Below are 288,358 nucleotides of genomic sequence, written 5' to 3' on the forward strand. Positions count from 1 at the left end.
ACTATAAACCACAATAATATATAACAGAAGGATCATTAAAAACATACAATATGACACATTGTATGGCACCTCACACTATGTATCCCCAAATGAAATACATCAACTAAGGCAGAAGGCCCATGTGCCCCTTATGAAAAGCTGGGAAAGCTGTGAAAAAGACTGTGCAGAAAATGAGAGGGGAGCTAAGTATGCTCTGAGCAACACTGCCCAATATAAAGACATGGAAGATAAGGACATTTAAAGCCACAAATGGGCCAGTGGGCATAGCAAAAATATTCTTTTTTCACATAAACACATTTTGGTTTTTTTATTATAGCCTCATATTGTGGCTAAATTATGACTGAAAAATGCATGCATGAATACTGAGAAAGAAAAAAGAAAAGAAGAAAGAATGGAAGAGAGAATGTTGGTTTGACTAGAAAGTCAAACAATTTAAATGACAGTCTTATAATCCTGACCTCACATATTTTTACAAACTGCTTTGGGCATTCACAGGTCAGAAACCAATACATAATTCATTGCTCTCTGACTTACAATGCAAATGATAGGAATTTCTCTCCATTTAGGAAACATGTTAAGAAAATTTGAGAGTTGATGTGAAGTCAAGTTCGGCAGTAAATGCTGACGTGAACAATGATATTTATTCAAGCAGGGCATTAGCATGTGTTTGTAAGTGAGGGCTGCCGAAGCAAGGCATGCACATTATTTCATTTTGAAGAAAATACTATACCTGACAAAAAGCACATTTGGGTTATCAAGAATAGATTACTTAGAAAAATAAAGTAGAAACCTGAGTAAGGGGGGATATTCCATATTATTGCAGTTCTTTTAGTAGTATACAGTTAAGTACTTTTGGCAATTAAAAAAGGGTTCATGAAAGTATTGAATGTTTTCATATTTCCCATCCCTAGGAGGATATATTTAATTTTCAATTCACAAAAAATTAGATTAGATAGCTTTTTACTTACATTTTTGTTGGAGGTTAGTTTTGAAGCCCGTGTTTTCTTTTTTTTTTTTAATTGGTCATGATAAGTCCTTTCATGCTTTGATTTCTTTTATCAGCTATGAAGAAATTTGAGGAATAGATTACTATACGTGCAATACTTGCTTTCATGAGAAACAAGTAGCAAGTATATGTCTAGAGCTTTCTGATTTTGTTTTGGCTTTCCTTTTTGTGATTTAACTTTATAAAAAATGAAGCAAATTTGAAGTAGAGCAAATTTTAACTATTTTCTGCTGTAATTACAGCAGTAAGACTGTGTTGTCTTTCTATCAGAAGACAAAATTTCAGAATACTGAGTTAAGAAAAATTATCTTAAAGAACTTTGATATAAATTTTTGAATTATTTTTCAACATTTAGTTACAATAGTCATGGTGAGAATTTGAGCTAGATACACTGAGTATCTATCATTTAGTTACAATAGTCATGGTGAGTATTTGAGCTAGATACACAAACTCAGGTTTGTAGTTATAGGAACTTTGGGTTCTTATGTTCAGTTTTACAGATTATTATTAGCAGCTGCACAAAGAGAAGGGAACAAAGGTTTCTTTGAAGTATCAGATTCCTTTCTGTAGAGATTGAGGAGGAAATACAGCTACTTCACAGAGATCTCCCTCAAGAAACAAGGTGGTCAGAACAGAAGGAAAGTTCATGCAGTCATGGTATTTCTCTTCGATGACTACAGAAGCTGGTAGAAGTAGAGCTGAATCATATTATGAGGGATGCAGCAAATTACAGGTGTTCTGCATTATTATAGAGGATATCTGGTTTGTCCAGAACCCTACTAAGGTGCCTTCATTGAGGTCCATGCTCTTGGAGGGATTGTGTCAAAAGGTAAAACCCATGCCCATAAAAGCAAGGAAAGATCTGGGTTTAACTTTGTTTTGTGCATCTTTAATTACTCTTTTCTGTAGGTTCTAGAGTGCCAGCTACACCACAATGTTCAAGAAGGAGTGTGCAACAAGGCGGGTTTGAAAGGTCACATTCTTGATGGCTCTCCCTTTATCATTGCAAATATTAGTAAGGTCCTTGCAGGCAAGATTCCAACCCACAGCATGTGATTGATCATTCTGATTCCACCCCACAGATGTGATTGATCATTCTGTCAGCCATCAGATCAGACACTACTTTCAGGATTTTTTCCCCTTATTTCTTGTCAAAATAATTTTTTCCTTAATACCTGAAACAAAGCAGTTTGTACTATTGCTTATTCATCACAACACAAGGAAAAGCTTTCTGCAAAACCATTATACCTGCAAACTGTGATGATTACCCAGCAAAGCTAAGCCACAGAAATGCTGCCAATACCATTGGCAGTGAACGGTTTTTCATGAAGTCACATCTTCTACTGTGATATCAATTCAGTTTATAGCCAGACTATGAAAAATCCAGAGGCACCAATCTCATAATTTCTTTTGCTTTTACCTCATTTCCTTTGTGTTGCATTAACCTTCTCTAGCATGATTGGCTTACAGGACAGATTGCTGCTTGATGCCTCATATGGTTATCTGATTTATTACTGTTTACATTTAAGATTAAATCAAGAAAAACTAAGCTTTTTTCTGATTGTCTGCATCTTTGGGCTGCTCTAATTTACTTTGTACCTGTCCCCTGCACTATCGGTTCCTCACCATTTTACAAACACATAAGGCACAATCACACTATATTTATAGATTTTTTATGTTTATGTATATTCAAATATACAAATATATAGACATATGGTATGCATATCTGTATTGTAAGTATAGATTGATCTGTGTTGAGTCCATTACAAATCTTTTACTCTGGATTTTTGCATCAATTCAGTTCCACTTTAGCTTGTTCAAGAGAGTAAAGAGGTAGAGCAGCATGATTTTTTTTTTAAGCACTGTAACGTAAGTATTAGTAAGAGCATGTTTTTCAACAGTTTATGTACTTTGACAGTCTATACACTAAAACTTGAAATTTACAGAGAAGACTATCACAGCTCCTGGAAGCAGACAGTGTGCACCTTTTGGAATACACTTTGGAATGCACAAAGCACATCTGAGGAATCAGTTTAGAGCAGGACTGTTCTGTGTGGTCTCTAAGTGTAGACAGAGGAGAATGTGAAAGAGGGCAGTATGAAACTGAAACCCAGTATGAACAAGAAGGGAAAAATTCAGATATTTCTACATCATTAGCATTACTGTTGACTTTCTATGTAATTTTTCTCTTTGTGGTCTATTTTTCTTTCCCTGTATTTGACAGTTTTTCCTTGTCATATGAGCTGTCTTTTAATTCACTCTTCACTTTCTGCTTCATGAAGAACCTGATTTTTCTACAGGATTTTTGTGGAATGCCCCAAATGAGCACTTCTGTTATACCTGAGAAAATGCATTTGTGTGCAGCAGCCCAAAGGGAGTTTTCATTGCCACTCATCCTCCTTAAGTCATTAATCTGTTTGAAAAAAATCTTTCTGAGATGAGCCATGCAGCCTGTGTGCTATTACAGGAAAACTTAGAAATTTGGTGGGTAAATATTATTTTAATGTTTTACTTTGCAGTAATAGTAAATGAACTGATACAAGTAGTGAAATTCCTTCTAGTTTATGAAGTTCTAAGCACAGCCTACTCTAAACATCAAAGCTGCTTTAGTATTTGAAGCAGGGGTAGAGACAGAAAGATAGATTTGAAAGACAGAAATCCTGCAAATAAAAATGACTTTTAAATAAATATGGCCCAAAATATAAGAGTTCTGTTTAGACCTAGGGTACCAAACAATTGTGGAAAATATAAAGATGCAAAAATTTCTTCTATTTCTTCTCTATTTGTGGGATTCAATTAGGGTTGCTGCTTATTTTAAGTGACTAAATTAGTACACCATTAGAAAATCTTTGCCTGGGTTGAAAAAAATTGTTTCATACAATTTAAAATCTGCATTTTCCATTAAAAATCTGCATTTTCTTTTTCCATTTTCTGCTATGTTAAAGCGAATTTGGAAAGCTGCATGCTGGTCATTTAAAAAAAATATCGCAGTAGACATTTCTCCACCTTGCTATAGAAGACAAATTGTTTAGAGAAACATTTCTTCAAGCCCTGATAATCCAGCAAACAGTTGGATTGGGGGAAAAAAATTAACAATGTTTGAAACAATGATGTTAATTTGAAGTAGTAAAGAAATTCACTGTCCAATGAATGCTTTCTTTGCATTAATTCTAAAAATTATATGCACTCATTTCAATTTAGATTTAGACAGCTGATGAAGGATAAGTGAAATAACCATAGCAAATAACAAAATTATGAGTAAAACACTAACAGCATTAGTTTAGGGCAAAGTACGATGTGACTGAAATAACATTAATTTCTTCAAGTTAGAATTTACTGCTTGCTGTAAAATGCAGCTGTATTTTCTAATGAACACTATGCCTTCAAAACTTTTTGATCAGGATATTTCTCATAATTATTCAAAAAATTGTGTTTCAGAAGCCATCCTGCAGAAAGATCTTTTAGCCTTGCTAAATACTCTGGTCTTTTAACTTCTTCCAGCCCTGACAGGTCTTGATAATGCTCTGTTGGATTTGGTTGCAGGGTTTTTCCTTTTGTTTTTCCGGCTTGACTAACCTGGCTGGAGCCAATCATGTGAAGTATATGCCATTGTTCCGTGTGCATGTTTTTCTCAGCACAGCTGGCCAAGAGGGAAGAGGTAAATCGGGACAGATCCTGTCAGTCCTCTGCTGGTGACCCACAAGGAGTTTGCCAGGCAGTGTCCCCTGCCCAGCTGCCACAGAGCCCTCAGCAGGGGCTGCAGAGAGGGAGGGTGGCAGCGCTGTGATGGACGATGATGGTGCCTGTCACCTCTCCTCAGCATCACACATCATTCCTGCCACCTGCTCCTGCAACATTCCATCTAACACACCTGCAGCAGCAAGTGGATCCCTGCTGAGTGACCTCTGGTGTGTTTATGGGCCTGTTGAACAACGTGAATGGCACAGAGGCGACTGGGATCTGCTCTCTGGGTGTGAGATCCACATTTTCCAGTTTCTTTTCACCAGCTACATGCTCTACATTCCTGAAAAAGTGTTAGAAACGTAAATTAAACTGACAAAAGCAAAAGCTTTTGTAACTTATGGCAAATTCAAAGTTTATGCTAAAGGCTCTAGTTTTGCATATTATATAAGATTTTATATTAATAGTTTTAATAGGATATCCACATCCTTAAAGAGTACTTGGATGCATCTCTTTATAAAAAAGATTAACAGAATGTAAATTGCATGGGAATTTAAAAGGACTGGAATAATCTGTGGATCCTGTTACAGTCTTCTTCAGAGGGAATTATTCTAAGAGTTTCACATTTTAAAATGAATCCTAAAGTGTATCTTTTTAGCCAAACACCTTATAAAACCACTGTCAGATTAGAATAATTTATGTAGAAGGCCATTTAGGTCAATTATGATTTTTTCTGTAGATCCATAGATAAATTTCTAATCTTTAGTGTCATCTAGTGCACTGGAAAGACAAATTCTGACACTAAAAATGCTAATGATCCTGAGCCTGCATACTTGTTGATTCTTGCTTATAATGGGAAAAAGGATACATCCTCTACTAACCTCGAGATAAACAGGGTAAAAGCTTGGCATTTTTCTTATTTCACAATATGCAGCTCTGCTGAAAACCAGTAAATTTAGCTAGAGCCATTTTAGCAGAACATAAGAAGCTGTTTTACCTTGATATATGGACTCCACAGGAACTCAATATACAAAATCTAATCAAGATATCCATACTTTTGGTTAAAAACATGATAGGTAAAAAAGTAAACAATGTTTGTATGTAAAGTCAGGACTTCATTATATTAATAATGAAGTCCTGACTTTACGTACAATCATTTAAAGTTTAATCAAAAAGCCAGCCAACATCTAATTATAACAGAAAATTAAGAAAATAAAGAGCATAAAGAAAGGATACCACCATTACTGAAAAAGCCCCAAACCAAAGTAAAAAAAAAAGCAAAACAACCCTCAATAACAGTACAGTTAGAAGTGTATCACACATTTCCTAACTGCTAATGGTTTGTTGAACCTTTCACTCACCTTTGGAATCCTTCCACCTGTTATGGTACCATGTAGAAATCACCAGCACCCAAACTATTTCACTGGGAAGACTGTGATGAAATTGTTGCTTTCTTCTTCACTTTAGGATTTGCTGGGATAATATTAGTTTGTTTTCTAATGGTCTTTCATATACTGTTTCTTTTCATTGCTGTGCATTCAAATTTACTACATATGATGCACCTGTCATGCCCCTATACCCCAGTTTTGTTCAGGTCTGCATTTCTTTGACTGTTGATGAGCTGTTCATAGCCATGGGATCTCTGGTGGGTGACTGTTGATGAGCTGTTCATAGCCATGGGATCTCTGGTGCCAGGCTATGACTCTCCTCTTGTCCCACACCACTATTCCTCTGTACTGCTTGCTTTGCTTCCTTTTCTCAAGGACTCCACCAACACACCAACCTTGTGATTCTCTACATTGCTACATTGCATTAGGCTCACAAATTTTATATAGAACAACTACTTTTTACAATTATATGTGAAACTGGTTATACCATAGGAAGACAAGCCATATTAAAAAAAATTACACATGGTTATCCAGTTATGAGACAAAAATACTGTTACAGTTAAACTAGGTCAAAGCAAAGTTGCAGGCAGATCAAGAAAAAGTCATACAAAGTAAGCTTGACAAGCCATAGTCCTGAGGCCTCATAAACTCAGTACGGATCCTGTGGCCCATTTCTAGCCACAAAACTACTGTAATACTGAGCTACAGGCTAGGACACATAGTGCACATGATAAAAATGCTGTAGTGAAGCCACTGTACATCCTCTGTACCCTAGTTTAGAGATTAGTACCTGCACAATTTTAAGACAATCTACTAAAGATTAGAAAGCATTATTTAGCTGTAGGAGTACCTACAAATTTGTTTAAAGAGTTTAAAAACACAAGTGTGGATAAAAAAATTTGGCTTTTTTGGTTTTCTACAACTACTGCTCTACTATTTAAGGTTTATGGTCTAGTCTAAACAAATCCTACTGAAAGGGAATGTATTGTAGAAATCCATGACAAAATAAGTCCTAGTTTCTGCAGTGATTCTGCAACCTTAACTTAGATAGCAAAAATTTGTTTCTGAGAAGTCTATACAGGTTGTCAATTCCACTTTAGAAGACACTATCCTTCTCAGTGTGATGGTTTGCTTCTCTAATGAGATTATAATTCTTCTAAGACTTTCCTAAAGTCTTACTCTCATATTCTAATTTTTCTTTTCTGAACAGATTCTGAATCTTTAACCTTCCCAACATTTAAAGTAATTGATTAATTAATCTCATATTGAGATATTGCTCTCTAAGTTAAAAATGTAGGGAATTGTTGCTTAATCTGAAGAGGATAAATATTCCATATCCCTCAATACTTCCCTAAGTAGCATACATTTATGTGGTTGTATGTTACATAGTGATTGCTTGTTCATCTAAAGAGATAAGGATCAGAAATCTGGCTTAAAGTTAAATGCATTACTAGATAGATATTAAAGGAATATCATATTCTAATGAGATGTTTTAGTCTATGCTATAGGGCATCTTCCATACTTTTATTACTTAAATAGAATCCTTAGTAGGCTTCCCAAAATGTCCTGATTTCTTATTATCTTATTTTTTGAAAGGAAGCCTTTCTGTTGCCTCTTTCTTGTTTGCTGAACATCTAATTATATCTTGTCTGTCTTACAGAATAATATTTCTATTTGATGCATTTGTAAATTTGTATTAGAATCATAGGCTTTGTTTTAATTTAATTAAAGGTTATCAGATGGTTAAATCAGCTTGCCTTTACAAAAATAAAATATTCCTCTCTTAAAGGAGGAAAACACAGTCTCAAAAGAAAACATTATGATTTCATTATTGCTTTGCATTCTCAGACTTTCTGCTGTTAAATAAAACATCACTGAATAGATAGTGCTGAAATGAATAAACCTCTATAATAACTGTTTTCTTAGAGCTAATATAACTGAAGACATATCTGTACTTCAGCTGTAAATATCCGTATATTGAATTTTGAAAAAAAATGCTAGAGAGAAAAAAAAACCCAATATAAATTGATTAGAAAACCTGCTGGCATTGCTTACATTCCTCAAATTATCAAATGAAACAATTCGAAGTTGTTTTCAAAACAGACTTTTAATATAGCTAAACCACACTCCTGAATACGCTTCTTTGCCTCTGATCATTGCTCGGCCACATTTCCTATGTGTGTCGTTTCTCTTTTATTCTTGAATGTCACTTCTTTTTCCATCCCAGATATGATGCAAAAATAGTTTATTCAAGCTGGCACAAATCTGTTTTAAGCTAGTGGAAGAATGTATTCCAGTCACACTTTTGTGCCCTCCTCATCCATCCAAATATGGTTGTAAACAGCATTAGATAACTTCATCAGTTTATCTGGCAAAGATTTTTTACGGTCTATTTTCTAAAGCTTTGCTTTGTCTTAAGTACTCCTCAACCGTTTTTCTGAATCTAAATGTTAGATATTTTATCTGTTTTGCTTTTCTCATGAAAAAATCTGTTTATTAGCAAACTTTTCCTCTTGATACTTCCATAATTTCCCTTATGCTTAGTGTTTACACTGTTAATAGGTAGAAGACGTAGTACTCAAAGTACAGAGAAGTATTAGAAGTCTATATCTGTATCTCTTTTTACTCCTGTTTATTCCTTTTGCCCTTTGTTTTATCACTACTTATAATTGATTCTAACTCTGTGGAATCTTTAAGTGAACATATCACAGAATTCTTTCCCAAAATGTATCTCAAATTGCTGAAAAGCACAAGTTCCCAGGCAGCGTTCTCCCTCCACAATAAAATCCTTGCATGGACAAGTGATGATATGAACATGATATGAATTTAGTTACTGTGCCCCATATTCTTCTCCACTCTTTTATCCTCTCTTTTTTCATGTTCAATTCCATTTTGTCCCTATATTTATTTCAGTGCCACTACTAGTGTAACATCTCTGTTGTGCCTAAACAGCTCTTCTAGCTCTTTCTGTGTTATTTACCACCATTTAAACATGAGTCTAGCTGGTTAATAGGCAAAAGCTGCCATTGGTGACTGACAGAAAGTAGTGATGAAGTGACACAGTGATAAGCAGTGCATGGCCATGGACTGACCAACTGGTTGAGTTCTTTCCCTGAGAATGGACATTTACAGAGTCTTTGTAATCTACCTTGCCATCGATTTTCACACATTTTAAAGCAATCTGGCTGTTTGTGATACCTCTTATTTTACTACTTCCTTAAAACAACCAAAACCATTCAAACTGCGAGAAGAAAAGAAAAAGAAAAAGAAAAAGAAAAAGAAAAAGAAAAAGAAAAAGAAAAAGAAAAAGAAAAAGAAAAAGAAAAAGAAAAAGAAAAGAAAAAGAAAAAGAAAAGAAAAAGAAAAGAAAAAGAAAAAGAAGAGGAAAAAAAAAGGAAGGGAAGGGAAGGGAAGGGAAGGGAAGGGAAGGGAAGGGAAGGGAAGGGAAGGGAAGGGAAGGGAAGGGAAGGGAAGGGAAGGGAAGGGAAGGGAAGGGAAGGGAAGGGAAGGGAAGGGAAGGGAAGGGAAGGGAAGGGAAGGGAAGGGAAGGGAAGGGAAGGGAAGGGAAGGGAAGGGAAGGGAAGGGAAGGGAAGGGAAGGGAAGGGAAGGGAAGGGAAGGGAAGGAAAGGAAAGGAAAGGAAAGGAAAGGAAAGGAAAGGAAAGGAAAGGAAAGGAAAGGAAAGGAAAGGAAAGGAAAGGAAAGGAAAGGAAAGAAAAGAAAAGAAAAGAAAAGAAAAGAAAAGAAAAGAAAAGAAAAGAAAAGAAAAGAAAAGAAAAGAAAAGAAAAGAAAAGAAAAGAAAAGAAAAGAAAAGAAAAGAAAAGAAAAGAAAAGAAAAGAAAAGAAAAGAAAAGAAAAAAGAAAGAAAAGAAAAACAGGTGTGACAGGCAATCTGACAGGGAGACACGGCTCATAAAATATCTGTGCTCTACATAAAGCAATCAAAAATAGTTAAGTGATGCTGCAAGAAAATCATCTAAGGAATTACACTAGACCAGCTGAGTAGGGAATAACTGGGTATTGGTATGATAAAAGAGCAAGAAAATCAAACAAATTACATCTAGAGTTGTGTTTACAGCAGTGCCACATATTAGAAAAAATCAGGGTAATTGCATAAGCCTCACTTAGGGACAGAGTCTGAAAATTTAAACACTAGAAAGGAAAGGAGAATAAGAGGAGAATAAGAGGATGTAATTCACCCAGTGCATCACTTTGTTTTTCTGTTAAAACATTAACAAATGGACGGCATATGTGAAAGCTTCCTTGAATTTAAAAAGATGTCTTTGCAACAAATTTTTATCGCCTATAATTTGGCATATGTTAAGCTAAACAGATGTGTCCCAAATGGAAAGATGTAAATGTAGATTTTAATTAACCTGTGTGTTGAGGGGCCTCTCCACAGAGGTTTGATTTGAGGCTTTACTCTAAGCCTGTTTATTATACTATATTGTGTAATAAAGCACTGAATGCAAGCCCATTTTCTGCACTTCAGAATATGTTTACTTTTGTGTTCTCTAATTCAGTTAAACTTCAAACTAATAACAGCACTTCTAAAAAATACAGACAATTAACTATATTAAATTCTTAGAATTTCTTGGGAACTAAATTGCAGTTTATATTTGCTGAAGCACATTAGGAGGCTTGGAGAACCTTGATCTGGGATGAAATGGGTTGATTTAGTGAAACATTACCAAGTCTATAAACAAAAAAAAAAATATGAATCAAGACACCAAATCTCAGACTTTAGTATTAAGATAATAAAAATTTTAAAAGTATACATTTTGTCCTTTTTTATTTTTATGTGGGATATTTTGTAGTCAGACATATTTTTAAAACTTTTTGCACAATTTTAAATTTGAAAAAAAGAATTAGGCTAATTATATAATTTTGCTTGATTCTAATTTTAAAAGACAGCAAAACACCAATATCATCAGTTATGCCACTGGTAACAAAGTCAAAAGAATTAAAAACCCAAACAATTTTCAGAAGAGAATACAATACTGATTTCCTTTTAAATCAGAACTCATTCCACTGAAGGAAAGCCTAGAAATGTGGAGAAAAAGTAAATTCTGGTCTCAAAGGAAAGTGAATTTCAGCACTTTGATGCATCTTAAATGAAATGGAATGCTGAAACTTTTAATTTACATCAATCCACAGAAATATCTAAGAAATATTAAAAAAACAAAATAAATCCCACAACATCTTTTGATTCTGACCTTACTTCAGTGTCCTACTTTCACAGTTTTATTTGTTCCTACAGTTAGTATGGTGAATATCATATTTATTTTGGCTAAAAATATCTTTGCATTAAAGTTCAAAAAAGACAATTAGTAACAAGAATAGGTTCCTATGTCATGCCTCCAATATTCAGACTTCTCAGCATGGTTTCACAGTCCAAAAAATTTTCTTAGTCATTGATTTTCACCTTTCATTTTTTCCCCAGTCCACTGTGCCTTTTGCCTGGGGAGTAGAAAGGCATTTGGTCTTGTGGCCCAAGTGATTTACTCTGAATACATCAGATGTTCCTCAAACAACCAGGTCCTAGCTTTTCAAAGAGTCCATCCAGCTTCATGTACTCTTTGTAGCTGCTTCTGTAAATGACTGGTCTCAAGATAATCATGGCCTCTACCTAGTTGGATTCTGAAACATAAATTTGGCACTGGACAGGCAAATTGTCCATGGTGAATGCAGATTTTAACATTTTGAACAGAGCCTGACAATATAAACTTATCAAACCAAATGAAGGTTTAGTTGATATAGGTGAATCAGTTCAAAGTTACCAGCAGATTATTTGTCTTGAAAAAAGAATGAATGATTATTTGTCTTGAAAATAGATGAAAAGTTCCATTCTGCTCAGCCATTGCCAGGTCATATGGAAAATGCATTTTCAAAGTATTCTTACTATTTCTCAAGGACTGCTTAATTTTGCCTTAGTCTTTATTTATAATGTTAAAAATCCCTGACTTCATCTTAGTGTGTGTAACTTTGTCTGATAGGATCTTCATGATAGCCTGCAATTTTATTAGAAATATTTTTCTATTGATTATGCAAAATAGTGCCTTTGTTGAAAGAGGCTCCTCCCAAAGCAGAATTATGTTCTTTAAAGAGCTTCCTTTCATTTTTGGTGAGAATCTGACAGAAGAGGGCTTACGGGTGCGTCCTCTTTCCTACTAACCATATTTATAACCTCTTTACATCTGCAATAGACTCTCAAATTATTATTGTGCATTGCTTGTGGTACAGCCTGATTGTGTCACTTCCTGTCATTGTATGTAGATTCATTAACCTCTTCATTTCCTCAAAGGCTTCTCTCCCAAGAAGTTTGCATCTTAAAGTAGTTTTCAAGAATTGAGGGTAGCACAAACACCTCCACTTCAAAAGAATGCTTGAAACAATTCTGGTTGCACCACATTTTCCAGGTCCTTTGGCCTTTGGTCGTGTATTATTATGTCAAAAGTAATGTTCATTTTAAATCATTACATAACGCTTGAATATATAATCTTGTGCTGCTTCACCAAAAGTATCCATTGAGATCTGAAGGTTTATGTTTTATCCCTCTGTGTGGGTGTACAAACTCCTGAACCACAGAGATTCCCTAAGTACCTTGTAGTAGCCAGGAGAAAATGAGGTAATACTATGCTGCCATTGTAATCTTTTTGGTTGCATATATTTCAATTTAGCCTTAAGCACTTTTAGTGAAAATGTCTCTTAAATAATTTATTTCTGGATAAAATAGGAGACAAATGTCATCATTTTATAATTCTTTAATAGACCATATTTTTTTTTCATTGTTATCTGAAAGGGCAAAGAACTTGCTTTAAGATGTTAGACAGCAAAATTTCTTGCCAGGTTTAGAGACAGAGTATTTTCCTCCATCTAGCCTGATCCATAAGGGCGCTCATAATGATGATGGAGACTATCAAAATGCCTGGGTCATCGGAGAGAGTAGCTTAGTGGGACTTTCCTGGAAGCAAATATTCTTTTCAGATTTTGAGTCTGGTTACAGAAGCTGCAGCAGTGCTTACTTCACCATGCCTGCTAGCATGAAAAAGAATAACTTTTTTAATTAATACCATAATGCGATAGCTGTAAAAGTTATGTAAAGTAAATGTGTCTTAGAATCTACAGATCTGTCTGTGATGAAGCCCCTCATCTTTGTAGTACCTCTCTGTGTGTCTCTCTGCTCATTTTCCATGAGGCATTTCTATTTTATGCCTGAAATGGCACATTAAGACAATAATTTCTTTTCTGACACATAAAATCTTCCTGTGGTGTGTGCTGGTGCCTCACTTCTCTCCTCAAGGCTGCCCTATGGTCTTTGATCTCCACACCACAACTACTCTGACCTTCCAGTAGTTGTGTCAGTGAGTGGATTGTAGTCCCTAGCTTTTCTTGGCTCGCTGGCAGTAGCAGCTCTATCTGTGCTGTCATCCACAACTTCTCTGGTTTTAGCCATTCAACATTTATTATGGAAGAGAGGTCATAATTTCAGTCAGGTGCTTGCAAATAAGTAGTAACTCCCACTAGTGAGAGTCCCCACACACTTCTTACTCAAAGATAATTTTTATCTTTTCCCCAGCCAATTCCTCCAATTGTGTTGTCTTAATAACACTCCCCATTCCTGATCATGCATTCCTGGACCATAAAGCTTTTGTCTTTTCTAGCATTTTATTCTTCCTCACAGTCCTATCTTCTACATCTATGTTCTCAATAGACACATTATGTCTTGGTTAGCTGTCATCAACAGCAACCAGTTTATTCTCTCTGTGTAGCTCTAGCTGTGACCATTCTCTTGGGTAGAGCATTTCTTAGTCATGCAGAGGATTTTTTATTTTGCAAATTCCCTGCTCTATCTCTGCTCCCTGCAGAAGCATACTGGGTGAACGTTCGTCTTTTTCTCTTGCTTGTTCAGTAAAGCAAGCATCTCTCCTTGATAGTACCTTCAAAACTCTTATTCATGCTTGTTTAATAAACTAAGATTCATGTGGCTGGGCAGTAGGAACAGAAGATACCTTGGCTGCAGCACTTTTGAACAATTCCTTTGGGACCATCAGGTTTTAGTTGTCCTGTTCACTATAGTGACACACTCTTACTACTGAGAAATAGTTATTTCTTTCTTAATCTCCTGGTATAGCCTCTTATCCATGCAGTTTAAATAATAGATTTCTTACCTTTTAAATTTTTTGCATCAATATTTAGTAAAGCTATGAACTTGATAAAAATTCAATTTCAAGGATCACCACATCTGTTGATTTAAAATAGGTTTCTGTTAACTCTATGTTTTTTAATGTCCAAAATCTGAATGAGATTATGGTAAAATACAAATAAAAACTATTTATGTCTTTAAATAAACAAAAATGTTATGGACCCTTGTAAAATAAATGAACACTGCTTTATTGAATTATGCTAACATTTTTCTCTTGCTAGTATTTAGCTGAAGACTCTCTCATTCAAGATGGGTCTCTATTTTAGAGAATAGTCACTTTTTCAAGGCTTCTTCCTGGACCATATTATGTTCTTTCTAAGACACACTGAACTTTGCTTGTTTGTTTTGGTTTTGTTAGTGTAAATCTTCTCCTAGGAACTGTTTAAGCCTATAATATTTTGGGATTCCCTGTCTTTCCTTCCAAAATAATTTTCTTTTCCCAAAGCTTATTCAGCTGTAAGTGCACAGAGATATTTTTGACATTTTTCCTATTAAATTACAGAGGTACTCTGGTTTTATTAAGATTTTTTTGGAAATGAAAAGCCACCTGTTCTACAATTGCCTATTTACATATCTTGAATTCTTTTAGTAGTAAAGTAAAGCTCTCTTCCCCATCTGCTTACTAAATATGTACATTCCAATGTAAAACATCTCCACATAAAAAGACTTAAATCTGAAACCAACCTGCAATTTGAAATACATACCTAAGTCAGGGTTACAGTTGGAAAAAATGCCTGTCATTCATTACCAACTCTTGACTGATATTAATCCACAATTTGAAACGATGGTGGCTTGGGAAACACTGGACCTGTGATTTTCAGTGAGAAAACAGAGACATTTTGTTGGAAATATAAGATATAAAGTCACAACCAAATTATTGCAATTATTGAGGTTCAGTGCTTAGATCAAATTCCTGAAATAAACTTGAAATGTGTGGATATAATTATTGAATCACAAAAAATTAATCTGGGAACTATATTCTAGGCCCTGTAGTCCTTCCCTCTCTTCTGAGTGATGAAATTCTAGATAGGTATCCATCCAGTGCTTTATATTTAGTGAAAAAAATATCATGTTCCAGGGAATTGCATTAGGAGTTTAGTTACCTTGTCTAGCTCTTGCTGAAACTTAAATACATTATTACTTATCCTAGCAGCCCTGGACATGTACAATGAAATAACATTTATAGTTGTTTCTACATGATCTCTTTGATTGTACTAACTACTATATTTCTAACCTCTGTCATGTCTTGACTAACCAAGGTCAGATTTTTTCAGTCATTGCTGTTCATGCCTCTAAGATCTTTTCTTTCCTGATGAACATGTCCAAGCAACTTGTTTGATATTTTTTTTCCTTTGGAGTGCATTACAACAAAACTACATGTAAGACTAAGATGCAGCCAGTACTAAGGAAATCAGAGTTATGTTGCTCTTACAGCTGTTGCTCAAGTTTGGCATTATCTCTTTCACAACACAGCAATGAAAAATTGATTCCTGTTCAGCTTGTAATAGCATTCTCTCCTCATGTTTTATCCATATGTTAAGTGATCCTTGAAAGACTTCTGGTGACTCTGTGAGACACAAAATTTTATTTATTTATACTGACCTCCCCATGTACATTATATTCTCTATTAATTCTATTTATTTTTATACTTTGTTTTCAAGCAAGTCGGACATGTTGGTCCTTAGCTGTGTACATCCCTAGAAGCACTTTTTAAATTATTTGCATTTATTTATGTGAAGTGTCTTTCAAAATTATTACATTTTCTACTACCTTTCAGAAATTTAATTTCTGAGTGTCTGTAGGACTCCAAAGATAATATTGCATGGCTTGGCTATTTATTAATGGTAATTTTATCTGTTTATTTTAAAAACTCAGTTTGATGCTCAGGTCAAAAAAGTTCTGTGATATTTAAGAAGTTTCTAAGCTCACATGTTCTTAATCTTCTAAACTGTGTTCTTGTCAATGTGCCCTGAATATGATTATGGACATATCGCATCCTGCCATTTCACTCCTGTTTGTGTTTTGTAATTCTAGAATGGTTTGGGATGGAGGGGGCCTTAAGTAAAACTTCATAGCCCTTTTCTCTGAGCTACCTGCAAGAAATGTGTACCAGAGTGGCAGTACTGTCTCTGGAGACAAAGAGCAGATGGGATGTGAGCACCCTGTGCACCTTCAGCTGTCTCTTTTTAAATCTTCTAATAAGTTAATGGAATGTATCTTCTTCAGAGCACTCACTAGAAATGGGCACGGAAAATGACACTCTGTTTTTCACTCACTGCTTTGTGGAAGTAGATACTATTAAAATTTTCAAGATTCTGAGAAAATATTTTTACAGAACTCAGCTCTGTATTTCATTTCACTGAGTCACCTGGGACCTAAAAATAAAAGGGCAAAATTTCCCCCAGGCAGAGTATAAAAACAGACCCTCTATTTATAAGAGGCCTTTCTAATATTTCTATAGTCCTGGTAGATGGGGTTGCCATTCAAGCTCTCCTGATCATAAGGGGGAAAAAGCATCATATTGGTGATGTGTTGTCTTATTTGTGGTAAGAGCTATCAATCACAGTCTGCATTCTGGCTTTGGTTTCTGGAGCAGTTCCAAATGGGAAGTGTGCAAGCAGGAAGTAAGCTTATTTCACAGTGTAAAAAAAAAAAAGGAAAACATCATAGATTTCCTTTTTCTGGTAAATTCTGACACTGTAAAATGTTGAGGTAGAATCCTCACCCTGTGGAAGTTAATGAGGATTTCTTACAAAGAAATTTTATGTTAAGTATTAATGGACTATAGGAAAACGAAGATTTCATAAAGAAAACAAAATTCTGGAACTGAACTCTCTGCTAGATTCTATGAATTTGTTATGTCCATTTCAAAGGCAAAGTTACTTTAATAAGGAATAATCATGGAAGTAGTTTAATCTAACTCATTCTCATTTAGCTGAGAGAGGATCCAAGCGGACACATCATCTGTTACCATCACCCACTTTTACCTTCTATTGCAGACACAGTGTAAGAAACCCACGTGTGCCATGATTACAGCACCTAAAACTGTTGTTGTAGATGCAGTAGCCAGCAGTTAAAACAGTAAGAAAAGATTTTTTTTTTTTGGTCATGTTAGGACTTAAACTCCCTACAGAAATTAATCCATTTGAAAATTCTGATCCATATGTCAAAGTTCCTTGAAACACAAACTAAGATCTAATTCTTTTCTTTAAGGTACAGCAGTCTTGTAGATTTTATTCTAACTTCCAAAACCACTGACTCCTTTCTGTGAGAGTTTTGGTTTTTCCAGGACTAGAAACACCTTGGTGAAGGTTTTGGAGTCACAGGTTTGAATGTCGGCAAGCCTCACAGACATTAGGCCGAAAGTGGACCCACTAAGCTATTTCATAGCTTTCTTTGAACTATACTAATTAAAACTTTATTCTTTTGTCTTAAAAAACTACTATTTAAAACACTCAGCTTGATCTAAAACTCATGCTTAATGCTTATATAGTAGCAGAATTTTGCTCTAGATAAGTGATTAAATTTCAGAAGCTGTTTTCAAACTGTGTATTTTTATAAATAATGTATTTCCATTAAATGCAGATGCTAAACTTCCACAGTGTAGAATTAACACAATAATTGGCTAGAGCTGTATTAGCTTTGTCTTTCATATGGTTATACTGGGGGACAGTTTAGCAGATGTCTGAATTACAGTTTGTTAATAAAAAAGGCAATGCACATTTCGAAGAGATGTTTTTAGGATTCATTTTTGGATGAAATCCTATACAAACAGAAGACAGGCCTTAGGCAAATCCAAGAAATAAAATAGGAAATAAATTGGATACAAAGGCCCATATGCTGTGTACAAATCAGGTCTATTATCTTTGTTTACCTTACGGTAGAGATAACATTTATAAACCATCTTTATAGCTGAGCAGAAATAAAAACTCAATGTTAGCAGTACATTGTATCCTATCTCTCAAAAAGAGGTGAGGAGTCAGCTGTTTCTTTAGGAAGAAATAATCACTAAAACCTGCAAAACTAGATGTGTATATTTGCCATGTTTATTTAATTGCAACACAGTGTAAACATAACTAGGAATAAATATCAGCTTCTTCTTCCTAGAACAACAGAATCAGATCATCACCTGCCATTTCTCTGTACATACCTTATGATTCAACTGTACTGTAAATTTTTAAATCAGAAGGCCAAAAAAGTAAAATGAAGAATTCCTCAAGTTTGAAAATGTCCAGGCTAGATCAAAGTCTGGTGACTTGAAATATATTTTGATGATTAGTATGAATGTTGGGTTGGTTGTTTTTTTTTGGTTTTGGGTTTTTTTTATTTGTTTGGTTTTATTTTTTCTTTCCTTTCCTTGTTTGCTTTTATATAACTTTTGTCTGATTGCAAAAGTCTTCCTACTTTCAGATATTCTGTTGGAACATACATATGAGAAAATCAAATTTGCCTAAGCTTTTCTGATGCTGTTTTAATGTGATACTATTTTCACTGTCATTCTCATTACTTAATCAAGGTTGGTGAGATGGTGATATATTGGGGGATTATATATCTAATTTTTTTCATTAGAAGAGGGAGACCTTGTTATTAAAAAAACCATAACACATAAGAACAATAAGTGCAAAATTCTGGAACATGATCATTTTCTCCTACGTATTTCCTGTGTTGGTTTAGCCAAGTGATTCAAACCATTACTGTAATATGTAGTCTAGCATTAATGTGCATAATGTATTGATGTGATAATGTTTAATGATCTTTATTATTGTCTTTGACTCAATTCCTTTTCTGTAAAATAGGGACAAGACAGTGATATGCAAAAAGATCTACAAAGATAAATCTATTAACATTTAAATGATAACATAAAATGATTCAAGCAATGAATACCTTCATTACATCATCTGTCTGTGTATACCTTACTATACAGGTACTCCCACCATCTGCAGCTCACAGCATAATGCAATACTAACCCTGTAAAAGAAACGGTTCTCCTTTTGATTAATAGATCTTTTTCACTGGGAGTTTTGGGAAAATGTCCATCTTAATCTAAGCACACCAGTATACTGGAAAAATAGCAGTAATGTTTGTCATCTATGCATAAGAGTCAGCAAATCCAGCAATGATGGAAGGTATCTGGTTTATTTGTTCTTCTTCTACAGTACATTGCTTATATTGTGATCCATTGGTAAATATGACTGAAAAGCATAGAAGAAGATCACCTGTTTGAATTCTCTTACCAGCAAAATTGTGTCTCCCTTTCAGAGATTGAGGAAGAATTTATGCCTTTTCAGGAGCTGGAACGTCTACAGAAGTGAGGGATGCCACAGAGAACATGATGGGTCAGCAGGGATGGAATAGAAAGGGTGATCTGGGAACATCCAGAAGGAACAGTGAAGAGGAGGCTCCTGAGAGCAGTCAGGAGCAAAACGTAGCCAAGTCAAACAAAGCACAGAGTGAGAACTGTGTGTAGTGTGCTACAGGTCAGAGGCCCTGGAAATTTCTGAGGTAAGAGAAAGAAAGAAAGAAAGAAAAAGCCACTCTGCAAAAATATGTGTGTGTATCTGTGTGTAGTTTTTAAATCTCTTATTTTAATCTGTCTCTCTTGTGAGTATCATATGTTTTTCACATTCTCTAACAAAAATATGCATTAGGTCTTGTCACTGGAATCCAGTGAGAGAACAAGAAGCAACTGTTATAAACTGAAATACAAAAAATTCCCTTTAAACATTAAAAAAAAAGAGTTTGTTTGTTTTCTTTTCCATGAGTGTGGCTGAACACTGGAAGAGATTTCCCAGAGAGGCTGTGGAGTCTCCATTCTTTGAGATAATTTAAAATCCAACTGGGCACAGATCTAAACAACCTGTCCTAGGTGACTCTGTTTTGAACAGGGGTTTGGAGTAAGCCAACTTCAACCATTCTGTATTCTACCTTGGGAGGGGTTTTCTGGGGAGAAAAGGGAAGTTCACATGTTTATTTCAATTGAAAATATTTTCCCCTTTGTTTATTTCAAGAAAAAGTCTGGATATACCTATACCTAACCCCTGTCTGACTCGTGCTTCCAGCAGAAATCTAGAAGTATCTAACATCTATGTGAATTTGATGCTGCATCAGTACATCAAGGTGGCTTCCACAAATTGAAGTCATGGGGACATAGCAGGCAGCAAAGGCCACTAGAGGTCACACAAACTATTTAAAAGAACATGAGTAAGGTAATTTATATTCCCTTTGGGAATCTTTTCCTCTTCCACCTGTTCCCCTTGCTTGTCAGTCTCAGGTCACCTTCCTTCCTGATACAAGGCTGTGGTCAGGTATGTTTAGCTTTTTTTCTTCCTATACTTGATTTTCAACTCTAGCTTAGCCATGTGGAGACAATATCACTGTATGGAGAAAATTCCACTGTGATCATAGGCCATGAAAGTGTCAGACAGTGGTAAAAAATATAATGTCATGCTAGCTGAGAAATGTTTTCCCTTTGTTCCAAAAACAGACTCAGTAAAATGAGCAAGACAGAATATGGGAGAGTGAGAGTCAGTAGCAATAGCCACAGTATTCATCTTCCCAACACCAATTCAACTTTACCAATCAGCTTTACAGTTTCTAAAATCCATTGGATTTGGTGAGAGGTGAGAGTCTTTAATAGTAAGACTGCCCTATTCAAAGCTTTGTTATTATTTTTGTTCTATTCTGATATCCAGTCTCCTGACTCACAAATTTGCAGTCTATTTTCTTCCTTCTTTATATTTGCCTTTTGTTTGTCACATGTACATGCAGACAGAGAAATAAGGTTTCGAATACTCTCAGATTTAGGCTGTTTTTCTATTTATTATTGTCTCCCCTCCTACCTTCTCTTGTCTGTTTTGCCTAGAAAGGCTATATATGGATTCTTATTTGATTCAGCTTGTCAAAGTGACTCCTTCACAAAGGGCAGAGAAGCATATGAGAGGAAGGAAGGAAGAAGAGAGAGCACTGCAGACTTGCCAAGAGCTGCAGTGTTCATTCCCTGCAATCAGTGTACAAAATAGCTAAAACTTCTGTTTAGAAATAAAGGAAAAAAACAAATGGGATTGTTTTAATCCCCTACTTTATTTTAACTAGAGTTATCATTTGTCAAGAACATTAGTTCTCTGGACATTGAGTCAAGATGGTTTTGACTCCTGTTCTTTCTTAAATACTTTAAGTCAAGTTACACTAGCTAGCCTCATGTCTGGTATGCTAAATATTATGTTTTTCTATCTTTCTCTACCTCAGTTCAGTAGTGAGAGTGATCCAGTGTGTTGGTACTAATGATGAGGTTCATCTAGGTAGCAGTGGATGAGATGGAGCTTTACTATTGTATGAAAATAACTGTTATGGAATACTGCAAGTTATTCATTAGTACAATTTTTATTTGCTCATTTTTTGAAGAACTGAGAAAAGAGGGGAGAAAAAGGTCAAGCACCCACAAAAAAACCCTAGAGAATAGTTATGTAGAACACCTGGTAATCAGAAAGGATCCAAATTCACTTTTATGGCCTGAATTAAGACTGGAACTTGAGTTTACTGCTGTCCTTGACAAAAGAAAAAGCTCTAAATATCAGGCCCCTTGTACTAGTCCCTTTCAAGCTTCTCTGCATTGGATTTTGTAGAAGCACAGAATAATTTGGATATAAAATTATGTGTCTCATATCCATTAATATCTTTTGTGCTTATCAGCGACCACAGCAAAATATTTCTTTGGCTGAAGCCTCCAGTAAGAGAGCTAATGATCCATTAAAACATCTCTTCTTTAATGCATGCTTTGTACTGCACCACAGGAATTCCCAAAGGAAGGAGGAAGAAGCACAGGATTTAGTTTTATGCAGCAAGAAACAATGGAACATGAATTAATTTCCTTTCCCCCTATAGCAAGGGTCTTTTGGACATCATGAGAAATAATTTGAAATGAAAACCTGAAAAATTAGCTGAATGCATATGGAAGGCTAAAAACCAGAGGGTTTTTAGTTAAATAGTTGGTTATAGAAAAAGGAGCAATATCAGTTATCAGTTGCAGATTTGTAGTTTCCTTTGTATCCAAAACAAACAGTTTATGAAAATATAGAGTGGGATAAAACTTTTTCTTTAACATAAATCACTTAAAACATGAGTTCACTAGGTATGTGATATTTAGTTTCTTGCACTTTAGAAAATGTATTTTGTGTGCAGATGCAAGTTAGACAGCTCCTATTCCCTCTCTTTCTTTTTTTTTCTATCAATTTCCCTTCCTTCCTTCCTTCCTTCCTTCCTTCCTTCCTTCCTTCCTTCCTTCCTTCCTTCCTTCCTTCCTTCCTTCCTTCCTTCCTTCCTTCCTTCCTTCCTTCCTTCCTTCCTTCCTTCCTTCCTCCCTTCCTCCCTTCCTCCCTTCCTCCCTTCCTCCCTTCCTCCCTTCCTCCCTTCCTCCCTTCCTCCCTTCCTCCTTTATTTATTCTGCAAAACCTCATTCTATTCACAATATAGAAATTAATTTTTTGCATCATTCATCATTAAAAAAAAGTAAGGAAATAATTTTGGAAAACCTGGTTTGCCTATAGTAATTATTCAGTTGAGCTGTCATGGCTGTACTGAAAGATGTGTTTAAAAGCTTACTGGATATCTTAGTTTGTGCAGGCACATGAGTTTTAGAATAGAGAGGTTTGGGGAGGTGACCCTGCACAACCTCTGATATCTGAGTATTTTGTGAAGCAGGTCTGTCGTTTCTGTCGAGGCAGAGTGATGAGGGGATGAATGCTATTTGTGTGAGGTATGGCTGCAGATGAGCTCATTAATCTTTCATGTTATGGACACTGGTTTCAAAGGCAGAAAAAAGTGACTCAGAAGGTGCAAATGGCATAAAGGCTAGTCTCTGGCCATTCAGACTACAAGTAAGCATGGTACAGAGTTTGCTTAAATGTCACATTGAGCCATTATCCCTGGCTCTGAAGGGCTTTGCAACTCTACTGGAGCCTGGAAATAAGGCTCAAACAAACACAAAGCAAGATGCTGTCCTCTAAGTCCAGGTGAAAAATATTATTAGTATTCTCCATCAGCACATAATACTAGGATTTCTCCATTGCAGGAGGATGTGGACAGATGTGTTGTGACCTGATGCATGCCATAGGCAGAGGTTCAGGAACAGCATGACACGGACATTTATGCATTCGTGACAGCATCCTACTGCTGAGGCTCAATTATTTCTGCATATTGCACACAGAATAAGTCCAGGAATTTTCATATGATTGTTTTGTAATCCTTCTCATATGCAAGTGATGAGAGCTTTAATTTTACTTTTTTTCTGACCCTCTGCTTTTTTAAACCTTTGCTGCCTTGATACTGTCTCTCACAGTATCATTCTGGACAAAGTGCCCGGCACACAGCTGGATAAATGCATTGTACAGTGGGTGAAAAACTGCTCACAGGCTGGGCACAAAGTGTTATTGTACAGGGAGTGGCATCAGGCTGGCAGCCACTCACAAGTGGTATTGGGCAAGGCTCCATCCTCAGTCCAGTTCTCTTCGACATCTTCATAATCAACACAGATGCAGGACTCAAAGGAACACTAAGTAAGCCCAGGACACTAAACTAGGAGGATTTGCTGATTTCCTTGAGGGTAGAGAGGTCCTGCAGAGACCTTGACAAATTAGAGAGATGGGCAATTACCAAAAATAGTTCAACATGGAGTTCAACATGGGCAAGTGCCAGATTGTGCACCTAAGACAAGGCAACTCTTATTGTGTGCCTAGACTGGGGAATGAGAGGCTGGAGAGCAGCGCTGTGAAAAGGGACCTGGGGGTCCTGGTCAATGGCAAGTTGAGCCTGAGCCATCAGTGTATCCTGGCAGCCAGGAGGGCCAGGTGTGTCCTGGGGGGGCATCAGACACAGCATCACAAGCCAGGCAAGGATGGAGACTGTCCTTCTCTGCTCTGCTTTTGGTGTGGCATCACCTTGAATGAGGTGTGCAGTTTTGGGCACCACATCATAAAATAGACATTAAGCTATTAGAGAGTGTCCAAAGGAGGCAAGTAGTGTCTTGGGGTTTCATGTTCAGGGCCAGGACTTAGATCCTGATGGACCCCTTCCAACTCAGTATATTCTCTGATTCTATGAAACCTGAAAATTACCTTGTGCTTAAGCCTATCCTGTATTCCCCTATCCTCCCCTCCATCCTGTATGATTAAGGTGTTACTGGCCCAAGACACCTCTAGAGTTGGAATAATCACTTTGAGGAATCTGCTTTGCCTCAGATGAAAGCTTATTTCATGGAAACACTGAGTTTTATGAAAAGCAGTGAAATTTTCACATAGAATCCCAGGTTCAGTAAACAACTTACTCTCTTAATGAACCACTTTAAATCATCATTGAGGTTTCTAGTGGGATTTTTCATGATCTTTACCTAAACAACATCTCTGCAAAGATGCACAATTTCCACTTCTCCAGGGTAGGACTTAAGACAAATTTCATTGTCTATCTAGCTGTCTAAACACCCCAACTCAGCACCACTACATAAACAGTCAGAGTGGTCTATGTAAATCCATTGGGATTTACATGTTTAAAAAAGCTAAATCAGATATGGATGATGCAGAGAATTTAATGGAGCAGTAGCTCCTCTTCATACCTACTCATATTCCCCTCTTCATACCTACTCATATTAGACTTCACAAAGGAGAGAGTGAGATTTGCTACAAGATGTCAGACTTTTCTGTACTATTCTGTTCTGGACACTTTTGGAGGTTTCTGTTCTGGACTCTTTTGGAGGTTGCTCCAAGCTTTTCATTACTTGGTCACTCTATCCACACTTGCCTAAAGAAGAATATGTCCAGAAAGAAAGATGTTTTCTCTGTGGTTTTCAGCATGTCTCAAAATATCAGGCACCTGAAAAATAAAGATAATCTCAAAGATTTACTCTCCCAAATGTCTTAATTCCATTTTAACCTCGAAGAGTTTTTTACTGAATAATGTTCTTTGTTAGACATTTCCCAGTTGTTACATAGGATAAAATTTGTAAAGATTTGAAGTTGCCAGAGGAGATCCAGCATATTGAAGACTTTGGTGAGAATTACATTTTATCTGTGTCACTACACCCTGAACATTAAAACACTGTGCAAAATAATTATTTCCTTTGTAATCCTAACTTGACTTCCATTGAAGATTTTTAGTGTCTTTTGCTTTCCTTACAGTATCACTCCAAGACCCATAAATTATTCGGGAATTTTTCCCCCACTCTAGAAGATCACCTTCCCCATTCAGACAGGTACAATGTGTCTATTTATGCACAACACCACTAATGAAGAGTCTATGATTTTTATTGTCAGGGGACCAGCCTGCAGTGTTTTTCTGACAGGTGAACAGAAAAGAAAACACTTTTAAACTCTTTTTATATTTTCCTTGTTCTTCCAAACACAGTACTTACCTGCAGACAGATAGTAGCAGTTTTTTATGCTTGTTTGCAGCTTGGGAGGAGCACACAAAGAATCTTTTTACTGTTAAAGCTTGTGTGAATCTGTATGGAGTGGTTATTCTCTGTCGGGAATGAAAGCTTTCATTTCTAAGATCTTTGAAACTCAAAGCAATCACAGTAGAAAAAATTTGGGATTATGACCTGCCAGCAATCAGCCAGAAATTTGTGATTTACCGAGAAATAATCCCCCTGCAAATTCTAGGAAGCAGGCAGTCTTTTTTAAAATGTCTGTAGAAGCACTTCTAGCTCATATTTAGTAATTGGTTAGAGATCAGGTTGACCGTGTCCCTTTAATTTCATTCAATACAACCCCATTCTATGGACTTTTAAGGAGCTGCATCATTCCCACAGCCAGATAATAGATTGCAGATTTATGAACTGCTTTATTAACCATTGGTTGCATCTCTAATACAATAGCCACCATGCCCAGCAGGACTGTTGAAAGATTTCTTCAAATTTACCTTGGCATGTCTTATTTACAGCAGGGCTTGAGAGAGAGGACTCTTTTCCAAAATGTAATTCTGTTCATCTTTATGATCTATAGGCAATACTTTATTATAAATCCAGTGAAGATGTGAGCTTTAATCATAATTTCTAAAGTATTGAGAAAGTACTGCCTTAAAGGAAGTGTAAAAATCACTTCACCCTGGCTGCTACTATGAATTCTATCTCCATGCTGATGTATATACCAAATCTTACTAGCATAACATCTAGCACACAGTGAAGCAAGCAAGGCTTCTTGGAAAGAAAAAAGCCTTGTTTGCTTCTTTTTTTATTCTTTATTTCATGAATTACTTAAGAAAAAGCAATATGTATTGTATTTAATATTAATATGTTAAGCATTTTTTTATTTCAAAATATTCTAAAGTGTGTTTTGAAAAGCTCATTGACTGATTTTTTCCCCTTACATGTAACTAAATATCCTGTTAGTAAGGCTTTGCTTATAGCAATGAAATTTGCATCAGCAAAACTTTGTCAATGTGAATATTTTCGTTCAAATCCTTTCTGCAACGTGCAATCAAAACAGAGATGGGCACTTTTATAGGAAGACATGGTTAAAAATGTGGTAACCCAACAAGAAGCATCAACATATTTTGTCACTCTGAAGATTATCAAACAGTAGAAGATTCCAGTGAGCAGTTAAATTACTCTAGTGTAAAATTATTGAGCAAAATGAGTTTTTGTAACTATATTCAACAGCCTTTGAAGTACAAATAGAGCATATAGTCTTGAATTCTGAATTCATCCATTGTCTTGAGTAACGCTGTATGTGCAGGTGTTGTGGATATTATCTGTACTTTTTCTTCAGGTTGGCTGTCAGGTGGGACAATGAATATCTGAATAAGCAAACTACTCAGTTACTTACACTTATGCATACAGAAATCAGTCCTATCCTTCCCATCCCAAAGAACCACATCCAGCATTGTTTCTAACCTTAATAAAATAGACATACTTCTTGTACAACTAAAATGGGGAAGTATTTTTATCCCTTAAAGTCACCCCAACTCTTAAGCATCATTACTTTGTTGGTTTCTTTCTGAGACACGCTGAAGATGGGACTTAAATATTTTTAGTATATATTTTCAGTCAGAATCTGAGTTTTTCTGCTCTCACTGCAGAGTTGTTCACTCATGGGGTTGCCACAGAAGGTCCATCAATGTCAGCTGCTTTTGCAGCATGAAATTTTTGCACTGAGATAACAACTATTGGCATCTGTCTCTGCCATAAGTTACAATACTTTAGAATCATCAGATCATGGAGCCTTGAGAGGCTGAATAGAGTAGCAGCAGCTACATGGATATATACAAATACATATAGAATTGTGCCTAGTGCTTGCTCAGGTCCTTATGATTTTTAGACACTGATCATTGTTTCCTGCAAAGTTATAAAGTGAAAATGGCATGAATGAAATGTGAAGCAGAAAGGAATCTGCAGATAATAAAAAAAATTCATAGGAACTCTGTCCTTCTTCCCCCATTTTTTTCATATGCATACTTAGAGATATGCGGGTTACTTTTTCTTTTTAATTGCATTTACTGGATTATAAATTACATATATGCTCTGAAAGTAATTTTTTTCCTTTTTTTTAAACTGTAGTAATAGAATCTCTAACAAAATGAATTCAGAACTTATATAAATATTTATATAAATTTATTCATGGCACTAATAATGGCTTAGCATAGTGCACTGTCAAAATTCTGTCAGTGTGCTTTGTATGTTATATAGAGACATCATATTTTTACTGAGGTGATTTTTTTTGCAGTGTCACTGGATTTTACAGCCAAGCAGACAACCTGCAGAGAAGATTTCCTGCATGTCCAATTAACCTCTTTTAACTCTATGCAATTATTGTTCCCATCCATTTTGCTTTTTATGAAGAACCATCTTTACCAATCACACCATGATCCAGTACAAAATTAAAACTTTAGCAGCAGTAGTGTCACAGCTCCCAGGATATAAGAAAATCATGAGATATTGTCATACCATCCAGCATAGAATTTTTACAAAATGAAAGAAGTTAGGAACTACTGGGCTGATTGTTTGCGCAGAGGGAATGCAAGGAAAATGAGCTTCATTTTGTAGCTCAGGCACAGGCTAAATTGCTTGCTCTCATAAATTCAGCTGTATTAAATCTAACTGCTAACTTAGATTCATGCACTGTTAGGTAAGTATTGCACTGACCCCATCAGAACCCAGAGCAGTAAATGCTCCAGGACACAACTTCTCGGACATTCATTCTTTTGCGATGAGTAGAGCTGCTGAGAACAGAGTATATTAGAAAAGCATCCTAACAAATCCACGCCTTGCTTACTTTTCCATCATTGTTCTCAGTTTCTGAGGGTAGGGTAACCAAAAGCCAACATCTATCTAAATGCAAAAAGGACTTATTAAACCTCTTATGTAAGACAACGTTAGAAATACACTGCTCCCACTGAAACCAGGCCGCACCAAAAGAGTAGTGAGGAAAGAGAAGTTTAGCTGGTTTTTAATGACTTTGACAGCAAAAAAAGAGATATATGACCTAAGAATGAGAGTCCAAAAACTCTCTGTGAACCTATAATATTTGCAAATATATTTTCAAATATAGCAATTTGAGGGTCTTGGACCGAAATCTTAGGTGCTGCACACAGTGATCATAAAGAACAAGGCAGAAAAGGTGACCAGCTGTAGGACATCTCCACTGTGGCCAATATTTTCAGTATACATCATGCTGACAAGTAAGGACAGGTAGAACCTCAGCTGACACCTTCACTGTGCTGTCAGGAAATGATGCTACAGGAAAATCTGCAGGAAATCTCTTTGACACAAAAGCTATGCAGACTTTTGTAAAGGTTTAGAAAGACTTACAGGAACCAAAGCCATTGAGGGCATGTTACTCCATAGAAGTACCACAACATTTTTGATACTTCTTTTTCTGTCAAATCAGCTTAACAAACCATTGTGCCTTGTAGCTCTATGATCAACAGATGTAGCAAAAAGGAAAACTGCAGTGGTATATGCTTAGGAGTATGACAGGGAGGAGCAATTTTTTTTCCCTGAATGTACTTACTAGGTATTGCATCAAACAACATAAGGTTAAAATCTTAGAAACAAACAGAGTAACTTCACTATTGCAGTCTACTATAAACACTTTGCAAAGCAGAAATGGTTCAGCCATTGTGAAACAAACTAAAAGCAATGTGATCTACTTGGTGCAGAAAAGTTCCACTTGAATCCAGAAAACTGGTATTGGCTAAGCAGAATTATGCATGAAAATATATAATTATTTGCATGACATTTTCTAGTTATCGGAAAAAGAACTCCTATGGTTTATGGAAACTGCAGTTGCCACCGGTTGCACATTCCAGGGAACATTCTTGGTAAACCACAGCTTCTGCTCAGCTAGAGCAACATTGGAGAAACAGAAATACTTCAGGAAAACCACACATGGAAGTGTAATATGAGCCTGGAAAACAAAGTCCTACTTCACTCATCTCATACAGATTTACAGAAAACAGCAAGAGCAGAGAAAAAAATAAAGAAAAAGAAGCTTGGATGAAAAGCTAGCAGAAATAAAAAAGCATTGCATGCTAGTTGTTGTTTATTTTAAGAAAGAATAAATACGTAGCTTGCTGGCTTGTTCAAAACCAGTTTCTGTTGACTTTGGAATGTAGATTGCAAACTGCTGATTGAGGCTGGCTTATATAAAAAAAAAATAAATCAGAGTCTCTATGAGGAAACTGGTCACAGCACCAGCCTGACAGTTTTCAAGAAGCATTTGGTCAATGCTCTCAGCATATGTTATTACTTTTTGGGGATGGTGCTGCACAGGGCTGGGAGTTAGACTGGCTGGTCCTTGTGAGTCCCTTCCAACTCAGCTCACACTGAGTCTGTGAAAGTGCATCTAGAGAACAAGGAGAAGTATGAACAGAAGTAGCCTGTTTCACAGCTGTATAGAAGATGGGCAATACTTACACTGAAATAGAAGCTACACTTCAAGCTTTCATATGTTAAGCTTTTTAGGTATATTTGAAATCTCACCTGCATTATATTTTGCTGTAACTGTAGGATAGGTGCACATTTGTCTGTGTGCAGATTTGAGTATTTGAGAGCAGGGTATTTTTAAAATGCTATTGATAAAATCTAGTTATTTCATCTTATCCCAAGTGGTCCACCCCCCTGTGAGTAGGCAAACCAAACTAACAGTAAAAATAAGATTTTTTTTCCAAGGAAAAGGAAAAAAAAAACAACCATGGATAGCTAGCAGAAGATAAAGTGTTAATTATTAATTAAAATTGCTTTATATTTTTTCTTTGTCGTTTCCTTTATTTGATTCTCAAAGTACTGAAGGTGCTGTCATTCTGATAAAACAAATTTCATACCTGTAGTTACAATACAAATAAATAAATTGGCCAAAATCTTAGTCGTCAATGCATATAAGTAACCAGTTAGTTCAAAACTGAAATAAATTTTTAAAACCTGCATATGCCTTGTCAGGTAAACTTTAATTGATCATCTCCTTCATAACTGTATCTTAATTAGATCGTAGGAGCCTCAGGGATCACATTAATTTTTTTATAACTTTAAAGAACATGTCCTGCATACTAACTAGACCTTCACCATAGTACTGTCACTTGTATTAGCAAGTGACACCAGTATTAATTACGATAAAAAATGGAAGCTTCTCTTGAATTATATTTTAGAACCTCACAATCCTGAAAAACCCCAGGCAAATCAAGGTAGAAACAATGGCAGGAATTTGGACATTTTTACTCCCACTGAAGTCAGACTCTGCCAGCAGGAGGCTGTGCTCCTTAGCAAGTACCAAGATGTCTAACAGTGCCTAACAGTGCTCCTTTTTGCTTAGACATCCACTTGACATAAAAGATTATTCTGATAGATAATCTTAACCCTTGACATAAAAGATTATTCTGATAGATCAGTATCACCAGACTATTTTCAATCATCAGCTAAGTTGCTATTCAGGGAGCTTGTGATTCACATGGCCAGCACAAAGTTACCTTGATGGTCACAGGAATTAGACTTACATAGGTGTAAGAGAGATGACAGTAAAATGAAGAGTCACCCTCTTCCTCAGTTAACTGGACAGCAAATATCTTGTGCAGAGTAAAGTAAAAGTCCTTTGATAGCTTCATTGTCTTGCAACTGCCCCAAGAACTGCAGGGATAATATGTGCTCCAGGTTACAGTCTTGGTTTCTTTGCAGCTGCAGTTCTATTTTGTTACATAATTTGTACTTTGGCACTAGGAAAAGATTATAAATGAAGTGTTGCTTTCAAAGTTTCAGACACTGAGATTTTATTTTTTTATATAATTATTATTCTGTTTGGCAAAGGTGGCTTTAATTTGACTTTCACAAGTGCAAAAACCTGTCCCCTCAGAAGTTGGTCAAACTATTAATTTTATGGCAAAGACAACAGAGTACAGTAAAACCTTCTCACAAAGCCAGACAGCTTAACCTAATTAAATTGCTGTTTTGACAGGTGGTATGAAGTGGAATGAATGCTATTGAGAATGGCTGCAGAGTCATACACGATGAGTGTCTGTGTGTTTATGTGTGCAGGTGAAAATGTGACTGTGCGGGGGGTGACAATAGATCTGTGTTCATAAAGCATTTTTTTTCTCCAAAAGCTGCAGCTGTTCAAGATTTATAGATTTATTTCAATTAATTGTGTTGGATATATTGACTCAGGTGAATGACTACACCTGGACTATAGTGAAAGAAAGATGTTTATGGAGGTCTGTGATGTCATACATCAAGGCATATGAGATGTACATTTTACAAGGGGAAACAAGCCTTGTAGGAAATATATAAACATTGTCATAAGGGATCTGATTTCTGGTTCTGCTCAACATTACAAAAGATCTTTGCCTCAGTAAAATGGTGCATTTTTAGTAGGAGTTAATGAGCATTCAGGTCTCCAAAAGCATGGTGAAAGGGCTCTGAATCCATCACAGTTTGGACAGCCAGCAGTTTGCACACAGTCTCAGCAGTTTGGACAGCCAGCCAGATTAGCAACCTTGATCCTACATGCAGAAGACCTCTCCTCATCCATCTCCTGCCTGTCTGAATTCCCAAGCCCCCCCTTTTGGAAGTGCTACCTATGTATGCAAAATTGGCATAAAAAGAGTTAGCCAGATGTAGCTGCAAAAACAGCGAGGGACTTGGAGCCTAAACTGCTATGTGGTTTCTCTATCCAGTTCTGTTTAATTCAGATAAAATCCTTGTTATTTTACCTTTAAAAGTCAAGCCTTCTGTAATTTCATGAAGTAATTTCATACAATCCTTATTGTCCTTTAATGGCAAGGAAGAGATTTTGCTGTACTTTCCCCTATGCATACATTCAAGGAAGATTAACTGTTTCTTTAAAGTGATGATGACTCAGGTTTAATATCAAAACAAGCACACTGCAACAGGGTAACCTGGCAAAACTATGGTATGATTTTGGCTGAGTTCACATATTGTGCTAAGAAAGGGGAAACTGTTATACCACTCACCCCTGTGTCTTTGAAGTTTTTATGTGTATTTGGTGTGTTTTCTTTGCTTGCTTTATATAGTACTTGCAGCCCTGAGGTTATGCAGTGGATATAGTACAATACATCTTTCCTTTAGTTCTTTTTTTTTTAATATCTACCTACAAAATTACTAATGATAAGAAATTATGAAGATAAGCAGGCTGCTTTAGGTTCACATTCAGTCTTCAGTACTCTGATTCTCACTCTGCTCATATATTCAGACCTCCCTATCTCATTCTGTATCAGTTGTGGCATCTAGTATTCCAATGAAACAGAAGAAACTCTTAGTCATGTAAACATCACTCTGATAGGTTTGTTGGTTATTTCTGTTTTCTAGTGTGAATGTTAAGGAACAATTCTGTCAGATAATGGGAGAATTGCAATGGTGGCTGTGGATTGTGAACTTTTAACCAGCATCTGAAAACTATTCACTCATTTTTGAATTATATATGTCTTTTGAGTTATTATCAGATTGGTAAATAAAATGGAATAAAGTCCAACCAACTAGAGAAACATATAGAAGTCAAGCTGAGTAAAGACCTATGTTGTACAAGTAATCAAAGGGAGACAGGAAAAAAGTAGATATATATTAAGCAAAGCACAGTGAAATCTCATACAAGAAGAAGATTCTATATTTTAGGTACTTTATTTACATGTATAAAAGCTACCTCATTTTTATAGCTGTACCTGAATATTTTGGTCTTCATCTAACTAATAATCATTTTGTTCCACCTCACACTGCCCTTTGGCTTTCCTCCAAGATATTTTAGCATTTTTTCTCTGTGTGTCTGTGAAGATAAAATAATTTATATTAGGCGGCAAAGTTTCCATGTTCTTTTCATGATAATAGGCAGCACCTATTTTTCAGTCAGTATTGTGAGACCTCTAGTATTATCATCAAAAGAAAATCCAAGAAGGACAATATGTTCAAGAATCTACATTTTACTGTGTCTTGATGAAACAGATGAATTCAAACCAACAACAGGTTAAAGAGCCCAGATACTCTCTTTTATTATACCTGAATCCAGGAAACTGTGTTTTCCACTTCAGGGACTGGAGAAAACTTTGATTTTTATTCAAATTTGGCTGAGGTTCATGAGGAACCAGTTGTCCCAAACCAATTTTTGCCAGAGCAGACTGCTTGTTAGCTATGTACAGGTTCTTAGGAGTAATGAGTGATCAGGGGAAAGCAAAAGTTAAGACAGGAAGAGAAGATAAAAAGGGAGAAAGGGCAGAGTAAGAGTTTTGAATCCTTTCCAACAGGTGTACAAATCACAGTTACCAAAAGGATCCCATTTTACTGCCAATGCCCGTGGAGCTCACTGAAGTAATCCCAAAGTATGAAAATGTTGCCAAGGAGCACTGATGATTTTCAGTTTCTAGAGACTTCAAACAATAACAGGGAAATTTCAGGTCAATATGGACTTGGAACACAATGCATTTAGTGACAAATGAATGCAGAAAAATATTATCGTTTTAAATGTGCAAGCTGTCTTCTGTTTTCAATGCTTTCACATTCCACTGGGAGCAAAAATAAGAGGGTTTTACTACACAGGGAAAGGCCGAAATCCATTGGAATCTTGGCATAAATGTAAGGAAAAACAAATTTAAAATGGAGCAAGGCCAAGGCCAGAGCTGCAGGTAAGAGGTCTAAAGAAAGGACATTCAAGGAAACAAAGTGAATTCCTGACCTTGGGCTGTGTTCAACTTGCCAAGGAAATGGGCTGCAATCAAACAGAAATGTCATTTTTTGTCTGCAATTAACTCGTAAGGCCAGAGGTACTACAGTTTTTTAAAAATTCAGTGGACGTGTCCCTTCAACATAGTTTCAAATATGTCTTTTCACGGTCAATCTAAAAGAGCTCTTAAAAATTTGCCTCCATAACACATTTTCTTCAAGATAAGTGAAGAACAATCCTATATATGCCATTTCATATGATTCTTTCTGGTTTTTATTTTATCATTGCAAAACAGCAATAACTGCTCTATGGTTAACAACAGTCATAGGCTTGATTTTCTGCAAGCCATCTTTCAGTCAATCTGTTTTGAAACCTGGTTCAAACCCAACATTTCTGATATTTAGCATGTCCCATCACAGCTTCTCAAAATAATAAAAGAAAAATCAGGAAAGGAATTTTCAATTGATTGCTTTTCATAAAATCAATCTATTTTTTATTATTTTTAAAACAGAATAATCCTAATTTTTCTTCCCTGTTTAACTGCACAAATTTGTTTCCTTTTTACCTCGAAATTTGTGTTGTTGTCATTGTAGAAGTTATAAAGAAATGCCTTTTCATATATAACAGTTGAAAGAACAAATCACCTTAGATAAAATGGACCTGATTTTCTTTTACACAGTTCTGGCAGCATAGAAAAATCTTAGAGTGGGCATAAATTTTATTTAAATACCCTTTAGGGTTCCTCTGTGCTGCCAGAATCTGTAAAGGGGTCTTTATGTAAACCAGAATCAGGGCCAATGTGTTTGAGGATTATGTTTCTTTGGAAATCTTTTCTATACCTAAAGACTTCATATTTTGACAAGTAAGACCACTCACAGATTAAGTGTATGAGACTCTTACTGAGAATCAACAATAAGTGAAATCACCCATATATGGCTAACAGCTTATTTCCATTAAAAGAAATGGCAAAAATTCGGCAAGCAGACCTGAAATTTCCAAGGCAGTAGGAAAAGGAGGAGATTAATTTTAATAAAGGTAATAATCAGCAGTTCTGAGTTTCTTAACACACAGGCGTTGATAATGCTTCTGCCATTTCCCATACTACTGCCATATTAATGTCTTCTATCATCACTTTCATGATGAGAAGTGGGAAAAAAGATCAATGGAAAGAACTGAAAATTTTCCCAAAACTCATAACTCTTTCTGGGAATAAGAGAAACTTCATAATAGCCATGGAAGAAAAGTGTTATTTTCATGAAGCATTGAAGGACACATGGTGAGCAACTGCAAGGACTGAAATTTATGAAGTAACTTTACCACCTCATAATTCAAATTGCAAGGTACCACATTAAGTTCTGAAGGTCTTTCTTCTGTCTTGAGGGACAAGAATGGCCTTTCTGATAAAATGTGATATTTATTAATTTGATTTGATTTTAACAACACCTGAAAGTATTACTAATTATTTTCTCTTTGGGTTTAAAAATCCATATGTTGATTTTTATTAATGCTAACCTTTAATGTATGCAATTAATTAAATTTTTATATTGTTTTTTTCCAGGCACATCTCAGCAATAGTATGAATGGGTATTTTTCTCATGCAGTAGCAACATTGATCTACCCAGTCAGAGTTTTTATTTCAAAATTGTTAAATTACAGATTTTTGTGAAAGTTTAGAAAGACTTACAGGAACCAACACCTTTGAGGACAAGTTGCTCCATAAAAGTACCAGAATATAGTAGAGGAAATGTATTTGAATATCTGTATAGAGGCTTTGCCCCAGAGGTCCCAGTTGCCCTTGATGGGCTGCAGCTGTGACCAATGAAGATAACTGGGATAAAAGGGGCTGGGTTAGCCAGTCAGGGAGAGCCTTGGAGGAGCCCTGAACTGAGAGAAAACAGCATGCAGGAGAAGGAGTCTGTGCTGTGACCATCTGCAGCCATGAGAACACACCAAAGAGGTATGAACTTTTGAAATCTGATGGAACAACAATATGGGACTCTAGTTAATAGAACAACACCAGAACATTTTTGGTGCTTCTTTTTCTGTCAAATCCTGAAAGTGTCCCTGATTATATTTCATCATTAAGCCTAATTTCTGAAAGGACACTGTAGGGAGTGATGTGGAGCTATCTGTACTCCTTGCTGCCCAAAAAATTAACAAATACATAATTAACACTTGGCTAAATGCTTAAGGGAAGCAATAATTTTATACCTATTTCATACTGGGGCATGCAATATGCAACTGCCTAGTTGAAGGTAAAGCTCAGTTACAGACCTGGAAGCAAAATCCTGGTTGAATGTTCTTTGCTCCTGTGGTAGAAAATATTTCTGCAATAATTGATATTCATTCTGTTGTGTTGTGTCTGTATAAGTTGGACTGTTCTGTTCCCTTTATCATGCAATGGTTCTGCCCTGATTCTCCGTTCCCTCCTTCATGCTGCCAGTTATCCCAACTCCTTTCCAGCTGCCTTGGAGATCAATGTACCCTTTCTCAAATCCCTCCCCAGTGCCCTGTCCATCACTTGGCGCTCCCACCCTTCTCTCTGGAACTCTCTAGAAACTTCCAGCTAGAGCGGCGAGTGATTGGCTCAGGGGCCAGGGCCCCACCCTCAAGTTATCCCCATTGGTGTTCTCCCCAAGTCAATCATTTGTATCCCACTTCCCTCTGAAACCCTATTTGTCCAAGGACTGACTCCTCCCTCATTTCTTTCCTCCTTATAAGCTGTTGCAACTTCCCCCTCTTTCTCTTTGGCTGTTGGTTCCCCTGGGACCCAATAAATCTGCATTCACCACAGCTGGAGAGCGCTCTCTTATTTCTGCTGATGTAGCCACAAGCCAAGCCACGTCCTACCACAAGGTCACACTGCTGTCATAGCACAGAGCGTTTGCCTCAGGTGCTGACCCGAACCACGGAGATTGGGACCGTGGCCCCGTACTGCTAGTGGTGCTGGATAGCCAGCTGGGACGTCTGAGAAGGACAATCAATCTTTCTCCAGCTGGACCGCTTCACCATTCTGCTCTGACATTGCAGGAAATTAAGACATAAGTATTTTTTTAATTGAAAATAGGCCAAAATGCGATTGTACATCTATTTCAGGAGATTAATTTTTTTCATATCTGTCCAAAACAGGGACAAGAGACCATGAAAACTCCTAGTGTTATAGCTGAATTGATAAAAGAAGGAATGAAATTAACTTGTCTGAGAGCAGAGAAGCCCAAGGTAATTTCCCTTTGCTGGTACGGGGCAAACTAAAAGACAGAGTGTTCTTTTCATCTTTTTAGTTCCTAAGTAAATACTCCATTCTGAGGAGCAAATGATAACCATTTTGTACTGAAAGTGTAACCACTAGAGGGTATCTGCTCAAAGTCACTACACACAACATCCTGGCATTTCAGCAATGCCAAAAGACAGAAAAATCTTGCATGCAGATGCACTAAGTTAGGTAGGGGAGGAAAATAATAAAGTGTCACTGCCTTGACTGGTTATCCTTTTCATATATTCTTCTGCAGATTCTTGACTATCTTGCCAAAATGTAATTGTCCCTGCTAGAAGAAAAATTAATGATTTCAGTATAAAAGTGCATTATAATATATTGATATTTATTGATTCTATTATGCTGTATTATTTAACATCACAATGAAGGATTGTCACAATTTCTTACATTTCTAAGTTAACCCTTTATATGTCCATAGCTATAACCAGTCAAGGCATATTACTTTTGCCTTGAAATTTAAGTCATTCTAATGGCCAGAGTTACTACCAAGGTCAAATAAATACACAGTAGAGTTAATTTGTCAGATATCCTCTGCTTCTCATGTGCACTTTGATTCTGATTTTGAGATCTTGTTTGAATTAATGTTCAGCAGACTAGGGAAAATCTGTGAATGATGGGAAAAATGTCACTATCATGGTGATTTTGAACATATTGCATAATAGGAATGTAGACACAATATACATGTTGTCTACAATTTGAAATCTGTAATTTTTTTTACATGAATCTATAATCTGTTTGCTTATCAAGTTATTAGGTTCCTCAGCTAAAAAAAAAAAAAGGAATGATGTTATTTAACTAGTTTACAGGATAGTATTATGTTACCATATAATACCAAAGAATAGAATATTTTCAGTCCCCTGAAGATACTGTCTACAAGAACATATATGCTCAATACTCATCAGTGTTTAAAAAGCCAAATAGCATCCTAGGTTCTTTTACGAAAAGTAGCCAAGGGAGTGATGTGGCTTTCTTCCGTTTTGATGTCTCAGCTCAAATAATATTACATCTATTTGTAGGTAAGCAAACTGGACATAGCTTGTAGTAGAGGTATAGACCAAGGCTAAGATTCAAGTGAAAGTATTTTTCAATGGTAAGGTTGCAAACTGGGAATCTAAGTCACCTGGGCTGCACTGCACTTTGATAAATAATGTGTCACAAATTATACGAGAGGTTAGGAAAATTATTTTGCTCATTTTGCAACTGAAAATAATTAAGTAGTGAACTATGACAAATTATACTGAATTTCTGCTCCCTCCCCTCTTCCCCTCCCTTTCCCCCCAAATTATTGTTACTTGGAGAATCTCTGCTGGCCAAAAGCAAGTCTGAAAAATCTAGATCTGTAAATGCAGTTTCCATGTTTTGATGGGCATGTTCCCCTGTTTTGACTTCTGTGCTGCAGAGGGGGTTTGCTAGATAACAAATCCCAAATTCTTGGTCTGTGAGACTCCTGAGCACAAAAATGTCAATGACACTTTTCATAACTACTTAGTGACATTCAAGAATGAAGTTGCTGTATTTTGTTTCACTGTTACATGACAGTAAAGCTTTGGCTTCACTGAAGCTGAAGTATCTGAATTCAAACCCTTTCACTACCCAAACTTGATCAAGGTTGTTTAATTTTTTGTTGTTTTATTACCTAAAATCACTTGGCTAAAGACAAGCCTGTAGAATAAAAAATTGAGAGATCAGCACAAAGTTCATGGTGAGCAGACACTGAAGTTTATCAGCAAAGTGTTTTATTTCTTTAAATCTAAAAGCCATTGCCTCTATTTCCTAAATGATAATTAGCCATAACTGATCTTTAAAAAGAAGTATTGTGCAAATAATCACGTGAGACAAATGAACCATGCCAAGACCTGGATCCAGTCTTATTGAATTCCTTTATTTGATATAAAATAACATAATTAGGATCAGGTGCATCCTGAGATGGACTTTTGTCTCTGCCTGCTCTTGGTGCTTCCTTTGGGTGACTGTTATAAACACCAATTTAATACATGCTGAGCATTACGGAAAGGAGAATGTATAGGAAACTGCAATAGTAGTTGGAATTACATGTGTTAAAGTTAAAAAGGGCTTACAGTCAACAAGACAGAGCTGGTTTAGACTTGAATTCAATACAATCCATAACACTATAACCAAAATTAAAGACAAAGTAATAATCCCTAAAGTTAAGAAGAAAGACTAGTGACTCAATTAAGAGTTAGATTTTGTTTAGCCTAGTAGTATCATACTTGAAAAAGGGAATAAAACTCATGGTTCCAGACTAACTTTTGTGTTGTTGCACGTATACATCAAGACAAAACAGAATAGGGAACAGAAAATACTCCAAATGATCAGTGTAAAAAACATCATGATTTAAAAAATTGTGGTTAAGACATGGTTATTAAAAGCTTCAAATTTCATTGACGATCATTGCAAACTATATCTCGAGTACTTTGAAAAATCTAGAGAATTCATGTTGATGCCTGAGACCTGAGCTTTTCTGAAAATACGACCATTGACCTCAAAGACACTACTTAACTGAATTAAGTAACAAATTAAGCAACTGTTAAATTAGAAAATCATTACAGTTTATGCTAGCTGCAAGCAGCCTTGTTAAATAATGATTGGAAAATAGAAAAAAATATGGATATCTTCTCATTCCTCATAATCTAATGTCTTCATAACTGGCTTCTGGGAATATAGATCAAATCTATGTAATCTATGACATGTAAATGAAGAACAATTAAGTAGAAATATATTTTCCCTTCAGATTGGTGCCACTGACTCAACAAAATTTAACCCTGCCTTTTAATATTGTCTAATTTCACTCTGCTTGGTGTTTCATGAAGATTATCACCTCTTTTCAAAACAGTTGCAGAGGTCTTTGGGGAATTGATTATATCTCTTGCTTTGTCCATTTTTAATCCTTACTAAGAAAGGTTCCTGTCTTACCTTCGTGTTTTGGTAATAAAGAAGAAAAGATAATTAAGTGTTTATTATTCCACAAAAGGACATTTACAGCCTTGGTTGATTCCAAGAATATGAGAGAGGAGAGTGATGTGAAATTGAGTGAAGGAAAATTTAGCTTGAGTATCAGGATACAATTACTATAATTGATATTTATGTCTGTGGAAAAATTTCCCAGGGGGCCTGATACAAATAATGCAAAACTAATTTATTTGTGGCTGAACTAAATCAGATGACCTAATAGTTATTCACCACAAATATATATGACTTTATGAAGCTGCATTACCTGGCCTTTAAAACTAGATACATCAATAGTATCTTTATTCAACAGCTTGTTTCTCAAAACACTTACCAAGTTGATAAAGAGAAAGATCCTCATCTATCAATGAAACACAACAACCATACAGTGGTAAACAGCTCTATGTAATTACTGAACAAGACTTTAAAAAGTAATCTCTTATGTAAAAAAATGTGATTGTGAGTCAGTGTGAAATCTGGGGAAGATACAACCAGAACTACTACTAGGAATACTAGATTTTATTTTTAAATTTTTATTTTAAATTGTTGCTTATTTTGTAAAAAATAGTACATGAAGTAAATATTTGCTTTCCTTTTCAACACAGCATGGTAACAAGAGAGTACAGTACAGAATTACTTTGTTCACTATTGATATAAAAGTTGGATACTAAATATGAAATAATTTGATGTGGTTTCAGTTGAACATAGATGCTTTCAGTCTTCTCATATTCAATATTTTATAGAAACAAATTTTCATTGATTAAAGAAATCTGTGGAAATAGCACAGTAAGTCCACGTGATTACATTGCAAATTTTACATTGATGTGATTAAAATCAATTCAACCTACAGAGAGCGGGTTTATATCGGTTTTGTTTTGGTCTTTTTTTAATGTCTATGTGTCATATTTAATAGTAAAATAAAGGCTGTGTTTCTTATATAGTTTCAGTGGGTTTATACAAGTGTAAACCTTTTTTAGTGTGCTACCATTTTTAGAAAAATCCTTTATGGGAAAGTATAAAGGTCTTAAAATTATTTTTGTAATGGACCTTATTATTTCTTTCAAAAGTATAGTTGAGACAAAAAAGTAAAATCTGATTACTTTGTCAGGTATTGACCAAACTGCATGGCTAGCTCGTCCTAATTCTTTGTCTATGCATCTTTTCATTCATTTATAAAGTTCTGATTTTCTGTGTAGTGTTGGTCTTCTGCACACCAAAATTAGATCTGAGAAAAACATAGGATTGGCCTGTGCATTCTTTAGGGACAGGATAGGGATATAGGTGAAGTGTCAATTTAGACCAATGCAATGATTCTTTTGTTCAATTTTGATTTCTGTCCGTCTTTTTCCTTTTAATTAAATTTCTCCTTGTTTTCTCTCTAACTTCCCTATCAGAAAAATAGTTTCAGAAGGCAATTATAGCTGATACTTTGTGTCTAATATTTGTTGCAGTGCACTTAATCAGATTCATATTCTCATTAAAACCATATAATTAGATCCTGTCTAATTTTGACTGCAGTTTTCTGTTGAAATTTCACCCTGTTTTTGTTCAAACTCAATTAGTTTATTGACGTTCTCTAAGACTTTTGTATTTTCTGACTGAAGGGCATTGAATGGATTATTATTTATGATTGTAATTTTCTCTGCCCAGGATGTGATTGGTTTTGTGATCCATATTCCACAGTTATAAACTGGAACTACAGTGGTTTGTACTCCTGCTAATTTATTTCTGTATTTCATATGATAAGACAAATTATTCTCACATGTGATTAATTAACTTGGTATAATGCAAGTTTATTATACAGGCATCTTGGATAGAATGTGCACTATATTTCTACATCATCGCTGTTGCATGGAGGCAGAAGATAATCACCTGCATCATTCACTTCTTTTTCTGAAAAGCATCCTCATTCTTCTGGTGGTACTTCCCAGTCTCCTTACATCATTTCCAGACTACATAGTTTCCTATTTTGCTCTGTTAAATCTCAGATTGCCATTCAACATAATGAAAACTTAATTCTCAAGGGTTCTATCTAGACTCATGTCCATACATGTAATTAACTAATACAATTTGAACAGCTACACTGTGGAAGGTATTCCTATTATTAAAGCTGACCTGCAGCTATGCAATAAGCATCCTCTAGACAGTTTTCCATGCTGCAGGCGATGCAGCCCAAATGTACCGATCTGCACAGACTCATCTGTAGTTTTTGATTATGTATTTTCTGGCAGTTCTTCTATAATTGCTACTTTAAATGGGTTTTTTGCACTTGAAAAGTCATTAAAGTTTTGTCAGGAAGGGATATGTAAGCATATCTGCCTGCCTCTCTGCACTAGAAAATCACTGTATAATTCAACAATATTTACTCCTAGAAGATTTTTAAGGATTTTGAAGCTAGAAACGTTTTATTAAAAATGCATTTTTCAAGCAGAAGAGAAATCTATTAAAAAGCACCTCAGCTATTTGAATGGGTTCAATTATCAATTTTCCCAGCACTTCAATTACAGACTGGTGCTATCAAGCACCAGGAAAATAGATTGGATGCAGCACACATTTTGTAGCCATATGTACTCAAATACTTTTCAAATGAAAGCTAAGACTATTCTGAAGTAACTGAATATTCATTACCAGAGTATGTTTCTCTATTTTCAGATATATAAAAGATACTTATGAGTAGGAGTTAGAAATGTGAACAGTATTGTACTTGATCTGCTCCCATAGAAGTCACTGGATGTCTCAGTACTGATTTCAGGGCAATCAGAAACCTACACTTCATGCTTTTGAAAATCCCATCTTACCCATGTGATTTTTTTTTTCTACTTTCATATATTATTTTTTTAATGCATGTTATATTCCATTTTACATGGAATGCTGATTCTATATCCTGCCACTTGATGTAGGTCTGTCTCCACTTGTTTCTTTTTTGAGCTGAGTATTGAAAATGTAGCAAGGAAAGTTATCTCAAACTTATCTACTGGTTATGAGATTTTAAATAATTAAAGTTTTCTCAAATTGTCCCTAGAGTTTCTCATATACTAGGACTGGGAATCTAAATCATTAATTTATTTAAATTTTTGATGACTTAAAGAAGTTATGTATTTGCAAGAGCCTGAAGGTTGTCTTAAACAATTCATAGATGAAACTTCCTAAACAGCAGCTTATCAATTTTTCTAGCTTATAAGCAGCAAATAAATATGAAGCCAGAGAGAATATCTGCATTTTAGAATGTGCTAGTTATGGTTCAGGACCCCTGAGGCAGGCTGCCCCAACCTCCCTGTTGGCATTGTTGTGGTGGTGTTAGCAGATGATGCCTCCTTGGGTGACTCTGGCTCTCTAAAGGTGATCTTAGAGGCATAATTCAATTTTATCCATGATTATAACACTCAAGAGCAGTGTTACTCAAGAAGCATATATTCCCCATGTAAATTCAACAATCTACTGATGGTGAAATTCAAGATGAAAATTTTATCCATATTTTAGAGTTCACAAACTCAGTAAGGAGGATGGGCTACATGGCCCCACCTGTGAACTGCAAGGCCAAATTGCATCATGGTGAGAATAATTGCAGTAGGGATCCCTTGCAAAAAGAACTCCTCAGGGCCAGTGTCTGCAGCCTCTGATAGGAGTATCACACAGGAACTGCAGTGTAACCCAGGAGGCTCTGGGAGCTGGGACACCTCCCACAGGAGTTCTCTGGTCACACTATAACAATTGCTTTCTTTTCTGCTGGGCAGGAAATTCACATAATGCCCTGAAGAACCCCCAAGAGCCATGACTGGTGAAACTGTGTGACAGGGTCAGAAGCAACAGTGACAGTGCCATGCTTTGAGCACGGACAGGGGAGGGAGGCTCTTCTGTTTCTGAGGAAAGGATGTTCAGCAGGTACATGCTCTGATGGCCTCCACCTGGCACCTCAGCAGCTAAGACTTTATGAGGATCACAGTTACTCACACACTTTGTGTTCCTATTTCCCCACAGACACAAGGAAGACAGCAGAATGAGTAAGTAGCACAAATGCGGTCTTCAAAGCATGCCTTTAGAGGAGAGAAAACAAAAATCTGCTGAAATGAAATAGATTTTAAGGAACTTTTATGATTTGGGGCAGATGGATAGGAAGGAATAATTACACTAAAGAGTAGACTCGTTGCTCAACCTGTTAATCCACAAGCAGGAAATCTCATTAGAGCTGGGAAAAATCCAAATTAAATACCACTTTATAAAATTATTAATGCTTTAGTGGACATCTGATTTTATTTCATTTTTTATTGCAAGAAGAATATTTTGTAATGTCAGATAAGGTGATAGAACTAACAGCGACTCTCTTTGCTAATGTAATAAAATTTTCTGACATTTAAGGAAGTCAGAAAACATACCTTGTCTTGTTTCTGAGGGAAATAACCAAGTTTTTATTATAGTATGTGCTACTAATTATTCTGGTAGAGAACAATATTGCCAACATGAAGGACTGATGTACCAGGATTATTCCTTAGAAGGTCATGAAATAAACAAAGTCTCCACCATTTTAGCTCATGGTAGCCTTTTTTTTTTATTTTCTTTCTGGTATTTTGAGCCTTTAAAAATTCTAGTTTTTAGCTTTTATTTCTTTGCTAAAGAAAGTAGAAAGAACTGTGAAATACATTGTGCTACAGGATCCCAAAGAGAATATTTAAGAAAAATATCAGACTCACATCAAGCTCAAAATAAAAGGCAGCATCAAAACAGTATTTTGGCTAGGAATTTTTTCACCTCATTTTCATTGTGAAAAAGGCATTTTCTGGTTTGTTTATTATGCCACAAACATATAACTATGCAGTAGTGTCATACTTTAGTTTCTATTTTCCTAACCCTCATTCCTCAGTCACCTAAAAACCGTGAAAGGCCTTTTTATTACTTGTTGAAAAGGATAACCTTTTTCTTTCAGATGGACCCTTATCATAAATTTATTCAAGCAAGCAAAATTGGTGCAAAATTTGTCTAAAACTAACTTTATGAATATTATTTCAGTGAAAACAATGTCACAGAACTCATACAGACACCAGAAATTGTATTATCCACTTCTACAAGGTACCTCTATTTGCCGATATAAAAACTCAGTAATTATCATTACTTTTAGAAATAAAATTAACATTCTCATTGGTTAATTCAGCTCATAGTTTCTCATTAAATTAGATTTGCTTTATCTAAGAGTACCAAGGGTGTGAGCTGACCTCATTTAGGTAGAAGCAGAGTTGTTGTTGGTCACTGTTTTCCCCTGGCAGTGGTATTCTTCTTCAGTCTCACAGCAGGTTCAGCCCTGGGAGCAGCCTGACATAATGGTATTGCCTGTACTGCCAGAAGTGTTACCCATATGAAAAGATATGCAGAATATGGGTCATAGCTTTTGAGTGTACAGGAGGTAAAGGCATTCTAAAAACAGAGAAGACAAAGTTTGTCTAGCCAGCACTCTGCATAATAGAAGAAAAGGTTCTCCCACTGAAGATGCGCAGGGCATTTTTAATCTTTTTAAATGCAGAGGTGTTACCACTGTCACCAGCTGGCTTGGCTGTGCCCAGCAGCAGGTCTGTCTTGCATCCAGCTGGCATTGGCTCTTTTGGACATAGGGCAGGCTTCTAGTAGTTTCTCACAGAAGCCTACCAAACCTGGTCATGAAACACCTGCATATCTCTATAAATTTGAGGATGGATAGCAAGATCTCCAGCATGCAACAAGTTTGGTTAGGTTGGTTTTGGTTTTTTTTTTTTTTTTGTTGTTGTTCTTGTTGCTGTTGTAGTTGTGTTTTGTGTGTTTTTTGTGTTATACATCTTCAGAATTTTTTTTTCATGTGACTTGCTTCAAGAAATTTTAGTGCGGGAAGATAACAGAGTAAAACGCTCTGCATCACTTGCATTTTTATTTAATCCTTTGTTAAATGTTATATAAGCTAAACCAGTACTTGCACTTTTCCCCTCGATTTTCTCTTTGGCAAAAGTATTGTAATGTCTCTTGAGCTCTTTTAAGGCAAAACAAAAATAATAATTTTTTCAAAGTCTTCTGAAAACAACAGAAATGATCAGTTTCCATTAAAATTGTTGAAATGAAACATGTTTTCAACTTGGGGTCAGTGCACACATACTGGTACAATTCCATGCAGACCTCAGTCCAAAAGAGCTTATTTTCATGATCTGATAGAACCAAGTATTTGTCTGCCAGGAAAATTCATCATTACCAATCTGAGATCTGTGCCAAATATATAGAAATACACATTAGAGCACATTGCACATTTAAAGTGATGTCTGTAAAAAAAAAGAACAAAGACACAAAAACCTTACTAATACTACACATTGACTACAACAGGAAATTTCCTTTTAAGATTCATGCATGGTTTTAATTTTGAATTTGGTTTGTAGTGGGGTAGAAAGAAGTTTGACAGTCCTTTTAACTATGTTAATTAAATGCACATTTTTGCTAATGGGGTTTCAGTTGGCTGTGCCAACTTGTTCATTGCAGCATTTTAACATTCCTTGTTATTAAGTATATGTGTGTGTCTGTGTTCCAGTTTCTGCATTACAAATTAAGTATGTACACAGCTTGTATTCTGAAAACGGCAGGTGAAAAAAATGCATCATTGAGTTTTTTAATCACTTATTCATTTTTGAATGGTGAGGCTAATCTTTTTATTAAACCTCTCACCCACATTTCCATATTTTGTTTGAGATCTATAGTCTTCACTACAGATAGAGACCTACAGACCTTAGACACACATTTAAAAATGTTGCCATTAACTCTATGGTGCCTTTGTCCCCTCACCTTTACTTGCTCATAGCCCTGATTACTCCATGGATTAAATGCGTGGGCAGGAAGAGTACCCAAGGGCCAGAATGTAAGACGATCATGTTTATGGGGGCTCTAGTTCTCCCCATATGTTGTACAGATTTAGAGTGTAGATTGAATCCTCTCCTGCCAATTTATCCTCCATGTTACCATAATTCCTGCATAACCATTATCTTTTGTAATCTTTTCACCTTTAATTAAATTTTATGTTTCATATGCATTTTTCAGTCTCGCTTTTTCTCAGTGGGCAACAGACTTTTATCTATTAGTTTCTTGCATTTTTTGGATTTCTTGCCAAGGTCTTACAGGAGCAAATAGAAGTTATTCTTTCTGAATGTCTCTTCCAAACAGCAATGAGATAAAAAATCTGCACCTAATTGTAGCTTTTTCGGGGTTATAAGTGAGCACATTTTTTCCTTATCTTTTAGTGTAATCACCATTTTCTTTCCTTTGTTTTCTGTAAGAGATGACTAATTATGAATTAGTGGGACAAGGAAGTGCCATTCCAAATCAAGTGTCAGTAAGATGTAAGCCAGGCAATGAGATGAATATCAAGAACAAAATTTCATATGCTGTTCTTGTAGTTTCCTAGCTCAAAAGATAAAGAAATTTTATGAGATTGTTTGCTTTCACACAGATTTTACAGTCCAAATCCTGGGCATTCTCCTAATTTAGATATGTTTCAGACACTTCTGATCTTTAATCTTTCATATTGGAAAAGACATGGAAAAAAGCCCCAAAGCAGTCAAGATATATTACAACTTTTTAGTTTTTGTCAAAACTGTTTAGAAGTTTAAAATAAGTTTTGAGTCTGAAGCTTTGCTTAAAAAAAAACCAAAACAAAAAACAAAGAACAAAGTAACACAAACAAAGCAAACAAACAAAAAAACCAAAAAACCAATTCCCTAATGAATGTGTATCTCCCTCTGTATACCACCAAACATATCTGAACTTCAGTTTTTCTAGAAAAATACCCCAAACTATTAATCTCCCTTCTTTTACCATCAACCATGTAATGTTGTAATTTTGGAAAACATTAGATTTTTTTTTTTGTTCTGTTTTTCTTTGAGGAGAGATCTGCATGGACAAAAGTCAACTTTTCCTTCACTTATAAGGTGGTGTAATAAAATGTATTACCATTTCTTTAATATTTTTCTCTCCCTAAAAAACAATAGAACAGCTACCATCTCATTTTCCCTTCCAGTTAACAAACCAAATTCACAAGGACAAATAATCGTATTACTGTTGCTTTTACAATAATTTAGAAAACTGCTCAAACGAAATACGTTTTCTGCTTTCTATACTCAGAAGATACTCTGTTTGCAGGTAAACAGCATGAAGAAGGGTGTTGAAGGCATGGCAAGGAAAACTTAAAACGGTGTGGGGGAGATACAAGGAGAGACTGAGGCCGAGCTCCCCAAGAGCCGAGCGGTGTGAGCCACTGAGCGCCCAACACACAGAGCAGCATGTGCAGCTTATCTCCATTGTGTGCAGAGCACTCCGTCAGCCAACTGCCTGATACAGTGCAAGATGGAAGAGGACCCTGGGGAAAGGTTCAGGATCAAAATTACAGTTAAACAGCAATGCTTTTTTGCTGCTGACTGCGTTCCTTCCGTCTGTTGTTTTTTCTGGCTTTTAATTTTAAATATAGTTGCATTAACTTCTGGTGAGATAATAGTTGGTCCATCTCCAGATAGTTATTCTGGGATGATGTCTTCTGTTTCTGTTGACTCACAACTTTTTTTTTTTTTACGGGAGAATGTGAGGATGGCAGATTACCAACTTGGTAACATATATTTCAGTCCAAGCTCTGATTTTTGTCCTTATTGCTATAATTACTGAAGGAAACAAGTATTTAAATAACACACAGCTTATTATGGAGACTTAAAATACCAGTTGGTCTACACTATTCATCTTTCTCATTTTGCTTCAGGGTATGATGTGAAGAAGATAGAGGCTTACATTAGATTACTTAGACAGGTCCATGTATACGACTTCCACTAGAAGCAGACTGACATTGTTCAGCTCAATCTTGGTGGTGGTTTTTTATGAATTTATATAATTTTTCTTCTATTTTATAACTTTAATAAACTACACTTTCTTTGCAAACCAAATTTTAATTCCACAACAATAAAAGGAAAATGAAGGAGATTACGGAGGGAGAGGAAATTGAAATTAAGTTTCAGTCAAAAGATATAAGCTTAACAGCCTTGTATTACTATTTCTCCCTCTTCACTCTTTCTATGTACAAATTTGTTTCCTTTTTTAGTCTAGGAGTATAGGTATCCTAATTAGAGAAAGGAACAGAAAAAAATATCATCAAAGAGCAGCTCATCCCACTTAATTCTCCCTTGTTTATGAAATTCAATGAATTGCTCTTTGGATGCATAACTTTCAACAGTACTTGATGCAGGAAAGGAAAATTTATTTTCTTAGACTAGACATTGAAATTTTAGATAGCTAAAGTTATAGAGAAACGTTTTTATTCAGGAGGACTGAACACCTTTCACCCATGAAAAACATGAGAAATGACAGGGCAAATTTTCTATACTCTTTTCTTTCAGATTTTAAAAGGACTTTTCACTAAAATTGAAACAGGAATTCAGCATCTATAATCATAACATCTTTTAGAACTCTATGTATGATAAATGTGATATTTCCTACCTCTGCATGAATAATACTACTTGGAACTCTGGATGTGGAGGTCTAGACAGCTGTTGATTTTGAACAGAGACTGGCAGCTCATATTCTAACAAACAACATTAAGTGACATCAGCGCTCTGTTTCCTACCAATTCAGATTTGATTCAAAGCATTCTAAAATGTGAAGTTCTTAGGCCTTTCTGTCCCTCAGACACATAATTTATTTATCCATTGTCAGTTAAAAATTAGATGGGTTTATTTTCCTTGATAGTTGTAAAATACATAATCAAATTTTAAAGTAATTCCTTACCTGAAAAACAAACTAGATACTAATTAAATTCCTGTGAGACAGATGCTAACATCCCACATCTGCTGCTAGCAGGAATCTCTGCACCCCATGTGCTGCCATAGCAGTTCTGTGGACTTTCAAACCAGCTATTAAAACAAGGAAAATTTTCTCTGGGGAAAAGTAATGAAGAGGACATCAGTCAACAAAATCCATGGGTCCTACCTATGAAAACATGTGCTAAAGTCTGTCCTTTAGTTCACCAGGAGTTTTGCATCTCACCTATAAATTGCATAGAAGCAGTCATTAGTTGCAGAACATTTCCAAATTACTTATCTGGTTCAAGACCAGGCTTTACTTTCTTTTCCTAATTACCTTCTTTTCCTCCTTCTTTCCACCCTTCCTTATGGCTGGTGAATTTAGGAGACAAACTCCACCTCCAAAAAGGTAAGGCTGTAATTTCAAATATTAAGACTTTCAATTTTATTCTTTATGTGCTTTTTATGATTTAGATTTTTTATGATACTTGAAGCAATAAAGCAGATTCGTTTGTCTGAGTTTGACAGAGGGCAAGCAATGATACACAAGTACAAATTAAAAATAAAGATAACAGACAGCTGTAACTTCTAACGGAATTTATATGTATATATGTGAAAACTTATTAAAAATTTTCCTTTTATAAAAAAGGGAATCACCCATTTCAATGGCATAAATGTCAGTATTTTTTACTCTGACTCCTGTGGCATTTGACCTGAAGCAGAGGAAAAGTCAATTTAAGCAAGTGGTCTAAACTGTTTCCAAAGGGTTAGGATAAGGAACAACTCTTTCCAAAGAGTTTATTACCTGTCTGTAAACCATGAATATTCAGATAATGCTCCCATGTAATTTCTAATCTAAATTTTTACTATTTAGGCATATAGAAAGATATCTGTCTGCTGAAAGAGATTTCTTTGTCCACAGAGATATTGATTTTTTTTTCTCTCATACTTTTCTTGCTACCTCAAATATTCACATTTCACAAGAAATTCTCAAGTCTAATTAAAATAAAGGTCTGGTATAACATGAAATAAGGATATTTCAGTCCTAATATCTCATTGCAAAAGAAAAGACAACCCCAAAAAAAATTAAATTAAAAAAATACCTGAATTAGACTACAGGAGATTGACCAAAAACTGCACAAAAGGCTATCATCCGACAGCAGCTAAAGCCTAGATTTCAGCAAGTATGTAAAACTTTTCACAAGCATTACCTTGAATAAAACTTTCATCTACTTGAAAACATTTATTCACTTTCATCTGGAAAATATTTACAGAAATGTTAATTTCAGAAATATTTGCTACATAAAATAGAATTTTTTTGCTCAGCGTTCATCTAGTCATAGAGCAAAAACATATCACTGGGGTGACAGAATTCTCTGTTCAGTGACTTACCTTGAGCAGTATTTAAATCATTCATGAACCAAGCAGAAGTTGAAATTTATTTTCATAAAGTTTTGACATAAATTTATAAACAATGAAAGAGCTCACTCTGATCAAAGGTAGATAAAAACCATCCCAGTGCTGTAAAATTATGTCTGTGATTAGGGAAAGGCAAAACCAACAGTGACTATTGGAGTAAAATATGATACTAGATGAAAATTTAAGTTTCTGATTGCCAATCTTCTACTCAAATGATACAGAGTTAGGATGACATATAGGACAACAAATTCAGGACACTTGCAAGTTCTCACATGAAATAAATTTGATCTAGAATATAGTTTTCTTTTTTAGATCATTTATCGAGTAGACAACTGTACAAAACCTCACAATAGAGGCAGTTAAAATTTACTGGGTTTCAGCCTAAATGTATTAAGAGCTAGTGTTATTCAATTTTTTACTTTCTAACTTTGGCTGCTGAGTTCTTTCCCATGGGACCAATAAGATGCACTCTTCCCTTGTTTTTACTAGGAAGAAAAACATTTCTAAGTGCCTTGAAACGTTTTTGTGGAAAGAAATCTGTCTTGTATCTGCAATCTATTTCAAGAGAAAACATTGCAACAAATATTTATTAGCTTCCCTTAGGTGAATAGCTTGACAGTGGCCACCATGGATGAGATGATTATACCAAATAGGCTGTTGCTATTACATGATTGAGACTGTACAGACCATAATTAGACAGCAGCACAGGAGGCTAATGCCCCCTTAACTGTCTTGATAAATCCAGGTCTTGTCACCTCCACCAGTGACAAAGTAGTATAACAGTACAGTTTGTTAAACTCCTAACCTTTCCTAAGGATGCCAAAGTACTCTTGTCATGTCCAAGCCATATAGAACGAATAGAAATGGGATCATCAATCGGCTTAAATTGACCATGCAACAGCCTTAAGTCAGTAATGTTGCCCATCAAAGTTTGTCTTGACACAGAAATGATGTGTGAACAGTCTACAAACCATCCCTTTAGACCTGCTTTGCCACAGGTCGCACTCATGGTTGTTGGGGTTTTTTTTTGGGTTTTTTTTTGGTTTTTTTTAATCTAGGAAATATTTACTTTATTTTCATTGATACTTAACAAGGTGAAGGGGTCCGAGAAATTAGAGGCTAGGAATAACAATGAAAAGTATCACAGATAATTTCTCTGTCTGTCATAAAAACATAAAATATTTTCAGTTCAAATACTGGACATTCATGAAAGAGTGCATTTCATAGACCTAGTCTGGCAGGACAGTTCTTGGGACAAACCACACCAGGTATCAGCATATGAAAATTGTATAATGATCAGCTTTTCCTCCCTCCATTTCAAACAATGAGTGAGTGATATATATTAAAAAAGCATATAACATAAAACTGAATAAAAAAATCAGAAATTTTAAATAAATGGTTTTTAACAAACTGAGTAATCATTCATTCAGTGAAACATGTTAAAATAGCAGTATGCTTATTAGTAGTGTCTTCTCCTCTTATTTATGAAAAGTTAACAATTTCTTCCTCGTAATTCTTTTTTGAATATTCTGTCAACTGAGAAGAATGAAGTTTTCTTATCAACATTTTTGTAGATATTGCCAGTATTACGACTTTTAATAATCTGAGAATGTCCAGAGCAGTCATATAGTGTTGTTTCTGCTCTGTGAGTGGATAAATAAAAAAGCATCATTAGTGTCACTACTTGGTTTCTGCAGTGAGTCACAGACAGGGATCTGGCTGCTGCTTTCCAGAAGCATTACAGTAAAATTCAAATGCAGTAGAAAATGCAAGTCAAGTGAGTGAAAGTATCATTGAGAAAACTACATTAAAACCTCTTTTGAGTAGTAAAAACTATATAAAAATAATGAATTGTGTAGGCCATGAAGGTGCTTGTTGCCTTCAATGTTAATGAAGCAAAGCAGGAGACAGTAAAATTTTAACACCTCTGTTCTAACTGTCGAATTCACATCAGAAATGTCTCAGAAAGAAGGGAATAATGAATTTTACTATATATTTTTGCAAGAAATCAGATTTCGACTGGTTCTAGAAATTCTAGATTTTTTAAAGCAGTCATCTAGAAAAGGAAAATAAGGAAATATTGACATATTCCATGGCCATCAAGAAATCAAAATCACTAATAATGTCATTTAGGTTCAATTATTTCCCCTTTTTAATATACAGACAAGTATCAAGGGAAACAAAAAGAGCAATCACTAATTTCTGACAGCAAAATATGTTGTTCCAAATAACTCCTGTTCTTAGTATTTTCCTTCATGATTACTTACTTTAATCATTTTACAATGTATTTTTCTTTGGTTGCTTTTGGTGGTTTGTTTGTTTGTTTGTTTAATGCCATAATGCCTAAAAATGTAGCACTACACTAAAAAAGAAAAAAAAAACCTTTTAAGTTTCAGATATTATAATTAAAAGACTAGGTAGGCCATTAGACTTTTCTGGCATGCTAGCACCTTTAGTAGGTGATAAAGCCTTGAATTGTGCATAAAAAAGACATTTTTTAATAAAAAAGGTGAGGCTTGAAAGGCAGTCAGCTTTGATTACGTTTTTCTAATCAGATTTGTTATATGGAACATTACACTACTCGCTTATCAGCTCTGAGAGGACTCCACAAAAAGAGAAAAACAACAAACATGAACCAATAAACATCTTGCATTCAAAAGAGCAATTCCCAGAATCAGGTCTCAATTAAGGCAACTGGAGATAGTCAAAAGACTGTGAGAGTGAGAATTAAATTTACAATCTAAGGAAAGGAGGTAAAGAAATTTCAAAGAAACAAGAAAGTAAATAGCAACAAAGACAAAACTGTGATGACAACTAAAAACTAGGAAAAATCAATGTATTTTTCTGTAATATGTATGGAGACAGCATTTATCTCAATGGTTCTGAAGTCACCTCTGCTTTGGGGAAGGTCTCACTGCATGCTGTACCCCAATCTCTTAACCCATCACTAAATACAGTTTTTCAGAGGAAAAGGAATAACAGATTTCCTCCTTGAGGGCTCTGAAATGAAGGAGGTGAATCTATATGAATTTCTTTCTGTGTAGTGCTTTGTGTGCTGATTAAAGTAGACATGAGGAAATTGAGGCAAATGGTGGTGTTAAATCCATTAGCAAAATGACATGCTCATACGAAAACAAAAAGGGCCAGAACTTTAACAGTTTGTGCAAGGAAAAAAATGTAGAACCAGGACAATTAACTCCCTTGTGAGTTATTATCCTACTAAGTATTTGTTTAAAGTTTCACCATATGTAGAGTCTTGGCACATGTTACAACCTGTGTTCAGAAGTTATTTAACAATTGTCTTCCTAAACCATTTTATAATTGGAATTATACCTATTTGATAAATACAGCTAATTTAACAGAAAAGCTGTATTCTTGAACATAGATTTCTTTGTAAGCCACAGGATCTTAAATGTACAGCATGTGAGAAAAGATATAAAGGTGTAGAACTTACTTCAACAGACCTCGTTACTGAAAATATTTTAGAGAAAGATCTTAATCCCTCAGTGCATATATTTCCAGAATTGCATACATAATTCCAGAAATCTATTTTAGAATTGAAAAATATAGCTGTTGAGGTAGTAACAGACTCATAAATATTGCAGATTGCCTCACAGTAGCTTATCTTCTCCAAACAGAAAATGTTCAGCACTTGAGTGTTTCAGCTGCTGGTCTCTTGGGAATCCTCTACGGACACCAAGGGAGTCACTAACAAAGGCACTGTCCAGTCTGGGCTGTGAGGGTAGTGAAGTTGTTGGTTTTTTTGGGAATACTCTTTATCAGGCTTACAACATGAACATTTTCTAAGAGAGCTGGAAAACAAATAGAAAACAAAATTCTTAGGATCTTGGTACAACAGAAAATAGAAAGATTTTTGGGTAGGGGCAGAGGGAGGTTAAAAACTAAGAGCATAGCATAAGGATTGTATCACTCTTAAAAGAGGTCGCCTCATCCTATAAGGAGAGGTAAGAATATCACTTTGTGAGTGGCAGACTCTTGTGTATTGATGCCAGGAGCCCCCAGCCAGGGAATAACGTGCTCTGACTCCATGATTCAGAAGGCTGAACAAATGCTTTACTAAGCTATATTACACTACATACTGTACTTTATACTAAAAATATATAAAACTAAAGTAAAACCCGTGACCCTTTGCAGTCACGACACAGTTTTGACCCAATTGGTCAATCAGTCCATCAGCAGAGTCCAATTAACAAATCCCTTTTGGTAAAGAATCTCTATAACACATTCCACATGTGCCAAACAACAGGAGCAGCAAATAGAGATAAGAATTGTTTTCTCTTCTTTCTCTGAGCTTTCTCACTGCCTTCCCCAGGAAAAATCCTGGGAGAGAGAACTATGTCTCTTGTTTGTTTAGAGAATGTGAATACCACTCATGTCCTCACATGGTTCTTGCTGTGGTTTTCCCCACTGTAACTGCATGAGCTCACTCTCATTTCTGCTAGACCAGAAAGAGGCCATGGTGCTTGCTTGGCCACAGCATTGCCCACCCCTGTGATGGGTGCTGGGGACTGCACTGTCAGCTGTGGAGCCCTGTGTAACCCACACCACTGCAAGGCCCTGCAGCAGGGCTGTACTCAGGGTGATAGTGGAGCCCTGGAAAATGTTAAAAATAGTCTTTGAAAATATTGGGCTTTGTGTTTTCTCAGATCACTGCACCTGCGTAAGCAATATGATAAAAGATATAATTGTTAGATGTGATGATTGTTTAGTAATTAAATATTATTATCATATAACCATAAGAAGAATCATGAGAAACTATGTTGAAAATTTAAAGGGGGCTATGTTTAGCTGAAATCTGTGTATACAATAGAACAATATAAGTTTGATAATTATCATGAAAGTTATATAACGATAGAGTATAAAACACGTTCACCTCGAATGTATGGTCGGAATCAGATTTGGGTGGAAACTACCCCGATTCCCAGAGCTCTTGAATAAAAAGCACCGCATATAATCGCTTCTGTGATTATGTGTTTTTGAACACTAACAAGGGCATGGAGCACCTGATTTGGTGGGTGAAATGCAGATGCCACAGTCACTCTCTTGCAATGTAAACAGCATGGATGTGCTGCTGAAGAGCTCCTCAGGCTTGCTGAAAACCAAATCCAGCTTTGGTCAGAGGTAAGGACAGGAGATTTGCTATTCTATCTGATGCTCTAGCACACCGACAATGATTTTTGTTAAAATTATGTTTGGGTATTTTAATTAGTGTTTTTTGAAAGATTTTGTGTTATTTTTAGCAATCCAGAAAATGCACTTTGCTTAGTAATACTATATTTCTGTCTATCTGTCCTTCACTGTATCTTAGTGACACGTGACAGATAATTCACAAGGAAATTAAGTCCTTATGCATTTAGTGAAAATTGACAAATGTGTAAAAAAAGAAGCACTGCATAACTCACTGATGGGATCATTCTGCTAATTAATGCCATTGTAAGATACCAGAGAATCCATATAGGAGGAAGATATTAAAAATGAAAGCCAGAGAAAAGGAAAATCCTTAAGTTCAGCTAACTGCTCTGTGAAATTTTAGATTGCAGTCAGGTCATGGTGATGTTGACAGAAGCAGAAGCATTCCATTTTGCAGGATTTCTCTAGAACTTGATACTTGACAGAGCTGCACTTTTTGGCAACTAGCTGTGTTAATGATCTCCTTACATGAGCTCACTCCGTTCTGTCTCCGTCTTGTAACTGGCAATTGCCATTAAAGGGAATTAGGTGATTGCTAAGGCTAAGTGCAATGTGCTGTAAAATATCCTTGTTATTGTAATGTTGGTTTTGAGGTTACATCTAAAGTCTCTGGCAACAAGCCTGATGTGCTGCATAAACAAAATGTAGTATTTGTAGAAAACACAATGTCTGCTGTCAGAATCAGCCTGTCAACACGTGAGCAGAAGTCAGGTAGGCATAATTCAAAAGTAACTTGATTTATTGTACAGTAGTGCTTCTCTATTCCACTAAGTCTGTGAAATACTATGGCTGCCAAAAAAAGGGCCTTCACACAATGAAAGAGGGATATTTCATTGCATTTGCTATTTTCTTGAAGAAAGGTTTGTGTCATAGATATTTGATTGTGCATGAGGACTGCAGAGGAGATCTGCACACAACAGACTGCCCCACAGTGACTTGTTTGTGCATCCACATCTAAAACATAAAATCACTGATGTTATTCTAGCTGCAAAGAAGTGCATTCTCAGAAAGTGTTGCCACATTCATCAAAGACTCAGCAAGACTGAATCTTCGGTGTCATTCTTGCAGTTCAAAAATGCTCTTGAATGTTGTATAGCCCTTGTACTTGTGGCACCAAAGGGTGTAAGCACATTGCTTCTCTTTGCAGAGACACTGCATGGTGCTTTTGTTTTCTATACAAGCACAGTTAATTTTACTATAAGAATTTATTGTTGACTTGCCTGCTATTTGAATTCTGTCTTGGAGGCTTGGCATGCTTCACAGATCATCTGTACTGAAAAGCTTTTGTATACAGAAGATTAAGCTGGTGCATCATGAATTATGGCCCTTCATTTGCTCTAGTGTGACATGATTTCCAGTTTTATCCAGAAAATACACTTCTATTTAGAAGAAGAAATGGAAAAATATATTCAAAAGATGAGAAAATATTCTCTACATATCAAGTTAGAGAGTGATTTTAATTTCAGGAAAAAAAATAAAGAAATTACAACAGAAATATTCAAGCTCCTGTGGCAATGCTCATGTAAATAGTGCCGTGCAATTCTGAGCCTAGCCATTACTACAAGTTGAGGCAGATTTGAAACACTTTGCAAGGATTTAGAGAATGCTGTTTCCAGTTAAGTGTAAGAGGTTCATCAATAACAAAATGAATAAATTAAAAAACCACCATGAAGAAAAAATACATAGGCTTTCCTGAGCTATCATAAGCCCCCCTGTCACAACCATATCAATGAAACTTGTGGTAGTCATGCAATCATAATCATAGAATCACAGAATGGCCTGTGTTGGAAGGGGCCAAAAAGATGATCTGGTTCCAACCTCCCTGCCATGGGCAGGGACACCTTCCACTATATCAGGTAGCTCAATGCCCCATCCAACCTGGCCTGGAGCACCTCAAGAGATGGGGCATTTATGGCTTCTCTGGCAAAACCTGTGCCACTGCCTCACAGTTAAGAATTTCTTAACATCCAATCTAAGACTAGTCTCGAATTTTGAAGCCTATTCCCATTTCCTGTCACTCCATGCCCTTGTAAATAGTCCCTGTCTGTCTTTCTGGTAGGCCTCCAACCTTGAAGTATCTCTGATCCTCTTCATGACCTCTTCTGGACTCGCTCCAAAGGTCTAAGTACTTCTTATGTTGGGGGCCCCAGACTAGGATGCAGCACTCCATTGGGGTCTCACAAGAGTGGAGCAGAGGGAGAGAAGCCCTCCCTTGACCTGCTGGTCACACTCCTTTTGATGCATTTTGGTGGTTTTCCCAGCTGCAAGCACACATTGTTAGGTCATGTGGAGTCACTGACCAACATCCCCAAATCTTTCTTCAGGTCAGTATTTAAAGCAGATGAAGTAGATAATGCAATACTCAGCCTTCATCTAGGATATTATTTATAAATATTTGATAGCATAGTTAGCATGACAGTCAAGAGCATCAGTTTAAATTTTCCTCTAAACAAGTGAATCTCCAGTAGAACCATGAAAATTATACCTTTGCAACACACACATGCACCTCCCTCACAAGACAGAAGGATGAAGATGGTTAGAATTTTCTTAGAAGCTAAAATTTAAATATAATGTCAGCTATATTATAATAGGTTTCATTATCTGGATATAATATATCAACCAAATTTCAAAGTCATCTTTGTACTTTCAATCATAAATGCTAATAAGTAGATACATATGTAATAATTTAAATGTAACAATTTTCTCTTTAAATATAGAAAAAAACTTATTTGAATTTTCTGAAATTTGCATTAATTTTTAAATTCTTGGTTTTTTAATCCACTCAAATGTTCAATAAAATTCCTTAAGTTTGTACCAACTTAATTTTCAGAGGTCAGCTTAATCCAATTGATGGAATGTGCTAGATCCCACCATTGTAGTCACTTTCTTGAGAAGCAGCATTCTTACCAGCCCAAAGAGAGGTCAAAGGGTCCCAGGAGAAAGAAATCTCTTTCTAAGCTGGTACTTTTTTTAGTCTTTAGTTCTTAATTTCTCCTTGACTCAGTTCATAACAACACTTGCAACAATCCTGTGTCATTCCATTACCAGTTTGGCTTGAGAACAGCAAGATAATATAAAAAATGGACCTTATTTTAGATTTGCTGTTTCCAAAGTTTTATCTGAAACCATAATATTTAGAAATATTACATAGAAATATTTAGGAATCCAATTAATGATTTCAGTAAGAAACATAAGGTCTTCCCATGAGCATTCTCAATGCTGTTTGAATTACTGATGTCTTACATCTGGTCGTCTCCCGTGTCTTGCTACTTTTAAGGGTTACAACCTCACTGGATTGTGTGTACATGTCTTAAAAAAAAAAAAGATTTAGTGTAGCTGAGGAAATGATGTACTCAAAAGGAAGAGGGCTAAGGAAGTGAAAAGGATTTTGCAAGCTGAATGACAGGATTTGCAGTCCCCTTGCAATAAGTCACAAACGGGATATCAGTTTACTGTCTTGCTTCTTAGATATACATGCCTGTCTTTGGAAAGCTCAGCTTTGTGACTTTCTCCTTATAGCTAACTCTCATTAATGATTGACTGATTAATTCTCCATTCAGACTATAGAAAAGTTACTTAAACTTTCAGGATATTACACATTTGAGTATATATATATGTAAATAGATGTTGTCAAGGAAAAGAGTAGTTTTATCTCAAAATCTCTGTGGATGCATATTTAGGAAGTCAAAGGTGTGTTATCAACATTTTGTGATTTCATGGCACATGGGATTGAATTAATATCTCCAAAAATGTCCCACATTTACTGGATTAAAATATGCATTGTAGTAACAGACAATTGAAACAGTCTGTGCAGGTTTATATGTTTCAGATTTGCCCCGTGCAATTTTTAGTCTAAGCCCAGAGCGTTCCTGATATTTAGGTGTCAATAGTGATCTTATAAGTTATATCTTGGAGTCAGATGAGCCAGGCTAGTCAGCTGAAAGCCAGGGATGAAGCCCAGACCTGCCTACTCCTACTGACAGCTATATAATTTTTATCAATTAATTTCTGTTTGCAGGAAAGATGGGAAAACTTGTTGATGTTGCATGTAACTTTTTAATATGCTGTAGCACAGAGACTGCATAATTGTCATGTCTAAAGGAATGAGTTTTAGTACAACTCTTCAGTATAACCCAACTACCCAAGAAAAAAATTCCAACAGAATTTTCATATAAAAACAACAGGAAAGCAAACAATCCCGGCAAATTCTAAAGAGCAACTTTTACTTAATTTAGCTAAAATCTATCTTTCTCTGGATATTTTCCAGCTGCAAAGAGAAGCAACAAGACCTAGTTCAGAGATAAATAAAATAATTAACTGGTTTGTAATTATTTTTTGTGGACCATTGTGTGTAGCCAAGAATAGAGTCTTTCCATAACAGAAAAGAACCTCAAGCCCACATAATTTGATTCTGATCACACATTTGGGAAGATTGATATGCTTATATATGAAGATTGTGTATATTTGTAAAAGAACACAGTATTAATAAAAATATTTGCAGCAGTTATAGATATTGTAGATCCTAAAATACAATATTTCTATGTGAACAAAATAGAACTCATTTGAAAAACATTTCTCAGCCTTAACTTGCGTAGGGAAATAAAAATGCACACCAAGATATCAAATGAACCCTTTCTATTTGTGTCTTTCCATAAAATTTAGCAATTTAAATCATGACTGCATCTTTTTCCCACACTTCATTATCCCTCCTGCTCACCAATGACTTCCATTTAAAACTGGAGAGCATTATTTTAAAAAATATTTAGATAAAGTCGATATAGCCTTCAACCTTAGAAAATGACAGGTAATTTTAATGCTGTGTAAAAATCATTGATTTAAATGGGACTATAATTAGACCGCTATTATTTTTAAGTTTCACTTTAAATAAAAGTATATTGAACATCAGTGAAAAACAATGGAAAATTATTGAGCCAGTTATGGAATTGGTCAACATTAACTGCTTTTGCATTGTAATAGAAATTTACATATTTTGTCACAACACTACAGAACTGTGTGTCAAACTGCAACTTGCAGATCAATAGTAGTCACTGCAACAAAATGATGCCCATTTTTTTTTTGGTTTTTTTATGTTTGGGCATTTTTTTCTAAATTCTGAAATTTTCCTTGTCCTAGTGCTAGTAAAAATGATGGGCAGCAGTATGCACCAAAATTAGATGCTACTACCTAATAATTTCTGAGATTATTCTCCCTTCTCTGTTCTCCCTTAAGCAATGCTAATCAGTCAAAAAAATATTTGAAACTAGCTAAATGTGGCAAACCAGAATGGATGAAGAGAAATAACTGAATGCTTACCTTTTCTTTTTCATGACAAATGACAGCAGAAGAGAAAGCCACTGATTCCTGATTTATGTGTTGGACAGTGATTACCTGAAAACTCAGCTGGTGGCTAAGCTTATAAACCTATTCAACAATCTGCAGGACCTATGCAAGACCCATATACTTAGACAGAATTCATGTCTCCTTCTCCAAACTCTTTCTTTTTGTTATCTGAACACCTGAACTCCATGAGACCTCTGCTCTGTTAGGAAGCAGGTATTGATTCAGAGAGATATCCTACCCTGCAGATTCCAACACTGAACCCAACCACCTTGAGCTGGCTGTAAATCCCACCTCGTATGTGGGAAGCCTGGAGGGAAACTCCACTGAGGACTAAGTTACAGACACACATATGCTTTACACAAAAATGTCACAGATAAAAAGCGTGCTCTTTTCTTGATGTGTTTTTCTATATGTCAGGGGACCTTTGTTGCTAGCTGAATATACATTATTTTCTCCCTTACCACGTGGGTGCCTATGACAGATTTAATCAGGCCTATAGAATATAATAGTGTCAACAGTTCAATGACTGTGGGTTTGGATTAAAGCAGCAAAGCCAGTTTTATTTTCAATAGGTCAAACTGTCTTGTGCTGAGAATGAAATAAGTCCATTTGCTCAATGAAGAGCATCCATTCTGACAAAGAAAAAGTGCTTAAGAGGCTTTTAAAACTAAAGGAAAATACACATATATACACTTTTGTGCAAACACTTGATAATGTCCCATTAAGAAGATATTGTATGTTCTGTTAATATCTAAATCTGCTAAGGAAGAAGAGTAGGCTAACCAGTGACTGCAGTTCTGTGGACTTTCAGCCATTTTGCACTGAGTTGTCTTTGCATTCATTGCTCTATTTCTCAATATGGAAAAAAAATCACATGTGCATCCAGCCCCAGAAACACTTTTGTTTGTCATCTATATCATTAACCTATTGATGCTGTAAAAAGTAAAAGAAACAAAATAATCATATTTAGTAAATAAACACTCATAATTTTTTTTTAAATTAATTTTCCTCTTTTTTGGAAAAAATAGGTTCATATCGGGAAATTGTTGCTTACTACAGCCAATAGCTGTAGTTACTAATTTGAGGCAGTTTCTTGCTTGTTGGAAACAAAAAGATGAAGGCCATTCAAAGAATTTGCTGTGTCTAAACAGTGTTCACATAACCCTAATTACATTTGCTATGAAAAAATGTGTTGATACTGATTCTACTGAAATCTGACATAGATTCTCTAGATCAAAGATCCTCTAGATCAACCTTTTAAGCATTCCTATAGTCCAGGAGTCGCTTTAATGAGCTTCCTGTGGAGTTGACTTTACTGTGTCTAATAATACTGTGGAGTTGGGATGCAGTAGGTCCAGAGAAATGCTGCCATTTATAATCAGCATGTATTCTTTTTATAATCAGCATGTATTCTGTGTGGATCTAGCCTTTTATGTCTACAGAAAAAGTAATAATTCAACATTGTGTTTGCCATGCAAAGCATAGAGATAAGGATAGGGGATTTTGCACTGACAACAAAGTAATTTATTTTTCTTTCATTTGACAGTGTCTGCTGTACCCATGTATGCATTTCTCTGTGTGCCTAACAGAACACACAGATCTTTAAGAGAATAATGAATTCTAATGCACTGTATCATTAAAACTGCATCTCTCAGACATGATATCTGTTTCATGTGCGACAAAGCAGAACGTAGTATAAACTCCAGTATAACCTTTCATTCAGTTTAACAGAAGAAATTTTTATTAATTAACCTGTGCATAAATGAAATTCATTCCATGGTGCTGTGGCCAAGGACAATAGATTTGGCAATGATTCATTCAACTTTCAAAACCCCTCCCCACCCTGAAAAACTAATCCTGTAAAAGAGAGTTGGAATACTCATTGAATTAGGAATTTTCAACCTCATTTAAAATAAGTAGTCCTAGAGACTGTTTCTCAAGAAAGGCCTTTGTCTATTCCATGCCACAGCCTCAACAGGAAGGATTTGTCTATTTTCTACCTGAAACAGACAATGCTTCATGATCACTGAGCTCACCAGAGTCATCAAAAACAATCTGAGAATCTAAAAGGTCACAGTGTGTGCCCCCTTTTGATTTCCATTTATTATCATAACACTTGGGGGAAAAATGAAGCAATTTTACATGTGGTATTGAAGTGTCCAATACACAGATTGAAAGCTCTTCTACCTGCTTTACCAATGGTACTACTAAACTTCAGTTTTCATGCCTTGCTGCTTATTGCCAGGCTTTCTTAAAATAACAAGAAGAGATTCAGAGAGCGACAGCAGGCTGTCAATAGCACTTTGGTTTCCCATCTCCTACAACAATATTGGAAGTTGATAAAGCAACAGTTGTAGCAACCTTAATCATCCTCTGGTCACCATATGTGCAAAATAATGGAAGGTATAAACATAGCTTGACTTAAACTTATATAAAATTATTCTATTTGGTTTTTTAGTTTCCTTTAGGAAAAGGTTCTCTTTGGTAAGGACTGATTTAATTTATTTTCTAGACGTACTGGGATGTTTTTGTATTGAATATTCAGTAGCTGCTAGTCTTTCATACATTTTTACCAAGTTTAAAACTCCATAAATTAAATGCAAAGTTATAACTGCATAACTGAAAGTCAGCTAGTAGACAAAAACCCACCAAAGAAACAGAACCAAAAAGCTCAGACCTGAGGAGAATCTGAGATTTTTATGAGTTTTTAAATTGTTTATGCCAACATAAATTAAGAATAATTCTACAGATTTCAGTGGACTTTAACCGATATAAAATAAGCATTACATCAAAAGAGTGTCAATATTTTAAGTAATCAGCTTCTGAATTGGAGCTAAAAGTATGTGATCACTGAAAAGATCATTCATTCATTCAGTTCCATGTTTCATTAAATAAAAGAATGTCTGATTCCCACAAATATATATGGTATGATTTGTCTTGAAATATTCTTGTTATTCTCTGTTCAGGAAAAAATTTAGTGGATTTTTTTGGGTGTGCCCAGCTGAGTCCCCAGGTATGTAATGATGCCACCCACAAAGTCCTTTCCCCTTTGTGGACTACAGTCAGTCCAGCTCAGGTTTTCTCCTGACCTAAAATGCTGAAATTTTGTGTATTTCCTGACTCTTGCCAGCACAAAGATGAATGTTGTGTGTTGCAATGGAAAGGTGTCTAATAGTGGTCACAGCTTCCCAGGCATCATCTTATTTGCAGCCCTTGTTACAGGAAAAGAAAAAACCCTGGAAAGAAGTAGTAACCATTAATCATTCATTTCCTCAAAGTAAAGTTGGAGATCTTCTGTCCCTGAGATTAATTAAGCATAGTTCACATATTTCTGCATATTAAAAAGGACAGTTGTACTTTTATTAGGTATGTGTTCTAGTCCTTATTCCAAGTAAAAATGTGTAAACATTTATATTTCAGATTTATGTACACATTTTTATTTTTCATACTTTATATTGTATATTTTTTGTAAGTATAATGATCTTCAGAGCTGGAGTGGGAATCTATTTAGCCTTATGCTTAAACCAGTCTTTCCTACAGGTAAGCAGAAGTTATTTCTGGAACTGCTCCTCCTGTCTTATTCATATACAATACTCTACTATATTTCCTATCGCCTGAAATGATTTTCCAGATTTTCTGGCACTCTACAGTGTTGTTTTAATGTTCTGTGGGCAAATTCTTCTCAGATGGTTCCTTCTGTTTCTAACTCTTTAAAATAAATTCCTTTTCTTGTAAAATGATCCAGTTTGTCCAGTGATATCCTATTTATAAATATACATCTTTCTCTTCAATTTTAACAGTAACATTTGTTATACCAGATTACCATGAGCTAAACTTATAGATGCTTTATGCCTGCTGGTAATGCCTATAAAATTTCTTATTGTATATATAGTAGTTGAGGCCTAATGCTACTTAACTCATGCTAAGGTCTGTGATAAATCTATAAGGAAGACTAAACCAGGACATAAAATCCTAGTGCTCCTGTGTTGAACTACAGCTGAAAAGTAATTAATACAAAATATTAGTGGGTAGGGTTGTGTAAATATTATGTAATGCATTTGAAATATGTAGCCCTTTACTATGACATTTTTCTGGCTGGCTTTGATTCTATATTCAGATTATCTGGATTGATAAACAGAAAGCACATTGACTGCAATGGATTAAAAATACTCATCTATGCAATAGAAACAATCTGGCTCACCCTGGTGCATGTCTTTGGAAACATATGACCCTGGCCATATTTTGGATGGCTCAGCAAATTGTCAGCAGAATAACAGAAGTGGTAATATAGAGCCACCAGTTTATCAATTGCTGGTTCAAATTTGGCTAAGTCATGTCTGATGGCTTCAATTTCATGACTATATGATCTGACCTGTTCAAAGTCCTTCATGTAAATTGTTGCTGATTGCAATCCAGGTCCCAGTGGAGCTGTGTCCAAGTCACAACAGAGATCACTCTAATTGACATTAAGTGTCAGTTTCCTTGGCAGGCGTGCATGGCAGGTCAAGGATTAACTACAGTGTGAAGACTGAATTCCTTTCAAAAGAAACAGTGCTGACAAAGGATACTTTGAGTGCTTCAGTGAAAGTCTCATCTTTTGGCTTTTGTGAAAGATTAGATCATTTATATCAACAACATGCTGATGTTTACCACATAGTTCATCCAACAATACATTACATTTTAGGAGATAAAATTACCTGTCCTTATATACACAATGATATCTTCTGATTTTGAAGCACTGTTTTGCTAACTGAGATGCTTCCCCAAATTCTTTTTTCTCAGGTTTTTGTTTGAAAGGTTTTCTCTGAAATATGTTTTAAGTTTTTTTCTCATTCTCATCTTAGAATCTTGGAAGTCACTTTATGAGGATTATCACAATATGCTTTTCTACCCTGCTTTTGTACTTTCATCTAAATATGTATTATATTGAAAAAATGTTATTGACTTTGAAGATCCCATGTATATATTGTCACATTCTTAAAAGTTGACATGTTTTGAAATGTAATTAATGATTAGCTATGTTGTTACTATTTTCTCAAAATGTAACATATCCTGCATAGATCATGAAAAAGCCAGAAACCCAGAAATCATGAGATATCATTAAAATTGTGATATTTTTGAAACAAAATATATAACTTATTTTTATTATTATTAATTTTATTTGCATTTTTATGTCTGCGCCTTTCTGAGATAGTGGACCATCTTTCCAATTTTTTTCCTATCTAGGAAGGTCAGGCATTAATCCATTCCTTTGAAAGGATTGTTCTTTCTGTTTGTTCCTGTGCCTGAAGAATGCAGGTGACCGATAATTGATGATCACCAAAAAATTACTAAAAACTGCCATCTATTTCCCAAAAGGTTATAGTAGGAATATTACAGAAGCATTTTTTTAGCTGTTCACTTTTTCTAACTGGCTACTTTTTGTTGTCTCTCTATTGCCATGGGTCACTTAAGTTCCCAGAATCTGTTACTGCCTCCTGATAAGATGAAATAAGCAAAACACATCCTTGAAGAAAATTACATCAATATTTTTCAAGATAAATTATTTATTTAAAAACCATAATATTTTTACAGTAGTCAGAGAATCAATGTATATACATTTATATGCATGTTCATTGGTTCTTTCATTTTTGCCCAGCCCTCAGCCATTTGTTGTCTTCCCACTTTTGACCTTCAGACCAGGGTAGCAGTATAATAGATTTTCTAGTTCTTTAGCTCTTGCTTGAAAGCCTGACACTTCCTTACACTATAAAAATTCTCATGGCATGTATGCCTCTGCAAAATGAACTGGACGCTTCTTCCCAATGGATAGTCACAAGTAAATTGTCATGAGTGCTTCACTGAAAACTGAGATTTTGAAGGTCTAATATGGACTAATTTCCCCTGGTTTCTGTAGGAAATTTACAGGATTTAATAAAAATGTGTTGGGAGTTTACAGAGGAAGAGAAGAACACATTAAAATGTGTTGGGAGCAGGGAAACTGCAAGAAGAAAATTTGTCCCTCAAAGTTTGGAGCAGGAGGGTAGGCCATTTTCCAAACTTTCCTTCCACAGTTTGACAGATATTTTTCCTTGTGTGCCCACCACAGTATGTATTTTGGAAGAATTCCAATGTTTCCCTTTTTGCTAGTGCTTATAAGAGGGATACGTGTGGCTGAAGTCCACTTCTCAAAAGACTTGATAAGGTTTAAAATTTTTTTCTCTTAAGCCCATGCAGTGCTTCAGGGCAGTTATGAAATAATGTAAGTGTGCTGTGAATTTGACCTGCCAATGCTCTAATAATGGACCAAATAATCAACACACATATGACCAAGTCATCATGTGCAGAAAAGATTTCTCCTTGTGATGATCCTGATCATGAGCTAGAAGTAATGCTCTCCTTGGCTTTTAAAGGTTAAAGGGGCAAATGTTTTAAGAGAAACTTTAGCTATTTCTGTTACCCAAACATTATTTTTGTCAAAGAGATAAAAATTAATCTCCTGCATTCTGATCTATCGCCATTGTATTATTAGATGAATTAGATTTTGATTGTCTTAAGTTTCTCAGAATAAGCTATGAGAATTAAACTCTCTGTTACCCACACAGAAAAGCAACTGCTAGAAATCATTTTGCTCTAGATCCCAGAGTAAGGTGAATCATACCTGAATCAAAACTTTCTGATTCAGATTGGCAAAGAGCAGTTGGATTTCTCTCAGCTTTTATCTATTGCTTATGATGTTGCTATAATGTTTCATTAAACATTGCTCACAATTGAATTTATTGAAGAGATCTTGACCCTTTTGAAATGAAATATCTTAAGATAAGAAGTAGCACTGACCTGAAATAATGGAAACTTGAATTTGATTAGTAATTGCAAGTCTCTTCTTTCCTTGTGTCCTGTTCCTCCTTCTATCATTTGTATGACTGTCCATTTATAAAGGCCCTTAGGCAGACATTCTCTTTAGCTGAGTATCTGTGCAGTGAGCAAAAAGCACTCCTCACATTGCTTGGAAAATGCAATAACGAGTAGGAAAAATAGTAAAGTAAAAAATGGAGGCAAAATCCACGAAAAAAATTTAATATGGCAGCATTTAGAAGAAAAAAACTGCTACATTCTCACAGATTACTTCAGATATGGGTATGTTTGATTAACTGTTACTCTACAAAACTTTACTGGCCCTTTTCTGGCTGCTATGCACCTACATATCCTCAAAAACATGTAGCCGTAACTTCTTTGTGCTCTGAGTACAGTGGGTCAAAGAAATTCTTTATGTAATGACACTAAAGTAGAAGGAATTATTCACAAGTTGAACTCAGACCATTTTTTGTTTATCATATACTATTCCCTCCTATTCCATTTGTAAATCAAGACAGAATGAATTGTGTATGGAAAAAAAAACCAAACCTGAAATGGAGCCTTTATACATTTTTCAAAGACATAGAAGAACATCCATATAATGTAGATAACCAAACTAAAAAAAAAGTTCAGGTAACAGTCTCCCTTTGCAGCAAAAAATTATAGAGGAAGTTTGGTACTAGTGCAGAGAGGGAGAGAGTCGCCAGTTCCTGAGCTGACAGTTCTATAATTACATTTTTCATGTTTATCTGTAGGCATCCTAGAGGCAGAATGTTAGTGAGTACCTCTTAAAAGCTAATTCTCAAATTTTTTGCCTAGTTTCCTTAGAAAAATTTTCTTTTCATGGAAATTTTTACATTCATTAAAACTGAAAAATTTATGGGAAACTATGAGTTTCATAACATCTTTCAGAGAAGCCTCTGGGTTTCACATCAGCCCTCCCACCCTTTGGCTTCTTATGTCTTACCACACTCTCCTCTTGTTAAGCAGGGCCCAGCCTCTTTCACAAAGAGTTCCCTGTGAAATTCAGCCTCAGCCTTTAGCCCATTTAGTTTCCACAATAAGCAGAAAAGGACAGCTTCTTGGTCTACAGGAATCTCAAAAAGTCTTATAGATTTATATTTTCATTTTTCTTATACCAAGGTTTGAAAGGCTGAGGATTAATTTCAATGCAGAGAACTTAAGACTTGAAGATTTTCTGTGCTACAGAGTGCCAGGGATGAATATCCTTAAGCAATCCTCAGAAACTTTCAAACATTTAATTCCAAATACTTATACTTTTGTAATATACTTTACTATAATCCTTTTTCATAGTAATGCTCAGAAGAAATGACACTAGTTTGTTACTACATGCAATTTGAAATACAGTGAACTGTATTTTCAATAGATAAAATTTGCTGTAATATGAAATCTACTTTTCCAGGAATTTCTGTGTCTCTTCACTATGATATCTCACTGCATATGGTAGAGAAGGAGAAAAAAACCTAAATAGACTGCTCTATTTTTAAAAGTGTTTTATATTTCTTCACTTTCAATATGGGCGCCACCATTCATTATTTTCCTTTTATGTTTAACTATTTCAATTTAAATTCTTGTAATAAATACTTGGACTCTGGGAAGGCACCTGGACACTTTCCTGAACAGAATTTGTTTTTCTTACTATTCTTTTTTTTTTCTTGATATCAGTAAATCTGTGCAATTTCAAACACCCTGTGGTACATTACTCTTGGGATGTTCATGAATTCCGCTCCATCCTTCTGGCTGCTTGAAATGAGACTCCATGTGAGGACATTTTCTCTCCAATTCCCACACTCAAGCAGAATGTGAAATGGGAGTTTGAGTTCTTCCTGGCCAACACTGCTTATTCTGTTCTTCATAAATTGTGTTGATTTTTCTAGACCAATTGTAATTATATTTTTGTTGGCCTTCTTCATATATGTTTTGTTTCCACACAGTCCTCAATTTGGCATGTTGGCTTACCTTCTCATGTAAAAAGAGAATACTATACTGTTTTTTTTATCCTCAATCAAATCTCCATGGACTTCTCTATCAATGGATAGACCCTAAGAATCTACTCTTGGGATACTTCATATCGTAACTAATCTATTATTTGAAGTAAACCTTTCAGAGATCTAATTTTTCACTTCTAACCTAACAAGTCATTGTTAGGTGATATGATGTATTGACTTGGAAAATAGCAGCAATGCTTTGTCAACTTTTAATAAATTTAAATATATCTGGATCCCAGCATTGTACTCATGAGCTCTTGTCTGTGTGCCAGCTTTCAGCATGATGCTGAAGCTGCTTTGCATTACAGTGTGACAGTAGTATCCTCTGGAAAGATAAGAAGGTTGGCTTTTGCAGAGTGTAGGTTTTCATGCCACAGTATATTGAGAAGAATTAATCCTTCTCACTTGAAAGAAACCACTCCTCTGATCTGCATCTGTGTCACGTCAAGATATTTTTTTTAACTTTTGGCAAAAAAAAAAAGAAAAAAAAAAGGAAGGGTTTGAGTTACAAGGTTTCCTGCCGCAGTTACTATCAGCCTGAAAATCCAAGATACAGGAAGGAGTAATTTTCATGTATTTATAGTATTTAATAACTAGGTTAAAATATGTACTCTGGTCTTATTTTTAGCAATGTGTCTAAACCACAAAAGCTTTTTTTGTACTTTCTAGCTAGATTACTTCTTACAAATTCTACTTGTTAAAATTCCCTACTCTCTTTTACATGTTACAAGGTTTTTTTCCAAAGTAAATCCTCAGACCACTCACATGACATTTCTCTTGACTTCTTGTTCTAAATTGCTATGTATCTTTGCTGTCTCCTATTAGAATAGCTGACAAATTTGACTCCAGAATGCACTTCAGTGATACACAAGGGAAGGTTTCCCATGAACTGGATTATGTTGTATTCCGTTATAAACTTGGCTCAAGAACGTGAATGCAAATCAAAATCTTTCCTACATTTTAACAAGTTCATGCAAAAAGTAGGAAAAAAAGATAAAATACGACAAGTTTGTAATGATGTAACAGAACTGTTTGAGAGGATTTAAAGAAAGAAAATCTTCTCATCAGTCTAGCCAATGTGTAAATCAGTAGTCATTTGGGTATAGGTCTGCTACATGTAGCTTGCATTTCCACCAGAAAGGGCTCATTGTAGGCAGCCATTTTCACTTGTATTATTTTGTGTTAATAGAACATATATTTTAGTCACATGTAGTGAATATATTTGACATATTTTGGTCTTTCTATTTAATAATTTATTAATTATGTATTCTTGGAATTTATAGATCCTTGCAGTTTAAGCATGAAATTGGCAGAGATAATCCCAAGAGTCATCTATTCTGTGCAATATTTGTAGAATGAAATTTCTAATTTTGAAATTTATTTCAGAAAGAGAGATCAAAAATACCATTTCTTATCATGGTTGGATCATATTGACTGAAAGCTCAAGTTTTAACTTAAATGTAGAAAAACGCAGCAATGGTCAATATACTATGAACAGTAATCTTGACTGTGGAGGGATCTGAGGTGATTTCTGAACACACTTAAATTCTGCCTGATGGATGAGTTGCCCTTCAGTTCCATGGCTTTAAAAATTCAAATAGAATTCTGAAGCAACTACCCTAAATCCAATTCTGCAATGTCCAAGACTTTGCTTGCATGGATAGCCTTACAGTGAACTGGAGAATGAAACCCCAGGGGAAGACTAGTGGTCAGAAAAGAGAATTTGTGTCCAAATTCAACAGACTGCCATTGACTCCCATGAACATTAGTTGACAATTTGCTTGAGTCTTGGTTATTCACCTAGGGACATTAGTGTGTGTCTGGTTTTTTATTTAACATTTTGTCTCCAGTATTCTTTCTTGTAGTTGAGGGATAATTAATGAAAAGTTAATAAATTCAGTTATGAACAGACATCTGGTGGAATGAGAAGTGCCTCAATTAAATAACTTCTGTCAGTAATACTCTATTGGTCTGAAATCTACATAATCTGTAGAGGAAGAAAAATGCAGTGAAACACAGTTAGTTGAAAAGTTAATCTCAGAAGGTTCATAATTAAGTATCCAGAATTTTGTGAAAGCAACATTGTTTAATCTTATCGATTGATTGATGTACCCCAACACATCAGATGAAGAGAGAAATAGAATAAAAAACAAGCAGCTATTTTACTTGGATATGTAAAGCAGTTGCAACAGTCCCCTTAAATACAGCACCATGAAGAGTTAATGGAAAAAATCTGGTCAAGGGAGAATATTGAAGCATGGCTTTCTCTGGTAGAGAAAGCAGTAGATCCATTAACATGACAGCTTAATGTTCAAGTTAACATCTCATTCTAACATATTCTCCCCTGTTTCTGTCTATGCATAAAGAACAGACATAGATTTATTGCTTCACTGTACTCTTTGTTGGAAGAAGTGAATTTAACTTATCAGCAAAGGGAATGGACAGAAACCTGTGCCTCACTGTTTTGGACAGATGAGTCAAAGGGCCATTAGAAATTTTCCTATGTCTATTCTCTTCCATGGATCTCATAAATGTATACTGGTTTCTGATTGAAATTGCTCATTGATTATCTCCAGGAAAAAATTCAAAAACTGAGCTGAATCCCACTACACTATTTTCATCAATGTATCAAAATAAGAAAAAGCTATTCATTTGGCCCAATGTCTTCTATTTGGCTAATTTCTATGAAAATTTTCACTGTGTTTGGAAAATAGTTATGCGGTAAAATGTACTTCTTGTTGCTGCACAGTAGAACCCATATTTTAGTCAGACAAGATTGATAGAAAGCATTTAGAAAATACTGCTATTGCTATTTTTCAGGAAGAAAGCTGAGGCAAAGAAATATTAAATTCCTTGCCCAGGAGGAATTCTGTAGCAGAGAGTCAAGAACAGATACAGTTGGAAAATACTTTGTATATGGTTTTTTTTCTGCAAAAAGGTATTTCTTCTCATTGTAATCTAAAAATGTTTTACTCTGCGTCATGGTACTACAAAGCACCATACTCACTGGAAGAAGGAAGACATTGTTATGAAGTATGATTTCAGTAAGACAGTTCTGGGCCAAATTTTAGGGTAATATAAATCCATACCACTCTCATGATTGAACAGATATATCATGGTTTTTCCAAGTTAAGTGTAGGCTGAAATGTGACTGCTGCAGTGAACAATACCCTAGGAAAGCCATGCTTTGACAGGAAGGCCTGTTTGATTGGTTCTATCTTCCTCAAGAATTTTGGACTCCTAACAATATGTTTCCTGTGGTATTTGTAGGAATTTAATCAGTTCTTATTCATAGGTGATCAAATCTAAAATAGCAGATGCAGATGTAACAGAACATTAGGGGAAAAAAAAAAAACAAACAAGAAAACCTAAGAACAGTGTCTGGGAATTTTATAATGAGTGATGCTGTACTTTAAAAAAGAACTAACAATTTGTAATGATAAGATGACAAAAAATGCAAACCCAGATTCTCAAAAGTGAATGACAACTTGTCCTTGTACACTTGTTACAGGTTAATGCTTCTGTCTTACAGCTTTTACAGTATCCCTTTAGAAAGAACTTCACTGTGACTTCCCTGTCAACTGATCATGAGGTCATTTGGTCAGAAAGATGTGTCCCCCCATCATGGCTATGGCTGTATTTAATCATATGCCCAGTTAGACACCAGAGGGAAGTACATTAAAGAAAGCATCTATTAACTTAAACAATTATCTATTATGGTAATGGATTCACTTCTGGCCATGCAAAAGAGGATTATAAATTAATAAATCATAGCAAATGTGTTCTCTTCTTTAAAAAAATGCAGCTAGTATTTAGTGCATGGTCTTTATTGCTCCAATTAAAAGAATAGTCATTCCAGGCTGGCCTTAGCAGAATAGCATTTCTGCTTTAACAGTCAGCCAACTCTAGCATGAACTAAACAGATCTATTATTTACATGAATTCAGTTTAGAAACGTTTTGTTTGTCAAGATTTTAGAATAAATATGTTTTTATAAAAAAAAAAAAGATAGAATAAATAATCTCTAATGTTTCACTGCTTTAGACATTATTTTTCAGACAGTAAAGGGTGGGCCTGAAAAAGAACCAGGGCAAGGCTGTCTGCATAAGTCACACAGTTGGTTTTGGATTGGGTTTTGGCAGTGAAAAAAGCAAGAACTACAGCTAGAAATTCTCTTTCATTAAAAAATGATAAGCATTTTTCTTCAAACCAGAAATATTGTTGGTTAATTTAAGTTAGCCAAAAAATGTCATAGACCTGAGAAGTACATGAAAAGGAACCGTATTCAACAAAAATATTGGTTCAGATCCTTCACAGTAGAATTAACACAGAGGAACTTTGGACACAAATTATTCCTAATTTATGAGACTACACCATATGTATGGGCGTTGGCAGCCTGAGCATTTGCAATAGAGTCAAGTACTTTGGAACACCTAACAAGTACAGCCTGTGACATAATGGGATAACATTTGTGATTTGTTTGCTTGAATGTGCATATTGGCATGTAGCTTTGAAATAATCATGGCACAAATACATGAAGGACAGCCCTTTCAAAATCTGAGGTCATATGTGTAGATGATTGGCATGCAATTTCCAGGCATTGGAGAGGAATGAATGGAAGTACTCTAGAACTTTACATGGCTACTGAGTCTTTCTCTGTAATGTTTCCCAGCTGTTCCCTTTCCCAAGGAGAATAAATGACCCATAATAGGAGGCAACCTCCAAAGATGCCTCTTCAGAAAGGTAGCCCTACCTCACTACTCCACAAAAATCTTCCACATCCTGAAATAAAACCCCAAATCAAAATCCCAAAGAAAACAATGATCTTAGTATTTGGTCCAAACATCATGCAACACAGAAATATTTTAATATTAAGCTAAAAGCATTGCTGAGCCAAGCTGTTGAATTTTGAGAGTGTTTAAAATTTTAGTGGAGCTCACTCACTGACCCTGGTCACTGGCCTGGCTCCAGACCAAAGCTCCAGACCGTGTACTTTGGAAAGCAGACAATCCTGTTGCAACTCTGCACTTCATATGTGGGGATTTTATTTTTTAAGGAAAACTTCAGCTAATTTAGGACAAATTTAAGGCTAAATTTAAATACATTTACACAATCTACAACTAGAATACAGAAATGACTGAAGAACACAATCATCCTTTGAGAACACAGTAAAGTAACAAGATGGAGTCAGTTAATGATGCTATGCTATTGTTCCATTGAAAAATATTGGTACTCTGAAGTGTGTATGCTTTTCCCAGTAACACATTTTTATTCCCTCAATAATTCACAGGAATATATCTCAGGCTTTTCTTGGTTAGGTGTGTTATTGTTGTTGTTGTTGTTTTGTTAGGGGGTGAAGTAGGGAAGAGACTTTCTAGCCTAAAATGAGAAATGGAGCAACAATGATAATGGCTGGGGTGCAGAAGTCAGAAAGGTTTTGTTTTATATTCTGCCTCTTCCTTTATGCCTACTGTTATGAAACAGAATGAGAACAGCTCCGTGATTTGAGAACTAAGTGAAAATACCTCCTATCATTTTAATTATATTGGAACCTGCTGAATGCTTGACTATTTCAAAAAATGAAAATGCCATTTTTCTCTCCTGCCTTGTGAGAAAATATGGAACAAATTACATTAATTCCCTTAAATATTCAGTATAAAGTATTTCAGTTGATGTTCAAGTTGAAATGTCTCATTTTAAGAGGGATGCATCCACTGGCTTTGCCTTCTCTTTGCTGGTTTAAATTACTAATTTAATTTGACTGTTGATTAATCAATACTAGATCTATCCCCGTCACTGTTTCTGAGAGTGTTTTAAAGGTATTTGTACAGAAGTAATGATATTGAAAATGTCTTGTATGCATTTATGGATTTTACCTCATTTTCATTATTTAGCATTTTCTTTTTACATCCAGAAGAATTATATGCTCTCATTGCTCCCCTGGCCTGTCTAACACTTCTGATGGCAAGACTGGCAGACTTCTAGTTATTTAGCTCACCTCTGATCTATTCCTTTTTTAAAGACAGTTACACCTCTAAAGAATAATAGCACTATACAGGAAGATTACTAAATTACTACAAATTCACTTTCTTTCAGAACCTCAATTTCTTGTTTGCTAAATTTATTTCCTCTTGATTACAAGTGATTTTCTAATGCAAAGAACTCTATGAACATAGTGACATCCTAGAAGAGCTGGGCTATAGGGTAAAACAATAAGGAAGAAAATCTAAATAGCTGGTATGGAACTGGTTGACTCTTTCTGAAATTGAAAGCAAATGTTAATTCTGTCCCTTGAAAATAATCTCGTCAGGAAATCTTGATAAACGCATGTGCAAACCTACATGTGCCAACCAAGATGGTTACTAAGCTTAGATTCTGTAAACTAAGATTTTTGTTATCTTGGTTCTTCTTCAATTTAGTCTTCAACTCTAATAGCATTAAGAAATCCACTGCCTTACTGAATGGGGGTAGGTTCTGGGCAATAAATCAGAATTTCTTTGTTGTAGTCTGTACATTTTTATATTACTTGTGAGCATTGTCCAATAGCAACTCATTTTCACCTGGGAAATGTCCACATTTCAAAGCATCACATAATTATGCTCTGAAAGAATGCATAGTATGAACCTGTTTATCAACTTATACTTGAGCCAGAATTAATAAAGTGATTTAGGTAAGCAATCAGAACTATTCACTGCAGTTTAAATTGTAACTGTGAAATACTTAATAAATTAATGTCAGAGTGCAGTCTGAATTCCAGAATTATTTTTTATTTTAAATTATAATGACCACACTTAAAAATGAAATATTTTATATGCATCTTATAAGCTAAGTAATGAATTTAAAGTTTTTAGTATGACTTGATATATGTTGTATGCATTTTGATAGATTTATTCGGATCTTCACAAATGGGGTCCAATATGTCAAAACTAAACTTACAGTTTTCTGTGAATTTAATTTCATTGTCCCTAAAAATTGGTCAGAAACTGAAACAGACTAAAGCCAAAATTTGTATTCCTCTACAGTTGGTACAGCTGCACCCTTAAAAGCAGCTAATGGAGTATTTTAAACACTGAAGCTAAATCTGATGTTTCCATATTTTGTACCATATTGAGAATATCACAAAAACTCTTGAAAGAAGAAGGAACTGACAAGACATCTTATGAGTGCAAACTCTTGAAAATGTCTACCAACAAATTGCATGTAACATGAGAAGTGCAGATGTGTTCTTTAGCTCACCTCCAAAATCATGTATAGATAAATATAAATTTCTACTACAGATTCTGATCTAAGAACTGGACAAATAATTAATGGAGGTTCAAATCAATCAAAGCATCATTTCATGTGTTATACTAGAAATTTTTGATAACTTAAAATATATAACTTAATAATCCATGAAAAGCTGGTTTGATTGGCAGAAATAATTTTAAAAGCCAGAAGTAATTAAAAAAAATTAAGGTATTTGAATGTTGAAAAAAAGTTTGAAATAAAAATTTCCTTATAGAATTTCCTTCTAAATTTATAAAGAAGATATTAAGAAAAATAATTAGTTATTAAAATTATTTAAATTCTCTGCAAATAAATTTATATTTTAAAAGAATAGCTTGTGCTGAAAGAAGGTCCTGAGTAATCTGTTTTGAGCAGAAGAGTGGGACAGAGTACTCTCCAGAGCTGACTACCTTCCTCAACTGTTCTCACCCTGCAGAAAAATTACAACAATTTCCCTTCTAGCCAAACATATTTAAAAAAAAAATTATAAAATTATACGTGCACATTTAATTTCCACAGAAGCCAGGAGAGCACCCTTCCAGCTCCCCTAGCACCAAGATCTTACTACATAAACCCAATGAAATTAAAACCTCACTAGCAAAGACAAGTTAGTTCTTCTTTATAACTCCATGTTCTGTGTATAGGTAATTAATATTTGTTTACTTTTGTTGTTGAAATATTTAGATGTTCATAGGGCATAGTTTCATGGCCCAAAAATTTTGATCTATGTAGAAAAGACAGAAAGTAGGAATACTGTAGACATACCCAAGAGTTTGAAGTGCTGAATGCCAGAATCATGAGGAGCCAGCTGTGAATCTCTAAGTTTCTACAATAACCATGAGGTCTGAAGGACTTTTGTGAAATTCTCACTTAGTATTCACTGCCGAAATTCTTACAAGAATCACCTACAACAGATAGAAAAATTTTTTATGGATCTTTTTGTATCTTTATAAAGGCTTATTTGAGTCAGGTTTGATACAGCAAATATATCTTTACAGTAGCTTAGGGTCACTAAGCTCCTCATACACAGAAAGAACCTTTCCTAGAGCCACATCTGTGTAGAAGGTAATTTGGTGTGACCAGATCCTAAGTAATCAAAAATGTTATGTGAATCTACTCTGCATATTTTATTTTATTTTTTTAAGTATAGACACCAGTAGGCTTCAAAAGTCTGCATTTTATAAGGTTGTATATTTTGGAAGTCACAAGCATATATATGGGAACAGGAAAGCAGCACTTTAAGCAGCATAAACCTTCAGCTGTTCACTGAGCCAGAGTAAATAAAGTTCTGAACATAAGTCTTCCTTGTCCCCACAAGATAGGTCCTCTTTTTTTCATCCACTTTGCAGTTGATTGTGTTTAGTTCTGCCTTACACAAGCCTCACAGCACTATCTAGGTCACTGGAAAAGCATTTTCTTTTCATCACTTTTGAGAATTGGTGTTAGATTTATTTGTTGCTATCAGTAAGAAAGACCCTGCCTGGTTGGAGCTGATCCATCCAGATCTAAGTACCCACCTCCCCTTCAGCTGTCTTTTTTACAGTGGAGGTATCTAAGTGTTTTACAGTGTGATTCATGTCCTTATAGATGTGATTCATCTATATGTGGTTAGAATAATACACCATCTCTAAAGACAGTCTGTTTTACTCAGTTTATTTTAAAGAGAGATGGGGGTACATAGCTCATATGGCTCTATGCACACCCCAGATGCCTAAAACCAGACTGAGATATATATATATATACATATCAGTCTGAACTTCTGCTGCAAGCTTACTGCTTTCCTCATGCTTACCTCAATTTAAATGGTAGTTGCAGCTCCATAGTCTTACCATAGCCTTATTGCCCAGAAAGGTCCAAATTTTCCCTCCTTACAGAAGGTTTCAGTCGAGCTGCCTGAAGCTCAGAGGGCAGGACAAGCCACAATCTCATTTGGTGCTGCCACCTTTCCCTCCAAGTCTGGGAAAGCATCACCCCAGCACACCACACCACAGATTAAACTATGAGAAACTCATAGGACCCATCAGCTATCAAACATGAATTTAATTTTCTTGTTGAATTTGTCATCACATGATAGTCTTTACTTAATTAGATGCATATTTGTGCCAATTACACATCTGCAGTTACATAGTGGTTTATTACCAGCTCCATTTTTTTGGCTATTACTAAGTTCATGAACAGAATAGACAGAATTATTAGCGTGTCTCTTGACAGAAGCAGACTCATTACAAGATTTTTCTTGTCTATTAGATCATATAGAAAAGAGTTTTAAGGTTCTCACATTGATTTTGGAATGTTTATTGACAGAAACATTGACTGATATACTATTTAGTGGAAATTATACTCATATATCTTGACACTAATTTTTTTTTCTCTTCCACTTTATTTGTACAAAAGAACACTCCCATGAAAATGGTTTCTTTTTTCTTTTCATGAAATATATCTGAACTTTATACTTCTGTTTCCCACTAAATTTTCCATTCTCAATAAAGTATTTTAGTATCAGAGAGAGCCTGAAATCCAGCAGAACCAACAACTTCAAAATCCTTACAACCCCAGACTCTAATAGAAGAGGTTGGTAATATTCCAATGAAAATGTTTGAGGATATGTATTAGGAGACATATTGGATTCTCTAAGTCTCCATCTGCTCCAAAAAAAATTATTTTAATTTTCCCTCAAAGATTCCTTAGCAACATTTCTACTGTTATCTTTTTGGCTTTCAGCAGCCTTCTCTGCTTCATCATTTTCATTACTGGAAACATATGGCCACACAATAAAATAAATAATCATCTTGCTTTTGCATTTTAAGCCCTGGAAAACTCACCAGTCCACATACTTTAGGTCTTTGGTTTTGTTTCAGTGTTATCTCATTTGAGTAATAATTTCTGTTGTATCAGTCATTATATAAAAATTGATAATGATTTTTCTTTATTGAGTCAAAAGAGGGCTGTTATGCTGACCAGATTAATTTGCTTCTTTCTTTTTAAAATGGACATATTTCCACAATGTCATCCAAATTAAAGTCTGTTAGGTACATGTGCTCTCAGAAGCACAAAATCAAATAGAATCACGGAACAGAATATGCTGGGTTGGAGGAGAGCCATCAGGATCATCGAGTCCAACCCTCAGTTCCGCACAGGACACCCCAAGAATTGACATGTAACAAAGAATATCATCCAAATGCTTCTTGTGTCAGGTTTGGTGCTGTGACCACTTCCCTGGGAGTCTGTTCCAGGGCCCAACATCCCTCTGGCTTGAAGAACCTTTTCCTGATATTCAACCTAAACCTCCCCTGACTCAACTTCAGGCCATTTCCTTGGGTCCTGTCCCTGGTAATGAGATTGAAGAGATCAGTGCCTGCTCCTCTGGTTCCCCTTACAAGGAAGATGTAGCTGCAATAAGAACTTGCTTCAGCCTCCTCCAGGCTGAACAGACCAAGTGATCTCAGTTGCTCCTCCTACAGCTTCTTCTCCAAAACTTTCACCATCCTCATTGCACTCCCTTGGACAATCTTTAAGAACATAATGTCTTTTTGATATTATGGTGCCCAAAACTACACACAGGTCTCATGGTGGAGCCACAGCAGTGCAGAGAACAGAGGGAAAATCATCTCCTTCCACTGGCTGGTGATGCTGTGCCTGATTCACCCCAGGACATGGTTGACCCTCCTGGCTGCCAGAATATTTTTCCTTTTCATATATTTTTCTTTTTTTCCCCCTGCTCTTTTCTCATCCCTCTCTAAAAGAAGTTTGTCTTGTTTTCTATCAGCTAAGAGGACAATCAAAGCTGCTGGAATTTAGTCTTTTAGCAAAATTTTCCTTTATCTCCCAGGAGGTAAAATCTAAATTTCATGTCTTTCTTCCATAAAGGTTGAGTTGTTACCCTGACTCCAAAATGACCCAAATCTGCCCAGACAACCCAACTCACTCTGCTTTTCCCATCAGGAAACTTTTGAATATACATCCTGTACAATTCCTTGATAACAGGCATTGAGCCAACACAGTATCCTCTGGAAAATGCCTGACATTCAAAGCATGTTATCCCTTAGATTCACAAAACTCGAACTTCCTAAAAAATCTTCTGTCTTCTGCATCGGCCTGATGAGAAGAGATTTCCACATCTACGCTTCCTTTTCTCCAGAAAATATCCAAATAGAGAAAAGTCTAACTTCTGCATTTGGAGATATCACTGGTGGTATAACTCTGGGTGTCTGAATCAGGGTGAGGAGAAAGGAACAAATTTCACTGTGCAATTCATTCATACTTTAGAGCCAGCATACAGTAACAGCCTACCAGAATTACCTCATTCATAGTGCACTTATATGATTTATAAAGTTGGAAGTAAAGAATTAAGCACCTTTAATAAGTCTGTGGTTTTTTGCAATTGATAAAAGCAAACCAACTTGTACTGAGGCCAAAATTAATTTAATTTTAAAAGTGTAAATACTATGTGTTAAAATACAAGATCATCCTTTTAAGTTCAGTATTGATAGTTGAAATCTAATGGTAGAAAATAGCATATTTAATACTTTTGTCTTGCTTTAGTAAAAGATAAAAAGCAGAGAATCTGTTGAAAAAATACCATTGATTATACAGGGACCATACTTTAATATGACCTGAGAGTGCAGGTTTAGCACATGCTGAAATACCAGTCAAGGCTGAGGGTCTGGATGAAGCATTTTGTAACCTTCTGTCTGTCCACCCACCTGGGTTCCATGTGTGCAAAATCCAGGGTACATAGGATGAGGCAAATAGCACAAGTCCAAACCTTACTCTGATATGAGAGTCAGGATACAGGATGACTGAGAGCCCAGAAACTCTCCTAGGTCTCACAGTTTGCACATAGCCTGAGAAAACACAGAAATGCCAAAAGTGCTCTCCAAGACAAGGAATATAACACTATCTTACCCCACAGAGAGAATTAAAAAAAAAAAAAAACCAATAAAATTAACTTTTAGTGGATAACAGTGATGGTGGAAAACAACCATATTACAGTTCCTTGCCATTATACAGGGTACTTTCAGTCACAGTGCACAATAGTGCTCATGGCATGTTTCTCCCATTTGGTTCTTTACTGTGGTATGAATATTTTCATGGATGTTGTAGTCATTGCTTTAGTATTTGTGGGTCCTTTGCATTCTGAAAAGTGAATCTGAAGATATTTCTGAATATCTGAAGATCATATATGTATATCCTCTAATGCAGAAGGGGGAAATTTCAGAATCAGATTACATCCTTTACAATCTGCCAGCATGAGTTCGTAGGGAATCTGGGCCAGATTCTAATGTCTTTACACCAGACTAATCATAAAACTTTGGCTAAAACTTGTGAAAGATGAAATGAAAGATGAAAATAATCTAAGCATTGACACTTAGGGGACTATTAAGCATCTGAGCTTAGGTTCAGAAGGCAATTCACAGATCCTATTAACCTGTTAGAGATGGTAAATCACAAGAGGAGCTATGCTTTCTCCCTTGACTGCAGCCTGAACTTGGTGAAAACTAACCTAATTTAAGCTGTGGTTATATGCTCACTCAAACTCTACACAGATCTCCATGAATATGGGCAGACAGTCTGTCTTTCCACACATATTTCAGAAGTTCACATTGGATCTGGCTAGAAAATAAACTGATCAAAGTAGGGAGATGGGTGGGGAAGGGGGGAAAATAAAAATCTGAAGATTATTTTTTAGTCATGGCAGTTTCTGAATCTTATTCTGGGAACAAGAACCTGCAAAAAAGCCCTTGCTGACTGAATCAAAGAAATAAGAAATATGCAAGGATAAGAGGGAAGAGAGGCTTTACTCTTCAGACAGCACCATGGTTTTATATTCTAGTATTGTGGATGTGTAAAACAGAGTTAATTTACTTATAGACAGTATGTAGCACTGAGTCATGGTAATAATGCACATCTCGGTGGAACGGATGGTGGAATAAATTTCCAAAGTACCAGAACAATGCTGGTGTCTCATTACATTTAGGGAGTACTGCCAAAATGTTGTCCTTGATAAAAGACTTCTACCTGAAACACAGGCATATCCATCAACCTTGCTCCTGCTTGAAGTATCAGAACACTTCATGCAAAGAAGCGTTTCTGTAACTCAAAAGAGAAGTGCCAAAAGGTGTATGAATAGCTTCAGTCTTTGTGACCCACTTAAGAGAAAGGTGTTCAGATGTTACAGAGCTGGGAAGCAGCTCAACCCCTCAAATACAGTGTTGGCTTTACAAGTATTCCTCTTAGTTTTGGTGGAGTGACTCACAAAACATGCCTCAGTGTAAAAAAGTCTTACAAACTGTAGCTGATATTCCACACTGTGTTACAGATGTCACCAGGCTTGCCTCTGTTGTGCTCAGTTTGGATTTTTGAGGTGGAAAGCAAATTGTGAGCATTTTGGTTTTGTTACATACTGACATTAATCTAGGGGTTTGGGCCCCTAGTCTACTGTGTTCACAACACTTAGGAGGACCTCAGACTACTAATTTAAATTCACAAAATAAACATCAGATATTTTCAGACAAGAATCATGCCTTGAATTCAGAGTATGCATGTTAGTTCAAGTGCTTGTACATACTACAGTACAACATATTAGTTCATACTACTTGTCCTGCCACAAGAAACTGTGCTTAATACCCATCCCTACTTAGATATAAAAAAAAAAAATTTGGAGGAATTGTTCAAGTTCAAAAACAAAACCAAAACTCAACGTAATAATGAATTAAGGTCAATACAAGCAGTTTGTGTAAGGTCTTTTACTGAGGGCTGAATATGACAAATAATATATGCATGGCACAAGGAAAATATGGAGTTTAGCTCCTGTTCATCTGTCTTCTAGGCCACAACATCAACAGCAGAATATAGATATTTAGTACAGATATTATGATTATTTATTGTATGTTTTGCGCTGGTTTTTACTCTTTCAAACAAAATCTGGCCTTGTAGTCCTTAATAATTACAAGCTCATAGTTACAAATGGCTCCAGTCTCAAACTCTGCTGAAGAATGTTCATACATAGCTGAATTTTTTTTATTATCCTCAGCATTACATTTTTATAATTGAGGATTAAATCCTTGCATTCTTACATTTTTCCCCTTTCTACTCCCATTATAGAAAGTGTGATTTTTTTTTCTTCCTGAGGGATTAAATTTTAAAATAAACTGCTTGAGTTGGCCTAGTAATAATAATGTAAATGTTCACCCTATAAATGGAAGAATAAAACATTAGCCCCTTTTCATTTCCCTCAGAGAGTTCAACAGTCCTAATTTTGTATTTGTACCTTGAAATTTTGAGCTGTTTTGAATTTTAGCATCCAGTGACTTTGTTCTATTTGGTCTTTTCTCCTTCACCTAGTGCTGAATTCCATTTATTTCATTTATGGAAACATTGGAATTTAAACATTGGTTTTAAATTGATGTGGTACTCTAAGCTAATGGCTATATTCTATTTTTCTGTATTCTGTGTTTACATAAATTTAAAACAAACACAGTCTAAACTCATCTAAGTGGAAGAAGAATAAAATACCTTCATGACACATAAAGAGAGCATAAAATCAAATAAAACTTTAAAATAATTAAATGTTTGTGTTGAAATATGCTGTTATTGTAGGAATTGGAATGTTAAATGACTTTAGAAATCCCTAGAGGTGAATTCACTCAGAGATATTACAAAAGTGGATAAAATACACACATGGACATATACATATTTATGCACATACACACACATACATATGCACCAATTTTGCACTGTTTCTTAATAACCCAATAATTACCCATAGAGAAGATGGTAAAATAAAACAAAGAAACAGTGATTATGTTATAATAAGAACAAGGATGTCCATTACCAAAATGCACCCTGTAAATACATTTTTTTTAAAACAATTCAAATAAATACAGACCTATCAAAATTCTATCAAAACCAAAACCTGAAAGTGTTTGAAATCTTAACCTTCCAAGCTGTCTATTTCTATGTATACAATCTTCTCCACTCCTTTTGAAACCTTTAAGGTAAATGGTTTCCATTTTCTTCCAGATCTCACACTGAAAACCTCGGATATCTGGCCAATTAAGAGGTATGGGGCGATGGAAGGACTGGTGAATGTGAGGGAGGGAGAGACAAAAGGGAAGTGAGGAATGGGGAAAGAATAAAAATAAGGAAAATAGGAGGAGAGGAGAGACAAGCATTACAGCTGTACTACTGTGGTTAAAATATGTGGACTCCCTGAATGCGTCACGTGCTGCTGCACGCTAAGCTCAGCAACCTTGTGTTTCTGAGGGGGAGGTTATTTACAAATTGATTTTTGCTTCTGCTTCCTTTTTCCAGTCTTTACGGATCAAGATGAAGATTATTCATAAATATTCTGAAACAAGATGATGTAGACCGTTAGATTGTCCTGTCAATCTATATCTCTGTGTGCCATAAACAAACAACTATAAGATCATCTCTGTGAACATCTGAACAGCATGCTTATATTTCTAAGTACAATATATATAAAATAAGAAAGATTGATGAGGATAAACAGCACATTAATGAATATATTTTCATAGGGAATATTTGTGTTTACTAAACATTTAGGAAATTTTAAGCTTTCATATTTATATTGATATTCAAAAGCTACATAATCAACAGAATTTAACAGAAACAATTGCAAAATCTAAACTAATTGCTAGTCAGTGATTTATTATGTCAAGGCAAGATGCTGTTTTATACAGTACGCTTTGAGATTTTAAAGTAGCAACATGTCTGTGTCCTGCCCACAAGGAGAATTTGGCACCCAGAAAGTCCTGGTATTGCCTGACTTCATGAAAGTGGTGAACAATCAAGGGTTTCTGCAGAGGGTTCTGAAAAGGTTTCTGAGGGTTTCTGAAAAGATATCACTTAACTGAAGCAGAGGTGTCTTCCCCAGCTCTGCACTCTGTGTGAGAGAGGTGACTGCATCAGCCCTTCCCTTGGATACATAAAACTGGAATGTCTGTTCAGGTAATAGTTACCAAGTTCAGTGAAGATCTGGGGGCTAAGGTCCTTTTTGTGCTTATTTGAGTTTTCACTGGCATGAACTAGGAGCATTCTGTACCACTAGACTGCAACAAACCCCAGGCTCTCTGCACACTTCTGCTGGAAGACTCGTAGGAGAGCATGATTAAAAATTACTGTGTGATTCAGTGACATGAAAGCTCATCAAAGATATGAAGGACAATTTTAATTATTTTCCCTTCTGAATATTTAGTCATGAATATCTATTTATATTTCATGGAGTGATTCCAATGGGTATGATGCCAATCCAGTATAACTAAGGAGTTAGAGCACTTTGGAGGTCAGGAAGAGATCCCTACCCAGGTTCTCAGTTAATTTAGGCAGTAAAGTGACTTGATACTAATCTTTCATATGCCCTGCAAGTTAAGGTACCACTGAACTGTGTCACATAAAATACAATCCTCTTTTTTAGTCCAAATATGCCATATTTACTGAAACTTAGCAAGTTATTATGTTTGACAAAATAAAGTTGACTTAGAATATAGTGGGCCATCTCATTTCATCTCTGATAACAGAATTATATCTTTCCCTGTGCATCATCATCTTTTTTCAGGATTTTTTTTTAAGATCTCTTTTTTCGAACACTGTTTTCTCCTTCCCAGACATTCATTTGAATTTCTCTTTTCTTCTGAAACAGTAGGAGTCTTCATATGGAATTGGGCATTGAAATAAAGAGATGCATACAATGATTAGAAATCGCAATTTAGTTAAATAGACACTAATTTATATCACATCCAAACACTTTAAAGTATACTTGTTGTAACAGGGAAATGAGCTTACAATCCTTAAAATATATCTAATTTCCTATGATTTACAGAGAATAATGGAAGCTACTCCAAGAGGAGACATTAGGAGAAGCCTTTCCTGTCACGGTGAATATGCAATTGTTCAGGGCAGGCACCTCAAAATTAAAATAGATTTCTGTTTTTATCCGCAGTGTTTTAAGCCAATTTTCTGCCATTTGACTTAGCATTTAACCTTTTTATTAACAAGTGAGCTTTGCTTTCCATTTGACTCCAGTTCCTTTCCCAAAAATAACCCAAAGTGCCACAGTTGTAATATTAATTGCTCCTTGGGGGGTTTTGCTCCTTAGGGGGTTTTGACAATACAATTGTATTTAGGATTCTGTCAGGAAGATTACAACACTGTCTGAAGTTGTCTTCAACACTTTATGATCTTACAATCTGATTTCTTGATGAAAGTCAAAGCAAAGTGTTCCTGAAACAGACTTTATACAAAAGCATTCCAACTTTAAATGTTCAGAGTTCATATTACTGAAATTTATTATCATGTTTGAGGTGATTGCTTCAGCTACTTCAGGCACTTTGTAGGGAATGATGTGTCTAATACAGATATAAAAAGAACACAGATCTATTATGTGGTGGAAACTTCCAGTGAAACATCAATTTGGAATAGAGAGGGTGTTTGACAGCCTTTGTATGTGCTTATGTGAAGAACTTGGCATTTTCACCATGGGTAAATCCCACATTGTCATCCTTATAGAATGGTAACACAGCGATTTTTGTACATGGCAGATTATTCCTGTTTTTAGCCTCACTGGTTGCTAATTCTTAATAAGACTCTGGTAGTTGTTCCTAGAAGATATTACCTTTCAAAAACATCTGTTTTTCTGGTGGATTTCTATTTAAGTGTGTTAATCACGCTTCTCTAGCGGTTAGTAAGGTAGGTTAAAAAAAACCATATTCCTACAATAATAGCAGCAAATATAATGTTAAGATCACATGAGATCTTTCTAAGAAAAATAACTGTGCTTTCCTCTGGATGTTTAGACCCCTTTTTTTATGAACACATTGTAGGATTTTTAGGATTTTTTTTGTTTGTTTTTTAGTTGAAAGACAGTAGAGCTTTTTAATACATAATTCTACTAGAAAATTGGTCAGCATCTTAAAAGATAAGGAACCATCCTTGAACACTTAATCTATTTATTTTTTTAACTTTTCCCACAGACTTTTTTGAGATTTTTACAGATTTTGTGACTGACTTACATCAGTTAGGTCAACAACATTCCATTAAGCAGCACTTGACAGCAATTCAAGAGGACCATGAATAATGCTTAATATTGGATCATTTAATGTTTCGGCATAATTGTGCTCTTAGTGATTTCAACATTCTTATGTCACCTGTATAATCTGGCTATTTGGATAACCAGAAGGGAGTGTGGAATTTCCTTACCTTTGAAATCTTGATCAAAACACCTCTTCCAGATATAAACCCATAAAAAGATATGGGAAAGTGTAAAAATATCAAGCTGATTGTCCTGACATTTAAATTTGGAATTATAAATTTAATAGAGTTATATTGTATAACAGATGTCCCAATCTAAATACGCCCACATATACCTGAGTAAATAGGGTAAAGACAAGGCCACTCCTGGCAATATTATATTTGTTATAGATACACTCTAAAGACAATGGATAGCATTATGACTAATGACAGAGCTTAATTTTATTTCTCTAATGAAGAAAAGTAAGGATAGGTCTAAAACTAGTGTGAACTATCAAACTATTCATTCAGGCTCTATCTCCATCAGCTAAGCAACTGCTCTGTCCATGCTGATTTGGCCTGTATCATCTGACACCATATAACCTTACCCAAAGTGATAGACCTGTCAATGCCCTAGGATCAATCTGGAAATGGTTCCATTCCAGCTCATGAAAAGAATTTAATCTCCTGTTGTTGAAAATATCCTAAGAACCTAGCTAATGAAATACCACATAAATGTCCAAATTTCAACCACTTTTTAGATTCTCACTTATGGATAATGACATAACCTCAATTAATTCAGAGGCAAAATAAAGGCTGGAGACCACACTGGGGCAGAAAGAAATGTGACCCCTCCTTTCTATCTCAAGCAGACAGCTAGACACATGTAAAGGAATCATAGTGACAGAAAAACTGTGTTGAACTACCACACTTTCCACTGACAGAATGAGATTATGGAATTTAAGACAGGAAAGAGTCAAACCCCCTGTCTTTCCTCATACTTTTTCATTCTTCCATCCTCCACATTTGCAGGTACCTGCTCCAGGCAGGACTCTTCTAGCCTATCTCTAATTAATACTTCACCTAATCTTCTTGTAATACTGTTAATTGTTCACAAACAGGCGATTTAATCAACACTCTGCTAACAGGAGAAGCTTTAGTCTCTCCCCTGTTTTGTGCTTTGACACAGGGAGAACTGAGGCAACTCGGTCCCAATTGCTTTGTTTCCATGTAATTTAACAGCAAGACATTATTTTCTCATAAGAGATGTTTTGAATTTTTACTGCTAATGAATAAATTAACTAAAAAGGTTAATCTGCCTACATGTTTATGAAACATTATGCAAATTGCTCTCAAAAAGGTTTAATGGTAATTGAAAGCAATTGAAAACCATGGTACATTTCACTCAATTTTAACTTTTTTATTTTAAGTATACAAATTGTACTCACTTTAGATTTTACAGATGTGTAGGGCAAGAGATCCTTTTTATAATTGAAAAGAGCTTTCTTATAAATTTCCAGCTTTCTAGATTTCCAAGGTTATGGAGATTCATCTGAAAGTAGATGAATGAATAGTGAAATATGATTGTCATTTATTATTTCAGTCCACAAAATCATAGAATATGCTGTGATTTATATTCAATTAACAATATTATATTAATTTATATTCATTTAACACATATAAATAAAATTTTAAAATCTTTTTCATACCCTTTTTTTACCAAGCTGCTGTAAGTTCTACTATCCACTCCAGAGCAGTGTGGGTTTATGAAGAACAAAGCAAGCCCCAATTTCTGTCCTTATCAAAAAATGGTTCTGTCCTGTGATTAAAAAAAGAATGAAGAAATAGGGAGAGGGAAGGGACAGAGAGAAATGTAGTATAGCTTGATCCTCTAATCGATCAAAAAAGACATTAATGGAAAACAAAACAATAGGCCTATACATAAAGGTTTGTATTACAATAAAACCAAGAAAAAAGAAACTACTACTCAAACTGTGAAATGAGATATCCCCATGGCTTAGGAAATTTTTACTTGCAGCCAAGTCACCTGCATTTATTTCATCACTGAGTTTTCTTATTAGATTGGATTCCAAAGCAATCTGAATATTTGTTCAGTGACAGAATGAAATTAATTTCTTAAAGACCATTATAACCTTACCTGGAAAATTAATACTTGATTTGCCCAGTACCTAAAGTATTTTAGATTTAATGTAGGCATTATGTTTAGGTGTTTATATAGGCATTAGCAAAAAGATGAACATAGTTTCTGCTTGAGGTTTTTTGGGAGTTTATTTTTTTAGGCTTTTCTTTTGGGCTTTTCTTTGGAGTATTTTTTTTTTTTTTTTGCTAGTTTTAGGTGAGGATGTTTTTGATTTTGCTTTTGGAGAACTTTTTGTTTAGACTTTCCTAAAATTGTATAACGACACAGACTACAAAAAAAAAAATTTTAATATTATAAATTTTCTTTTTGTTGTCATTAATTTTTGTTGAATATTTGTCTTAATCTGCTCCTATGTTGAAAACATTTCCTTTTTTGATTTGATAATTTTTATTTATTTAACCTTAATTTTGTCAGTCACCCTTTCTATTCTCTGCTTTTCCTTTTTTTGGGGCAGGAATTGGTGAATAGAAAAAGGAAACAAAAAAAGAGAAGGAGGACAACCAGCAGCTTATTGTGAATCTATTCAGCATTATATAAAGTATGTACATCTACATAAAAATGTATTTGAAAGTTCTTAACCAGCTCAGTTTGCAACTGTTTACTTCTAACATCCCCAATAAGTGTTGAAGATTAGTTAGCAGCATTGAATGCTGCTCAGACCACTGCCCTGGCTCTCTTTTGGAAAGTACAAATAGTGCAGAATGTGTTTTTGCTTCACATGCAATCTGTGCTGACTGTCAGCAGGATGGATAGTGAGGGACCCTCTTGATTTAGGAGTTCTCATCCTTGTGTGGCTGCAGTGGGAATCAGCAGAGCCCTGGAAGGCAGCGCAGTGCTGACAGCAAGAGGCAGTGGCAGCTCCTCCTGTGCTGGCTGGTCTGCAGCCCCCTTCCTCCATTGCCTCCAGTGGCCCAAAGCTGCCAAATTCTGCATTTCAAAACTGACTGCAAATTTGGCATTGTAGCTTTCACTGAAGGGCAGTCTTGCTTAGTAACTCCAAGTGGTTTTTGTCATTTCACTTCTAGAAAATCCTACTGGTCATCAATATTTGAAGAGGAAAGCAATTTCTACTTTCTACTTTCTTAGTTAAGTAATGAGGGTTCTTTAAAATTTTATACTCTAGTATGTTTTTATTAACAAAAATAGTCATAAATATCAGAGGGTTTTTTGCTTTCAAATTTTTGCATTCAAATTATTAGCATTCCTCCTCCTACTTTTCCTATGTGGTGACTCTCATAGCCAAATCTCTCCGATAAAATGTTTTTTCTGATATCTCCCATAAATGTTTGCAGGGATATTTTATAACCTTTTCTTCTTGTACTTCAATAGGTTTTGTAAATCACTGCTGTTCTCTGATTCCCTCCACATAGTTATGAACATAAATCTCCCATCCTTTAGCCTTTGCTGGCAGCTTTTGTTCTGCTCTTATAAATTTCCCTGCACTTTACCCTGATAATTCCAAAATGAGAGTTTTTGAGCACAAGGAATCAGAAATACTTCAAAGAAAATAAAAGCAATGTATTTAGTATTAGTAATGCTTCCCTTTAATTAATTGAAGTTGATCAGCTGATGCATAAAATTTGTACAAAAACAAGTGAACTGTGAGTAATTTAGAGATTGGGGAACTGATCCTCTTCTTTCTGCTTGGATAAAAGTAGGTTCCTCCACTGCCCACATTGCAGAGCACTGATTTGTCTGTGAATATAAATTAGAGAAGTCTTAGATATACTCAGAATCACAACATCTTGTTGTGGCAGGTGGTGAAGATTGCTGGTGCACTTCCCATTTTGGCAATCTTCTCTCACCTTTGTACCAGAGAACAGATGCAAAATCAGGGTGGCTGGGAATCAAGCCCCAGCTTCTCATACAGTCAATAAATACCTAAAGGCTATCTTCAATACATAGGCCTTCATGTCTGGGGTATGAGCAACCAAAAAATATTTTTCCTCAAAAAGTTTACAACATTTTCTACTTCTTCCCATGTCAGAGAAGTACCGTATCAAAAAATATTCTTTGATCAATTTTCTTCCCAGAACTGGCTTGGAGCCAAATGTTCATAGTTCCACATTAGTGGCAAAACAAGCTGCCAAGTAAGTCTCCTGTTTCAAGAGTGGGAAGAGAAGTTTTCTTTATATTTCTGCTTTTAATCTGGATGACTCTTGACTGAGCATAGAGAACTTTGTCACCTGGGTACTCCTACCTCTTTTACGATTGTCTGGGAATCTGGCAGAAAAAATATTTACCTGTTTCCAAATCAAGAGCATGATTTGTGGTTTGTGGTTTATACTTTGTCTTTTAACAAACACTAGGTGCAATATACTGCAGCCCTCTGTGCTTTCCCAGGAGTCAATTGTGTCATTACTCATCTCAGTAGCAATGTAGCCCAAGGAACAGTTAAAGGGTTTAAAAGCAGTATTGCTCAGACCAGAAGGATTGTTATGCACAAGGTTACAGTGTTTGGCACACTTGAGAGGTATGAAAGGACATGGCCACTTTCCACCTAAAGACCTGGGCAGAGGACCAGAACAACCCACAGTTTCCAGCTTGGAGGGCAAGGAGAGGTCACAGCACTGGTTAGCAGTACCTAAAGTACACAGCAAACAAGTGACCTCATGGCTGTAAGATTTCTCTTCTTCCTAAAATGTTTCTGCTTCCAGTATTAAGAAACCCAGACAGCAAAGAAAAAGCTGCCAGTAAAGTTTGTTGTGCAAAGATAAACAGATAGCATGTGCTCTCAAATATTTAATAGGTCTGAACTGAAATATCAGATTTTCCTCATCACTGCTGATCTAACTTCATACCTCAAAGGCCTCAAAAACACCAGAAATTCAGTTGCCTAAGATTTTTTACTACCAAAATGTTATTTTTAATAAATTAAACACGTTTTTCTTAATTTGCAGAAGCAGACAAAACAATAATTGCTTTTTTCTGTATCTTCTTGTGTCTCAAAAAATGTTGAGCATTTTGATGCCTATTTTCTCTCAGACCTGAGAACTCTTATGCCTGCCTACCCCAAATGAGAATTTTTAGCTGTTATAATGGGAAGCCTGGCAGCTTTAACACATTACTCCAATGTTTGCCTGAATTATATCTTATTTCTGTGCCTACTGGACACATTTCAGATAGTTCTTGACTATCAGACCCTTATAAACTCACATTGCTCACAAAGTTACCTAAGGCAATATTATTGCAGAATGATTTAACAGTCTCCAGACAGAATACATTAGCAAAACATGATTTATACTTTTACAGGCATTAACAAAGTGACTTGAATCAAATAAGAACCAGCTTTCAGTTCAAACTTTGTTTTCAGATTTGAAACTGGTTAGTTGAATTTCCAGTAATTTTATTGGCTCTTTCTCATTGTCATTTTATTCATACTTGGAAATCTAACAGGTCTCCTTCCACTCCAGTGGAATATTGTTTGAAAAAATTTGGGTACAGAGTGACTTGAACTTAAAATATTTTTCAAAATGAACATCCATAAATATGCTGGGCATAGACATTAAACCTTTCTACACATTTTTTTTCGTATTTGTAAATGATTAATTTTCTAAGTTCAAACACAAATAGGGACACCAAGAGAGAAATTTGGATAACCTAAAAAGGGAATCAAATTGTAATGCACATAAATTGCCGCTAAGAATACAGAATACCTGTACAGTACCCATTACCAAACTTTGATTGACAACTACAGGTCTGGGCAATTTCACCCTAACCTAATCCTTCCCCTGTACCTGACTGGGCTGTGGATGGTACCTGGGATCACATATGAATTTCTTAATTGTATGAGCAAATCTAATTCATTTTTTTGTCACTGAATTTGGAATCTCCCATCTATTGCCACTGAATATTGATGGCAGCATCTGCCACAGAGTACTTTTGTAACCAGAGCCCTTTCAGTGAAGTTTTCCTCCCTGAGCTGCCTCAGAGTGGATATCTCCCACTTCCCAGAAGAAGTGAGGTCTGGAAAATGAATTCTAACTTAGGTTGGTGTCTCAGGATTCTGACTGAGTTCTTGCTTCTGCTCTGAGGCCTGAGAACCCACATACAGGTTAAATACTGAGGTGTTAGACATAGTAGCAAATCTTTGCTTAACTCAGAGACACAAACTGCTTGGACTGTGTATTATTCAAAAAGTGGATCTGGATAAGTCTTTTTTTTTTTTTTTTAAATTTAATCTTGCCTTTAGTATTCAAATCCTGAACATTTGGAGCTAGCTTCTCTTCTCCTCCATCTCTGTTACTGTAATTCTAGAATTGACTTTGATTGAGCTAATGATATGACCCATAATATTACAGAAAACAGGCATGGCACAGATATGGAACTCCCTGGAACATAATTCACAGATAATCAATGTATGGAATTTAACACTAGTCTAAAGTATGCAATTAAGCACCTTTAAAAATCTGATGTGCAATTAGTAAGCATTTCACAGTAACAATCAATAAAAGTAAATGAAGCTAACAGTTCAGAGTAATCATGTATCAGCAAATCAAATGCAGAGTGACATGCTATACCACAGTAATTTATTTCTGCTATTGATTTCAGTGGAGGTTTTGTCTGATGACCTACATATGCTATGCTGAATTTAGTCCACAGAGATTAACAGCCATGTAGGTTGACATAGAATCAAGTCATCATGTTCCAAACAAGCATCAAAGAATGAATTTTTATTTCTGAATCCTTAAGTTCTCAGAAACACATTAGCAGTCTATTAAAAATGGAGGTTCACTGAAAATAAATGTGGAACTATGAATTTCTGTTTTCCAGAAAGTTAGAATCCCAGAAGAAGCCTCCCCTGTGGCACTCCATATCTTAGAACAGGGAAACAATTTGTTTGTTTGTTTGTTTGTTTGTTTGGGGTTTTTAAGCAATCATGTTTGATATTTTGTTTGAAGGTAAGTGAAGGAAAAACAGAAGAATCCATCACCTTGCAATTGAAAGTTTTCAGATCAAGTTACATTTTGGTTCTGGTTTCTCTTACAGTAAAGTTGACAGGCAGGACTCACTGTCCACTCACACTTAATGAAGGAGTATGAAATTGGCCTAAAAAAATAACATTTGAAACTAACTATGCTGCTCTGCACCCTTTCTCTCACCCTTTGGACAAGGGCTAACATTTTGAAACTAAAAGAGACCAGGTATAATGAAGACATTTTTTACAATGAGAATTTTTTTACTAGGTGAAGCTCTTGCACAGCTTGCCCAGAGAGGTGGCAGATGCTCCATCCCTGGAAACATTCAAGATCAGATTGGATGGAGCTCTGAGAGACCTGATTTAATGGCAGATGTTGCTACTCATTTCAGAGAGTTTGGACTAGATGGTTTTTATAAGGGTCTTCACCATAACTTGTTCTATGATTCTCTCTTCATAATCTCCCTATTTTCTTTCATTTTATATATAGGCTGTTATCCTTTTAGACCAGAAGACATCATATATAAATATGACAAAAACCTTTCAGTATGAAAAAAAGTGTATAGCTGCTACCTTAAATGTTTGCTTTGAAAGGAAATTTTTTTCTTTGATGTGCTTTACAGTGCTGTACCTGTAATAATGAAATTTCAAAATAACTGCTCCAAGAAGAAACCATAAATTAAATTTGGAATATCCTTTCCACATCTCAGTTAACTGAGGATTGTAATTAATGTTGTCCAAGTATTAATCTTGCAAAAGATTTGTCTTTTACTTGGAATATTTTTCTCTGATGTAGCCCACTTGCAGGAGCAAGATTAACATTTAAATACAGTTATAGAACATATAGGAAAGCAAAAAAAAGGAGGGGAACACTTAGGGGGCACAGCAATGCAGTAGCACCATAATAGCCATCTTTAATTATAAGAGTACTGTGCTGATCTGTCAATAGTTTGCTGCATGGATCTAGAGCCTAAATGGTTTGTGACTACTCAAGGATGAGCTTAAATAATTTTTAATAAAATATGTGCAAGGGATAGAGTGGAAAGCAATAGAAGTGATAAGATTTTCACAGCCACATAACAGCAAGCTTTTTGATTTCCCTGAAATTCCAGATGGAGAGTAATTCCATTCAGACTGTAGGATGTTGCCCTGCAGCACGTATTAGAGCTGCCACTCTGCCATTTCACTTTTAGTGCATTATATATGTGTACAATATAGCTCTGCTGCCTGAGGTTAAATTTTGGTCATTCTGCAACCAGGACCCTGAGGACAGACAGTTGAGGAAGTGTTATTTTGTCAATTTTGCTATGGAACTCTATCAATACAGACAAATGAAGAAATTCTTGGTTTACTGTTTTTCTTATCCATGTGTCCATCTCTGAAACAGATTATTTTAATATTGTTAAATTTGAAAGGTCATTCCAAAGAAAAGAAATTGGAAATTAATCTCTGGATAACATTCTCATGCTAAACGAACAAAAAAAAGGAAAATCAAAGGAAAGACAAAGGGTGATGGAAACAAAGATCAATAACATTCTTTAATCTACAGTAGTCATTTTCTGCATGACTAAGTGCTGCAGTCAGTACTAGAATCTCTGATGTCCATATTCATTATACATATGAGTTCAGTTCAGATATACAGATCCAGCTCTTCTGATGCATTTGACATAGCTAAACCCTCTGAAATTAAAAGTATAGACTCCTGTGCACTGTATTAAACAAAATGGCTACTTGGTACTTACCCAGCCCTCACCCATGTCCATTTACAACAGTTTAACACACATAGTACCTTCTCATTTATGTCTCGTGCCCCAGTGGTAAACAGAAAGCAAAAGACCTTCCAAAATTATATGAAAGGGTAGCTAGTGCTACATCAACATGAGTAAATCATAAATAAAATAAAAGGAACATGATGCAAGGCATCCATCTTTAGGATGAAGGGGCAGCAGACTTCTGATATATTCAACTGCAGTACAGATAGGGGAAATGGGGCCTGTCCAACACAGGGTCAGGAAGTTTTCAATATTTTATGTATAGCATCTGTAATTCTATTACCGGCTGGACATAAAAATTTTCTTACCAAGCAGAAGTTTGGTAAAGAGTGTGTCTATAAGAGAAGAAAGGGTTATTAATTTAATATTAAATTAGGGTTATTACATTTAATATTAATTAAATATTAATTTGTTTTGGACCTTCATATATAATCCAAGTGTCCTAATCTGAGGCTTTAAAAGTTTTTTTTTAAACCTCTCCTTTTTCTTTTTATGTAAGTGAGCTAACCTTTTTGCAAAGCACTCTGAAAGCTTGTCTGGAACCGTGTATTATGACCTTGTTTTTCCCCAGAAAAAGAAACTCTTGGAATAAGTACTAGTGCATGAAAATGCTAACAAGCTGGTAATGTTGGTGGAGTAACTCATGGTTTCATTTTGAGTATCATGACAGATTTTAAACTAATTTCTGGAGTTACTCAAATGTATATAAAATGTTTCTTTATGTAAACTTAACATATCCAAATGCGGAAAAAAAACCTGAAAGCAATTTTATTACTCTATGTCCACTGTACTGAGAAGATATTATTTAGAACAAAAGGTATAATTTAGAACAAAAGCATGAGGGGTTTTTTTACAGTCTTTTGGAGTCAGGAGTTTTGTATGTTTACTCTTTCAATATATGATATTTATAGAAGACCTCAAATCCCTCTGGGTCACCACACGTTGATCTGGGTCACAAGCACTGGTGCTAACAATAGCTTATGCAAAATTTATATTACTTCAAACTAGCACCATTGATCCTGATCCTAGGACAGGAAGAATTGGGACTAAAACTGACATAGAAATGGCAATGTGGGCACAACCTCTGATGTTCTTCTAAATGCATAAGTTTTTCTTGTCATGCTCTGTCTGTCAGAGCAATATAGAAACATAGCTATAGTTACATAATTGTTATGGTGGTCACCTTAAGGTCTCTTTTAGCTAAAGTTGATGCTAGCTTTGTAGATACATTCCCTGATCAAATGCACATAAAGTCTCTTGGAATTCAGGATTTAAGAAAATCCTTTACACTTACTTAAGATTTTTTTTACTAACATTGTTGATATCAGCCCATTCACATGGATTTAACACATTTAAAGGTATATTATGTAAGGTAATAATGTAATTTGTTCATATACAGTATAACATAGTTGTTAATTTTACCAAAGGTTTATAAATCGCATCATAATGGGAATTCAGTCCTAACTATAGAACTTCAAAAAAGAGTCAATACCCCTTTTTATTATAAATTATTTTCAAGAAAAAAAATTCTCTAGACTTAGTAATAGACCATTATTTTTTTCTCTCATTTAATGTTGCTGCTGCATAGGAAAACAAAATTCCAAAACACAGACATTAAAGAAAAAAGTCTTGCTACAGAGAAATAGTCTCAATGTTATTTTGACAATGTGAAATTCCTACATTTCACAGATCCATTATACCTAATTTAGATTACTTTACATTTGACTGCAAATATATTGGCTTTTGCATGTGTTAAAACATATCCAAATCCCAAAGACATGAAAATATCAAATGTCAAGAAAGATAAAGTGAGAGTGAAAGAAAGGTTAATATATCTACTGCTATGTGACTCAGGCACCAAGAGATTGCATGAAATGAGACTGGTTGCTTTCATGACAAAGTGGACTGATCTCAACTTGCCTGAAGTCCAGAAAAGTATCTTAATTATAATCACACTCAAATTTTTGTCAAATTATTTTCAGTACATACATGCATATTCCTTATACAACTTCCATGGAAAGTTTTATGATGCACAAAGAGTTCTATTCTTCCTTTTTGATATTAATTTTTACAAACAAAGCTACCATTAATGTCAATAAGGAGATATACATGTAAATCTCTCCTTTCCCAAGTACCAATGGCAGAACTGATGCAAAAGTGCTCTCTATTTTTTTCCCCCTCAATGATTTTGTTTCAGATATAACACAAAACAAATCTTTGGGACTGGAATAAATAAAAACAAAATTAAAAACCTACCTTTTCCAAATAGCCACTAGTCTGTTTCGCTTTTTATCTATTCTCAGAATTACTTTTTTTTGTTTTCCCCAGAGAGGTAAAAAGCATAAAGCAAAACACAAGACATGCTTTACCCTTCTCAAAATCCTACTTGCTTTACATTTCTTTTATATTTATAGAGTTTATAATGAAACATTTCCTTACACAAAGTGTTTCCTCTGAACCCTTCAAGGTGAAGTTCATGCTATGCTCCACTAGATTTCTTTTTAACATCCATTTGTTAAATATGACATTTCTCCTAAAAACATTGATTAAAATCCTATGCTTTGCAAACTCAGTCCCCATCTTATTTATTTTCACTCTATTTTGGGCCTTAATTTAATAACTGATTTCATGATTTTTCTATATGAGACAACACCAGAGCACAGCATTTGAAGCATAGCTCCTGGAAAATGAATGCCCTTCTTTTTCTCTTGCCCCACACACTTAAACACTGCCTAGATATATCTTTATGAGAACTTTGGCATTATGCAATGTCTATAAAACAAGGGATACTCATGAGAATCAGATTTATAAATATCCAACCATCTAGGTAGACCAAAACCAGGTGTAATTTAAGGGTCAGTTGTCTCCGGGTCTAGTAATGCCATAACTTCTGTTGATCATAAAATATTTTCAAAGGGAAGAAGTAGGTGGAGATGGTCATGTTATATAACATGGTGTGAAGGCTGGTCTGGAATATTCTGTAAGCACAGCAGCATCTGAAAAAAATCTCCTTGTAGATCTCCCACATAGATCTCTGTTCAGTGACCAGTCACGTTTCCCTATGTTCGAGGTGCTTAGATCTCCAGCCCTGTCTGAAACACTGGTTTTCAACAGCAGTGTAGATGCTCCCAATTATTGCATATTAGGAGCACTTTTCCAGTCTATTTTGAAAGGAATTAAAATAAGCCATGAAGAAGTTTGGAGAAAAGTCACTAGGAAACATAGCACAGAGGAATTGAAACTTGCATTTTAGCTTTCTTTGGAAATGTCTTATTCTGCTGCTGGCCAGATAGCTAAGTATTTTCTGAAGTTGTGCAGAATACAGAATATCTGTAGGCTGATTACAGATTGTTTTCTTCAAGCATTTTAGAGGAAACTATTTTCTGCAAACTGTATCTCAGCTCCCAGTTGACTCCTTTTTTATTCTCTTGGGATCTTCAGGTTTATACTGATATTGAATCATTTCTTAAAACTGACATACAAAAAACCAAAAAACAAAGAAAACAAAAAAATGCATCTGGAAGGACGTTGGACTGATAAACTCTGCTTTGTTGAGAAAGGTGAACTAGCACATATGTAAAGTACCATTATACAGAAAGCAATAGAGTAAGTGAACTCAGCTGTCACTTGTAAATAGGAGTTAGGCATCATTACTTGAAGGCTGAACATGAAAATGCTCAATGCTGATTAAATGACCATAATTCCTCAAGGCTGTGACATATCTGAGCTATGGGAAGCTATGATCAGAAAATCCAAGCAAGAGAATCTGTAATGGAATGGGATGCTCAGGATTGCTTTAGTCTCAGCCAGCCCACAGAAAGGGCAAACAAAACAGAATCTCTCGACATTTAAAATGTCTAATTTCTGATTGTGTTTTGAGATAATGTCAGTTCATTTAAAAATAAATTTGATTTGGTATTGTGCTGAAAAAGAAATACTTTCCACCAATTGCTCGTTATACTCATTAGCAGCCTTAGAAACTAACTGCTTGTGGTGGAAATGTGGAGCTGGCATCATAACATATCAGGTGATGCTTGCTATTGCTGCTGGCCTCCAAGCCTTCCAGGAATTCTGGATTTGCACATAAAACCTCCAGCCAGAAATCAACGTGACTCAAATCAAACAATACTGAATAGTCACATTGGCAGTGCTGCTCAAGTGAAGCTGTGCTGCCAGTAGGAACAGAGCCAGTGGGCAATCACAGAGACAAATGCTGGCTTTAAATCTTGCCCTTGAGGATTGAATGAGTCCTTTTACCTTGGGAAGATTATGTATATTTTTTACACAAATGCCTTTCTAGCAAAACCAAGAGAATCCTAATAGCTCTTCTACTTCACATAGCCCAAAGCCCTAAGCATTTAGTAATTTTCTGAGACTAATTCTGAACAGCTTCTAAATTTCCTATTCATAAGAAATGTTGATTCCTATCCTACTTGCCCTCATTTAACAGTATTACCCTGATTTAGACCATGAGAAAATTATTTATTTTTTGCATGTGTGTGGGAATGTAAAAATAGCTTTAAAAAATAAATCAGGAGCATGGGAGTAGATAGTAGCTGGGCCTAAATTTACAGGTTCCTGGTTGTCAGGAACCTGTAAATCCTGAGTAAGTCAGAGTAATCACAATATCTAAGCACCTGCAGCTCATTTGTACTTTGCAATCACAAAGCCTTGGTGGGTAGTGGTTTAGGAAGACACCTCAGAGAATGGAAAAGCCACAAATTAATGTAATAGCTTACTAAAACACAGAAATGAGTAGTTTTCCATCTTTCAAGAACTGAAAGAGCCTGCATAAAGAAATGCTTTCCCTTTAGAGGAATCTGCTTTAGAACTATCAATTTAGAGATTACTGATGTCAAGACAGCTAGGCTATAGAAAACTTCACCAAGTTCTTTGGGGTAGAAGAGTGTTCTGAACTGTTGATTAAGAAGAATAACATTATACATGGATATGTATCCACCTACTTAAATCTGGTGGTAGTTCTCAAGGCTGTATCTTGCATTTCTCTTGGATGGAATATCCACTGGTCTTGTTAGCTTGAGGAAATGAGACTGACCTTTCAGGAAAATACACATAATGCTAGCTTGTAGTAAATATTCTCTGCAATCTTCTTTCTCCTTTTAGACTGTGTTAGTTTAGAAATATGGAATTATAAGGGAAAGGAAAAAAGGCTGATTTTGTCACCTGGAGTTGTAGGTGTGCAAATATCTGTTCTCTAGAAAATGCTTGTAGATTCTCAGGTTTTTATAGGGCTCTTTCATCATGAAACTCTACCCAGGCTCTGGCAAATGCTGTTAGCAACACTCTTCTGTATTCATTTTGCTTGTTATTAGATTGTATGATCTTTGTAGGCTTTCTGCACTTCCATTTTGAGGCATCTACATTCTACCCACTGAAACACCAAATTAAAACTATAGATATCTGATTTGGACTTTTGGCTTGTGCACCATAATCCCAAATCCAAGTGTCATCCACTTATAGGGATTCTTCTTATTACCTAGATACAATTTAATGTATGTAGCAAGTAAAGAAGGATCAATAGCTTTAGAAAATCTCAACATGACATAAAGCAACACTATCATCATTAGGTCAACTTTAAAAAATCCATCTATTTCACTTCATGATATACAGGGTGGCAGGTTGGAAGAATGGTCCACACCATGTTATAGAATCAATGTCTCTTAAATGATCAAATGACTGGCTAAATGTAATAAAATAGTTTAAGAATAATCAAAAACTGTCAGAACTCACAGTTGTTTCTTTGGGGTTTTTTATGGTTGACATAAGTCTCGTTTCAAATTTTCCTGAGCCTGCTTTACCCCTTAAACCTTGCCTAGCAGTTTTTTCAAACCTCAGAAGTGTTGTTCTCGTTCCCAGCTCTTCCAAATGCCAAAAATCTTTGGCTTTTCATGTAATTTTTTTAGGAATTGAATGTCTCTCCTAAGTCCTTCTTCTGCTTAGCAATGCTGTGATGATTATATTCCTACTTCTTAGAGAGAGAAGTCCTTTACTCTTCTGTTTGTGAGGCAGTCTCCTCTCTCTGCCATTGATTTCGGTCATGAGCTGGAATGTATTCCAGCAAGAATCCATGAGTCAACAAAAGTACTCCAGTTCTGATGACATGATCAAATCTGCCATCCTGTCACAAAGGTGAGGTTTAGGCTAATGGCACCTAGCACTGCCACTGCTGCAGGTGATCTCACTATTCTAAAGGCAAGTAAATAAAGAATTGTATATAAGAAGGGATAAATCGATGTCATTTGGAACTTCTTTGGCCTAAGAAAAATATATTAAAAAAAGACTTCTCCAAATGTTTGACAGTCATGAGAAGACAGGTCTCTGACAGGGAAGCAAAATGAGCTAACAGCATTAACTGCCCTCAGGAACTGAGAGAACTAAGAAATGAATGTCCTGACTTTGCTGCAATGTAAGAAGTTTCATGACCAGAAAACACAAATTCTCTGTGTAGCTTTCTGTTATGTTGGAAAGATTTATTCTGGGTAGTATCTGAAGGAGGTGTGCAATTACAGTCCATCAATAAATTGGGAAATGCTTCACAGCAGCAAACAAATAATGCTATAGATAGCAATACTCCATATTTCCCTAGCTTCTTTAATTTTCAGTTTTTAAAAGGGCTTAGCATGGCATTATTTAATTAAACCTCTGAAATGCCTCCTAAACTAATGAGTAAACTAAGCCCAATTTTGGAAAGGAATAACTAGGATCAAAATATTTGTATGATTTACCAAGATCATATTATTTATCTTGGCAGGAAGAGAACCAAAGTCACTGAATCCCAAAGCTTTGTTTTTACCACTGGTGCCTGTGTCCTGTATTATTTTTTATTTGTTTCATAAAGTATACTTGAAATGGTTTCAGGAACCACTGGAACCAACATTACACACTCTACAGAAATGTAGTCAAAAGGTAATTTAGTAAAGGAAGTCAGCTGGAATGAGTCAGACCACAGCTCTAACTCAGCCTAATTACCTGGGTTGTTTTCCTCTGGTAGCAATGATAGGTTTCACAGGAGTCAGATGGCAACTACGAAAATAGACCTTGGAAGCTGGAGTCAGAGGGCTCAGTGTGCCTGCCACTAGATGGCAATGAGATTAAATGTGCCTGTTCCCCTGGGGCTGCCTCAGCAGTCCAGCTCCTGCTGGGGGAATTGCCATACACCACTGGCAAAAGTGGTGCTGCACCTAAACTGCAGGGGCAGCCTCTGGTGTACCAAGGAAAAATGGAAAATGGTTTGGAAAAGCTTGTAATCTAAGCATTGGAAGCCACAACATGGCATGCTGTGTTGATCTAACACAATTATGTGCTTGATATTTGTAGCCTAGACATGCATAAAACCTGGGAAACTAAACTCAGAGTGAACCAAGTGGCACCAATGTTTTTTCTTAGATAATAGGTTGGGAGCTTATGCCCAAACTATCTCAGATTTCCTGTGTAATGTTTGTCACCTTATTTACATGTGGACACATTATTTTTTGCAAAATTCTCAGCTTGATTTAATGGTAGTCAAACCCTTTGTTTTAAAAGTGGCCTGTTTCCAAGCCAACATTGTTGTGAACTAAAGCTTGCAAAAAGTCATTTTAAAAGGATAAAATGAAAAGCTGATTAAAAAAAAAAAAAAACATACAAGAAAAGAAAAAAGAGAAAAAGACAAGAAAGTCCTGATTTTTTTAAATGAAAGATCAGATTTTGAATACTTAAAAATTTTGTTATCTTAAGGAAAGAGTAGAAAGTATAGCAAAACTCTCAAGTCTTGCTCTCAGAATCTGGTAATTCTTTCAAACTGTTTATATTTGTATTTCTAAAGACCTTGATTTTTTACAAAATCCAGCTGTGCTACTAAAATTGAAGGGAAAAGTAAGGCTTTTCCCATTTCTTACCCCTTGTAAGTGGCAGCAGTATTCTGAATCATAGTGGCAGTAAATTTAGTGATCCAGCTGAAAATTTCTACCCTCCCCACCACCCCCAGTGAATTTGAGGCTTGAAGACCTTCCACAAGTCTAATTTATGGACTACTAAAATGCATTTCGGAGCCAGAAGTAAAATATATAGAGTGGGAATCCTTTGGCAACTGATGCCTACCTAAAATGAATAGAGAGTTTTGGCTATAAATCAAATGCAAACATTAACTTTTAACATCAAAGGACAAGGCAATGTCTTCTTCTGACCAGGAAAGTGGTGGGCTGACCATATTTATAATACTTCATATCTGTTTTCTTCCTGGATTGGCCTCTTCCTTCACCGAGCTGTGTAATTTTTTTCTTTCTATCTCTTAGGCTTGTTTCACAACATCACAATTTTTTCCATCTTTCCTTGTCACTTTTAGCAGAATTGTGGTCCTGCTGAAGGGTCTACCTAGGAAGATTTTGATGTCTAACTAGGACAGCAAGTTCTAAGAAAGTTGCTTAACACAGAGGACAAATTATAACCACTGTATTAATTCAGTCAATTTGTCTCTTCAGCTTGAAGTACCTGGCTGGCTCACCATTCATGCAAACAAGGGATGGAGAGAGGAAACAAGATGGCTGAGCTGCCACCATCTGTGACAGCATGGCAGCAAAGCTAAAGGGAGGCAAGGGCTAAACCCCACTGTTGGTAAATCTACATCTGCAAAGATGGCATTTCCACATGTACCAATAATTTAGAGGTGCAATTTATATGCCTGCTTTGGAGAATGATAAAGCACTACCTTCTTTACCAACAATGAGAAAACAAATGAAAGAATTCACAGTAAGCATTACACAGCCTCAGTATTTGCTCTCAATCCCTCTTTTGGCTTCAAATTAAATAGTGAGATTTTTTTACTGCTTTAATCTATCACCATTTCCCTTCCCTTCCCTTCCCTTCCCTTCCCTTCCCTTCCCTTCCCTTCCCTTCCCTTCCCTTCCCTTCCCTTCCCTTCCCTTCCCTTCCCTTCCCTTCCCTTCCCTTCCCTTCCCTTCCCTTCCCTTCCCTTCCCTTCCCCTTTCATTTCTCTCATAAGTAAAACAATAAATGACTGCTTCTGCTACAAGGTTTTGCCACAGTGATGTGGAAATTTAAATTAAAAGAATATGCTCTCCTGGCTAGCTTCTGAGACCAACTGTCTGGATTTTTTGCTAATATTTAAAATGTTTTCTCTGGCTTGTAGTGTTACCCTAGATAGGTCACTTTCTGTCTCTGCTTTATCTTTACAATGAAGATAGTAATATTTCCTGGATGCATAGGGAAACTATAATGCTTAGATAATTTGTTAGAAAAGTACTTTGGGACCCAAAACAAAATGTAAAATATTCCTCCTCAAAGTGACAGTGTAATTTCTTCCATAATTATTGATGTCTCTGGAGATATTATAAATCAATAGCTGAAAGGGAAAGGGTATGAGAAAAAGTTCTAGGAGAATAAACATTGGGAAAAAAAAAGGTAAAAAAAAAAAGAACAACAGAATTCTTAAATGAATAAAGAAAGTTTACTTGAATTCTTAAAGAGAACTATCTGGACTTATGTGGGTATTTCATCAAGGGGTCAAGAATAATATGAAAGGAGCAAAGACAAATTGGAACTGTAGAATACTAGTGCAATAAACCCAAATAAATCAGTTTTAAATGACCAGATTTGTGATCCTCCAGAGAGCACTGTTGTAAGAAATCCCAGTCTCATCTCTTCCTGCCCACACACACATTCTTTCTAATAAGATCAAGAAGACACAGGCAGCTCCGTGGCCTGTTTGAGATTTATGCAGCTATCTGAAGGAACAGGCCCATTTTTCACTCATTTTAACCCTTCCCCTGCCCTCTCCCCATTCCACTCATATAAACCCAAGCAATATAATAATGGCAGCATCTGTCATGCAGTTATGCAGCATGAGATCTGAAAACCTTTGCTTTCCAGGGGAGTATCTCCAGAGCACAGGGAGAGGCTTGGGATTCCAGATGCTGGGGATCATCATCATTATCATCATCACAGTAATGTAAGATCTGCCATATGCCAAAAAATTCTAGACAATTTCACACACATGCAGTGACCAATTATATCTAACATGAGAAGAAACAAGCTGCTGTTCACCTCTAAGTACTTTTTCCCAAACATATATATTCTTATACCAAAGAATCAATAGAACTGAGTAATATAAAAGACAAATTCTCTGGAAATAATCAGGGTATCTAAGATGCTTCATTCCTGTGCAGATTAAGCAATTTATGCAATTTATTTTACCAAGTTTTTTGATGCAAACTATTTTTTAAATCCTCATTTGACTGGAAATTATTCATCACTGTACTGATAGCCAGCACATATGGCTGCTAATTTCTATTATGTCAGCTGGTGGATCAAAGTCTAGGACCATATTGGTACAACTGACTTAAGCCAAATTCTCAATATCAAAACAACAAAAAAAACCCAAAAAAAGATAACTCTGATTCTAAATTAAATTAAAGAGATTGATAACAGTTTCAAATTGAGACATAAAAGTTTCTAATTTAATGCGTCTTTCTGTGTAAGAGTCTGCAAAACAACTTTGGCTTTATGCCTGATCTTTTTTAACATTTTCTCTTCCTTTAAATGTACTGTTACAAAAAAACCTGAAGAAATCTCCCCCACTGCTTAAGTCCAGGACTATCTGATGGTGTCTATTAAAAGTGAGAGATTTCTTTCAATTTTAACTAAAACAAGACCTTGCCCAGCTTACTTATATGGCTTTGGAAATGTTTATTCCTTCCAGTTTCTTTCTCCTTGCCCTCCTGGAATGCTGCCTTCCTTTTCCCCACACAGTTTCCAATTAGGTTGAAACAGCAAGCACTGAGGAAATCCTGCTCTTATCATATTGTGATATGACTTAAATGACGTCTTCTCAGCCCTTTGTGTCTCATTTGATTTCAACTCAATTTTGGCTAAAGGAAGAATTGTTTGGCAGAACCTTACCCCATCCAATAAAATTCCATATATCTCAGAAACAGTTCTGGTAATTTATATTTTTGTCATTTTCTGTAATATTTATGTATCTCTCAACCTAAACTTTTAGTTTATGGAAATGACAGCTAAAAAATAGGAACAAAAGAAAACAAGGGTAATTAGATCAAGATGGATCCAAGGGCAAAATCTGTGGAAAGGACTTCAAGTTCAAACTCAAGTTTTGCAAGTATGACATGGGAGAGAAGAATTCAACATCAAGAATTAATGATTTATTCACCAGGCCAAGAGGGAGACAGAAAAATGCAGCAGCTGTATGTTGTACTTTCAATGATTGTGAGAGAGCTGAAGAGAGCTAGCTTGAGAAAAGGGTTTATAGAAATTCAATTGAGAGTAAAAATACAAATGTATGAACCTAAGTGTCACGTAATTAGAGAATAGGGACACTCATGTGGCCTTCTCACCAGAATGAAAGAAACAATCTTTCACCACTGTGGGATTGCTATACTCACATGGTTCTGTCAGATATGAGTGAAATAGGATGCTCAAACATGTTGCTGAGCTCTTCTCTGTGTCAGTATATACTGCAGACACATGTTGAAGTCTCAGCACTGTTTTTTTCCTTCATATCATTTCCAGATCCACATTTCTATTTTCTAATTTCTATTTTTAATAGAAGCACTCCATGCCTCGATTGCATTGGAAAAGTCCAAGTAACAGTCTTCACTGAATTTACATATTTTCAAGGCTTCCAGTCCATGCAGAGATATCCTAACACCACCACTGTAGATGTTCTTCCTACCTTGTTGCTCATCAGCTACATTCTAAAGCACCTGCTAATGAAAAATGTGCCAAAAATCATGGCGAAATATAATGACAATAACAAATACTTTGCTACAGTCAAACAAGAAAATTAATATAGACATCAGAAAGAACCTTTGAATGCACACAGAACTGGAACTAGTCTTCTGCTTGCAGAGCTTCAAAGTTTTATTCTTTTAACATTTCCTCTACTGACTATCTTTCTCAAAAGAAGGTTATAGGTTCCTAATGTGTTCTGTGAGGCAGACATTTTAGTATCATATAAAAACTCACACACAACCTTCATTGCAACAGGTTAATCTTCAAATGTTTAGAGACTCAGTGCAGATGCTTACAAAAACAAACCCAAGCTTCTGGTTTAAAGTTTCTAGCAGTCCTGTGGGTAAAAGTTGCCTTGAATGATTTACAGTATTTCTCATTTCCAGTCTGTTGAGAAATGCACTGAAGATATCAGCATTTGCTTTCAGCTAAAACCAAAGCCAGAAAAACTGGATAAATCTCTCTGTGAAAGCCATAAAGTCATAGAGTTCAGTCGTGTGAGGTACTGGCTCTGATGGCTTCCTGTGAGATATAACATAATTCCCTCAGTGTAGTCAGTGGGAACCAAAGAACTCAAAGTTATTTTGTCCGATTTTCAATTGCAAACATTGCAAATTAAAGAAGGTAAAACTCCATTACAGCCAGGCAAAGTGTTCTTTGAGTCAAATTACTTAAAGATATTGTTTTGAATTGAAACTGAAATGCTAATTTTTTTGTGATAAAACAACTCATTCTGGGAACAAAATGGTCTTTTTTCATGGGCCCCAGTTCTCAGCCTTCTTGAAAGTGTACTTTTCGTATATGAATATTGCAAATAACTTCTTCTCATATCAGGGAAATGTACCTCAATGTTTAATTCAATAATTTCATTCTACAAAGAGTAATGGGAACTCATTCTTTTAGCTTCATTTCTATACAACACACACACACATGTTGACTGGTGTTTAGCAACCATGTTTGGGCTTCTTCCACGTAGTTTTGTACGATCACAGTGGACCCTGATTCCATTCTTGGAAATAAAGTAGAAGGGACACAAAGCAATATTCAAGTACTTTTTTAGGAAGATCATTTGTATTATGACTTAAAGATTCAGGAACCACTTACTGTTTCCTGATGATACCAAGATAAAGCAGATTTCTACAATAAAACTGAATTAATAGCAAAATCACAAAAAAATTTGTCAAGGAAGACCTGAAATTACAGGTAAAATAAGAAGCACAGGTATGTATAAGTTTTGGTAGCTTCTTTTTTTTTCCCCAAAAGACACTATCAATCACTGCAAATTACTCCACAATTGCTTGGTTTCCAAATTTAACTTTGCACTTCAGTAATGCTGGGAGAAAAGCCCAGATTTTTGTCTGTGGTGATGAATAGAGTATTTGAGGAAAGTATGAACACAGACATAGGGAAACCAATTCTTTTATGAAGAGGTCATTTTATGGACCATATTTTTAGTGTCCAGAAAGAGTGTAATGCCCTAAGCTCTGTAACTCGTTCAGCTCAAAGCATTTCAAAACAATCTACAACTTTCAACACCCAAATTATGTCAAGTGCTTAGCTAAAATCTTTAAAGCCATGGGAACTCAGATATGCCAGACTCAATACATGCTTGTGATTGAGATTTTCCTGATGTATGACAGTATTCTTGATACACATTTGTTATTGAGAGAACACTGGGCCTAACTGTAAATGTGTGCTTTTTCTTAATATTTGTGATTCGTACTTATTGATACCCAAATGTGGTCTTTGATTGGGTAGTAGAAACCTGAGTTTAGACAATTTTTGTTGTCCTATTTAAAACTCCATGACATAAAGAAGACAAGAGCTCAGAAGACTCATCACAAGTAGATCAAGTAGATTGTTTTTTCTTTTATAGTGATACCATGGTTTGGAACAACTTTTCTATTATTCTTACCTAGCCCTCATTTTTCAGCTCTATCATTTCCCATCAGGATAGCAGGTTATTTGACCTCTTGTTATTTTTATTCTTTCTACACAAGTCAAGCAAAGCATCTTTCAGACAACAACAGTATATTATTCTTTGCTGATCAATTCCACTGAGGCTGAGGTAATATCCTCAAAGATTCCTGGATTGGTCTTAAAATATTTAGTTTATAACTAACATATTGAGCTAAGTTTGACAGCTGCTGAGTCTTAACCATAAATGAGAGAACACTGCTTACAAGATGCTGATTCATTGATCTTATCCTTCATATTTGATAGAGATTTCTGATGTCATTTACAAATTACAAGCTTTTTGTTCATTTTGCCCTAATTCACTGTAGGTGGTGTTTATTTACAAATCCATGAGATTTCTTTAAAAATATGAACAGATTTTCAGATTTATCAAAATACACCTGAGTATGATTTGCAGATTAGCTTAGAAATAGATAATCAATTAAGATAAATCAGTTAAGACAATCAATCAATGTTTTTACTGGAAATTGTATTCTACTTGGACATTTTAAGTTACCACTTAAAACTGAATAAGGTAAAATTTAGTTTCCAAGTCTTTTCAGGTAGTTAGTGGAGTGGTAAATGTTCAGAATACGAGTCAAATGAAAGGGAGAGAATACCAACAATGTAATTTTTGTTATTACCTGTCACTGAGGGTTTTTTGCTGTACTATAGCTTGGTGCTAACCTGCCAAAGTGATTTCAGGTAGTTTCAAGTGCAACATTAGGTAAAGTGCATGCTAACAGTTTGACAGATATGTTTAAATAATTTAACATATTTAAAATTTAATGTCAACAAATGTTTGTCCAGAAGTATTTGAAAACACTTTGCATGAGCATTTAAACCAGTCTTACAGACTGAGCATGAACATGTCACAGCAAATCTATCATGGAAGGTGCAGTGGTTCAGGGCAAAATGGATTTACCTGTCTTTTTCTTTTGAGGTTTGTGGGAGAAAGCTCATTTTTAGAACTTTATCTTTTCTAGCACTTGTCTCTCTCAGCTCAAATGCTTTTATGATCTATGTAATGCCCCTGATGTTTATCTCAAATGGAATTGTCTGAGCACTGCCAGGACTGAGAGACTCAGAAAAATATATGGTTACTTGTTTCCTCCACACCCTCTTCAAACTGAAACTGAACCCTGTGTCATCTTTTAGTGGAAAGTTTTTGGTTTGAGTTTGTTTTTTCTTGCTCAGTTGACCACAGTGCATTCACCAGGTTATAAAACACCTTTTAAAAGAAACATATGAGGCTATATCCACTGAACTCCAGCACCATTAAATATTTATCGATACAATAGTGCACATTTCAGCGTGAAATAAACATCAGGCTCTGAAAATTTAATAGTTTCCAGTGGAGGAAATAAAAAGGACCAAAAAAGAAGAAAAGAAAGGAAAAAAACCTCCCAGAGTTGCTGTAATCTCAAGAACTTGCCTTAACAAATAAATAGTTCATGATGTGCCAAAACTGAATTGCCAAATGATTGACCACATCCTATATTGCACAAGGAAAAGGCTGCTGTTGTTTTTACAAGTGTGTTTCATTCAGAGTTTGACTTCATTGTGTAAATACTATGGAGCTTTTCAAAATTAACCTTTATTATAGATTAGCTGTAGACAGGGTTGCAGGGGGAAGGAAGGAAGCACAGAAATTAGGGGACAGGAGCACCCCAGAAAGTCTTAATCCCATATTTCCTGAACTGGAATTGCTGAAGTCTGAAAAAATGTTCTAGGGAACTTAGAACAAAGAAATATATTTTAAACTGCTTGCTCTTACATCTGAAAAGCAACAAGGAAAAAAAACCCTCTCTCTCTCTATATATATATATATTTGCAGTCACTAGATGGGATTTCCAGGGTAGCAGATAAATATATGTTACTAAAATCCAACTGCAGTGGAAAAATTTTAGATTCATTTTTTTCCCAATCAAAACATTTAAAGGAAATTTAACAGTTTTGAATGGATTTTCAGAAAAGAACTTAGATTCTGCATTTTAGTGATCATTTCATGGTGAATTCCTTGAACTGATAATCACCAAATCATAGGTCAGAAAAGACCTGTAAGGTCTCCAAGTCCAAAAATTTAACTTTATTCATGATTTAAACTACCACTAAACCATGTCCCTAACTGTTTCATCTACCTGTCTTTTAACTATTCCCAGGGACAGTGATTCAACCACTTCCTTTGGCAGCCTATTTCAATGTCTTACCATTCTATCAGTGAAGAAATTATTTCTAATATCCAATCTAAACCTCCCTGGGTGCAATTTAAGGGAAATTTCTTTTGTCCTGTTGCTCGTTACTTGGGAGAAGAGACTGACCCTCACCTGGCCACAGCCTCCTATCAGGCAGTTGTAGAGACAATTAAGGTCCCCTCTGAGCCTCCCTTTTCCCAGGCTAAACACCCCCAGCTCCCTCAGCTGCCCCTCATCAGACCTGTGCTCCAGACTCTTCCTCATCTCTGTTGCCCTTCTCTGGACACACTCTGGTGCCTCAATTTCTGTCTTGTAGGGAGGGGCCCAGAACTGAACACAGGATATGAGGTGGGGCCTCACCAGTGCCAGGTGCAGGGGGACAATCCCTGCCCTGGTCCTGCTGGCCACGCTGTTGCTGGCACAGGCCAGGGTGCCATTGGCCCTCTTGGCCACCTGTACCTGGCTCATGTTCAGCCATGACTCTCTGCCAGCTGGATGTAATTCTGTTCACCAGCACTCTCTGGGCTCAGCCCTCCTGCAAGTTTTCTACCAGCAATAAGTGCACCAATCCAGGCCAGGAGCAGCCAGTTTATCCAGGAGAATGCTGTGGGGAACAGTGTCAAAGGCTTTACTGAAGTGTGGGTAAACAGCATCCACAGCCTTTCCCCCATCTGCTAAGCAGGTCGCCTTGTCACAGAAGGAGATCAGGTTGGTCAAGCAGGACCTGCCTTTCATAAACCCATCCTAGCTGGGTCTAATCCCCTGTTTGTGCTGTGAGGCACTCAAGATTACTTGTTCCATGACCCTGGCACCAGGTCAGACTGGCAGCATGTAGTTCCCCAGATCCTCTTCCCACCCTTCTTATAGATGGGATTCTCCTTAGACTTCCTTTTATTAATGCATGTGTAGAAACATGTTTATTGCCTTTTTGGCAGTAGCCAGATTAACTTCCAGCTAGGCTTTGGCCCTTCTAATTTTCTCCCTGAATAACCTCATAACATCCTTGTAGTCCTCTGAGTTTCCTGTCCCTTCTTCCAAATGCCATAACTCTCTTCTTGTCCTGAGTTCCATGCAAAGCTCCTTGTTCAGTCAGGCTGGTTTTCTTCCCCATTGTCTCATCTTTTCACTTAAGAGTGCAGACTACTTCTGAACCTTTAAGATTTCCTTCTTAAAGCCTTCCTGGACTCCTTTGCCCTTCAGGACTGCCTGCCAAGGAGTCTCTCAAGGTCTCTAAATAAGCCCAAGGTAGCAGTTCTGCTAACCACCCTCCTTACTTTTCAGAAAAGTTTAATTAAATGTTAAAAGTTTCTGAGAAAGAGGTGCAACCTTTCTAGAATCTATGAATAATTTTGAGAAAAGTGGGGGGAAAAAATTATTCTAAAAGTTGTCATTACATTTGAGCCAGAAATATCCAAAAAAGCATATTAAGTTCCTAAAATTCAACAGCTTTTCAAATTCTTTGTATGTACCATGTTCTTCCTGCTTTGAAAAGTGAAGGGCATGAAATAGCAATGAATTTCTGCAAATAGCTCCTTTCCAGCCTTTCAGTCTCACAGCCTGCTCCAGCCAGGATGAATTTAAATAGCATGAGGAAGATGGGGCCTGACTTCTTTTTCTCCCATGCTTTACTAGGAGTAACTGTTTCCTATTTTTGGATCACAGACCATAGTCACAGATCACAGTCACAGATGACAGCCATTCTCCCCTTCCCCTGATTCCAGCAGGTCAGGCCGTTCACCTAGGCAATTGCATTCTTTTCTTTCTAAAAACCATGAATATAGAGTTTAGCAAATTATATACAATAGATGGATTGCTTATTATAAAGTCAAAGTGGAAAGGAAATGGTATAATCATTTCAGGTAATTTCTTGTTTTAATGTAGTATTTGTTACTAAACAATTACTTTTCCTATCCTTCCTTTGCCTTGAGCGTCAGATCCTTGATATAAACCAGAACTAATAACACTGCCTAATATCAGACTATGTATGAGTATTAATTAATTAATACATAAAAACTGTTTGGAGAACTCAGTTAATAGAAGTGAGAGAATCAGCTATTATTGTTGGTATATGCTTTTCAAAATATATATACTCATTTACCTGGCTTTTGGGAAATCTTTTAAGCAATATAAAGAAAATGAAATCATATATTATGCATGTGCATATCTTATTCAGATGAATACATCTTAAGGTCACTGACACTATTTAGAAAAAACCTCAAGGAGCGAATTTCTATGTTGGAAATAATAACAATTCCTACATTCTGAAACCAACCACACTGTGTTGATTAAGAAAATGTGCTGCTAATGGTATGCTTTACACAGGTTAACTACGCACAACAGTTCAGATCCCTTCTGAATTGTAAAGACTTTTCCTGTATGAGTGTTAGTCTTTGGTTTGTTTTTTGGTTGGTTTGGGTTGTTAGGCTTTTTTAGTCATTATTTGCAGGGCAGAACTTTCATTTGTGCAACATTGTTCTTTGAAAATGCTGAGCTAGTATCTATTTCAGTTGCATATAACAACTTCCTCCCTTGGGTTCAGCTGTGATCCAGTGATAAAAAATTGATGATAAAGGTAGAGAACTGCTGGAAACTGTAAATCATGTTTGGCAAATAGTGAATGGGTGTCAGTTCTGAAGACAACAAAGGAGATGACAGGAAAACTAACATACTGGATGTGGGTTAAATGGCAGCTGACTTACTGTATATATTACAGAGAAAGAAGATAAGGCTGCAGGCTTGGAATGTATTAGTAAGAAGTGGATTTTAGTCTAATGGCTTATAGCATTGTAAGCTGTGGATAGAGCTCCTAATTTCAAAATGAAATCCAATCCAGATTCAGATTTTGAGATGATCCATTTTAAACCCAATGTCATATTCAAAGTGGAAAAGTTATGCCTTTCTACTTTTTCCTTTAGTCCAATATATTGGACTAAAATTTCTGAAGCACCTGGTCAAACCTGACCTTTGTTTTTTTGGAAAGTACTCGGATTTTGCTTCTTTGTGTTATGATCAATTAAAAATTAAAAATAAAAAAAAAAAGAAGAAAGTCAGTAACCTGCTACTGCCACAGTGAAGTGGCAGAGTACTATGCTGTAGAAAAAAATGACATCACATATAACTGAAAAATATGGATTGATTTTTCCCTTTCCCTATGCCACTACTCTATAGAAATTAAAGCATTTAAAAATATCTTCCAAGATGGATATTTTTCTCTCTCACTTCCTCTAATTTTCAATTATTTGCCACCAACCTACAATTCTGCATAAGTAATGATTAAGATATATCCCCTCTTTGAACTGATTCGTTATTGAATGGTATAATTTTAGTTGCTGTCTTTTCTTTAAAACTGCAAAACACACTTAGTTCAGAATGTCAGAATGGTTAATTTAAAAATGTAGATTGTGCCATTGCCTGTATATGACATTGATGAAATTTTGAGCAATCCATTCAGTGAAGGTAGCTCAGGGTACAGCTGCAGGTTGAGCTGTGGGTGAGGGGAGCCCAAGGCAAGAGCCCATGGAATGCTGACCTTTGGATAGCAAAAAGCCCAGGGACCCGTGGCCCAGCCAGGTGAGGGGCAAACTCAGGGACACGACAGGAGCCGAGATCCCAGCACGTGCTTATGACAGTAAAACTACAAAAGCCCAGGGTTTCCTTTGATCAGGGTCCTTCCTCAGAGGCATCCAACTCATGCTCTTATTTTGTTAGTGTTTTGCACCAAGATGAAATGATTTGAAGGATTGAGATGTGTGAGATTCTGCCATGGAAAAGCTGGGGCTAAGCAAGGAAACCTTGTCTGACTGGGTGAGTGTGGGGTGTATAGGGAATTAAATAAGACCCATTAGAGGACTGGAGACTCTGCAAAGGGGCTTTAGTTCTTGCTCAGGTGGTGCAGTGACTGCCAGAGAGACTCCTAGATGGTGAGACAGAAAAGTTTTGTTAACACAAACTATGCAAGTTCTCTGTGTTTCTTTTGCTTTCTTGCTAAGTGGTAATAGTTCTGGTCATCAATCTGTTGTATATATTTTCTAGTTCAATTGAAAAAAAATTGAAGATGTGTATGTCTAATTATTTATTTATTTTAGAATTTATTTAAAAATATATATATTTAAATGCAATGCTAATGGAATTTTGCTTCAGCAGGTGTAGTCTTCTTTCTCCTTCATCTTCCCACTTATTCAGCTTTTTATACCACTATAATCTAAATTTTCTCAATCCCAGTACGAACATATAGGTTTTATGAATTTAAGGGAACAAAATCTTTCTAATGAGAGTGGTCATTGGGAAAGGTTTCTAAGAGGAGTCATAGAATATCCATGTGGATACCCAAGTGGACAAAGACCTGAACAGCCCAAGGTAACACTGAAGCTGGTTCTGCTTTGTGTGGAGACTTGGAATAAATGTCTTCAGGGGTCACTTCCAATCTAAATTATTTTATAATTTTTTTGCTCTTGAATTCATTTCCTAACATGCTTAGTTGTTCCACCAGTCCATGCCATTTAAAAATGGTTGGTCTGGGAAGCCAGTCACTACTAAAAGGAGTGACTTGATTATTTTTAATGACTTGATAATACCCTGAAGGCATTATTGAACACACAGTTTTGTATGCCAGGTACCAGATGTGATAAAATCTACAGTCTCTCTTTTCCACCTCTGAGTGTAGATAATAATCCAGCTACTGTGAAGTCTGTGGCTAATAATGCCCATTATAATATTCAGAAGAAATATTCAGTCAGGAACAAGAAAACTGCAAGAGATTGTCACATTTTAGTTGTTTTTTGTAGTAAATAAACTGTTTCTTTGAAGGTGATGGAGGTCCATTTATATTACTTGTAACTCATCATGGTTCATCCTAGCTGACTCTAAATTAAATAATTTTCACATGGTGAAATCTGAACTTTTCTCTGAATTCTCGTTCATCTTGCAAGGCTGAAAGCAGTTCAGGCCAATGTGTCCATTTTCTTTTCTTAAATTAAACCACTCTGTAATTTAACAAAATTCTTACCCACACAAATTTGATCCAAGATCTGTATTGCAATATTTCAGCTGCAGCATCAACAGGAATACTTGAGACATATCTCTCTGTGAAGGATTTTCACAGCTTGATAATCTCTTGGATACGTTTCCAGTGTTTTTCGTAGATATAAACCAAATCTTAGCAAACACTGAATATAACTAATACCTACTTGTGTGTCTCACTCCATTCTGTTCAGATTCCCAGTCCTTATCAATCACAATGGTGAATTTGCACAGAACTCCACTTCCCTGCAGCCCCTGTACAATAGCTGCTCTGCTCTGACTTCAGCCAATATAGGAAACAATCGAGTTCAAAACAATAACCAGCATCTCTCACACTTCTGCTCACAACAGCCTTACACATGGAAAAAGTGGTAATTTATCTTAGCAATATGAGTGCACAGCACAGAATTCTTAATAAGGCACCTCAAAGTATCAAAATAAAAAGTAGTAAAAAATATATACATTCTTATATATAATCTCTCCTTTGACGGTGTCCCCTTTTCAGGACGGAATATGCTGTTTACACAATCAAAGCTCCATGGAGCATTTCCTTTTTTAAAGGTTACAGTCAGTGGGACATGTTTTGGTAGCTGCCAAAGGAACTTTTTTACTACAACACCTCACTCTGAGAAGAAAGTATAAACTATCAAAGTACCTAGAGAGTGCAGTTTGAAGGAAAAGGGGGTGTGTAGGAGCAATAAGGGAAAGCTTCAGTAATATAAAGCCATGAACACTCATGTTTTCATTTGAAAGTATATGAACAAGAGTGCTTATTTTAGCCACTTAAAACAACAATAACTAAGTCAGGAAAGATCATTATACTGGAATTAAGGAAACTATGCATTTATAAAAACAGTCTCCAATAACAAAGTCCCTTCTGGAGAAATGCTACCTTCCCTGCTGAATGCTAAGCAATCATTTTGAGCTCAGCTAATTATTAGTAGCTTGAAATGGACAGAGTTAATAAAGTGCAGCCCCATAAAGTTTCCATTGTTGCTGGTTGTTACTCTGTTACTGGGTCCCTAAATATCTGTAGATTTTCTTTCCTCCCCCTGCTGTTTCTCTCCAATGCATTTTTAGAAATAGGTACATTTGACTACTCTTGATTTCATATAGAAAGAAAAAACAATGAAACAATGAAATTAACTGCCAATATAGAATTGGAGTAAATCCCATCAGTGAATGACAACTTACAAAACTAAATCCTGTGTACTTAGAAGAAAAAAACAAGACAAAACACATCTCCCTCCCACAACCAACAAAAAAACCAAAAGCCAACAATACCAAAAGGCCTTTGCAAAGTAAGGACATAACTGCCAAATAGTGGATAAAGTTTTATTTTATCAGTTTAGCAAAAATCACCAACATTGACAGGTGATGTTTCATGCAACATCAAAATTCAAACACTGGTCCTACTGAAATCTGGGCAAAGCCAAATTCTTTGCAAAAATTACATAAGGTTTTTTAATTCTTTCCTAACTGTTAGCAAGCAATCTGCATGCTTTTGGAAGAAATGTTTCAATAGGAAAATTGTTATTTCATGTAACCATGCACTGGTAATAGAGTTTCCATTACAAGTATCTTAGCTTAAGCATTTTGGTCATCAGTCAGTAACAAACCATATACATTATACTTATATACATTTGAAAATAAACAGCATGTAAGTTTATGCTTTTCTGCATAAAGATCTAGTCAAATATATGTGTCAAGTTAAAGGCATTTCTCAGAGTCATACCTAAATTCTGAAGTTAGGGATTTAGATGTGTATTTACATTTTCAAAGGGAATCAGTACATATCAATCCAGATGCCATTGATTGCTATTTTTATTTTTATGTAATGTATGCTTGCTAGAGAGTTTTATCTTGGTGTGTTTTCCAATATAATTGCCTTGCTATAATTTGCTTCTATTGAAAACATGCTTGTTCTGGTTTAGTGCCTAAATAGGAATTAAAGCTCTTATCCAGAGGCACATATGTGTGAAAACACCAGCCTATGTAATTTCCACATTGTAAATGTACTTGTTTTCTCTGGACTTGTAATAAATTCTGTAATTCACTTTTAGAAAGTGTTTTTCCAACTTTTCCAGCTATTTTAAAACTCTCACTTGAAAACATTTTTTGAATTGCTAGTAATAAAGCTGCTCAGGAAAAAAGACCTCTATATTTTTTAAGAATTCTACTCACAAAGCCCAGTAAATGGAAGCCTGCATACTGGTTCCTTGCAGATAATGTAGTAACAGGTAGAAATGCATACACAGTGTAGGTACACATGTTTTATGAATTTTTATACATTATGAATAGCATACTTTATATTTTGTATATTATACAGTAATAATTATTATATTATCTGTTATGTTAAACTGGACATAGGTATGAATTGGGAAAGGAGTGGCTGGAGATCAGCCCAGCAGAGAGGGATCTGGGGTGCTGGCTGGCAGCAGCTCGGTGTGAGTCAGCTGTGTGCCCAGGCAGCCAGGAGGGTGAGCTCCATCCTGGGGTACATCAAACCCAGCACAAACAGCTGCTCAGTAGAGATGGTTATCCCACTGGACTCAGCAGTGGTGGGCCTCTCCTTGACTCCTGTGGGCCATTCTGGCCTCACAATTTAAGAAGGATGTGAAACTCTTTGTATGTGTCCAGAGGAGGACAAAAAGTCTGGTGACAGGGCTGGAAGGAATGTCCTATAAGGAGCAGTTAATGACTTAGGATTTGTGTAGTTTGGAAAAAAGGAGGCTGAGGGGTGACCTCATTGCTCTCTACCGCTTTGTGAGGAGGGAAGTGAAGAGGCAGGTGCTGACCTCTCCTCTCTGGGATCCAGTGATAGCACTTGTGTGAATGGTTCAAAGCAGTTTCACGGGATGTTGAGACTGGACATTTAGAAGTCAAACACTGCAACAGGGGGTAAAATACTTCCTAGAAAGGTGAGCAAGGCCTGTCAGTGCTTAAGAGGTATTTGGCCAAGGTCCTCAACAGTTCTTTAACTTTTGATCAGCTCTGATATAGTCAGGCAGGTGAATTAGATGATTCTTATAGGTCCCTGCAAACTGAACTATTCTATTCTAGTCTAGTCTAGTCTAATCTAGTCTAGTCTATTTATTCTTTGTGGAATTGTATTCATTTCACCTTGGTCCCCTTCTCCAGAGAAAAAGTGAGTCATCTCCATCCTCTTACAATATAGTTCCTTCTTTAAAAGTATCTCTTTGAGTGTACATTTAGTGGATGAATCTATCAACTTGCTGTTCAACATATATGCACATTTTAAACACTTAAATATCATAATACTGGGCATATATGTGCTTAAAGTTGAATGGAAATAATCATGACCTTCATCTCTATCTTAAGAATTTCTTTCAATTAGATTACAGGAAAAACATGTAAAGCAGTGCTTGTACTGAACAAGAATATGGCAAATGCTGTTGCAGGAGAAAGATGGGTTTCTTTGTTTTGAAAAGGAAGGCTCAGATTCAGTAAGTAGCCTTCTGGTTAACAGTAGGAGAAATGTAATAATTTTAGTGGTCACATCCATACTCTAGAATTAAATGTCTCCCTGTGCCTTCTGTATATCAACTTCAGATTTTTCTGTGTGCAGGTGGGGAGAAGAGATGTAACACTTAAATCTAACCCCACCAATATAAAAAGAGAAGTTTTCTATTCACTTGGTTCACTTTAGGATCAGTTCCTTGCAGTCTTTTTCCTTGAGCCAGAAAATGTTGTCATATCCTTAACAGCAGAAGTTGGTACAAGTCTTGAGCAGAGACAAAGGCCTTTGTGTGCCTGCTGGATTTGATTTGTATCACATAGTACCACAGAGATGGTGTTTAAAAATGTCATCACTCTTAATGAAGCCTGGTAGCGACAAGCTTGAGTAAACACAGCCCTAGTGTGCTCTGCTGCTTGGAGGCAGCACTTTCTCAATGTTTGTTGACATGTTTGTCCAGTGTCAGAACTTGCCAACACTGGATTTCTTTATAAGAATGATGAGAGTTTTAGAGATCTGCCTGGCAGAGGTTTCTTAAATTCATTGCTCGTACGAGGAAAAGAATAAAAGAGAGAAGGAAAGTGACCCCAGGAGGGAAAGTTTCTAATTCTAATGTTTAGTTTCTTAGACATGGTAGGAAGCTTGCTCCTAAAAACAGAAGCACAAAAGGAAAACCAAGCTTCCTTAACAAACATTTCACTTTTATTACTTCCTTCTCATCAATTCATTCCTAGCTTCTCTCTTCCCTGAAAAAGATGGCAGAAATCCACAAGTGTGCAACAAATTCTGCCTTTCTTTACCAGGGACAGAGGATTCTTTAAAGCTCCTCAGAGCTCACTACCGGTTAGTGCATGGAAATCCTATGAGTTGTCTGATGGTCTGAACTACAAATATTCAGCTTTTTTTTCTTAGCCACGAGAGAAGACTGAATATTATAATGGACTGACAAAGAGACAGCTGGGAGAGCCTTGAGGAGGAAGTAACATCCAATGGTGCATCTATATTCCAAATGTATTTATTTTAATTGACTGCATATAATTTTTTATGTGTTCACATTACAAAACTATACTGTCTAATGCATTGTACCTGAAAGAATATTCTCGAATAATGCATTTGACCACAAATGTTTGAAAGTTTCACAGCTAATCAACAAAAATGCAGATTCTTAAATACCTTTATAGTTTATTTTGCTCTTTGAATATCAAAGTAGATGAAAGCCCAATCTCCCCAACTGTATATGAATATAAGCAAACAATTCATTGAGTACAAAAAAATAGTACCTAGTTATATAATAAAATATTATTTCATTGATAAATGAAAAAATTGATTGTATCTCATAGTGACTGCTATTCTCCTTTCTTTTTCAGGTGCACAGGTTGTAATGTCTGACCTATATTATCTTAACTCCAGCCTAACCTCTGACTATCTATTATTTTCCAGAAAATTTTGATTTCTCCATTCTTCTACTCTTCTAAATGATCTGTCACAAAACAATTACATTATATCTTCTCCAAACCCATTCATCACCGCTGATCAGCAAACTTCTGTTCTTGCCCTTGTGTAGCTGGGATATCTATGTCTCTTAATGTCTACAACACAATCACACTTGTCCCTCTCCATCTATATTAAAATAGTGACTAATTGATTTTCTCCAAACATCACTGTCACTTTTTCAGAAAAGTTCATAGCATCATTTCCTAAGACAAAAATTTTAATTTTTGCTTGTGAATTTGTCAATTTTTCTCCCTTATTTTTAGCATTGCCTGGAACAAACATAATGAAAAACAATTATATTTATACATAATGGTTTGCAAACAATTCTCAGACAAAGAGTTATTCTCCAAATTTGCAGAATAATTTTACTAAGATAAATGGTCTTCTAAAATAGAATAACAAAATAGAATGCTTATTTTAAATTTGTTATTGTTGTTTTTTGTTGTTATCATCATCATTATAACAAATGAGATAAAGACCAGAACTGTATTGTGAAAATAAATGGCCCCAACCTGCAGCTCAGGAACATGTTGTAGATGAGGGCTTTGACATCATTCATTATCTTGGATAATTGAAAAGTTAAAGTTGGGGCTATCATTATCACAGCTGAGAACTATGGAGACTGTAAGTGCTTCAGCAGTTTTTTAGTTGCTGAACATTGTTGATGACAGGCTACAAAAGACCTTGTCCCCTGGATTAAACCATGCATAAGAGTTAAGCAGAACTACAGTCTCTGTCCAGGGAGTCTATGGCCTAAGATAAGATGGGACAGAAACAAGATATTTGCACATATAACCAGTATTTTCATTAGAAACATCTATGGTTTTGTTTATAGCATCTTCTTTTTGTAAGTTACTGCCTGTTCCTAGTTGTTATCATCATTGATGTGCATCCGGTACTGATGCAGTCCTCAATTGTTTAACCCCTGGCCAAAGGGCCACTTGCTTACATTATAATTCTGACTTTCCTACGTGTGGTAAAATTATTTTTAAGAAAGTCATGTTTCTGTTTTACAGCATGAAATACAGATGTTTCAAGACACTTATGGAGTGATTGTCCCTATGGTTAAGGATTGCAGCAGTTTGCCCAGGCAGAAATAAAAAAGCCTTTCTTGCATGCAGAACATACAATACTAGGCGAGGCTTTCTACTATCCTGTCATATTTCTTTTTTTTTTCTTTCCATAATGATCAGTATATAGACACAAAGATGCTGTAGCTTACACCTTCAGCTGCACTAAATGACCATGAGAAACTAGGACAAAATCAGGCTGTCAGTCAAATTCATAAAGGTATACTAGTGTTTGGAAGCATCAAAGACTAATGTTTTAATTCATAACTTTTACACTAGGCTCATTTATATTCATCATAATATTCAGTTTTAAAATTTCCGGGTTTTTTTCTGCAGTCTCACAAAAGGAAAGTATTTCTCATTTCCCTACACTCATAGTTATTTAACATCTTAAGGGAAATTAAACCTTTTTATGTATGCTCAAACATTTTCTGAAAGTGATAATTTTGGTTAGAATTAATTCAGTTTCATTAGGCAAGAGAAAGGAGAAAACAGAAAACCAGAACCCTCCAAGAGCTCTTTTTACCCTGCAGTTTTCAATCTCATTCAAACCCAAAACCAATAATTCTCAATAATTTTCACAGAATTTGAAGGTAGAGACAAGGACATACACCTTAAAGGTACTCATTGACCAATATATGCTTGATTCCAGACTGAAGCTGTATTCAGTCTTTGTCTAAATGCTCTAGTTGATATCAATTTATTTATCTTGGGCCAACTGGTCCACAGTATTTTTGGTCTAAAATATTTTTTTGAATCTGGTGTAGCTTACTTACTTTAACATAATATCTACTTTTATTCTCTCACGTTGTAGCTACTGTTGTATTTGCTTTTTTTTTTTAGGTAATTCTAGCCAATTATGACATCCTCATCACACCTTTCGCATTAGTGTGCCCAGTTGCACGTATCCAGCCTATTTAAGGTATTCTTGTAAATAATTCCTTCCAAACCCTATATATCTGTTCTTTTTCTCGAAGCTGCTTCCAGTTTGCTGACAGAATTTTAATGAGGTGCATCAGGTTCAATAAACTTATTTCCGGGACATCTCAGCTGTACTTATCTTGCTTGGCAGTTCATTTTGTAAGCTAAGTATTCAGATATATATTATATTTCATATTCATATTTCCTGAACACATTTGTGGTGATATGACCACAAAAGAAATGGGAAGAGTGTTCAGGTGAGCAAAAAAATTATTTTACTGGTAGTTATGATCATCTGGGATGGTAGTTTGATATGAAATTGGGCAGTGCTACCTATGAGACACATGCTGTGGTGTGCTATGTGTTCAGATGTATCTTGCAGTGAACTGGAGTCATCTACCTTGTTTATCTGGCTGGCTAGCTGCAAAACCTGTCTGTGTCAAACTATATTAGCATGATTGTCAATGTAAAATTAATTGACAAGCCTGGCAACTGGCAGAGCTATCCCTTCAGGGCTTGGAGGTTAAACATCTGTGTGAAGTGATGTTTCCTGAAAAGCTTTACATAACTGTTGCAGCATTCTGGGCAAGCATTTGATGTTTCAGCTGATGGAAGTCAGCAATGAAGAAAGACCAAAACACAGACACTTGAGTGAGTGTGCTGGGTTATAGCTTGCTGACAACCATCATACCAAAAGGTCAGAATGCTCAGGACATAGAGTCTTTTAAGGTCTATCTTCATGTCTCCATATAATTGCATTTGATTCAAGGTGCTCGTGAGCCAGACAATTTGTAGCACCTTTTACCTGAGGAGTCTTTGTCTTGAAATACTCATTTCTTACACATGGGTAAGAAAGGTTAGGTCAAACTCTTAATCAGCAGTTTTTATCTGAGGAGAACAGTAAGAGATAGACACCAAGAGTTTTCATTTTTTGAAACTTTATTATTGATCTGCTGCAGTTGTAGCCCAATATCTAGCCAGGAAGCATGATAGTTTCTTCATTTGAACTGCAGATTTTTTTCTTACTAAAGATAGGGGTTTTTTATGATGCAATAATGTATAACATGTATACACATTTGTAAACCATGAATAAAATGATTGTTTATGTGTCAGAGCTCTTGTTTCTCCTCTCGAATTCCTATTTCAATTTAGAACTATAGCTAAGGATCATACAGATTGTAAGACAGCTCATCATTGTTAGTCTTCTCTGATGCTGTTTTACAGCCACTTCAACCCATATCTAATTTGAGTTAATAAAAGAAAAAGTGTATTCTCTTCTGAAAGCTTATTAGTTCAGAACCATAGATAGAGGCAGGAGCCATACCTACCCTCAGAGTCTTACCTTGAGTCGAAGAATTATAGAATCACACAGTGGCTGGATTGGAAGGGATCTTAAAGATCACCTTGTTCCAAACCCTCCTGCCATGGGCAGGGACACTTCTCACTGGACCATATTACCCAATGCCCTCTCCAACCTGGCCTTGAACACTGCCAGGGTGGGGCAAAGGCATGATGATTCCAGGGATGAGGCATGCCCTATTGGGGGTCCCTTCCTGAGTCACAAGGAAACTGCAGGACTCTGTATGTTCTGACCCTGTACCAAAATCTGATGGCATTCCAATAATATACTGGTGTTTATTACTGAAATCATACAATATTGCAATAAGGTATATGAAGCAGTAGCTTCAATGCACTTCCTCATCCATTCTCAAGTCAGAGAAAACACACAGCAAAATAATCATTGATTACACCAAGTAATTATTTTAGATTCAAGACTGTTTCAAGTATCAAAAATGCTGTAAAAGTTTTGAGCTTGTAGCTGAAACGGAGTCTGAATTTGAGTAGTAAAGATGATTCAGGAATTTATAAGGATAAGCAACTTAATTTGACTATATCAGGGTTTATATTTCTTACTCATACACACTCACATTTTGTAAGTCTGTGATGGCTTCTCCCTAAAGGAAGATTCTAAATGTCCAAAGTCTCAGATTGCTTTTTTTTGAGTAAGTCTCATTCTGTTCCTTCCAAGTCTTGCTGTAGTCTTAAAACATTGGCATGCCTTCCTCAACATTTGCAGTTCATCCATTTCAGCTTGAAGATCATTCAGCTTCCTATCTTCCCTGGAGAAAGGCTTCTAATATGAATTCATGTGGAATGGGGAATCTTCCCATCATTAGAATACATATTTTTATGAAGGCCAATTTTGATTTATGGCCAAGACCTAAAGTCCTAAGTGAGATGCCTGTGGGAAAGCAGAGTAGGTCATAGATAGCAAAAAATCAGTCCAGACATCAAACTTTATTTATATTATGTTATTATATTATATTGTATTCTTCTCAGTGCAAAGACAGGATCAACCAAAGTCAAATCAACTAATTAAAACCACAAAAAAAAAAAAAAAAAAAAGGCAGTCATGGGCATGAAATTAGGATTCAGTGTATTAATTTTTTAAATTTATTGTTACCTCAAGACAGCATTTCTGCTGGTTTCCATGTTTATAAAAATCATTTCATTTTAAACCCCTGTGCATATTGGCAGTGACTATGTGAAAGGTTGTTAATTTGAAGCACGAAGTAGTGACTACACTAGGGAACACATCAAGAAATATTAGCTTTATGCTTTATGCGTATGGCGGTTTCATTTGTTTGTATAAATGAATCATATACATTTAGTAATACTGAAGAAATTGTTTTTTTCATTACCAAATTAAAAAAGCACTTCTCCCAAAAATCTTTATTTTTATTTATTGAATGTTAAATAGGGCTGCTGAGGAAAAAAGAGAAAAACTAAAAAATTTCTGTCAATGGTCAGTGCCTAATTTCCTGGTATCTAGAAAATTCATAGTTTTAAGCTATGCTGCAAGGGACATATGAGCGCCAATGGTAGAAATTCAAAATATTCTCCTTACATCTGCTCTGGCTAGCAAATGGCTCTAAAAAATCAACATAGAAACTTATGAATATATACTGGAAATTCTGTGAGAAGAAGTGATATCTCACTGCAAGTTCAAAGAAAGCAGCTTTCCACCATCAGGAATGCATAGATTTGCATTGGTCTTTCTAATCTACCACCTTTCTAGCAAAAGAAGGACTAGCTCTAATTATTGGGTGGAGACTACAAAGACAATGAAAGATGTCAGGAAGATGGTTCAAAGCATCTAATTATTCTTTTTCTGTGATTAATTCACCTTCTGTAGAGCAAAAAGGGGTTTGAATGGTCTATTTTTTGTTGAACTGGAAGAAGTAGATTATTTAAATCTTTTTCAAGATTCAGACTTATGGGCATTTTCAGCAACAGTTGTTAACCTGTAAAGTAACCAGCAAAATGCAGGACTGAGAGTAGAGACCAATCTTAAGTGAAGCCTTGCCTTCAGAAATGCAGGAATCTCAGTACCTAAATACTAATTTTTAAAGAAACATGTTGCATCTGCCATTTAAGGCAGTTTGGTTTTTTATAATGGCATTTGATGGTGAAATCGAGACACAAAACACATCAGAAAGCCCAGGAAATAATTTGAACTGTGGAAACAGATCAACATTTGAATCCCATCTATTTTGGAAAAGTCACTTGATGAGTGATAGGTGAATTTTTCAATGTTCAAGGGCTTGGATTACAGAAGAGGCTTGGAAGCAGAAGAATTGACTGATAGACTCTGTGAACTAATCCCACTGTGTTCATTTGGATGCTGCTCATGTGCACATGAGTGGAGCTTAACCCTACCACGTGGCTAAACTGGGGGGTGTTGTACTTTCCTGCTCCCTTTTAAGAATGATTATTCCTGAAGCAGTGAGGGAATCACAGCTGCGTCTCTGCCTCGCCTGAGCCAACAGTGCCTCCTGCCAGCTGTGGGCTGCTTAACGGGTGGGAAACTTCAGGTTTTTTGGTGGGGTTTTTTGGTCTTTTTTTTTTGTTTGGTGGGGTTTTTTTGTTGTTGTTTGTTTGTTTTGTTGTTTGTTTTGTCTTGTTACATAGATATTTATAGTCTAGTAAAGAAATGCTTTTCCTTTTCCCATATTTTGCCTGGAAGCCCTGTAATTTTTGAAGTCATGATAATTTGGAGAGAGCTGTTGTCTTTTCACCCCAGGAAGGTTTCAACCTTCCTTGGCAGACATTTGCCTTTTAAAACGAGACAACATGAAAAGGGGTACTAAATCCATGTGCTTAATATATGGAAAACTTTCAGAATGTGGCACAACTGAAGATTAAATAAAGGGAAGAAGTACCCACAGCACTACCTTACCAGTTCTTAACTCTGTGTCAGTACCCTCATTCTAAGTAAAAAGTCATCAAAACATTCCTAAAATGTATTCTTCTCAGTTGCATATAGTAGTACACTTTGGTCCCATCTGCCTTGGCCAGCATCTTCTCTTTCTCTTTCTCTTTCTCTTTCTCTTTCTCTTTCTCTTTCTCTTTCTCTTTCTCTTTCTCTTTCTCTTTCTCTTTCTCTTTCTCTTTCTCTTTCTCTTTCTCTTTCTCTTTCTCTTTCTCTTTCTCTCTTTCTCTCTTCTCCTCTTTCTTACCCTTCTTTCTTCTTCTCTTTCCAGGAGTGCTTTTCACATGAGAGGCACACAGTCTTGGTTTTATGATCATCTTTACTTCAGTGTAATTGTTTCAACGTGCTCACTATAGCTTTAATGCTTCAAGCCATAAAATTTAAAGACTTCAGAGAATTCACCTGAATGGAAAGAGTTTGTTATGGTTGAAAATGACATACACTGCTGTTAATTTAAATAAATACAAATAAACCCACAGAAGTGTTGTCCAGATGGTTTGTTTCTTTAGCAGAAATAATGCGGTGGGTCACAAATCCAGAGTTCATTAAGATTTTAAAAATCCATTTGCTAAAGAGAAAATACAAAAGCTGCCAATAAAAGCTTTTGCACAGCCACAAGAATACTGCTTTCAAACTTCTTGAATTTTTAATGCATTTGGGAAGAAGGGGGAGTGGAGGAAGAGAATTAATACAGACGTTTCAAGGTGAAATATTTCAACATTTCTAATGGACTGCAAAATGTAAGCTCTGAAGCTTCTATGTCTATTGCAGAAGCAATGCAGTTGTGTGATTTAAATTCAGAGAGCCCTTTTTCATTTCCAAAGAAAACATTCTGACCACACAATCTTAGAAAACATTTTAGCAGGCTAAAATCTTCATCAAATACAAAAGAATATATTTTTGAATCTTCTCCTTTTTTTCCCTTCCTCTTTTTATTATCAATTTTTAATGTTTAAGTATAACTTTTACTGTGTACCTTTTAAATTCTCTAACATGAAGACTATACAGAAAGTTATATTTGACAAATGCATTTTCTTATATATTAGCAAACCTTCTATTATAGTTTCTCAGAAAGACATATTCTTCAACTGTACTTGTAAGCCTGGTGGCACAAATCCTGATGCTATATTCAAAAAGCAAAAGTTATATTTACCTTGGTGTTGTTTGATTTTCATCAATACTTAGTAGTACAAGAATTTACCCCTTTTTGACCTGTGCAGCATTTTCACTTAACAGTTCTCTCACACTTTTGAATGTAACATTCTTATTGTTTGTTGTTTTGTTTTGTTTTTCCTCACTGAAAATGTATCTCATTATAAACTTCTGTACATTTGACCTTACATTTAAATCATGGTCTGTTCCAGTATGACTGTTTTCCAAGTACTTATATCATTAGATATTATCTGTTTTTCAGATAATTGCATGCCAGATTTTGTATGAGCTGAACTTTTTCTAGGATCAGTCTAATTTTATGATATTTTTGGCCATGATCCTTATTTATTCTAGTTTATTTGATGTATTGCTGCATTTTCCCTCATATTGAAAAATTCTTCCAAGTTATTATAATTTTTAAATGTAACTGTTAACTTTGAATTACTTTTTCTAAACTTTTTTTATATGTGTTACATAAAAAAGACACTATTACTGAATACTACAAATTGAAAACATTGAAAATTTCCAGGCAACTAAATTGTTTACAGATCTAGTCAGATGTTTTTGGTTTGGGATCTTCCTACTGTTATGAAAGCAATGTTTTAAAATACTGATATGAAATATTTATAGCTGCCTAAAATATTCTATGGTTACACACATACACATATATGTATTTATGCATGTATGTCTTTATGTCAATTACTCAGAAAAATGCACTTTGACAGGAAAGATGGCAAAATAAAGAGGTGTGATGCTTTAAGGTGTTGGCAGTTGGCCGAGCAGTTACACTTGAGAAAAAATATAATCTGGTTCTTAGACATGGACTGATGTGAAGTGGTTTACCACACATACCCCCAAAAAATTCATGCTCATGAAATTATTTCCGTAGCACAAATCTGTGGGTTTGCATACACAGATAGATGTTTGCATGCATTGTTCTTAAATATTTAAGGAAGATCAGAGAAAATCTGACCTACCTATTGAATAATCTGACTTTCTAATATAATGGCAAGTGTTTTCCCACCTTTAAGAGAATAATATGAAGGGGTGATTTCTAGACATCATATTTCTCAAAAGGGTTGGTGTCATTATTACAGTGTCATTCCTCCCTCTCCTTCCTCCTAAGACTTTTTTTATCTCTGTCTTGTTTACCCTTTTGGTCAAAATGTTTATATTTTCAGGCAAAATCCTGATCTTACAAAATTTTAAGGAGTTCCAGCAGAGAGGTAAAGTGTTCAAATGCTTCCCTATTGCAAAAGTACTCGCACCTTACTTTGCTGTGAACTTCATTTTATACTGAGTATACAATCCTGAGATAAATGCCGAAGATGTAAACATCAAAGAATATTTTATCAGCATCAAGCATAAGGTAATAGGCTTTATTCTGACAATGTTCATCCATTTAAAAGCTAAACTGGATCTTTATTGCCACACTTTTGTTCATTAGAGCAAGTAGGTATAATTTCCACATCTATATGCCTGACAACATAGATGAAATTTTTTTACAACATTTAAATAATGTGTAGATTTTATTATATAAAATATAAATATTTTCTGTTTTTCTTTATGAAATAAAATTATTTAATACTCTCCTGAAGTTAACTAATTAATTTACCTGTGGGATCAAAATAAACATGCATTGATTTAATTCCAAACTGTACTATTTCCAGCTCAGGTATTTATGATGTACTAAATTTTTAGCTTCTATATGAATGCATAAATATACACAGGGAATAAACTTAATAAAAATGTAATATTTGCTTTAGCTGAGCCCTGCAAAGCAGCTATTATCTTAGCTTCAAACATATTCCAGACAAGTGTTTTGAAAAGCAATGTTGGCATCTTTCTTTATTTTATAAGAACAAGAATGTCAATATATATTTTAAGAGGAAAATGTATTTGCCAAAAAATCTTTTCTTAGCTAGAATGAGAATGTGTCCTGCAAACAAGAATTCCTGCTGTCTGCTGCTATTAATAAATAATCAGACATATCTTGACTCTTCCACACTCCTTCCCTTTGCCAATCAGGCTAATCCCTGAAAGTTGTTCTATGGGGGCATCCATTTTTCTTGATCATCAAAGAAAAATTCTGCTGAAGAAGGGGCTCTTTTATTAGTCTGATGAAATATCCTTCTAATGAACTTTGCCATTATTAAAGCTGAAATGTTTGATGCAATCTGACAATCTGGAGCAGAGCCTGCCCAGCCAATGATATGGATGAAGAAAAACAAGGACTCCTCCTTGGTCTTGCAGATTGTTCATGCTCATTCTGAGCACACTCCCCAGCTGCATATAACTAAAGGCATTCTTGGTTCTTGATTACTTTTGTGTGTTGCTTTCAAAAGCACACATTTCCCACATATTCAGCATTGGTTTGGCAGCCTGAATAGTTTCACCAGAGCATGTTATAGGACACTGATGTACTTACCTTGCTCTATTGATATTACTTAAATCCTGCTGGGAAAAAGACATCCCTGGCGGTGAAACATTTGACCAGGCTTCAACATATAGACACGTAATATCATTGGCAACTCTTTATCACAGAAAGATTAATTTTAGGATTTATATTCCTTAGCCATCTGAGACAATGTTTTAACATTAAAATACATATAGTGCAGTGAGATAAAATAGACCCTAACTGCAGAAAAAAGATCTTTGCTATGACTCTTGCTATGACTTTACTCCATCTAAGACTCAAAGAGTTCCTTTGACCTTCCTTTATTTCCATATTTTCATAACATTCCAGCATTACTCTCACTTCTTCCAAGTACCACTATAACTCTTATACCCCTAAGTATCTTGAGTAACCCTTTATATAGAGATATACAGATTCCTTCTTCTTTTCATTTTTCTTTGTCTTTCTCTTTTTTATGTCTTATTTAAGGTGCATAAGAAAAAAAAAAGGGGAAAATATGCAGAGGATTGTAATACAATGTGCAACATTTCTAATATTTCTCAAGGTAAATGTCTCAAAATTAAGGTAAAATCATTAGAAAAATCTCACAATAAATTTTATTTAATTCTTTATTCTTCTAGCAGAAGAAAATATCACAAGTGAATACCAGTGAACCAAAGGGAAAATGCATGGTACTCCCTGTTGTATGCATCTTTTGCAAGAGCTTTGTCTCTCTTCCAGGTTTAGTGCATAACTATCCTTTCTTTAAGAGAGAAGATTGATAAAGACTGGGACTGGGCTAACCTCTTACTACAGTAACACAGTTCTGAACTGAGCCTTCATCTGTGGCTCACTCTCAATCAGCATTAATAAAATGCTCCTTTGCAGGACTAAAGTTGTTCAGACTTCAACATGTCAAAGAAGCTAGTGTAAAATTTCACAAATATCAGATAGATTAGATAGATAGATAGATAGATAGATAGATAGATAGATAGATAGATAGATAGATAGATAAAGTGAATTCACTTGGGTCAAATTTTAGAATTTTGGAAACTAATTGTTCTCCGAAGACATTAAAAATCTGCTTGGTCATGATCCTGTGCCACCTAGGCTAGGTGAACCTGCTTCAGCAGAGGAGTTGAAATAGATAATCACCAGACATCCTTTCCAACCCCAACTATTATGTGATTCTTTGATATTTAAAGACTATTTGAGGAGAGTAATTTTCAGATAAGTACAATTGAAAAATTTTAAATGAGACGGCAATTTGCGGTTTTCTTAATTGCTGCTGACATTGGTCCCACTCCTATACATATATCTGTTTATCCTCTAATCAGGACACTGATTATCTCTCCATGGGTTATTTAGAATGCAGGAAAGAGCACAGGTGGGAGAAAGGGTTAATCACAGTGTGAGAGCCTATTACAGAGGTTCTCAAAAAGAATGAAGACTAAAACAATAGACACAAATGTAGTCTATATTTAATGATCCACAGAGTTGCCCTAGCATTGCAGGTGCTGCACTGAGCCATGATATTTGCTGTTCAGATAAATCACATTTAAAACTTCTCTTTGAGTGAAGCTTGTTGCTGGCCTTTTTCTCTGTATTGTATTTCCATTTAGTCCAACTGCCATAGTCTATTAAGAAACAATGTTTTAAAACAATGGTAATTTAAAATTTAAAAAAAGCTGACTGCCAGGGAATCTGTAAATCTTCCATTTCTTCTGTTCCTTAGACACTTCAGTGCAATTGTTCCAGACCACAGCAACTAACACAGGAAAAAGGAAAAACATCACACATTGACTAGATATTATTAGAACCTCAAAACTGAACCTGACAGAGAATTTGATAAGAGTAATACATATGAAAGAAACTCTGGAAATGCAGATGGAATTGTCATGTTTGTTTGCACTTCTTAGAACTCTTTCAGAGCTTAAAAATCAGTGTTTTGTTTTTGTTTGGGTTTTTTCTTTTCTCCTATATTTCCTTCTAGAAGGTTACCTAGGATCCTTTTTCCTAATTTAATGCAGTATTTTATGTTCTTGCAAACATTTTATAGCTCTAATATAACAGATTCAATACCTCTACCAGTCAGTGAAGTTCACTCTAGTTGTATCCAACATTCTCTCTGCAACATCTCTCTGGAACCTCACCTGAAATTGCTACCTTAACAAGTTATATATATATGCTGTTGCACTTGATTTTTACTCAGCTAAATAGTGCTTGAAACTGTTTAGCAGAGTTGGCATTCACCAAGTATTTAGCTGCAATTAGTAGATTTAGCATTTCTTCTCAAGAAGTGTGATTTTTGTTTTGGAATTGAACATGACAGCCTGCCCGGGATCAAACTATCTCAGAAGATAACAGCTGCCATTTGAGAAGCACGTTTGTAGTTGCTTTTTAGCATCAAAAATTTGCACTTCAAAGTAGCACAGAAAAGGAGTCATTGCCAGCTGGAGGGACAGCTGAAACATAAAGTGACACATGAAGAACTGCTGCTCCTAATCTGGTTTTCTTTGGGGGAAAATATTTCTACAGAAAAATAAATATAGAATTAGTCAATACTGGCCATTTTACAGTGGAATTTTAATAAAATCATAGAATGGGGTGGGTTGAAAGGACCTTAAAGATCACTGAGTTCCAACCCTCCTGCCATGGGCCAAGTCACTTTCCACTGGACCAGAGGATCCAATGGGAAAATTAAAAGAGCAATCTTTACTCATACAATGTCTGAGAGGGATGGATGTCAACACACATGGTACTCAAACATCTACATTACTCATGATCATTTTTACCTGGAAATGAAAAGGCAACAGATGCAGAATCACTGAGCTGTTTTTTACTGTGGAAAAAAAAGAAAAAGAAATGAGCATTTGTACACTGGATTAACATTGAAATACAGAAATGAAAGATGCATGAAAAATTACAGTATTTTGGTTTTTGAGATAACAAACACAGCAGTTATGAAATCTTTAACCAAGGAAAATACCATGGACCAGATTTCTGAAGATAATTAATAGAGATATTTCAGTAGCTCAAATGCCAGACTACCATTGAATTAAGGTTCATCAGTCCTACCAAAAATTCTACTAAAATTACACTCTAGGCACATAAAAATCTGCAGAAATTTGTACCATGACTTTTTGTTTTGCTGGTAATGCAAAAATACCCCACAGGAAAACCCTAGGAGCTGCTACTATAAAAGTACCTCTGCATTTCTGGCATTTCAGCAGTACATTAAAGTTCTATTGCTTTATTTTGTTTTGTTTTATTTTTATTTTGTTTTGCTTTGTTTTGCTTCCAAAGATTTCTGCCTGTTTCTGGATGCTTACTGAATTGCATATGAAATAAAATCTGATATAGCCAGGGAAGTTTTTTTTTTTTTTTCTGTTGGATCTTTTTTCTTGTCCAAAAGACTGCCTTTTCCTAAAAATTCTGCTGAAAATTTTCATTTTATGTTTCAGATAGTCTTCTTGAGTAGTCACTTAGCTATAGGTAATAGTCAGTTGTAGGTCAATCCTCCAGAGCTTTTACTAAAGATTTTGTTAACTTAAAAGAAAGATGTAGCATCATTAGTGGGCCTGCTGCAGACCCACTGATCCAAAAGGCACCACAAAGGATTTTCTGTCTCTTTTGTATCATTTTTGGATATTATTCTAAAATATTAAAATACAAATTTCATAAAATCATAGAACAATTAAAGTGCAAAAAGACAACTAAGTCCAACTGAACTATATTTTTCTGAAATCAAGAGACCCAAATTGAAATCCTTATTTTCAAATACATATTAAAAAAAAAATGCAAGAAAAATTCTGGCTTTATTGTGAGGTATCATGCAATAATTAATTATATTGAAAGAGGAATGGGCTTAGAAATAGAAAGTTAACCAAAACAAAACTTTAATATTAAACTTCTAAAAACTGTATGGCAACTATATTTCCTTTAAGTTTTGCATTCAAGGTGTATTACTAAAAACAGTAAGAGCAATAGAATTTAAGAGGGACTAAAGCTATGTTATCAGTTATTCAGCTGACACAAGGATACCCTTCCTACAATTTTGAAACCTAGCCAAATTCAGCCCAGTTGTGTTCCTTTTATGCTCTGTGACTGATCAACTTCCTTCAGTGCTATTGGGCAAGATCTTCCTGAAAACTTGCATGATTTTCATTTCTTGACTCTCTCCTTTCCTGGTCACTCTTCACCTATGTAGAACAATTAGTCTTTCAAAGAACAGCAAGTGTTCCTTTTCCTTCCATCCTCTGTTTCCAGTTCCTTATTTTTGTTCTTCCAGGGCCTTTTTCTACAGAAAATATGATGCACAAGAACAATTCACAGTCAAATCAGCCTTTCCCTGCTTATTGTTTCAGTACAGTTTTCTTACCTGACAAATGAAAGTCACTCCCATGACATCATCCCTTGGTAACAATCCCAGCAGGATTCTCTGAAGAGCTGCAAATACTGTGCCATGACAGCAGCTGCTTTCAAGTGCCATTTTTTCTCTTTGATATCTCTCTGGCTCTTCAGAGCCCAAGTTTTTTGGTTTTTTGTTTGTTTGTTTTTGTTTTTGTTTTTTGTTGTTTTGGTTTGGGTTTTTTTGTTTGCACTTGTTTAAAGTGTAGATTTTGCAAATTACAAAGTTAAGGACCTTGTCTATATACTTGTATACTGCTTTTCAGTTTTTTCAGTTAAAAAAATGTTTTCTCCCTGTTTTGACACCCACTGATAAGTCCTGACCTGCTTATACTTATTATCCATTTACTTTTTCCTGGCTTTTGCCTCCCTTTTAATTTTTTTTCCATCAGCTACTTCTACTTCATAATCTCTTTACAATTAAGCATAATCCAGTTTCCTTCATTTTTAAGGACCTTAACAACCTTGAAATACCCAGCTATCATATCTTATTTATGATAAAATGTCATCTCATACCTCAGAGGGATGCCCCACTATTTATATTTTCAAATAAGCTTCATGCTACCTCTCAGACATGGGAGGAGTTTCTCTGAAATATTTTCAGAGCAGCTAACTGATCCCATCTTTCATCTCTCCCCTTTAAATTCTACATCATGATGCTTGTGAACAATGTTGGTATCCATTGGGTGATGTTCTCATTCCTACTGCATATTGATTTAGAAAATATTGTCTCAGATTTTTTTTTTATTTATCTTCCTTTTCTGACTAGTTTTGTGCATAAGAAACAAGTGAATCATGACAAGAATTGTCTTTTATCCCTGTGTTTGAAATGTTTTGCAGCTTGAATTACGGTTGCATGAAAGCAAAACTCAGCTTTGCTTTCAGTGTGACATGAGAGGATATTATTCTTCAGTAGATTGCATTAGATCTTTGGTATTTCTGGCTGTGTAAAAGTACAAACTATGAATTTAGAAAGGGCTGAATTTCAGCCTTGCTCACATATGTTTTCACAGCCATTGCTAGTGATATTTTAGTTATTCCCTTTCTATATAACTATAAACAAACACTTTCATTGTCTTAATACTGAAAATATTTTTACTTCCATATTTTTCTTCATTTAAAAAAAAAAAAAAATTGTTCCTACTTAAGTTAATTGGGGTTGTGATAATAAAAAGATATAACAGAGGTAATAAAAGTGTGACAAATATAAGCAGCTTCATAACTGCCTTCAGGCATAAAAGTCACAGAGAATGATATATTTGAGATACTGCTGAAACACTGATTGGTGTGATGTGTTTATAATATAGTTATTGTATCCTTCATTATTTAAAAATACAGTCTAGCATCACTTGATTTCTTGTAACTGCTTCTACAAGTGGGACATATGCTTCCATTACACTGCATGATGTAAGAGATGCATTAGAGAAAGAAAAGTAAGGGTGAATAAATAGTTTGTACCTAAGTTTAATATAGTGTGCAGCACGTGCATGGCACTCATCAGCAGGCACTGTCAGGCCACGTTGCTGTGCCCAGCACGAGTCCAAGGCCTAATAGGCTGCAGTGATGCATTTGGCAAACAAGCAAAACTCCAAGCACACACAAGAATGTATTGAATGCAGTCCAAGTGATCAAACAGCATCCAGTGGGCCAGAACACTACAATAAATGGTCTAGCTTAGATCAAAATGAAAATGGAAACAAACTGAAAATCTTCACCATAAGTCACTTTTCTCAATTCTTTTGATTGATGTATCTTTCTATTTCCTACCATCCAACATGCCAACAGACACATGTGGCTTTGGCAAAGCCTCACCAAATGCGGGAGCATCTTGTTCTAAGCAAAAACCACAAAAAAGCAACAAAGAATTTTATCACAGTAGCATCAAGGTTGAAAATAATTTAAACTGGATGTTTTGCAAAAAACAGCACTGAATCTTTTTTTTAAACTGTCTGCAGAGACAATATGAAAAGATAGCAGAGACCAACTTAGCACATCACTGGATGAACAGGCAATAGAAATTATGTGCAGAATTCCTACTTTGTTTTCCTAAAATGGGATTTTGGTGGAATTCTATGGCTTAATATCAAGAGATTCAACTACAGCACCTATATTTAAAAGGTAGGCTAGCCTTAGGGGTTGAGTAGCAGGTGCAAATACCAGCCAGGATTAAATCTTCCACTTTAGCAGTGTTGTTTATTGTCACCATGAGATTAACTTCAACCTGCTTAATATCCTTATAAGTCATCTGAAGATCTATATTCTGAATCCAGTACAGTGCATCACAACTGTAACCTCACAATATATGTATTTTAATATATTGGATAAAATATTCTTTCTGCAAACAACATTCTTTTTTTAATATTTTTTTCCATATGCCGAAAGTCCTTGAGCCCCCATCTGTCACTTACTGAGAAAAGAATTTAACTGCTTGTCCATAGACTGAATGAGGATATCTTAAATCTTTTTTTTTTTGTATCTCAGACAATTCAGATCAAGTATGGTGGAGCGTCAGGCCAGAAAGAGTGATGTAACACAGAGCATGGCATGCAGAATCATAGAATATGCTGAGTTGGAAGGGACCCATCCGGATCACTGAGTGCAAATTCTGTCCCTGTGCAGGACACCCCAAGGGTCACACCATGGGCTTGAGAGAATTATCCAAACTCTTCTTGAACTCTGTCAGGGTTGGTGCTGTGGCCACTTTTCTGGGGACCCTGTTCTAGTGCTCAGCCACCCCCTGGGTGAAACACTTTTTTTCTGATATCCAGCCTAAACCTCCCATGGCTCAGCCTCATGCCATTTCCTCAAGCTGTGTCAGTGGTCATGAGAGCAAGGAGGTCCTACTTGTCCCTCCACCTCCCCTCATGAGGATGTTGAACACCAGCAAGGTGGCAGATTGCTCTGAGTTTCTGCATTCCTCCTGGGATTATCACAGATAAGGCAGATAAAACTTGTAAGCATTTTCAGACAAGAACTGTACAGAGGAAAAATGAACAGCAAATGTTTCAATACCAATAGTTTGTGTGAGAATAAATAAGAGCACAATAAAACCTGGGCAAGGTCTGCAATTACTTCCTAACAAGCACATCTGAAGATGCAGAGAACAGAAGTATCTATATTCATGAATGTTATTGCTGGTACCAGCAACACACAGACACTACAAGGCTGTCTTGCCAAATGTACTTTAGTAATTTCAGAGGAGAAAGAATACTGAAGATTAACATCTCTGCATATGTGTTGGCATGAAAATGAAGAATACTGATTTCTAACTAAATGAGAGATTTAAGTATAAGTGTAATAACTAGAAACAGATCACTTAAGAAGTGTAAGGGGCACTGCAGCCAGACTGAGAGGCTTCTTACATCTTTTTTTTATCTGCTACCTATACTGGATGCACATGCTTGAGAAAACAGGCATTTCTTGGATAAGTACATAATGTAATGGCTGAAAAACTGGCACAAAGGGTTAAAATAAATGAGGATATTTCAGGCTGACACTTATCCCTAGTGGGGTGATGCAGAACTCCATCCCAGGGCTAGTTCTCTTGCTCTCTTCAATGCCTTCATTTAATGACCTGGATGAAAGCCTTGAAGTGTTACTAAGTAAGGTTACAGATCATAGTAAATTTGGAAAAGCTGTTGACTCTTTAGCAGACAGAGAGACCTGGACAAATCAGAGGTGAGGGCAGTCACCAGCTGTAAGAAGTTTAGCAAAGACAAGTGACAGATTCTGCACCTGGGATGGGGCAACCCTGGATGCATGGACAGGCTGGGGAATGAGAGGCTGGAGAGCAGTGCCGTGAAAAGGGACCTGGGGGTCCCTTGAGGGTCAGGTTGAGCCTGAGTTTGCAGTGTCCTGGAGCAAGGAGGACCAGGCGTGTCCTGGGGGGCACCAGACACAGCGCTGCCAGCCAGCAAGGGAGGGGATTGTCCCCCTCTGCTCTGTGGTCTCCTCTGAGTCCTGTGTCCAGTTCTGGGCACTGCAATGTAAGATGTAAACCTAATTAAAAGCATGCAAATGAGGTGATTGGGAAGATGGTGAAGGTGGTGAAGGACCTGGAGAGGAAGTCATATGGGGACTGATGAGGTCACTTGGCCTGCTCAGCTGGGAGAAGAGGAGGCTGAGGAGCGACCTCCACTGCAGTTATACTTTCTCATGGGGGGAAGAGTAGGGGCAGGCACTGACCTCTTCTCACCAGTGATCTGAGGGAATGGCCTCAAGTTGTGCCAGTGGATGTTCAGGCTGGTATTAGGAAAAGGTTCTTCATCCAGAGAGAAGGTTCTTTATCTCATGTGAGAAAGAAATAAAAATTGGTTCCAGAATGAGGGGATGTAATCTGATGTTATATTTATTAATCACACAATAGTGGCTTGCCTATTTTATCCAGGTTGTCTTCCCTGCAATGAGAATGGTAAACATTTCACAGTAGGAAGCCCTTTATTTCATGCTCTCATCAACTCTTTGATCTTTGATGCTTATCATAGTTTCCTGTTGAATGCTGAGACACATAATGGGCATACTTTGCCAGAACAGCAACCTACTGTGGCTTTCTGACCAGAATTCTGATCAAGTATGCAACAGTTGGAAATGATATGACAGTGCTATTCCTGCCAACATATGATCATGTTTTGATTTATTTATTTTGTCAGTGCAGAGGTGGATATTTTTTACAGCACTTTTATTTCACTTTGCCTTTTTCTGAGAAGAAAGTATGTTCTTCAAGAATTTTCCACGTTTTTAAAAACACTGATAGTTCTCCACTTTCACCCTGTGTTTTTAAGTTATCCAAATACTAAAAATGAAACGAAATACTAAATCTAAATTTTACATCTAGTTTCAAATGCGCACCCATATATTTAAGAAGCACAGATGTGTATGCAATAAAACAAAGGATGTTTTGGAATCTTCTATTGTTCTAATCCTTTCATTTCCTCCATAATAACATTTTTGTCTTTTTTCCTAACTCTTGGGTTTACTGGCAATGATCTGTTTGTGCCAAGGAAGCTGTGCTGATTTATACTGGCTAAGAAATTAAACTCCTCTTTTCCAGTAACTGTATTCTGTGGATAATTTTTTTTTAATTTTATTTTTCGTTTTTTCACCCTTTAGTTTATGTTTCTGAATTCAATTTTTCCTTTCTTTGGATGAACTTTTTTATACTGAAAATGCTGGACATTGCATTTTCATTAATTGCAGTGCTAGTTTTGTCCTATATTCCTTCATGAAAAGGAAGAGTGGTGTACTACATAGCAAGAGGCTTTCAAGAGAGCTGTCAGGGCTTGGGTGTGTTTCTCTGCATGTATTGTGGCATTGGAGTTATTCAGATTTTTGGACCTTTTGCTTAATAAAACAAATTCAATAGGCTTTAAAATTTTTCAGGCCTATATCACTATGACTTTACCCCAATAAAATACCAGTGTAATACTCTTGGCATCTTTAATATTATTCTAGCATAAATCTCTAACTATTATTTTAGCAAATAAGTTCTTTATTTTTAGAGATCTTTGCTAAGCAAGAAAACTGTGAGCTTGTGGAATTTGTGCCATTTAATTGAATATTCATGAAGAAAATTTAGAGTATGAGCATTCAGTGCTAATCTGTAAGGTTTTCATTTGAAGTCTTATTTTTAAATATTCCTCATTTAATTAAATATAAAATGAATTGGTATTTCTAAAATAATGTTGGTAGAAATCTATCACTTGAAGTTCCATCCAGTGCCCACTGAAATAAATGTGTGTCATGTACTCTATATTCCAATGTTTTCATAAAAATCAGTTATGATCTTTCGTACTCTCTGTTAAGTCTAAATCATCAAGTTGCCATATTAAAGTTAAGAATCTTGGGCATAAAATTAAGAATCTTGTTAACTTGGAGTCCAAAGAAATGAAAAGTGAAAAGAGATGTTTCATAAATTACTGTTTCTGAGAAAGACTGCATCATGTTTCTCTATAGGTTTGTTGGAAAATGTTTTGGACCTCTGGAAATAGATTTAAAAATTGATAAAATGATAAGAAAACAGGTTAGCTAACTGGGTTGGAGACTATTTTATTCCTTAAACACTGCTGGTGGCTCTATCCCACAGTTAAAGTATCACTTTAGAAGCTGCATAAACATACACTTTTCTGCACCTCCTGTGATAATGGCACACTGGCACACACTGAAGCGTGCTGTCTTTTCTGTGAGATGGCTGCCACAAGAGTAATAACTGCAAACCCTGATACTAATCCCATTTTTCAGATTATATCTGACACCTCCATATGGGCAACTAAAAATGTGTAGGAGGGTTGGGATGCTAGAGAACATGCTCAGTTATGATTCTAGCTTTGTAACAAAATGGGAAGGAAAAGTAGAACAATAAAAAAAGAAATATTTTTATTTGCATTTTTATATGGCTGTAACATAAAACAAAACTATACCCTCAAATTCCTCATATGTGCCAACATCCAAACACAGTGTAAAGTCTGTATCAAGGCATAGGTTCAGTTTGTATACCCTACATTATTTATCCAGTGGTGTCCTTTAGGCATTACATTTGCTGTTTCTCTCAGTGAGAAAGTTATCCATTTATGAGGGTTTATACTACCATCTAGTGTAATCTTCTTTCTTTTGAATAAAATATTGTCTTACACATAAGCAAATCCCAAGCCTGTGGCTGCTGATATTACTGAATATACTTTGCTGAAAATACATTTGTCCCTGAGTTAGGAAAAATGATCTTTCCTTGAGGTCAAATATTAGTTAAATTTATGATTGTAACTTTTCAGCATCAGAGACATGTTTTATTAATTACAGAAACAAATTTGGATTAAAGGCAAATGGCTGCCCTCTACAATCTTTAATTCAATTAGTGAAGAAATTGCCTGTCTTTACTGAGATAACAGAGGCTTAATTGGTGCCCCTTCCTTCCTTCCTTCAGCATTCTATATTAAAGAGGGGGAGATTAATGTCTGCCAGGAAAGGACGCAGAAATCAGAAAGAAAGATGAAGAAACAAGCCATGTTTTAAATGCAGGACCTGCTATTTGACGCTTGAATTAAGGAGCTTTCACACTTACTTTGCTGTTTTAATTTTCAGAAGGCAAAGAAAAGGAGACTAGTTTCCCCAGGATACTTCTGCATTCCAGTGGGACTATTTAGAGTTTAGAGTTGGCCAGTGAGCATAGGTAATATGCTGTGACTGAAAGAAGAGGCAAGAAAGATTGTGTAATGAATATATAACATGTGTAGGGAGGGTTCTGGGAACCAGGATTTCATCTTCCTAATTGATGCACATTCAGACTGGACTACTGTAGTCCCATGAGGAATTCAAATGAAATCAGTAGGGTGTATTCTGAAGTAAGATGCACATAGAGGGACAGGCTAGGTTTACTTTTTGACCTGTTCATTACCTCATCTAAATCATAAGTGCACCCAATCCAAAGTCTAGTTAAGTGTTTCTTCAGCTTGACACTGTGGCCATTCTCACATAGTGATTAGATTAATTAGATAATCAGATTAATTTAGATACTCCAGAAACTAAAAGACTATGGAAAAGGAAGAAAAATAGGAAAGAAAGAAAGAAAGAAAGAAAGAAAGAAAGAAAGAAAGAAAGAAAGAAAGAAAGAAAGAAAGAAAGAAAGAAAGAAAGGAAAGAAAGAAAGAAAGAAAGAAAGAAAGAAAACCCCTGCATAGTAAAAAAAAAACACACCAGCTTTGCACAAATCACTATTTTTCTTCAAAATAGAGGGATAATATCTTCCATCCTAAATTTCAAATATCTGACCCTTCCCATCCTTTTAAGGTTATAATGTCACCAAATCTTCTATTGTTACAGTCATTTTAGAATGTAATAATGACAATTATTTTTTGACAAGAAACATCTGTTTCCTGTCTGGAAGGGGTGTCTGATAATCCTCAGCATTATGGACTTTCCCAATGTCAATAATCATCCTTGCAGGTTTTTTACAAAGACTAGTTTGATGATGCATGCATTTGCTTACTCTCTGCTAGCGTTTCCCTGATTTGTGAAAATCTGCAAAGAAAATACAGAATCTGTGTCCAGCAATCATCCAGCTCATCATCTTTCTAATTAATTTCAAGGCATGACCTGGCATTTTACTGCTCAAGTGAATTTATTCAAATTATTTTTCACCAGAGAGCACACATGCTTGTAACAGCTGTATTTCCAAATTATTTATATCTTATATTTAAACTTAGCATCTGACTTAGGAGTTGCTGTATATGGTAGCTTCTGACAGGGACCTGGAAGACATAAATTCAATGCTGAAAGTATTCCAGAAAAATAATTTTTAATTTTGCAACTCAGAGTTTTCCACAATTTCAGTTTCATTTCCTGCATTTTGCACTGAGGCAAGCTCACAGTATTGCAAGGGTGGCATCTGAAAACTGAAGGGCAAAGATTTACTGAAAAAAATTTATTAACCTGCTGTGGTATTGATCTAAAACAGAGATTGCATCTCCTATATGACATTTTATATACTGACATTATATAAATGCTTGAAAACTGATATTCCTAAGTGCCAACACAACTGCACAGCAATTTTACAGTAGCCATGAGTATAAATACAAGCTGTTTAGACTGTATGTTATGGTAGATAATAATAGAGATAATCTGATATAGCATATTTCAAGTCATTGCAAAGAAAATTTAATTTGTAAATTCCTTCATTTGATGATTTTCAACAGAGTATGTACCTATTGAACAATTTCTTTCCTTTCAAAAATGCTCAGAAGAGTAATTTAATGTGAACAAGGTGGATGTTCTGCCTTTAAAAAGGATTAATTCTAACCCTTTAATTATTGGAGATTATCTTTCTTTTAGAGGAACTAATTAATGCCAAGGATTTTCTTTCCAGTAAAAATTTAATTGGAAATGCTCTGAAATGAATGAAAATCACCCCTCACAACATTTTTATAATATTGACTCTGTTTTTTATGCTCCCAATGTAGTTTTACAATCTTTTCCTTATTCTTCTATTTTACATTTTTTCTTTATATCACCTCTTAATAACCCATTTTATAAAATATATCTATTTTAATAGATTCATTTGCTGTAGATGTTCTAGTGTTCAGTATATGACCTCTTTATTTGTAAATACCAGAGGGCTCACTACTAAACCAGATCTCTTCAAAGTGGTTCTGAACTTGCATGACAATGGTTGCTATTAAGAATTCACACATGAGAATGTGATTTCTATAGGAACTGATAGCATTTTGGTCTAGTTCAGCATCATTACTAAAAGTAGAAAACTTGAATTAGTCCAGGTGATTTAGGTTTCATTCTCTGAACCATTATCTTGTAGGATCATGTGGTTTTATTTTCCTGGGGGTTTTATACCAAGCTGCTCAAACTAAAGATGATGTTTCCTTGTGGCATGAGGTGATATGTGCCAACACAGACTTTTGGAGAATAATTATTATCACTTTCAAAATGGAAGAGACATTTCTTTGAGAAAAGACATGGAAGCTTCTGTAGTTGTCTTACTATCATTTCAAATATATCCCAAGTTTACTATATGTACTGTGAGAAAAAGAACTAGGCATAGAGTTTACAGAGCTGTTTCAGGTGCTGCTGAAGCCAATAGCCTGTGATACAAGAACAACAGGTCACACTAAAATTAAAAAGAGTAAAATTCAAAATCTCTAAAAGAAACATTTTTCACTCACTAGGTCTCTTGATTCTTAATTTCTAATAGAAGCTTGTGTGGAAAAGTGTGTTACTAAGGCATGTGGGATCAAATCCATTACAAAGACACAAGAAGAGTATTTATCAGAAAGATATTGTCAATTTTATATACCAAGACCTAAAAAAGAGACCGAAACAAAAAGTATGCTTCATATAACTCAGCCAAATGCTGAGTGCAGCATGCATGCAAGCTACATGATTGCTCTATGTATGGTATATATACAATATACAGTGATTGCAGACCTGCTTTGGGAGGCTTTGATTCTGTGTGCTTGGTTGTTAGAAACATGGCAATTGAATGCAGACACAGAGAAAAGAGACAGAGAGGGGAGCTAGTAGGTGTTCACTGCTGAGATTCCATGGAGCATGCATTAAACTGTATACAGTAATAATAAAGGCATCTCTTTGAATCACTTTAAAAATTTAAACAAATCCAGATGACTTAGTAAGAGAATTAAGAGCTAATTACATTAAAACAGTGAAGATCAATTGCATATATGTTGGTAGCTTCACTTTATTGTCTTAACTTGAGGAAGCCAATAATAATAAGGAAGGATGAAGCATAGTTAACCTAATTCTGATTACAGAATCCTTCTTTTCAGTATCAGATAAAAGCTTTTCAGCACTTCCACAATAATATTTATCTTAAGAACTTTACATTTTTGCATTTTGAATTATCTGAAACTGGAATTAAGCATCAAGATTTCTCATATGTAGGAAGCATATCTTTTGCCTATTTAAAGAAGGGAAAAAAATTACTCTGGAAAACTGTAAGCTGCAGATCCCAGAATGGTAACAGCAGCATCTGGCCAGGCACCAGAATTTAACCAAAAACTATATACCTTTAAGTGAAATATAACAAAGATAACCTTATGGCCACTTTATTGATTTTTTTTTCTTTTATGTAAGACTAGATTTAACTTTTAATCAGAATAAACCAGTATGAATAGAATTTTCAGATTATGCTAAAAATGTCTTTGATGGGTGTGACTTGTGTATTTATCTCCTCTGCAGTGTCCAGGTTTACTATGATAGCATTTAACAATGGCAGTCAGATATCATTTGGAGAAGCCAGTATCATTCCAGTGCTAATATGTTTAATTTTGTATATGCCTATTTGCTAGTGCACATCTGCTTCTCTCTACATGCCATTACTTCATCCAAAAGAAACAGAAGTTGAATTCTGCCCTGGCTCCAAAATATCACTTATGTTTTGTCTGCTTGGTGCAATGCAGAGCTGCATCAGACCTAGCCCATTTAAAAGGGTAATAAAAAAATAAAAAAAAAAATCCAAATGACAAAAACACAAAAAAAAGCCACAAAAAAAAAAAAACCCAGGTCAGCAGCCACATTGCTAAAATAAATTGGTCTTACAAATAGTACCTGGTTTTTGAATCCTAACCAGTTTGTACATCTCTGTCTTCATAGAAGCCTACATTACACTTCTTTATATCAGTGTACTCATTATTTCTTTACACTTAAATACATATCCTTGCAAAGAAGATAAGATACTTAATGTGAAATATATAACATGTATATCATGTAGTTTAATTAATTTTACCAAATACTTTAATAGACTTTCAATGGAAAAAAAACCATGTGGATAGAATTTCAAAAAACAATTCTATAAATATAGTTATTTTTTATGTAACTGCATGAAAGCTTTCCTAATATTCAGTAGATTTAAAGCTGGTATTTGTACCTACTTGTGTAATATCATATAAACATATAAGCCTGTTTATTGATGATCTCCAGTAAAAATAATGATGTCTTTCAAATATTTTTGTGCTTAGAACATTATAGGAACTGAAACCTATAAAGATTATGAGATCCATAAATTGCATTGTATAATCAAATTTTTATATACAAAATGTTTTTATTGGATGGAATGGAAACTGAACAAAAAATTTATAAGAACCAATGGTATATTGGCTGCAGTTTTTTGTGAAATAAAATTTCACTCTTTCTACACGCACAACCAGGCAGAAGCTTCACATCTATTTTTGTTTCCCTGCTACATGCTGAAATTTAAATCTGTATTCCATACAAAAGGAAAGTTATACTTCTTTAATTGAGCAGAAAAAGAATTGAAAGAAGAATCAAGTGCAGTTTTAGAAATTTAAGACAGATTTCACTTTCACATGTTTAAATGGAAATCAGAATAATTTTATGATTTCTTCATGCTTTAAACATTTTTTTTCTTTGAAATGCAACCCAGTTATTCTTTTTAATTCATATTATGACATTAGAAAATCAGCAGAAAAGCAATAAAGTAGTACAGTTTGCAAAATATTGTTGGTACCAATTTTTCTCTAAATTGAAAAAGTGAAAATGTTTATATATCTCAGATATTGATGTACTATACAAATAACATCCTTTCCACACAGTTATGCTCATGAAAGTCTGCTCATGTGTTCTGTATTGTTACCCTGCTTAGATATATTTTCTCTTAAATCAGGTTTCCTGTACAGATATGTTTATGCTTTTCCTCCTTGCTCATGATTATAGTTTTTCTGATTAGTGTCCAGATGCACCATCTTCTTCCCAAAACAATCCCAGTGCTAATTCATTGTGAGCAATATAAAGATCAAATACAACAATGAACATTTCATTTCAAAATATAGATGAACAATTCTGGGATTGTTCAGTACTTTCTGAATAAGACAACACTTTTAGGAACCAAGGTTCTCTGTGAAATGACCTAGAAACACTCAGTTCCTATTCCAGCAAACCAAAACAAAATGCAATGAGGGGTGTGTCACATCATATTTTATTTAATGATTTATGATTTATTTAATGATTTATGATTTATTTAATTTCTTTATGATTATGAAGACTAAATGGAAAATTAAGATATGTATCTTTCAGATTATTTTTACATTTTATATTTCAGTATATTTACTTTAATTAAATAAGAGGAAGATGTATTGCTATTTTATTTTTAATAGTTTATTATAGAAATATGTATATTGAAAAAGTACCTCAGTGTTTTAATAGTTAAAGTCATTATAATCTGTGTTCTCTCTAATCTTAAAAAATAAAATAAAAATTGTGGGGAATTGTGGTTTCTGACAGCCAGCATATAACACTAGCACACCAGCAGTAAATATCCAAAAATCTTGAGTAGAAATTAAACCACAAAACAAATAAGTTCTAACAACAACAGGCTTTTCAGAGTTGTCACTTGTATTCTTACACATAGGTGAAATGCTATCAAGCACACATTATATACATTAATGTATATTTCAAATTCAAATTGATGACTTTGTTCTCAATGATGTAAAATAATAAATTTTTGCTCATACAGAATAAACACTTTGCCATTTAAATTATTCTCTTTTGGTTTGTTGTGTGTGTGTATGTAGTCACATACAGACTGTGTTTATGCAGTCTATATGTGACTATATAGAAGGAACTTTTTAGTCATTTGGTTACATTCTGGGTATAAAAATTCAGCTTTTTAAAAAACAATCTGTTAAAAAAATAAGAAGAGAAAAAACATATCCTGGTGAAGTTGCATAGGAAATCCTATAAGCATAAGTAGGGTTTAAATTAAATTAAAAAAAAAAAAAGAAAAGAAAAAAAGGCATAAACCTAGCTTTCAGAACAGGGTAGTTATAACTTAATACCAGTGGGGTTAAGAGAAGCAAGAATCTCAGAAGGAAAAGAAAACAAAGCTGACCAATCACAACGCCTTTTCTTTTCCTGGCTCGATAGGATAGCTACAGAAAGCATAGCTTATCTGAGATGAAATGTATATGATGATATATATATTTTATATATTTACTTGGTCAATCTCTCAGGGAAAAAAAGGAAAGCATTGGCATAGTGGCCATTAATAAACCCCTAAAAACTCAGTCTTTAGTTTTCCAGTGACACAGGTAGAAAGATGCCAAGATAGGTCCCACTTCCCTTCCTCACCTTACGCTTCTCTGCCTGAGTTCACCTTCCCATCCCCACCCCTGCCTTTCTTCTGTCTGTGATTTAAGAACTGAGTGTCAGCCTTAATTCTGAATTTCCTGACTTTTATGGTTTAAGTCAGTCTCTTAATGTTATCTAAACATACTTTCTTGGTATTTAATATAAAGAAGCTTTGATTCAAAAATAGAAAGACTTTGATCTCGTACATTAGAGGGGGGCTGCTGGGGGAATGTGGTGTGATTTCCATTATTTCCCAGCTCTTTCCCACTGTGCTACTTTTGATATAATTTTCCTTTTGTTTCCCTTTAACCAGCTTCCAAAGATACACTGTAAGGAGCAGAAAGAACCCTGTCACATGAAGGATAGAACTGACTTTGCCAGACTGCCTTCAGTGATATTTGCTTTTCTGTTCTTTACATATAAGTGAAAAGAGTGGATTTTCATTATTAATGTACAAACACTGCATTTAGCCATTTTTTTAAACTCTCTTCCTCAATGCAAATTATGATGATCTCTGCTACAATTTATTCAAGTTTTGGTTTAAACATGCTTTCACTGATGATAGAATGATGTATGTGTCAACATAGATGTCTAGACTAGCAGATATCAGATCTGACATGTCCATGTGGTAATCCTAAATGGTGCCTAAATCAAGTTTGGAAATTACAGAGCACCTTCTGGTAGGCTAATGGGCACTACCTATTTGGAAGAGGGGATTAGTGTGGATGCAGCACTGAGCAAATGGGGTCACAATTCTGCCTGGGTTGGAATGCTTCTGTTGATATCACAAGCAGCAGATCCAAAGTCATTTATGGTGCCTCAACCCTTATGGGACCAAAGAATCTGAGGTGTTAACAAATAAAGTAGGGAAATATGTAACAAAATGTTCCAGGTGAGAAAACATAAAACAGGAGGGGTTCCATACGGAATAGCTTCTAAAATCACAAAATGCATTGTAAGAAAGGACAGACCTAAATACTGGGTTTTCAGCTTCCTTTCATGTTAAGAGCTCTTTGAACTCCATGGAAACGTTGAAAAAGATAATTAGCAGCCTTAGTGATTGAGCGACATGAGCGGGATTAACGAAGAAAGATCACTTATTTACGTGTCAAAATGTCCATCACAACCCGTTGGTATGGGAACATACTGCTTTTCTTTAGGAAAGGAGAAAGTGCTAAGAAAAAGTATATATTCTGAGCACTAGATGAATATATGTCCTCAGAGATGTTACCCTGAATTTACAGCATTGAGAAAACATAATTCTGTCCACTGTGTACTGCCCTTGTTCTGCTGCCATAGATGGAAGAAGGACACAACAAAGAACTCAAAAAACCTTTGACATACATTCATAATCATCAGCAAACAGGTCATGACTACCAGTCAAAAAATGTGCAGAACCTACCAAAACTAGGGAGAAAGGAAATACGAGAGGTTAGAGTAAAACTTAACAAAAATAATTTGCTAGGGCCACAGAAAGAATGAGAATAATCTTCTGTAGAAGGTCAGTAACGATGCAATGCTCATAACAGCAAGAAATCTTACAAAGTGCTGTGAGAAAGAAAAAGTAAACACTATGTTTGCCAAACAGGAGTGGATTGCAGGAATAGAGATGGCAATATGCCTGATTCTAAGGGATCATCCATTACTAGCTGCCTTTCATAAAAGGCTCACATTAATATCAAATAGAAACAGAAAAAGATATTTTATTCAATGAAAATTAAGTGTTCTGGCAAACTCGCAATAAATAAGTCCTAGTTAGGTTGATTAGACAATGAAAAACGGTAATCACTCAGTTGATTAACAAAGACTCAGAAAATGGAGTATTAGAGTTATAAATAGAGTTGATAGCTGAGATCAAACCATGAATCTAGACAAAACACAACAGGGATATGGGGAAAAATCTTTATTGCTTGCTGAAAGCATTTTTTGAAATACCTAATGCCTAAACCCACTTATAGAAATCTAGACATCTCTTTCTGCAAGGGAGATGCTAAACATTGCTGTAAATCTAGTCCAGGAGGCCAACATAAGGATAGTTCCTTTAGTCAGCAATATTTGTTTTGTGCATAGGGAGCAAAACACTTTAATTAAGTCATACAGTCACAGCATGGAGAATTTCTAAGGGAAACAATTGCATTCTGTGGAAAAAAATTTCTCTAACTGAAATATTTCAGGAAATGGCAAAGTTGTTTTGCCACTCTCAAAGACAAATTTCAGGTTTAAATAAAAAGAGCAATTAGAATAGATGTTCCCTATTCTTCCCCCTAAACATTCACTAAGTTTTGCAAAATTACTTTTGAACTGTTCCAGTCTTGTATTTAGCATAGTTATACTTTCACTGCAATAAATTGCAGTTGGATAAAAATACAAAACTCAATTGTTATGTGCAAATAAGCCAAAAACTACAGTTGAATTTTTGCAATGAACACATTAATGCATATTTACATCTCTGTGGTACTACCTTATATTCCTGCCTTTTTACTGTGTAAGAGTTTACTGGCTGAGCTACTGTTCTTCATTTCCATTTCACCTTGCTCATTCAAAAGATTTCAGAATCCAAGTCTGAAAATTTTACATGCAGTTTCTCTAAAACTCTGCAATAATTACATTGAATTCTTTTGAAACTGAGGAGCCTTCATAAAAACAAAAATGCATCCCACCAGTATAGACTAAAAATGCTTGAAACTAGTACAGTGGTGACAGACAGTCCCAAGCCAAAGCTGATTGATCAAAATAAAATTCAATAAGTAATTGAATATAGAGGTAATTGGAATACCAGGAGCAATTTAAGAAGCAGGATTCAGTGTATTGACTTAATTTTGCAGTTCTTAAAATGGTCAAGTTACAAGACTTACGTCGTATAATATATTACAGAGATAGTGTTTTCTTCAAGCTGCTCCAAAAGCCATTCTCATTAGTCTTCTTTATCCTAGCATCTTACACAGCTGTGCACTGGGTGAAAGGAACACAAATGAAGATATTAGTTTGTGAAGACTGATTCATCTCCATGCTTCTTTCAAGGTCCACTGATGAAATTCCAGGATTTCCTTACTTAGTAAAATTGGTTATTTGATCTTTATCCACACTGGGCACAATATTCTTACAGATGACTAATAGAAATTCCTGAATCCTCTCCAAGAAGTGTATATCCTTTTTTGTCTTGACTTTGAGGTAGCTGAGCAAATCCATCATGCTGTTTTTACCTGAGAGTGAAGAAATCTTTCCTGACCCCTTCGCCAAGGCAGTTGGACTGACTCCTAAGTCCTTCAAAATCTATACTCCATCAATGAAAGGCAATGCTTTCCTAAGGGGGAAAATGGGAGAAGACCAGTTTAAATATTAGAGAGAAAACAGCAAACCATCATGTCCCTCTCAGTAGTAAACTGGAGACAGCAATTTTGAAAGAAATGTTTATCTGTCCTCTTTTTCAAGCTTTTGTAATCAATAGAGTACTCAAACATTCTTATCATGAAACCAAATCAAGACATGAACATAGAAACACTACAGGATGTAGCATAAAATAGTTTCCTGGTTTAGGGAAATTTTGGGAGAAAATAGTATACCCCATTTAGAGTGAAATAGGTATAATATTTTAGAGGAAAAAAGAGAGATATTATTATGTTACTGCTTTATCCCTATGCTTGGACATCAGGAGTTCCTTTTTACTTAAGAGTACTGAGGGTGGCCCACACAGTCAAGATTTCACTGAGCTGTAAATTTTATTGCCATAATTTCATTAGAGGACTCAAAAAAAAAGAAATAAAGTGGGAGTATGAATGGTTTGAACACTAAAGAGAAGAAATTGAGCTCAGAAAGGCTGTCTTCTGACACTGTTCTTAATAAATAAGAGGCTACAGAGTTTATTTTGTAATCTGACCTATTTCCTTCAAACGACGTCTGTGAGTCTATTGAAAATGTATCAATGTATTGTTTTATTTATGCACATTTTTTGAAATGTAAAAGTCTATGGCACAAATTCTACTTTATAATGCACCACTAGTCTTGCTTTTCAGACTGAGAACCTAAAGGACAGAAACACCAGTTCATACCATCTCTTGCATCTCTAGGTCAAGCTATCACCTTAGTATAACACAAGTATGCATTGACTTGTGCCTTTCTCTTGTGCCGCCCTCGTAGCAAAGTTCAAAACTGAAATTTCTACATTAAATATGGTGTGCTGTCTGGTTACAGATTATTCTGTACAAATAAGACAGCTAGAACAAGTGGATCACAGTGCAATAATCTCCCAGCTTCCAGAGGACATCAGTTTAAATCTGCTTCATTATTGTTTCAAAGTAAAGGAATTAAAGTCTGACTAAAATATACCTTTCTTTCTTGAAAGACAGCTAGGTCAGGGCATACTGTTAAAAATACTCAGACTGAATTTCAGAAGTGAAATAAAGCATGAACTTAGGAGAGTTTCTCACTAGCTGGGGTTAAATTATTATTTTATACTGCTTCACTTTTATAACTACAGTTTTACAGTAGAAGAGTTTTACCTATTCTACTTAAACAGTATATAACACATTCTGTCATTTTGATTACAATATGCTTCAAACATACAACTTCTCCATCTTCTAACAAATATAATTTTGTCTCATTATTAATATTTATTATCAATTGCTTTTGTAGAGCCTAGAACCCAACTGAAGCTGAAGTCCCATAGTGCTAGTTTAATACATGTAATAGCAATGGCACTTTACAGAACAGTCAATATATGATCTAAAATTATAAATACAAATAATTTATTGCAAAAAATGACATAAGCTTTATTCCTACATTACACAAGGGAAGCATACAATCCAAGAGAGATGAAGTGGAATGTGAGAAGAGTTCTGAAGTGAGAAAGAAAACATGCACATCCTGCCTATTGAACCAAAGTCTCTAGGCAAGAATTGAACACTGACAAAACAGCTGACACAAATCACCAGGCTCTTTTGCACAGTTTAGAAAAAACATTAGAAGCCAACACAGGAGCTCAAGTTGGATTTTTCAGGACACAGTCCATTAAACCTGTTGCTTTCTTAAATAAAAACTTTTATGGAAAAGAGCTTTTAGCTACCTACCCAGATATTTGTTCTGTTTGGACAGCACGACTTATGAACACCAGTAAGCTCTGGCTACAGCTGGAATACTCTAAAATATGCATCCATACTTCAAAAGATTCCATACAATAAAGTCAGGAGACGCTGTGGTTCTCTCCTGTCCCATCATACATGTACACAGCCCAAAACTACCAAACTCTCTGAGGATCCCCTGATCCAGCATTACTGGAGCTGTGCCAAGTATTGTGTGCATTGTGCTCTGGAGGAGCTGCTTCTGGTGAACCTGAGGCAGGAATGGCAGTGGGTGTACTTTTGGAGGGGTTTTGTGGTTCCTAACAGACCGTTTAGACATAATAAGAAAGCCCTGGGAGGTGGAATATGAAAGCCTGCTGTGATCTGGAAAACTTTTAATGTCCTTTTTTTTCTTTTTTTAATGGTTTTGTGATTCATATTGAAGAGAAATGAATGTGGATCAGGTGATGAGTAAAATCGGACGTCAAATTAGGTGAGATAAGAGAGTTAGCAATGATTAAAATTTAAAAGCAGAAAATATTGCAGATTTTTCTTAATATTATTCAACCATCTGCAATGTAGTCAAATAATGAACACGTTCCATTAGTGAACAAATGTATTCATCAATTAGTGAGGGAAAAGCAAGAATCAAGTAAACAATTCACAAACATTATTTATGCATATCAAGAGCAGAAAAAAATTCATATGTTGAGGAAACGTATTGCCACTCAGTACATTTTTATAGAACAATAGAGTACACAGTGCAGATAATAAGAGAACTGACCTCTGGAAAAGACCTTCACTCAACAAATATAGGAACATGACATCTTTATTGTCTAAGTAAACTAAGGCAAATGCTCACAAAAAACAAAATAAAAGAAATTTACAAGAAACTAAACAGAGGAAAGAGTAAGTAACCTAAAACAGATTTTACTTTGAACAAATATATTTTATGAGAGCCTTCCCACTAGATTAATTAATCTGAGAGAATCAGTAGTGTTGTGCTGGTGGTGTTAACCACAGCAAGCAGATAAAAAATGGAAGGCCATTTTTATCTCTTGTTAGCAGCAGAATCTGTCTCCTTGTCAGATTTTGTTTACCTCTGTATTGACATCTCCAGCAATGCTTCTGTATCCATCAGTGTCACAGGAACCTACTCTGACCCATTGCAATCATTATCCTTCTAACTCACTTTATTTTATCCTTATAACTCACTCACTTTATGTTTTTTTTATTTGACACATTTCAGTCTTTTTTAAAAAATCCTATACTGGAGCAGATTTTGATTAAAAATATAAAGGGAGAAATCTGCTACAGAAACATGCATTTACATGCAGTTTACAGACCTTAAATCAACAGAAGTCTCTAGCAGATATGTAAATGTGCAAATGCATGCTGTAAAAATACAGATGTGTTTAAGTTTCTTACACTCCCCTTTTGAAAACAGCTTTCACTTTTTTTTTCCCATCCATATGGATGGATTCAAACATATATGCGTTCATTATTCAGAATTAAGGTCACAGAATTGATACTCCTTTAAGTGAACATAATTAGAGGGAAGGAACTGAAAATTGTAAGTCATCAATGAATTTCCAGTTATTTGTAATGTAAATGCAGTTTTCTCTGTCTTCAGTTACTAAACAAAAAAGACAAACATATTCTTTGCAAATCACCCATACTTAAATGAGATCCCTGTTAGAAGTGAAAATATTTTCTCTCAAACTAATTTTTTACTCTTCCTTAAAAAACAATAAATAAAGCTAAATTTTTAGAAGTGTAAACTCACAAGAAATTAATTATGTTTTTTAAAAAATTGAACTGCAGGAAAGAAAGTAAACTTGTAAATATAATTTAGAACATACTCTTATTGAGGACCTACAACATCTAGTCCTTCATTCTACTGCTAAGAAACAATAATCTAAGGTCTGAGGAAAAACTGAACACCAAACAAAAAGGCCTCCAAACTGATTAATCACAAAGATTCTCAAAATTCCATCAGATGCTTGTTCCAGACTGTGGTATGCTTTTGCAACTACGTACATTGTTAATCTAAATTCCTCTTGGTTCTGATACTTAGTTTCTTGTACAAGACATAAACATGGCTACTCTAATATGCCATGTTTAACCTTCACCTTTATATATTAAACCAGTACAATTCTTTCAGCTTCTCTCCATTTTATGTTTATCCAGCTTATAAATAGCATCTTACAGCAGGTAGCACTAGGATTAAGCTGCACTAATGTTAAATAGAAAAGCTCAGCAGCTTTCTGTGTTTCAATGAGACTCATACTAACAATTAGAAATACCTTTTTTTTTTCACAACTAGCTTGATGCCTACTATATGTCAATCATTTTCCTGTAGGGTTGCTCTCAAGTCAATTATTTGCCAGTTATTTGCCAATTGTAAACTGGGTATACTTTTTTTTACCTTTTTTTTTAATAATAAGTGTAGTGAATTATCCATTTAAATTTATCTCATTGATAGCAGCTGACTTCTCCAGTTTCTCAAGATCATGCTGGAGTCTAATCCTGGCTTTTACTTGCCTTGCATTTTTTTTGAATTTGGTGTCCTGTACAATTTCCTGGTACTCACCTAATATTACTTCATCCATTTCCTTAATTAAAATATTGACCAAATCTGCATGACAAGTACATGCCATGCAGAACAGGAGCACTACTTGAGGTTGGAAAGCACCTCTGGAGGTCATGTGGTCTGACTCTCCTGCTGGAGTAGAATCACTAGAGCAGGCTGATAAGGCTGATGATGGCATCAGTCATGATCTTGTGGGGCAAGGCAGCCTGGGACTGGTAATTCAGCTGCTGTTTTGGTGTGTCCCTCGAATTTGGGTATGAAAAAGCATTGCTCTGTCTCACAGCATTATGGTAAGCTGAGCTAAAAAGCCTAAACTCTTCATCAAAACCAGGAGGTTTAGGAAAGACATCTTCGTACCAGACAGGTTGTCTGTGACACCAAATTCCTTTGGAATAAAATTTCATATTTATCCTGATCTCTGAAATGGCTGGTGTGCTTTGTGTGGCATACAAATATCACTAAGATCATGTTGTTCTAATGCATCCTATCCCAAAGCTAAGTGCTGAATCTTAGATTGAATGGCTTGTAGATGAGGTCTAAATGTAGCCTGATGCAAATTTGCCAATAAGCTGAAATGTTTCTGAATGGGCTGGCATGGAATCTAAATTTGTATTAAATTTTCTTTGATAATCACGATATAAGCATACTAGCTTTCCTTGATTTTCTTTCAAACTCAGAATTGTTTTTTCCAAATTCAGTGGCAACATAAAAGTATTTAAAGCCAGGCATGTTGGACAGTTTTTCAGGCCTTTAGTGAATGACTTAAAAATTAAAAATTGAGTCAGAGAAACATTGTTTTATTACAAGTCACCAATAGAAAAAAATAGCATAGCAATGTTCTACAGAAAAATCTGTCCTGAAGCAATCTAAACTGGCTGCTGCTAAGCCTCAGGCTGCAGCTGATAGCGTGTGCATATATGTATTTGTGTGTTCACAGGTTTTCCCCCAGGGGGAAAGAAAGGAATTCACCCTGCAGTTCTGCCTAAACATTAATTTGAGCAACTGTGATATATTTTTTGGCAGGGAAATGTGAAATGAAAAAGGACAGATTGTTTACTAGAAGAAAGCAAACAGAAACAAGATACATTTATACTGGGCTGAAAATGACAGGGATTTGTTGACATACAAGCCCTTTGCTTGGTATAAGTTCAAGGTAGCTCACAGTATCATATCTTAATGAAGTGAACTGTGCCAGTTCAGTGGTAACCACAGGGCATGATCTGGAAAGGTTAGACTTGGCTTGAGGGTACTGCCTGATTAATAGGGAAACAGATATCTTTCTCTATAGAAGGTCTAAATAACTTTTCCTCCCAAATTGACCACTTGTCCCACATGCACAAATTTATTTTGTGGATTTACTTTTCTTTTTAAACAGAAGTAAATCCTTCAAGTGCATTATGGATATTTTCCTGAGCCCTGTGTGATTGTATAAGGGCTGGGAGTGAAGGTGGTAGTAATGATGCAGTGTGGTTCTTCATAGGGGAAAACAACACCTGCTGGATGCTGGGCTTTCCAAACTAGTTTTTTTAATTTCTCTAGAAGACTAATAGTCCTACTCAGCATGACCTATTTTTTTTTTGATAAATGTCAATTCTTATTTGCCCATTTTAATGTAGGTAAAAAGCTGTATCACCCAAGTTCTGTGCTAATCTAGTTTAGATAGACAACATGATTTTGACAGCTTTATTCAATAGGTTTTGTTCTCCATGGTTCATCTTGGGCAGTGACAGTCAGTCCCACATGTTGCTGTAAATTACCTATTTATTCTTTAATATCACAGTTGCACTCTTTTGGCAGAAATGCCCTGTGAGCCAAAGTCTCCAGTTTCACAAACAGACCCTTAGAATTAGTTAAGGCTGCCCTTGCATATGAGTTCATACAACACATAGCAGAATATCTTTATTCTATTAATAGGAATAATACCCTTAAATACTTGAGAAGTCTTTTTACTATATCTAATGCATGAAGATCTATCCAATAGGGATATTCATAAGTTAGCAGAGAAATTGTTGGCAGAAACTGTCAGCAGAATCCATTACTGCCTGAAAATTTCAGAATAATTTGGGTTGGGAAGAATGTCTGGAAAGGATCTGCGCCAAGCTCCAGACCAGAGCAGGTACAATCTTAATCTTCTTTTTTACTGCTTCCTCACACTTTAAAGTCTGTGTATTTACATGCACATGTGTATATGCAAAGAAGATTCTGACTAAAGTATCACATACGGAAATAATCTTGATTTGAATTTTCCTGGTAGTCTAGTGTGCCAAGTAGAAATGTTTAGACTGAACTTAATCCTTTGGTGTGATCATTCTAGACACTGCCTAAGGTGAAAGAAGAAGGTCAGCTGAAAGATTCTGTTGTCTTTAATAGAGGCAACTCTGTTCCAAAATAGGACATTTTTACACATGAATATAGCTACAAGAAATATCTAAGATTTAAAACTACAATAGGAAAAAAAGTTGAGAAAGAGACAAGTGTCACAAATAAATGTGCTTGTATTACAGGAGCTCAGGCAGTGTGCTGCAGCAAATACCTCAGATTTCTGTATTTACTGAGAAACTTATGGGGAACTGAAAAATAAAAGGCATGCATAATCTAGTTACAGCTGACGTGGTCTGCAATGTCAATGATAAAAAGTGTGAAAACTGAGGTAGACTGGCAAGAAATTAGAAACATTCATGACTGCTGACACCCACTACTGTCTTTGAAAGAAATATTAGTATTTTTGCAGTGGGAAAGATATTTTTCAGTCATGCATAAAGAAGAGGTCGTTGGATCCAGGAAGAAAGCGACAAGGGTCATGATGAAAACATGGAAACCAAATTAATTTGTTTCTCCTCAGGCAAATTGCAGTTCAGGCTGACCAGCTAATTACCCTAACCTTGATCCAAGTGGCAGTCTGACTTCTCAATAACTTACAGGTGATTCACTATTTTCTGTTACTTGAGCTGTTTCCCCTCCTGAAACCGAGGTGATCCATTTGAATCAAATTATGCATGACAATTTTGGGATGTAAGTTAAGAAATGAATAGGAGCCAAGCTAAACCCATTTCTTTCTACCAGCACAGACTGAGGTTTCACAGGTGAAAGAGTTTATTTCCCCTCTATTTTTCTCTTCCTTCCAAGATTATCCTTTGCGTTTTTGTTTACACAGTTGCTAAGAATTGAGAGAAGCTGAGCTCTCAGATGTTTATTAGAGTGAAGTGATGACATACAACATCCGCACAAAGGGTGAGATATGAGATGTGATTCTGGATGCCAAGCAGGTAGTAATTGGCAGCCTGGGTAAATCAGCAAGTATGAAAAAAAGCAGATCTGAGCATTCATCCAGAATGCAAACTGACCCTGAAATGGCAAATGCTCACTTAAGTATTTTTAAAGTAGTTACAGGTGAGTAGCCTGCTTAGTTTCTGCCTACAGCATTAATAAGATTTATAAAATGAGGGAACTTCACCCGAGGAAAGAATATTAGTGAGAAACCAAGTTGGTCTAGTTGGAACATGTAGGAAAGTTGGAAGACCCCCATCACAAAAAAATATGGACATACTAGTTGGAAAACTATGATTAAATGATATATGTATATAATATTATATATATACATATATGTATATATGGTAAGTTATATAATGTATATATATATTATATATATACATTATATGTATATGTATATATGTATATATGTATATGTATATATGTATATGTATATATATTATATATATGTATATATATATTATATACATATATAATGATATATGTATATAATATTACATATATACATATTTGTATATATGGTAAGTTTTGGCAAAAGCAATAACATCAACAGTGTTTTGACCAATAAATACATAGAGATCATTTATTTTTTGCTAATTTATCTAAACAGCTTTATTGAAATATATGTAAACAGGAAGATTCCAAAATCATTTTGCAGAAAATCAGTCGACATTTTGTCTGTATTTTTACAACAGAATATTTAATCCTAACCTTAAAATCTATCATTTTGTCATATAATATTAGCTAACACCAAACTAAATGCAAAGTCAAAAAACTCTTCTAGACAAATTCTGGTTTCTTACTATTTCGTGATAGATGATTTCTTCAACATCTTAGAAATTATTAAATTTATTTCATTTTTGTGGTGTATAGGTGATGTTCATTTTATGACCATACATTACATAAGGGAAAACATGATTAAAAAACAAAATACTGTGGTGTCCAGACATCTGTATGTGAATATTTTAGATTGCATATAAATATGATGACAGGACATTTTCAGCCTGGAAGCAAAAGATACCAAGAATGAGAATATTTCTTAAAGGAGAAAAATAACAATGCTATTTAGCATTGTTTGGGTCTGTCTGGCCTTTGCACTGGCTTACAGCAGACGTTTACAAGTAGGCTTTATCTAACCTGATATACACACTTTTTCTGGGAGGCATGGCAGCAACTCATATTTGGTTTCTACGAGAAATCACTGCAAAATTTTTATTCCTTCATTACACTTACGAATTTACACCTTCAGGTTTACTGAAGAACAGGGAGATAATTTGAATAAATTTGCTGCAAAAGTCTAGTTAAGACAGAGATTCACATTTTTCCAAGGAAAATTCACAGTTGCAGTACAGCTGGGATTCCAGCACAGAGGCTGACTCCAAGTCACTTCTCTCAAACTGAGCAGATGTCAAGAAAAACCTCCTCAATTGTCTTTCTAAAATAATGTGGTGGTCACTTCATTCTTGGTTATGGACCTACATAAGCTGGAAGGAAATTTTTATTTTAATAATGTGTCTCTGTGTGTTACATTTTACGCTGTGTATCTTATTTAATTTACCACCCAGAAAAAAAAATAACCTCACCATTTGCAGAAATTTCTGTTAATAAACAAATCCAAACTCTAAACCAGGGTGATAATACTTATTTTCTTATTTATTACTAAATAGCTCAGGTAAAGGATCTTTACACTGCCCTCTTGAAATGTCTAAGATCTTGTAATTTTTAGCTTTTGAAAATCATCCTCCAGCTTCTACTTAGGAAGCTTCAGGCTCTTCTGTGTTTTCATTATACTCCTCAAGACACTTAAATGTTTTAACAGAGTAAATGCTCCTTGAAAGTTAAGCTACTGCAGAGACTGCAACATTTAAGCATTTAATCTTGTAGATTTAAGATTCAGGGAGGCATGGGGATAAATTACAAATCTTTTGTTTTGCTGTCTGTTTTGCTGTAGTATATACTGATCATCACTGGTTGTCAGCTATTTTGCATAATTACAAATCTAGACAGAATAAATAAATGTTTATCAATTTAAAATAAAAAGGTTCCAGGTAATAAAATGTTTAGCTTGGGGCCAGATTCTCAGTTTGTGGAGATCATCATAACACTAAAATCAATTGAATTACATTGATTTACCTAATCTAAGAAGCTACCCTTGCATGGAAAGTTTTATCTTACCATTAGAATAAGGAAATCAATACAACCAAGCTAAAATCAGATCTACCTGGAAGTCAAGGAAAATGCAAATTTAAGCCAGAGAGACTTACTAAGCAAACAAACATTACCCTCTCTGAAACAGCTTTTACTTTATTTTTGGATTCTGGATGGAAGAGTTCTTTTGCCAATTTCATACTAACCAAAAAGCAGAATTTATGGAAATATAACAAGACAGTCTCTGGTTCTATCTCATCAAAGAAGTGAGTGATTCTTTGTAGAAAAACACAAGATGTTTTCCCTTTAAAGTTTTGGTTTGGGTTTTACCCCAAAATCAAGAACTCTCATTTTTCCTTTGTGGAAAAATAAATACAGAATTTTTTAAAATATGTAAGAGTTACAGCCTCAGATGGAAAAAGGTCCTGAGGACTCTGATCCTGCAAACAGAATCTACACTCACTAACCAAAATACTTAGGGATTCTGCTCAGTCTAAAGAAAATTAGGCAGTTCATAATAGGGCCCAAAATTATAGAACAATTAATTTGGTGGGAAGCTACCTAAAGCAGCCTACAGAAAAACTCAGAAGAGCAGTAGTTGTGCTAAATTATGAACTCTGTGCTACTGAGATTTACTTCTGTTCACCAGGCCTTCTTGGTGTATAACATCAAAATGGAAAATGAGTCACTGCTTTTTACAGGAGGGAGCTGGAGGAGGGTCTGCTGCTGCGACCCTGTCATTCCATACTGGAGCATCAGAGACCTCCTGTAGGATGTGAAAGTCCCAGGCACCAAACCCAACATCTTGCCCTCCCACATGAGTGCCCTGATCAGCAGGTTGAAGGCATTTGTTGGGGAGGAACACTCTCACTTCCAGCCACTTTTTATAAAGCTTTTGTTTTGTGTCAGAGGCAGAAGATTCGCCATGCTCGTGAGAGCTTATCCCCCATCTTGCCTCCCACACATCTCATGTCCTCTGAGAGGAGGGGTGTGAATGTGCTTCACAGTTTATTATTTCAAATCTACAACTACAAACAGCACTCAAGCCAGTGAGTTTGACCCAGTGGATCCAGAGCCCTTTAGAAGAATGGTGGATGACATTTCAAAACAGCTTTACCTCATGGTAATAATGATCAGAAGATCGCAAATACAAAAGTCATACTTAAACCCAGGTCTGTCAAATTGCCATATAACCTTTGAAATGCCAGGTACATGGGGAGAAGAGAGAAATGTGTTCTATTCCTCTTTTATATAACAAATTTGCATACAGAAACTTAGCCAAATAAGTGACACAATTTCTGTCTTGTAAGTCCCAATATGTTTTATGCACATTATTTAGTATGATCAATCTTTCCTAGTCAGATCTCAAAAGAAAGCTTTATAATTTCCCTGGTGTTAGAATGAAATTTAACTCCTGCCTACCCAAATCTATGGGCTTGAAATGTTGTGTGGAAGCTTGGAAGTAGTTTTGAGAATTGGAGTTTTTTGAGTCCAGCCTCTAACCCTGCCAATGACTGTAAGTGCCAAAAGCCGAAGTCCAAAGGACTTCTTCTTCTCTTATTTCATGGGATGAAATGAGAAAGATATCTCAGACCCATGTGTGAATTAAAGTCTGTAGTTGTCTTTTTGGAGTTTCCAATTTTAATAAACCAAGGAAAATTACATTGTCCCATTCAGTTGGCTGTCTTGTTACTAAGCAATGCTGCAATGTCATTCCCTTCTTTTATTAATTTTTATTCAAGCAATTTCTGATATCAACTGCATCAAGTTAAAGCCAATTAAGAATCGTCGCAAAAATTTCCTCGCTAGCCTTTTTCTGATCAGAATACTGTAAAGAGCTTCTTCATGCATAAAAGAAAAAACATGTAAAAGAAAGCAATAGGCTATAGCTTCGTGCTTCTTGCACTCACCATTCTCATCAAAGAATTTCTCATGAAAATCAGTTTCTAAGAAATTGTCAAAGCAGAGCTGGAACTGATCATTTCAAAGGAATACACAGCTTCTTTACTGAAGAGTCTCTGACTGAGACCTGCTAACAGCACTTCATGTAGACATGCAAACAGCCTTGACTTTAATTTCACTCTGAAGGCACAGGCAGTCTTAAAACCCTGGCAAACAAGCTGAGAAGTCAAATCAACAAGGTTCATATCAGATCAATACTGAAAATGTGATAGAAATCAGTGTGTGCTATATCATTTCAGAAATAGATGCTGCCCTGATCTCAAGTGCATATTGATCTTTTATAAAGGGTATTATATCCTTTAATTACTTTGCAGCATTCAAACCTATAATGTTATCTATTCAAAACAGCACTTTCTTATTGATTCAGCCTTAAACTTTATCTCTGTGGATTTATCTCTGTGGATTAAAATTGTGCATGGGACAAACCAAATATTTTTATACAAAGCTCATATTTTCATTTTTTAATGTTCATTTTTTCTTTTTATTTTAAAATAAAATAAGCAGTTCATGTATTTGTAATGAAAACATACTAGAGATGAATTCAAGGATGTATTTTAGAGACTTGTCCTTTAAATTTTCTTCTGTGCAGTGCATTTTCCATCAAGACATCTGGGACATCTTTGGGGTCTGATAGGTTAAAAAGTGTTCAAATTTACAAAGCTGAGAATGCTGTACAGCAATTTATTTACCTCTTTATAATTTTTCAACCACCAATCAGACCATGTCCTTGATTAACACCATTTTATCATATTTCATGAGACTCAGAGCTTTACATTTTCTTTCTTTCTACTTCATTAGGGTTTTTATTTATTTTTTTTTGCTACCCATCTCATAAAAAGGTAAACAGGACCTCAAAATATATGTTTGGGGAGTGGCTGCACCTTTTCAGACAGTTGAATACTCTTTTTTATTTTTTTCTTTTTTTATCAGCCAATGACGTATCAAACTATTAGAGAAACTGCACTTTGGACTCTGCAAAGGCCAGGTGAAAGTTAAAAACCATAAAAAAAAAAAGAAGCAGAATTAGAAAATTAAGACAGAATAAGGCGCAAAAACTGTCCACAGATACAAGAACCTTGTGTAACAAAGCACTTATGCCAAAAAATATCTCAGTTGCTGCAATGAAATAATGTCCTTTGCTGTAAAATGTGCATCTATGCAATGTGCTGGGTGGTAGACAATGAGCATCAGCCATTCATTGCATCTATGAACTCAGATTATGATTTTGGGGTGTAGCAGGAGGAGGAAAAATATCAAATCTGCATTCTCAAGAAAAAACAAATCTGTCAATGTAATGTGTAATTAAGACCAACTAACTGGGTGCTGACATACATCTGTCTCCAAGGCAGAAGTTACGTCAATGCTATTTCATATGAAATAGCTAAAGTGTCTTCTCAGCAGCTCCTGTGATATTTGCACATTTGCTTAACAAAGATGTATTCAAACACATCAACAGGAAATTCTTGTATTACATACATAGAGGCAATATTTTCATGGTTATATTTACACTTAACTATGCTGACAATCCAGACTGCGTTACTGCTGTATTCTTCTGGCAAATACCAAGGTAATGCCATTCAAACTACTGTCTAAAACTCAGTCTTTTACATAAAAAGAATGGGACAAAACCTGCTACTGGAATCTGGCAGTGAGGTTCCAGTCGACAGATTTGGATGAATGTATCTTTACTATTATATTAAATATATTCTGTAGTAGAACAATTCTTTATGATTTGATGTGGAAAGATATTGGCATAAAACTAAATAATCAACCAGATTTTTTAAAAAATAGTTGAACATGACATTTTTGTACGCTGTAAAGCACACATGATTCCACTAGTGCCTTCCTTTTTAAAAGTTGCACTATAATTTTATGCCACTAAAATTAGAGTTAAGAGAACATCAAAAACTACCATCATAAACTTTGGTGAAAGTCACTACTCTGAGCACCAGTGTCCTAAAAAATTATCCAGTCCAGACCTCTGATAGTACTTTTCTTAATATTAGACATGAGATATTAGATATTAGACTGATATTAGAGACAAGATATTAGACTGGAAGGAAGTCAGGCTTAGAGCATGACTTTTAGCATATCCAGGAACCTGGGGATGAGCTAAAGGCAATGCTCATTTCTTCGTTCTTTCTGGTAAGCTAACTGCTAGCTAAAGAAAAAAAGTCAAGCACCTCAAGATGATATCTTAGTCCCAGTGTTAGCCTCTAGGTAAACCCAGACACAACAATTTTGATATGTTGAGGTGTAGATAAAGGGAAAAGTGCATCAAATGGAAGATGTAATGTAAGTATCAAAGATAAAGATATAGAAATGAACTCTCCCTTAATAAGATAAATTACTCTAAAAGATATTTTGGTCTTTTTAAATAGTGAGAAAAGAGTCTTCTCACTGTATGTAGAAAACAAACTTCAGCCATGGGCCAGGTAATGGGGAGTTGCTCACCAGATCTCCACCCCTTCCCTGGTTCCTGCACTCACCTTTCTAGTTCTGGTGTTCCTAATGTTCCAGGGAAGTATCTCAGCACAACTTAGTCCAGGAATTTTAATACAGCCTGAGCTCCACAGGACTTAATGTACTCAGGATTTATAATCTCTTCTCCTATTTCAGCCATATCTCTACTGTTTTCTTTATTATCCTTTTTTTTCAAAGTCCAATCTCATACACAGCTGAAAAAACTAAACCTAGTTTTACAATAATCTTTGTTTCTTTGATCATGACTTCTCAGGAAAAAGGATTGGAGTTTATCTTATATAGCAGTGGAATAATTCTACATTCGACAAATTTTTGTCTGGGGAAGAATAGAAATTAAGAAATAAATGGGGAGAAATGCGTGTAAGAAATGTACCATGTATCCAATTAGTTCTGGCTTTCCATGTATCTTCTTCTCCTGTTGACTTTGTTTTATTTACAGAACATCAAGATAATGTTTTTAAAACACAGATGTATGCAAATCTGCAGGTGAATTATGGAACTAGAACTCCAAAAGGCTCTTAGAACTGCTGTCAGTAAAGACACAGGCACTTTGATCTGGAGTGGATTCATGCATTAATTTTTCCTGGGAAATTCTCCAAATTTGCTGAGTGTTACGTCAGCACCAACGAAACTGAGATTGAATCTGCTCAACTAAGATGCTTCCAAGATTCTAACTCACTCCAAAACCACACAGATTCTCAAATGAATCCTTTTCTGTCTTATTTGAAATCCTTAAAGCCAATATACTTATGAACATATAATGCATTCTTCAAAAAATGATTCTGCTTTTAGGCAAAAGGGAGAGTTTGTTACTAGATTATCTTTGTTTGGAGTCATGTCTTGAATTCCTGGTTGTCCTTCACTTTGCTTTTCCCACATTTGTCAGCATAACTGAGGCCATAAGCACAACATTCATCCAATGAATCAAAATTATCTAGATTAAAAAAAAAAAAAGTCGTTAAGAAATGTTTAGGAAATTATACAAATTAACTGCAATTTTGTTGATTGAATATAGGAAAGAAATGATTACATGTTATTTTTTAGTACCAAGCCTGAGTGGACAGCTATACATTGCAATCAGTTGGAAAGAGCAAGCTCCTCACCTGGCATTAAGCAACATCCTGCTAAGTTTACTATCTTCCATTAACCTCCTTCTGAGTCACTGAACACTCCTGGGAACTACCTGAGGTTTGGAGGCACCTGTGTACTCCATAGCAAGGGGTCACACTTAAACAGTGTCTTTGTTCTTCTAGGTTCAGATTCAGAAAGGTTTTCAACCTTTCCAAACTTTCCATCCTTTCCTTTGTCCAGCCAAACTCTGGTTTTCCTGGAAGTTAGATCCTTACAGATAAAGGTATAAATAAGAACCATTATATAGGTATAAATAAGTTATTATAAAGGTATAAATAAGTACCATACAACACATGATCCCTGCAAAAACAGTGGGGTGTCCATGAGTGAGGGAATGTGATTTACTGCCAGTGGGAAAGAGAAGGAGGGGATACTTCATTCTACCTGGAAGATGTGCTTGTTACTGTTGTGTAAAATTCCAGTTGCATGAAATGAAGATAAGCAGAATTAAAACAATTTGATACAGACAACTGGTCAATTAGAGAAATTATTATTACAGCTAAACCAAGTAAAACAAAGCTACAAGCATTATGACCTGATATCAACACTCTATCACAGGGCTGCAAAGCTGCTCAAACAGTTCAAGGTTTGCCAAAGCATTTAACACTGGCAGCTTTAGTGGAAGGTGTGAAAAAACTGAGCTAGGAAAATGTGAGATAATTATATTGCCTTTCCTGCAAAGGTATTATCATTTGCTTAAGTAACATTCATGTTACTTCTAAGACATGGCAACCTTTGATGTTAATATTAGGACCTGTCACATTTTACCCATACCTCCTTTCCTGAGCTCTTATGTGACTGTAACTCTTGATAGCACCTAACATTTAAAAGTAATTATGGTTTGATCAGTCTTACTCAGTAAATTGACTGTGATTTGTTCTTGTATTAATTAGTTCCCTGTGCTCTTCTTGTATGCTCCAACATTCCATTTTGAAAGTGCACTGAAATAGGCAAAGTTTAGGCAAAAGCACGAGCTACATAGCTGTATCTAAAATGCTAGGTGCATATATGCTATATAGCCAGATCTACCTAGTTTCTGACAATATAGAAATAATAAAAGATAACACCAATACAAAATAATTAAACTGATGCCATTTTATTTTTATCCCTACTTAAAAGCTACAAGGATACTAACATACAAGGAAGTAAGCTTACCTCCTTCCTAACATGTATCCATAAAAAGAAAGTCAAGCCTCATCACTGATATTGGTATAAAACACAATTCAGATATTAATGTATCCAATTCCTGGAGAAAAAATATTTTTAAAAGTACTTTTTGTAGTTAAGTTATACATTTAATAAAATATATATTTTAGTTTATTTTCCCAGAAAACTTACACAGTTCTTAGTTATTGTTTACTCTCTTGAGATTTTTCTGGTATTTCTATACTGGTCTTAATACTGAATCTATAATATATGTATAATTTTGTGATGAGATAGTTAGCTGAGAATATCATCAGTTTTTCTTCTACAAGAGGAAATATGAATGTGCAAATGAAGATATTGATAAAATGTGATACAAAGAAAGATGTGACATAGCATAGTCTTTTGTGAAGCTAATTAATAAACAATGTAGTTTTACTTCCAGGCAGATGGGTAGAAAACACTAAATAGAGTTTATGAGTACAGCTGATTAGTAATAGTCAGACATTACAATATTAACAATTTTAATTAAAATATTTATGTACAATCATAGGATTAATACAAATAGATTTACTAGTTATCTTTGTTGCCTTCCCTTCTCACAATTTGTGTGGGAACAGGATAAGAAATGAAGTTACCTCTTAGAGAAAATCACAAGTTTTTATTTTGTTAAGATGTATCAGCAAGTGAAGATCATTCAGGGCTTACTGTAGTTATGGTACTGATTCAGTAACTTTTGTGCCATGCAAAGCCTAAAACATAAGTTTTCCTAATGAAGGCACTAAATGTCTGCCTTAGTGTATGTAAATCATGTCCAAGGGATAATCCACCTTCTCTTTTCACTGCTTACATGTGAACCAATACTCAAGCAGAAACATAAGAAAGCTTCATTTCTTTTGGTGAGAATCTCCTGGTTAGCAAAACATTTCTACACCAGGTTTTCATTTATGACACAAATGTAAGTCCCATAACATTGTGATTGGGGACTGGTGTTATTCTATTTCCAATTTGTTTGTATATGTATTTTGAAGTGCTAAATTAGTATTTTGGTCCATAGCAACTTCAGGTTTTTTTATCATGCCCATGAATTAGTGAGTAATTTATATATAACTACAATAGCTATTTCATTGAAATTAACTCATCTCTATCCTCAAAAGGAAGTTTGAAATAGAATGCTGTGACACACAACAACTGCCCAAAATTATTGCAGAAAAATGAAAACCATTTTGTCACAGTATGAAAAAGTGATGGACAGTTGCTTCGTGAGTGTTCTTTTCATCAAGCTATTGAATTTGGCTTTGAGTCATGCTGATTATTTCAGCAAGTTAAAGCAGTTAAGTGAGAAATAAAGCTCTTAAACATATGGCAGTTCTGATTATCATATGAAAGCCAGGCATGCCAAAGCTTTGGAGAACACATTGCTCTAAACAGAAAATAAAATGAAAATTAAATACCAGTTTCAAAAAGTCTACTGGAAGAACATACACCTTTCCTGAGGGCATATGCCAAAATTTAGGAATCATGTAAACATTTTTGATTTCAAATTTATTAAAACAGTGGTTAAATTTCTGTCTTTATAATAGATAGCTCATTTGGTAAGCTCTGATAGCTATAGCTGCTGATACAAGGGGAAGGGAAGGGAAGGGAAGGGAAGGGAAGGGAAGGGAAGGGAAGGGAAGGGAAGGGAAGGGAAGGGAAGGGAAGGGAAGGGAAGGGAAGGGAAGGGAAGGGAAGGGAAGGGAAGGGAAGGGAAGGGAAGGGAAGGGAAGGGAAGGGAAGGGAAGGGAAGGGAAGGGAAGGGAAGGGAAGGAGCATTGTTAAAGTTCTCTATTCTTAATATCAAACCACCACTTACTATTACATTCTATGGAAGGACTTCTGCTCATTGTCCAGAGTACAGCCTGTATATTTATTTCCACATATTTATTTGGTAATTCCCAATATCCAGGGTTTTTAAAATTTGTGGTTAACAAGGAATAATTTATGAATATGCATAAACTCTGAAGCATAGCAATAAAGTATTACTCCTTTATTTATTAGAATTTAAAAACTGGGATATTATGAATAGCTGAGATCCCAATTGCTGCAAAATATCAGAATGGCACAAAAGTCCTGAGTCTTCCAGAAGAAGGTAGCATACCAAAAAAGATACTTGGACACAACTTGAAAGCCTTGCCTGGAAGATGAAAACCAGTTGAACAGAATTTCTAGTGATGAAGGTACATTTACATGGAATCTGGCTGGACCTAGAATTTTAACAGTGAAAGAGTATTTTGAATTAGTATTATAGGGAACTGTTCTAACAGTAGAATTCCAAACTTTGAAAAGAGGTAATATATGTAAAAGTTTACACCCATATATTTGAATTTTGTTAATAAATACTGATCAGGAGTAGGTGGCAGAATTAATCAGAAGAGTAAATTTCTATTTGTTTATATAATTACATAATACCCTTGATATTTCAAATACTTGAGATCCTAGAGAAGAAAGCTTACACAGGAATTAAATCTATTGTGGTAGGTAAATATATAATTCAATTTTTAATCATCATTTATGCTATTTGCATCAGTTAAAAATATTCTCTAGATTTCCTTTTTGCTCTTGGGTGTTCTGTTGAATGCAGAGTTATCTTGCATGACAGCAGCTGTGGAGATTTTTACAAAGTTTATTTCATATTGATGAAGGCTCAAAAAGAGACAGATATGGTGCTATAGAATTAATAATTTTTAGGGGTCATAACTTATAGTTACTGTTCGTTTAACATGTATTCCACAGAAAGTGTATTTTTAATGGTTAAGAACAAAGAAAAAAAACTATCATTGTGAAGACAGCATCATTAACAAGATTTTGGAACAGAATGTAACAAAAAATACATCTTGCAAGAAAAACAGAAGGAGAATAACAGGTAAGCAGAAAGTAATTACCCTTTTTGGAAGATGGCCAGCACACTCAATTTGGTGTGTGTGTCATCCAAAGGACAATAACCTGTGCTATTAATTCATTTCCAAGACAGGTATGAGCTGGTTTTGCATTTTGTGAGTCTCACAAAGATTTGTTTTCTTGTTTTTTTCTTCCAAAAGAACATAACATTTCTGCAGAAATGTTTCACAATATGAAATCATGATTGTTTAGGGTTAGGCCTTTCATTATTTTCAGCCTACTGAAAAGGTTTATTTTGTATTTTTTTCCCCTTTTCTTGCATCAAAGGGATATTTGCATGAAAAGGAAAGTGCTGTAATCAAAAAGTGTTGAAATGTTTCTTTTTTTATGTCATTATAAATGTTGCCAAAAGTGTTCGGCTTTTAACATATTCCTGTGACTATTTTTCTTCAAAAAATTGTTGATTTGGAAATCTGACTAATTCTTGTTCATATAAGCCATATTTACACCATTTTAACTTGCTCAACAACACCAGTTAATATGAGTGACTGCAAATATCTTCCTGGATTGTCACTGACCCTAAATTACTGGATCATACAGATTTAAAGGCAATAATATTTTGGTTTGTAACACTAATTCACCTTTTTCATTCAAGATTCCTATTCTAATTCCAAATTACCTAAATTATGAAGTTCCACATGTAAAGGCGTCTGCATGCTCCCTGTTACTTTGTAGTCCAGAAAAGGTAGACACTGCTGCTGTTCACCTGTACACAAGTGCCTTCTCCTACAACTCTGGAAATTCAGGGATGACCCTACTTGTTTCTTTTTTTCCCCATCAAATTCTGATTAAACTTTTCAAATCCATTACAACACGGGTGATGTAAATCATTATAAGATTTATTTCTCTCATTCACTTTCTCAGAGGTGAAATCTATATAAATATGAGACTCTGGCAACCAAGGGATCTCATTTAACTACAGAACCAACTCAATATGGAGAAAAAAAGTTATAGTCTCTTGAGTAGACTTGAGAGCCACACTTTTCAAAGGGATTTCAAAAACAATTGAAACAATTGGTAGTACTGAGATAGGCTGATAATTATTTGGGTCAATCATATAACCACTTTTGAATGCATAGATTAGCTTCAATGTGCAACTAAACAGCAGGAAATGAGAGGAAAGCAGATGCAAATACATTGGATTTGTAAAGCAGCTTCAGAATAGGATCAGTCTGGGTTTTGGAAAAAACCAAATCTAGTGGCAAAAGCTGTGATGGTCTTGGATCCTTTGTTGTGGCTGAGACTGTTATCTGTAACTGCTTCCTCTGCTATGAGCTGTAGTCTCCATTTCCTGCTGCTAGCCAAACACTCAATTTTCCTTTGAAGAAGAAAACGAGCAAGCAAGCAAACAAACGAGCAAACAAAATGTCATCTGGATCTGTATCTTCATAGTTGTTATTTTACAGAGACAGCCTTCTTGAAAACACTGGGTCTGATGGACTGTAATGTTGGTCAATTGTCCCTAAGCATGCAGGGACAACAATGAGTGTGCTGTCTTTATTTCCTGTCCTTCCTAAGCTTCCTTTCCTTGTAGTAGCTTTCCTTTCTGTGTAGTTTTCTGATTCTGGAAAGATCAAAGATGGAAATAGCAATCAATTTTACTTGTCTTTTTGTTTAATATGCAAACCTTTTATTTGCATGTGGCTCAAGTATTTGTTTGCAACTTCTGCGGTCATAAGTTGAATTCTTATAAAATGTTCCCTGCTGAAATGTCATGCTGCCTGGAATTCAACAGCAAATAAATATTATGGTCCTCACTAATTTGAAACAGTGTGAGTTTTGAATCTTTAGCTGTGGGAGATTTATTAAGACTGCAGTTTTCCTCACCCTTCCTTCAGTCCATCAAGATAGGTCAAAACTGCAGGAACCGTATTATTCAGAATTATTGCAGTTGCTGTAAATTCAATTTCTTTAATTCCTGTCATGTAATACAGCAGGGCTCTGATAAAAGGTTGGAGGTTGGAATAGATGATTTTAGAGGTCTTTTCCAGCCAAAATGATTATGTGATTCTGTCATGAGAGCAAAAACCCAAAGTTATAAATAAACCCAATGCAGAAGTTATCCATGTTTTAAGCTGAAAATTAGTTAACTGACTTAATTGATAATGTTATTGAGTTCTGACTTTGTAAATACCTGACACATTCTGAAGCACAGTGTTGCTTAATGTGTTTTGAATTACCATTGTAATCATTGTAGTATTATCAATTTCTTTTTAATTAGTGAATATTCTTTGGGGTATATATAAGAAGTATGTATGCTTTTCATGTGTACATGGAGGTGTTCTGCAGAGAATAGGTTTTTTATTTCACATACCTTTACTGACTTCCTGCCAATTCCATTTTCTTTCATATATACACAACTATTGTAGCATGTTCTAGAGCAGTAAAGTTTCCTCCAACAGAAGGCATGAATTAATGAAATTTTTCTTTTAGTTCTAGAAAATGTTAATATTCATTGTTAAGCAGATTTATCACTGCAGCCTTATCACTATCACACACTTTTCCTGTTGAAGGAATTACAAAATGCTTATTGCCACCCATTTGCTCACACTGCCTACATGCACCTTGTTCCTCGGCAACCAAAATACTTTTAGTTAAAACTGTGTTACAGAAGAGAAAGGGGGGGGAAATAGCTCAGAGAACTTCACTGAAGCCTTTTATTGTACCTGGAAGAATATTATGCAAAAGTTTTGAGACTTTGAAAAGTCACCAGTCCCTTTAAAAAATCACTCAGGCTTTTAAAAAGAACCTGAGGTTTTCTCTAAAAGAGAGGACATTTTAAAATCCTGATTTTAAATTCATTTTAAATTTATAAATTTTTTCAAAATCTGAGGGACAAAATATCTCTAATACATCCATTCATTCCTTCTTGCTGATGTTATCTTATTGAAGGTATGTTTGACTGGACAGCTACAACAAGTGTCAAGCAACTTTCATCTGCAGAAGGATCTTCATTCAATGATGCATTGATGGAAGAAAGATAAGATGAGGAGTGTGAATGACGGTAAGTGAGTTTGCTTTTAATAGGATGGAGCCATTATATTAATCTCCAAATTTAGCTCTCAAAAAGAAATAAATCAATTGAGAGACAATTCAATCAATATCAAGTTCTGTAAAGTAAGCGTAGGTCTGTTGTATTAGGTAATTTATCTTGTGTACATATAATTCCAAAATTTTTTCTACAGTCCCAGTCTATTTAGAATTATGTAATAAATCCATTGACAAGGTCTCCTGCTACACTCTGGTGTATAACATTTCTTAAAGTAATTACTTGACATTTCATAGGATAGGATATAGATTCCTACAGATAGGAAAAGTGTTAATTTTGCATGATGTTTTGATAAAAAAAAAGCTCTAGTACAATTAAGAGTGAATAGTTTTAAATGTAGAGGTAGATAACAAGCCTTCATAATTTTTAGCTAGTGCATGTTCATGTAAAGAAATAGTTTATACCCCAGATTACTCTTTCCTAAATTGAAATTAAATACTCGTCACTATTTCCTAAAATAAAAACACTGGCTTTAGAGTTTTGATAACTAAAATGCTTGAAAACTTCAGTGATTTTAGGATATCTGCAAGGAAATTTCTTGAAACTCTGAATATCATAAGTAATATATTTTTGTTGAAGTAGTTAGAAAGAAAATTAATTAGACACCTATAAGAGACCGACTTAGACTCTAGAAGAGATGAATAGTATAATAGGTCTAAGTAAAAGATTTTCACCCAAAATTACTCTAATTGCAAAGTCATTTTGTCTGTACAAGGTTCTTGACTGAGCATTATTTGTTTCAAACTTTCCTTATTAAAAGTTATTATATGTGGATAGAAAGTTCCATGCATTTTCCAGTAGGTCTGCAACATGAAGAAACTTGCATTCAGGTGTTTCTATAGAGACTGATATGAATAAAAAATATTTCCTGAGCTAAGAGTTAAAAGCAGATTTGGATCCCTCCCACTAACATTTCATGTAAGGGCTGGCCATCTACTTGTAACACAGGATTGTGGATATCCATTTTAGTAAAAGGAAGTCAATACAGGCAATGGAGCCTAAAATACATAGCCATTTGCTTTAAAAATAAGATGGATTCCTTCCTCTGCTCCATTGACTGTATTGTCATGATCTCTTCCTATTAAAATGTGAATTTTGATAGCTCCTTGAAGGTAACCAGCACTCTGTAAAGACCAGAGTTTCAGTTCAGCACAATCTACTTTGCAGTGAGCTGACAAGTATTCTGCACATCCTTGCCTGCACTGACTTCCACCCCATGGACCAGTGTGCCATTTTGTATGTCTGACTTGCATGGAAACACTGAAATTTCAGTATCTAAATTCAAAATGATCCCTGTGTTGCTTGGGTTTTTGGGGTGTGGTTTATGGGTTTTTTTTTTTTTTGTTGGTTTTTTTTTTGTTTGTTTGTTTTGGGTTTTTTTGGGTTTTTTTTGTATTTTTGTTTTGGGTTTTTTTGTTTTTTTTTTTCTGGGATAAAGTTTATTTTCTTCATACTATCTAGTATGAGGCTGTTTTGGATTTGTGATGAAGGCAGTGTTGATAGCTCAGGGATGTTTTCATTATCATTGAGCAGTGTTTAACAGAGTTACCGCCCCACCCCACCAATGAGGAGATTGGGGTGTACAAGGGGTTGGGAGGGGACACAGGTAACCCCAAATCACCAAAGGGACATTCCAGACCATATGCCATGATAGTCAGTGTATAAGGTGGGGGAAAGAAGGAGGAAGGGGACCCATATTTGCACTGATGATGTTTTTCTTTCTAAGTCACCATTATGTGCAATGGAGCCTCGGTTTCCTGGGGATGGCTGAACAACTGCCTGTTTGTGGGAAACAGTGAATTAGTTCTTTTTGCTTTTGTTGTTTGTGTGGCATTTGCTTTCCTTCTCAAACTGTCTCTCTTCCAGCCCATGAGTTTTCTGGCTTTTACTCTTCCAATTCCCTTCCTATCCCACTGAGTGAATGAGTGGCTGGGTAGGGTTTATTTGCAATCTGGGGTAAAACCATGACAATCCCTCTCAATGGATTTGATTAATTGCTATTACATATGTGCACAATAGTGTTTGACATGCCCCAAAGCATCCAAATCCAAAAATCTGCACACAATTGGCAAAAGGGTCAAAAGATTAATGGGAGTCCTATGTCAGCTGGAACAACAGCTGGAGGTCAGCAGCAGATATTTCAAATGCCATTACACATCCCTGCATTTACATTGAATCCCACATATTAATTTGAGGATGGAACACATCCTGCAACTTGAATCCAACAGTACATTTCATTATTTCAGATTAGCACCCTACAGTTTTTAAGCTACATGAACTGCCACCTCACACACTTCTTTCTTTTTTCACAAGTGGATGATAAACGTGGCATTTGTCTGAATGAAAAATAAAAGGAAATTTCGGAATATCAAAACTTTTCTTGAGATAGATTTTTATTTCTCTGCTGTGTTCTAGCTAGAAAGAGGATTCAGGCACAGCAAGCACAGAAAGTAGCTTTTTGCAAAGGAGAATAAAAATAAGGTCTTTAAGGCCAGCATTGAGCTGTTGCTATGATTTATTTTAGCACTGAAATTATTTAAACAATGAAGCTGCCAACTTTTTCTACAAGCATTTATTCAACACTAGCAGAAAATTAGTCCTTGCTATTTACTCTGAATTGTAGTTTTTTATGTGGAAAGAGTGGGCATAAAATATATGAAAATATTCATGATTTGTGTTAGTTAACAAACTCTCCACTCAAGTAGCTCTTTCAGTGTTACCTAGAGTAGTACTTCTTTCAGACTCTGGGCAACAGAAATTATTCTTTTGGAGTTTTAGGCAATGATGTGTTATAAACAGATTTTCTTCACATTACTCAGAAGTTTAAACTTTGCAATCATATCATAGTGAAACAGGGTATTTGATTTTTCTGTGGCTAAAAATAGGGAAATCAATACCAAACCCAGTATCAAGGACATTAGGTTTATTTTTCACTAACTGAGTGATTCAAAATCTAATTAATTATATATCTATTTTTTCCTTTAACTGTTTCTTAAAGGAGAACCTTGGCTGAAAAATAACTGGTTTTATTGAATGATTTTTTTTTAATTTCAGGTGATATAAGTTAGAAGCTTTGATATACACTTTTGATGGATTTTTTTTCAAACTTTTGCTGCTTTAGGAAGTTTTAAATTACAAGTATTCATAAAGAGAACAATTTTGCTAATGTTTGCAGCTTGGTGATCATCATAGGAGGAAGAACTCTGGACTTTAGAGGTCTCTTATCATTTAACGTGGTTTTATTTTTGGTTTTTTTGTATCTCTCTGAAGGGGAGAAAACAGAAAAAAAAAATATGAAAAGTGTTAAATGTAGGCCTGATTTTCATCTAATTTAGAAAAAATATTGACCAAAACTAAAATATCTTCAACAATGTGAAAAAAACCTGTTTTAGTCTATCTGAAGATAGGTCAGAGCATACAGATTTCCATCTGTGATGTTTGATTACTATGTTAATTATGTTGGTTATGATGTTTGAGTTAAATTCTTTCTGAAATACAAATGCTGCTCACCTTTGGAGAGTTATAACTGAGGGTAAATATAAAAATGAACTCATTCAAGTTTACCATGTATAGGTGGAATAGTCTTAAAAACAGCAGGATGAGAACCAGATCAATTTATGCTTGAGGTGAAGGTTTGCACTTGGATGAAGATAGCATCAATTAGCTGCTAAAATGCAATGCGCATCTCCATGAGTCTCCACATTTCATTTTTTATATGCCAGACAGCAAAACAGAGCTTGAAAGTCACACTCCACTTTTTGCTTTTGTTTTTGAGTGACAGAATTATTTAGCCAGGTTTGTCAGCTGATTTTCAGCACAGTGATTTGGGGCTGTTGTCTTATTCCCTAAGCAACAACTCAGCTATTTAATCTCTCTGCAGCTCCCTCAGTTATTACCTTCAAATGTCTGTTTTGCTTCATTTCCCTTCTTTGTGGGTGTTTCTACACATCTCCACTTTCCTTTTCCTTTGGATAAGCCATAGTAGCCATCACTGGCCACAGATAGATTCCATCTTCATTTTCTGTCTGGAAAGCCCTACTTATACAGTACTTTGGGTTTTCCATGGTCTCAAGAATGCCTAAATGATGAATATGATACAGAGGATTCCATCTTCTTAAAGAATTTAGTGTTATATTTCACAATTAAAAAAAACCTGGTCATTTCCTCTCTGAAGGATATATATTTTCATCTTGTGACTTGGGGAAGTCTCTCTGTGCATCATTTAGCAGCACAGACAGTGTGGCACAAGAACAGAATACTCTGGCACTATTTAATATATTATCTTATTGCTTGAGCAACCAGTGCCACATGAGAAAGGGAATAAACCCCCACAAGAAACCTAAATATGCCTTTTGAAGTTTTTAGAAAAATCCTTTTTATTTCTCACATGGTAATACAACTTGATTTTAGAGACAAAAACCGATAAAACCTCCTGTTTTAGTTATAGCAATAGCCATTGTCATGCATAAACTTTGAGCTACCTTAACTGTAATTGCTGTCTCAGATTGGTTTCTGAAGTAATGGAGACTGGGAGTAGACACTGCTCAAACAAAATCTTGAAACAGTGTGACAGAAATGAGCCATGAGAAAAGCACAGAAGCCTGGAGAACTTGAAAAAGTGAACTGCCCTGGCCAAGGACCTGTTGATGGTTCCACTGGCTGTTTCTGGTACTGTACCAGCCTATCATGGACAGTTCTCAAGGCTGGATGTTCTATAGCCTCTAGAGGCTGGTGCTTAATAAATTTCAGATTTAAAAACTTTATATAAATATTCAATCTGGAATAATAGTAATAATAATAACAACAATAGTAACTGCTACAACTAAGGATTTCTGTCCCATACTTTAGTGAGATAGAAAACATGTTTGTTTCTTCTTTGCAGCAGACTTATACTTGTCTAAAGGGTATTAAAAAATAGCTCTCTTTGTTGCCTTTCATATGAACCAAACTCATAGACTTTTCCCCTATATTGTGTTTTCTTGATTTTTGACCATTGTCATTTCTCTTTAACAGAATATCTCCTAACTTCTGACAACTCTTGCAGACCTGTTTATTCCAATATTTCTTCAGCTGATTATGCCTGTGAGTAGGAAAAACCTTCACATCTCTTCTGAATGGGGCTCACTTTTTAGTGTTTTTAAATCAATTTTTCAGGATCCTCTCCATTTGATTCCTGTTCTCCAACGTGCATGAATCATATGTTGGTTTTCAGGCAGTAAATTGTCTATCAGGAATCTCCTTGCTGATTTATTCTCTACCAGTTATTAAAATAAAACTGGGCTAGAAGAACATGGCACTGACTTCACACATAGAGCAAGATGCACAGGCTCATTAAGACTAGGGGACCAGTGTCAGTAGCAGTGGTGGAACATGGGACTTAACATTATCTCTCTTGTAAACTGCACATTACTTCCTTTTCAAATTTGATCAATGCTATTGGGAGTTTTTAAATAGAATGTTATCTTTTCTGTACAATCTGAGTACTGTACGGGAACAATTTCAATTTAATGGAATATCTTGTTCCATCGAAAAGATGAAATGGAATGAAATTCAACTTACCTTCAGAAGGATCAAAATATTTAATTTATCCAGTATGGTTGGAGATTCTTATGTCAGCTTGTTTTGGGTTTTGTTTATTATGGTACGCACATTTATATATACTATATTAATTAAATCCCTAGTTTTGAAGAAGAATATACCAGTTATTATCAATCAAAAAACAAAATATGAATTAAAGTTTCTGACACACTCAAATGTATGTTTTCCTTTTAAAGAGTGATTCCCTTCACCTGTGTGGGTGTTCAAAAAGATGTTGCAAGTGCATTTCCTTAGTCTTTCAATCTTCTATTGTTCTGTGCAAACAAATTGCTCAGCCTGATTCATTTGGGAGATACTCAACTCCCAAAGTAAATAGTCTTACTCAGGCAAGCCGGAGTGTTACAATTTCAGATTTCAGGACTATGAACTACACAGTCACAATCAACTGCCTGCCAAAAAACCATAAAGGTGCTTTTTTACCTTAAATGCCACTTCACTATACTGTTCAATAAAAGCAATTTGTGCTGTCCATGCTGACCTTTATATGGCATTACATGGTCTGCAGAGGAAGTGTGTCTGATCAATAGTTAGTTCTCAGCAATGAGAGCAGTTGAACTCCTGGGTACATCTCCTGCTGTAATACAATTACAGCAGTAGATGACGTAGGACTGTGCTCTGTTACTGCAAATTAATTGATGACTTGTTTAAAAAATTGTCCTTATTGCTCTGAATACTTTTCTAATCTGAAAAATTTCTAAATAAATTTAATGTGTAACTGTAGAGTAAGCTTTATTGTGGCATTGCTAGGAAGACAGAGGGAAGAGGATGGGAAACAAGTAACTATGAAATAAATACCTAAAAAAGAATTATCAAGTAAATACTTGACCCTTTCAGGGAGAACAAATGTTTCTGCTATCATAGCTAAACAGCAAAGATTTGATCTTGTGAACTCCAAAAAATCTTATTTTATTAGAGTTTTTTTATATTTTATTATTACTTTCAATGATACTAGAAAAGAAGACAAGGGACCAAAAGAAGAAAGAAAGAGAATTAAAAGACAAGTAAAACATGTTCATATTGGTTTTAGCCTTTTTACTTTCTTCCTCGTTTAAGCTTTAAAGGAAGAGCATATTTCAAACTGTACTTACTTGTAGCACCAAACTGGTTATCAGTGCATTCACAGTCCATTGCAGCCTTTCCACTCATGGATTCAGTTGGCTAAGCTGATCAGAATCAACCAGTAAAAGTACACCTGCAGGTTTTATGTACAGAATTTTTCAAGCATTAAAGAAATTTCAACAAACTTTCTACAAGCATATAAGATAAACATCATATTTCAGAAGTCCTCGCCGAAGCAAAGCAGAATGTATGATCCTGTTTGATGACATGGTAAGAAGAATTATTCTGATAAGGCAGGAACCACAGGCCCTGAGTCAAAATTGCTAAGCCTTCATATTCCAGGTTTCTCATAAATTTTTATCCTACTTGATATTTTCAGCTTGATGTCAAACACCAGATCAATCAATTTCTCTATTTTTTTTCCCCTTTCAAATATGTTTCAGATGAAAGCAAAAGTCTGAAAGTGACTGGGAAGTTTGGGCTAACATTTGTCATAAAACTTTATAAAATATTCACCTGTGTATCTAGAAAGATAATGGAGGTTGGGTCTCCTGAGTCTGAAGTTGCACACAATCTTCATTGATTAATATATACCTAAAAAACTGAGGTGAAATCTTGACTCTTTGCATTCACCAAGGTATTTGACCTTTCATTTCTCTATTTTCACATCTGAAAACAAGAAAAAAAATTCTACTTTGTTTTTTGCGTACTAATTTGAAGTCTGCTGGAGTAAATTGTCATTCCAAACCCTACAGAGTATCTTATGTCATATAATAAAGCACACAGTAAAAGCAGAAATTGTCTGAGGTGCTTTCTTGCTGATATTCAAGCTATGTATGTGTCCTAAAGAGTTTCTAGTATTTGAGCACAGCAGTGTACCTCAGGGAACCCTGCTGCCTCACCACGTAATGTTATTGATGCTATTACAGAAATGCAGAATATAGAAATTACAGATGCAGCCAAATGTTATCTAATTTTTTTCTTTTATCTATGTCCTAATCTTCAAATAAACTGTATGTTTAATATATATAATTAGCACAAATAGCTGAAAATTTGAAATACTTCAGCTAGTGAAATACATTGGTGCAACATTATTTACATAATCACTAAGTGATCTCTCACTTCCTTTGCTTTTCAGAAATTTGCATTTCTTAAGTTTTTAACTATCTTAGAATCTGTAACAGGTTCTTGAGGAGAGAAGAACAGAGCCTTATACTGGAATACTTGTACTGAAGTGACTGTTACTTGTATGTTTGATTATTCATGCTTATTACTTTCAAAGTTAACATCAGGAAACTGAAGGCTGGGACTACTTTTGCAGCACCCTTTTATTTCAGATATGGAATTTCATGAGGACCTTGAATCCATTTTTCTGGATAACACCTTTTTTGTTTGGATGCATTGTTTGTAGTTCCATGGCAGGCTTTATGAGCCTCATTTGCACTTCTGCATTGTAATTTTAGCTCTGCCTGGTAAGAAGCCATATACTATTCTTGATCTTTTGTGCACTTTACATACAGATAAACTGTGAGTAAAACAGAGCCAGTCATGACAAAAGATAAATTTCAACGAGCTCCAGTAAAATTGGTTCTAGCTGTCATTCTTCTTAGGAAGAATGTGCCTATAATGCCTGAATAAGACGAGGTGCTCGTCACTGCAGAGGGTTTACAAACACTGTAGTGTAATTCTCTGATTTCTTTAAGTCATTTTGTGTTTTCAGGGTGACATGCAGTCTGCATAGTCAAAATAAATATAATAACTGCTAATTTTTATATTGATTGTAGAAGCAAAAGAAGTTTCTTCTACTGGAATAGACACTGTGGGAAAATCACTTACAAATTGCGCAGATTTACATTTCTTTAGGTTTTCTATTTTTTGGAGGAAGCTCTCATAATCCCATGAAATATCAGCAAGGTGCAGCTCTATGCACAAAAAAAGCAGTGTCATTGAGCAACCTTCTGAATACCAAATAGCAGTTTCTGAAAAAGGAAAGCCAAAGGGTTTCTCCAAAATTTGTGAAGCCTGATCAGAATGTGGTGAAATTACATAAGCGTGTTCTACAATTAAATGTGACTAAACAATTGCATTTGACAATTTTTGCCCCCTTTTTTTTTTGCAATAACAAATCTTGCATACATGGTTAGCAAAAAGAATTATCTGCCAGAATGTATTCCCCAGCAGAACTTGTGGTGTGACTGATTTCCATAGGGAGGCAACCTCACATACCTGGCTTTTAAAAAAAAAGCCAGCATTTTTCCCTGCACTAAAAAATGGATGTGTTTTCATTCTGCTTAGATTGCAGTTGCACCAGTGAATGCAAATATTCAAAACAGATTCTACAAGTGTGTTACATCATATGGACTTTGCATAGATAATCACTTAAACAAGGCCAACAGCCTCAATTAGCCCAATTTGGTACTAAAGTCAGAGTTAGTGCAGCTTGCAAAATGTATAAGGCATTGCACATTTCAAGTACTGAAAGGAAAATAACAGAGTTCAGGTGATGAATAAGATTTGATCCAGAAGTTAATAAAATCAGGATAACTCTTCTTGATAATGTTTCCTATTGAAATTAAATTTTAAAAATTTTTTCACTTTTTTTTTTAATTAATTCAGTTGTACATTGGATATTCACTTGACTTTCTCTTCTCACATTTCTCCAAAACACTGCCATAAAATAAAATCATTCTGTAGTCAATTTTCTATCTCAAAGCAAATGAAAGCAAATGAAAAATCCAACATATGCATTTTAAATATCAACAGAATACAAAGTTTTATTTTCTCATTACACTATTTTCAACAGCTAGAGGGAGTAAATTGATTAATGTTTTGTAAAAGCTTTTGAAAAAGTTGAAATTTTTGTCCTATGGAAATGTTTGATGAAATTCTACTGTAACATTTGGTGATCCATTCAGTAGGTTTGATTCAAAGAGCCAGTGAGCAACTGATAGCAGATGGATAAATCTCAGTGACTAGCTTCCCAGTGTATGGATGCAGCAAAAATAAACAGGAGTGATGGACAAAATTTAAAAATAATATTCTTATGTTTCAATACATGTATGGTATTTTGTACAATATTTTATTTTTGCTTTTATTTAGCTATGTTTCCCCTTTGTTTGGAAACCACATCTCTTATGACAAGTTACAAAACATCCACTTGGTTTTAACTCTGGATGCTACAGGTCTGGGTTGGGAATAAAACAGAGCTGGAGTAGAATGTTCCATGTTCTACTAAATGCTCAAGGATGCCACTCATCCATTTCTCATTTTAGTTCATTTAAATATTTCTGCTCTTCTAATTAAAGGTTTAAATCAAAAGCCTGGTTGGATTTGTTTCAATTTTTGGGGGTTTTTGGTGAAATGGTGGACAGGATGTTTTAATCATCCAGAATAGCTTCAGCTTTGTTAAGCATATGAAAACAGAAAGATAAGGAAATGAAATGAAATATAATTTGTAGAAACAGATCTTATAAACATGCAAGCATATATCCACAGGTTATGGGACAGTAAAAAATAGTGACTTCATAATATTTTAAAAAAATAATTACTTAGGCCTAGGAAAGCAGGCATAAAAATATGAGAAAGGTGACTTCAGAAATTTAAGTGAATGTCTATTGCAACTAATAATAGAAATAGTAGCAAGAAGGGCAGCTAGACCTCATCAAAGGTTCAAATGCATAACAGTATATTTAAATTTTTATACTAATATATTGGGAAAAGTAATTTGGAAAAACTGAAATATTAGATTCACATAGGTCATTCTTCTGATTTCTATAAAGTAGCCACTTGAATCCTTTTTATTTTAAGGAAGCAAAATATCAGCCACAAATGTTTGAAATGATGATGACAGTTCAGAGCTATGATGTTACTTGAGACATCTAGGTTAATCCAGTAAGCTTGTACTAGGATCAGGCATCTGTAAGGTCAGACTGGATGCAGAAGAGCCTGGAAGCTCACAAGAAATTTTGTCATGCCCAACAGTTTGGCATGACCAAGTGCCAGCCAGATGGGCATTTTGCTATTTGCTGCTGGGAGTAGCTTGAGAAACTCAATAAAAATTCCTCAAGGAAAAATTATTCCACAGATGTTTGTGAACTGTTAGAACCTTCAAAAAATAAAAAAGGGGGATTTTTTTTTTGTAAGCAATTAGCTGTGTTTGTTCCTTCCCCCTACCAAAAGAGTAGAAGATCTTGAAATTTAGATGTCAACATTTTTACTGTAAAATATGAACTTATCCTCAATGATGAAAGAATACAAGCATTAAATAGTATATCATGGAAAGGAAATGAGACAGTAAAATATAAAGCAAAAAGCATTGAGGAAACAGAACAACTTCAGAAGTGTATACTGCAAAGTTAATATATACTGATATAAAAATATTCTAATAACAGAAGTTTGAATGATAATACAAAAATGTAAACATGACTTTGCTGCAGCATGTATTCATCTGATTTTCACCTACCTTTCTGTTCTTTCAACTCACAGAGAATTTACTGTTTTTCTGGATAGAATACTAATTTTTTTTCTGCTATGATAAATGTTATTGCCTGGCTGTTAGTTACCTACAAGGAGTTATTTAATTTTCAAAATACAAACTTACCAGATTCAGAACTGTATCTTCTGTGAAAGGAGTCAGGCACTCCTTATGTATCCTCCTGCTGAGGACTGTGCACTTCCTTTACAAACAAATCTATTTTAAGCTTGTCAACAGGTATTTGATTCAACCATACACAGAAGAAAATATGTTACCTGTACTGGAACGATAGGAAGGAGTTGCTTGGAGCTTTTTTAAATTTTTTGTATGTATAAGACAATAAATATTGCAGTAAAATTACACAAGGTTTTGGACTTCTTTTTTTTTTTTTTTCCCTTTTATATTTTTTTCCACAAAAAGCCTAAATTATAGTTTTCTACTTAGATATAGAAGTCACTGAAATCTATCTCTAACTGCAGTTGCCCTCAAGAGTGGTATTGAGCATAAATTAGACATTTCCAGAACATGATAACAGAAATCAAGTCTTGCAACTGGTGAGTTATTTAAAAGCATTAAAACACTCTATTTTGTTTAGATTACACATTTGATGGCTTGTTAACTAGGAAGAGGACCACATCCTGGAGAAAAAATAGGTTACTTGAATACATTATATTTCTTGAACATCCACAAGATGTTGAACCATTATAGTTTTGTGTTGCACCATTATGTTTTGTTTGTGTTAGTGCTAAGAGGTAAAGGAACATGGGAGCTGGAATTTCATTTAAGAGTGAACTTTCTAAATGTGACTATTGCAGAGCAACTGCAGCTAAATAACCTTAGTGACAACCTGCTGGGCAAACACTCTTTTGGAGGCCTGATTCTCATTTACACCAAGGCCCTTTTCTCAGCAGTGGTATGGATTGGGAACTTTAAGACATGGTAAGAACAATTTTAAAGCCATTTTACATAGCCAGAGCAAATCAAGGGGTTTAAAGAGAAATTAAAATTAAGGTCCAAGCATTCTGTGTCTACTCATTTCTTACAGCATCCCTGATAGAGTAAGCAATTGCTTTTTAAATAAAATATATCAAATGCTTGTGGTTTCTAAAGCTTACTGCATCAATGAAAATCTAGAAAGGAAAATGAAAGACAAATCTATAGAAAAGCTACAGGTACTTTTTTTAGACCAGTTGACCAGCCTATAAAAGCGATGCTTTTTGAAATAGGAGCTTTATTGCAACCATCTCTGATCCAATAATTAAACTTCTAAGCTCAATAAACAAGCATTTAGCATCAAATAGAAGACACCTTGCTTCACCTTGTAAAACTCATGTACAACTAAGTTTAGAAGGGCACAAATAGGGAGTAGTACAATACAATTTTTTCCCATCCTCTCTTTCTGTTCATCATGCTTTATCTTCTCCTCATCATGTCTCTTCTTATGCATTATAAATCCTCTTTCACAGAGATCCTGCATTATCTGTGGGCAAACAGGATATTTTATTCCTCATTAAAATGTTTAACTTTCCTATTTCTTTCTAATATATTTTATTTTCTTTTTTTTAGTTAGTTAGGTAGTTCATTTGTTTATTTTTTTGAGAGGAGTAGTGAAGGGGAGGGGGGGTAATAATCACCAGTGAAGAACATTAACCAGGTTTCTTTAACTGCTTTTTTTTTGAGCATCAGTAGCTGATTGGATGGCAATCACAAAGATCTCATCTGTTCAACAGCTATTGAATTAGTAATGAGAACATTTACTCTTACTTTTTTCACCATAAAATAAGATTGTTTTTGCATTCAAGATTGAGAAAAAAACTTTTCACATTCTTGGCACCAGAGAATTATAGAAGTATATGCTTCTAGAATTTACAGGAAAATTTTTACAAGAAATATGAGAAAATTTGAACAGTTTGAGAGAATTAATAGTCTTTGAGGTATTCACAAAATCAAACAGAACAGAACAAACCAGAAAAGACTAGAACAATAGAAAACAGAATGAGCTGGGAGATAAGATCACATTGGCTCATGGAAGAATTTTTTTATTTGCTCCATTTCAAAAGGAAGCTCCCAGGATAAGTGATCAGTGGAAACCAATGCCAGCTGTTTAAATAAATGCATGAAAAGCACTCAGGCCTTTAGAGTGTAGTCATTTATTCATACCATAACTATTTAGTTATTTCTATTTAGACCAATTTTCATGCAACTGTCTTCTTGTTTCATACAGTATTTTATGAAAGACAAAACTAGAGCAAGAGGAAGTGGTAAACTGAGAGCCAGTTGCATATATTTAAAGATACTTATGAGTTAAAATGAAGAGGAAAAAGTGGTTTCCTCTCTTGTGGGGGTGAAAGCCAATATTGACTAAGATCTGAACAAAAAAAAAGATGAACCAAATATGTCAGGATTTTCCAAATGGTTGATCCTCATGCAGATGCATAGCTTAGATCTCTTCAGACCTCTTGAGACCTTTCTGTGCAATTAATCAACCTCATATAAAATTAAAATAAATTTTAAAAAATATACTATTTGAACTATAGACTGTCATAATGAGAAAAATAAGACAGATTTATCAAGACTACTGAAAGACACAACAAAGAATTATCAGAAAAAACCATTATTTAAGCCTTTTGCACATTGCAGCTTATTCCAGTATACTATGTATTTAATACAATATCTTTGAAAATTAAGTAACACAAAATACCTTATGGGAAATACCATTGAACAATATAAGAACAGTCTCATATAAAATAATGTGTAATATATGTATGTTGCATACAATATAGAGGCATAACACCTAGTTCATACAATAAATAAGTTCATACAATAAACATACAATAAAAGAAATGTGTGTATGAGTGTGATAAAAACTGTAGATTGTGGGGAAAAAAAAGTTACTCAAACTAAGAATGAAGACAATAAGTTACCTTAAGGACAAGCATTTCTTTAAAAAAATTGTTATTTGCAGTGGTAGCAGCCCAAATATCTGTCTTGGAATAGTTCCATGTTGGCTTTCTTAACCATTAATTTGACATATAAGTCATTTGGATTATCTCATTGTTAACCATTCCACCTTCATAAGTCTTATTAAATGAACACAATGAGGCAAAAGGTTTTAGGAGGAATACATAATTTCCAGTAACATTCTGGAAGTATTCTCAGACTTCCTCAGGTTCTGAAATTATTCCCTTTTATTTAGTGTCAAATCACTTAAAGTGATTTTTATGCAAATATCATAGGTTTAGTTCAATAAGTGCCACCTCACAGGGGAGAAAAATGGGAATTATTACTTCTCTTAAATCCTGATGTAGTTTTCCTTTCATTTTGACAGAGAATACTTCATCTCCCTGATATTTGAAACCTACAGCTATTTGAAACCTACAGCTGTGTACATCCCTGCCGTTTATCAATTCATGGTTTACTCAGTTAAAATTAAAAAGTTTGGAAAATTTTCTGAACTGACCTCAGCATTTGTTTGCCCTGCAGACATTAGCTAATAAAGCTTAAAATAGCCCCAGGCTGAAGGTGGTGTACAAATTGGAGCAGATCTGGGCGTGATGATTCTGAAAACCTGCTCTTCTATCATGGTTTCCTCTTGGTCCCAGGAGAGAACCACTCATGGACAGTCTGAGAGAGAAAATGGAAGTTGCTAATAGCAGCTTATATGCACTACATGTTTTGTAGCTCAGAAACTTTCTGTATCAGTATATATTGGGTTATTTTAAATGGAAGCTCTATGATTATGATTAAACACATAAGGAGGGAAGGAATAGCCTAGAGGAAACAGTTGTTCAGTTAATGAAGATAGGCCAAAGAAGAGCTTGCTAAAGCTCTAAAATAATTGAACACAACCTGAGGAAGACTGATACCTTCATTCACATATGACTCAAAAAGTTCAGACTACTCACATTACTCTGATAGACATTCTCATCGACTTTCACATTTTATTTCTTTGCTTTCTCCTATCAATTTCAAATAAATGCTATTTTTGCTTAAGAAGTACCTCATTTATATTTTGCAATCTCGAAATCTCTAAAAGACAGAAGGTGCCTGTGCTCTGTCAGTAACTAATATGCAATTTTGGTAGCCAATGGCTAGGAGAACTGTGGAATTCTACCCTGGATAATGTACAGACAAAAGACACAGGACCATAAAAAAAGAGTTAAGGAAAAAGATGGGAGACAGGAATTAGTGAAAGTGCAGCAAGTCATATGAATTTAGCAAATGCAGAGAATTATTCTTCTTTTTGGCCTTCCTGGGCAAAGCATTTCCTGTGATTGGTGAATCTTCTGTCCTACAGGACTGTGAGATACTGAAGTGGTAATACTGATGGAGACAATCCATGAAAATAACTAATCAAGTTATATAATGTTTTCTTCAGGGCAGAGCAATTTAATATTTCCTGTTTATCCTCTCTAATCAAGCAGGAGATCTTTGCTAAATTTTCAGTGTTGGAATTATTTGGAGTGATTGTGGAAATGCAGGACAGAGTAGCTAATATCAGATACTGGCGAAAAAATGAGACATTCTGACATTCTGAAGCTCTATCCTTATCCCAAGTTTTGTGAGCTCATTTTTTAAAGGAAAGACAAGGTAATTCTGGATCATGTTGACGATTGCAAGGGACAAAAAAGCACTCAAGAAATGTCTTACAAAATAAAAGTTTTAAACTTTTGAACACAGGATCAAAGAAAGACATAGATTAGAAGAGACTTCTGGAAGTCACCTGCTTCAAATTTCTCAGAGCTCGGCCAGCTTCAAAACTAGACCAGACACTAGAAAGCCTTACACAGTTTAACACTGGAAGTTTTCAGGGCTTGTGATCCTCCAGCTGCTCTAGGAAAGCTGTTCCAATGTTAATCACTGACAAGGGGAGGAATTTTTTCCTTATGCTCAATTGTGCTTTGTTGTGCTGCCATTTGTGACCACTGCACTCCAACCACTTTCTATGCACCAAAACCAAATCTGGTTCCATGTTTTCTAAAATTTCTGTTTCAAATTGCTAAATACTGCTGAAGGTACTCTTCTCTGGAGCAGGGGAAGAGTGGGAGCAGTTCTCACCCTGAGGAAGAAGAAATTACAGAGAATACTTGTGATGAATAGACAGCCACCCCTATTCCCTGTTCACCTGCACTGCTGGAGGGGAGAAGGTGGAGAATCAGGAAAAAAGTGAAGCCTAGCAAGAAGGGAGAAGTGGGAGTAAGGTGTTTTTAAGGTTTCATAATATTTTATTTTTCATAATATGATTTGGATTGAATTGGAAGGAAATTAAATCAATTTCACTTAGTCAAGGGATTTTTGCCTTTTATGGTAATTGTTGAGTGATCTCTCCCCATCCTTGTCAAGACTCATAAGCCTTTTGTTATATTTTCTATCCCCTGTCCAGTTGAGGCAGGAAGTGGTAAAGCAGCTTTTGTGGGTAGCTGGTGTCCATTTAGAGCCAACTCACCACATTAATGTAGCCCTGGCAGTGTGGTTAACCTTGCTCCCTGCAAGAATAAACTGGACAGACACATTCCTCTTACCCACAGAGGCTCCCAGAAACCTGCCTGTGAGATTGCTTTTTTCCTGTACAGATGCATGCATTTGTTCTGTCTGCACTTTTCACTGCTCAGCTTCATGGAGACCCACTTGTTCTGTTCCTCTGCTGCCCAACCCAGCTCATGTCACACAGCTCATTCAGGAATGACTGGGACAACATGATAATCAGTTCTTATGTGAAACTAAAGGACTTGGTGTACATTAATATTAGTGTTACAGATTTACCCATTAAAAAATTAAATCTGTAGTTTGGAGTCAGATGTGCTCAGTAAAAGACAGCAGTTTTTCATTTAACATTCAAATGTTAAATACAGAACTAAGAGTACCTTTTTCTTTTTAAGTCCTCTACTCATCTAGGGGTCTGTGAAAAAGAAGCATTACCTGGTTTACTAGATTTCATGTCCTGTGTCATCTGGTTGAGTGACATTTTGGGGTCTGTTAGAAGGGATTTGGAATTACACAGAAGGAAGGCAGAGAAGAAGAGCACTAAAGGTTTCCTCTCAGTTCTCATTTCTAGATTACACAATGAGACATGTTGTTATTTCCTTGATTGTCATGGTGTGTTGGTACAGCATATCCCATCCCTGATGTGTAAATTGTGCAGACTGGTATGCATTCTCACTTAAGCAGTAAAAGCAAACAAAAAAGGAACACAAATGAGACAGAAATGAGAAAGAAACAAAGTGGCAAAGAAAGCTGCTGTGCAGTTTGGACAAATGCCTCATTTTGCTAGAAACTGTCTTCACTGACAACTAAATCTCTTTGTTCTCAAAGGTATCCTGCTGTTCAGACTATGAAGCTAGAAGATACTCTGTTCCTCTTTTCTTTGTTTTTCCTCTTATTTTATCCAAATATAGTCAATAAATTCTTTACAAAGATTGGTATAATTTTATCTGTTAATAGTATGTAGAACAAGAAAGGCTTCATTTGCCAGTTATTCTTTTTAATCAGTGGAATGTACATGTACCTTCTTCATTACAGTTGATGACATTTGCTGATATAATTCATGACTTATACAAACTCTTATTTATTAGAATATAAATGATCTGATAGAAACAGTTTTTTTTATTGTTTTGTCAGAAATACAATTAAAAATATGATGAAGAATGGCTATCAATACAGAAAGTAAATGTTTTTGCATTTCCACAAATACTGTTTGTTAATAAGTTTTATGTCTCTCTAATAGCATTTTCACTGTCCCCAGTAAAACAATTAGGGAAATCTTTGCTTCTGATATCTTTATTATTTTTCATGGCATACTGGGCACACACATATTTCCAGGCAGAGCCTGTTACACTGTTCTGGGAGATATATTATACAGAATCAATATCCTGCCATGCATGCAAAATAAAATATTTGGGGGAGGATATGAAAACATTTCCATTTACGTGATGAAGTAAAAAAGATTTCCAGCAGAGAAAAGGGAACTCACTTAAGTTATAGATATTCTACATTTGGATGTAAACAAATTAATATGGAAAATAAAGATGTATATTAAAGCATATTTGACAGCTTGATATTTTACTTCTGCATGCTACTTTCTAAGAGCAAAAATATTTTCTCCTTGTTTATTCCCCTTCATCTGATAATATTTGTGAACATTAATTTAAACATCAGAAAAAGCAATAAGTATTAAATTACTAGGATAGAAAAGGACATTTAAATAAGTTATTTCATGAACAACAGAGTCGATAAAACTTGGATTTCAAAGCCAGTGCTCCCCAGATACTCTGGGTGTTTGTATACACTGAAAGGCTTTCATCTTGAACAGTGCTCTGCAGATTATCTAGCTCCTGGGCTTTGTCTTGGAACAAAGAAAATAGCTTCTGCTAAATCAAAATATGGGGGAGATTTCTGGGACTGGTGCAGATGCTGTTCTTGGTAAACAATAAGGAATAACAAAGTGCCAGGTTTGGCTTCCCCCACCTTATAATGCTTTCCAGAACTGTTCAGGCAGTCCTGGTGCCTTCAAACCTCAGGATATGGTCTCAGCACGGTTTTGTGGGATTTTATTTATGTGTATATATATATATATATATATATATATATATATATATATATATATATATATATATGTCTATATTAATACTAAATTATAATTGTCATAGGAAGATTACCTGGCTCGCAGAGGGCACTGAACTGAATGTTAGACATGCTCTCATTGAATGTCTTTTTTCTGTCAGAACATCAGGAAACACTTTTTCCCTGTGAGGGTGATTGAACACTGGCACTGACTGTCAGGATAGGTTGTGGTGTCTCCACCCCTGCAGATACTCACAAGCTCTCTGGACACATTTCTGGGCAGCCTGCTTTTGGTGACACTGCTTGCACATGCATTTGGACAGGATGACCTTCAAAGTCCCTACTCTACCTTCACAGTCTGTCTCCATCCCTTCTTCTGTCTCATGATGTCATCTGTATCAGATTATATATCAGAATGATTCCTGTAATACAGGAATGAAGTATCAAGTAGACACAGAATGATATCTTTGTTTGGTTTTTAGTAATAATGGGTCCTTCAAGTTAAAATTCAGAATACAATTTCTATGATATTTGAAAATCAGTGTTTGCATACGTCATTACATCTGTTAATAGTAAGTGGTGATGGAAGCATTTGATCAGCCATTTTAAATTATACTGAATATAGTTCTGCAGTTTTCATTAAAAGGCATAATCCTGTTCTAGAAAGGAAAAGGATAAAATAACCTGGGAATTCTTTTCTTTCACTTAATCTATGACAGCCTTGAAAGGCAGTGTGAGGAACCACAATACCTGCTATTGTAAAGCAAGACATGCAGTTTCCTCGAAATGTAAGTGAAGCCAGAACAACCATAATGATTATCTAACTAAATTGAGCTAAAATTAAATTCTGGAAAACTTTGAAATTATTTTTCATTCTTTGTTAATGGAGAATTAAACATTGACTCTGGCATTTGTCCTACAAATTACAAAGTTTTCTCCATGAACAAGTGCTAGATTTTCTTTATTGCACTTGTTCAACATTTATGAGAGGAGAGAATGGCATTAACTCACTGGCAACTTCAGAGAACTTCAGAGAGCTATCACAGAGGGATATGACATCATTGCTCAGGGTGGGTGACATGGATTAAATTAAACCTCAGCATGCAGGGAAGAAACCAAAACTTGAAATTTCCAAATGACAAGTTAGATACACAGGGCCAAATACTTCCTGCTTTCATTCTGTGCCCAACAGAGCCAAGAAAAACTAAGATACAACAAAGACATTTTTCATGCTATCTTTAGCAACTTTGTTGAAGCAAGATTCAGGCCAAAATACATTTAGAAATACTGTAGATAGCATGTTAAAAGCATACAATAAATGCAGTAAAAGTGGAAATAAACTATTACTACATTCACTTACAAGGTGACCTAATTTGTTCTGAATACTTATTTGTGAATTTGTTATGTTTAAATATTTTGGGTTAATTAGTTACATCCATTAGCTTAATAAAATTCAAAGTGTATTTATTTTGAGGCATAAAGCATACATTTAAAATGTCCAAAATATACTGAAAAGCATAGTACAAGGCCAGATGTGACAGCTGTGATGGATCTCTGCTGATTACCTCTGGTGTGAGACCCAGTACAGCACCACTAATTGCAAAGAACCCCAATGTGCCTTTGCATGAGAAAACAACCTTTAATACTCTGATGCTGGGATGTCAGATGATCTGTCAGGTTTGGCAGGGATGAAGAGGGATGTAGACCTCATAAAAAACATAATGTATCAGACTCCCTTTTATTGTTATCATTTCCTAAATAATATTCCAGATAAAAATGAACTCTGTTCAAATACAGCAGCATACCCCTGACTGAACTGTAAATGCTTTGAGTAATCATTGTTGGAGGTTTCACTGTACTTTGTAACCAACTGCTGGTACCTCCTCACCTCCTTCTTTCATTTGATATTCCTTCTGCACACACTACACAGTGAGCTGCTGTGCTGTTCTCTGATGTAGAGTTGCTGGCAAAGAAATAACATATTTTTACCCTTTAAAATTTTTAATGTTCCCACTGACTTGAAGATCTATTTTAAGTACAATCAACTCCTACAATAAGTGTTTTAAACATACTTGAATGTATTGGCTTTTATTAAGTACTAGTTTAATCTTTTGGAGCACTAAATGAGTCATGTTTTCATAATAGATCAATTAAGTGTGCAGCCAGTATCTAAATAAAAAATGGTTGTGCTTTTCAAACCCATTCTTTTTATAACTTACATATATGTGTTCTTCTCAGATGTAGCTTACCAGCATGAAGAAGGAATATTACATTAATGTATAAACAGGGGGGAAAATATTAAAAAGCCTTTGCTTTCCAAAAGGGACTGAAAAAATTGATGTCAGAACATCAAAAAACATTGCAGAATGTTTTGGGTTTTTTTTTACCAAAACCCTGTTTTCTATACAGCCTTTTCATATTTCTTGTTATATAAGTTATAACTCTAATTCTAGATATTTTTTTTACTTGTCTTTCTAATAATCAGTTAAAATAGTTACTACAGTATTTATATTCCAGTATTATCAATTCAATATTAGTAACTGCTCCATCCATAAAATAATATGGCCTCTTTTAAGAATAATAAAACTGATCCACATAGCAGGAATGTATTTTATATGCATATATATGAGTAAACCTAAAAAAACACCAGTTGGCTTTCCTCCTTGGGTTTTGTTCCTCTTCTATTTTATCTTGATACCATGCTCCTTAACAAAACAGGCCTATTTTCCTTATGGAAAATGGTAGTGCTGAAAAATAACACCTCCTTCTACCTGAAGAGGGACCCAATTTACCCTCTAGATAGATCATAGCAAGGCACAAATAAAAATACTGCAAATGCAATTTTATGAAAGCAAATAATATGAATTAAAATTAATACATTCAAGAGATAATTTATTTGTTGACATTTTCTAAATTAATGTTCTCTTAACATCATAGTTTGATTTTTTAAAATATTTTTGGACAAATAGAAGGTATTATTACCCACTGGAATTTCCCACCAGCTGGAAAATTACTCTCATTTTCAAGACACATTACATTCAGACAACCTACATTTCCATAGGCATTATGAGAAGCAAGCTATCAATGACTCTGTAAATATTTGTCTTGTGAAAAAATGTTCTAACAGGCATATATTGATATTGTCATAGCAAATTGAGGATAACTGCTGCTAACGAGCAACACCTTAAGGTGTAGTAAGTCAATAGATTTCTGTTGGAACAACTGGCACTATACCAACTTATACTAATTATGCACACATTAAAGTTAAAGGTAATGTATAAAATGCCATATCTTAAAATGGTCAAACTTTCAGTAAATCAGTTTAAGTTGATTACATATCTTTGTAATAATAAGAAAGCTACAGTGTCATCTTTTACAGTAACTCTCTCCATGCAAGCTTGTTGAGCCTTTGCCTCCACTACTAATGACCCATCATTTAATAAATCAACGTCTCTTTGAATCTTATTCATGTACGTGAAAAAACAATTATTTCTTTTCATGAGACTGTCCTCCAAGTGTTACCTATTCTGGAATGTTTTCTCTGTTGTTGCAAAGGTTATAAAATATATTAGAGTAGTTGCTTCCTTGCCTCCCAATTAAAGACACTTCTATCCTTTTTTCCTAAAACTGAATTAGCAGTCTTGATAAGACATAAAGCACACTAAGAGCCCATTTCACTGTCAGTTGCCAGATAATAGAAGATATTTTCTACCTGAGAATGAAAGAACTGATGATCCAATTGCCTTTCTCTGACAGACCACATTTGTTTTCAGGACTGCAATATAGGTGTGAATATTACTTTATGTACAGGTCATGAGTCCATTACCTGAAGTCTTGACAGATTTGAAAGTAGAAGGGATGTGGTCTAATGAAAACACAAAAACTTGAAGAAGAATGTTGCTCACTCACTTTTGAGCTTTGGGGGAAAATGATTGTGACTGAATATTGAGAGCTGCACCGTTTTAATGATAATGCAGTCAAAGAGAGACTGATGGGAAAACTAATCACTGGGGGAAAAAAAGCTCAGAAAACCACTCAGATTTACTGAGCAGATAAATAAGACAAGGGCAAGGAAAACCAGTATTTAAAGAAATTGATGTTTTAATTTTTCCCTTTTTCCCGTAACAAATGAAAAGAGAACATGTGATTAATTGAAAAACAACAAATCCAAAAATAAATATCTTTTTTTTCTCTTGTAATGCATAAATGGCAGTGTTCAATATGTCATCATACAATCTGAGCTTCAAATTTAGAAAAAAATAAAGAATGTTAATCTATTTTCTACATAAAATAGTAGCCTGAATTAATGGAAAGAGATAAAGATCAAATTCTAAATGTGTGTGAGAGAGGTGAGAGAAAGAGGAAGATGATATGAGGAGTTTGGGATCAGTGTTATTCCAGTGACAAAATTGTTTCTATACACTGACCCAAATTGTCTCAAACTAGGTTGTTTCTCCAGCCAGGGTGAGATATTACTAAATTTCATCTCAGGATTTTTACTAAACAGTCCTGATGATTTTTCTTTTATTGCAAGAATAACATGCCAGTGAAATGAAAAAGTAAAGCAATAAAATGTATTTTTGGCATAGTATATAAATGACCAAAGGAACCTGGTCCTATAGCACTCAAGAATGGCAACATTCACTAGGAGAGATGCAGAAAATATTTGAAAAAAAGTTGAGACAAATCCTTGAGTGAATTGTGAGTGAAGTTGTGTGTTAAGTAACACAATTCTTTTGGTGGTTGTTTTTGAGAACATATATGTGCATGTCATTTAAAACAAGACTTTCTACTTCTTGTTTGCACATTGTTTCTTGCCAGGACCCTTGTCTCTTAATGCAACAGATTTAATAGCAGAAAGTAGTCTGTCAGTTTCTGTCAGATGTGATCCAGCTTTTGCAAAAGGTGAGCAAAATTGTAAAGGTGAGGAGTATTTCAAAAGTACTACTCTCAAAAATACCACCCTCATGGTAATTACATACCATACAGTGCTGTGCAAAGTAACCATTAGCAGAAAAGTTCAGGGAGGAGCTTCTGGTAAAATAGATTCATGATTCATCTCTAGGAAAGAGATACAAACAGGGAGATACAGGCAAGGGACATGCTGGGCTAGCAAACTTTGCAAAACACAAGTTCCTCCTAAGAAATGAAAATAAATATCTTCCTTGGACTTCCAAAGTGCAGACATTTCTGATGCGCACTTTAAATGTTCTAAAATGCTTGAGAATCATTTAATAAGTGGAAATTTTCCTTTTGCTGTTCATATATAATGTCCACGGCTGCAGACGGGTTTTGAACTAGGTAGGGAATTATAGGAATTTCTAGGAAGAGCATCTGGAAGCATGAAGGAAGGAATTTCTGAAGAGCATCTGTCCCTGGGACAGAGTGCAAGGATGTTCTAAACACAAACTGACTGTGAAAAACAAGAGGTAGGAAATAATATATAGGAAATATGTACAGTGACACTGAAACTACAAATGCTGTGTGGCTAGTTATTCTTCTCTTCTTTTCATGTCAGAGGTTTGAACAATTGTCCACACTAAAATTAGACAATAGAATGAATATTGCTGCATAATAAACATCATATTTTATATTTCCTATGCCAAATCTATTAATGCTACTGCCCAGTCCCTCTTCATCAATGTTCCTGTTTTCTCAGCAGTACATTTTTCACTTGCTGATGTGTTCTATATTTCACAGTGAGCAGGACATGCTTGTATTTCCTAAATGAAATACACATCTGATATGGAAGGGCTGCTATCTATATATGGAGAACTTGGTCCCCACAAAGCCATGTGTCTGACCAGTCACAAATATTCATAAAAAATAATGTAGGTTGAACAGACTAGCACAAAGTTAATGTCAACCTTCTCTAGTTACAACTTCATTTTTGGACATATACCTGATGCCTTCTAGGATCACATTTCTGTAAATGAAGACAAACTCTTGATTTTTCATTTGTGTCTGTAATCTGAGAAATATGTTCCTGTGATCCACTTTGGAATTGGCACTTTTCTTCCAAGAACTACCTAATCCTCACCTGAATACTATTTTCAGGAGTAAGAAACCTACTTGCCCACAGCTGACCTTTAATAAAAGAGTAAATGTCATCTTTCCCTACATACTTTAGAAATTAAGTTCAGAAATTGAATGTAGTCCTAAATGCTACCTTTTAGCAATTTCTAAAACATCCAATACTCAAACTATTTTTTGCTTATCTGTTTGAAATAAGCACATATGGGTCAGACTCTCAGTTTACTGAAGTTAACTCTATTAAATGAAGCTACACATATTTGCACTCAAGTCCTAGCCCAGTGAAACTCTGAAGAGTCACTTTTTCAGCTTTTTATTATTATATAGTTTACTTTTAGTTGAAAAGTGGCAGGATTTGTTTCTGGGCAATTAAGAACATAATTAAGAACTGTACTTAGAGAAGGCTAACAACAATTACCCTATTTTATCCTACTATTACTGGGCAAGCTGTCATATTTTCATGAGCACCTTGACATTTGCATGAAACATTTTAATCTTCTGCCAGACCTTGTAGCAAAGGATCAAGAACAGTAAATGGCCTGTATTAGGCTGTATGGCATTAATGACTAAAAGAGATTCTTTTATTAAATCCAGTAAAGGACATATATGCAGTAAATCTGAAAGCTAAGTTTTTACATGATTGTCTGTTATGCACTGGAATCCTGAATGTTGGCAAGAGATATTTTTGTCCCCTCCTGATTAAATATTCTGAAGGTTTATAGTCCATTTCTATATATTTCTGTTAAATTTTAGCTTTCATTCATTGATTCATTTCAACTTTCTTAAAGAGTAAGAAAAAAGTTAGAAGCAACTAAGAGTCGAACAAAAAGAATGACTGAGATGATGAGAAAGCAGGCTTATGACAAAAGAAAATATGAAAAAGAACTGAAGTTGGGCTTGTGCAACCTAAAAAAATAATGGTGGTTATATGATAACCTTGGATAAATAACAACCATGGATATATGATTACGTTGTGTAAGCATTTGAAGAGTAGAAACATAAAAGGCAAAGAACAATTGCTTCTCCTATCGAGCCTGATTGAAATGAAAATTATTCAATTTTATCTGAAAAAGTCACTAAATATATTGGAGTTTATATTTTAAATACCAAAAGATTTCTAATTAATTGAAAATATACCCAATATAGTGTATTCATAATATCTGATAATAATGGATGAACTTTTATAAGACATTTATTTTGATAAAATGTAGACTATCATGATTGATGGCATATTCCTTTTTATAGATTCCCTGCCACCTCTAATTTATGTTTATATATAAAAAATAAAATTGAAAAGAAAACCTCTTTAGCAAAAGGATGTAAAAAGAATAAGAGTGTTACGTAAAACATATCTGATTCATAAATTCAAATATTAATTTTGAAGCCATATGCTAAAGAAGTCTCATGTTTTGGAATGAAAATGCAGGTTTTGGAATGTTAAGGGTTTATTTGCAGCACAGAGTATAAACATGTATTTGGTTAACCTCAGTGTGACTGTGGTCACAAGGGTTTTCAGGGTGAAGAAGAGATGAGAATGTTGACTCTATGATCAGAAGGCTTGATTTATTATTTTATGATATATGTTACATTAGACTATACTAAAAAGCAATAGAAAGGAAAAGTTTCTTCAGCAGCTAGCTAAGCTAAGAATAGAAAAGAATGAATAACAAAGATCTGTGTCTCAGACAGAGCAAGAGCCAGCTCTGCCATGAGTGGTCAAGAAATCTAAACACTCACAGGAGACCAATCACAGGTCTACCTGTTACATTCCACAGCAGCAGATAAACATTGTTTACTTTGGTTGCTGAAAACTGCAGCTTCTCACAAGGAAAAATCCTAAGAAAGGATTTTTCATGAAAGATGTCTGGGACACCTCAGTAAATTCAAATGTATAATAGAAATAGACTTATTTAACAGTGTGGTAGTTTTGACTAGTAATAATTATCTAAAAGACATTTCTTATGCACTGCCTACATTCTTATATTAAGAGCAACCTAAGAGATTCCTGTAAACAATCTTCTGAATTCATGTTATAGAATTTGCTTGGGCATGACATGACAGTTGTCCAAGCAACACAGAAGTTCTGCAGAAACCAGAGACTACTGTGGAAAACACAGTAACCTAGGAAACACCTGGAAAAACAGCTAAATACATACCCACAAAAATTATTATGAAGAAAAGGATGGCCAGTCTTACTCTATTAGATTATTAGGGGAATCAGCCAATTAGAATTGCAGATATTTTAGGTTCAAAAGCATCAAAGCCATCAAGTTGTACTGGTGTGTTACAAACAAAAATAATAACCCATTGTGCTTGCAGCTGTTCAGACTACCATCAGTGCTGTAGCAGTCTCCACTGTGATGTGGGTCCACTTGTGAAATTTGTACATTAGGAGTCCTTACAAAGGGAATTTGTAATCTCAAATTTAAATCTGTTTCATACTTGTACTCTGTCAAGTCCAATTGACTCTTCAGAAGGTAGAAGACTTTACAGTCAGAAAAAATAGGATTGGATCTCAACAGATTGAGATATCTTCTTTTCTGTCTTCTAGGAAGACAGGGAATGAAAGAAAAGAGCATTTATATCCTACTTTTTAATAGTTTGAATTATTATCATTAGACAATTTTCACTGTCAGGAGAAATATAATATATAGTCATCTCCAAACTGTGGCTAATAGAAATAGAGTATGCTACAAGAGCTCTCTTTGTTGGGAATACTTACTTTAATGCAAGTGTTGTTTTGCGTGCATATTGCTGAGGAAGCTGATTCATGAACATGGTTTGTTTCACAGCTGATGACAAAAAAAATCAATATAATCAATAAATATATAAAAGTACAACGCCATTAGATAAATTGTTCTCTGTTTTTCAATCTCAAACACTTTCAAATCTATTTTCTTTATGCACTTACATGAATAAAACCTTTGGATATGAGACCATGTGAGACCTCAGCCTTATTTCTCTGCTTACAAGACTTTTTTTAATTAATCATTCTCTTTTAAGATCTGCTCAGAGTCAAAATCTAATTGAAAACTTGTGAAATGCAAAAAGGTCACATAGTATAGCAACCTCTTGAAAGAGTTGTCCTTCTCCCATGAAAACAATAAATTAGTTTTAAGCCTTCGTATTTTAGTTCACTGCATTCATGTTGCCAGGAAGAAAACATAATTATGTTCAGAAGTAATCAAAAGAATCTGATCCTTTTCATATCTTCATAATAGAGAAGAGAGTCACCATTTCATACAAGAAAATGATTCAAAGGAGCATGTTAATTTTGTTCTATTATAGCAAGAGCTCAGTTCTTGCTCAGTTCAACAAAATCTGACATGTTAAGATGAATGATTTAATTTTTCATTAAATTAAGTATTGATAGGAAAGACCAGTTGCCAAAAGAATCCACACCTACAGAAATTTCTAGATACACTAAAATTGTATAAATATAATAGTAAATTATTTTGATTCCTTTTCACCTGTGGACCTTGACCCTGGATTGGACATATATCTTCCAAAATCAATGCCATGATATAGGCTTTGATGGTCCAAAGCTGAATAAACCTGCTGAATAAAACTTCAATGGACATGTATTACAAAAGAATTGTCAAAAAAGAAGGAAAATTATTTCACCTGTTTTTTTATAGAAGTTGACAATTAAAAATGTCTAAACCAACTCTTCAAGCAGATTTCTTCTATGTTTTCAGGCATTTCATTTTTCAGTCTGGCGGTTTTTAAAAGGTTACCTTTAACAAATTTTGAGAAGAGTTGTTTATGTTTGCTACAAATAAGTCATGAAAATACACAGAAACCACAAATTAATCTTTCTAACGAAACAATGAGGGTACATGCTTAAAGTACATGCTTAATTGCACAGTGATTATTATGCAATATAGTTAAAATAGGATGTCCTTAATAGTTTGTCTTTTTTCTATTATCATAGGAGCCTACTAATAAACACAGTAAGTGGGGTAGTCCAAGAAGGATTTTTTAAAAAGTCATCCCCATTTGTGAGTTGAAGCAAATATTTTTTCTAGAACTGTATTTCTACATCTGTCATCATCAAAATATCTTTCTTTGGAATAAAATTACACTCAAGGAATGTTTGTATTATCTTTAGATATTATTAAGAGTTTGCATAAGGAGTCTGCAATAGGATAATAAGAAAATATGGTGCAATTCTCTTCAAGATCAAGACATTAAACCTATTTTCTTAATAATAATTTCTTATTAATCATATCCTGTATAGTTCTTATTTCTGACAAGCTTGGGATTCTCAGCTTCCTCTGTTAAAATTATTTCCTTATCTTCATCTACAGCATTAAGAAGAATAGGATCTCCCACCCTAATTAATACCACTTGTCATGTCTACCCTGCTGTGCTGACCTGATCACATTCGACTTTCCATTCAAAAATACTCTTGTACCACAAGTCATGCAATTACTGCAATTTCTATAGTACTGAAGTGTTGTAGTAGTGTTGGAGACAAGCTAACAAACATTTTGCCTGGTCTTTGAAAGGGGGTACCCCTGTTTATACAACATCAAGCTAACAGCAAAATATCATTTAGATATGCTGTAAATGCTATCTCATCCCACAGGAAATCTGCCACAGATATGATCAGAGAAGACTACTTAAAAATACACAGAATGTGACTTGTGAGTAAGAGAGTACTTCATTTCAGATTAGCATAGCAAAATTTAAATTTAAAGCAGGTTTTTAAAGTGCTATTGCACCTTAGTGAGTATACAGTCCAGTGATTCTGGTGTACTGCCAGGATCTGTAGTTAATTTCCAGTCTTTCTGCAATCAAAATCCTTTTGACTTTTATAAGAAATTTTGATACAATAAAATTGCTAGTTAGACCACAGAAGATGCCTGACTAAGAATTTTGTGCATCTTTCATAAGAAAGATGGCAACATCTGTAACTACCTCTGTATACTACTCTTCCTTTGTACTTGATTTTTCTCCACAGGTCACATTTATCTGATAAGGCTTAGCTATGCTAATGTCAGTGATAAGATACACTGTATGAAAATTCTTTATTATCTATACTACATAGATAATGCCAGAGGAGTCTTTTTAAACCATTTTCTGTGGGGCTTTCCCATAATTTCCCGGAAGTCATTAAGCTCACAGAAGTGCAATAAGTAAAGCCTACACAGAAACTCTTGATAAAGTATTTATGAGAAGAAGGAATGTATTCCCTCTGTCTGAAAGCCAGGCAAGAAGGCCTGATTATGCATCAAATGAGTTGTGGCAAAGCATTTAGGAATAGGTTTGCAAAAGAGCTGCAAATGTCAGATCAAGATCAAGTCACTTAGAATCCTTATGAAGAACACACAGAAATTTGGCAGATATTATTCCAGCCTATAAGGTTAAATGAAAGCCACAACCCCCTGAATTTTGGCCACAGCACATCATGGCCTTGTATTGAGGCTGGATTTCATCCTTCCCAATCCTCTTGTAAGTGCAGCTGCATAAGGTGTGAATAACCAGTCTTTATGTGTTGCTCATTAATTTCACCCCCAAGGAACATATTTTATGAAGTCGAGCAGAGTATCAGAAATGATTGCAGTGAAAAATTTGCTTTTATTGCTATTCTAGCAAGCTCTAAGAAGTAATTTCAATCAGCGAGAGCCAGGAAGTCATGAGTTCATCTCAGTTCTGACAATGACTCCTTTTGTGAATTTCAGTGTGTCATTCAAATGCCAGTTTTCCAAAGGGACCTCTTAGTTTGGGCACTTTTCATCTTGGGTACCTCCATTCTGAGATTCCCCATGAATCCTGGTTTCAATGACTTTCCTTGAACTTTTATGTTCATAGGGGTCAAAATTTCACCCCTATGACTTTTGTTTAAGAAAGTTGTATTCCCAGTCTCTATTAACTTCCTCTGGTCATCCATTTAGAATATCTACAACCAGGCCACTTCTGCAGTCCAGCATTTTATTAACGTTTCCATCATGGGGTAAGCAGTTAGAAATAGTGTCAGCTCTTGTATTTAGTTACAGTAATGAAGACAAACATTAAACCCAGTAGCTGGGAAAGGACCATAAAGTTGTAAGCCAAAATTACGTTCAAGGCAGGGGTTTGACTCTTTCGTCATGAGGACTCGTCTTTCTCTCTAAATATTTGTGGAAGCCTCATAGACATTTATTGCAATTAGCAACAGTAGCTGAGCTACTATCATGGATCACAATAAAACTATGGAATACTCTTTTTATTTTATACTCATAACTAAGACCTGAGCTCACAAACCCAGATTGTTTTTTATACACCCCTCTGTGTGTTTAACTGTGATTAACTACCTATGATTATATCAGGCTATAACAAGTTTTAATGTAATGGCACAGGAAAAGGAATATGTAATAAGATTTCTTTTTCTTATGCTTGTATAGAGAACTGCAGCTTTAGAACTTGTCTTTGTATTTCTGACTTCATAGTCCATCCAGAAAATTTCTTGAAACCCCACTAGAAATGACAATTCAGAATTTATGTCCCAGGTGATTTGCTGAATAAATAAAACTCTGCGCATCAAAATCACACTCAGTTCAACTTTTTAGCTGTTTGGGGATTTTTTCAAACCAATGCTGAATGTTAAGTTCTGAACCTAAAGATTTGTTTCTGGTATGTGTTTATAAACTATTCACTTGAGAGCTAAAGAAAGGGCATCGAATATGCACCAATGTAGTGTACTAAGTTTTAGCATTTCAGTGTAATATGTACTTTCACAGAAGTGAAAATTCATTTGGTGCCTTCAGCCAACAATGATCGTGCCTCTCTGCCAGCTGCAAATCATTCTGACATAATTCAGAGGTTTTGTTTTGCAGCCATGAATGAGCACAACCTTGGAGCATGGGCAAGGTAGATTAAGAAGTTATGTGCGGTGGTGTGTGGTCTTGCATAATATTCTCCTGCACTATATCTTGTATCATTGCTGGTGCCAGAGCATCCATATCCGAGGAAGTGTTAGATTCTAGCAATTACTCAGGCATCTGAATTCCATAGCTGAGGTTCTTGAACCCTCTACTCTAAGCACCTTGAAAGGGTATTTACTCCCTTCCTCAGACTCACGTAGATACTCTGGCATAAGCATCACTCAAGATAGAATTTAGGTATTTCATTCAATAAAATTGTCATAATTGCCCAAAAATCCAAGCTATAAAGATGAAACACAAATAAATAAAGTGGGGCAACTAAGAACTTGCTTACATGGTGTCTTTGAATTGACCATAAATATCAGGGAAATCATTTGATTATTCTGGTTCTACCGATTGCTCTTCAGATGTCCTGATATGGCAAGAACACATCAGCAATCACCAAGACTTGAAATGGCTTTATTTAAATTCAATAGTTTTATTCTTATCTTTAGGCTTAATTTTTCACTCTATATTTTCTTCATATTTCAGTATGCACATATAATGCAACTTTGAATTTCTTTATAAAATTGTGCTTTCTATCCAAATTAAGTAATCAAGCAAAGAAAAGAACAAGTTGGCCTCACAGAATGTTGTTTTGATTTATGCTGGTCATAAAATATCAATCATAATTTTAAAGCAATTTCATAAAAATGTCATTATATTCACCTTTTAGGAAAGCTGATTCACAATGATAGAAAAACACATGAAAATATGATAAAAACTTTGACAGTCTCTCTATATTTTTTTTTTCAAATAAAGAACAGTAGAATAAAAACTGCATAAATACAAAGACAATTATGGGAACTTAAAAACCCGAGGTACTAGTAGGGCAAGATAATTCCCTTCTCTCCCTTGACACTACTTCCCACACAAATGAAACAGGCTAAAAGACACACCTTGTAGGTTACCAATAGAAATAAGTTTGCTTTCTGAAAATCTCATATTGCTTCAGCCTTATCTCATTAAAATGTATGGTAAATCCTTCTTCTGAATACTTTTTATCAATTTTGAAGAACCAGTAAACAGGCCAGAATGCTTTTCTTTTAATCTCTGAAAAGATATAAATCCCATGAAAAAGACATGCAGTGAGTCTCACCTGCATCATCTTACCCAAAGTTTAAAAACTTGTCTTTAAATACCTGTTTTATGGCTGTTTTATTTCTCAGTGATTGTGTGCTCTGCTCTGCTTGGATGAAGTTTTAAGGAAAAAAAAAAGACTCAGAGATGATGATCTCACTTCTGAACTATAGTCCGGTTAAAGGATAAAAAATTCTTCTGGCCTCCTTATACATCTTTTCACTATCCCTGTTTTTTCATATTACTTTAAATTTGAGGTATTTTTTGGAATCATATAACTAATTATAGCAAGAATAAATGGATTGAAAATCTTTCTGAAATCTTTTAGGCATTGTATTTCTTCACTGTTTAGCCTAGTCTCCTGTGTGACAATAATGAGGTACTAAAAAGTAACCAGGTTATTGCTGAGGTATTTCTTTACACCATTTAACACCCAACTATGTGTTAAATCCATAAGATATTTTCAATAGGTTTCTGAACCCAATATATTTTAACACCTTGATTATTTCTCATTTGATTCATAATAACTCTATCCTATGGAGTAGTATCACAAACTCAAATCTGCTGATAGAATCACCCAGGGCAGATCCAAAATTCATAGGACATAAATGATCCCATAACGATGAGTTGAGTGTACAAGGAAATCTGTCAAAATGTATGTGCTTAGGAGACATTATTTTTTAATAAGTGTAATAACTAATGCATGAATATCTGTTGCCTTTGGCTCTGGTGGAAATAGCAATAATAAGTACAGTGTGAAAGAAAAATAAGAAAAAAAATACTAAAATAAAGAGATGTTATTAAAAAAAAAAACAAAACATATTTATTCATCCTATAAATCCACCAAGTGAAACAGTATATGTGTTTCAAGCCAGATTTTCTCAATAAGCTATTTTATCAGAAAATATAAAAGTACATGACTGAAGTTACTGTATTCTTTTTCAGACACTTCCAGCTCAATTAAGCCAAGATATTTTCTTTTTTTTTTTTTTTCAAGTGTCACAGTATCAGACTTGGACTAAGATATTTATAGATTTGGTCTGTGACCTAAGTCGAACTGAAATGTTTCACAATTGACATTTACTCGTTATTTTGATTTCAAATAAATTAGAATAAATAGTGCTTTATTTTGTAAAAAAATACATATGCATTTTGAGATATGGAGCAGATTCGAATGTGGCAGATATGTCCATGTACTGTGGCTGCCAGAATAAAAGCAAAAAAGCATTTTTGCATTAGCGTATTGAGCATAAATAATGTGTGATGGCAACAAACACGTGATGGCAACAAAACCATGATGGCAATTTTTAGGCTTGAACACATGATGATAAGAACATAAGAAAACAATCAACATACATGGAATATTGTTTTTATGGTTTTTTATCCACAGATACCATTGAAAGATTAACTTAGTGTCAATGGTAGCATTCATTTTACTGCTAAGGACTGACTTCTAGAGATGCCTTAGTAAGCAAGAAAAAAAAATGGAATAATAAAGTTTTCTAGTTTTACTTACAGTCTTATGAATTAAAATTGGTTTGCTGGTGGAAAAATATTCAGATTTAATCAAAGTAATAATGTCAGAACTCTCTTTTTAATAAGCAGGAAGTACTCTTTAGCTTACAAGATACAAGAAATATGTAGATTTCTTACATATAATAATCTCCTTGATGAGGAGATTATTATATATATTGATGATATTGGGTTATTGATGATAATATGTATTGCTTGGGTTTTACCTGCCTCCTTGTATGCCTGTAGAAAGATCAAAATTCAAGTTGAAGTGGCAAGCATTTGATTTTTTTTTTGGGACCCACTGGGGCCCCTAACAGGCTGTGAGCAAAGAGCAGGCAGAGTGAGTTTAAATTCTGTCTCATCATTCTCTTGACTTCAAAGACATTGAGAGCCTTGGTTCCTCTAAAGTGGAAAAGAATAAGTTATAATTAATATCTTCATTTAAAACAACGAGCATAACCATTCAGGTTTGAGTATTTAGTGATTTACTGCTGATTTGCTCCCTGAGAGTTAGGTACCAATATCTCCTTAGCAAGGTCACTCTCAGCAAGTGCAGAGAATCCGATAATCAGGTTACCATTTTAAAGTGCTGCTCAGTATATTCCATGTGTGAAAAAAAGCATGTGCTCTTCCATGAACTTCACCAATTTGCCTATAGTTACCTAATAATGGTTGTTATCACCATGGATGAAATTTGGATGGTGAAATCTCAGCAGAATCCATGATCTGTATTTCTCCAGCCATATTTTTGCTTCCTGCCTATAGTACATACAAGTAGGCACTAATGAACACTGATAGTACATGAAGCTTTTAGTGAAGGTTTCCAAGATCTAAGACTTGTTAGGTTGGTTTGACAGACTTATTCTAAAAGATTTCTTTCATAAATACCACTAGTCTCAGGCAAGATAGAAATGTGACAAGTCTTCCCAGTGTTAACATTTATCCGATGATAGAGAGACATTGATGGGTTTCACTTTGTTGCCTGTAGGAGCAGGAAAAGAGATTCAGTAATACAAGAGACCTTTTCTAATACAATGTTTTTTCCAGATGGAACCTGGAGAGACCAAATTTTCTTCAAGAAATCTATCAAATGGCAGTGAAGGTTAAAGAGATGTAATAGATCACCTGCTCAATTTATCTGGACAGTACTGTTCTTTTAAATATTCTCCTTTGTATGTTTCTCAGTGTGATTTTAAATATCTCAAGTGTCAGAGGTTTCATCACCTCTCTTAAAGGATCAACTTGCAGGAAAATAGGTTTTATGATAGGGTGTCTCTGGCTACATCCATGCCTTTTATCAGTACAGTAACCATAGGTGACCCCTGTCTAGGCTGGGGAACTAATCCGAATAAAAGCAACCCTTCACTGAAAATTAGCAGCTGAGAGACACAAAAACCTAGTCATACAACAGCAAGGGTCTCAAGAGAGGTGTCTGATCTTCAGAAGACTCAAAAGTTCTTTAGACTTACCTGAACTTAAAACTTTTACTGATTGTGGGGCACTGAGTGCAATGACCTACCTGATTCTTCTACTCTTAACACATTTGTGCAATGTTAGAATGCTTAACTCCAGCATTTATAATGGTTTGTGTTCTTGATTGATGCCAATACCTCATGTCTCTGTGTCTGCACAATCCTGCATTTCTGAGCAGTCCTGGATTGTCACCTCTGCTGCTGGTTGATCCATCTCAGTCAGATCCCAGTCTGAAGCCACATGCTTATTCACTCACAGGTGTCACTTCTGCATGGACTTTGTTCCCTTCACTCCTAGATGGTTTTCCAATCTGCTTTGACTATTTTCACAGTGAATATTAACAAGCCCCCAAAGACATCACTTAAAAGTTGTAGGTAAGTCTTTTCACTTTCCATGAAAAAAGCTATCCTGAAGTGTTATATCAATGGTGCTCTTTCCATTCTCTTTCAAAACACTAAAACATTCTTCCCATGAGTTTGCCATGTAAAGATGCTGAATACAATATGATTTTTACAAATGTCCAAACTACTGTGAAAATAGAGATAGTAAATCTAAAAAGATGGAAACATCCAAATGGAGTTGAATATTGCCTTGAACTTTTTAACTGCCTGCAAATATTTTTAATTAAGGTAGAAGTGATCTTGACTATCAAAGCATGGATGCTTTCAAATATTTTTTTTAAATTGTCTAATAATCAAAGCAATTTTCATATGCCTACCTTTATTGCCTCACTATTCTAAGACTTTATAATAGTAAATCCATTTTTCTTTGAATTACCATAAAATTATATGGCAATCTTATCTACAGTTTTTAATGTGCTTTACACTTCAGTGATCTAGGTCTCTCAACAACTTTTGAGTCATATATAAATATCATGATCAAAATTTGAACAGATGGAGAAGCTGAGATGCTGAAAAATGACCTAAACCTGTTCTCCAGACTCAGTTCAGAATACTATTCACAATATGCCTAAATCATATAGAGGAGCCCTAAACTGCATCTTTCAAGTAAGTGAGGTCCAAAAATGGAAATAGTATATCTATTATGCTTTTGGGGCTTGAGCTATTATTTCCAGGTTTTGCACTCTGTCGTGTCCACATAACATCCTTGTTAGGTGTCTGTAATATTACTCTACATTGCAGCAGCATAGTTTGGCCTTCAGGTAGGCCCTTAAGAGAATATCTTATTTTTAGTTCTACACGAGGGACAGAATACCACTGTGAAAAGAAGTACTTATCTCAGTGCTTCTCTTTCACAATAAACCAATGAAACTTATTGGTTTATTTATACTCCAATGGATTTGGATTTATTTTTTTCTACTAACATCTTTACAATATCAATTTTTTATCATTTTTTCTTATTATTTCTTAGGTCTTTTTTTTTACAGAAAATTACATTCTTTAACATCTTTGTTACAAAATTTAGTTATTAAGAATTAATTGATGGCATGTTAAAGACACCTTGCTGTCAGCAAAATTCATTTTCAGCAATATAGACAAATAGTCTATCAGTACAGGGCTAAATATGCTTTAAACATCACATTTTCCTGAGCAGTCTTCTTCATAATATACAATTATATATGGGCTTGGAAGTATTGCAGTAGTTATATTCAAGTCACTGCAGAATTTTTGTCAGTGCTGCTGACATTGTTTTATATTATGTTCATTTCACAAGAGGATGACAAATTTCAGAAATGTTTTTATGTGGACTTGAAAAATCAATATAATAAAGATGAAAGTATACACATGCTCAAAGTAATAAAGTTACTAAGATACATATGGAAATATATGGCTCAAATAATATTTAAACTAATTAGAAGGGTTCACAAGCAAAGGAAGAGATTCAGCTCCTGTTTAAATCATATATATAACCCATAATTCCTCTTTGTGACTATGTATAAAGTACATTTCTAAACTTATGCTACAGTCATGTAGGTTTATAACAACTTACAGCTGCTTTCTGCCATTTCAGAAGCCCCTGTTTCTGCATTTCCAGAAAAGTGGATGAATGGAAGTTGAGCTGGTGTAGAAAAAAATTGGTGTAGTTTACAATATATAGGTTTGCCTACAACCATCATGTTTTCCTATACTACACAGGGTCTAAAATAAGTGATCCTGCTTTTGCAATGAGAAGAAAAATTATTTATAGCTTTGGAGATCATATTCCTTTCTGGAGTTGTGAATTGTGTGAAAAAGAAAAAAGAATTAAAATCTCCCACAGTCAAGCTGGATAGCTCTCCATATTCATATTAAGTTAAAAAAATTGAATTTTTATACATTTTAATCAGAGAGCAAAAATCAAGGTTCTCTCCCTCAACATCAAGAAATAAGCATCTATAACGTGTGACTAAAGCGCAGTAAAAAAAGACTGTTTATGCCCTCAGCTGATGTTTCTTTTACTGAAGGTGACTTCACACTGATGTACCTTAAACCAGATTAGAAAACACTTTAACAAGTTTATACTCTGATTATCTTTTTCATGAAATGCAAATGAAAATAAATTGTGTAATGATATTGTCCTCTTTATCACTTGAGAAGTAACAGATGACATTTTCATTTAAATTAGAGAGTCTCACCTGGGATCTTGTCTTTTTCACATTTACCTCCCCGCTTTATATAAACCTCTTTATTTTCCTTTTAATAAGACTTGCCCCTCTCAGTCTATTACTCTAAAACTATTATTCCTGCAGCATGCAGACAGGCATTTTCACAGCTGAAAATACTAGATGCTTCTTAGGAATGTTAAAAAGATATTGCAAAGGGCAGAGGATCATCCTCCTTAGTGAAACCTTTGCCAAATCTCATGTCATGCTCATGAGATTTTTATTTCCCTTGCAAATCTTGTTCTCCAGTGCTTTCTAATTATAACTCTTCTTATCTCTATATATATGCATATTGACTTGCTGGATATAGCACAGATCTTAACTTCAGCATTAAATAGTAATGTATGTCATTGGCTAGTTCTGTAGCATGTGAAAAATAGACTTTATTTCAGGAGTTTGAGAGAAATCTCTTTTACATATCATGTGAGGTACTATATTCCTTCATTTAAGATAGGAACAAGTAATCTACCATATATAATTCTGTGTTTTTCTCATATCCAAGATGCAAGCAGAGGTTTCTCTGCAGCCTTGCTGTATACTGAGTTGCTGACTGGAAAATTTATGCCCTATCATTTTAACAACTATGTTGAGATACTTATCTTAGAATTCAGGAGCTTTCAGCCCATCTAACAAAAAATTACAAAAAAATTATTTGAAACACGATAGCTCCTACTAGTATTAAATGACAAGAGACACAGGACTTCCCAAGTCCTGAAATTCATTTCCCAATATCAACTTTTCCTGGTAATGTCAATTTCCCTACTTATTCACACTGTTCATACTTAACAGTCTTCCCTTAATAAATTATGCTATCAAGGTATGTCATCAGAGACAGGGCTGTGTGATCAGTCTCACAGAAATAATTCCTTTTTAATAATAACAATAAATGTGTACCTATACAAAGGGATAAATAAAGAAGTAAACCCAAACAAGACAAAACTAACAAACAAAACCCGAATAAACAAACAAACACCCCCCAAAAAACTCTTATATCCAAGAATGACATGTGACTCAAACTGCTTAAGCTTAGTAGTTTGGTGATAATGCCATTTTCAAAAAAAAAAAAAAAAATTGCCTCAATATGGATTGTGCTATAAAAGCTGCAATGCTCATAGAAGAAAATAATTAGTTCAAGAATACCAAGCTTATAAAAAGATATACAAAGAAAAGAGTAGATAGTAAAGGGGTGAGTTATTTCAGCTTAAAAGTGGACCCCTGTAAAGATTGATAAGCAGATGCCATTAGCCATTCAAAGAGAGAAAAAAAGAGTGGGGAGAGGAGGAGACAGAGAGAATAAATGGTATGTAGCTGGAGGGATGAGCTCTCATACTGCTAGGGGACCCAGCCAAGCAGTGGTCACTTGCAGTGATATAAACCACAAAAAGGCCATTTGAGCCAAATCTCTCCTAAATTTAAACCAGAAGATCTTATGTTTTACTGTAAATAAAAACAACCATTGGGTCGGATACTGCTCTCTTAAGGTTTACATTGATTGTACATCCAAGTAATCTACACATCTGTCAAAATCTCTCTCATCTAAGATATGAAACAACTGATAATATACCTGTCTTTCAAAGTCACTGGGTCACAAATGGCTGAAGAACAGAAAACTTTGGGGCAGCAGGACTATGCCCTTGGTCGGTTCCTGTGCACCTCTAAGATTTGGTATTAGCGACTGTCAGATCTACATAAGCCTCTATGGTGCAGACCTGGATGAAAATTAAGGTATTTTGAACTCTACTTTGCTAAGATTTCTAGTTGAGATTCATCTGCAGGAAGACAAGAGGTTTGGGAATGGCAGGGCATCAGCTGCAGCATGTGCAGGGCGCTGGGCTGCAGGAAGGGCTGGAGCTGGGCAGGCTGGCAGGGTGTACATGTCCCACACAGCCACGGCTCTGCAGCCCCAGGCGGCATCTGCCGGCTCTCCCTGCCTCAATTCCTGCAAGCATCCCCACTCCCGAGGGAGGTTCAGCCCTGGTGCCCTACAAACCGATGAGCTGCTCACTTTATTTCATCCCTAGCTGACAAAATAACAAAGAGGCACACTAGCTTCTGACTGGCTAAAACAGTGGATATGGTACTGGAGTCACAAAACAGTAGATCTGGCTAAAACAGTAGATATGGTACTGGAGTCACAAAATTCTCTCTGGAAGTCTTCTATGTGTGACATGATCCTGCACCACCTTGCTGAGCACTGTAGCTAAAAGCCCAACACACTGAAGTGGGAAATCCAAGGGATTTACAACATTGCCTCAAGAGCTTTGTCTAGTACCCTCATAGGTGTCACCACCAATGACATAGGAGCCTGAAAAAAAATCTCACATATATATAAATGACACGAAAATATATGAACACTTCTGAGGAACAGAATTGTAAAGTAAAAACTCTTAGAGATTAGGATTTTAAGTAACATGAAAATCATACTGACTTTCACAGAAAACAGAGCAAAAGAGGATAATTACACCTGGATCAGGACTGAGTATGTGGTAAGCTATTGGTTCTAAATGATATGTTATAGAAAACCAGAAGTATCTGGCAATTGGAAGCTGTAAATAATTTGAAATATTTACAAAAAAACTGAAGCAGTGATAAATATTATATATATATATATATATATATATATATATATATATATAAAATGAAGTATTCTTCCTTGTTCTGGATATTTTGTGGTTTTTGTTTCTTTTTGTTTAGTTGCTTAGTTTTAAGTTCCAGTTATATTAAAAAAAACGAAAATGTGTTTCTGGAAACTTTTAGGACTATTGAACTCTCAATGTTCACACTGCATTAAATTGTGTTATTTAGAACAGAACTTCCTGTAATTGCCATACATTAAGAAAATAATGCAAGGTTTAATGGTGTACTAACAATTGAATTTATTGCAAAGTACTAGTGGATTTTTCTCAGATTACTGCAAATTTAAATAAGCTGTCTTAGCTGGCAGGGAAAATGCAGCCTTTTGGACTGCAACCGTGTTGCAGTCTATGTTAAGGTAAACTACATTGCCAAAGTATTTCTCCCTATGGTCTTGTCTTTATTATGAATAGATCATACCTTTTATCAGGAAAGGAATATGGAAGGCAGAAGACACTGTGTGGGCTTTGTAGTACCAATAAAGCAAGGAGAAGATTTATGTATCTTTTTTTTGCTACCAATACTGTCACAAAAAAGCTGAACTGCATGTGAGAAACCAGACATGTAAAAGCAGATGGCTGAGTTTCCACATAGTTAAGGCTGTTTACTAGAAAGTAAAGTCACACTGGACAAGCTGATCCCATTCTTCCCTAAAACCTCTTTCTTTTATTTGTCAAGGTGGTGCAGTTTTATGTCCATTGGGCTTTTCTCTGGTGGATACAGAAATAACTGTCATTAAAACTGATTTTTTGTTTGTATTAATTAGTGTGTATGTTTCCTTTTTTCTGTTGCCATTGTATCAGGTTATTATAATATAATCTCTAGACACCACGGTAGTTGTTTTAAAATTTCAATAACTTTATCAAATGACTATTTTTATTAGGTGGATAAATACATGTCAGTGAATCAGCAGAATTTAGTCCACATAAATTCATTTTTAAATGTGGCTGCAATTCAAGATGTATCACCAATCTCCTTAGTTAATCAAGGCAAACCCAAACATTTTAGAATGTACTTTATAGAGATTTCAGAGTTTCAGTCTCTTGCAAAAGATCACTAATATGATTTTCTAATCAGTTTTCTAATTCAAAGAATGTAAATTGCACTTAAAGCTGCCTGAATAGTGAACATCAGAAGTTAGTTAGAAAGGAGAGAACTAAAACATTTAAAACAAAGACAACAAAACCCCACCCAGCATCCTAAAAGTTTGATTAATTAGAGTGACCTGCTTTGTATTTCATATGTCAAAAAAGAAAAATGAATGTGTACATTAGATCCATTTACTGTGCTCTGGTTCACCAATCAAGTGTCTAAAATAAAAATAAATTCCATACATTAAGATATTTAGGCAAGGAATTTGAAATGTAACAGATGAAAAATTGTTGGGCAAGGGCTCTGTGTTCCAAAACTTTGTGAGAAATTTTTTTAAATCAATTTTTTTTCCTAAGGATCTTTCTAATAATTTTATTAGCATAAAACTCATCCAACACAAACTTGTTGATAATAATATGTAATTCACAAGTCAGAAACTGCTTAACTGAAAATAGGATTGAATTTAATTCTGAATATAGCATACTGAAAATTAAGTTCAAAGGTTAATGGGTTGGAATGATCCCCCTGTGTTTTTTAAGGTAGACTAATCCATGTAAGTTTTGGGTTTATACAGAAACTGTGTCAGCAGGAGACCTCTACCATTCAAGTAACAAAACATCATTAGAGAAGGAAACTAATATAAGTAAAACACTTAAAATTTGGGAAAGGAAGCTCTTAGATTATGACTTAGATTTTTCATCAATATTAACATTTACATATTTTTATGTGATGTTATTAATACCATACTTCAGTAACAACAATTAAAATTAGCCTTTTTCTTCAGATATCCTACTAGGATATTGTTAGCAAATAAAAAGACTTCACTTTGATCTCTTTCTCTTACTAAGCACTGGATTTCAAACTAAAACTTCATTTTTTGCTTTCAGACCTCTGAGATAGGTGAACATTGACAGCATGTTTGGAAATTAAAGCATTTAAAGTACACAAAAGTGAATCTCTTGGGAAAATTTCTTGACTTACTTACTTAAACCAAAATTAGTCAAAGGCAATTTCCAATTTTATCACCTCTGGGTGTATGACTGATATTCCTCATATTCTAATAGCAATTGCAATTCAAAGAACAAAATGAACTGGAGATTTCCAAAAAAAATAAAGTATTTGTTAGAGGTTCTAAACTCAAGGGTCATAATTATGTTTAGACATTAGGTAGGACCAATAGAGTCTTCCCACACAATGCTGATTAGAAGGCATAAAGTAGCAGACCACATCAGTGAATAAAGCTGACTGTTCTGCTGGCTGAATACATGAAAAACAAGAAGCCCCAAATTCTAAACTGAAAATAGTAAGTATAGAAAAATTTTGAGGTTGTCCATCCAAAGAGTATGAGTGTTAATCAGGAGTGGAGATGCCTTTTACTCTGTCACATAGGGTAAAAAAAACAATCCAAGTATTCCTCCATGTAAAATATACAAATATACAGGCATAACATTCAATGTTATTTGTACATTTTACATGGAGAAATATTTGGATTGGTTTTTTCTACCCTAGAGGAATTTGTCAAGTGGATCTATAGCAACAGAGTGATTAAAAAAGAATAGATTTTTTTTTTTGTGCAGCTACATTTAAAAAAAAAAAAGATAATTTGAGCAGTAATTAAAATGTATTTTATGTAATAAGAACTACACATTGTTCCAGTTATTTTGCTTCTAATTCTCTGAACTTAGTTTTGTACAGGCTACAACAGACTGGAATATGTTAATTTGTAAGTCTAAATCTGATCTAAATTGAAGATCATGCCCCTTATGTTAATTAGAAGAATGTTACTCCAGTACATTATAACAGGTAGGCAATTTCCATCATTTTTCGAAGAATCAGACTGTTGGGCTACTGGGAGTTTACAGATGTCCCTGTTCTAGAATGGGTGTGAGCAGCTGCTCTGTAGTCTCAATATGCCCTTAATCCTCATAGTTTTGCTTCTGTTGCCTTAATTTGATCATGTATTTTTGCTCTAAATATCAAAAGTTAAGTGAAGGAGAAAACCTATTTTTTATTAAAGTCTACTAAAAAGAACAAGAAATTTTCATTCATTAGCAGAATCTATGGAGGAATCCCCAGTTATATTTTCAAACCTAAATTAAAAGATCTCTTAAGGCTATGTTTAGGTAAGTTACAGAGAAGTGCACCCAAGACAATCTTGAACATGTAAAACACTCACCAAATCATACCAAACAGCTGTGAAACCTACTGCAACTTACTAAATCTGAGAATTAGTTAAACAGAAATGCAGCAGAACATAATGCACCACAACTTTCTTTACTCCAACAAGTAAAACCTACATTTAATAATTCCTTAAACCTTGCAATGAGCTACTAAATAAGGTGAAACAGACATTAGAACAGGAAAAATAAAGTAGGAAGTTTTAATTTTTTTTCATTGGTTATTCTGATGCTGGGTTGTGTCTGTCACTCTGGGGCAGTTTGCTTTGTGACATAAAGAAGTCCATAAACAATATTTGTATAGAAATTCTAATATTTTTTCCAAAGTTAGTAAGTAACTCTTCAAATGGCATAGAAGGTAGGACATATCTGTTGTGTTCATTGATAAAAATATTTTTTATCATCTCAAGTAGTTAAGGGACCCACATTAAGAACTAGATATGATCAAAAATAAATATCTGTTTAATTTGGATTCAAATTTTTGCTGATCTCATAGTAGAAACTCCTAACCATTTCAAATATACCATTTTTAGTGATATATGAAACCATGAGTTTTTACTGTAAGGTAAAGGCATCACTCAGATGAAGCTGTATAAGAGCTGGTATAATAGGGAAATAAATTATGTTTTTCTTTCCTCCTTGAAGCCTGGAATTTGTTAAATAAGATTTTCCATAAAAAAATTTACTGTGTACATAAAGATAAAAACTTTAAAATCCTTACAGTGTTGTTTTTCTTTGCATATAAAAATAAGACATGAAGAGATGCAGCTTGATTCCAATATTGTTAGACGCTTTCTTATTCAGCTCATCTGTGCTATAATGTCAATGAGCATTATGTCTACCACTACTAGTGCTCTGCCCTAGAATAACCATAATTGGTGAGATTAAATTGGAAAAAAATTCTTGTTATCAGTGATTTTTGAACTTGCAAAATGTCAGGAGAAAGGTTGGGAGAATTTTACCCTCCACCAATGTACAAAATAGACCGGACATTCTAGGGGGAAAAAACTAAAACATTTATCAAATGAAATAGATTTGCATGTTGAATCTGTAAAAAGGCTGTAGTTAAATGTCATTGAGGAACATGGGCTTTTATTAAATTTCCATTCAAGAATACTCTAGTACTGGTTGCCACTTACAGCAGCTACAAATGACAAAGGTTTCTTTAAATTACTTTCTGCTTTCTCATGCTTTCCTGTATTTTACTACTATCTGGGAAAAATTGTGCAATGATAGGATGATAGTTTTGCACAACTTTATCCTATAACTTATAAAAAACTTTTTTTCTTCCATGTATGTTCCTTTAAAAAAATGCAAGTTCTTTATAATTCTTTACTAACACCAATGTAGTAAATTCATCATGTACAGAGGCTTATAGGGGAGATAAATTTTGTGAGGGTATGTTTTGTTAGTTTGGGATTATGGAGTTGGGGTTTTTTGCTTGTGTTTGTTGGGTTTTTTCCTCAGAAAATATGAATACAGTGTTTTCTCATCAGATATACACTTAATTTTTTGGGGCAGTGATTACAATTTCATACACAAATTACACATTTAAACATTCAACTGATTAATGTCATTGAAAAATTAGTTACAAGAGTGCATTTTCCAATACTGATATGCTCCCTAGTGCTATGTGTTGGAACTTTTGTAGGCACTGACCTCAAAAAAAAAAAAAAAAAAAGCCTCCAATTTACCGATTACAAAATTGAGACAAAATGGTTTATCTGAGCATGCAGAGCAGACTTACACATTTAGCTGTAATTTTTTGGTGGCTAGCATCCCTAAGCACAAAATTCAAGATAAAATCACAGTTCAATGAGCATTCAGTATTGTGCAGCAGCCCCTTTATATTTTAAAGAAGCCAGACATCTAAGTTCACACCTCTGATGCAGATGTGAAGCTGTTCACAAATAGCACTTCAGGTTAAATTACTATCTTAGTAAGAAGAAAATTCTCCTTTTGGAACAAAATCTTATCCTAAAGTTTAAAAAAAAATATTCTCCAAGTATCAACTATCTGGACCAAAATACATTTCTGTAGAATGGAATGTGACAGACACAAAAAAGAGTAGGAATCCAATCTGAAATAAATGTCTGTTCTCACTCAGCCTCCTGATACACTGATGTCCAGACCACCATGCTTTCCAATGGAGCACAGATCCGTCATCTGCAGATGAATCTGCATGGTGATAAAACCACATTTGTAGTCCAAATCTCAATGATAACATGCAATAAGTAGGCATTTTAAGTGGGAAATGATCTCAAGAATCTTCCCTATGAAAGATCCTATTTAAGATGCTGTTTAAAATGATCAGTAACATTTTCTCAGAATAGGACTGAAGAAAAAACTGGTTGGTACAAGTAATATTCCCCTACCAAACTTCTGACTATTACACAAAGTGAAAAAAAAAAAAAAAACCAAAAAAACACACAAATCAACTCTGGTTCTTTAATGCTGTCATAAAACAAGCTGTTAAATCACACAAACATTCCCTTAGAAAGCTATCAAAAAAGTTCCTCTGATCAGTTCACTACATGAAATGAAAGGGAAAAAAAAGCAAAAACCTTTAAAAATTTGACCCATTTTACAGCTGAGTTCACAGCAAAAGTCAGCTAGAGAGGAAATGAGTTTTTACATGGTTCCAGTTTTATGTGAAAAGATAGATAAGTTGCTGATTGCATCAGTAGTTGTGTTTGTCATTTAATCAAATGAGAAATTAGAAGCTAAACTTAGTAATTCAGCTGCTACTGAATATATTATCTCTTCTTGATATAATCACAGAGAATTTCACTTCAAATTAACTCTTGCAATCCAATTAATGCTTTTATAAACCTGAACAAACATTTTCTTCTCAAAGATAGGCACATTTCTGTCCCATTTTTCATTTGAACATGAAAAGAGATGTCTTGTGTTTTAGAGGTCACTCGCTCCTGCTGTTTGTTCTGCCCCTGAAGTCATAATCTTCTGCCTGTGACATCACAATTAGTTTCCACAGTGCTGATTATAGCCACAAACCAAAGATTATGACTTCAGGTGAGGGAAAAGCAGCAGGAACAGATGAGCTCCTGAGGAAAATGTTCCCTGTTCATGACTGTAGACTTAGAAACAAAGTGCAGAAAGTAGAAGTTGTGCTCAATTTAAAGCAAAACACTTTATGTGAGATGGCAGTATCTGTTAGGAATTGCCTACTGGTCATATGCATGTAATTATTTTCCAGACAAGTGCTAAAAAGCAGTACATGTAAACTATTCAATAGATAATACCAAGGTTCCCAGAACTACATTTAGGTTAGATTTACAAGCCCCACATTGTCTCATTATGTATTACCCATAGCAAACAGTGGATAAGCAATGCTCTTCACAATACCAGTAAAGATATTGCACCAAAGCATTTACAGTCTGGGTTGAATGAGAAAAAGCAGAACTGTAAACAGGACTAGAGTACAAGATGCCAGGGTGAAAAAACCAAATTAAATAATAATATAACTCTGTGGGTGGCTAATATATATATATATCTTGAAACTAACAAATGTAGATTCTAGCATGAGTTATTATCTGCTCTGTGTTTAAAAAAAGGGGTTATTTTTTATTGCCTTAAACCCACTGAGAGAGGCAGTGTTTTCTGTCTAATGGTGACAGCAAGGGGTTTTGGGACTCCACCATTTCCTTGCTGAATTACTTTAAATAAGTCACTCAATGCATCCAGATCTCATTAACTGTTCTGTGAAATGCAGTGCTGCAGCCGTTACAGTAATAAGGATTTTTTAGACTTTCAGATGTCTGTATGTTCTGAATGTCACAAATATCCATATCTATCTATCTAATCATTCTCTCACTACAAATATATGCAGGAAGGCTTTGGGCCAGATTCTCACCTCCTGTAAGTTATAGCCAGTAAGTTGTAACCAGTGTGCTTACTAAAGGCAAGGATAGAAACTTCACAGATAAAGAAGTGACGATTATATTGTAATAGAAGTACAAAATGAAAAAATCATTTTCCCTCCTGGTTTTGGATCAAGAACAGCATTTCAAAGACATCAGAAATTATACTTCTTGGCAATAAATTATTTTCAAAAAAACACTGTTGCTCAGGAAAAGAAAAAAAAAAACCCTTAGTGATATTGAAAACAATAAGCTTTTTAAAGCTGTAAAAGTTTTCCATGTTGACACTGTACTTTGAAACCTGAAAAAGCCTTCATTTTGACTCTGCTGAAATACGGTATCTGTGCTCAGAAGCTTTCCAGGTATTAATATTTCATAAATTATAATTAATCTTTTTAAGTCTTACCTTGCTGAAAGAAGTCAAGCAGCTAAGATTAGTTCCTTAGTCTTTAAAATTTCCACTTGCCCAGAGGATATTCTACTGGGCTCTGTACTCAGCCCCCTATTGATTTTAATTTATATAAATGATCTGTTGCCTCTCTCACACTTCTGTAGGGGTGCCATGCACACTGGCAAATTAGAGACAGGCTGGTGGTAATGAATTACTAGGCAGACAATTTCCACATGGGCTGCTGCTAACACTGATTTAATTATTTCTTCAAGAAGTTAAAATTGAGGCTTAACTTCAAGTCTTGTCCAGGTTGTGGCTAGATGGCTATGGGAAGTAACACCTATCAGGGCTTATCTGACTCTGAATCATATATAAAGTCAAAAGTGAGAGGAAAATAAGTGGAGTAGTAACTAGTATAATAATGAAGTACCTAATCTTAGTGGAACTTGTTCAGGAAATGTGAAAAAGACCTGAGGTCAGTGCTAAGGTGCACTAGGTTTAAACAAGAAGAAATGAATTGCACCTTTTTGGCTGCTTCTGACATTCAGAAATACGACATTTTCATTTCTCCCTGACACTTCTGGGAAGAAGGCCTGTACATTTTAATTTTCCCTATGTCTCTGAAAACATAGGTGGTATGTAATGTTTATAGAAGTTCTCATCCAACTAATGAACTTTAACTTGGTCAAGCTCTTTTATTTCTCAGCGGATCTGATAGCTAGATCTGCAAGAGCTCTGCATGGGGTCAGCTGGGAACTGAGTTACAAATGGGGCCAGCCATTCTTCCAGAGGGTTGAAAGTATGCTTCTAAATTCTCATGCTCTGCTATTGCACACAGCACTTGTAATCCCATCTTTAACTCCTCTGAAATTTCCTGTGGAGTGTTTTGAAATCCATAATTTCAGGTGGCACGCAAAAAGTAACGACTTCTGAATTAGTGCATGTTGGTCTATGATTCCCTCATCTCTGTGACCCCACAGTCCATCAGAAGAAGATAATATTTAATTGTGCAAATATGTGCTGTATCATTTGAGCAACTACTTGGGTCTCAGCTAGAGACCAGCATCCCTTGGACTACAGAACACTGTTCAAGCGGGTGGCTCAGCTGAAAATCCATCAAGTGTTTGGAACTCTATGAGGAGTTACAGAGAAGGAGCTGGTAAGAAATCCTTCGTAAGATGTATAGGAAAAGTTTCTTTGGAAACTCCACTGACCACCCTGGTAGGCATAAAGAGACTGTTGAGAAAGCTGAAAGATGGTTAATGATTGCTAAGTTAAAACCTTTACAAAGGCAAGAAAATGGATTGCTCCCAAGGGATTATAAACTAGGAAGCCCTGGATATGATACTTTTAAAATGCATCCAGAAGCTGGGTCAGGATAAGCTATTTTGAAGTTCTAACATTTTCACAGTTGAAAGATGCTGAAAGGTAGGGTTTCTGGAAGGCAAGGTCTTGGGGTGTCTGTCTGTTTTATTAGTGTCTCCTGTGTATTAATACCTACAGACAGAAAAAAAAAAAAAAAAAGGCAGATATCAAAGGGGAAAACTGCTCAACCTGAAAAAAACTAGGGTGTTTCTCTCTATGCACATCTCTTGTTCAATATGCAGATGTTCCAGCTTTATACATAACCATGACAATCCCTAATATCTCATAATGCCCACAGTGGAGAAATGGCTCCCCACAGTGGAAAAAAGGCTCCCTGTACTAGGTCACCCGTGCAAACCCCAGTTGTGGGTCTCCATCTCATTGCAGCCCACATTGTCACTGCTTGGGCTGGGTACTCTCTGCTCATCTCTGTCTAGCCAAGGCAGAGTTATGATGCTGTGGAGAAAATTCTGCCAGCATTAAAACCGGTTTAAATACTGTTCTTTCCATCTTCCCATTATGAGGTCACTTCCTACTCTTACAAATGTTTGCTCTTTTATATTCATTTCATTTCCTACTTCAGCTGACCCCTTGCTTTCAGCAGCAATTTTGTTACTGTTTAATCAGATTGATGGTCATCTTGAGTAATTGTCACCATTGTTGATTTCCTCACAGCATTATCAATTTTGGCTAAAATCCTCTTACTCAGAGGGAGATAATAAGGTAGTTCGTTCACATCAAGAGTTTATACTCACACTCTTCCCTTATTACCTGTTGTATCCAGGCTGTGTCACCACAGGGGATGCTACTTAGACTGCCCCAAAGTACTAAACTCCCTGAGTATTGCCAGGCATTCTCATCTGATCTTGCAGTACAGATCCTGTTGTGTCCCACTGGCACTGGTATTTGCCCTCTACACCACAAACCCTTGTGGTCTATGCTATAGCTTTATTTGATAAGCCTGAAAATTCATCCTTCATAGGAAGTATTGGATTTTCCTCTTGATTTCCTCATCTGTATTGACCTACCCTGGGTAACCCAAAATATTATTGTATTCTAATAGATACATTTTTGGACTCCAGGCTTTGCTTTTTGTTTTGTCCTTGCTTTTGGTTGTTGTGTGGGGGAGTTTTGGTAATTGTGTTGTGTTGGCTTTTTTTATTTCCCTCTCTCCTTGTTATCTCTCTGCACTCATAGGAGAGGAGGAAAGGCTGCCACCATGTTTGTGTTTTTGCACAAACATTCATCTGTGGAGTATGCCAGCATTTTTTTGGTATTTTTAGTTTATTTTAATTCCCAGGGAGCTCATGAGCTTTCAGAAACTTTGTAACCAATGATTATTAGTATTATTTCTCTTGCCTGTTGCTATTTTTTTTTTTGAGTAAATATAGGGGATTTATATCTACTCATACTTGTTTCTCCCTATTAGTGGAAAGGCATTGGCTAAAACTAAAGGGGAGGTAAATAATTTTGGAGCATCTGTCTCTTAAACTGTCTTTAAACCAAGACAGACCCATGCCATTATTTTTATCTGGAGAAACCAAAAAAAGAAAGTTTAATACTTCAGAATAATCAGCAAAACTGTGGATGCCTTTCCTGAGTCAGAAATTGATAAAATGAGGAATGGTATTCTGTGCTCTGCCAATGGCAAGGGATTTATATTCCAAAAATTTCATTTCACTAATGTCACATAGGTCTTGAGCAGACATTTCATACCACTCATCAGTTTCAGAGACAGAGAAGCTGCCATACATCAATGTCTTTAATGACAGCACTGGCATATCCTGTAGGAAGTCCCCGATGTTTATCCTTAAGGATATCAGTTTTATTTCTCAATTTCTAAGTATTCAGGCTTGTTTGTGGGTTTCAAGAGCAATATGTTAGATTGCATGAAGATGCCTTTAAAACCAGGGACCCAGCATCATAAGAGGGATCGTGGATCATTAAGTCCAGTCTCCACAATGTTGATGACATGTACACAATTTAGCTGACTTCAGACATCATTCAGGCTCCACTTTAGAGACAGGCTTTCCTCTCACCATATAAACTAAGAGGTAGAGGTTTTTTGCTTTTAAAATGCTTTTCCCCTAGTTTTAATTACGATTTTAGTTTACAGTCTGAATGTTTGTACCCATCACCACTTTATATACATCTCTCCCTATACCAGCATTATTTTTCAGATAGAGATTTTTTTTCTAGCACATATCAAATTGATGTATTTTATAAAGTGCAAATATTTTTCCACATAAACTTTAATTTTCTGCCCTTCAGTTTCCCCTAAGACAATTTTTCCAACTTTTTAGTTAGCAACATAGGTCTTGTAAATCTGTCTATTAAACAAAAACAGTAACTGTTTTTATTTAGTACTTCAGAACAACAAACACAATATAAATGAGCTTCTGTGTGAAGTCTCACTGGTGACAATGTCTCCTGGAAATATGTCCTCTGGTACAAGGGCCACATTTAATTTTCCATGGTCACAGCACTTCAGTGTCTCTACTCGTACTGTAATAAATAAATAGTCTTTTAAGCAGAAGTAATTCCTGGTTGACAAATTGCCAGCTTTAATAGAAATTTATCTTTGAAACAAATCCTTTTTCTTCTCTTGTGGCAGATAGATTCTGTAAGACATACTTCCAAAGCATGATACTTTATGATACCATGCCTAATAAATGGATTGTTTGAGTTTTTTTAAATTTTTTTTAACATTTTCAGTTTTATAACAGCAGTCTGCTGAATATTTTTGATAAAAAGATCCTCAACTTCTCCAGAAAGAAACCCTCTACAGGGTTTCTTTAAATTCTTCTGCTTCTTATCTTTGAGCTCTTTTGTTTCTCTGTGTTTGTTGAACCTTTTCAGGCCTATAAGTCCTTCCAAATATTGCTGGGGTGCCCTCACTGCCACATCATGATTCTTGTCTGGCAGATACATTTCAGGATACAATCTTCAGGAGGATACAAGCCAAAAATGAAGAAAAGGGTGAGACAAGCAAGACGCAGTATTCTCAAGGAGATATTCTGTCTCCTAATTAATTTCAGCAAGAATAGCTCAGAATTTTTTTTATTTCCATGAATTAAAATCCATGAGTTTTTAAAACTAATTTGTCAAAACTAAAATTGTTTATGAGACTCTTAAAATATTTACTTTTAGATTATCTATATGTCAATGTGTATTATGTATTTAGATTATGTATATGTCAATGAGACTCTTAAAATATTTACTTTTAGATTATGTATATTGTTCAAAGTGAGGAAAATATTAGTTAAACTAAATTTGCAGTACATTGCCATTTCAGTATCCTAAATTTCTTCTTCCAATACACATATAAATATATCAAAAATTCTGAGATCATTGGTTGCTACAAGAAAAATGATTGGATATGCAGTCAAGTAGAGGAAGACAGAAAGCATACACCAGAGAAGGAAAACATGAGACAAAAAGGATATTCCAATATTCTGAAAAGTCAAATATTTTTAAAGAAATTATCCAATAAAAAGCAAAAATAATTACAATATTGGAAAATTTGGAAATATTTTGTTGTGTTTTTGAAGAACTCTTAAATTTCTGTTAATAAGTATACATAAAAATATATTGTCATTAGTATATGTAAACAAAACTAATTTTTAATATTTGAAATATTTTTATGACTAAGAAATTGTCCCTTCAAAACAAAATTAACTTGTTTGATATCAGACAAACAACCCAAACCCTTACAAGTCTTAGTTAATTGATCAAATCTGTCAAATAATTAATATACTGTAACAGATTGAAAAATACTATCAGAACGTATTAACTCTAATATTCAAAAAATATTTTTAGGGGAAAAAAAATCACATCTGAAGAGATTTTTTAAAATTCATGTCAGCTTTCATGAATATGAAAGATGATCTGATTTCAGTCAATCAGTCATTCTTTGTGAATTATCCGTTCCCCTTTCATTGTAAGGGACAGATCTACTGGCACATGAGGAATGATTCCAACCCCGTTTCTCTGTCTGGACTAGCAGGAAGTTTAAACAGAGAGCTATAGTGAATCTTCATGATTCTTGCATGTGATGTAGGAATCATAAATCACTTAGGGAAAAGAAACTATATCTATCCTATGAACTCTAGCAAGCATTATAAAGCTGGAGTTTCTAAAACAAATCAAGGACAGTTACCTAGCAGCAGCCCTAAGGATCCACAATCTTTGTTTAGGTCATGATTTTATCAATATGTATTTCTGACATCTAATTATTACTAATTTAAATTCCTGAGCTTTGTATAACTGCCCCCACCTTGAAATGGGAGTAGTTTAGATCCCGCTGCCTCACTCCCTTGTCAGTGTTTGCATAAATCCCTATTCATATTCTTTGTGAGTATTTTGTCAAATGCATCATGCTGAAGCAAAAGGGTTTTTTTTGCTAGTTTGGCACGGAATTAATCAGAATCATCCAAGCAAAGCTTAGTTTTGCATTTCTTACTTGTGTTTTCTATTTATTTTCACTCAGCTGAAGACCTTAAGAGTGAGTATATCTCTAACCTCACCACTCTTAGCAGTGATTATACTAAACCCCACGAAAACAGTATAGGAAAGCTTAAAGAATTCTTTTGTCATCATAGAGGAATTTAGCCATCACAGCTGGAACAACGTTTTCTTCAACATCATTTGCCCTTCCAAATGACAAAAATACACAAATACACTGATGAATCTCTCATATTTCATGTAGTGTTTTATCTTGCTTAGCAACATTCAGTAAAGATATGTGTCATGACTGTCATATAACATATAATTAAACCTTAAAATCTGTCTGATTTGATGGGTTACTCTGGTTATTCCTGCTGTTTCATGTATTATGTTTGCATCCACAAAGGAATCTAATGTATTCAGTTAGAACTAAGATGACTCCAAGGTAAAAAAATGTAAATGAAATAAAAACTTGAAGTAAGGAAATTGAGACATGGCAAAACCAGGAAATTAAAAAATGCACAAAATGCTCACAGTAATAAAATTCTGTTCAGCTTCAGAACTACACTGTACTTACACTGTAACTAAAAGATACAAGATTAAGTATTTGGACTATTCCAGAGGAGACAGTTTGTGCTTGATTTGATTTACAGGTGTTTAAAGCAATTCAAAAGTTTGATAAGAATCATCATGTTGCACCACTGTTTGACTTCCAATGAATAGGCATAATTTCAGTTCATGGAGTTATGGAATCATAAAATATCCTGAGCTGGAAGGTCTACTATTAGACACAGTATCTAAAATACTACTAATTGTATCCTATTACTTCATAATTACTTACAGATTTCTACAATTGAAAATCCAAGTAGAGCAGGTAAAATTAGTTCTATTTTTTCCCCTCATAATTTGGGATAAAGTGACCTGTATACATAGGCTGTTTTCTCAAGTTTATCTTTTTTATTTCAAAATTTAATGCCCAGGAAAGTAACCTGTCAAATCAAGAAGGGAATAAAAATTACTTTCAGTATTTTGACAGTTTCATCCTAAGTGGCATAAAGACAAATAAATATGCACTTAAAAGCAGATTTCTGGTTTTACTGGAGTAGCAGAGAGAAGACTCCATAGTATGCATTTGCAGATTCTAGACACTATATTAAGTTTTTACCTCAGTGGATTACAATCTAAATAAAAAAGTTAATGCATTTGGAAATTTCAATTTAAATTTAAAAAAAAGGTTTTGTTTAGTTTAATTTTGTATCAAAGAATGTATTTCTCTTTCTTTTTACAACGGTTCAACAAGTGCAATCCAAATTTTTATGTCTTAGTTATTCATACTCAGGCAAAATGAATTAATCTCAGTTCTTTGTTGGTTTAAAGATTTATTTTCAGAGGAGTAGCAGAATTATTGCGGACCTTTCTCTTGTAGTAGCAGTCACATTAAACTACCAGTGCCCCAGTGAATGCCAGGATTTTCCTGTCATATTATATTCAGAAGCTCTACAGAATATAAACAATTCAAACTGCTTGACAAAAAAATATTGAGGAGAAATGTTAAGGAAAAAGACTGCTATCTTAATTGCCTACCCTCAAATATTAAGCTTCCTTTGTCTGAGTTATACTGAGGGTATTTAGAATAAGTCAGGTCTAATTATGTTCCATTTTCTTAACAGCAATTTTATCCTGACAGCATTTACATGCAAGGGGATCAGAAGGACAAATGGTTTCACTTATTTATACAACTTGATGGAACATTCCACATCTCACATCATGTTTCATAGCATTTCTTAAGCAATGGGAAGATAAAACCTTGAAATATGTTTTTCATGATTTCACCAGTCAAAGTTTTCACAAACTTGAGGCTTTGCAGATTAAAATGCAAGTACATCTGCACAACAAATGGAGCAGCTGTGATCAGATGAAGATGTTTAAGTACTTTATAAATATATCCATATATACAATACTTTATACTTTGGTATAATGTACTAAAAGCTTTTGATTTAATCACAGATATTCCATGAAAGATAGCATGTTCCTCTTTGGAAATGTATAGATATAGTACTCCATCCATACAACATTTATATACACAAACACGTATATAATTTGTTACTTAGACGAGGTAGAACACTGATTTACATCACTAATAGCATATAGGTGAAACTGAACTGATGCCAGGGCAAATTGGTGAAAACGTATATTCTATTCACAATGCTTTGGAAACTTTTTTATTTTATGTTCAGTGTTTCTGTCCATGGCAGTAATATTATCTCTGATATTTCAGCATAGAAAATGATCCTACCATGCCCTGCCTGGCTAAACTTTATAAGGTAGAAACTCATGTAAATGTTTCAACAGCAGTCCAGGAGGGAAAAAAAAATTCAAAATGTCATTGTTCTGCAGCATTTATCATTTTCAAGCTCCTCTCTTAGGAACACAGATAGACTAAGCTCCATCAGGAAAATTTTTGATATAGGTTTTGAGAAACTCAGCAAAAGTGGGATTCATCTCATCTCATCTCATCTCATCTCGATTTAGCTATGAAAAGACAGGTTTAATTAAGTCATATATGTAATGGAGTCAGTGAAGAACAAATGACTCCCAGTCAGTGTGCCTTTATTAAGGATAATGAATTGCTCTCTCATGAAAAGTACTATGGCAAAGTCTGTACAGGCTTAAAATCAAGATCAAATGAAAGTTCATGGTCCCTGAAAATGGCAAACATAAATTATTTCACAGCTTGAAGATTCTCATCTACCAGGAGATCCCCTTTGGATTTATTATTGTGAGATGCTGGAAACAACATTATTTTCAAGATTTTCAAAAATCGTAGTATATTTTAAGAATGTGAGTAATTTTTTATTTTCTTCTCTAATGACCTGGTTTACCATTAACATTATAATGGCTCATCTACATAATCTTTTGCAAGCAGATATAAGTTCATTTCATGTTTGATTGAAGACAGATAGACATACACCTGTAATAAGTCTCTTAACATAGACATACACCAGTAGTTAATTGCTTAAAGCAACACTACAGCTTAAAAATATTCAGAGTTCCTGAACACCAGGATGAATATAGAAGACCAGCATTTCCTTTATAGTCATCTACACTCAGTTAAGCTTTGGTACTTTATATCTCAAGCACAGAAGAAGAGAGCTGTTTGCTTTTCTTCATTTTAAACATCACAAAATATTTTTGCTGTGGTGTAAGAAAATCTTATATTTTCAGCCTGTTCCTTTCAAATGATGTTCTTTCAATTTCTAGCTATAGATGTATAATCTGCCTAATTAAAATAGCTCAAAACACATTAAATAAACAGAGAAATTATAATGAAATACTTGCCTGAAGTCATGCCTTCCTGTCTGGTTGTCAAACAATTCAGTACTGATAAACATTCCTATCTGTTCAGGTACTGTATTAACAAAATACAGAGAATTTCTCTGCATCATTCATGGAGTTTCCAGGTGGTGTAAGTAGACTTGTTTAACTAGAATTGCATATAAATCTTTACAAATTAAAACCAGTGCTTTTCAAAAGAATCCATATACACTTAGCACAGCATCCCAAAATGTCACACATCTCTGGTAATAACTCTCCATAGGCCCAACATTGGGTTCCAATAGTTTTCAGTTTAATGGCACAATTTTTCCTCACTTGGAATTTCTGAATTTTGTCATTTCCACAGATGATAAATCACTTAAAACTCAGTAAATTATTTATTATTATGAAAAGTCTCTTAGAATTTAGCAAACAGTTTCTGTCTCAGTTTTCCAGTCTTCATACCTAGACAATCACCATGATTATCATTCCACTTATTTATTTCATTGCATCATAAGGCAGTATAAAACTTTTTTAAATTACCTTAGATGCTGTGTAGCATATGAAAAAGTGATGCATACTCTAGGTACAAAAGGCACAGTTACAGAATTTCATTCCATTTTATCTTTTAAGTGGTTAACAAGGTTTCATTTGATATTAATAAAGTATCACCTTCCTAATGTAGACTTTTCAGAAAAGAGTATAAATCCATAGAAATACTCCAGAAAATAATGTGCACTTGCTATGTAAAAATGAAGGCCATGAGTGAGTGACTCTTCTAATAAAAATGGAGATTTGTTCCAGCTTTTAAGTAGATGCACATGGTAGATAAATGCTTTTCTCTTTGGCCATTATCCAGGGAATATAATACACAGTGTTGATATGATAAAATACACAGTGGGTTTATCATTAGCTGCCAGAATAAAATGCTCAAAGACTTCCTACGAGCTTCACTGTAGATGCTCTGTTGCCAACATTTAAAGGGGCCTCCAGACTAAGTGATTCACTATGAGGTCCAAAGCACCTTTATTGCCACCCTGGTCATATTACTATCCTCTCAATTCTCTAAAATCTCACTGAATTTGACAATTGGTTTACAAATACAGAATTTCTCCACATAATTTCATCCAGAATCAAAACTAAACTCCTTGAACTTGGTTTTAAAATGAACATATCATACTTGGGCCTGAACATGTCAACAGAACTTGTTCCTGTAGGAGAAATATCTTGATGTGTGTATATATATATGTATAATTAACTGAATAGGGAATATGCTTCTGTCTTTTTTCTGTCAAATGGCACATTGATATAGCAAAATCATACAAATAACTGGCTATAAGCAGTGTACATTTAAGAGCTGGAAGTCTGAGTGTTGTCCTCATTTTCAGAAATATGTATTCAATCATGTTTAATAATTCTTATAGCCGTCTATGAGAGACCAAACTTACTTATTCAATATGACAATTAAAATGTGGAATTCTTTCAGACCCGTTTTAGAAATTAATCTATAAGCACTTCTGAATAAATGTTTACAGGAATCAAAAATAGTCTGGCATGTGAAATGCAAGCGCTGAAAAGCTTTGGAAAGCCTATCCCACAAAATGTTACCCATTCTCCAAATAATAGAGATAAAAGAATAGCAGGAGTATGTGCCTGAGGTTGCCCTACAGTTAAATCATAGTATGAGACATTGTTCCCAGTGAAATCCACATCTCACTTTTTAAAAATACTGTTAAAAAAAACCCAAAAACATAAAAATACAGAGGAAATTGTATTATTTTGCTTCAGAGGATGGGTCAGGCCTTATATAAAAGTTCAGAATAAGTGGTCATAATAATCCCCTTCTGACTTTAAAGTACATTTATTTACAGTTGCAAAGGGGACTTTTTAATATATAAAAAATGTGTGTAGAAAAATAATTCAGAAATAAACCTTAGGTCCTGATATTTAGTAGCACATAAGAACTCCACTCACGGTTTATTTAATGAATATATCTCACTTGTACTCAAGTTTTATCAGTTGTCAGTGTATCTTTCTAATTGTCCTTTTTTCCTGTTCCTGTTTCATCTCTAATTTATGCTGAGAGTAGCCCTTTTGTCCTCATTCAAATGAAAATTATACTCATACCAAAAGTCTTGAAAGAAAGCCTATATTTATGAACTACCTTACTCAATTTCAAGATGAAAGATTTTTACATTATCTTTAGATAAACATTCCAGTACAGTTTCTGAGTTGGAACAAGTCTGTATAGCTCCATTAATTTCAGCAAAGTAATGTCTCTTTAAGTCTATCAAGGATCTGGACTGCAGGCTTCTGTAAATTTGAATGATATTCATCCTTGAGTCTTTGAACTTTATCTCAGACTACATAATTGTATAAACTTTACAAGTAACTCTTCTAAAAAAGAAGAATATTTTACTGAGGTTTACACAAATGATGACATATCTTCAAGAACATGTAATTTAAAATAAATGATATAAAATGTTTTAAATTATAGCAATGCTTTGTACAATGTTAAAATCCACAGTGCTCAGTTCTTGCTCTGAACAAACTTCAAACAGACTTGTGGCTTTTAGAAAATAAATTAAGGGTGGAAACTACCTAATTAACAGAGGATTACAATATGCAAGACTGGGAAGTTTTGAGTCTAAAGACATGGGGCGTAACTTCCAGTGTTATAAAAATGCATCATAAGGTTGTCATTGTCATCACAAAGCATTGTCACAGCCATCACCAGCATTTGCTCAAATAATGCCTTCTGCATAAGATCATATATTATTTTGACAAATAAGGGAATAATATATCTTTTTAATCACAGATGTGAACCTGCACATCTCTGGAAGTCCTGTGATTTTGCAGTACAAAGAGTAGGAGGTTTTTTCCCCCCTAAGCTCCCTATGGTTGTAAGCATATTATCATACATCCTATCCCTTACTACTGAAGTGCCTCACAAATATTTTTTTCGTTGTCAGTTTGTCATTTCCTTCCTTGATCCAGCGTAAAAGTACCAAAATGCTCATAAAACCCCAAACACCAGCCTCCAACAAATCCCTGCCTACCAAACACTGAATGGTTTTAAATGTTAAGGAAAAAAAATTGTTTGTAAGTTTTAAACAGAACATTTGGTTAGCAATTTTAGGTCTGCCAATTAGAAACATTATAATTTTATTTTTTTATTCAGGAGAGGGAAAATTGAAAGCAGTTATGTCACGTTTTTTCCAATCCAAGGTGCTTGATGTCTGCAGGGGGTGCATGATTAGCAGAAGCTTAAAGCTGCGTTCTGCCCTCGATCCGCATGAGGAGCCAGCACTCACATCAAGAGCATGCACAGACCTCAGGCAGTTTATGGCCTGTAGTTAGGAATGACATGCTAAACCTTTCCTGAATGTAATGTCAAACACACTGCAGTGCTATTGATTAACCTAATTTTTCTGTGCTTTTCCCTCTTGCTGTGGTGATAAACTGCACTATTACAAGCTGACACAAAGCCTGAAACTGCATTTAGAGTAATAAATGACTTTTCATGTCACAAAAGGGGCAAACCAAAGCATTTAGCCTGAATTAGTGACGAGTACAGGAAATAGAGTACAGGAAATAGTCAGGTAATGCCTTTCTCCTAAACTGCTGCTCCTCTCTTGAAGAATGATCCCTTTTCCCCCTATTTTTCCAGGTATTTTTACTTGTCTTTCAGGAACAGAAATTCTACCTGAATGACCAAAACAGGTCACAGTGTTTTAACAGTGGTTCACATGGTTCAGGATCAATTTCCAGATCGTGACTGCTGTCAGCTGCTGCCAAGAAATTTCCAACACAAGTTATTCCCCTCTGCTTCTTTCCCTCTGTCATCAGGTAAGATTAAAAAAATAAATAATGCTTCAATGCATGCTTAACATAATAAATGCAAACACTTTGTAAAATACAATCAGCATGTGAAGAGAAATTCAAGAGTTCCAGAGGGAAATGTTACTAGTCTCTCTCAGGACAAGGTTATCCTGCTCTGAGAACTGCAACCTATAAAAGACTTCTTTCTCCTTGCATTTTCTTCCCTTATTTCAATGACAAAGCACATTTTCAGGTTACTAATCCACAAGAGTTAATGGGAATTCTCAGAAATGATAGATTGTGTGACCTGGAGTATGATGAGGTGAATACTACTCACTGATTTATTATATACTTTGGATGCTGGTACACTACTCAGTTGAAGAGACACTTGAGAAAAACAGGACCACAAAGGCAGTGAAGTCATTCATAAATAATTGATTACTTAGACAATGCCTAGATTGGACATTGTAAAAAGAATTAAAAATTAATTCAGATTTCTAAGCATAATATTTTATAAATTTAAAAATTATTATATTTTTCAATTAATTTGTGAAGTCAAATTCAGAGGATTTTTAACAGGGACTAAAATTAGGAACAGGGGCTGAAATAATGAAAATAAGTACTGAAAATAATTACTGAAACTCTATTCTGTAAGTTCAAAGTGGCATCTCTGCTGGCATGCCTCCTTACTTCCCCAAGAGTCAAAATTTTATAATTGCTGTGCCTAAGACAGCCTCCAGCTATCATTTCCTTCCTAGTAGCTGGAACAGAGCTGTGTCTTGGGTCCAGTATGAGAATAATGTTGATAACACACTGCTGGTTTAGTTGTTGCTGTGCAATGCTTACCCTAAGACAAGGACTTATCAGTCACCCATGCTCTGCCAGCAAGAACAAGAAGTTCAAGAATTTATTTCAGGTATTAAACTGTTCTTATCTGCATCCATGTGGTTTATCTGTATCCAATTCCCCTCCCCAGTGGGGGCAGCAGGGCAGGGCATCAGGGTGAGTGGTATTTAGCTGCCAGCTGGAGTTAAACCACAAATCCTATTTGGCACCCAGGGTGGGATTCTTCAAGGGTGATTGGGTTCTACTGATCCCTCCTTGGCTCTCGAGTCACCAAATGAGTGTATGGAAGGGAGTCAGGGAGTCTCAGGTGGTGCTCCTTGTGGGAGACATCCACACTTTTTGTTCTTCAGCCCCCAGCAACCCCACCACAGAAGGGCCCTCTGAGACAAGAGCAAGCTGCTCCATTCCCTCCATCCCCAAGGCAGCTGTACTGAAAGCCTACCAGCCTTAAGTTCGAAGGTTTTTTCCTCATGTTCCGAGTTACAACAGTGAAATTAATCTAATCTATTAAAAAAGGAAAGAATTGTTCTTATGAGGGCTATGATTAGAATTTTTCCACTTTTAAAATGTATTAGAAATAGAAACTTTCTGGATAATGCTGGCAATTTAAAATATGAGGTAGAGTTTTGAATACTCCTGTCACTGGGGGTTTGGTCAATTTCTTCAAAGAAGAGAGAACAAATTTAAAATTCAACCCTCTTATAATGGTCATGTGTCTTAAATTTCATATGTTTACAAGACTAGAAATAGGAAATTCAACATTTCCATTCCTTAGCTATTGCATTTTTATTGCAGATCTACATTATTATTAATAATTTAAAAATTAACATAATCTATAAATTTTGATAGTTCTTCTTTTCCAGTAAAACACCAAAGTGTCCTCTGAACTGAAGAAAAACAAAATGTAGGAGTCATTAAGTAAAATGTGCTACTGTCAGTACAATAGCAAGAGGAAAAAACATGCAGTAAGAGTAATAGGAGTAACTGAGGATGGGGAAATTGGTTTAAATAGGTTAAAAAATGATTTGCAATTACCCTGAAAATCACAGTGAACAAAATCTGAACCTTTTTGCATTTAAAGGTTTCTGTACTAACTTCATTCCTTTCAGCCACTCTTTTCAATTTTCACCTGTGATGAATTCTTTATTCTGGAGAGAATGTGAAATTAAACTACAAAAGACTGCATTCTTATACAGCACTTGGAATTCAATGGCATAAAAAGTATTTCAACAAGGCACTCACTCTCATTATTCCTTCCTTAGGAAAGAGAGACTTTCAGCTCTAGAAAAGAGACATATTTCCTAAGGATTCCATCTGACCATTATTTGGTAAAGGGACATACAAGATAAAAAAATGTTTTGCAGTTTTCAGTGCCCATGGAAACAGTCTTTTGCCAACCCTGAGTTTTACCTATAACAGATTAGAAATCCTGTGGAAGAAAATGTTGAAAATGCATTTTTAAAGATCATCTCACCAAATAAATTGCTTAGGAAATTCTCTTAATTTATTGTGAGTTCAGAGAATCAGAAAAGAAGCTGTTTTAATTTTCTCTCAAATAAATTAACATTTTCAAGTGCTCCTTGCAGATGCACTTATGTCAGCTAATAACAGATAACCTTTCTGTATACAACATGATAAAATAAAGTAAATTTACATGCATAAGTTTATCTCAGTAGGGATTTATGTGTTTTGTTTCCTTCAGATTTTTCTGTCACAGCATTAAAGTTACCATAATTCTGTTTGGAGTAGAAGACATGAAATTACTGGTAAGGAATTTTCCTCTTCTTTTCATTCTTATAACTAAAATTCAGAGTAAAGAACACAGTTTCATATAACTTGCCAGATGACAAAAATTTCATTACCCCTTTCAGTAGTTTAAAAACCTTCATTTACTTGAAATGAAAATATAGCAGAGGGGACAAATTATTTTGAAAATATGTAAAAATAGCAGATATGTTCATGGCTATTAAGATGTATGTAAGACAAACCTTGTCACACAACATCTTTTATTAGAAAAAAATTACCAAGATGATTTTGTGTGTGCTTTCAATATCATGAAGTAACATTTGCTGTCTTTTTAAGGCAGATAACCTGCTGTGAATACTTTATCTTTCTGCTATAAGAATAAAAAACCTTACCACATACACACACACTGTCTGATATAATGAGAAAAAAGGACCAGAATGCCTTGTAAAATTATGTGGTGCAGGTGTGCAGTATAGTTGGCAACTTTAAACCTAAAAACAGCTTCTAACTTCAGCAGCATTAAATTACCTTTCAAAGTGTGACACTTTGCAAACTAAAAAGCTTAACTCTTAATAACATAGCATGTTGGTTGCTTTATACTTAACTAGTATTTCCAGTCCATGACAGAGCATACTTTTTGTGTGCTCTTGAAACACTCTGTCTTTGCAGTTGCATAGTATTAACATATCTATGGCATAACATCATCATCAGTCCTACATTACAGAACAATTTGCTTTCAGGTATTAAGAACCTGGACACAGTAAAAGCTTTAAATTAGCAGGCTGACCTGATCGTTCAGATTTGAATTTGATGTTTTTCTTTACATGTACTGTGACAGTTTAGGACCTTTGTCATTTAAATGAATTTCTGTAGTTTTCAATGATTTATAGATCTTTCAAAACTGTTTCCCTTTTTTCCCTGGAAGCAACATTTGCCATTAGAATCCATGTATGCCTTTAACTATGGACCCTGCAAATAACTGTTCATATGAGTCTGTGTCAATACCAGCTGTGTAATTCTGCCCCAGCTACTCCTCTCCTCCATCCACCTTGACAGACTTGTTTATAGGTGTCAGACAAAGATACAGAAATTGACAGCTTTTGGAAAAAGAGAATGCAAATAAGTTTTTACCAGGGAAACAAGTGTTGAGCAACAATGATGGAAACTTGGAAGACCAAAATCAGCTTATTTCCATATAAATATTTATCAAAAGCATTTCTTAATTTTTATGTGTGAAGGTTTAGCAGTATTAATAAAACCAATTCCAGGTCCTTTATCCTTACATGTATGAACTTCATATTTTTCAGATAATTTCATTATGAAGGTATTTCTAACCTGCTCAAACCTGTGACCAAAAACAAACACACAAAACCCTCATTATACTTAATAACCAGGAATGAACACTGACTATACAAGAATCCACCTTTGTCTACCTTTTTCTGCTTTAAATGACTTTTTTTTTCTAAGTTTGTTCCTCCGTAGCATACTCAAGTTAGATCCCTAAAAGTACAGTAATTTCTGCCTCTGTGAAAATATCTCCTGACTGTCAAGAAGTTTTCATTAGTTAACAGGTTTTAAATAGATCTTCTTAAAAGTTGAAATCCTGCAGAACACTTAAAACTCCAGTAACCCAGGCAATGCAGCTGCAATCTTGGAATTCTTTCTTGGAAGGAAGACCATCAGTATCATCATTAACCCTTTCTTAGGAAGAACAATAAAATCATCAAAAATCAGTTAAATATCACAAACAGCACCCATCTCCTAATTTGACATACAAACAGTAAAAAAAATAGTCCATCTGTTCTACAGATGTCAATGTGTTATCATGGAAGTTTGAGAGGCTGATCATTCAGAGCAGTTTTATTTCTGAAACTAAGTGTTGTTGGAGTCTGTTTATCACAATTAGCACATGTATATGGAATTTCCTCAACATCCTTTTTGCAGATGTATTTTTCAATACCATAAAACCCAGGAGAATAGGTCCTTAGCACTTTTTCATGAGCAGAAGTCCCTTGTTTCTTCCATAAAAAATTAAATTATTTTATACTTTACTGAAATTTCACAAAAATTATGTTGGGAAGAGGAAGAATGCAGCTTCTGCAACTCAGTCAGTTATCTGCAGTTATCAGCCACCTATCTATTAAGTGGTTATGACATCATATACTCATTTTTTTAACTAAAAAATGTCTATATTGTCAGCAGGCCAGAGTTAAACAATTGTACTGCCATTGATTTGGGAAGTGGGAAGACAGGGAAAGACACAACTTAAGAAACTTACTGTTGGAAAAATAATCTGAGCAATAAAACGGAGATGCCTGAGATTTATTTCAAGTATGCACATCAAAAGTTCTCCTATGCAACAAATTCAATTTTCCCATGTTAAGAAAAAACAGGAAATTCTACCATGCACAGCACCTAGACAACAAAAATGCTCTTCATGGATGAAGACCAGAAGATAGTGCCCAGATCCCTTGCTGTAAATTACTGATGTTCCTGCTGGGTTTGGAACATAGAGGATTTACCTGCTGATATGGTCAAGGAGCCTCTTAACCTCTGTGACACTCAGAAAATTGTATGGTGAATGCAATGTGCTCCTTCTGCCTCTTAATGCTGCTTTTAAGATTGCAAAGGCTGCAGCTGGAAACCCTGTTTTTTTCATATTGATTTAAACACTCTCCATTGGTGTTTATGGCTGCCTGCTGGTTTACAGCCATGTTACACTGAAACTATTAGAGCAAGAGAAATAAAAACCTCTTTTTTGTGTCACAGATCCATTTGCAGTACCCAGCTTTTTTTGTTATTGAGAAATATTCTTTACTTATTATTTTACTCACTCATGTCTCAGCTCATTTTTAAGAAATATTTTTTTGGGGAGTGATATATTTGGGAAAGCAGCTCTTTTCAGATGATTGAATTACAATTGGCTTTTAAAATGTAGGTTCCAACCTGTCTGCATTCCTTTAGCATTGAAAAAGAAGCTGAGGTTTTCTATAGTCTTCCTTACATTGTTTCTGGGGGTCACTCAAAATAGGAACCAGGAAAGCAAGAAACCAAACCTTCCAGAGATAAAAGACCTGAAAGAGGTAGGTCCTTGGAAAAAGTGAAAACCTAAGGATTTTCCCCATTTCAGTGTTACTTCTGAAATATAAGTTGCTTATGTCCATGTAAATACCACATGACCACAGGTGAGGAGCTCAAATATCTTTTCCTACCTCTGGACTGGAAAAACAATCTCACTTCCATGCCATGTAAGGCCAATAGTGGGATCACTAGGCAGGAATTTTGTTCTATTTCTCCTTTTAGTTTGCTAAATGGAACTTTGGAATTAAATTAATTTGATAATTAATTTTCTAATTAATATTAGAATGCTTTCAGACATACCAATGGAAAATAGTTGTGTGTCCATGAAAATGTTATTATGTGCTCATCTAAGACACTTTTTTAAAGTGTGTATGTGTGCCTACAGTTTATTTTGAAAAGCACCCCTTTATGTAATTCACTGATCCACATCCAATGATCACTGTACATAAAACAACTTTTTCAGCCTCTTTGGTCAGAAATTGTAAGAAGTTTCAGAAGAAAAATATTATCTTGGGGCTTCATAGTCTTCTAGTAGTCAAGTCTTGTCACCTGAAGGCACTCTGTGCTGCAAGTAACACGAACATTGCTGTCCTTACAGAGGTGATTTGAAATTATTCCATGCTTTCCCTAAAAATATAAATTCTATCGATTGTTGTTGTGAAATACACCTAATAAATAATTTTAAATTTAATAAAATTCCCCAGTTTTCTGAAAACTCTCAAAACTCTTGGGATTTGTTTTAGGCATAAACAGTGTAATGCAGTCTAGATATTCATCCAAGAACTAGAATAGGATGTTTTATGCTCCTTCTAGATAAAATTGAAAACAAGAAAATCACAAAAAACAAACCCCAAAAACTTTTCTCAAGGACATCTGCAATTAAAATATTGTTGATTCAAAAAATTTGCTGAATCAGATTGGAAGTGGTGCATGAAATCTGAACTTTTTCAGCTCTACTCATTATTAATGTAAAATGGAAAATTCAGTCAGGTGGTGGTGACAAAATATTATAGCTATGGATGAAAGGTAAGCTACTTATCACCAATGGGCTAATTTGTTGTTTTTAGACTCCTGGGCATGCGCTGATGAGAAGATGCTTTGCCCTGAAGCATGAATAAAATGGTGTTTCCAGAAATTGAAATCAATGCATTCAGATTTCTGAGGCATGATTCCATCTTAACCATTGACTCAGATGAGGTGAAGTTTCTTCTCAGCTTTCCCCCTAATGGTACCGGATGACAGACACCCACCACAATCTGATGCAGACAATGTGTACAGTGATAACAGGCTGGGCAATCCGTGCAATTTCCAACGTGACAATTCTAAATTAGGAGAAAATGTTTCATCTTGTTGGTAGGACAGGTTGACCAAAGTGGGAGCGAATTCCTTGCCCCTAGAGATACTTAAAACTAGATATCCTGAATAATGTCACCTGCTTGGTAATGGTCTAAGGCAATCCAACTAGATTACCTTTAGACGTCCTTTTTCCAAATTAAACTCTTATGCAATTTTACAACTATTACAGTCTACTCCTCAAAATGATGGCATTGAAACAGGTACACATAAACTTTCTAGTATTTACATCTCTTTCTGGCATTATCTCCATCCTCTTTCTGCTCTTTAGGTCCTAAAATGGGGGTACCAGGCTTTGAGAAGAATCAGCAGGGGGTTAAGGTAGTACATCAAGTTCTTCTGTGGGAGAAACATTGAAGCTGATGATTCCTTCTCACTCTGGGTCTGCCTAGGGAACTTTGGTATATTCCTCAACACTGTGCTTGTCTGCTCTTTTCTCAGTGGTTAGCACTTAGGTGTATTCAAATTTATTTTGTAATGTAAGATTCACATATGTGTAATACTTGTTCTTTGTTCTATTTTATCCCTGAAAAAAGTTCCATTTGGCTCTCAACATGGAATTTCATTAATGACCATGAAATGACCACTTGTGATCTCACTTAATAGACCTGGCACCTCTAGTATTGTTCCTTCCTTGCACTTTCCAGGCCTCTGCAATTATCCTATACTTGAACTTACAGGAGTCTCTGTTACAATCCTCTGTTTTTCCTCAACAGCCTTCAAGCTGTGGTTTCCTGATAGCATAACTAATGTTTTAGTAGCACACCTCATCACATATACATTTCTGTTCCAGGGTCACTGAATCATTCCCTTTGCAGAAAGAATGAACCCTTCAAAGACATGTGTATCCACAGACATGGGTAGATACAATGTTCCAGTAACTTCTTGCAATAAATATTTACTAGTTAAAAACGTATGTGTATTATCAAAATTATTTACACAATTAATAAAGTCATGGTAAATCACAGCAACTTTTTTACCCAAGGAATGAACAAAGATTCAGTTTCTCTCTCTGAAGGAAATGCAGCTTTCTCCACTCTTACATGTGCTATGCACCTGGACTCCCACAAAATGACAACACACAGCATTAGCTCGACCATCTATATTTTATGTTCTAGCAGCCTTTTCCTATCATACCCCTTCTCAGGTTGCTACCTCTTTAGTATCCATTCTGCTGCTCCTAAATCACAAATTTATGAAGTTCTTATAATTATAGAAGTTTTGCATATTTACAGAAGGATTCTATCTGTGAATGCTTCTTTAAATTTTTAATGAATTTTCATTAAAAAATGAAATTAATGTGCTGACTCCTTTTAGGGTTCATTGTGTCCAGATTGTTGTCAGGAAGGCTTACTTCTAAATCCAAGAATCTTAAGCAGAAAACTACAGAGATATCTAGTTATTCCCAATATTTACTTAACCATAATTGTGGCTGAGAAGAACATCAAACACCGTCTAGAATTTCAGATCTCATGAAATTCAAGAAAATCGGGCATGTTGAAACTGTTCAAGAGATTTATATCCAAAATTCGCCTTGGAATAATTTTAGGATAAAAAAGCTAGATGGTATTTGTAGCAACCCAAAAACATGCAAACTTTGTGAAATTATTTACCTTCGGTTAGTTGCTCAGCTATAAATTCTCTATACTTTTTCAAAATTAGATACATCTATGGCTTTATGGGAAACCATGTAGAAGGCAGAGCTAGACAAACCTCAGCCTGCCATGGCCAGTTCAGCATGTGTGTGCTAAGGATTCCTACTCCTCTACCTGGATATTTGGCAGTCTAATATGTTGGAGTGAATAAGAGAAAGTCTAGAAGATATTAGCACAAGAAGAATGAAAGACTTTAAGCCATGTTTGGAACAAACCACCAGCAGTACTGAGAGTGAGTGATACTGCATTTGAGAGGCAGCCTGTGACATGACATGATATGATTACAGATGGCTATTTATAGATTGATTAGGCAGGAACATATAACTAGATATGAATTAATGCAATGGGCTGGGCTATATGCACCATATCATCAGAACAGGACAACAATGGCACTTTTCACAGAGTGGAAAAAAGATTTAATGGATTCAGGACTCCTGAATCTTCATGGTACTACTTGTAAGTGTTTATGCTCCCGATTTTTACTTTAGGGTCTAACTGAATTATTTAGAGTAATTCTTATGATAGAGACATATGTAAGATTTGATTTTTTATTCAAAGCATAAGCCTCTGTTATTGAAAAATGTGAATCCTATTTAGCATTTGAGATAGATAGCATAATCCACAGTACATCTTTTATTTCTTCTGAGTAGAGTCCGTGACTATAACATTCCTTGACTTTCAGACTCATTTTCTGACAGTATGTATTATAAGTTATTCTTAGACCTTCTCTCTAATTCAAACACTTCAAAAAGTTATGAATATTTGGGGTTTTTTAACTCTAATATCATGTTTCATAGATGTCCAGGGTCAACAAAGAAAAAGAAAAATGGAAGTATACCATAGAGTGCAACTAGCTGTATTTTAGCCAGAGGATCCAAACCCTGCATCATCTGCCCTATCTCTCCCTTTGTACTTTCAGAAATCTAAGAGAACTTACAGAATTCTGGTATTCTTTTCATAGATAATATAGTTTACTGAAGGAAATAGTTTTAATGACCCTCAAAAATACTGATCTCTGCTTTACAATATTATGAAAGTTTAACATAAAACAACTGGAGAGCTTTTCTGGTGAATCCAGCTTCTGATTACTGATCTTGTAGAGATCCCACTTAGGTTAGAATAACTTACATGTCATATTTATGCCAGAGATGATAATCTTGACATTGAGAAAATTACTTACATTATATGACTTGAAAAAATAAAGACACAGATGTATGCACTCATCGGATCAATGACCCCAATAACTTCCTGAAACTCAATGCAATAAGTTTAATAAAATGTGCAAATCAAAAGGTGCATCTCAGACATTCCCCTAACAAAATGAGATAAACTTACAGAATCTCTGGGGACAGAGAGAAAATATTTTATTACTTTGGTAATATTATTAATTTAATTATTTAACATAAAGAAAAGAAAACTATGTGCTTAACTATATACATATCCTAGAAGCTTTAGATGCTTATCTGTTCAAATAAGCAGCCAAAGTTCCTTGATGTAAACACTCTCCGAAGGTTTCTGAATCAGCTGTTAGCTCAGCCTAACTTGTAGCAGAAAGCAAAAATACTTCACAGAATCATGGAATCAGTACATTTGCAAAAGATTTGTAAGATCATCAGGTCCAACCTTTGGACTGCCAAATCCACCAATAAACCATGTCCCTAAGCACCACATCTATGACCCTTTTAAATGCCTCCAGGGATCAGGACTCAACCACCTCCCTGGACAACGCGTTCCATTGCCTTAGAAACTATTGTAGTAAAGAAATTTTTTTCTAATATCCAAACTGAACTTTCCCTTGGGTAATCTGATACTGTTTTCCCTTACTCTATCACTGTTGTCTGGAAGAAGAGACTGAACTCCACCTGTCTACAACCTCCTTTCAGGTAAATGTAGAGAGTGATAAGGTCCCACCAAGCATCATTTTCTCCTCAGGCCTCATAAGTGTGCTCCAGCCCCTTCACCAGCTTCATTGCCCTCCTCTGGACTCACTCCAGCTCCACCTGAATGTTCTTCCTGAACTGAAGGGCCTAGAAGTGTTTGGTGTGTGATCTCACCAGTGCCAAGTACAGCGGGACAGTCACTGCCCTGATCCTGGTGGCCACACTATTGCTGGTACAAGCCAGAATGCCATTGGCTTTCTTGGCCACCTGGGCACACTCTGGCTCAGGTTCAGCTGCTGTTGTTCAGCTCAGAGAAGGGCAGACTCCAGAAAGACCTTCAGGCAGCCTTCTAGTACTTAAAGAGTGTGTACAAGAGAGACGGAGAGGGACTTTTTCCAAGGGCAGGACAAGACTTCAAACTGAAAGACAGTACATTTAGATTAGATGTTAGGAGGAAATTCTTTACTGTGAGAGTGGTTAGACACTGGAACAGGTTGCCCAGAGAAGCTGTAGATGCCCCATCTCTGGAAGTGTTCAAGGCCAGATTATATAAGGATTTGAGCAACCTGGTCTAGTGGAAGGTGTTCCTGACATTGACAAAGGTATTGGAACTGGATGATCTTGAAGATCCCTTCCAACTGAAGAACAGAATCATTCTATGATTCTATTCACACATAGATATAAAATATAAACCTCAAAGTATCTGTGGCTTGAAAAGTTGTACTGAAAGTTCTGGGACATGCTGTGATTCTATATAGAGCCTAGAAACCTTCAGTAAAACAGGTTGAAGATTCACCTTCTTTGAACATAAAAGAGACATTATCACAAGGCACACTAAAACACTTTATCTCTCCAAGAAAAACACAGAGAAAGACAGATACTTAATGCAGAGGTTACCAAGATTAAATGCCAATTAGAGGCTCCTACTAGCTGCTAACCTAAATGTACCTAAGAGAGATTCATGGCTTGAATCCTTGTAAATGTGTAAATCTTATCTGGCAGATAGCTCCAGCTTTGTTAAGGATTGAAAATGCTCTATAATACGCAGGAGATAAGTAACCAATTATTTAATTCAAAAACAAAAAGGAAGAATACAAAGAGGGGAAGGAAGGAAGGAAGGAAGGAAGGAAGGAAGGAAGGAAGGAAGGAAGGAAGGAAGGAAGGAAGGAAGGAAGGAAGGAAGGAAGGAAGGAAGGAAGGAAGGAAGGAAGGAAGGAAGGAAGGAAGGAAGGAAGGAAGGAAGGAAGGAAGGAAGGAAGGAAGGAAGGAAGGAAGGAAGGAAGGAAGGAAGGAAGGAAGGAAGGAAGGAAGGAAGGAAGGAAGGAAGGAAGGAAGGAAGGAAGGAAGGAAGGAAGGAAGGAAGGAAGGAAGGAAGGAAGGAAGGAAGGAAGGAAGGAAGGAAGGAAGGAAGGAAGGAAGGAAGGAAGGAAGGAAGGAAGGAAGGAAGGAAGGAAGGAAGGAAGGAAGGAAGGAAGGAAGGAAGGAAGGAAGGAAGGAAGGATCTGTCTTACTCCTAAATTAAAGCCTTCCTCATGAGGGTAAGAGGCCTTTGCAAAGAGTGTTAGCAAAGACACTGATTCTTGCCTTGGCCATATGCTTCACATCCTGTCCTAACTCCTTGAAAAGGATCCTATTGTCATGGAAGCCTGCAACACCACACAGGTTACCCTTGGCAGGAGTGCTGGTTTGCACACAGAGGAGAAGCAAGGGGTAAGGGTCTGACAACCTGGCAAACCTGGGCAGTCACTGCAACATGGAACTTCCTGGACCCCTGCGAACAACAGACCTCACAAGACACCAGGTCAGGACAGCAAAATCTTGCCACAGTTCTCTGCAGAAATGAGACTCCTAAACCTACCATTCAACTTTTCTACCTTGCATAGATATTAGGATCATCAGCTGGCCCTGACAGGTCTTGTTTGTGTACCACAGTGCTGACACTAAGCCTATTTCACAGCAGTGGGTTTGAAGGTGGATTAGGAACATTCTTTCTACTGCTAGAATTCATCAATCAGCTCCCAGCTTTCCCCACTGCAGCAGCCACCCTCCACCACTCATACAACTGGGGCTCCCAGTGTCCATCTTCCCTTGCTTTGTGTGGCTCATATTTTCCTGCAGATTTTCCTCAGAGCCCTTCTCAATGTCAGCTCCGCTCTCCGGGCTCGCACACCCTCCATGGCCCTGTGTGGCTCAGGGCCGTGGCCGCAGCGCCTCCTACGGGAGCCACGCTGAGGGCCCCTGGCAGGTGCCAGCGGCCGTGCGAGCCCCAGGGCTCCAGCCCGCGCTGTCCTGCGCGGCCGCCTACAGAGCAGCTGTCCGTGCCCAGCAGCACCACCTGGGGACAGTCCCGCGGGGTCCGGGACCCTGTCTGTCTGTCTGTCTGTGTCTGCCCGGCAGGACAGCTGTCAGTATGGCAGGGCACACCGAGAGTTGCAGGTGCCTCTGCTCACTCCGGAGCTACCTCAGAGACAATGGCAGCCATTGCCCTCCAGACCTCCTGATGAGAGGTGCCCCGAGGAGAGAAGGAAATCTGCAAGCTGTTTTTGTTGGCCAGGAAAGGGCCCAGACATCACCCATCACCATGGCTACTCAGCATTACACATTCACCCTCTGTCGATTTCCTCTAATGCAGCTGGCATTGGATGGAGGCTCATGAACTGTGGCCCAGCCAGGCCTGTTCACACGGTGCAAGGTAACCTACTGATGGCTGAGAGAGAACTGCTCCTGGGCAATGACAATATTCTGAGTTAGCTCCAAATAACGTGAACAGTACTGAACTTGCCTATATGAGCTGCATGAAGAATTTCAAAAATCCTTTTTCATTTTATCTGCATAATTCACTGCAGAGCAAATATGCGATTCCCTGCAAGAGGCGACAGTTTGTGCCAGCCACTAAACGGAAGGAAAACATATTTTGTGTAAGTGAACGTTTTCACTCTGAGGTTTAAAGCTTTTTCTATTGCTAGGGAAACCATCACACTTTGCCTCATATTGTTAAAGCAATTAACTTAGCCAAATCTTGATCCTGGTGCAAATCACACAGTGCTAGGAAAGGAGGAAAGCTAATAACAAAAATGAGGAAGCTAATGATAAAAACACTGTAAAAAGAAGCAAATTAATAAGTAAGACAAGAAGACTGTGTTGAAAAAAAAGACAAAATACAAAAAAACTAATTTCAAATTGCTCATATTTTTCTAGGATTTGCCTGTTTCATAACTCTACATACTTTATTCATCCAAATAGAGTCTAAATTCTCAACAGATGTAGTTTAGCACAGCTTCAAATATTGCAATGAGGATTATGATTCTAAGAATTATCGGGTACCTGAACCACCTAGACATTTCTTTTGAATCACTGTAGCACCAGAGCTACATTTAGAGGTTACATCTGGTCTGGGATGGAGTTCTGCAGATGGGACTTTGGTTAATACATGTGGTGCATTGGCATTTACATACAGAGATCTAGACCAGAGGTACCAGAGTAGCTCTTTTCACCCTCAGGAGTTAATAAATAGTCAGGAAATGTAACCAACTTAAATAGTATTTCTAATGAAGTTTCTGCTTTCCTTTTAACATTAGAAGTGAAAAGTCAGGTAAATAGATTATTAGATAACAAAAATTCTATGTACCAACTTCCCTGAAGCCAAATTAGATCGATTTTCCTTATATGAAACTTTGAATCTATCTGATTGCAAAACTTCTGCCTTGGTAAGGAAACACTTATGGCAGTCAGATATTATATTCCTCTTGCCAGAGTTCTCATGTTCGCTGGTCAAAAATTTGCATGAACTACACGGTAAGGCAGAATCAAGGAATCATAATGCCTTTTTTCTTAATTTTCACTGAAGTTTTCTAAGTAAATTTGCAATAGAAATCACCTCTTTGCTGTTTTCACCTGGAAAACCAATGTGATACATTCATATACAGATCCTGCACTGCCTTTAATATTCCTCTAAGAAACTCTGTGTATATATTAAATCAGGAAGTGTGAGCAAAATCTGAATTTTTTCTCAATTTTGTTTTTCTAATTTTGTTTTCTTTTGATATTCTTTTTCACTCTACATCAGTTCAGCCACTGGAAACCCTCTGTCATATCAGCTTGGCACCTGAATAGAATTAGAAAGTAGAAAATTCATGGGACGACAAAAAATAACTATTAAATTATCAGCTGCTTCATTAGCTAGCTGTTATCAGTGTAAGCTCTGGTGCACAGGAAACCTCCTGCTGCTTTTTGGGCCTGCTGCTGATAGCACTAACTGACTTTGTCCCCTTCATATGCCTCCCTAGAAACTTCCAACCTACAAGTGCTGCTACTGTCTGCTCACCTCTGCAAGTGTATTTATAAGTACCAAAGAGACACTTCCTTTTCTCATCATCCATGAAGAAGATGACCTTCACAGTTTTCTAGTAGTGAACAAAAGGCTGTGTGGCATCCATAGAAAAAAAGGAAAGTGGATTAACTGGAAAGCTTCTGAAAGGTCTCTTACCTTGATTATCCAGGTTACAGCAAAGCAACTTTTTTGGTGTTTATATTAGGCCTAAGAATAAAGTGAGACAACAGCTACAAACCCTTTTCTTGTTCATCTGTGATTAGATCATCCAATAGTATGATCAATGATTATTTGCATTTCACTTAACTTGCAGTATGGGACCCGAGCCCGCTTGTTCTAAAAACAGCATAAGCCGTCTTTCTAAAGAATATCATCTGTCTAAAGTGCTAAGAGCATGAAGCATGCAGAAAGAAAACAGGCATAAAGGTATGTGAAATATCTTTTCTATGACTGCAAAGGCATTTTAGTAGTTCAAATGTGGGTCTGTAGCAGTTTTAAAAATAGGATGAGGAAGTAGGAGAGGGTCAGAAATCCATCTCTGAGTGGGAGAAAGTGTGGGAAGCAGAATAAGAACTCCAACCAGCCTTTTTCTCCCCCTTCCCCTCCAGGGCAACCTCATGAAAAATGCAGCATTTATTATGAACTACCGAAAAGGAATGGGTGGACAGGAGGTGAATAGGGCCAAAGTTTGCCTGCAGTTCACAGTCCACATACTGTGGCTGTCAGCTAAGTTTTCCTCCATCTGACTACCCCTCTCTGTATATAATAATAATCCAATTGAATTTATATGGAATAAATTCCTGTGGATTCACTTGAAGATCAGATTTGCTGACCAGAGAGCAGTACCCTCTTTGAGGATGTTGCTGATGATTTGAGATGTTGGAACAGCAGTGTAAATGCACCTGGACTGTAGAAGGTTTAGGGATCACTGCCTATGGAGGGGACAATGAGGTCACAGTGTCTATCAGCAGCTACAGATGGAATGTAAGGATCTCAGGGTGTAAGGATTTGAGGCACAATGAAAGAGAATGGAACAATAGTGTTACACTCAAGATAGCTGGAATCTGGATTGCAGGGACTTGGCAATGAAAGTGAGTTGTGAGGTGTTTGTGTTTGCAGAGGAGGGAGATATGAGAAAGGAGCATTACTCTCTAGGGAGACAAATTAATACAGTTGTCAAATATCTTTACAGAGTATCTTTTAGAACTTGGATCTTTCATTTTCCCTCATTGTGATCAAAATTGAAAACACCCACAGTGTCTAGTTTACTATAAACTTAAGGGACTAATAAATCAAGCCAGACTGACCAAGGGACTCTGTAATTAACTATCTCCTGGGACAATTCTAGGAGATTAGAATGACTGTGGTATGTTATCACATGTGTGTTTGCATTACCTGAATGTATGGATACTCTGAAGGTATGAATACTCTTTACACACTCAATACAAAGCAGCACCCAGAAGTAAATCTTCCATATTGTATATGATTGAATGAAGACCTAAGCAAGACCACATACAAAACCAGGTCAGCCCCTGTGGAATATTTAGCTAAATGTTAACATACAGGATATCAAGATATTTTTTGTGAAAATCCTACACTTTACTAACAATCAGAAATGCTGCTTGGCTTGATTTGTGAGATTTTTCACTTTACCCTAGCATGACACTTAGGATAATTGCAATAAGAACTAACTGATTAATCCATTGCCATATTCAGAGAGACACCAGACAAGCAGCAGCAGGCATTCTCTTTGCATGCATTTATACAGCCTTATAAACTCATTGATGATTGATTTGTATGTCTCATTGGCATATGGATCAATGATTATCAACTCAAAACAAGTATTACTAATGCCCAGCTTCTGTTATGACATATTGTGATAAAGAGAGAGGCATATAACCCACATTTTGTGCTACTTTGACTTTGCACCATCTCTGCACGCCTTATGTATGTGTTAAGCCAACAGAAATATTTTTGTCTGAAGACTATGAAGCTGTCAAGTACACAATATATAAATACTGGTGTTTGGTTCTTGATTTTAAATGATCAGTTGCAAAAAACTAGAGCTCATGTTAGCAATGAAGAGGTCTGTTTTTCCCTAATAAGATTTAAAAATTCTGTACAAGTTTGGATGTCCTTTGAGCACAACACAGTGTAGCTATATTTATTTTCTTTTGTTGTACCCTCAAGTGTAATCATACAATGAAATGCTTGTTCTTCTTTTACATTATATCTATTTGCTATGAATTTGTGTGCTTAAAAGTTCCATGTCATAAGAGAGTTATATTCTCTTAGTTTTTTAACATTAAATACTAATTTTAAGGGTGAAATTGCAAATGTTCCCTGATGAATAGAGCATTAATGAAATATGCAGGATACCATGTACAAATGACTGTGACTGCAGTGCTATGTGCACACAGACAGCTTGGCCTAGATTCATTCTACTAAACTGCTTTAATGTACATGACTAAATTAAGAGCATGATTGCTGTAGGCTGTCTGTGTTGCTAATGGAGAGAAATGAGCTGTTTCAGATGTTTCTTTAAAGCGTATGAAATCTGAATCATGCTCTGAATGTGCCTCTTCCCACTGAACAGAACCTCAGGCAACCAGATGTCCAATTTAGTACTAAGTATCTAATGCTAAGATGTTATTCAATTTATGGTGGGAAGACCTTGGACCAAGGTTGCTACATATTATTTATATAGCACATAGAATCAGTCTTCTGATAGAACGAGAGTCACACCTCTGGAACTTGACAGCAAGAGTCTGAGACAAGTGGAAGGGAAAATAAGGCAGGTGGGAATGAATAGCCATACATAGTTAAAAAATATATGACTTATGTCCCCTGGAGGAAAAATGAAACTGCATTATGTCATATCTTTTATGTGTTAGGAAAAAAGCAGAGATACGACAAGTGAGATGATTTGGAATTTCAAAAGTGTACATACCTTTGTGCATCCTTCTCTGAGGATAAGTAGATTTTTCTGGACAGCTTCACTGTGGTGCACATTCTACTATATCAGAGTAATTCCCTCAACAATCCTGCTTTTATGTTATTGTAAGTATCCTAAACCATGCATTTGAATAATATAGGAATTTGAAGAATTAGTTTTGTATCTATGGCACAAAGTACTTATTCTTCACCACTTGGTGGGTGCTCTTAACCTGGTTTCCCATCTTCAGTGATCCTATTCAGCACATAGCTGGAAATAAGGAAATTTAAATCAAATTGTCAGGGATGATGTTATAGTGAAAGAAAATAAAGTATGACCCATTTCTAGAAAGAGCTTAGAAAGTTGCTTCACATGATGATAAACTTGGACCCAGATCAAACTCCCATTTCACAGAATTATTGTAATATATATATATATATATTACAAGAAAGTGCTATTGAGGTAATTCTTTAAAGACTTGGACAATTTTAGATTCATATATGTGATTACATTGTTAGTTATACAAAGGGATTTCTGCATCATTCCATATTATGTTACAAGGCCTCCAGATCATTGGGATTTTTTATTGTTGTAGGATATAATATATGTTTGGAATTTTTTTCCAAGAGATTCTTTACTTACTTCATTTGAATGTCATTTGTATTTTTATGAATCTTGAGCTCACCTCCAGATATTACTTAACCAGCTCTATTGGCAATTATGTGAGGAAGAGGAATGCTAGTATTCAGTTGCTGTTAACTTTTCCTGATTTCCTGGATGCTTAATCTACAGTGGGTCCTGTTTCTCTGGGAAAAGTGCCCAAATGGTAAAATTAAGTTATATATATGTGGGAGAAGAATGGGAGTAGCCCATACACATACATTTGCACATAAATATAGATATTCTTTGGCAGACCAGACGCACAGAGAGATTTTTTCCACATCAACCCTCTTTATGCAGTTTTACATTTCCTTAATTTACACAAATTTCATTAATACATATACATTTATCAGTAAAAGCTCCACCTTTAAACAGCCTGCTATGTATGAATTTTTCATCTGCTCCAAAGGCTTCCTTGCAATTAAAACTTTTTAAAAATATCTTTCCTCTCCCTAAATTTTGAGGAAGATCCTGTGGCATGCTTCCAATATCCTTGATTTAACACCTGTCTGAAGGTTTTATGTCACAACATGATCCAGATAGGAATAAACTCTTCATATCAGTCAAGAATATCTTGTGGAGTGGCCAGAAGGTGGCAACAATATAGTTCTTTTAGGAAGATGACAGGTAAAGATGACTAAACAGTTGTACACCTTCTGGTTCTGTGTATAAACTCTTAGATCAGTAATCCAAGTTTGTGATTTATTGTTCCAGGAAATATTCCTGATTGTGAATTCAATCAGTAAATTAAATATCTATACTGAATGATACCATATGTATAGAACTCCACTTTTGCAGTATTTGTCAATATCCCAAGAGACTTCTGAGAAATATTGAGTTATATATTAAAAATAAAAAAAAAAAAAGAAAAAAGAGAACGGAGTGCAAGAAACATTGTCCTGCAGAGTTCCTGCCATGATTTGCAACCATCTGAATCTCATTGGGAATTTATTCACTACTCTTTTACATGTGACCAGACCAGTACATGGTTCACATTGCTGCCTTGTCCTGCTTTTTGGGGTTTTTCCCCCTTACCAAAGATAGGCAAAATGGGTTTGGAAACAGAAAAACAATAGCTCTTGCTTCTTGAAAACTGAGAAGTGTCTTAGAGATGACTGGAAAGGTTCCAAAGCTTACAGCTTATGGCACTGGTCTTTATTGCCCCAGGCTATCATATCTATCCATGCTACCATGGAATCCAGGTTGAATCTTAATTAAGATACCTGATAATAGAAATCTTAAATCTTAATTCTAATAAGTACTTAAGCTGCTCACACATCAAAACCAAAAGAATCTTCTGAATACATCTGTCACTGCAGGCCCCCAGCTGAGTAATAATTGGCATTGACTCCATGATTCTCAGAAGGCTGAATCAATCACTTTGTTATCCTATACTTATTAAGAAACCCATTGCCCTTACAGACAGTCACGACACAGGTGAACCCAATTGGTTCTTCAGTCTAACCATCATCAACATTGGCCAATTAAGAAATCACCCTTTGGTACACAGATCCCCATAATGCATTCCACATGTTCACCACAACAGGTGAAGCAAGTGAAGATAAGAATTGTTTATCGTTCTTTTCTCTGATCTTCTCACAGCCTTCCCCAGGACAATGCCTGGGAAAGTTGTGCATTGCTCTCTGTGGCCAGAGAGCTGCTGCTACTGACATCATTTTGGCAAATGCAAAAAATGTACATAAGTCTTATGAACTCCTAACAATGACCATGGGGTTTTTTGGTTTTGTTTTTCTTTTTCTCCCTAAAATACTTAGGACACTTCAACAAGCACAGATTAGTTTCTCAATTATGGTTCAAATACTAGTTCAGCATGCTTTGGGTAAATCCTGAAGTTCTGAATCGATAGACCTTCAAGTTTTCAGTGCCAGTCACAGAAAAAAACATTAATGACAACAAAATTGATTAAAAAAACCCCACATTCTTAAATTAAATGTGTACTTTGGGCATTAGTATTATGCAAATACCATAGTTAGGAGAACAAAATTTAAACTTCAGAAATTGTCTTGACAATATAAACTGCATACATCAAAAATTTAATTGAGCCAAGTACTTCTAGGTTTTGGTGCAGACGTTCTTCATCGTGGAACCCAAAATACCATCCTGCTAAATGACAGTAATTTTCTGACCTTTATCTGGATTCTGCAGAAAGAAGAAAGGAGAGATGAGATTATGCCTGTGTCTCATCTTCATGTTTTAAAATGATGTTGCCAGAGAACCTATCCAGCCAGATAAGATTCCCAAACTCTACAAGATATACCAAATCTTGAAAAGCAGATAGTAAACATTACTGCAGCATGACAGTAAGGATGGTCAGGGGCCTGAAGCTCATGACATACAAGGAAAGGCAAAGGGAATTGTCTTCATACAAACTCAAGGTTAGGGGAGGTCTTGCTGCTGACTACAACTATACAACGTAAAGAAGGCAAAGCAAAAGTTTTTTAGAAGTAAGCAGTGATAACATGAGAAGCAAGAGACAGAAGTTACAAGAAGGAAAATTCTGAGTAGATATGAGGATATCCTCCTCTCCTTCAACCTTTGGAAGTCAAATCTCCTTCTTTGGAGATATTCAGAACTCATTTGGACAAGACCATGAGACAACCTCTGTTAACTGACACTGTTTTAGTATGAGGTTGGACTGGATGTCTCTGGACGTTCCTTCCATATGACATGATTCTGTAAGTTCTGGAGTGAATTATGAACGCTAAGTGCACAGACTTTACATTGGAGAATAATATGTGTGGGAGGGATAACCATATTAATCCTATGCTGTTTTCTTACCCCTTACTGAATATTTTTGTACCTTTAATAAGATTTTCTGCTTTTAAATGCAGGCAACCTAGACTCCAAAGCAGTAGCTATACTTCACACCAAAATCAATCTGTCAGTTTCATTTATTGAGAAAATACAGCTAAGTGTACAGTTTGAGAGACATAAGTATAGTGATGTCTACTTATCCAGCAGATTCAATTCAACTATAACGCTTGCCTGTGCATTTTCCCACACATTTGGTAATGCATAATGTAGTTCCATCTCCTTTCACCCTGCTGAATACTTTTTTTTCTTAAATGTTTTATATGCATGCATACATACATTTATTGACATATATATGAACTTCCATCTCCAGATACAAGATATTCTTCAGAATAGGTACAATATCTGACTACTATAAGACTAACTGTGTTGTTAAAATCCAAGCATACTGAATTTTATGATTCATAATCATACCCATTCAAGCATGTTAGTGGCTTTAACAAAATTTAGCTCATGTATGGGTCTTATACTGTCAGTGGTACAACTTTTCAAGCGATGAGATGTCAATAGCTGTCATATACTTTTAACTTACATTTAGTCACTTGTGAACTTATACTTCATATGTGTCATTTTTCCTCCATTGTGACCAGGGAAAAGATTGTCTGATGGTGCCAGAGCTAATTCTGTCAAGGTTTATGTCAGAGTAAAATTTCTGTGCTGCCAAACTAATTCTGAATGAGTTTTATTGCTGGAATATCATCAGAAGGATAGGAGGTCTAGTCTGGACTGGTAGTTTTAACTCCAAAATTCAAAGACAAGCTAATATTTATTTCCCAGTCAGAGTCAAACAATATTTTGCCTTTTTTGTTTAGAGAATCAACAGTATCATTCACATTTTTCCTTGCATCCCTATACAGTGCCTTCTTTCACTCAAATTTACTTGTAGAGCAGGAATATGAGACAAAATGAGATCTAACCTGGGTTTTCATGGGTTTTTTAGAGTTCAAATGCCTATCCTTTACTCTTTAATCATTTAGCTCCTTCTCAGAACTCCAAAGTAGTTAAAAAACCCCAAACCTGCAAAACACCCAAACCCAAAAACTGAACCCCTTAACTTGTTTTTATAACATAAAGTAGAAGATTTGCCAAAAATTACATACTCTCATTAGGGATTTCTCCTTATTTGGATCACAACGATAATTTCAAACAATTTTTTTTTTTTTAAGTATGAAAAAAGTTAAAATAGCTTTTAAAACAGGACAGTGTTGAAGCCACAAAGGGAGGGTTCATATTAATCTCTTTGTTTGGCTATTTTTTCTTCATATTTTGGCTGGACAGAATCTTCCAGATCTGTAAATCATTACAGGACTTTTTTATATCATATTAACCACATCAAATGCTATGATAACACAAATGGCAAGGCTTTTAAGATACTAATGCAGGAGTAACATGGCCCGAAGGGCCATAAATAAATTTAGTCAGTGCCAAAAATGAATACAGGTCTGGGGAAAAAAAGTCTTTCTTTTGGAATTTCATGTTTCCTTCCTGCTTAGAACATTATTATTCTTGGCTGAGTATTTATGACTATTCTGCTGCATGTTGATGGATATACTGATGTACATGCAACTGAACTCGTCCTCAGAGGATAACACACAGGCAAACACAGAGACACTTTTCCTTTTGGCTTTACTTTTCCCATGTGCTTAATTATCTTTGTTATGCTATGAGGCAATATTACTGCAAATAGGTGGAACAAATGCGGTCATATTTGGAAAACCCTTCCATTTCTGCAAACCAACAAGCCACAAGAAACTCACTAACACTGCTGTGCATGAATTTAAAAGGGTTGCCACTAAGTCCTGTGCCAATTTAATTTTTATTTATTTATATAATATATATTAATTGGATGTGGAAATACACAATTTTGACAGGATATTAGAATCCGTACTCCCTGTTCGCTTTCTACCTCCAAAATCAAGCATTTTAAACTGCAGAAAAGAACAAAGCTCTCTGATTTAAATTATTTCAGTCCATCTGTGTGAAAAGACATGACAAATGCAAATATTCATGGCTATATAGGTGCCATGACAAGTGTTCTAGTTGCCAAAATAAGTTTATTTGAAACACATGTCTTGATTTTAACACATAGAATCTCTCAGTGCCAGAGCAAACTATTTATTACATAAATCAAATACCTACAATAGTTCATTATTCTGAAAAATTCCTGTGATATAATACATGTATAGATAAGTATATGTTGTATTGACTATGAAAAAGAGCTGAGTGATAAGGTCTTTACAATGTTACATGCATTCTTTGTGGAGATTAACTTGAAAATATTTACTTAAGAATATCGCTCCTTAATATGTATCTGAATGAAACTCACATTTTATTTCTGCTATAGAATATATTGTGAATTGCTGCCATTTAACACAAGTCTGTGAAAGAAAATAAACAGTTGTAGTTATCCTTATATTAATAAAACTTCATAAATTTCAGAGGTGTTCAGCATATACACCTGCAGGCAGCTAAAGCAGTTCATCTCTAATCCGGGCACAATTGAACCAGCTAAAATTGGCTATATATATATATATATATATATATATATAGGCTATGTATGTGAGAGATATAGATATATATTTATATACATATATATAGGTATGTATGTATATGTGTGTATATATATGCATATGTGCATATATATATATATAGGCTATACATACAAGGAGAATACAACTGTCAGTGTGTCAGTGTAGGCATGGCTTCCTTCCAAGTTATCTCTTCTCTAGATCTGTATGAGAAATCTAGTATAACCATAGGACTAGCTGAGAGATATTGTGTCTCTTAAAGGCTAGTCTGCTTTTCATAGTAATATGACCAAATTTAAGTCATATTGGTCTAATATTGAGAAGAAAAATAAACCCTTCAATACTTTGGTTGCAGTGAGATGCTTCTTTGTCTGGATATAGTGACACTATGGATGTAGGAACTGCACTGCAGAGCAGATATTTCTTTTTCCCATGATCTTCTAGACAGTTAGAAACTAGAACTCTCTTGATCTGTCTGTGTATCTACCTGAACAGCAGATTATGACACCTCTACTCGTTGTGCATGATGCTAGCAAATGTGGTATTTCACTCTACATATGTGATGATGTAGCATATATATCTAGATATTTTTGAAATTTTTATTCTCCACAAATTCTTGTATCAGTCAAAGACTAGCTATACATATCACACCTCATTTTGTCTTTTTCACATCATCAATTTTTACTTTCATTACTCCCTAGTTATTTTATTCAAAGGGAAAGTGTGGGTCTGTATGAATTAGAAATCTATTCCCTACTTAACTGCTCCTTTCCACACCGAAGAGTTTTTTTGGGTTGTTTTGATCAGGGAGAAACAGAAATTCAGGCAGTGTTCAATATAAGGACATATATGTGGAGGCATAAGTTTGCTAGGGCATAGAAGAATTGACTATTTTTCTGTTTGTCTAAACACAAATGCAGAAATGTTTTACCCATTACCAGTGATCCTAAGAACTATTTTAAAACAGAAATAAGAATAATCTTCAGGTATGGTCACACTAGAAAATCTGGTAGATTCAGACAGGAATTTAGTAGCAGGGATTTAGGCAGGACTTGTAAAAAGGTTAGTTATTTTGCTCAAGCCTATAACTTCAAAATGGCAAACTTTCCACCATAGGTTGTTGAAAACAAAATCCTGAACCTGTCCTACTTTGTTTACAATCTTTCATCCATGAGCATTCAATAAATGCAGAGTTGCTGAGAACAGGAAATTGAGTTTACTAGGTTGAAAATTAATAATTAAAAATTATAAAACTGACTTCCTGCCTTATCATGACAATGTCAGCTTTACTCATCTAAGAAGCCTAGGACTTCCTTCAAGCTAACAAACAAAATTGCTTATAAGAAAAACCTGTTCTGAAAGCAAGGAAAATATAATTATGTTAGTCCTAACTAGCACTGAAGATGGGAATATATGCTGACATATACTTTAAACAGATCAGATGAGAAATAGCACAACTGAAATATATTAACATTTGATATTATACAGACAATTATACAGAAAATATATGACTAAACCCTATGTTTTCCATTAAGCTGTGGATCAAATGTTAGTATTCATGAGTACATCCCTGGTCTTTCTTTAGAATATTTTTCAGAATTTATCATAATTTAAAATGTAATATGTTATTTTATAGAATGATAGAATATCCTCATTTGTAAGGGATAACTTTACCAGGAGCTGAATGAGCTGAACTGGCCTGTAGTTTCCAGGGTCCTCCTTCTCAACCTTCTTGAAAATCAGGACAATGTTCACCAGCTTCCAGTCAGCTGGGACTCTCTGGACTCCCACAGCTTCCTCATGAAGGGAAGCAGAGTGGGAGGCACTGATCTCTTCTCTCTGGTGAAGAGTTGCAGGACCCTAGGGAATGGCCTGCAGTTGTGTCAGGGAAGGTTTAGGCTATTAGAAAAAGGTTTTTCACCCAGAGGGCGGTTGGGCACTGGAACAGGCTCCCCAGGGAAGTGGTCACAGCACCAAACCCGAGTTCAAGAAACATTTGGACAATGCTCTCAAACACATGGTGTGATTCTTGGGACTCTTTTGTGCAGGAAGAGTTGGACTAAGTGATACTTGTGGGTCCCTTCCAACTCAGCTTATTCTGTGATTCTGTGATGAGATGTCCCCTAAGTCTCCTCTTCTTTAGGCTCAAAAAAACAAGTTGCCTCAATAGCTCATCGTATGGCTTCCCTCTTTTTTAGAATTTCTTACTCATGGCATTGCCAAGCACTGAGGTTTAGTAAGCACAGTGGCCTGCATTCTAATAAAGTTAGAGTTAGAATCATCTTTTATCATTCTAGGCAGTTTGATAAAGAATGGGTTTTTTTGGTTGGTTTTTTTGGGCTTTTTTTGTTTTGGTTTTTTTTGGTTTTTTTGTTTTTTTTTAATTTCAGCAGCTATTTTGTGGCTATTCTTCCAAAAAACTAAAGTCAGTGATGGTTCCCAGTAGTTGTCTAGTAGCAATTCCTCTCTTCCTATATAAGGTAAGGAGAAGCAAGCAACAATCTTTCTCCATCTGCTACATTGGTTCTATGCAGTCTTTGAATTCTCAGGACTTAGTACTCTGCTGGAAAATCTCTGTTTCCGATTTTATGGTCTCCCAGTAACCAGACTCATTCTGCTTGTGAAATTTTAGCTGGTGTCTTCACAGTATATGGATTTGTGGCTCTTTTCCCTCAAATAATTGATGTGTATCAAAACAGCAGCATACTTTGCCATCATGTCAAGCCAAACAGGAATAGCCGAAGTTATTACTGATTTTTTTAAGTGCTGTGGCTGCAAGTAATGTCAATGGGTCTCATGGGAGACAGCTTTCAGTATCTGCATTATGGTTCTGCAGATGGAAAGTAAGTGGGAGGCAGCTTTCTTACAGGTCCTCTTTAAGGGTGGTATAAATATAGATTTCAGCAGGACACAAGCATCTGTCTGTGATTAATTGTAGCTAGATAAAAAAGCTCTCTAAGTCATGGCATTTGGGTTCTGGCTCTGATTTCAGACTACAGAACAAACTTAAGCTCTCACATCTTTAAACACTTCTTACATTTGAGATATTTGTAAACAGAATGTTGGCAGAAACTTATTTTAAGCAATCCAAAACAGTCATACTTGATACCATCTAAGTGAGATTATGTATATATGTTCAGGAGGATATATTCTCCTCAGCAATCTTCTCAGTACACATAGGCATCACAGCTCTGGAGGAGTTTGAAACCCTCCTTGTCTCCCCTGTGCTCATGAGTTGCCAAACTGTCAGTGTTTGCTTTTGTTCAGATGTATGAACTCAGTGTGTTATTGGTTTGAAGATAAATTTCCTACCAATAAGGTCATTATCTGTGTTTTTAACATTTGTTAAAAAATATTTATTTGTAACCTTGCTTGCCTTCAATCAGTGGTCATACATTCTAGCAGACAGCTGGGGCGTTAAACATTTGATTTTATTTTAAATATATTTTACTTTATTTTGGATAAAAGCATCTTACTGGGACATAAACTGTGTGATAAAACCATGCATTTTTCAACTCATCAGAATCATCAGATGAACAAAAGATCTGCAGCCCTTTTGAAGAAACCTATTAGCTAGATATATTTCAAAAGTCAAGGATTTATTAACCAAGTGGGAAAGGTTATTTTTTTTAGATTCATTTAATACTCTACAAAACTTTAGGAATTTTAAATGGTCCTTAGACCCTTACCCTCCTCTAGAATAAAGTTTCTTGTGGTTATCTCATTGAGGCACACATGAATACACACACATTGAGCCCATTAATTTTGTGATCTTCTACAGAAAGCTATGCAACTTTGCAGACCTCTCCAACTGTTCCATAGTTGGTGGAAAAGAAGATATCATACCACTTATAGAAAGATTTGAGTGGTATTTCCTAAAGAAATCAATACCAGCAGTATGGCTTAACTGTGTCTCCAATCAATGAAACAGCAATTGCTTTGGCCTCTCTCTTTTATTTAAGGGAGGTACTTGGAGTTCCTGGCCCCCACAGGTTGAAACTTGATCTTCATTTTTTCCTCTCCTTTCTTTTAAAAAACAATCTCCTCTTCTTTCTTTTGAAAACCATCTCTGTTTTAAACATTGTCTTCCTATGCTGTACCTTGTCCAGTCCAGTCCTCCACATTTTCCCCAGCTGCTGAAGGAATACACATGGATCCAGAATGAGCCGTGCAATCCCATGTAGCAGAGCATACAGTTTCTGCATAACTGCATCTCGCCTTCAACAAGCCAGTGCCAGCTATACTCAATGAGCTGAGATTTTTCACAGTGTGGGAGATGAGCTGCAGCATCTGGGAGAAAACTAATGGAATCTTGCAGGGTTCTTTATTTTGTTTAATCTAGCTTTCACCCTGCTGGTATCATCAAAACCACTGCATTTAGAGCTAGGAATTTTAATACTAAATTAGAGGATGGCAGAGAATGACAACAATAATAATTAAGTAACTGTGTTTATAGTGGGGAGATTACTTAAATGCACCTGATGAACTGAGTTATAAGGAAGGATATTTATGCAAATGTATGGAAAATGCAGAAAAGAGAGCTGTCCTTCTCTGCAGGACTCATGTCCTTTCACATGCTACCTGACAAGATGCTTTGAAACTATGACTTTAGAAGTGTTAATCCTGTGAAGAGAAATGTTACATTATGAAGACAAACAGTAAATGAAGGAAAATTTGGCATGCCTCAGAGCACTTCAAATAATGGTTTGTCATACTGATGTTAAATCTGAAGTAATCCATTATTTAGTATGTGTATAACACTACCTTTTTAGAGATTGTTTGGATTGCAGAAACTTTTTGTCCTAAGGCAACTCAAGTGGCCCCAGAAACCTGATATTACATTTCAAACAGACTTTCCCTGATGTACAGATGTAAGCCAGAAGACCTTTACTGAACACAAGCCCTTTCATTTGTGATAAGAAAACAATTGATTTGACCCAATGATTTAAAATTCAAATATATAGACAAAAGTATTTTTTTTCCAAACTTCTGCAGAGTTAGGATTTGAAATTACTCTGCCATCCCCTGATGATTTTCACTGAGACAGTTTAAAATAGTTGAGAGAGGAAAAGGTCTATGGTACAGAAAGTGTTTTTTATTTTAAAAAATAGCACACCAGCTAACAAAAAACTCCAAACTAAACCAAATCAATCCAACAAACAAACAAACAAATCTTTCCCAAGCCTTCAAGGCAGAAATGATACATTTAGCACATGGTTTATCACTGAAACCTTGCTGAATACATTAGGATGAATTGCTGGGAGGCTATAGATAAAGAAATAGGGCAATTTTTTTTTTTTTTTTAATTTCTACCTCTTTGGAAAGCAGAGAGAATGTGGAAACAATCAAAAGTATACATCAAAGTCTAAAATTTTATTTAAACATCTATCTAGCAAGAATATAAGAAAATTTAAGCTATTTACTAAAAATTATTTTCCATGCTTTGGTAACATACTAAAGTTTGAGATCTGTGGAAGTATGGCATCCCTTTGCTAAAGCTGCTTTCCTCACACTTCTTGGTCATTATTCTTTAGCCCTAGGTGTGCATACCCAATGCTGTTATGCATTTCTCCTATCCAGATTCCTTCTGATTTTACAGCTTGTTGTTTAAATTTTATTCCTTTTGCCTTCCAGTCAAACCCTCTGTTCTAATTCTGGTTCCTTTAGGAGTGTCCTATGTTACTCCTGAGCTAAGATTGCTCTGTATAAAACCCCCACTTATTTACATAAATAACCCACCCCCATTTATTTATATAAATAAATATAATATTTCAAATTTTATTATTTTTTTGAAAATATGAACAGAGAAAAATGTTACTAGAGGTAATGTGAAATACTAAGGTAAATAAAATTCAATGTAACATTTGGATTCCATCTCCCAGATACTATTAGTACAATTTTCCATTGTTGAAAGGCTGAATTGACAAAACCAGGTTCACTAATGGTTCTAATGTTGAAAATCTCATGATTACACTCAAATGTTACATCTTAAGAAGTTATTTCTGTTATAATTCATAGCAGAATGGAATTATGACATAGTCTCTTCACCTATTACTGATTATTTCTCAGTAGTGTTTATAAAGGATTTTCTGCTTGCAGAAACTGTAATTTACTGCACAGAATTGCTTTCTCAGCACCGCCCTTTTTGAAAACATCATACTCAAAAAGGAAATGCATCTTTTACAAAAATGTAACTACAAGTATTCATATTACTGCTACTGCTACTGCTTTTTACTACTGCCCCCTCATCCCATTGATCAATCATTGGAAAGAGTGATAACAACAAAAGACATTAGGATACCTATTAAATACTTACAAATTTCTGAATTTGAAGAACAAAGTCTGATTTAGATGCTGATGAACATCCTTTAGTTACGTTAATTTCTGGCATCAGGAATCAGGGAATAATCCTCACTAAATTTGGACCTAGCCCCCTAATCATAAGGAAAATATTGAAAATCATAAAGAAAATTGAAACTTTTTTTTTTTGAAAAACAACTTTGTAATCTGAGAGTTCTTCAGGTAAAATGACTATGTAAATTCAAGAGATTTGTCATGAAGTATAGAATTTTAGACAGAATCTTGTTACTCTGTAAAACATTCTATTTCAAATTATTGATTAATTGTACACTATTCTTACCATATATGCAATCTGATTTCTTAGAAAGTTACTTAGGTGTAGGGTAAGTAATGGTTTCTTATGTAATTTAAGCTGTGATGAACTGTATAACAATTCAGAAACTTTTAGTTAGAAAAGTTTTTCACCATATTTTCAGTATTACCCAGACATTCTTTTAAATAGATGGAGCATTTCAAACACTTGAGGAATGATGTTTGTGATTTGAAACTGACATCTCTACGACATGGTAGTGCATTTTTATACTTTGTAATACTTTGAAGTAGTTTTGTTTTGTATCCCCATATTTTTCCCAAATGGTTTATCCCAGACTGTACCCCCCTCCCTTTACCTGTGTTATCCCTCTCCCAGGATGAGATCATCCCCAAACCCCCACCCTGGCTCTCTGTCAATCACTCAGCATCCCATCCCTCCATCCAGAAGTTTCGGTCCAGGTCATCGAGTGATTAGCCAGAGGCCAGGGGTGAGCCCCCCAAGCCTTGCCCCATACGCTGTCCTATATGTCTATCCCCCAGTACCCATCCCTTAGGGTCACTCATTGGTTGGTAAAATGTTATCTACTTTTGGTTTCCACCTCCCTTTAAATGTGACCTTGGCACATCTCCCGGGGCTCTCGGCAGGAGGTGCAGGAGCTCCTTTGGGACTCCTAATAAAACCTTGGATTAACCCCTGCTAAGAGTCGGCCCTTTCTCTTCTACCAATGTCTCTGGTGCCTCTTGTGCTGCACAGGCGACCAGCCCAGGTGCCCTCAGCACCCTCGGGGCACACACAGAGAGTGTCTCCCCCCAGCCCAGGTGCCCTCAGTAACCCTCGGGGCACACACACGGAGTGTCTCCCTGCCAGCCCGGGTGCCCTCAGCACCCTCGGGGCACACACAGACAGTGTCTCCCTGCCAGCCCAGGTGCCCTCAGCACCCTCAGGGCACACACAGAGAGTGTCTCCCTGCCAGCCCAGGTGCCCTCAGCACCCTCGGGGCACAGAGAGTGTCTCCCTGCCAGCCCAGGTGCCCTCAGCACCCTCGGGGCACACACAGAGAGTGTCTCACCCCAGCCCAGGTGCCCTCAGCACCCTCGGGGCACACACAGACAGTGTCTCCCTGCCAGCCCAGGTGCCCTCAGCACCCTCGGGGCACACACAGACAGTGTCTCCCTGCCAGCCCAGGTGCCCTCAGCACCCTCGGGGCACACACAGAGAGTGTCTCCCTGCTGCCAGCCCAGGTGCCCTCAGTACCCTCGGGGCACACACAGACAGTGTCTCCCCGCTGTCAGCCCAGGTGCCCTCAGCACCCTCGGGGCACACACAGACAGTGTCTCCCCGCTGTCAGCCCAGGTGCCCTCAGCACCCTCGGGGCACACACAGACAGTGTCTCCCCGCTGTCAGCCCAGGTGCCCTCAGCACCCTCGGGGCACACACAGACAGTGTCTCCCCGCTGTCGGCCGTGTTGGAGCTGCTCCCCCCAGTGTCTGCCGACTCGGGACTGGCCCAGGGGTCCTGAGAGGCTCGCAGAGGGACCGAGACACTACCTGGATGAAATTTGATAGTGAGATAACCATAATCATAATCATAAAGAAGCATCCTGACTTTGAATAACAAACAGGGTCATTTCTGCAAATTAGAGACAAGTTTTGAGAGAAGATTAACATCAGAATTAAACCTGTAATGTAAATGGCCTCAGGAAAAGCAAATCAATCTTAACTAAGCAATATGAAGCCAGTATTGGCAGTAGTTATGATTTTAAACCAAACCACCTGCTAAGGCCTCATTCTCTCAGTCAATTCCATTTTCTTCAATTAGATATAAACAGACAAAGCCCAAAGGATTTTAGCAAGAAGATAAATGTTAACTAATCAAGTCTGAAATAACGTATGAGCTCTTCTTTGTCACTTGTCTCCTTGAGCATCTGGTCTCAGCTACTGCTACATTGTTAGTGAACAATGAGAGAAGTTCAAAGCGCTGATTTATGCAATAGCTCATTTGGCAATTCTATTTGCATCCGACTGTATTTAAAGAGCAAGACAGCCTTCATTGCATGAAATAACCTGACTGCAGAAACTGGGCAAGAGTCAGTAATATTTAAAATGCTTTTGCAGTAACAAACTTAGAGTTCTCATGTGCTTTCTTCCTGGAAACACATATTCTTCCTGGGAACATTCCTTGGAATAAAAAGCTAAGAGCAGGAATCTATTTTTGGAAAGCATTAACCTCTCTAGGTTTTGTTAACCCTTAAATAAAGATAAGTAGAGAGGAAGAGCTTCCTGGCAAAAGGGTAAAAGACCTTTCAGATAATAAAATATTTGTAACCAATCCAGAAACTCTATACGGGGCATTTGCTCCTAGATTGTATGGTGCCTAAATACACAAACCCCTTACAAATAAAACATTTAATCAAGTAATGGGGGACTATTAAAAAAATTAACATGGCAATGCCTTCTTATCAAGAAAAATGTAACAGTCAACTGTAGAGGAAAGAAAACTGAAAGAAAAAATTCAGCTTGGAGGCAGTTGTTTTTTTTTTTTAATTCTAATAAAGTTCAAAATTAATGAAGTTTAAACTGAAAAATTATAGCTTCTACCTGGAAGTCCACCTGGACTACAAAGCAGTTTTTTTTTCTATGTGTAAGAAATTACACAAAGAAAAGATTTTATACAATATACTTGCATAACATTACTTCAACAAAAAACAAAGGATATACTTTTTTCCTTCTTCTTAGCCAAGAGATGGCTATCTGGATTCAGTCTCTTCTGTTTAGCACTAGGATATGCAAGTATCTTGATGCAAACTCCCTACCTTCATTTCAAGCTGATTAGACATGACAGAAGTTTCAGTCTCAAAGCCATCCAGCAGCATTAATACACAGTGAGGTCCAGGCTGATGAGTCCTTCCAAAAGGAGGTGATCTTTTGCCTCCTGCTGGTTAGCATACATTTATTGATCCAACAAATGAGAAAAAAGTTCTTAACCTCTGGAGCTTATATCCATGATTTCAGTTTTTAAAAAAAGCATGCTCTGCCGACCCAATTAAAACCAAAAGTATGAAAGGCCTCATCATTTCTCTGTTTCAGCCTGTGCAGTTTGGGAAGGCCAGTGAGAAAATGAAGAATAAGGAATCTTACTACATCCTGCAGCTCAGTGATACCTCTGTAAAGCATGGACTCTGACTCTGATCCTTGTCTTCCCACTGCATGCTCCATATGCTCTCCATTGCAATGTCAGTGTACAAAATAGTTTCCTTTGGAAACATGGCTTGGGAGCACTGCAAGCTCCTTTGGCCTCCACTCTAACCTGGATCAGGTCAACTCCTACCATAGCAGTTTAGGCACATTATGATTTGTCACTTCTGAAGTCAGTTAAAATAACTGCATTCAGACACACACTCCTTGCCTTCTTCCTGCTCCAATACCATTAGAAAATTACAATAATAACTCCTTGATACCCCCACAAGCCTTCAGGTCTATATGGGGTACACTTTGAGTCTTCTTAATTCCACACAGCTGCACAATTCCTTTTTTTGAGCCTAGGTGTAATTAGATCCTGGCAGCTGCAGGGCAAGAGCTGTCACTCCACTGTGACAGTATCCAGACCAAGTGTTACCTGCCCTATGAAATAGAAAAGTTCTTCCCTTTGATTCTTTTCATAGAGTGCAAAATAAAGACTTCATGAGATAATCCCAAAGCAGGCAGAACCTCAACACTTTACCACCTTTGCTCTAATTACATGTTTATTTTAACTGACATAGAGGTTTTGACCTTTAACCAACCACCTTATCAGGAACAGGCTCCTTATGATTAAAAGATGACATGACTGGTTTGAGTTAATTTTAAAATTAGACTTTTAGGTTAGAACTAGAAGGGAGGGGTCAAAATCAGTGAATTATGAATAAATAGACATTAGCAGACTCTATACCAACAGCTTTAACACATAAAGCAGAATGGATATGCCAGAGAGGCAGTGGAATTGAGCAGTTCACAATTATTTCAGTAAAAATAATAAGACCACTGTATATTTTATTAGGTAAGTTAAATACATACTATTCAAGCTTTGGCTTGAGAACTGCTCTCTTGGAACCATGCAAGGATTTTTTTCAAATTACTTCAAGACTGAATATGTTTTTGTGGTTTCTGATATACTTTAAGGGTACTTTTTGCTCCATTTAGCATGCAGGAAGGAGGTGAGAAATGTAAAAAATAAGCATAAAAGTTGAAATATAGAGGATATCTTTGAAAGAAGAAAGTTATTAAAAAAGCATTGCTTGTGTCTGGTCCTCTAGAATGGCCCAAAACTGAGACACTTAAACCAGCTTATAAATTAAATTTAATACATTATATTAATATATTATAAAGGGATTTTTTCTATGCTTTTGTAGTGGTTTGACCCTGGCTGTAGGCCAGGTGCCCACCAAAGCTGCTCTATCACTTTCCCATTCTCAGCTTGCCAGAGGAGAGAAATACAATGAAAGAATTGTGGGTTGACATTACAGTTGTGGGCTAAACAGACTTGACCCAGGATAAAAGAATTTAATTTATTACCATAGCTATCAAAGCAAAGTAGGATAATGAGAAATAAAACCAGATCTTAAAAACACCTTCCCCCTACCCTTCCCTTTTATTCTTGGCTCAGCTTGACTCCCAGTTTTTCTATCATCTCCTTCTTTCTAGTGGTACAGGTGAATGGGAAGTGAAGAATGAGGGTTTTGGTCAGTTTATCATTCATGTCTGCCACTGCTTCCTCCTCACCCTACTCCCCTGCTCCAGTGTGGAGTGGGGTTCCCCAAGGCTCTGTATTGTTTAATATCTTTATCAATGATTTGGACAAGGGGACCGAGTGTTCCCTCAGACAGTTCACAGCCAGCATTATGTTAGGCAGGAATTTTGATTTGCTTTAGATTAGGAGGGCCCTAGAAAGGGATCTGGGCAGGCTGGATCCATGGGTCAAGGTCAGTTGTGTGAGTTTCAATAAGGCAAAGTGTAAAGTCCTGCACTTGGGTCACAACAACCCCATGCAGTGTTACAAGTCAAGCTTGGGGAAGAGTGATGGAAAGTGTCTCAGCAGAAAAGGATTTGAGGATGTTGGTTAACAAACATGATTCAGCATGTACCCAAATGGCCAAAAAGGTCAATAGCATCCTGGCCTGTATCAGCAGTAGTGTGACCAGCAGGGCAGGGAAGCGATGATCTCCCTGTACTTGGCACTGGTGAGGCTGTGCCTTGAATTCTGTGTTCAGTTCTGGTCCCCTCAGAAAGAAAGCAGGATGGAGATTGGCCTCTAATGCCAGACAACTAGTGACAGGATGAGAGAGAACATAGCCTCAAGCTAAGCCAGGCGAGCTCAGCCTGGATATCAGGAAAATTTTTTTCACTGAAAGGACTGTCAATCATGGAAGAGGCTGTTCAGGGGGTGGTCAAGTCACGATCTATGGGTGTGCTCAATAAGCAACTGTGTGCTAAGATTTAGTTGGTATAATGGTGTTTGGTCAATGGTTGAGCCTGATCCTGGAGGTCTTTTCCAACCTTAATGATTCTATGGCTCTATCAACTTCTCCAACATGAGTCCTTCCCACAGGCTGCTGCTCCTTGCAAACTGCTCCAGTCTGGTCCCTTCCATGGCTTGTAGTCTTTAAGGCATAGACTGCTGCAGCATGAGTTCCCTGGGGCACGCAATTCATCCCAGCAAGCCTCCTCCGACGTGGGATCCTCTCCCTGTGGCCACAGGTCCTGTGAGGAGCCTGCTCAAGCACAGGCTTCCCAGAGTGCCACAATGTCCTTCAGGCTCCCACCTGCTCCTCCACAAGCTCCAGGTGGATCACTGTTCCTGCATGGAGCCTCATGGGCTGCAGGGGCACAGCTATCTCACCATGGTCTTCACCATGGGCTGCAGGGGACTCTCAGCTCCAGCCCCTGGAGCACCTCCTGCCCTTGTTCTGCATTGGCCTTGCGTCTGCAGTGTTATTTATCACATATTTTCACTCTTCTCTTCTCTGGCTGATATTTTCTTATAGGCACTAAGCTATTGGTTTGTTTTTTTTTTTTCTTCTTAAATGTATTATCCCAGAGGTTCTACCACCATTACTGAGCTCAGCCTTGGCTAATGTTGAATCCATCAATCGTCCTTGCATTTATTCTCTTGTACACAGATGAAGCTTCTGGCATTTTTGCAAAGACATGTTTGCAGAACTCCACTACCAAAACCTTGCCACTCAAACCCAATACATCTGCATACCCTCTTTTCTCACACTGAACACACAAATTGATTTTTTAAAAGGGAGGTGGAATGGTCTCATAATTATAGTTCAAGGACACCTGTTTTTTCCGAATTGCAATGTTAAGTTTGTTATGGTAAAATTGAAACGAAAAACTTACATTTAAAGCAGTCTGGATATATCAATTTATCCCTCAAGTAGGTTTCTGAGTAAAAAATGAACATCCTTTTAAAAGCAGAAAATAGCTTCTTATTTTCACTGATACAGCCATTCTGGAAAATCAAACCATTAATTTATTTGTGAAATGTTTTAAACTTAAAATTGAATATCTTATTTTTCGTAAAAGTTCCACACTTGGTATTGAATAAACTATTATAATAATTGCATGGAGTGCCTAATGGTCAATTACTTTGGAATATCTATCAATTACCAGGTCAAACGGATACTGTGAACACTATGACCTACTGTCCTGTATAATCCGTTTATAGATGTTTTGATTCTGGCTGATTTTATGTTAACTACATAAAGTGCCATGCATAAGTTGGTCACAGTTGTGAAAGGCAGCGAAATTTATTTTCCTAGAAGTTGTGATCACAACAAGGATTTAATTGTCTTTTAGCTATACACCACAGCCCATATTATACTGAGATGCCCTCTTGAACAGCTATCACTACTTCAACATCTTCATTTCCCAAACCAAGTTATGGGCGAGATTGACCATTTCTCTATCCTGCAGCACAGTGATGGCACAGGAGAGATATTTTACCTCAGCACTTGAGTGGGAAAAGGGATGTGCATTTTCAGCTACAAGTCATGAAAATGATAGAAAAATAAGCAGGATAATCCCAAGGAACGCAAATAGGTTAAAAGCTGATAATGCTGATAGGGAAGAAAGAATTTTAAAATATGTTAAACTACAAGGAAGTAGAGTTATGATAAGGATGTGATGGGATATTAAAGCTGATTTGTAGTCCACCTTGTTCTTCCTTTTGAATGTGAGCTGTGAAGTATATCAAACTTCTGGTCAATATGTTCAGCTGGACAGTGACGAGTCATCTAGAAAAGGTGGGCATTTTGAGTATGTTATTTTGAGATAAGTAGACAAAGTGAGGCTTGCTTATTTTTCTTTAATCAATATTTTTATAAACTTTTGTAACAGTTAATATGAAATCTCTTTGTGTAGTATACTGACTGATTTTGTAAGAATTTTAATGTTACTCACATAGAGAATTATTTGGCTGGGAAACATCAAAGCATACCACAAAATGATGATAAGCCTAAAATAAGAGTAAAAAGCATGCTCTGATAGTGCCTAGCACCCCATTACATATTATGGGCTGTGAATAAAAAGTTCACTGAACATAAGTAAATATTACATGGAAGTGATAGAACACATCTCTTGAAGACAGAAAACAGTGTGTGTTCTTACTATCACCATTGATGAGGAATTACAAAAAACACACATAATTTTCACATTAGAAAACCAAAGAAGGAGATACTTTACATTAAAGTCTAAGGCTGTCAATGTTTGGGATAAAGAAAACTCCCTCTAAAAATTCAATTAATTTTGGTGTCACTACATATTTGTAAATCATGATTCAACCTCCACTAGCTCTGTAAAAGGGTATATTAGTAATTCTGTGCTTGTCATATTTCCACTGTGCTCATCTGTTCATCACCAAGGTAGGCAAGTGCTGGAGGCAGCAGTACTGAAGCAAGTGTTTAAAAGAATAGCAGCATAGTAGTGAAGCACAAGGAAGCGCAGGATCAGTTGTAAGTACATCATGCCTCAAAGACAGGATATTTAGAAAATTATCTCAGAATACAGAAGCAAAAGTTTAGTTTTTATACATGTGTCTATATGAATCATTGTTATACAACAAATGCATCTATGCAAATAATCAAGGTTAAAAAATAATTCTTTGTAATGATAAAAATCACATGGATTTTCCTCATGGATAGAAAGGCTAATAAAAACTTGGATGAGCTCATCAGAACTGGAAGGTCTCAGGCAGTAATGGGCAACCAGGGCTCTACTGCTTTTGGTGAAACTGATTTTCTCTTCAGTATCCTGTTTGACATGCTTTGAAAGTGACAGGCCAATTTCACTGTGCATCAGCATTCCCTGCTTCCCTGTTCTCTTCTCCTCCTATCACCATGCATGAAATGAAACAGCTGCCTCATGAGCCTCTCAGACTCTGATTTTCCAGCCCTTCTCTGGTCCCTAGGTTTACTCTATACCCGTTTGGCAATTTGTTCAATGTATTTGCTCCATGAAGGACCCTTGATTTTCTTCTCCTGTATATCTGTGAGCTCCCTTCCAGATCCTGTGACCTTAGAAACACTGTGCCCTAGCACGGAGAACAACACCCTTGGCACGGACTACCAGGATGGAAAACGGTGTCACTTTGGAAACCTACCTGGCAGTGAACATAAACTTGGTGGTCTCAAGGTATCTTTAAACAACATGGTTGGTTTTGAGATGAAAATTCACTTTCACAGAAAATAAATCATAGATTCTAATTACAGCAATGTTGCTAAGGTAAAAGACAATTTCCAAAACCCACTATAATAATTTTTATTTTCTTCAGAAAACATCTATGTGTAAGTCAGTCAATCAGAACCCAAGAAGAACTATTCAGGTGGTTAGTTTTATTTTTCTCTGCTCTTAGTTTCTTTTAGTAATGTAGCTAAGCATTGAGACATCTCTCCTCTCCTCTCCTCTCCTCTCCTCTCCTCTCCTCTCCTCTCCTCTCCTCTCCTCTCCTCTCCTCTCCTCTCCTCTCCTCTCCTCTCCTCTCCTCTCCTCTCCTCTCCTCTCCTCTCCTCTCCTCTCCTCTCCTCTCCTCTCCTCTCCTCTCCTCTCCTCTCCTCTCCTCTCCTCTCCTCTCCTCTCCTCCTTTTCATACCTCTATTGTTTTCTATATTCACCCTCACGAGCACCACTTCCTTTTCATTCTTGCAGCAGATGCAAAGCTGAGTTGCAAAGAGAACAACTAATCGCAATAAAGAAAACTCCTGTTAATTTTTGGGAGAACACAGTCCTTAAGTGTGATCATTTGTTATTTTGAGAAACTTTGCTGTCACATTTTGTCACTTCTTAAACATCTTTAAAAAGTAACGTGATTATCTTGAAAATTACTAAACTAAGGAGTATCCTTCTTATTCAGAAATTATGTCTGAATTTTGATAATTATAGTTTAGAATATTACTTTAAATTATATGTCAAGATAAATATCAGAGCAATTGTAACAGTAGATCCAATATAAAATTTAAGCTTACTTTACAAAGTTCATCATATGACTGCATATATGAATGGCATGTTTATATAAGATTTATTGTTATTTTGTAGGTTGGATAGCTCAGGCAATATGGTAATTTTAAGCTATTGCTATCCAGATTATGCATATGCTGGCAATATACTGGCTATATATATATATTAAAATATATGTAAAACATGTGCAGAGAGAAAGAAACAAATGGAAAAAGAAAGAAGGAGGGTGTGTATGCTAGGCTAAAACAATCTGGATGAAGAAAAGCATTGGAAAAACAGTGATATAAAAATACGTCATCCCCCAGCAGGTTTTCTATTTTTGCTAATTTTTTTAATAATTTTGTTGATTTTCATAACACTGAGTCTTTAATAAACTTAGTGCTGTTACCTTGACATGGCACAACCATTAAATGAGATGAGAATTTGATTTTCCCAAAACGTAGTAAGAAAGGTCCTATTTCTGACAAGTACTTGGAAGCATAATATATTTAATAATTTATTAAAAATGAAACTAAAAGAATTGCCCAAAACCTCTAGTACTGATTCTAAGTATTTCATTATAATCAACAAAATTCTCATTTCATAAATTATTAAATAATTGATAATATTATGAAAATATCACTGAAATTCCAAATTTAATTTACTAATCGGTAGCAACTATTCCTTCAGTTGAAAATCTTTAAGTCTTATGTCTGGGAAAAAGGGGAAGAAAGGTTAACATAATAATGAAGGACCCTGAATGGATGCAGCTTAATGGTCTATCAAAATTGAAGTATACCTCAACTCAAATTTGCTAATGGTGTGGAAACAAAAAAATAAATTAAATGTTCCATTCCCTAGCCAATTTGCTTCTTTATGTGATTTATAACCATTTAAAACAAGCAGATGGCAGCATTTGCACTGGAGGAAAGAAAAAAGGTATTTCAAGAGTATTTAGGTACGAGCCGAGGTACCTTCCACATCCTCTCTTACAGTTCATTTGACTGTGGACTTGACAGTCCCTTTATGATCTGTTTCTAGTGCCTGAATGAAGGTAGAAGGTTGGCTGGGTCTTGTCTGAGCTTGATGAATCAACTCCTCCCATCCTCACTTCCTCCTAAACTGACACAGTTGAATTCCTGATGAGGTGGCTCATTCTCCTTCCATGGTTGCTCAGGGAATCGAATACTCAAGTTTAACTCATTGTGACAGGCTGTGTGCCAGGTGTCCTTGTAATGTTTATGTCTTCATAATTGTACTGCACTAATGCTGAGCAGCCAAGGGTGAAAAGCAAATTATTTGGAAAAGTTTCAAGGTCAAGAGTCTCCTGCATTATCAGCTGCTCCCACCAACATTTTCATTCCAGATCTCCTCTCCCCAACAAAAAGAAAATAACTGTATGTGGTTTGTTTGACAGAGAATATCATATTAGACCTCATTCCAATATGGCAGGACTCTTATTTCGGTTCATTTTTTTTTAAATTTATCCCATTACCCTGTGTAAGCAGAATGAAATATATAAATATATTTTCTTCCTTTTTTCTTTAATACAGAAATTCCAGCTTTGCAATGGTGAGCTGTATCTAGACCACTAGATACACTGGTGTCCTAATTCTTTCACACAATGTGTTTGTTGTATCTTTTGCTTTCTTCATGTTGGTCCTAGGAGAAGAACTTTATCCCACTCAAGCTGCTTTGCTTTCTCTCACAGACTGAATGATCACCAGGGAAAGGATCTGAGCCTGACTCTCCCACATGAATGCTGCCAAATTCTGAAGTTGGTATTTTCTTTTTACCACTGTCTATTGAATACTTAAATAACTTTCACAAAGCAGAACTGTTTCACTAGGGAAGAAATAGAAAAAGATATATAGTTCAGGATTCCAGCTGTTTAATTATTAAAGATGCTTCTATAAAAAAAAAAAGGAAGAGTCCAGCTGAAATCCTTCGTTCGTCCCATATATGGAGAAGCTAGAATTTTGCTCTCAAAAATCAAGGAAAACGAGCTGGGCAAAACCAACTGCTCTTCACACATCATCAGCCGTCCTCTCAGTGTTACTGCTTGACTGTAGCAGTATATTTTTGTACATTTGTACAAAACTGATTAGTACATTTTTCCAGAACACCATTTAATTCAGATCTTAAGTATTATACAATTCAGCAGAAATGCAGGGCTACTGCATTAATGTGGGAAGTAGCCCTTTCAAGGTTTTGACATGTTAGGCATTTTGGCTTTTAAAAAGGTAGTTTGATGCCTAAGTTCTCTTTGAGAATACAATTTGTTTATTTTATATTCTGCTCTATTTCAGCATCATCTTTTCCTTTGCATTCAATGATTGTTAGGGAGAAATTTTTGCCTTTTGTGAGTTTTTCTGAAAGGAAAAAACTTTTTATCAAAATAAAGAGAATCAATTTCATTCAACCTATTACTTGCAGTCTCCTGCCCCTTCAGTTTCTGCTGAACAGTCTGGCACATTTGCAGTTTCTATTAGCTAGTGACACAATCTTCATTGACAGGCCTCAAATGCTAATGGATTTCTCTCTCCCTTATGCAGTGAAATTAAATAGCATCTCTAAGTCCATCAGGAAAGCTGACAAATACCAGCTACATAAGAAAACAGGCCAGGCAGCAACCTCAAGGTGCCAAATGTTGGCAAAGGTTTTTCATACCTTAGTGCTTTCTCTACAGGGCTCCTGGGGGCTGCCAGGAGAATTCTCTGAGCTAGGCATAGCTGTCATTTTCACTTGACTAATGCTCCATGTTGGACAAGGAATAAAGGATCTAATAGCTAAAGTACCCCTAACTTCACATGAGCAGCACAAATTGGCTAAAACACAACACACTGCAGATTACCACTGCACAGCTTGAGGTATCACAACCCCCATATGAGCCAAGTGAAGTGCAGGCTTAATGGCACACTTTAGAGCTATACAGATAGCTGTCCCCATTAGGCATTCCTCTCTCTGGGGCCTGGTAGTCTTCACAGTCACATCTGCTGGGCTGATTTTTGTACATGCATTGATCTTTGTTCAACAAGGCCAACAGGCAAAAGTATTGATCTCTCAAATGCTTTCTTTCTTAAGGGAATGCTGCTTAGACTTTTTAGAATCATAAACTCATCAAAGACAGAGCTAGCACACTGCTAGAATGGCAGATTCTGTGCAAAAAGCACAATGGTTAATTTTTAACTTTTAATTCTCTTAGAGTGTCCTTTCCACCCTGAGCAAGGAAAAAACCTGTACTTAAAAGATCACAAGGAAAAAAATAACATTAAATTATTGAAAGAAAAAAAATTAACACCTTTATTGTCATTTGATAATGTTTTCTTTCTTTGGTTAATATCTACAGGAATAATCAACTAACCTGGAATTAAAAACCAGCTGCTGTCTAAACAGAGAAGAAATTACCCTTGAAAAAAAATCTTAAATATACCCAAGTCTGAAAATTTCTCTCTCCTGTTTAAGGGTCGTTTCTTGGACTTGTCAGACAGACAAATTTCAATAGTGTCACATCTTCAGAAACAGAACAAACTTACCAAAATTCACATTTTTCTGTAGGTAACTACAGATTTTATTTGTGATGGGATTCTGTGTCTGTGTGTGTGTGACAGGCTGGCAGGGGAAGATGCTTGGTATTTGTTTGTGTTTTATATTTGAATGCCTAAATACAATGTGGTGAAGCAGAATCTGGCATCAGGCCTGACAGATACCTTCTGGTCAGAATAGAGGGCTACATATGAGATTATGTGGGTATTACCAAGAAATCTTCCAGCTGCTAAAAGAGAAGGTGATGCTGCTTCAACCTCCAACTTTTTAAGATTGCCCTGTTGTTTGTTACCCTGTTGCTTGCTAGTCTTTGATGAAGAAAACCCACAGAATTGAGAAGTTTACTGTGAAGAAATATGCCTCCAGAATTTTGTCTTGTCTCTTAGTAAACCACTCTATCTCATTTGTTTATTCCTGTTTCTGCTGCCTAAAGCATTCCCTGTACTCCAGCAACATGTCCGTAATTTGTTTTACAAAGCTAATATTGGAAGATGGTGAAAAACTCCCATTGAGTTCCATAGCATGACAGTGAGAATAATCACATATATTCTTCCAACAATCATTTTATTTAGTGCTTCCACATTTTCCTCTTAAAGTTAAAAACACTGATAGACTTCACCTCTATTGCTTTGCTGCTTCTTTATGTTTTCTTTCCTCACTTAAGTTTCATGCTGTCTGAAAACCACCATCCTGTGTCTCTGCTTCATTGACTTACCACTCCATTGCAATTCTCAACTGAAAAGAAATTGTTTCTCTGCTACCTAACCAGGGCCTGATTCTAATCTCTGAGCAATTCTGTATCAGTGTGAAGCATATTGATTTTAGTAGTGCTAGTTTCAATTTACACCACTGATAGAGGGATGTGACTGTGGATATAATTTCTCTCCTTCCATTGTTAATATTGTTATCTTATCCTGGAAGAGTATTATCTACCTCCATAAAGCCTTTGGGAAGCAATCTGTACAAACCACACTATACATAATAAAGTTGAATTGTTATGTTTTGACTTGCTTTAAAGATAAAGCACTAGATTTTTATACCAGTCTTAACTAGATCTTTCCCTTTGTATTGATTTGTTTAGACAGCCAGGTGTGAAGAATGTGTGAGATGTCTGTAATAGTTTATTAATATTATATGTTCTTCTTGCTTGCCTGATTATTATAGTTGTGTTTTTCCTACAGATTACAAGACAGTTAATTCAAGCAGAAAGTCCTTTCAGAGCAGGGGCAATGGTTTATTTACAGACTTAAAGAGGCAGTTCAGATACCACAAGTGATGAGACTTACCTTTAACTACTCCACATTTAATAACCTGTTTTATAAATTTAAGCTCTGTTATAGATGGGAAACAGAAACTAAAAAATATTAGAGAACAGCAGCTGAAGGTTGAAAGATAAGCAGACTCTTAAGAAACAAACTGAACACCAATGTGTATAGTCATTGGAGAAGGCAGGACTTTGTACAAATTCATGTAGATTTCATACTAAATTGTCTTTTTTAATTTTTTGTGTTTTGCTCAGCCACATTATTTAAAAATTTAGTTTGCTACACTTCCTAGCACTCTTTAGTGCTGCTTTAGTCCTAATTCATCTCACCTTGTTTCTTGCATCCATTTCTGCCCAGGTTCTTCCCACAGGCATCTGTCCTCTTCTCTGTTGCTCACTTGAACCTGCTCCTCCTTTGATACATTCTTTGGTTCATCCATTTCTTTTGGCTACTAGAGAGGGTTTTAGGTCATTTTTCACACAAAATTATTCTCTTTGTTCCACTCCATCCCCTGTAATGCAGTGTAAGACTTATTTGATCATAACTCCTGGGGAAAAAAAGTTCTGTACGAGTGAGAATCCCCATAAGATTGACTAAATTCTCCTGTATGGTACTCTCAGCTGAAAGAATATTACTCTGATTACTTCAGTCTTACTTCAGACTGGATGAAATAGAGGACTACAGTCAGAGTGTGGAGGTGACAGACTGAAACCATCTTTGATTTGTAGGTCTGCAGAAAGTAACTAGGAATGTTTGAAGCATTTAATATCAGTATTATCCATTATTAATTTCTCTTATTCCATTATAATTATGTTATTCCATCATTCATGAGCTGATATGAAGCCTTTTTATTCTATTATCTTTGACATGCAGAGGTTCTCACCGAGAAACATGAAGGAATAATTTTCACTGGAGCTTATTTGTAAACTGCTGGCTTTGTGTATTCACTGTTTGGTATTTGCTATTCACAGCATGCAACAGATCACCTAAGCCTAATGCCGTTTCTGCATCCCCACTAGATGACTACAAATTTATAAGCAGAGGACTAACCAAGGCTCTAAAATGAGGTTTTCATACCAAGCTAAATCAAGCAAAAATTTGAGAAAATTTTAATACACTCTCTGTGAATACAAGAGTGATGTACAGTTACTTATGAAGGAGTGACAGAGACCTAGACAGGTCAAAAACATAAATACAATCTTCTCAATCACATCATACTTTATTGTCAAAATTGCTTTTAAGTTCCTGAAATTATGTCAGTTAATTTCAGTCTCTAATTACTGATATTAAAGAAACATGGTTAAAAATCTGGCAAAGGCACTGGGAAGTAAATTCAGTAATGTAATTTGCATAGAGTATGGTACATCTACTGGCCACTTTAATATTTATTTTTATGGAGACTTTTTTTAGGTCTCCATTTTTAAATGGAGACTTAATGGACTTATTTTTAAATAACTATAAAAGTCAAAGTTGAGAAATACTATTAGTTTTAATAGTCAAATTTGAAAAATAGTCAAAGTTGAAAAATACTATTAGTTTTATTTTTTCAGTGTCTGTCCATCTCTCCATTTTATTGATACAAGAATATCAGGCTAAAATATAAAAGTAGAAAATATAAAATGTAGAATCATAAAACAAAACTAAAAGTATAAAAGCAGAGAATTAAATCAATACTCTATGCACAAATATTTTAGGATTGGTGTCCTGGTTTCAGGTGGAATAGAGTTAATTTTCTTCCCAGTAGCTGTCAAAGTGCTCTTTTGGATTTAGTGGATGAAAAGTGTTGATAACACGCTGCTGGTTTACTTGTTGCTGTGCAGTGCTTAGCCTGAGTCAAGGGCTTTTCAGTTTCCCATGCTCTGCCAGCCAGCAGGTGCACAAGAAGCTGGGAGAGAGCACAGCCAGGACAGCTGACTGCAACTGGCCAAAGGGATATTCCATATCAAAGAGCATCATGCCCAGTAGATAAACTGGGGGATTTGCCCAGGAGGAGCTGATTGCTGCTGGGGAATGGGCTGGGAATTGTATTGCCCATTACTTTTTTCTTTGGATTTTATTCCCCTCTCTCTTTTTCTTTTTCATTATTGTACTTTTCCTGCTGCTAAATTTTTTTTTTCTTAACCCATAGGTCTTAATTTTTCTGATTCTCCTTCCCATCCCTCTGGGGATAGAGGTAGTAGAGGAGACAGGAGAGTTGTCTAGTACTCTACTTGATGGCTAGGGTTAAAACACAGTAACTGGATAACTTTTAAAATTCATTTTCAAGAACAGTTAATCCATTGGAGTCAGATTTATAAATTGAAGAAGATGGACATTCTCCAAAAGTAGGCAGAACTAAAACTTCAATGGTGTTCTCCTTTTCACATCTCAAAAATTCCCATGGATCTCCGATAGTTTAACTCCCTTATTCCAGACCAAACCAAATGAAAATTATCTTTCTTTCTACATAAATTTATTCTACTGTGTGTCAGGGATGATAGTAAACAAGACAAGAACTGTGAGACCTGCTTCACTGAAGCTGATGGAAAATTTTCTGTAGAATTCCATGGTGTCTTAAATAAGGCACTGGAACTTCAGCAACATCCTCAAAAATTCATAAATTTAAGATTCTATGTTCTAAGATGATAGATGAAGAAACTTTGTGAATGTTTGCTACTTACAGAGCAGATGGAAACAAATTCTGCTATTAATATTGCAGAGGTAAGAATTGTCTGGAAAAAATCAGGACTTGATGTAATCCCTGGCAATTGTATTTTTACATATCAAAAGACAATGAGCAAGTAGTTAAGCCTGAGCTATGTAGTGCTTTTTCAATTTTTTTCCATGAAGGTAGAAAGCTAACATTCTGACCTATAGCTATCAATATCTTGTGCTAATAACACTAATGCTGGGAATACGATATAGATTAAACCAACATAACACCACAAATGTTAGTAGATTATTACAGTAATAATTTATAAAATGCCTTTAGAGAAAAAGAAATTCAATTTAGATTCCACACTTTACAATTTTGGGATATGGCTGTCACTGCAATTTTTTTAGGTTTGTTAAAAATTCTTTATTCAGTACTATTTATGTTTAAATTCTACAGAACTATTAAATAAGAATTTGCAGAAGAATGTATGTCATAAAAAACTTATTTACTCAAAGCTGTTTTCAATAGAAGAAGAGGATAGTTTATCTAATATTATAGGTACTTTGAAAGCAAACAAGCAAGTTAAAAAGTGCCACTTTTAATACTATTTTTTTTGTGAGTGAACTGTATTGTAATTTATCCTATGTGAAAATTACCTGAAGCAACATGGAACAGCATCAGAGATTTATGCAGTCCTCACTCCTTCTTGGGTGCATACCTGCTGTCTACCTCTACATGGTTTGACATTTTGATGGATACAGGTCAGGCAACCACTGCTGGTCAATAATTTCAGTTATCCATAGGTGGTTTCAGTCATAACTAATTTATTATTTGGCACATCTGGACTGATGCTATTGCCCTCTTCTCAATGCCCTCATGCAAATAACTCTGGGTAAAGTAAATAATGCAAAAGAAAATGAAAGAAAAAAAAAAAAAAGACTTAACTGCTGTGATTGTAATACTCAGCTTCATTGCTCAGTTCAATTGAGATTGTTCCTATAGATGTAATAATTTACAAGGAGCAAGGGGCTAATATCTTTCTTGCTTATAATACCCTTAGAACTATAATAAGTTTTTTAATGTATCAAAACTCCCTGCCTCTGTGAGCTGGAAAATTAGTGTTGTCTCCACCTTGCAGATGAGAAACTCCATTCATACAAGATGAGATTTGAAGTCTGCTGCTCAACCAGGAGCCATAACTGAATCTCTCATGTTTCAGAACCCTGTTCATCAGGCACCTACATGATTGTCTGCCTCTGTTAAGCTATCTTCTTACAAGATTCATTATTTATTATTCTGTATTTACTCAAAGATAGTTTCTCTGGAGGAAAGATCATAGACCCCTTTTTCCATAAATTTCACAGATCGATACCATTAATATGACAGGTGCAGGAGAGATTCTAGTCAGTACTAAGCAAAAGGATGGAGAGCAATCAAAACTCCTAGCTGAAATTCAGAAACTGTAGTGGTGGTACAGATAGGTTTAACATTTTTATTGTGGACAATTTAGGCCAGAATAAGCAATGGTTAGAGAAGTGTTTTCTCCTACACAGTTCTTGGGGCCACTGGGACAATTCTAACATTGAGCTTTTTTGAAAACCTATAAAACACTGTAAGATGTTTGAAGTACATGTAGAAAAAGTTAAAT

The 288,358-nt window shown here is 35.5% G+C and overlaps 2 long non-coding RNA genes across 2 annotated transcripts; both read left to right on the plus strand.

The window, feature by feature from the left end:
• The first annotated feature begins 56,900 nt into the window (after positions 1-56,900).
• LOC143694238 (uncharacterized) lies at positions 56,901-183,017 on the plus strand. The gene is made up of 4 exons (XR_013182585.1): positions 56,901-57,000; positions 174,694-174,823; positions 177,751-177,862; positions 182,921-183,017. It is a non-coding gene; the product is annotated as an uncharacterized LOC143694238 (long non-coding RNA).
• A 56,169-nt stretch (positions 183,018-239,186) lies between these two features.
• LOC143694247 (uncharacterized) lies at positions 239,187-254,636 on the plus strand. Its single transcript, XR_013182591.1, has 3 exons — positions 239,187-239,359; positions 241,881-241,944; positions 254,537-254,636. It is a non-coding gene; the product is annotated as an uncharacterized LOC143694247 (long non-coding RNA).
• The last annotated feature ends 33,722 nt before the right edge of the window (positions 254,637-288,358 follow it).

The sequence above is a fragment of the Agelaius phoeniceus genome, chromosome 6 (assembly GCF_051311805.1).
Source record: "Agelaius phoeniceus isolate bAgePho1 chromosome 6, bAgePho1.hap1, whole genome shotgun sequence".
In the NCBI taxonomy this organism is placed as follows: domain Eukaryota; kingdom Metazoa; phylum Chordata; class Aves; order Passeriformes; family Icteridae; genus Agelaius; species Agelaius phoeniceus.